The 262,923-nt window shown below is 42.6% G+C and overlaps 2 protein-coding genes across 2 annotated transcripts; both read left to right on the plus strand.

Moving 5' to 3' along the window:
• The first annotated feature begins 50,819 nt into the window (after positions 1–50,819).
• GRAP2 (GRB2 related adaptor protein 2) lies at positions 50,820–203,687 on the plus strand. The gene is made up of 6 exons (XM_075286885.1): positions 50,820–50,831; positions 125,481–125,566; positions 166,233–166,324; positions 185,038–185,157; positions 199,402–199,573; positions 203,460–203,687. Exons 2-6 carry the CDS (start codon positions 125,489–125,491, stop codon positions 203,655–203,657), a joined length of 660 nt encoding a protein of 219 aa, XP_075142986.1. The 5' UTR covers positions 50,820–50,831; positions 125,481–125,488; the 3' UTR covers positions 203,658–203,687.
• Positions 203,688–229,453: 25,766 nt separating this feature from the next.
• FAM83F (family with sequence similarity 83 member F) lies at positions 229,454–252,917 on the plus strand. The gene is made up of 5 exons (XM_075286850.1): positions 229,454–229,917; positions 246,218–246,385; positions 247,344–247,465; positions 248,855–249,465; positions 252,674–252,917. The coding sequence occupies exons 1-5, from the start codon at positions 229,456–229,458 to the stop codon at positions 252,736–252,738; spliced, it is 1,428 nt and encodes a 475-aa protein (XP_075142951.1). The 5' UTR covers positions 229,454–229,455; the 3' UTR covers positions 252,739–252,917.
• The last annotated feature ends 10,006 nt before the right edge of the window (positions 252,918–262,923 follow it).

Genomic DNA, 262,923 nt, shown 5'->3' on the forward strand with positions numbered 1-262,923 from the left:
TCTTGAGGCAAATTGTCTATAGACGAAGACATAACGGATATGGGCAGACATCGACCATTACACCCCTGCCCCCAAGAAACTACTGACTCTGTCTCCCAGTTGATAATAGGGTTATGCTGCTTCAGCCAGGGCCACCCCAACACTACTTGTGCTGGTAACTTAGACAACAAGAACAAGTCAATCTCTTCCCTGTGGCCACCCACAATAAACTCCAGACCCTCCACCTGTTTGGAGATGACAGCTTGCTGTAGAGGGGTCTTATCAATAGCCCACACCGGTATCTGAGACTTCAAGACCAAAGGACTCACCCTTAATTGCTCACAAAACTCTGAGTCAATAAGGTTGACTGCCGAACCACAATCAACCAAAATCCGGCACTTCTGCCCATTTACCCATCCTTCAAGGGTCAACCCGGCAGTCTGAGTACAGGAAATATGCACACCTCCCTCCTTAGTAGGTTTTCTCCCTTTACCCTCAATAGACCTGGGGTTATTACTCTCCTTGGCGAACCATTCTCTGGAGGGGCATACCCTTGCTACATGTTCCATCCCTCCACACACAAAACAGCGTACTGTGCGGGACCCTTCACTCTTGGGTCTAGCACTTCGCACAGTGGCCCCAATCTGCATGGGTTGGTCCCCCGGGTCCTCTCTAAAAACAGAGAATTGAGGAGGGCTAACCCCCCTAGGACTCTTGTCTCCACGCTCCCGGAGGCGCCGTCCAACTCTAATTGCCAGCTGCATGGCCTCATCTAGATCTCCCGGAACAGGGTGAGAAACTAGATGGTCTTTAACCTGGTCCGAGAGCCCTGTCTCAAACTGACTAAGTAGAGCGGGGTCATTCCAGTCTACTTCTGCTGCCCACCTACGAAACTCTGTGCAATATTTCTCTATAGCGTGATCCCCTTGCACCACACGTCGTAGGTTATACTCCGCCGTGCGTACCCTGTCTGGGTCGTCATACAGTAACCCCATTGTGGAGAAAAACGCCTCTACAGTTAGTAAGCAAGCTGAGTCGGCTGGTAACGAATGTGCCCAGATGAGGGGATCATCTCTCAATAAAGTAATAATAATCCCAACTCTCTGTACCTCAGAACCGGAGGAAAACGGCCGTAGCCGGAAATACAAAAGACAGTCCTTTTGAAATCGGAAAAAATCTGACCTCTTACCTCGGAAGGGTTCAGGTAAGCTGACTTTTGGCTCCAGAGGCCGACCCACAGGGGCGCTACTCACCTGCCTCTGTATGCCCTCCACCTGAGAGGCTGTGTGTTGAGCCAACTGCTGTAACTGAGATACGTCAGAAGCTTGGATGGCATCCATTCATAGCTTGATCCCCTCCATCTCAGTGGAGATCTGCTGCACCGCCTGGTACAACTGTTTCAGGTCCGTCATAATGCAAACGAACCTTTTTTTTTTTTTTTTTTTTTTTTACCGGCTGAGTGTACTGTTATGTCAGTCCAGGTAGCTGCAACGGGGCTAAGGAATAGCAGTAGGGAATCTTGCCCTGCACTACTCCCACTAGCTATCCCGGTCCCTGCCTCACGGGTGTGGGTCGGCTGTACTCAGGCTAAGCCTGACCCCGACAGCTCCTCTCTCACTGATACCGTAGGCCTAGAGGGAAGTGGGAGAAGGAATGCCCTATAAGATCTCTAGGGACTGGAGACTAAAGGGGGTCACCCCTAACGAACAAGTGAAGCTGCTACTGACAGGGACTGACAAGGGTGTGCGCTGACTAACAACACAAGCAGCACACAGGAAACATGTGGGAAAGGATTCCCCCAAACCAATATGGGAAGGAACCTTACACTAGGAAACAAACACAGGGAAACTGAGTAGAAATCAAAGGATAAGGCAATTCACTCACACAGTCAATTATACACAGAGGGAGGATTGGTGAACACAGAAGGGAAAACACACAAACCAACTCGTTCACCCAAACCTCCCAAAAACCAACCACGGAACTTCCTCTATCCAAGATAACCACCTACTCCTCCTGCTAAGGCCTAGCTCTGTAAAAGCAACACTCAGCACAGAACCATGGGAGGCATGAGATGACTAGAGATGAGCGAACACTAAAATGTTCGAGGTTCGAAATTCGATTCGAACAGCAGCTCACTGTTCGAGTGTTCGAACGGGTTTCGAACCCCATTATAGTCTATGGGGAACATATACTCGTTAAGGGGGAAACCCAAATCCGTGTCTGGAGGGTCACCAAGTCCACTATGACACCCCAGGAAATGATACCAACACCCTGGAATGACACTGGGACAGCAGGGGAAGCATGTCTGGGGGCATAAAAGTCACTTTATTTCATGGAAATCCCTGTCAGCTTGCGATTTTCGCTAGCTAACTTTTCCCCATAGGAATGCATTGGCCAGCGCTGATTGGCCAGAGTACGGAATTCGACACACATCTGATGTAGCAGAGCCGAGTGTGCACACTCGGCTCTGCTATATCAGATGGGCTGACCGGCACATGGTGTAGTTGAGCAGAACTGGCTCAGCACTGCTAAGTCTCTGCAGTAGCAGGTTCTGCTACATCTGATGTAGCAGAGCCGAGTGTGCACACTCGGCACACGGTGTAGTTGAGCAGAACTGGCTCAGCACTGCTAAGTCTCTGCAGTAGCAGGCTCTGCTACATCAGATGTAGCAGAGCCGAGTGTGCACACTTGGCTCTGCTACATCTGATGTAGCCGGTTCCAAGTGTGCACACTCGGCACACGGTGTAGTTGAGCAGAACTGGCTCAGCACTGCTAAGTCTCTGCAGTAGCAGGCTCTGCTACATCAGATGATGTAGCAGAGCCGAGTGTGCACACTCGGAACACGGTGTAGTTGAGCAGAACTGGCTCAGCACTGCTAAGTCTCTGCATTCCCATAGGAATGCATTGGCCAGCCTTCGGCCAATCAGCGCTGGCTCTGCCGGAGGAGGCGGAGTCTAAGGTCAGACCTGAATGGAGACTGGTGTGGAGTGATCTTAGACTCCGCCTCCTCCAGCAGAGCCAGCGCTGATTGGTCTGATGTAGCAGAGCCTGCTACTGCAGAGACTTAGCAGTGCTGAGCCAGTTCTGCTCAACTACACCGTGTGCCGAGTGTGCACACTCGGCTCTGCTATATCAGATGGGCTGACCGGCTCACGGTGTAGTTGAGCAGAACTGGCTCAGCACTGCTTAGTCTCTGCAGTAGCAGGCTCTGCTACATCAGATGTAGCAGAGCCGAGTGTGAACACTCGGCACACGGTGTAGTTGAGCAGTACTGGCTCAGCACTGCTAAGTCCCATAGGAATGCATTGGCCAGCCTTCGGCCAATCAGCACTGGCTCTGCCAGAGGAGGCGGAGTCTAAGGTCGGACCTGAATGGAGACTGGTGTGGAGCGATCTTAGACTCCGCCTCCTCCAGCAGAGCCAGTGCTGATTGGTCGAATTCCGTACTCTGGCCAATCAGCGCTGTCCAATGCATTCCTATGGGAAAAAGTTTATGTCACAAAAATCACAATTGCACACCCGATAGAGCCCCAAAAAGTTATTTTTAATAACATTCCCCCCTAAATAAAGGTTATCCCTAGCTATCCCTGCCTGTACAGCTATCCCTGTCTCTTAGTCACAAAGTTCACATTCTCATATGACCCGGATTTGAAATCCACTATTCGTCTAAAATGGAGGTCACCTGATTTCGGCAGCCAATGACTTTTTCCAATTTTTTTCGATGCCTCCGGTGTCGTAGTTCCTGTCCCACCTCCCCTGCGCTGTTATTGGTGCAAAAAAAGCGCCAGGGAAGGTGGGAGGGGGATCGAATTTTTTTGGAGTTTGCCACGTGATGTTCGATTCGAATCGAACACATCGAACAGCCTGATATCCGATCGAACATGTGTTCGATAGAACACTTTTCGCTCATCTCTAGTAAAGACTATAATGATTATTTTACTTTGTCTATGGATACAAGTAGTGGCTCAACAAACAAGGCAGACAAGTATGTCGATCTGGATCAGTGAAACAAATGAGAGCCTTTTTGCACAGGTAGCATGCAAGAATGTTGCAAAGATTGCAGTCACAATCAGGCCCTGGTGTCTGCGTTAGCCCAAAAGTCACCTTAGAAGACACTTTTAAGATAAGAATTATATTATAGATCTTGATTTAATGCCCAGTAACATTAACACATTAAAAATAGGTTTTCAAAACCAAAAGATCCCTTTAAAGTGCACAAGCAAGAGCAATTAAGGAAATAAACTAATTTTATGCATGAAATAATTTGCATATACAGAAATAAACGTGTCCAGGTTGACCCGATTGTGGTTAAAATGCCATATAGCAATCATTCTGTATAGTTGGACAAGTATAATATCAGAGGAATAAGAGTCATATTTTTAGGATTCAGCAGAATATTTATTCTTGGAACAGAGGGTATGTTAAAAGAACATAGATGAAGGGCTGATCTACCCTTTACAATGAGCCACCATTGTTGCTATAGAAACATGCAATTTGCTTTACTAAGTTATCATGGCAAGCGAACAGAGAAGAGGTTGCTTTGCTTTTTTATTTTATTGACTTCACATTTCACTTGCCCTAGAAATCTCATATGGTATACCGCCAAACCATGCTTCTTACGGCTTGTAGATAAGATACTGTAAAAACATTTTTCCTTTAGCTAATGTTTATAAAAAGGACCTTCAACCCTTGAAAAAGTTATATTTGGTTATTAATTTATCTGCTTTTTGTACAGTACAGTTCACATTTTTCTTTCTACTACATATTGCATTGGGATTTATGACTATGATCAGTGAAGGGAAGGAAATGTAATAGGAAGCTAAATGCTATCAACCTAAGGACTCCTTCATGAATCCTTTTTTTTCCAGTAAACAAGCCATTGTAATGTTAGACGTGTATGGCGTATTTTACAAGAGTCTTTCTGTCAATTTAATTTTAGAACATTTTTTCAATGTGCTTTTCCTTGTATTTTTGAAGTCCTATATAGAAAGCCTATAGGAAAGTCACCAGAAAAGTTGCCATACCTACCATACCTGCCATGTTTCTCTGAAAATATGACTATATGACTATATGTCTTATATTATTATTTGCTCTGAAAGATGGGATAGGGCTTATTTTCAGGAGATGTCTTATTTTTTACATGAAGAGCGATCCACTCACCAAGACCCCCTTACACCCAAAATAAGTGGCAAGTGGCAACGGTGGATGGCTCTCATACACAGATCTGCGTCACTACCGGTGTGTCACTGCCAGGCCCCTTGCCTTTGCAGCAGCATTCCACTGCAGCCAAGTATAGTGGGTGGCACCTTCTGGTCACCGCAAATAGCCACAACTCTCAGGCTCAGGAAAGGAGTGATACCAGCGCGACTACCCGATATGCATATAAGAGCCCGGCACTATCAACAGTAAAACTTTAATGTTGTGGAGAATTGACTCACTAGTATCATCGTGTATATATAGCTCTTTTAGGGCTCGTTCACACTGGGCAAAAGGGGGTGGATTTTGGCACTGAATCCTCCTCAAAATCTGCCCCCTCACAATAGAAGTCTATGCAGACCGCTAGCGTTCTTTTTTCTGCTAGCGGTTTGTTCCCGCTAGTGGAAAAACAAGCGAGCTGGCCTTTCTTCAGACAGATTTCGCGGCTGATTCAGCTGCGGCGTCCGCTTCGCGGCAGCACCCTCCGGGCTAGGCCCATTCAATTGGGCCTACTCCAGAGTGGGAAGCCGCGACTGTTGGAAGCCGCAACAGTCGCGGCAGGCTCATTTTGGTCCTATTCTGACACAGCTTCCTGCATCAAAATCTGGATCAAAATACGCCATCCCGTGCCCCGTGTGAACGGGGCCTTAAGGTCAATGTCTGATTCTTTTGGGGGTGACTGCTTTCTTTTACAATGTGATTCTTTTGGGGGGGTCTCTGCTTTCCTTTGTTGAAGGGTCTACTGTTTCTGTCTAGCTGGATTTTATTACCTTTATTGCATACATAGCTGCCTGTACTATTTTTATTGAACTGCAACTAGCATTTATTTTTGGAGTAGGGTTTATGCTTCAAGCATACTCCAAAAATCCGTTCCGTAGCACTTTCAACAAAAAGTTCACAGAGTTTTCCTCCGCGGACTTTCTGTTACAATTATATCTATGGGAAAGCCGCCGGCGTTTCCGTAGATATAATTGACATGCTGCAATTTTCAAAGCCGCAACAGCTTTGCAAATCGCAGGGTGTCCGCACTGCGTTTTTTTCCACAAAGTGGGCATGGGATTCGCACGAATCCCATCCCCTTTGCTTGCACTGTAAAACGCTGCGTCTGCGCTGCGGGCAAATCGCGGCATTTACGTCCCGTGGTGCCTGGCCTAAAAAATATCGATATTGCTTCTATTTTTCACAGCTGTTTTATAGTATTCGTGTGAATGTAGCCTCATTCATAAAACCTTGTCCATTTTTTGACCATGAATAAGGAACATATCAATCTCTTTATAATGGCCATTGTCCATCGATTTTGCATCCATCACATGTCTATTTGTCCATTTTAGATGGTCGAGTGTCATCCATTTTGTATTTGTTTATAATGGACCATTGAAAAACAAAAGGGATGAATTTCTTTGGTCTTTTAGCCCATTAAAATTTGGCCCATTGCCTTAATGGGAGACATGTACCATCAAAAAGAGACAGACACAAAGATAGACGTATCTGTTTTTTTCATAAACCTGTTAAATATTACGCCCAAAAAATGGACATGCGAATAAACGGATTCACTGTAATTGTTTTTAAAATGGCTGTATCATGCACATGTCACAGCTGTCGTGTGAATAGGTTCTTAGACATTGCATAGTTATGCTAGGTTCACACTAACATTTGGGGTCTGCGGGTTTCTTTGGGTAACCACTTTGATTGATTGATCATACTCAGCTTCATATTGCAATACCTGAACCTAAAAAGGGGAGTAAATTAAATCGTTGCACAACTAGTGTTATTTAACCGCTTCACCACCCAAGACCACCAAGGATAAATGCATTAGCTTGGCTGCTAACCTAGACCACTGGGGGTTGCTGACATTAACACTTTAATATCCATAAATCAACAGCCATGCTTAAGTAAATGCCCCCACAGAAGGTCTACAAGCATTGTTAACAACGACTCCACAAAAGACTTAAACCACCAAGTATGTTGACATGGTTGCCCCTGCTGTGGCCTAAGATCAATGAAGTGTTGTCTATTCACTATCCTAGTCCAACTACAGGATACTGACATTAAGGCTGAGGTCCTACTTAGCGAAAACGTAGCTTTTTTTGTTGCACTGGGACCTTAGGTTAAGGTCAGGACCCCACATAGTATAAACACAACGAAAATCATAGTATTATAAAGTCTTTGCAAAGCAGATGGGATTCTCGCTAATGCCATCCATACATTGCAGAAAAACACCATTGGGTTTTTTGTAAATCGAAGCATGTCAGTTATACCAACGGAAATGCTTGTGTTTTCCCTATAGATATAATTGAATCAGAAATTCCACAGAGGAAAACTGGACTTTCTGTGAAAAGCACTGTGGGAAAAATCAGAATGCGTTTCTACTGCAGCTTTTCCCGCAGCGGTTTTTCATCGTGATTCATTACTTCAGGTCTTAGCCTTAAGGGATTTCCTGGCACCAAATGGACTTTTTATACTGATGGCCTATCCACAGGACATCAGTATCTGATCTGTAGAGGTGTGATACCAGACCCTGCACAGATCAGCTGTTTTGGCAGCCTCCAGGTATTGGAAGCTGGTGCAGAGGATGAGGAGCGCATGCAGCTGCCGTTCCCTGGAGCCAACACTATGTAATGGACGGGGATGATGCTCTGCTCCTATTTTATGGGTTCTTTTATGCGCTGATTTCACATGCAATCCATGTATTGTTTACTCCAATTTCAAATCAATTCCATATTCAGACTTGGGATTATTCACACAGTTACACAGTGTACAATTACAATTTACACAAAAATTCTTCATCATGAGTCTGGCCTAAGAAACAGTACATTGTTAGCTCATGTTTCTCCAAGAAATCTTGTGTTATTGAGAAACACTGAACTCGAAATCAGGAAAAATGACATTGAATGTTCATTACAGAACTTGTTACGGAGGCTTTTTGTAGTAATCAGGAGGCTTTCATTTACCTGAACAGGTTGGATGCTGCCGACATTTTCTGGAGTACATGAAGGTGAACCCATAAATGGTTTTTCAATATGTTGCACTTGCTCCTTCTCTATAACTGGTTGGATTTTAGGGACTGGTAACACAAGCAAAGAAGATTAAAAAACGAATGATGGTGATTTCTAACATATTTGTAGCAATTATTGTCTACTGTAGGTAATTAAGCTTCTGAACAATGCCCGATCTGGTTCATCTGTACCTATACACTGACATTTTTGCAAGTGAGAAAGATATTATAAACAGCAAATGTTTATATAGACTCTATCATATTGGTATATGAACATTAGTTGGCCACAGAGCTGATATGTCTTATTCTTGATGCCACCAAGGGAACCTGTTACATGGAAGAAACACTGAAATTCGCAGGCATCATGTTACAGAAAAGAGGAACCAACCAATACAATGCAATGATCTAATAATATAATTAAGTATAATTAATCTGTTTTGAAGCTAGAGTCACAGCTTAGGTCTGGTCGCACATCCAGGACCCCCCAAACTGAAACCTAATCTGCATAAAAAAGTGGTTACCTTAGGAAACCCGCGGACCCCATAGACTATAATGGGGTCTGTGTGGTTTCTGCATGAAAAATGCAGAGCGAAAAGTGCTGGGGAATGGAATGGCCCAAACACAGATGTGAACCGGGCCTTAGATTAGATGCCTTTTTAGATCAAAATAGTATTGATGGTTATGGAAATGTATAGATTGTCATGGCATGCCATATCCTAGCTTTACTTGATGGATATGTGTCTTTTTCAACCATGCTAACTGGTAACTTTTTCAGTCTCCAACTTCAGCCAAAACTTGCCCTCGACTCTAGGTCCACAACTATGACTCCATGGCCCTGCTAAATACAAGCACAGAGATGTATAAATTTAATACCTCTATGGCACATGCATATTAGTATTGTCTCATCCCGCTGGTCTGACCATCAAAACCTTAAATATTTGTCATATTCTAGCAATGATTACATGTAATAAAAAAAAGTGCTGACAGTATTGTCCCAATGCAAAAACAATCTACATGTGTGTGTTTTTTTTATATCAAGTTGCTGTACGACCCTGCTATGTTCATATCCTACTAATATTATAAATGTGAATGTTTGTGTGTTTGAATGTTTGTGTGTTTGTTCCTCAATCACGCAAAAACGGCTGAACGGATTTGAATGAAATTTGGCACATAGATAGTTTGTAACCTCGATTAAAATATAGGCTGGTAAATGATATGGCTTCATGACTGTTATGAATTTATGTTCACATACTACATTTTCTTTATATTCGGACAATTTATCTGTTATTTGTTGATATAATTGATATATGTAATTGAAACCTGTACCAGAGCTTTTATATGATATTAGTAAAAGTTATATTCTAAATTCATTGATCTTTTGCTGTAACATATCACATAGGAAATAGCTGTATCATTTAGCATATTGTGCTTAGAAAATAATGCTCTACTGATAGAATAAAAGAATCCATGCCATTAGGAAATACGTCTCTTTCAAACGCTTATTGTATTCATTCAGTTACCACTATTTTCATGTAATATCATCTGGAAAACTGCTATGAGATTGCTCAATTTGCTATTGTACAACATCGTCAGTCTAGGTATTCAGCATGTGAAGAGGTGTAAAATAAGAATAAAAGATGTAGACATGTTTATATCGTACACTTGAATAGTTTTTTATTTTCAGAATCCCACAAAACTCATCTGACTATAGAACTTGAAGGCCCAAATTGCATCAAAACAATGTAAAAGTTAGGTTCTATTATATAGTAGGAAACAAATAGAACTTTTTGGGACAATGGGTGATCATTTTTGCATGTGATGTCTTATTTCATTCCAAAGGATGTCTATAAGTCTATCAATTAAAAGTCCTCATTTATGATCTGAGTCGGTAAACCTGGCCAATGTAAGTCTCTGGTTAACAAATGTGTGTGTCCAGAAACATTTTTGCCTTTTCTACTTCATTTCATCCCTGTCTTCTCCCTCTCCAGCTTGAATTTTATGGAAATACATGTCTTGTGTTAACAAAGTAACTATGTAGATACGTAGCTGATCACTGACTCCCCTGCAAAGAATATTATGTACAAGTGCAGAGATGGACTAAGCAGTGGCATAACAAGTACTGCCGCCTATCAAGCTAGCTAATTTCCCTAGATGTTTCTCCTGTGGTTTTGTGCCCTCGTCCCTGAAGTATAGTGGTTTATTGTCAGTAGTTTAATGCCTAAGTACCAAATGTGTAGAAATTAGGTGGTATAGTCCCTTGTGTCTAGTGGTTGGTTCTCTAGATCATTCCAAGTCTCCACTGGTTTCATTCCTTAAACAGAGAAAAAATATAACAGGACAATGACCAAAGTGGACAAAAGACGGAGCAATGCCTTGAAAAACTGAAGCATAGTTTATCCAAAGAGATATTCATTCAATACATAGAAATACGCACATGTAAAGCTATTAGAAGCATTGCATATCTTTATCCAAAAATTTTGGAATATCAATTAGGGAAAATTGTGGAGAGAAAACTCCACAGAACTAATAAGTGTAAATGTACTTTCATTGCTGTTAAATTTTTTATATTCTTATTCTTATGGTAGAGTTGGAAGGGACCTCAAGGGCCATCGGGTCCAACCCCCTGCGAGTGCAGGTTTTCCTAAATCATCCCAGCTATGTTTATCCAGATTCCGCTTGAAGATTTCCATTGATGGAGCGCCCACCACCTCCCGTGGCAGCCTATTCCACTCTCTCACTACCCTCACTGTCAGAAAGTTTTTCCTAATGTCTAATCTGTATCTCTTTCCCTTTAGTTTCATCCCATTGCTTCTTGTACTTCCTTGTGCTAATGAGAATAGGGTAGATCCCTCTGCACTGTGACTACCTTTCAGATATTTGTAGACTGCTATTAAATCTCCCCTCAGCCTTCTCTTCTGCAAACTAAACAATCCCAGTTCTTTTAGCCGCTCCTCATAGGACATGGTTTGCAGACCTTCCACCATTTTGGTTGCTCTTCTCTGGACTTGCTCCAATATATCGATGTCTTTCTTGAATTGAGGCGCCCAGAACTGTACACAGTATTCCAGGTGTGGTCTGACCAGGGAACAGGGAAGAGTACAGCGGAATAATGACCTCTCTTGATCTAGATTCAATGCTTGTCTTAATACATCCCAGAATTTTATTAGCCTTTTTTGCAGCAGCACCGCACTGTTGGCTCATGTTGAATTTGTGATCTACTATTATGCCCAAGTCCTTTTCCCCTATGCTATCACTTAGTTCTATTCCTCCCATACTATATATGTTTTTTACATTTCTGTTACCCAGATGTAGAACTTTGCATTTGTCCCTGTTAAATACCATTTTGTTCGCCTCAGCCCATTGTTCCAGTGTGTCTCCCATTGTTCCAGTGTGTCTATATATATATATATATATATATATATATATATATATATATATATATATATATATATATATATATATATATATATATATATATATATATATATATATATAGACACACTGGAACAATGGGAGACACACTGGAACAATGGGCATGAATATGTTTTCTGTTATATCTCTCTATATCTCTATATTATAAAAATGAGTTTCTGTTTGCCTGTCTGTTCTTTATGCATGACCAAACGACCGGACCGATTTTCACCATTTGGCGCACAAATACTTCAGGTGTCAGGAAGGCTTAAGACGAGGCCTCAACTGAGATACAACATTCCCAAAACAATGACCCCCCCCCATTAGCTAATATAAACCTGCAAGTCTTTCATTCATATTTCAACTGCCATATCCTAACTGAGATACACGTATCAGGTCAGCACACAGTACTACACACCGGAAGATTAGATATGCACCTCAGCACACAGTACCCCACACGACAGAGGATTAGATTCGCGTGTCTGCACACGCCGGAGGAATAGATACTTCACACAGTACCATGCGCTGGAGAATTAGATACACACATGTGCACACAGTTCCATATGCCTAAGGATTAGATACGAGCATCTGCACACAATACCACGTGCCAGAGGATTAGATACGTGTGTCTGCACATAGTACCACACGCTGGAGGAGTAGATATGCACGTTTGCACACAGTTCCACATGCAGGAGGAATAGATACGCATGTCTGCAAACAGTTCCACACACCGGAGGATTAGATATGCACATCTGCACACAGTTCCATACGCTGGAGGATTAGATGCACATGTCTGCACACAGTACCTCATGCTGGAGGAGTAGATATGCGCCTTTGCACTCAGTTCCACATGCAGGAGGAATAGATATGCGTGTCTGCACACAATTCCACATGCCAGAGGATTAGATTCACACTTCTGCGCACAGTTCCACACGCCAGATTATTAAATATGCGCCTCTGCACACAGTACCACACGCCGGAGGATTAGATATGCACCTCTTCACACAATACATTACTGGCCATGGTAAAACCACAGGAAAATACAAAAAAATTGTAAAACAAATTATAATAAAGTCTTGGTACAAAAAGTAGGGCAGACTCCATGAAAAACTAACTGAGTGCTGTGTGTGTGACGACAGAATTGTCACTTCTTTTACACAGAGCACAATAAAGAGTGAAATACTGTGACAGACTCTAGGTAGAGAACAATTTCACAGAATTTGTCCCTTCTTTTACACAGAGCACAGAAAAGGACTGTGACACAACTCTTAGGATCTCTCCCTATATCTGTGTGTCTAAATGACTTAACTCTATCTTATCTATCCTTGTTTCCATGATCTCCTAGCTATATTTTCTGTAGTAATGCTGTTATTTTTCCCTGCTGGTTGAGGTTCACTTGCTCCCTTCCTTCTCCTCCACAAAAAAGCTTCTCTCTGGGTGATCTCTTATTCAACACCTATGACATCTTCAGTGACTTCTCCACCCACAGCCCTTCATGATTGGTTAAGAGGCTGATGAGAGGGATTATTAGAATACCCACATGGGTCACACATAATATTATCTTCCTGCTCTTTGCATGGTTCACATGGCAATGGCCATTTTTGGTTCATATAAAACTAATCATAAAAGTTTTGGTTTTGGTGAGAATCAAATTTTTTCAGAATTTTGGATAGAATTCAGTTTGCCACAAACTATTTGCTCATCTCTAATAATATTATATTTCAGTACTTCAAGTACTACGATACAGTGTGATATATCCCTCGCCTGCTTGCTTACAGTATATATTAGCATTTTTCTTATTTCTATCATCCAATAAATTGTTTCTATTTTTTTACATTGTGAATTTCTTTCTGCATGCATCTTCTTCTCTTCAGATACATTTCACTAGCCTAGTCTATTATAACAATGGCAAACTTGTCTAGTGCAGTGATATTCGGATTCTGTTTTTTTGTGACGTGTTTCTATTCCCAAATGTTCAGTAGTTTATATCTGGTGCCTATTGTTCAGACTCAGTTGACTAAAGTGTTTGGCATCCAGCAGTTTAATGTTTCTGGTGCCCAATGGTTTACCACCTACATTTTTTTGATTTTGGTAGCATCCCTGGATAGACTCCGCTCTGTCGATAGGAAGTAACATGCAATGAAGAGCGTCGACCTAGCCCATCTGTCATATACATACCTCACTAGATTCTATTTTATTTTAATTCTTAGGTGAGTCTTATAGAGGTTTTTTTAGATGTTTATCAAATTATTTTCAATTGATATGGCCTTATGAATGAAGCCTAATATGGCATTCATAGATGGTTTCCCCATAAATTTGACATTTATTTCTCTTGTTAACTTGTCTAAAATAAATGCACTTCCTTCATCTGAAAGCATTATGCTTAATCTAAGTAATGTAGGCCACAAAGTTGATTACCCAAATACACTAATCAGCCAAAACCTATAATCTGTCCCATTTTATTTGATTGCAAATTTATACTTTGGCAAACATGTTTCTCACGTAATTGTGTTTTCCTTATTCCCCCGAAGATTACAAATAACATTTAGTTTTTAGATTGAAGAAGAACTTGCATACAACTGCTAGTGGTCCAAGAATACAGCAGAAAGTATTGTGGCTACAGCCACACTGCAGAAGAGCAGCACACAGAGTTCTGTGACGATGACAAGGAAAATGGGTAAGAGGAGTAGTCTTTGAGGTGCGAATGTTCAATCATCTGAATCCTATGGAATAGGGGGTTGGGGGGAGAATCAGGTTTGAGGACCTTCTTCTCCATACTGCCATAGTAGGACTAATAGCAATACTTATTGCTGGTATTTTGCAGGTACTGTCACAGTAATATGACCAGTCACATGTAGGTGACTGTATATGGTAGATATGTGCAAGGCTTCCTTATGATAGAAGTGTGGAGGTAGTAGAGCTGAGTGTGAGGGGAAGTGTGGATGAAGCATAGCTGAGTGGGTGAGAAATGAGAGAGTAGCAGGTCTGCATGGGGAGTATAAAGGCAGCAGAACTGACAGTGTGGACAAATTATGGCAGATTGTAGGGAGGAGGAAATATAAAAGTAGCAGAGTAGTGGGTTTAGAGGGGAAAGCATGGAGGTAGTAGAGCTGTGAGAAGGTAGGAAAACATGGGGGCAGAAGCAGAACAGAGGAGTGTACCTGTTGAAAACACAATATAGCTAAGTTTTATTTTTTGAATTGGACAAAGTATGATAGTTGGGGGTCCCAAACAAAACTCACTCAAAATAGAGATCCACCTTCAGAAATTTTTCGAATCATTCATATGTAAACCACCAGTCAATATAAACTAGACTACTCAGTCTTAAATGTACCAAATGTATTAATATCTGATGCTGGATAATGAATATGATGCAATATGTTTAAAATGTTTAGGTTTATCAAGTATTAGTTGGTTTAGTTTCTGACAACATGGTCCATCTCATTTGCCAGCATTGTCCACTCCCTTCTATGTATAGCCCACCCCTTTTCCATTAAGCCTCAGCCTTTGTCAGTCAGGAGCAGGAAGTATTTAAAACATTTAGAATAAATATACGCCAGATATTAGACAATTTGTGCCAAAATTGCAGTGTATTTTTATTAAGTGCCATACTGAAATAACCAACTAGGAATAACTGATTATTTAATGTACATTGGATATTTGGCAAATGTTGATTCAGCCTACGGGAAAAAAAGACCTTGCATGTTGAATCTCAATGTGTCACATACTTTGTTTTTAAGACAGATAAGCCACTACCTGAGTTGTTTGTCATCGGCTTACTCCCCCTCCTCACTGAAAACACATAAACGCTTGGCAAACCAAGTTTGTGTGGTTGGGGGGGGGGGGAGGTCAAGAGAAATAGCTGTCAGCCAAGCGAGCGTTCAGCTGAGCGCTAATAAATGCATTTAGCTAGCTATAGTACGGACAGGTTGCAGAATGTTCACGTATTGTACTTATGTAAATCACTTATATAAGTTACCTCTAATATTCCATAATAGTTTATGGAATCATATCAAGTGTTTAGGATTGCCTTTTACAGTTTGGAGTATTTTAGAGAAGTTGTTAAAGATATTACTTTTTCTTTCTATTTAAGATATCCTATATGAAATATTTCTTATATTCTTTTACAATGCCTGACTTGTCAGCTTGTACTATTCTAAAGACGGATATCATTAGGTGAATCGTTGCGCACCACTGTGTGGGTTCCGGTGTCTGCTCAGTATTTTATAGTGATTTATCTTTGTATGTTTCCCTGTGCTTTTATATATTTTTATATAGTTTTTGGTTAGTCTCAATGTTTTTCCGGTAGTTTTGACTTGTCAGGTTATACTGGGATAGTATAAGTAAAAGTCTGTACCCTAAAAGTCTGTTCCCTTTACATAAAATTAGAATAATACCTTTAGACTGTAGATTGTACATATACTTCAGCCTAGAAAGGCACATGGGCAATTTTGAGGCGGTGGGCTTTTTCTCTACATTGACTGTTGAAGTTTTAAACTTTTGTAATATTACCAGTATCCCCCACCCCCCATTCTCTCCACTCCTCCTCTCCTTTTTTTCTCTTGGGCTCGATGCATCCCTCCTCCAAGGGATTTATTAATTATTCATTATTTTTTATGTTTTTTATGTATTTTAGAGTTCTGTTTGCACTTGAAAAAGGGCCCGTAGCGGGTCTCCGCATCATTTCTCCACCAGCGAATTCAGATCCAACACGAACTTCTGGTTCTTGGTCCCTATTCTTCTCTGTTTATTCAGTGTTTTGTTGTCTTTGCTGCCACTCCCACCTGTACTTCCAATCAAAAGCATATAGAGATTGTGACTGCTCACAACCTTTTCAGGTGAGAGGCCAACTGGTATTATCTTATCACTTATTTTACTCTCATGCCGAAATAATATAACTACTGCACTCAGAGCGCTCGGTCTCTCTCTTTTGTGTTCTACAGTACAGACTTTAGGAGGACTTCTTCATGGCCCCAGACTCATCCAGAGACAGCCCTGAGTCAGCAAATTCAATTGTGCATCTCTTAGAGACATTTGCCAGCCATGCCAGGGGGAGCAAAGGAGTATCTTGACAGGAGTAATGCGTTCGGGCCTAGTTTCCAGGTAACCAGATCCCAGTCAGGTCTCCTTGCCCTGCTATAACCTCCATCATCTTCCACTGGGAGTGGCACTGGAGGATCAGTAGTGGAGGACTAATATTATAGAGCCTGTACCACCCCTGGGCAGCTTCCTATGACCAATGCAGAGGCATTGAATTGCAACTTCTACCCCCATCTGCAAGCTGCTGGTTGTACTGATTGTCCCAGTTAATAAATGGTTATTTGGTTTTCACTGCAACCTGGACTCCCAAGTCGTGCCTTCATTAACATCAGGGCCTTTCTGAACACCATCACACCAGCTCAGGAAGGAGAGCTCCCCTCTCTCAACTAAAAGTACCCTGGTGGAATTATTACTACTACTACCCTCTGGTAGTGCTGCAGGACCCTCCTCGACTGTGTCTGGCCCTGGAGTGGGATTGAGTTGTATGTGGAGTGTGCTCAGCCTTGCAGTGGAAAAGCCAGTGTCACTACTACTCCCATCCTCTGATCTTCTCCACTGGGTTGCGGCATTAGTCAACCCCCATCTGGACCTAAAAAACCAATGGGTGGTACGGAAGTGGTTACAAATGGACAGAGAAATTGAAAATGGATGAAAAATGTTACACTGAATAGAAAATGCACCATAACAACATTCATGTGGATGAGGTGTAGGAGAATATGTTTTGCTTTCTAAACCATTTAGTGTTTACATACAACCTTACAACATTACAAACTAAAAAAATGAGTAACGTGGAAAATGCTGTACAATGCATTCCATGTTCTTCATTGACCCTAAAGTTGCCACATTGACCCTAAAGTTCCATAAACCATATCTCCCAATCATCACAGATTCAGCGGAACAATTTTAGATTCCAGGTGCTGTCCTACTCTCCCGGTCAGCAGAAGGTATTCATCATTTCGCCCCTGTGTGCACATGCAGACTCCCTAAAGCTTCCGGGAGAAAAAAACTTCAGACAGAGCAGCATCAGAACGAGGAGAGGTGAGTTTAAGTGGGGTTTTTTTAAGTTTAGTTGGTACCAGGATAGGGACATAATATTATGGAGGCAGCTGGAGGATAACTATTAACTGTGGTGACAGCTGAAGAGGGACATTAAACTGGTGGCAGATGGAGAGGGGGACATTAAACTGGTGGCAGATGGAGGGGGACATTAAACTTTAGGGGTAGCATTGAATTGGTTGCAAAAGAAGGGCACATTAAATTGGGTCAGATGAAAGGAACATTAAACTGGGAGCAGATACATAGAGACATTAAACTGGGGGCAGATGGAGGGAGTCATGAAATTGTGGAGGCAGATGGAGTTGGACATTATACTATAGGAGCATTATACTGTGGAGAAAAAGGAGGGGGACATTATACTGTGGGGGAATGGAGGGGACATGAAACTGGGTGCAAATGGAGGAGGACATACAATTGGTAACAGCTGTAGAAGGACATTAAATTGGGGCAGATGAAAGGGGGACATTAAACTGGGGGAATATGGAGGGGAACATGAAACTGTGGGGGCAAATGGAGGGGGGCATTAAATTGTGGGTCAATTGGAGAAGGATATGAAACTGTGTGGGCAGATGGATGGGGGTTATGAAACTGTGAGGGCAGCTGGAGGGGGCATTAAACTGGGGCCAAATTAAGTGGGACATTAAACTGGGGCAGATGGAGGGTGGACATGAAACTGTGGGTGCAGACAGAGGAGAACATGAAACCTTTGGGGCAGATGGAGGTGGGACATGAAACTGGAGGCAACTGAGGAAGGGCATTAGACTGAGGGCAGATGGAGTGGGACATTAAACTGAGGGAAGATTAAGGGGGAGACCTATGGCAAATTCCTCCCGGTACACTTAATATTAGACTTAGACTTACAACTAGACTAAAGAATGAAGAGGACCTTTTACCACATCCAATAGATACAATTCTTCTTTGCATGACATAACAAGCATCATTTCACTGATTTTGGCGAATTTGGAATTTTTTCTGTAGCCTGCACCATTCCAGAGAAATTTCTGTTAGCTATGGAGCTTGATATGCTAATTAGGCTCTCTACTATCATGTGGGTGGTCCCAGGCACGAGCAGATAATAAGGAGTGATTGTAAGCTCTGTCTCCCTCTGATTAGACAGCGTCAGAGCTCAGAATTATGTTCCCCTTCCTGACACCGCCTTCTGGCAGTAGAGAGACTAATCAGCATATCAGGCATCAATACTAACATCACCGATTACTCAGGAATGGTGGGCGCTAGAGAAAACATTCCGATTGTGCTTGAATTAGAACTGGAGTTGGTGGAGGTGATGAATGTTCTCTCTAATAAATTGAATTTTACCTGGTGATCAAGAAATGTGATTTAATAAAAAAAATTATGGTGACTCTTATCTTTGTCCTTTCCAGCTTTATCTATGTTTTTAAAATCTTTCAATAGCTTGATATCAAAGGCTCTTTCATGACAGTGTAGAATAACTTCTTTTGACCCATTTTTGATTAACTAATCTAACAACACTAAAGATTTGTAGACATGACGCCTGTTTTTACCACAGTCGTTCAACCTTTGCCCTCTTACTTGCATGATTTCTGACAGCGAGTCAGTGTGGTGCGACATCTCTGCTATCTCCATCATTAGGCTTCCAGAAGGACCCCAGGGATCATTTGCTGTAGCTTCCCTAACCTTGACCATCACATCCGAATAACGCTTGAAAAAATTCTTCAGCCTTCTTCGTAAGGGCCTTGTAAAATGGGTCACAGCTAAATGCACTCGTTTATTTCTGCATCTGGTTTAGTGATATTGAATGGGACTTTGTGAAGCTCTAACAATATAAGAAAAGAGTTTACAGGATTTACATGTAAACAGTGATACCAAATTCTAAGCCTATATATTTTTACATAGGGTGGTTTATGGAATATAGCATTCATGTGATATCTGGGAGAATAGATTGTCTAAATGATTAATATCTAGCATCTCTAGTGGTCTAGGGTGGCAAAAGGGTTAAATATTGATATCCATTATCCATATACCAGCCTGGGTGATTATGGATTAATACTTAAATTACTTAGTAATACTGTAAATATGGCATATAATTATATAGTTTATTATTTATACATTTATGTGATATTTTGTGCTTAAAATTTAAGTTTATTTACTAGGTTTCTCTTGGAAACCCTCTGGGAATCACTATTGACCCAACTCTCACTGGGTCAATTGCTTGTTCCAATACACAGAAGTAGCTAGTGGTCCCAAAATATATAATACTATATCTAACGACACCATATAGTAAATACTATATATACATACAGAGAGAAAGAGCAGAATGTAACATAGACATTGCCAACTAAAACCAGCAAAGTTCTGATCACTACATAACGCAATCCCCTTCCTATTTCATCATTGTAACGTTTAACCCAATAAAAAACTCTTTAATTGTATACAGTGTTGTTTGGATAAAATGAGCTCTCCTTCTATTGGTCTAGACCAGGGGTCCTCAAACTTTTTAAACAGTGGGCCGGAGGCAGAGCAGGTCGCACAGACATCGGGAGCGGTGCCCTCCAATAGGTAAAGTGAAGTGCGCTCCATGGCCTGGCCCGAGTTCCCCAGGAGCTTCATTATAAATTCACGCGGAGCCAGACAGAAGTGCTCGGTGGGCCGCATGTGACCCGCGGGCCGCAGTTTGAGGACCCCTGGTCTAGACCAATAGGAACAAAAGTGTCGCAATAATGACAACTGTAGACTTTCCAAAAATAAATGTGATTTTGATGAAAAATATTTTGAGTTATTTTTGAGGAAATGATACTTTCGTAGCTTGCTGTCCATTTCTATTTTCTAATGATAAGCAAGGAATATTGGAGAATAATGTTTATCAATAAGGTGATAGAAATACAGTCCTATGAAAAAGTTTGGGCACCCCTATTGATCTTAATCATTTTTAGTTCTAAATATTTTGGTGTTTGCAGCAGCCATTTCAGTCTGATATATCTAATAACTGATGGACACAATAATATTTCAGGATTGAAATGAGGTTTATTGTACTAACAGAAAATGTGCAATATGCATTAAACCTAAATTTGACCGATGCAAAAGTATGGGCACCTCAACAGAAAAGTGACATTAATATTTAGTAGATCCTCCTTTTGCAAAGATAACATCCTCTAGTCGCTTCCTGTAGCTTTTAATCAGTTCCTGGATCCTGGATGAAGGTATTTTGGACCATTCCTCTTTACAAAACAATTCAAGTTCAGTTAAGTTTGATGGTCGCCGAGCATGGACAGCCCGCTCCAAATCATCCCACAGATGTTCAATGATATTCAGGTCTGGGGACTGGGATGGCCATTCCAGAACATTGTAATTGTTCCTCTGCATGAATGCTTGAGTTGATTTGGAGCGGTGTGTTGGATCATTGTCTTGCTGAAATATCTATCGCCGGCGAAACTTCAACTTCGTCACTGATTCTTGAATATTATTCTCAAGAATCTGCTGATACTGAGTGGAATCCATGCGACCCTCAACTTTAACAAGATTCCCGATGCCGGCATTGGCCACACAGCCCCAAAGCATGATGGAACCTCCACCAAATTTTACAGTGGGTAGCAAGTGTTTTTCTTGGAATGCTGTTTTTGTATGACCAAACAACTCAATCTTTGTTTCAACAGTCCACAGGACCTTCTTCCAAAATGAAGCTGGCTTGTCCAAATGTGCTTTTGCATACCTCAGGCAACTCTATTTGTGGCGTGCTTGCAGAAACGGCTTCTTTCTCATCAATCTCCCATACAGCTTCTCCTTGTGCAAAGTGCACTGTATTGTTGACCGATGCACAGTGACACCATCTGCAGAAAGATGATGCTGCAGCTCTTTGGAGGTGGTCTGTGGATTGTCCTTGACTGTTCTCACCATTCTTCTTCTCTGCCTTTCTGATATTTTTCTTGGCCTGCCACTTCTGGGCTTAACAAGAACTGTCCCTGTGGTCTTCCATTTCCTTACTATGTTCCTCACAGTGGAAACTGACAGGTTAAATCTCTGAGACAACTTTTTGTATCCTTCCCCTGAACAACTATGTTGAACAATCTTTGTTTTCTGATCATTTAAGAGCGGCCTGTCCATGCTCGGCGACCATCAAACTTAACTGAACTTGAATTGTTTTGTAAAGAGGAATGGTCCAAAATACCTTCATCCAGGATCCAGGAACTGACTAAAAAAAGCTACAGGAAGCGACTAGAGGCTGTTATCTTTGCAAAAGGAGGATCTACTAAATATTAATGTCACTTTTCTGTTGAGGTGCCCATACTTTTGCACCTGTCAAATTTTGGTTTAATGCATATTGCACATTTTCTGTTAGTACAATAAACCTCATTTCAATCCTGAAATATTACTGTGTCCATCAGTTATTAGATATATCAAACTGAAATGGCTGTTGCAAACAACAAAATATTTAGAACTAAAAATGATTAAAATTAATAGGGGTGCCCAAACTTTTTCATAGGACTGTAAATGGATGACAATAGGACTATGGAGTTAGTAGGCCAAACCACCAACTTTGGCTCCTCTGAATTTTCCAAAGCCCGAATCTGACTCTGACTCCTGTTCTGACCTCTTCATAAATGGCTGACAGCCATGGTCAGAAGCAGTAAGGCCTTACAGAGGTATTCTCTATGTATTATTTATGGGACACCATATGGCAGCATATAGACCTTTATGCCACTAAAAAAGGTCTGTGTATATGATGAAGCCATTGAGACATACAATGGAGGACTTGTTATGATAACTGGAATCCAGACCCAAACTTTACTGGCTATAGCCCCCTCCCCCCCAGTATTATCACTAGCAAGACTCTTCACTAGGAGTCTATCCTTTTTTTTCAGGATCCTTGGCATTTTTCATACTGCAAACCTATCCTCAGGATAAGCCATCAATTGGTGGAGTTCCGGAACCCGGCACAGATCAGAAGATTACCCCTCTCAGAATCTATACAGGGGATGGCACTGGAAGCAGGAGGCTATATAGCAGCTGTACCAGTCCTGCACCTCTGTTCTTATTGATGTGTGTAGAAGCATAGCTGCAATATACTGGAGTCACTGCTATTAAAAATTCAAGAAAAGTAAGAAAGGTTTATGAGTACAGCAGACAGTACATAAAATATTTATATATTTCCCAAATTTTTAGACTGCCATGGAGAGACACTTGTTGCTCATTATGTCAAAGTGTAATATTTATTTCCATATCTATATGCTTACATAGAAGTGAATGAGAGCACGACCACCACCAGTCTCACCCACATTCAGAATGGTTGTGCTCAGGTTGAATGTGCAGTGGGACAAAGGTCCTACAGACTCTACTTTGTGGGACAAGGCCTTAATAATGTACATCTGTTCCCAAAAAGACTGATATTTAGAGAGGGACAAATATTGGGTAAATATTAGAGATGAGCGAACAGTGAAATGTTCAAAGTTCGAAGTTCGATTTGAGTAGCCGCTCAATATTCGATTGATCAAACATCGAACCCCATTATAGTCTATGGGGAATAAATACTCGTTTAGGGGAAACCACTATTCAACTCAGGAGGGTCACCAAGTCCACTATGACACCCCAGGAAATGATGCCAACACCCTGGAATGCAACTGGGACAGCAGGGGAAGCATGCCTGGGGCATCTAACATGCCCAAGTCACTGTATTACGTCGGGATCCCTGTCAGCTTGCGATATGTGCAAGCTGACTTTTTCCCATAGGAATGCATTGACCAGCGTTGATTGGCCAAATGCCATACAGAGTACAGCACCTGCTGAACTCTGCTGCACACTCAGCTATGCTGCATCAGAGATGCGCTGAACCCTGCTACACATTCAGCTCTGCTGCATCAGAGATGCGCTGAACCCTGATGCACACTCAACTCTGCTGCATCAGAGATGTGCTGAACCCTGCTGTACACTCAGCTTTTCTGCATCAGAGATGTAGCAGAGCTGAGTGTGCACTTTAACCCTGCTGCACACTCAGCTCTGCTGCATCAGAGATGTAGCAGAGCTGAGTGTGCGCTGAACCCTGCTGCACACTCAGCTCTGCTGCATCTCATCTCAGATCTGCTTCATCTCCGGTGTAGCAGTGCTGAGTGCACGGCCAGCACTGCTACATCTTGGCATAGGAATGACCAGCGTTGATTGGCCAAATGCCATACAGAGTACAGTAATCAGCCCATCAACGCTGGTTCTGCCGGAGGAGGCGGAGTCTAAGATCGGTCCACAACAGTCTCCATTCTGGTTCGATCTTAGACTCCACCTCCTCACAGATGAGCCTCCGGCAGAACCATCGTTGATTGGCCGAATGCTGTACTCTGTATGGCATTCGGCCAATCAATGCTGGTCAATGCATTCCTATGGGAAAAAGTCAGTTTGCACACATCACAAGCTGACAGGGATCCCGACCAGATAGAGCCCCAAAGAGCTATTTGAGTAACATTCCCACCTAAATAAAGGTAATCCCTAGCTAACCCTGCCTATACATCTGTCCCTGCCTCACAAGTTCACAGTCTCATATGAACCCGATATTAAATCCACTGTTCGTATAAATTGGAGGTCACCTGAATTAGCCAGCCAATTACTTTTTCTGATTTTTTTTCGATGCCTCCGTTGTCATAGTCCCACCTCCCCTGCGCAGTTATTGGTGCAAAAAAAAGCGCCAGGGAAGGTGGGAGGGGAATCAAATTTTTTGTGAGTTTTCCACCTGGTGTTCGACTCGAATCGAACATCTCGAACAGCCTGATATCCGATCGAACATGTACTCGATCGAACGCTGTTCGCTCATCTCTAGTAATTATCAAATATATACTGTATATATATATATATATATATATATATATATATATATATATATTCTGTTGTACAGTATATTGTATACTAAGGCTTGTGACTTTGAAATCGACTTTCATGTGATACGTATTGTGACATCCTGAGTAATGTCTCTCTCCTTGCTAACATCAAACCAACAATTATCAAATGTATAGTGATTTCATTTACTGAGTCCTTTTTATGCCTGTGTGAGTGCTTTGTGGTATCTTATTCCGGTTTTGTGAAGAAATAATAATGTTTACCAAGTGGCACTATACTACTTGTCAGACAGTCCTCAGAAAAAACATTCATTAGGAAAAAAAGCACTTTCATCGCAGGCAATTACGTGATTACCAGAGTGCTAGAAAGGGTATTATGGTGTCCGAAATTAAAAGACAGCAAATTTGTACTTTACAAACTGACATTTAAAATGAGTCCCAGAAAAGCAATAGAAGGTATAAAATAGATCAAGCAAAGTCTAAATGTAAGACACAAGTGAAGACTATGCTCTCAGCTATTGTAGATATGGGTTATTGGCTACTTTGGTGCTGTGATCGGTCATTCTAACCAAGTTTAGACATCATAATTATGTAAGGTGAGGTTCATGCTGCATTGGGGTATAACATTGTATGTATTGTCACATGCCTATATACATACAGTATATTAGCCAGAAGGGTGTTAAACAGTGTTATTTTGGCATACACTACACTTTATAGAAAAACATACTCAACTACACAATGTATGCAAAAGAAAAACATATAGTATATACTCTATATTAGAATTTTAGTAGCATATTTCTTCTGGCAGTCAAATGGCAGACATAGTATCTGTAATACATCAATATACTGTATATCTGGGGATACTGTATGTACAGATGTGTCCTATATTTCCTTTCTTTTGGCGTGACATGTCCACATACATATATCACAAGATGACCAGCTATTTAAGACAACATGATTTCACAATATTTTGTCCCAGGTCTGTCAAGGTTTTTGTTGGCATTTCCTGATTTTGAACTCAATGGGGCAAATTTATTATGCCTGACGTTAGGTTCACACCTGCGTTCGGGTCTCCGTTCTGTGGTTTCCGTCTTCTGCATGTAAGAAGACGGAAACCACAGACCGGGTCCGGCCGTGAGCGTTTTATGCATACGTACTGCATGTCTGACTCTGTGTCCGGATTAAAAAACCCGGTTTCGCGGCGGAGAGCATAAAATGCTCACCGCCGCTCACAGCCGGACAGCTTTCTCACCCATTCAAATGAATGGGTGAGAAAGAGTCCTGCAGGTTTCCGTATCCTGCCTCTGTTTTATGCAGGAAACGGAAACCTGCAGAACGGAGACCGGGTGCAGATGTGAACGAGCCCTTTAACGCTCGGAAGGCTTTCCCCCACCACTGTAATGATACTGTGGGAACCTGGCCATCTCCAGGTGGCCGTGAGCCCCTTACCCCATGTGATTGCGATTGTTTCGCACCTGTCAGCAATGATTGACATGGTCTGGGTTAAAAACTTGCAACAAGCACTTTGTGCTGTGGGATTTTCATGCAGCATGTTGATGGGATTTGTTTGCTGTGCCTGTAAACACCACTGGTAAGCCATTAGTGAATTTATGGTGGCTAATCCATGAAGACTTCATCCAACGTGTCATCCAATGTTGCCAAAATTTCTGGGACTGCCAGTTATGCAAACAGGGTTCTTTTGGAGGCCACCACAGGAATACAATGATTCTGGGTCACAGCATTTTCAGCAAAATCGTCACTGTGTGAACATAACTGTATAGATGTAGCTACCAAATTTACCTTCATTTGGCCCTATGTTTCACAAATGTTTAACATTAAACAGCAAGAACGTCTCAAGGCTGCTGTTTTAGTATCCCAAATCTTTGTATTGTACCACCAATGGTTTTCTTGAAGATGCTCAGCATCCACGGAGATGAGTCTGTTGAGTTGTGTACACCTGGCATCACTGCGCATGCAACCGAGGTACAAGAAACAAGATGTACTGACCTCAACTTCATTGCAACACTCAGCAGATACTGGCTTTTATTCCTAAGGATAATGGCAATGAATAGATTTATGATACAGAGGTTTGAGACCCTAAACTCAGCCGCTTATCGACATGCTGGTGGATAAATGATCCCAAACAGGTTTCTTGACAGGTTTCCTTTAACTTAGCTTTCTTTCCCTCCCGTGGAGGTCAAATTGAGGATTATGAATTGAAATGAATTTCTACGAATACCTCTTAATGTCTGGCACTGCACCACTTTAAACTATAGACTGCGGCACTGCCAGGGACATTATGATACAAGTTGGCCGGAAAGTACAACAGACACATTCCTAAATCCTACAGTACACAGACTGAGCAGGGATGAGATGAAATAAACCCTTGACGAACGATGAACATGACATCCGCTATCATTCGGAGCATGCATTGTAATTGGGCACTCTGGTTCTCAAGTAGAAATGTGCAAACAGACAAACATAAATGATTCATATTAAAGCGGGAGGATTAAATGGATATTTGAGGATGTAACCAGCATCTCTGGCGAGGACAACTAGCACTTTTTGAACGCACGCCAAAGTCTATCCAGACAGTAAATGAAGGGAAAGTTCTGAAGGTGAAAATCTAGGATACAAAGCCTGACTAATTTGCTAGATTGTAGATATAAATTTGCTTTTAATTGCTGACTGCTCACTGATAAGCTGAGATCAGCTGGACTCGCAAAGTAGTCTCTGCAGGAGCCAGCATTTACATGAAGTGGTGATGGCACCGCGAGGAGGACAGCCTTTCAAAAGGCCACTTAGAGTAGTTCTGCTTGCATAATGCCAGATAACTGCTTACTATAAAACCGTATCACTGCTTGCTGTTATGAGTTACATTTAGCTAGGTCATTCATTGCTTTTTTTTTTTCCAGCTAAATTGTTAGGGCCAGATCATGTATAAACTAATTGATTTCAAGGCCTTACAAGTGCAAAGTGATGGGGAGGGGGAAATCAGTAATAAGATTTTGTATGCGTATCCACTTAACAAGAGAGGTATATTTATGTAACCCGCTGTGAGGTTGTCACAGTACACTCTTATATAAGCACTCAATGCAGAATAGGAAGGATTTATGGTACAACATTGTAGCATTTTAGGTCAAGAATATTAGACTTTACTGATTGTCACACTTAGGTCATATGCCTGCATTTTGCAGAATTTTGATGTCCATACAAGGCCCCACGTAGTGAGCCGCAGCCAACAAATGCTATGGAAAAAACCATGGCGGAAACACATTGTGTTTTTAATTGATTTTAATGTGGGCATTCAGATGTTCATTTGATTTCCAAGGACTAACAGTCCACGGAAAACGAATAGAGACTTGCTGATTCTGGTCTGTTCTGCAGATCACAGAACACTATACTAGTCTCTGGGTCTCTGAATACCATAGATAGCACATGGATGTCATCACAGACTCAGATACAAAGAAAAGTATAGAAATTTAGCAGTACTGTGCTGAGACCAATCAGTAGCCTCAGTGGTGGCAGGAAAGGACCCAGTGACATATGTGAGTGACATCACCAAGTCCTTATCAGCCACCGCTGAGGTCACAAGCAAGACTTGCAGTGGGGTATGCGCAGCATGCGCTTGACACAGACAGCGGACATTGGAGTGCTGGGGACAGTTGAGTATATTTTTTGTTTGTTTGCTTCACCATCCCCAGCCTCCTCTGCAATTTGTCCTTTAAGGCGGTTATCCAGGGAATATTAAAGTTTACCAGTGCTTACCAGTACATGTTATTGTTTCCTGGAAAACCCCTTTAATGCTGCCCCAATGCCCCTTTATATTCATATTGTCCCCACTGACCTTCTTTATAAATGATACCCCCTAATACCAAAAGGTACTTTCTTAAATATAAGGTCCAGTTTCTGTTAGAAACGCAGATGCAGCACCAAGTAAATAGTGTGTACCAGTACCAGACATACTAATCAAAATGGCACAGCACTGAGTGTCCAGCACACCAACAGCCGCACCAACCCCAACCCTTCAGAGATGTGCACCAGAGCCTCTGATGGTGGGGATGGACTTGGAGGATATTGTCGGCCAGGGTGGTACGGATCAGGGAAAGCTGGATGCATAGCACAACACAAATCACAGCAGAACCAGAAACTAGATTCACTTACCAGCAGGTTTTCACAGTAGAGATGAAGGTCTGAAGAACCAGAAGGCAGTGGTTGGCGGTAGGAAGTATATGGCAGCAGAGCACCAAAGAGTTGTCGTTCAATCCGGGTCATCAACGTGAGGTCAGCGCAGTACAGAGGATAATCCAGAAGGGAGGTCAAACAGGCCAGGTTGGTAACAGCAGAGTAGAGCGGTACAATAACAGGTTCAAGGAGCAGAGGTCTAAAGGCAATCCAGGAGATGTCAACAGGAGATGGCACAGTACAAAATCAAGAGGCAGAATGCAAAGCAGGACATCACAGCAGAGGCACACAGGACACAGGCAGAGGGTGAGCTAACTTCCAGGAAAAACTGAATAGCCAGTGGTGAACTGTAGCGAGAGCCCATCTTAAATAGGCTCAGGCCCACCATCTAACCCTCAGTCCTGGAAGTCCATGTTCTGGCTCAGTAGGGGACCGGAAACCCCAGCACACCGTCGAGGTTCCGGTCTGCCCCCTGAGACCCAGAAGAAGAGGGCCAAGAGTAGTAAAGAGGAGAGGGCTGGAAAGCTCTGCACACCATTGTGTAGGCTCCAGCCCCACTCCTAACAGTTCCACGCTTATATGTTTTATCCCATCCTCTATATAAATGCCCCAAGTGTGTAAAAATTAAATAAATAAACTTGATACTCACCTACCTCAGATCCCCCGAGTAGGAGCCCCCGCTGCTGCTCACTCACAACGTAGGGCTTCTCAGCCTAAAATAAGCAGGCCTTTGAGCTTTGTGCAGATCTGCATTTTGCTTTACATTATAACATAAGCCACAATGCAGTGCAGCATTTTTGGCTTGGTGGACAATAACTATGTCAAATGAACCCCATTGACACTGACTCTTCACCAGTGAAGGATTTGTCAATTTGACAGATTTTAGTTTCTGGCTACAGACCTCCTGAGATCCTCCACAGAAAAATAAGATGTCTATGACTCTTTATAATTATAGCATATCTGACACTGGCGGAACAGAGATTAAGACTAGTATATGTCAATCCTAATGAGTATCCCTCATAGCCTTTTATAACAATTGTACATTGAAATTACACAGACAGAAAATACAGATAAAAAGGCAAAACCACTGCAAAAGAATCTCTGCAAAGCCAATATACAGTACATATAGCCACTTTAATTGTAAAAAAAAAAAATCAGGGCAAAAATCACCAGATTTTTTGCTATTAGCATGATCTCTTACAGCAGTATTCTAATAGGAATGAAACGCAAAGATATTTAGGTGTACTGGTAGGGCATATTATAGACATATATCGTATGTCATGTGGAATATAATTTGCATATATGTTTTTAGGGTCTTAGTTTAAAATGGGGGGGCTTTTAAAATACCATTAGCGGTGCCTGAATAGCCTTTTTAAAGGCTATTCAGGCATATGTGGGGCTCATAGGGCATAATTTTGATGATAGAGCCCCTTTAAGGGACCCCACAGATCATGTGATTTGGTAAGTGGTTTTGCATGACAGGTAATAGAAATTTACAGGAATTGTACATTATTGCTTTCCAGCAGTTGGTCTTGTCCGAAGCTTGGTCTGGACCACTGGTAAACAGATGACTCCCTCGGTGGGTCCCTGAACCCAGTGGGCCCTAGTTCTCCCTGTATTGCATAGTAGATTCACATTGCTTCATACAGATACACATCATACAACATTTCCACCAGTGGTTAAATATACTGGGTAGATTATTTAAGAAACTACCCAGTTTATTTGTTTATATTGTAGACACACTGGGCGACTGAGATGACATCTAGCTGCAGACTCAGGTCAGGCCAACCAATTTCCTTCCTGGGCCACATCTTCTCCATCACACTGCAGGGGTCCCAATAATCAATCATCTTGCCTTGTTTCTCTGCTGCTTGAGGTTTGCTGCTGTGTGGGCACATGTTCCTGGCTCACAGAGCTAAAAGGGTCCTAGTTCAAGACAAGACCCAGACAGCAGAATACTGACAGGGCCCCTGGACAGAAACATTGAGAGGCAAGGGCCAGACAGCAAGCTATCACTGACAAATAAATTATGTTAGTGATATATTAGGAATTTGTGAATAAGTGTCAAGTAATATTTGCATTTAGGTGTTTAATGTGCCCTCAGAATGAATTCTACTGGTGGGTCCTAGGCCCCCAATCCAACACTGTTTTGATCCATTAGCTCCAGTGAAGGGCAATCTTATTGCTTCAGGATACCAAGACAAGTTGAACAACTGTTTGCTACCAGCTTTGTGGGAACAGTTTGAATACCTTTTTCTGTTCCAGTAAGACTTTGGACAATGTAAGGTCCATAAAGGTATAGTTGGGCGAGCTTGATGTGGAAGAACTTGACTGGCCCACAAAGAACCCTTTGGGAGGAACTGAAACCGAGTATTTAACCGACATCAGTGCCCGTCTCTTCTGGATGAATTGGAAAATATAAATCCTTTCCAGAAGAGTAGAAGTCCCTTTATCTGCAAAGGGCACCTAACTCTCTATTAATTCCACTGAATTTAGAAGGGGATACATTTTTTTATCAATCCTCTACAATGTACATGTATCTAGAACGCAAGTGTTATTTTCCAGCTTTTACCTCCCTGCCATTGTATTCATTCTCACGCCATGGCTTTGAATGCTGCCAATATTACTCAGGCTCCATAGTTTCCATAGACTGTTAGACAATAATTAACTGTTGGATTACAACATTAAGTCTTGACAATTGGAAAACTCAAGGTCTTCGGACCATAAAGTCATTGGCTGCATCCATTTGACTGTGAATCCTAAAGTCAGTTTTCTATGCAGCCTATTAAAACATTTTCATAGCTTCTTTCCTAGGATTATATCTAATTCTAAAACCAATTATTCAGTTCAGCAATATACTTCAAAGTTGGCTCACAACACAAAAACTTAAATGAATTCCTGAGAAAAACGTATCCCTCCTACTATCCATACACATGGTTAATGTAGACTGTGAATTGTGAAGTCTGTACACGGCATAGAACAACTGATTCAGTGCACTGGAACCATGCAGAGTTTCGTAGATGAGGGGGAGGATTTTTTTGGCTGGGCAGTCAGATTTGTGGTATAACAGTGTTTGGTCAGGATTGTATTAGAACACTGCCCGTGGAGGAGAAAATGACTGAGAGAGACCAGGAGAAAGCATAAGACTGCATTAGCTTTCCGTCACAGTAGATTATACTCATTGATAATTGCTCCAACAAATAATAAGAAAACTCTTTCCACAATATCACTGTATACTGTAGTAGCTGACTTTGTATAGTCAATGAAACAACAATCAACCAATGAAAGGTAATTTTATTAATAAGAAATACGTCTCATGCCTATAAAACTATTGGCCACAAAGCAGACTATACATCACACTAATAATCCATAAAAACGGGCAACAGTGAAATCGCCCCAGAATAAATTGTATATAGAGCTGGATGGGAAGGCTACATTAAACTTCAAATATAATGGGAAATACAAAGGTTACAGAAGATTGGCTGGATCTATTAACCCCTTTATGACACTATTTTTTATTTTTTTTGTTCTCTTCTTCCAAGAGACATACCGTTATCCTTCGCCATTGATATAGCTGTATAAGGGTTTGTTTTATGAGGACCTGGTCATGTTTTTCAATGAAGCTATTTAATGTTTCACAAAATATGTTGAAACAATATTTGTGGGGTACCATGGGAAAACCTGGAGACTGTCTCCTCTATGCCTGTGTGAATGCCTGAGGTTTCTGGTCCGGTTTTTAGATTGTCTTTGCTGCCGCAATCTGCGCATGCCTGGTCCTTTCAGGCATGCGTACTTATCTTCTTCTTCACTGTGGAAGAATAAGTTCTATATAGATAAGTGTACACCTGGACACTAAAGATGGAGTGATTCGTAGGATATAAGTCAACGCTCTTTATGGGAGAATCTACTATTTCTTTGTTCCAGCATGGAATTTCTGTTACTAGTTCATTCTTGAGCCTGTTGCTAGGTTATTTTTTGGTACACACCCACTGTGATGTCACAAGTCAATGTTATATAAAAATGCTTCAATTTAAGAGAATGCTTATACCCCATTTACCCCTGAGGATGCATGTTGGGGGGTTTCAGTCTTTTCATGTAGGTGTTATTATACCAGACCTTTACTGTCTGTATGTAGGTTTCTCAACTGCAGACTAGTTACCTTCATTTACTCTCCTCTGCAGTAATAAGACATCCGTACTATATCTCATGATTTAGAATTTTTGAATTCTAAATGTGGACAAAATTGTTGTTACCTCTCATTTAATGAAAGAAAAACCCACAATGGTCACAGAAATAACTTGAATCTGAAAAAAAGTAATAATAACCAAACTATATTTTGGCAACCCACAAAGCTTCTGGGAGAATGCCCTATGGACAGATGAAGCAAAAATCAATTTCTTTATTGTTTATTTATTTCCATATGTAAAATTGAAATAGTAGTGAGTTTAGAATTTTTAATACTTCTAGTTTTCATATACTCTTATGTTAAAACTATATTCCACTTTTTAATATTTTTATCTTTTTAGTCCTCCTACGTACTTGAACATGACATCTTTGATCTCTTGTACAATACACTATAGTGCAGCAGTGCAGGCAATCAGGGCCAGAAGGAACCTTCTCCCTCTGACTAAGCCCTCAGATGCTGACCTCTCTATTTTAGCCTAGCCGACATGCACAGTATATGTTGCTGGCCTCAGGCCTGAAGAGACTCCAGAATATAATAATTTACTTTGCCCTGTACTTTCAGTTCCTGATGAACCTCACAAATTTTCATGACACATATCTTTCAAGGTTTACCCATCACTAGTAGAGATGAGCGAACACTAAAATGTTCGAGGTTCGAAATTCGATTCGAACAGCCGCTCAATGTTCGTGTGTTCGAACGGGTTTCGAACCCCATTATAGTCTATGGGGAACAGATACTCGTTAAGGGGGAAACCCAAATCCGTGTCTGGAGGGTCACCAAGTCCACTATGACACCCCAGGAAATGATGCCAACACCTCTGGAATGACACTGGGACAGCAGGGGAAGCATGTCTGGGGGCATCTAACACACCAAAGACCCTCTATTACCCCAACATCACAGCCTAACAACTACACACTTTACACACTCAATACCACCTCTCTGACAGTAGGAAAACACCTTGAAACATGTGTATTTGGCACTTGCAGTGAGGAGAGCTTGTCACCAGCAGTGAATTTGGCCCTTGTAGTAAGTTGAGGTTGGCACCAACATTTGTTTTGAAAATCAGGGTGGATTGAGCCTCTAACCAGCAGAGTTTGGGCAAATTCATGGTGGAGGGAGCCTCTAAAAACCCCAGTTTGGACCAATTCATGGTGGAGGGAGACTCTAAAAACCCCAGTTTGGACCAATTCATGGTGGAGGGAGACTCTAAAAACCCCAGTTTGGACCAATTCATGGTGGAGGGAGCCTCTAAAAACCCCAGTTTGGACCAATTCATGGTGGAGGGAGCCTCTAACCAGCCCAGTTTGGACCAATTAATGGTGGAGGGAGCCTCTAAACAGCCAAGTTTTGGGAAATTCATGGTGGAGGGAGCCTCTAACCAGCCCAGTTTGGACCAATTCATGGTGGAGGGAGCCTCTAAACAGCCCAGTTTGGGCAAATTCATGGTGGAGGGAGCCTCTAACCAGCCCAGTTTGGACCAATTAATGGTGGAGGGAGCCTCTAACCAGCCCAGTTTGGACCAATTAATGGTGGAGGGAGCCTCTAACCAGCCCAGTTTGGACCAATTAATGGTGGAGGGAGCCTCTAACCAGCCCAGTTTGGACCAATTAATGGTGGAGGGAGCCTCTAACCAGCCCAGTTTGGACCAATTAATGGTGGAGGGAGCCTCTAAACAGCCAAGTTTTGGGAAATTCATGGTGGAGGGAGCCTCTAACCAGCCCAGTTTGGACCAATTCATGGTGGAGGGAGCCTCTAAACAGCCCAGTTTGGGCAAATTCATGGTGGAGGGAGCCTCTAAAAAACCCAGTTTGGACCAATTCATGGTGGAGGGAGCCTCTAATTAGCCCAGTTTGGACCAATTAATTGTGGAGGGAGCCTCTAACCAGCCCAGTTTGGACCAATTAATGGTGGAGGGAGCCTCTAACCACCCCAGTTTGGGCAAATTCATGGTGGAGGGAGCCTCTAACCAGCCCAGTTTGGACCAATTAATGGTGGAGGGAGCCTCTAACCAGCCCAGTTTGGACCAATTAATGGTGGAGGGAGCCTCTAACCACCCCAGTTTGGACCAATTCATGGTGGAGGGAGCCTCTAACCAGCCCAGTTTGGACCAATTCATGGTGGAGGGAGCCTCTAAACAGCCCAGTTTGGGCAAATTCATGGTGGAGGGAGCCTCTAAAAAACCCAGTTTGGACCAATTCATGGTGGAGGGAGCCTCTAATTAGCCCAGTTTGGACCAATTAATTGTGGAGGGAGCCTCTAACCAGCCCAGTTTGGACCAATTAATGGTGGAGGGAGCCTCTAAAAAACCCAGTTTGGACCAATTCATGGTGGAGGGAGCCTCTAATTAGCCCAGTTTGGACCAATTAATTGTGGAGGGAGCCTCTAACCAGCCCAGTTTGGACCAATTAATGGTGGAGGGAGCCTCTAACCACCCCAGTTTGGACCAATTCATGGTGGAGGGAGCCTCTAACCACCCCAGTTTGGACCAATTCATGGTGGAGGGAGCCTCTAAACAGCCCAGTTTGGGCAAATTCATGGTGGAGGGAGCCTCTAACCAGCCCAGTTTGGACCAATTAATGGTGGAGGGAGCCTCTAAACAGCCAAGTTTTGGGAAATTCATGGTGGAGGGAGCCTCTAACCAGCCCAGTTTGGACCAATTAATGGTGGAGGGAGCCTCTAACCAGCCCAGTTTGGACCAATTAATGGTGGAGGGAGCCTCTAACCAGCCCAGTTTGGACCAATTAATGGTGGAGGGAGCCTCTAAACAGCCAAGTTTTGGGAAATTCATGGTGGAGGGAGCCTCTAACCAGCCCAGTTTGGACCAATTCATGGTGGAGGGAGCCTCTAAACAGCCCAGTTTGGGCAAATTCATGGTGGAGGGAGCCTCTAACCAGCCCAGTTTGGACCAATTAATGGTGGAGGGAGCCTCTAACCACCCCAGTTTGGGCAAATTCATGGTGGAGGGAGCCTCTAACCAGCCCAGTTTGGACCAATTAATGGTGGAGGGAGCCTCTAAACAGCCCAGTTTGGGCAAATTCATGGTGGAGGGAGCCTCTAAACAGCCAAGTTTTGGGAAATTCATGGTGGAGGGAGCCTCTAACCACCCCAGTTTGGACCAATTCATGGTGGAGGGAGCCTCTAAACAGCCCAGTTTGGGCAAATTCATGGTGGAGGGAGCCTCTAAAAAACCCAGTTTGGACCAATTCATGGTGGAGGGAGCCTCTAAACAGCCCAGTTTGGGCAAATTCATGGTGGAGGGAGCCTCTAACCAGCAGAGTTGGGGGAAATCAGGGTGGAGGGAGCCTAGTATTAGCAGAATTGTGCAACGCTTATGGTGGATGAGTATGAGGATGCGGAGGAATTGGAGAGGTTGAGTACAGACATGGAGTTTCATGTTGGGGTGCTTTACACAGGTGGGCACAAAAATGACGGCTCTACCCAGTGGTGGTTCATTTTTATCAAAGTGAGCCGGTCGGCACTCTCAGCTGACAGACGGGTGCGCTTGTCAGTGATGATGCCACCGGCTGCACTGAACACCCTCTCAGATAGGACGCTGGCGGCAGGACAGGACAGCACCTCCAAGGCATATAGGGCAAGTTCAAGCCACAGGTCCAACTTCGACACCCAATACGTGTAGGGCGCAGAGGGGTCGGAGAGGACAGGGCTGTGGTCGGAAAGGTATTCCCGCAACATGCGCCTATACTTCTCACGCCTGGTGACACTAGGACCCTCCGTGGCGGCACTTTGGCGAGGGGGTGCCATCAAGGTGTCCCAGACCTTAGACAGTGTGCCCCTCGTTTGTGTGGACCGGTGAGAACTTGGTTGCCTACTGGAGGAACTGCCCTCCCTGCCGCCAACGTCACATGCTGGAAACATCTCCATCATATTCTGCACCAATTGCCTGTGGCAAGCATTGATGCGATTGGCCCTCCCCTCTACCGGAATAAAAGACGAGATGTTGTTTTTATACCGGGGGTCAAGGATAGCAAAGATCCAGTACTGGTTGTCCTCCATGATTTTGACAATACGCTTGTCGGTTGTAAAGCACCCCAACATGAACTCAGCCATGTCTGCCACAGTGTTAGTTGGCATGACTCCTCTGGCCCCACCGGAAAGTTCAATCTCCATTTCCTCCTCATCCTCCATGTCTACCCATCCGCGCTGCAACAATGGGACGATTCGAAGTTGCCCGGAAGCCTCCTGTATCACCATCACATCATCGGACAACTCTTCTTCCTCCTCCTCCTCCTCCTCCTCCTCCATTAAACGCAGTGAAGCGGACAGATGTGTGGACCTACTCTCCAGCTGTGACGGATCGGATGCTATCCCTAACTCCTCTGTGTGATCTGAGTTATCCCTGATGTCAATCAGGGATTCTCTCAGAACACACAAGAGCGGGATTGTAAGGCTCACCATCGCATCCTCAGAGCTCACCCTCCTTGTGGACTCCTCAAAGACCCGTAGGATGTCACAAAGGTCTCTCATCCATGGCCACTCATGGATGTGAAACTGAGGCAGCTGACTTTGTGGCACCCTAGGGTTTTGTAGCTGGTATTCCATCAAAGGTCTCTGCTGCTCAACCACTCTATTCAACATCTGAAACGTTGAGTTCCAGCGTGTGGGGACGTCGCACAAAAGCCGGTGTTGTGGCACATGCAGGCGTTGCTGGAGAGATTTTAAGCTAGCAGCGGCTACTGTCGACTTGCGAAAGTGGGCGCACATGCGCCGCACTTTCACCAGTAGCTCTGGAACATTGGGGTAGCTCTTTAGGAAACGTTGCACCACTAGGTTGAAGACGTGGGCCAGGCATGGAACATGTTGGAGTCCGGCAAGCTCCAGAGCTGCTACCAGGTTCCGGCCGTTATCACAAACGACCATGCCTGGGCCCAGGTGCAGCGGCTCAAACCATATTGCCGTCTCATCGAGGAGGGCATCCCTCACCTCGGAGGCAGTGTGCTGTCTGTCCCCCAAGCTGATCAGCTTCAGCACAGCCTGCTGACGTCTACCAACGCCAGTGCTGCAACGTTTCCAACTCGTAGCTGGGGTCAATCTAACAGCGGAGGAGGAGGCGGTGGCGGAGGAGGAGGCGGTGGCGGAGGAGGAGGCGGTAGAGGAGGAGGAGGAGGAGGGGGGTGTTCTTCTCGTGTCCCTGCCAGGAATGTTAGGCGGGGAGACGAGGTACACCGGGCCAGTTTGGGAAGCAGTCCCAGCCTCAACTACATTCACCCAGTGTGCCGTCAGTGAAATGTAGCGTCCCTGTCCGCATGCACTTGTCCACGCGTCGGTGGTCAAGTGGACCTTTGTGCAAAGCGCGGAACTAAGGGCCCGCCTGATGTTGAGTGACACGTGCTGGTGCAAGGCGGGGACGGCACACCGGGAGAAGTAGTGACGGCTAGGGACGGCATAGCGAGGTGCCGCAGTTGCCATCAGGTCCAGGAAGGCGGGAGTTTCAACAAGCCGGAACGCCAACATCTCCTGGGCCAGCAGTTTAGCGATGTTGGCGTTCAAGGCTTGCGCGTGTGGGTGGTTAGCAGTGTATTTCTGCCGCCGCTCCAATGTCTGAGAGATGGTGGGTTGTTGTAAAGAAACGCCTGATGGTGCCTTTGATGGTGCAGGAGAAGGAGATAAGACAGGACCAGGGGAGGATGAGGTAGAAGTCAACAAAGTGGCGGAGGCAGATGAAGTGGTGTCCTGGCTCGTCCTCTGGAGTGCATCGCCAGCACAGTCAGCAGTGGCAGTGGCAGAGGCAGAGGCAGAGGCAGTGGCAGTGGCGTGAACGGCAGTCGGCCTTTGTCCTGCCGTTGCTGCCTGCCACTGATTCCAGTGCTTGGATTCCAAATGACGGCGCATTGAAGTGGTGGACAGGTTGCTCTTCTCAGAGCCCCTAATCAATTTCGAGAGGCAAATTGTGCAGACAACACTATATCTGTCCTCGGCGCATTCCTTGAAAAAACTCCACACCTTCGAGAAACGTGCCCTCGAGGTGGGAGTTTTTCGGGGCTGGGTACGAACTGGAACATCTTGGGAGATTCCGGGTGTGGCCTGGCTTCGCCTAAGCTGCTGACCTCTGCCTCTGCCTCTAGCTACCCTTTTTGGTGCTGCACCTGCCTCAACATCCACACTACTTTCCCCGCTTGACATCCCCCCTGTCCAGGTCGGGTCAGTGTCCTCATCATCCACCACTTCCTCTTCCAACTCCTGTCTCATCTCCTCCTCCCGCACAATGCGCCGGTCAACTGGATGCCCTGACGGCAACTGCGTCACATCATCGTCGATGAGGGTGGGTTGCTGGTCATCCACCACCAAATCGAACGGAGATGGAGGAGACTCTAGTGTTTGAGCATCTGGATACAGATGCTCCTCTGTTAGGTTCGTGGAATCGTGACGTGGAGAGGCAGGTTGAGGGACAATGAAAGGAGCGGAGAACAGCTCTGGGGAGCAGGGACAGTTTGGGTTATTGTTCTGTAAAGCTTCGGAATTTTGGGAGGAAGGAAGACAAGACTGTTGGGTAATAGGAGGAGAGGAGGCAGAGTCTGACTGGCTGCTGGACAATGTGCTGTAAGCGTTCTCTGACAGCCATTGCAAGACCTGTTCCTGGTTCTCGGGCCTACTAAGGTTTGTACCCTGCAGTTTAGTTAATGTGGCAAGCAACCCTGGCACTGTGGAGTGGCGCAATGCTTGCTGCCCCACAGGAGTAGGCACGGGACGCCCTGTGGCTTCACTGCTACCTTGCTCCCCAGAACCATTCCCCCGACCTCGCCCACGGCCTCGTCCACGTCCCTTTCCGGGAGCCTTGCGCATTTTGAATTCCTAGTTAGAAATTGGCACTGTATACCAGTAGTAAAAATTGTGGGTGCACGTAACCCCAATATATTCTTTGAATTCCCAGTCAGACACTGGCACTATATGGCAGTAGCAAGAAATGAGGGTATTTGTATTCCCAATATATTCTTTGAATTCCCAGTCAGACAATGGCACTGTATACCAGTAGTAAAAATTGTGGGTGCACGTAACCCCAATATATTCTTTGAATTCCCAGTCAGACACTGGCACTATATGGCAGTAGCAAGAAATGAGGGTATTTGTATTCCCAATATATTCTTTGAATTCCCAGTCAGACAATGGCACTGTATACCAGTAGTAAAAATTGTGGGTGCACGTAACCCCAATATATTCTTTGAATTACCAGTCAGAAACTGGCACTATATGGCAGTAGCAAGAAATGAGGGTATTTATAACCCCAATATATTCTTTGAATTCCCAGTCAGACAATGGCACTGTATACCAGTAGTAAAAATTGTGGGTGCACGTAACCCCAATATATTCTTTGAATTCCCAGTCAGAAACTGGCACTATATGGCAGTAGCAAGAAATGAGGGTATTTGTATTCCCAATATACTCTTTGAATTCCCAGTCAGACAATGGCACTGTATACCAGTAGTAAAAATTGTGGGTGCACGTAACCCCAATATATTCTTTGAATTCCCAGTCAGACACTGGCACTATATGGCAGTAGCAAGAAATGAGGGTATTTGTATTCCCAATATATTCTTTGAATTCCCAGTCAGACAATGGCACTGTATACCAGTAGTAAAAATTGTGGGTGCACGTAACCCCAATATATTCTTTGAATTACCAGTCAGAAACTGGCACTATATGGCAGTAGCAAGAAATGAGGGTATTTATAACCCCAATATATTCTTTGAATTCCCAGTCAGACAATGGCACTGTATACCAGTAGTAAAAATTGTGGGTGCACGTAACCCCAATATATTCTTTGAATTCCCAGTCAGAAACTGGCACTATATGGCAGTAGCAAGAAATGAGGGTATTTATAACCCCAATATATTCTTTGAATTCCCAGTCAGACAATGGCACTGTATACCAGTAGTAAAAATTGTGGGTGCACGTAACCCCAATATATTCTTTGAATTCCCAGTCAGAAACTGGCACTATATGGCAGTAGCAAGAAATGAGGGTATTTGTATTCCCAATATACTCTTTGAATTCCCAGTCAGACAATGGCACTGTATACCAGTAGTAAAAATTGTGGGTGCACGTAACCCCAATATATTCTTTGAATTCCCAGTCAGAAACTGGCACTATATGGCAGTAGCAAGAAATGAGGGTATTTGTATTCCCAATATACTCTTTGAATTCCCAGTCAGACAATGGCACTGTATACCAGTAGTAAAAATTGTGGGTGCACGTAACCCCAATATATTCTTTGAATTCCCAGTCAGACACTGGCACTATATGGCAGTAGCAAGAAATGAGGGTATTTGTATTCCCAATATACTCTTTGAATTCCCAGTCAGACAATGGCACTGTATACCAGTAGTAAAAATTGTGGGTGCACGTAACCCCAATATATTCTTTGAATTACCAGTCAGAAACTGGCACTATATGGCAGTAGCAAGAAATGAGGGTATTTATAACCCCAATATATTCTTTGAATTCCCAGTCAGACAATGGCACTGTATACCAGTAGTAAAAATTGTGGGTGCACGTAACCCCAATATATTCTTTGAATTCCCAGTCAGAAACTGGCACTATATGGCAGTAGCAAGAAATGAGGGTATTTATAACCCCAATATATTCTTTGAATTCCCAGTCAGACAATGGCACTGTATACCAGTAGTAAAAATTGTGGGTGCACGTAACCCCAATATATTCTTTGAATTCCCAGTCAGAAACTGGCACTATATGGCAGTAGCAAGAAATGAGGGTATTTGTATTCCCAATATACTCTTTGAATTCCCAGTCAGACAATGGCACTGTATACCAGTAGTAAAAATTGTGGGTGCACGTAACCCCAATATATTCTTTGAATTCCCAGTCAGAAACTGGCACTATATGGCAGTAGCAAGAAATGAGGGTATTTGTATTCCCAATATACTCTTTGAATTCCCAGTCAGACAATGGCACTGTATACCAGTAGTAAAAATTGTGGGTGCACGTAACCCCAATATATTCTTTGAATTCCCAGTCAGAAACTGGCACTATATGGCAGTAGCAAGAAATGAGGGTATTTGTATTCCCAATATACTCTTTGAATTCCCAGTCAGACAATGGCACTGTATACCAGTAGTAAAAATTGTGGGTGCACGTAACCCCAATATATTCTTTGAATTCCCAGTCAGAAACTGGCACTATATGGCAGTAGCAAGAAATGAGGGTATTTGTATTCCCAATATACTCTTTGAATTCCCAGTCAGACAATGGCACTGTATACCAGTAGTAAAAATTGTGGGTGCACGTAACCCCAATATATTCTTTGAATTACCAGTCAGAAACTGGCACTATATGGCAGTAGCAAGAAATGAGGGTATTTATAACCCCAATATATTCTTTGAATTCCCAGTCAGACAATGGCACTGTATACCAGTAGTAAAAATTGTGGGTGCACGTAACCCCAATATATTCTTTGAATTCCCAGTCAGAAACTGGCACTATATGGCAGTAGCAAGAAATGAGGGTATTTGTATTCCCAATATACTCTTTGAATTCCCAGTCAGACAATGGCACTGTATACCAGTAGTAAAAATTGTGGGTGCACGTAACCCCAATATATTCTTTGAATTCCCAGTCAGAAACTGGCACTATATGGCAGTAGCAAGAAATGAGGGTATTTGTATTCCCAATATACTCTTTGAATTCCCAGTCAGACAATGGCACTGTATACCAGTAGTAAAAATTGTGGGTGCACGTAACCCCAATATATTCTTTGAATTACCAGTCAGAAACTGGCACTATATGGCAGTAGCAAGAAATGAGGGTATTTATAACCCCAATATATTCTTTGAATTCCCAGTCAGACAATGGCACTGTATACCAGTAGTAAAAATTGTGGGTGCACGTAACCCCAATATATTCTTTGAATTACCAGTCAGAAACTGGCACTATATGGCAGTAGCAAGAAATGAGGGTATTTATAACCCCAATATATTCTTTGAATTCCCAGTCAGACAATGGCACTGTATACCAGTAGTAAAAATTGTGGGTGCACGTAACCCCAATATATTCTTTGAATTCCCAGTCAGAAACTGGCACTATATGGCAGTAGCAAGAAATGAGGGTATTTGTATTCCCAATATACTCTTTGAATTCCCAGTCAGACAATGGCACTGTATACCAGTAGTAAAAATTGTGGGTGCACGTAACCCCAATATATTCTTTGAATTCCCAGTCAGAAACTGGCACTATATGGCAGTAGCAAGAAATGAGGGTATTTATAACCCCAATATATTCTTTGAATTCCCAGTCAGACAATGGCACTGTATACCAGTAGTAAAAATTGTGGGTGCACGTAACCCCAATATATTCTTTGAATTCCCAGTCAGAAACTGGCACTATATGGCAGTAGCAAGAAATGAGGGTATTTGTATTCCCAATATACTCTTTGAATTCCCAGTCAGACAATGGCACTGTATACCAGTAGTAAAAATTGTGGGTGCACGTAACCCCAATATATTCTTTGAATTCCCAGTCAGAAACTGGCACTATATGGCAGTAGCAAGAAATGAGGGTATTTGTATTCCCAATATACTCTTTGAATTCCCAGTCAGACAATGGCACTGTATACCAGTAGTAAAAATTGTGGGTGCACGTAACCCCAATATATTCTTTGAATTCCCAGTCAGAAACTGGCACTATATGGCAGTAGCAAGAAATGAGGGTATTTGTATTCCCAATATACTCTTTGAATTCCCAGTCAGACAATGGCACTGTATACCAGTAGTAAAAATTGTGGGTGCACGTAACCCCAATATATTCTTTGAATTCCCAGTCAGACACTGGCACTATATGGCAGTAGCAAGAAATGAGGGTATTTGTATTCCCAATATACTCTTTGAATTCCCAGTCAGACAATGGCACTGTATACCAGTAGTAAAAATTGTGGGTGCACGTAACCCCAATATATTCTTTGAATTACCAGTCAGAAACTGGCACTATATGGCAGTAGCAAGAAATGAGGGTATTTATAACCCCAATATATTCTTTGAATTCCCAGTCAGACAATGGCACTGTATACCAGTAGTAAAAATTGTGGGTGCACGTAACCCCAATATATTCTTTGAATTCCCAGTCAGAAACTGGCACTATATGGCAGTAGCAAGAAATGAGGGTATTTGTATTCCCAATATACTCTTTGAATTCCCAGTCAGACAATGGCACTGTATACCAGTAGTAAAAATTGTGGGTGCACGTAACCCCAATATATTCTTTGAATTCCCAGTCAGACACTGGCACTATATGGCAGTAGCAAGAAATGAGGGTATTTGTATTCCCAATATATTCTTTGAATTCCCAGTCAGACAATGGCACTGTATACCAGTAGTAAAAATTGTGGGTGCACGTAACCCCAATATATTCTTTGAATTACCAGTCAGAAACTGGCACTATATGGCAGTAGCAAGAAATGAGGGTATTTGTATTCCCAATATATTCTTTGAATTCCCAGTCAGACAATGGCACTGTATACCAGTAGTAAAAATTGTGGGTGTATATAGCCCCAATTCTATTGCTAGGGGACTTGCAGGGTATTTCTGGGGTGAAGGTGGGGGGGCACACCGTTGGAACGGGTATCGGGGTATATATCGGGTATACGGGAATACACTGACAGTGTATTCCATTCAGGATCCTGGGAAAGCTGGGTTGCGGCGATTGAGCCCGTCAGTGCCACGTTACACTGACAAGCTTCTCCCTGGAATTTAGCTCTTACAAGAGCTGTTGGTTGTCTTCTCCTTCCTATCCTAGCCTGTCCCTGCCTACCCAGAATCTAAGCCCTAGCTAGCTGGACGGAAACCTCCGTCCTCGGTGAATTGCAAGCTCAGAATGACGCGAAGCTGGGCGTCGCTGTTCTTTTAAATTAGAGGTCACATGTTTTCGGCAGCCAATGGGTTTTGCCTACTTTTTTCAACGTCACCGGTGTCGTAGTTCCTGTCCCACCTACCCAGCGCTGTTATTGGAGCAAAAAAGGCGCCAGGGAAGGTGGGAGGGGAATCGAGTAATGGCGCACTTTACCACGCGGTGTTCGATTCGATTCGAACATGCCGAACAGCCTAATATCCGATCGAACATGAGTTCGATAGAACACTGTTCGCTCATCTCTAATCACTAGATGTCTTAAATGCGAATAGAAATGATAACTTAAAATCATGTGTGAAAGTGCAATGTTGTTACCTGGTGTTAGACTCTAAGAATATAAGGGGCAATAGACCGAGTTTATACAGATGAGTTCACCTTTACCATAGTTACAAATTGCTTCATTTATCATTTAATTAATTTAATATAATACTGCAAAATAATGCCAAAACCCTGGTATAGCCAAAAATCACAAGACAACCATTTTTTGTTCACAGCCCGCTCTCTGCACATCACAAGGTAGACAGTGAACAATGTCCAGGTTGGGGCGAAACATTGGCCATTTGTAATATCAATGGTAGGCCAAGGACACTCAACCAATGACTCCAGCCCACCTCCTAAATAGGGAAGTGTTGAGGGGCCTGCAATGTAGCTGGTGGTGGTGGTAGTTCCCCTGGAGTGCTCCCTGTTGGGTCCGCGGTCCTCTACTTTCCTGAGCTGTATGATGGTATTTGGAAGAGCCCATATGGTAAGCCCAAGAATGACTCAGGAGGCAGCATGTAGATGAACCAATTTTGTAACTTTATTCAGGTAACAGGAACCAATGCAACTTCCCGTAAGGGAGTAATAGTTATTGTTCCATTGTGTGTCACTGACGCCAGACTTGGTATGAGAAAAGCCCAGAAATAGATGTTAACGTCTGTGCCTTTCATATAAACTGTATCTCACCCACTATGTCTATGGGGGCTGAGATCAAATGAAGTCCCTAGGAACCCTGGTTACCTGGATGTTGCAGGGTACTGGCTTGAAGGCTCTGGAAACTTCAGCTTCTCCACTAGGGCACTTTTCCCACTTCAAGGGGGCTTAGACAGAATGTCTTCCTTGTTTCAGTGCTGTAACAATGATGTCTGGGCAACTAGCTCTTAAAACAGTTTAACTTCTATCCTCAGGGTCCACATGATCTCTGGGTGGCTACTCTGCTTCACTGCTGGGAATAGTCAAAACTAACCATTGCTGGAGACTTCCTGACTAGAGGTGAGCGAACACTAAAATGTCCGAGGTTCGAAATCCAATTCGAACAGCCGCACACTGTTCGACTGTTCAAACGGATTTTGAACCCCATTATAGTCTATGGGGGGAAATGCTCGTTTCAGGGGTTCGCAAAACTCGATAAAATTATACTTACCAAGTCCACGAGTGACGGTCGGGCTGGATTCTCCTTGAAGTGGCGTTTTCCGGCTGGAATTCACTCTGCCTAGGCATTGTATTGGGATAAATATAATAGTCCGTGGAGTCTCATCTTCCTCTTATTTGGTGACAGCTGGACACGTATTGGGCAGCGATCTCTACAGTGGCCTCTTCTTCTCCCAGTAGGATGTAGAGTTTCCTCTTCTCGTCTGCAGATGTGAAGTCTGGGATGTGGGCAGAGAGTCTTTGGTAGTAGACGGCCCTCACAGCTGAGTATTTGGTGCAGTGTAGCAGGAAGTGGGTCTCGTCTTCTAGGGCCCCCTGGTCACAGTGCTGGCAAAGTCTGTTCTCCCGTGGCTTGTACGTCTGCCTGTATCGCCCCGTCTCTATCTCTAGGTTGTGGGCGCTCAGTCTGTACCGGCTCAGGGTCTGTCTGTGTTTGGGGTGGCGTATTCTCTCCAGGTAGGTGGCCATGGTGTAGTCTCTTTGTAGGGATTGGTACACGGTGAGTTTCTTGGAGTTATTTATTTCGTTTCTCCATTCTTCAATGTACCGCTCTCTGTTTGCCTCTGTGGTCGCCTTTATTTCGGCCTTGGTTATCATCTGTTGGTGTTTTTGGTTTGGTGGTTGGTGAGTGTCTGGTTTGCTCAGGTGGCTTAGCCATGCTTGGTGGTGGTAGGAGTCGGGCTTGCTCCCCTGGATGTGTGCCTGGAAAGCTAGCGCCCTCTTCTGTATGGTGAGCCATAGGGGGAGTCTGCCTAGCTCAGCCCTGCAGGCCATGTTGGTGGTGTTGCGATGGACACGGAGCAGGTATTTGCAGTATTATACAACACAGTGGCACATAAAAATATATAACAACACAAAATAAAGTGTAGTAGTGTCCAGTGGGATACTGCATGCTGATGGGAGTTGCTCCAACCACTAGTGCACCAAGTTTTCCAGAGTTACAGCCATAAGTATTTATTTGTTGAGACGTAGAAACATACAGGATAGACATTTTGTGGGTATTTCAATGTAATGTTTTTTTTTGTTTTTTTTTGCAATCCAATGACGCACACATCAATATATTTTGAGCTAAGTAGAAATATAATTAAGGACAAATATGTATGTTTTCACCCTAAAAAATATATTGAGCATAGCAAATCCCATTCACACATGAAAAATACGCACAGCGAAAATGCTGTGATTTCTAAAACTGCTGCGGTCTTGGAAAACGCACCATGTCAATTATACCTACGGAGATGATGGCAGTTTCCCTGTAGGTACAATGAAAACAGAAAGTCCATATATGAAACCTCTGCGGACTGTCATTGAATAGCACTGTGGGAAAAATCGTGATGCGTTACCGCTGTGGTTTTTCCCACAGCGCTTTTTTCTGCAGCCCACTACATGGGGCCTTAAGACCATGGAAGGCTTAGATACACACATTTATCATGATCAACACTGTCCCTGGATATTACTTTATAATGTGAGGGGACCTAAAACCTCACTTATAGATATGCAAGTCCTGCCCTCAAAATTATTTGACATGTTTGAAACACTATTGTATATCTAAGGCTGCATGCACACGGCGTTATGCCGGGCTTGTAAAAATACTCATTCACAGCCGTACACACGAGCGCTGCAGACGGCTCCCGAACACTTCCCATTCACTTCAATGGGAGCGCTCATAACGCCGGAGGTATGGAGACAAGTCTCACGTGGAGTGGGCAAAATTAGTAGTGGTATACACATATTACAGTATACCGTAACCATCATTTCCGCTACTTATTTACTCTACGTGGGACTTGTTCCCATACCTTTACAACACTACATCATCTGGTGAAGGTCTGGACACAGACCGAAACGTCACATTATACTCTACATGTTGATTTGTCTTCAAGTGAATAAATTATAATTTTTGCATCGATTCATTTGTCTGTGGAATCTGTTATATATGACTATTGTATATCTAAGCAGATCTCTGAATAACACAGTTATCCACACAACAAACTATACCTCTATATAAGACCAAAATAGTAGCCATTATTCCCTCTCTGGCTACATATATTTACTATAAATAACAATATAACCAATTATATAATCATACAGAGAATAACCACAATGTAGACCTTAAAGGAGTTGTCCCATCACAAGGATCCTATCTATACTGCTTGTTAATGTGGATGTAAGACTCTTCCTAAATACATTGCTTCAGAAAAACTGCTTTGTTTGTCCACTATCTTACTTTATTCATTGTTTTTTTTTGATACATCCCTTGACTTATCTGGTCATAAGTCAAGTGATGTATCTGCTGCTCTGAGGGGGGAGGGAGGAGGGGTTAAGTGCACGGGAGCGAGCCTGGAGGGGGGGTAGTTTACACTTGGGGGGGGAGGGGCCACCAATACAGACCCGGCATCCTCTGTAATAGAGAGGCGGATGCCGGAGAGTGTAGACGCCGGCACAGGTGAAGCCAGCAGCGGCAGGAGGGGAGGGGTGGAGCAGAGGAGCGTAATAGCAGCATCGCTCCTGCCGCTGCTGGCTTCACCTGTGCCAGCGTCTACACTCCCCGGCATCCGCCTCTCTATTACAGCGGATTCCGGGTCTGTATTACATTGTGAAGGCTGTACGTCCGATGCCTAGTGCATCGGCAGCGCACACGCAGGGCCAGCGGCATAGAAGTGACGACTTCACGCCGCTGGCTTTGCATATGTAACCCCACCCACCAATGACGCAACAAAGCCGGAAGACAGAAGAATTTACTGCAGCGAAGACTAGCGAGTATGCGACGTGGGACAACCCCTTTAAGTAAATACAGTACAGATAAGATTATGATGTTTTTCTATAATTAGAAGCCTTGGAGATAAACCTATGAAATTGATTTGTAATACTAATTTTCTCCTGTAGGGGCACTGCTGGATAAGTGAGGGCTGTCTTCTAAAAGAAAGCCAGTATACATAATACATGGTAGAGATGTAAACTTATCTCAGGAAATCTGGTCTGAATAAAGGGGGTGGTCTCAAGGAGGTAATCTTTCCAACATATTGCCGTGTACTTCAAGGAGCAGTCTCCCCCATGCAAACAAACATACTGGTATGCTATGGTCACTCTGGTTATGGCAACAAGAAGCTGAGCAACAGTAACAATCATACAAAGCTCCATGTTGGGTTGGGTTGGGTTGGAAAGCATTTCCTGCCCAAAATGCTGTACAGAATTCTCCTTAAATCCTCTCTTCCCACTCTGAAAGTGTCATATGGACTGTTACGTAACACACCGGGGCAGATTTATTAATGCTGGCTAAAGTTAGATATTACAAACTTAGACTAGACAGTCTTACAACTACACAAGACAGTCTACAAACAAAGTGACTTCTTTGATAAGTCTTGCACATTCTAACTTTACACTTACTCTTACTTATTATTATTATGTTTATTATTACCTATTGGTTTAGTTTATGCCTGAACAAATCTGCTAATACTAAAATATGAAATATGCTATGTTCAGGATGCTTGGGAATTAGAAAAACACAGTTCTAGAGATGTGAAACAAAGAAATCCCTGATTTTTACATAGTACCCATATGTGTGCATGCCTTAACTCAATGGAATACCTTATACAAAAGAAATCCCAAACCGTGAAGACAAGTAGATTTGTTATTGGACTTGTTGACCTTTTTAGAATGATGTCTCACTCTTCCCTTTTCTTATTGACCTTAATGAATAAATGGGGGCATGGCCTTTACTGTCCAACACAATATCTCTGGCTCACGGACATCCCAAGATGCAGCCAAACTATGGCAAGAGCTTTTTAATAAATTACCGTAGGTACATTTCACATGAGTAAAGAAACTGTACTAAGTCAGTCATGATAAATCAAGCACATCTTGTAAAAAAAAAAAAAAGGAAATCTTTCACACTTGCCTAAAACGTTTGCACAAAGAGAGGACAATATAAGTAATGTATATAAGCAACGTTCACAGTAACCCCTTCACTAGCCCTAGATCATCAGGGATTACATTATATTACGAACCCCCTATCAACCCTATCGTCACTAAATCTATCACCATCCTAAACCCCAAGAATGACATCAGTAACGCTGCTGCATCAAGAATGACATCAATAATTCAGCAACAAAAACAAGTTACAAATACAAAATCCAACCCCATAGCACATCGTAAAAAGTTGCAATATTTAGTTTATTGGGAAATGGGAAGTTCTAAAGTCTGTACATTTCCCCCTTATGATCATTGAATAAGTCATTGAAGTCCTCTAACACCTGATCCCCCACATTGACACCAACACTAGACACCCCAAATATTTTTTGTTTAGGACAACATATAAAGGACAGAGCGTTCCTTTATTCTAAAGAAATTATCGTATTGATTGTATTTTATCATATTTGTTTGCATTTTATGTATTTGATTTTACTATGTAACATAAATTGCCTTGCAGACAGTCACGCGGTGCCCTGAACATGTTGCTGTTACAGCAGTGTGTGTGTCTGGGGATTACGGAAGCTCAGAAAAGTGCTAACTTGTATTTCTCCTCTAACCACTGAGCGCTGTGATCTCTGTGAGATTTCCTGTGTGGTTTAAACGACTTGTGATTGGGTCACCATGAGGAATGTTACATTCGGAGAACCTTAGAGTAACATTCAATAAGACGTATATATGTGACTATGTCATTATATTGCTGCAGGTGGCCTTGGATTTAATGATATAAGGTAGCAGCAGTAAAGGTAAGCTGCAAATCCTATACATTTGGGGAAGGGTTACAGTTTCTGTTACTATCAAGGTGATGTAAGACATGAACGGGTAGCCGCTTACTATACAACTTCTTGCAGGTTGTTTACATAGAAGAATGGTTTACTTGCATTGTCAGTGTTGAATATTTCATAGTTTGATAATGAACAGAGTACGCGCCCTGCCTGTAAACCAACACGTTTGGACTATCGAGAGACATTTCCAATGGGATTTGTTATTTTTTTTAGCAGTTGTAAAGTAACGCAATCTATAAGCCCTAAAACATGACAAAATGTGCAAAACGATTAGACAACCGTGAAAATCTATCAATGAGTGTGGCTGATCCGTATATTACAGGAATAGCTTTTATAATAGTAGAAAAGAGGCAGACAATGATACACGTGTTATAAGAGGAACTACTGCATAAGTGACCTCTAAGAGTAATGTATATGTGTTACTCTATGATTTGTGGCATATACAAAGTCTGCTATATGGGTAAGGGTCCATCACATACTGAATTCTAAGGATATGTACACATATTGCAGACATGTTGCAGAAATGGCTGAAAATCAGTTCCATTCACCTAAATGGGATTGGTTTTGCATGCATGAACACTGATAACTGCATATGAATGTGAGGTCACAGATGGGAATATATATATATATATATATATATATATATATATATATATATATATATATTTAAAAAAATATAAATAAATATATTATATATATATATATATATATATATATATATACAGTATAAATTTTAAATATTCCTTTGAAGGAGATTGAACTATCCTGGTTTCATGTCCTTTTGTGGGACAGTTAAAAAGAAAGTGTTAAAAATAAAAAAAAAGTATAAAATTTAAAAAATATTGCAAGCGAATAATATAAACATCTATTATGCCTGCACTATGCAAAATTGTTATTCTTCCCATATAGTGAATAACATACAAAAAAAAATACTGCAAGGCGCCAATCAATGCGTTTTGGTCACTTTGCCCCCCCTTCCAAAAAAAAAGAAAACAAATTGATGAAAAAGCTGTACTTATAAGAAAATGTTACCAAACAAAACTACAATTTGCAACAAAAGAGCTCATAGCTCCATCAGCAAAAAAGTTATAGATTACATTGCCCCAGGCAGGTCATTTATTTCACACGACACCATTGTATTTAGCAATAGTGGTAGTAACGTAATAAAACCAGTATAAATATGGCAGCGCTGTCATCAGAATAACCTGACGGAAAAATGGCTGTCATTTATAATACAGAGTGGACGCCATAAAAAGAAAACCCATATAATGGCAGAATATGATGTTTTTATAACATGGTCCCCCAAAAATATTAAGAAAAGCTAAACAAGACATTATATGCCCACCAAGATGGTGCCAGCTAAAAATATAAATTTTTGTGGAAAGAATAAGCCCTCATATAGCCACATCACCATGAAAATAAAGAAGTTGTGAATTTTGGGAGACGGAGATGGAAAATATGAAAAACTCTCCGAGCATTAGAACCCAAAATACTCTGAATCCTTAAGGGGTTACATTTGTTTTATTCACTCTTCTTATACCAACAGTATACTTCATTTTCCTTTTGCCCGTATTAAAGGGTTTATACCCCATCTTTTTTATCCATATTACAGGGCTTATCCACCATTATTATGGCCACATTACAGGGTTTATCCTCCATCCTTTAGACTTCATTACACTGCTTATCCCCCATCCTTATTATCCATCTTACAGGGCTTATCCCCCATCCTTTTGGCCACATTAAAGGGCTTATCCACCATCCTTTTTATCCACCTTACAGGGCTTATCCGCCATCCTGTTGGCCACATTACAGGGCTTATCCCCCATCCTTTTGGCCACATTACAGGGCTTATCCCCCATCCTTTTGGCCGTATTGCAGGGTTTATCCCCCATCCTTTTGGCCACATTACAGGGTTTATCCCCCATACTTTTCACCACATTACAGGATTTATCCACCATCCTTTTGGCCATATTACAGGGTTTATCCACCATCCTCTTTATTCACATTACAGGGTTTATCTCCCATCCTTTTCACCACATTACAGGATTTATCCACCATCCTTTTGGTCATATTACGGAGTTTATCCACCATCCTTTTCCTGACAATTAGAATTTTTGCAAGAAAAACATTGCTTTTTGATGGTTTCCTTTTCCATACAATTCATTTTTAGATCACCCCAATGCCCCTGCACAGTCACCTTCACTACATATAAGAAATATTTGCATCCTCTATTTTAGGTTTAGGACATTCAGCAGATATCACAAAGACCAGACTTTTCATTTTCTTAAGTGTGAATATAATCTTGGATTGATAAAAATTGAGATTTATTATACAAAAAAAAAAATTTATACCACATCATCATGTCCACATTTTTCTGGTGTGGATCTGATGAGCTGGACCAACATCATAATAGATGGCTTAAATAAGGCACTAGTTTACATCAGTTGGAGAAAATTTATCATAACTTCTGTTTCTTACACCAGTGAGAGGCATCCAATTTATTAGAGACATATCGGACAGGACAGGCTGGCAGAAATCTGATCTATAATTTATGGCAATTTCTGAGATAAAGTTTGTAAGGCCTTGGAAGGACACAGAGCTCCAGTGGAGTCTGAACCACTTTTCAGAAAAGTGGCCGAGACAATGCAGGATGGCAAAAATTCACACATTTTTGACAAATATATTTATCCACACATTTGTGGATCCACACACTATTATACTTCTCTAGTGTACAGATATGCTACAGATACAGATATGAGAAATATGGGGTGAATTATAATAAATATGTCTGCCTACATTTGCACAATGTGGTGAGTGAGCTGCAGAACGGGGGTTACGACGCACATTTGGCATATGAAAGAATCTTGCACCAAATGTGCACTACAATATCATACTACATTCCTCCCACAGTGTAATAAACATATACATTTCCATATATCTTTATATGACATATATAACATCCATCTTCCTGCAGTGAATTACTAAATTACATGCCACATTCTATTAACCCGCACGTAACAAAGGAAAAAAATCCAAGTGTAGGATTGTTAACAATAGACAGAGTTATGGTCAAATCTATCTATCTCTCTATCTATCTCTCTATCTATCTCTCTATCTATCTCTCTATCTATCTATCTATCGATCGATCGATCTATCTGATCTCAAGTGTTTATCTATGTATAGTATCTATATACAGTGTCTATCTAATCAAATCTATCTACCTATCCATCTGTCTATCTATCTATCTATCTATCTATCTATCTATCTATCTATCTATTTCTTTAGCTACCTATTTATCTGGTAAATAGTGTATATCTATATAATCTGCAGCATCTATCTGTCTAAAATACAGTAAATTAATAAATAAATACAGTATCTATCTAAACTGTACTGTATATCTAATCTAAAGTATCTACAGTGCCTACAAGTAGTATTCAACCCCCTGCAGATTTAGCAGGTTTGATAAGATGCAAATAAGTTAGAGCCTTCAAACTTCAAACAAGAGCAGGATTTATTAACAGATGCATAAATCTTACAAACCAAAAAGTTATGTTGCTCAGTTAAATTTTAATAATTTGCAAAGAACAAAGTAGTCAGCGGCACTACTGCAACAGCGCTCGTATTCACAATCTTGTGTCAGTATTGGCAAATCTTCCAGCTTTAACAGCCAAAAAACCATGGACGAAGTGCACTAAGCACGAAACGATCGTCGCTGTTTGTTTCTTTGCATCATTCCGTCTTCTGTACCCCGATGGTCAAGGTTTGACCTTTTTTTTTAAAGAGGATGAAATAAAAACGAATGTTTTATGTATCCCGTGGCGGGTGAGTGCCCTGTTTTCTACATTTCACATAAATTTTAATAAATTTTAAACATAAAAGTGTGGGTCAATTATTATTCAACCCCTAGGTTTAATATTTTGTGGAATAACTCTTGTTTGCAATTACAGCTAATAATCATCTTTTATAAGACCTGATCAGGCCGGCACAGGTCTCTGGAGTTATCTTGGCCCACTCCTCCATGCAGATCTTCTCCAAGTTATCTAGGTTCTTTGGGTGCCTCATGTGGACTTTAATCTTGAGCTCCTTCCACAAGTTTTCAATTGGGTTAAGGTCAGGAGACTGACTAGGCCACTGCAACACCTTGATTTTTTCCCTCTTGAACCATTCCTTGGTTTTCTTGGCTGTGTGCTTTGGGTCGTTGTCTTGTTGGAAGATGAAATGACGACCCATCTTAAGATCCTTGATGGAGGAGCGGAGGTTCTTGGCCAAAATCTCCATGTAGGCCGTGCTATCCATCTTCCCATGGATGCGGACCAGATGGCCAGGCCCCTTGGCTGAGAAGCAGCCCCACAGCATGATGCTGCCACCACCATGCTTGACTGTAGGGATGGTATTCTTAGGGTTGTATGCAGTGCCATCCAGTCTCCAAACGTCATGTGTGTGGTTGGCACCAAAGATCTCGATCTTGGTCTCATCAGACCAGAGAACCTTGAACCAGTCTGTCTCAGAGTCCTCCAAGTGATCATGAGCAAACTGTAGACGAGCCTAGACATGACACTTTGAAAGTAAAGGTACCTTACGGGCTCGTCTGGAACGGAGACCATTGCGGTGGAGTACGTTACTTATGGTATTGACTGAAACCAATGTCCCCACTGCCATGAGATCTTCCCGGAGCTCCTTCCTTGTTGTCCTTGGGTTAGCCTTGACTCTTCGGACAAGCCTGGCCTCGGCACGGGAGGAAACTTTCAAAGGCTGTCCAGGCCGTGGAAGGCTAACAGTAGTTCCATAAGCCTTCCACTTCCGGATGATGCTCCCAACAGTGGAGACAGGTAGGCCCAACTCCTTGGAAAGGGTTTTGTACCCCTTGCCAGCCTTGTGACCCTCCACGATCTTGTCTCTGATGGCCTTGGAATGCTCCTTTGTCTTTCCCATGTTGACCATGTATGAGTGCTGTTCACAAGTTTGGGGAGGGTCTTAAATAGTCAGAAAAGGCTGGAAAAAAAGATAATTAATCCAAACATGGGAAGCTCATTGTTCTTTGTGCCTGAACTACTTCTTAATACTTTAGTGGAACCAAACAGAATTCTGGTGGTTTGAGGGGTTGAATAATAAATGACCCTCTGAATAAACTTTTCACAATTAAAAAAAAAATTAAACAAAGAAATAACATTCTTTTTTGCTGCAGTGCATTTCACACTTCCAGGCTGATCTACAGTCCAAATGTCACAATCGCAAGTTAATTCCGAATGTGTAAACCTGCTAAATCTGCAGGGGGTTGAATACTACTTGTAGGCACTGTATGTGCAGTTTCTTTCTTTCTTTCTTTCTTTCTTTCTTTCTTTCTTTCTTTTTTTCAACAGTATATTTTTTACATGCACTCATATTCATTTATACAAAAAAATTTTTTTTTAAAGAAGTTACACTATAGAGCAATATGATCTAGTGAGAAAATTTCACTTTATGAACCGCTTAACTGCAATGCTATTATTCCTAAGGACAAACTGAACTACATTGGAATTGTCTCCGATCCCGCCCACTGTAGTGTAAAGGTCAGCTTTATATTACCACTCTGTGAGTGCGGAAAGTACTACACCAAGTATATTACATCTCCTGTAATTGCAGATAGTACTGCACCTCTGTATATTACACCTCCTGTAACTGCAGATAGTACTGCACCTCTGTATATTACATCTCCTGTAACTGCAGATAGTACTGCACCTCTGTATATTACATCTCCTGTAACTGCAGATAGTACTGCACCTCTGTATATTACACCTCCTGTAACTGCAGATAGTACTGAACCTCTGTATATTACACCTCCTGTAACTGCAGATAGTACTGAACCTCTGTATATTACACCTCCTGTAACTGCAGATAGTACTGCACCTCTGCATATTACATCTCCTGTAACTGCAGATAGTCCTGCACCTCTGTATATTACATCTCCTGTAACTGCAGATAATTCTGCACCTCTGTATATTACAACTCCTGTAACTGCAGATAGTACTGCACCTCTGTATATTACATCTCCTGTAACTGCAGATAGTACTGCACCTCTGTGTATTACACCTCCTGTAACTGCAGATAGTACTGCACCTCTGTATATTACATCTCCTGTAACTGCAGATAGTACTACACCAAGTATATTACATCTCCTGTAACTGCAGATAGTACTGCACCTCTGTATATTACATCTCCTGTAACTGCAGATAGTACTACACCAAGTATATTACATCTCCTGTAACTGCAGATAGTACTACACCTCTGTATATTACATCTCCTGTAACTGCAGATAGTACTGCACCTCTGTATATTACATCTCCTGTAACTGCAGATAGTACTGCACCTCTGTATATTACATCTCCTGTAACTGCAGATAGTACTGCACCTCTGTATATTACATCTCCTGTAACTGCAGATAGTACTGCACCTCTGTATATTACATCTCCTGTAACTGCAGATAGTACTGCACCTCTGTATATTACATCTCCTGTAACTGCAGATAGTACTGCACCTCTGTATATTACATCTCCTGTAACTGCAGATAGTACTGCACCTCTGTATATTACATCTCCTGTAACTGCAGATAGTACTGCACCTCTGTATATTACATCTCCTGTAACTGCAGATAGTACTACACCAAGTATATTACATCTCCTGTAACTGCAGATAGTACTGCGCCTCTGTATATTACATCTCCTGTAACTGCAGATAGTACTGCACCTTCGTATATTACATCTCCTGTAACTGCAGATAATTCTGCACCTCTGTATATTACAACTCCTGAAACTGCAGATAGTACTGCACCTCTGTATATTACAACTCCTGTAACTGCAGATAGTACTGCACCTCTGTATATTACATCTCCTGTAACTGCAGATAGTACTGCACCTCTGTATATTACATCTCCTGTAACTGCAGATAGTACTGCACCTCTGTATATTACATCTCCTGTAACTGCAGATAGTACTGCACCTCAGTATATTACATCTCCTGTAACTGCAGATAGTACTGCACCTCTGTATATTACATTTCCTGTAACTGCAGATAGTACTGCACCTCTGTATATTACATCTCCTGTAACTGCAGATAATACTGCACCTCTGTATATTACATCCCCTGTAACTGCAGATAGTACTGCACCTCTGTATATTACATCTCCTGTAACTGCAGATAGTACTGCACCTCTGTTTTTTACATCTCCTGTAACTGCAGATAGTACTGCACTTCTGTGTATTACATCTCCTGTAACTGCAGATAGTACTGCACCTCTGTATATTACACCTCCTGTAACTGCAGATAGTACTGCACCTCTGTATATTACACCTCCTGTAACTGCAGATAGTACTGCACCTCTGTATATTACATCTCCTGTAACTGCAGATAGTACTGCACCTCTGTGTATTACACCTCCTGTAACTGCAGATAGTACTGCACCTCTGTATATTACATCTCCTGTAACTGCAGATAGTACTGCACCTCTGTATATTACATCTCCTGTAACTGCAGATAGTACTGCACCTCTGTGTATTACATCTATTGTAACTGCAGATAGTACTGCACCTCTGTATATTACATCTCCTGTAACTGCAGATAGTACTGCGCCTCTGTATATTACATCTCCTGTAACTGCAGATAGTACTGCACCTTTGTATAGTACATCTCCTGTAACTACAGATAATTCTGCACCTCTGTATATTACAACTCCTGTAACTGCAGATAGTACTGCACCTCTGTATATTACATCTCCTGTAACTGCAGATAGTACTGCACCTCTGTATATTACATCTCCTGTAACTGCAGATAATTCTGCACCTCTGTATATTACAACTCCTGTAACTGCAGATAGTACTGCACCTCTGTATATTACATCTCCTGTAACTGCAGATAGTACTACACCAAGTATATTACATCTCCTGTAACTGCAGATAGTACTGCACCTCTGTATATTACATCTCCTGTAACTGCAGATAGTACTGCACTTCTGTGTATTGCATCTCCTGTAACTGCAGATAGTACTGCACTTCTGTGTATTACATCACCTGTAACTGCAGATAGTACTGAACCTCTGTATATTACATCTCCTGTAACTGCACATAGTACTGCACTTCTGTATATTACACCTCCTGTAACTGCAGATAGTATTGCACCTCTGTACATTACATCTCCTGTAACTGCAGATAGTACTGCACCTCTGTATAGTACATATCCTTTAACTACAGATAGTACTGCACCTCTGTATAGTACACCTCCTGTAACTGCAGATAGTACTGCACCTCTGTATATTACATCTCCTGTAACTGCAGATAGTACTGCACCTCTGTATAGTACATATCCTTTAACTACAGATAGTACTGCACCTCTGTATAGTACACCTCCTGTAACTGCAGATAGTACTGCACCTCTGTATATTACATCTCCTGTAACTGCAGATAGTACTGCACCTCTGTATATTACATCTCCTGTAACTGCAGATAGTACTGCACTTCTGTATATTACATCTCCTGTAACTGCAGATAGTACTGCACCTCTGTATATTACATCTCCTGTAACTGCAGATAGTACTGCACCTCTGTATATTACATCTCCTGTAACTGCAGATAGTACTGCACCTCTGTATATTACATCTCCTGTAACTGCAGATAGTACTGCACCTCTGTATATTACATCTCCTGTAACTGCATATAGTACTGCACCTCTGTATATTACATCTCCTGTAACTGCAGATAGTACTGCACTTCTGTATATTACATCTCCTGTAACTGCAGATAGTACTGCACCTCTGTATATTACATCTCCTGTAACTGCAGATAATTCTGCACCTCTGTATATTACAACTCCTGTAACTGCAGATAGTACTGCACCTCTGTATATTTCATCTCCTGTAACTGCAGACAGTACTGCACCTCTGTATATTACACCTCCTGTAACTGCACATAGTACTGCACCTCTGTATATTACACCTCCTGTAACTGCAGATAGTATTGCACCTCTGTGTATTACATCTCCTGTAACTGCAGATAGTACTGCATTTCTGTATATTACACCTCCTGTAACTGCAGCTAGTACTGCACCTCTGTATAGTACATCTCCTGTAACTGCAGATAGTATTGCACTTCTGTGTATTACATCTCCTGTAACTGCAGATAGTACTGCACCTCTGTATATTACATCTCCTGTAACTGCAGATAGTACTGCACCTCTGTGTATTACATCTCTTGTAACTGCAGACAGTACTGCACCTCTGTATATTACATCTCCTGTAACTGCAGATAGTACTGAACCTCTGTATATTACATCTCCTGTAACTGCAGATAGTACTGCACCTCTGTATATTACACCTCCTGTAACTGCAGATAGTATTGCACCTTTGTGTATTACATCTCCTGTAACTGCAGATAGTACTACACCTCTGTGTATTACACCTCCTATAACTGCAGATAGTACTGCACCTCTGTATATTACATCTCCTGTAACTGCAGATAGTACTGCACCTCTGTATATTACATCTCCTGTAACTGCAGATAGTCCTGCACCTCTGTATATTACATCTCCTGTAACTGCAGATAGTACTGCACCTCTGTACATTACATCTCCTGTAACTGCAGATAGTACTGCACCTCTGTATATTACACCTCCTGTAACTGCAGATAGTACTGCACCTCTGTATATTACATCTCCTGTAACTGCAGATAGTACTGCACCTCTGTATATTACATCTCCTGTAACTGCAGATAGTACTGCACCTCTGTATATTACATCTCCTGTAACTGCAGATAGTACTGCACCTCTGTATATTACATCTCCTGTAACTGCAGATAGTACTGCACCTCTGTATATTACACCTCCTGTAACTGCAGATAGTACTGCACCTCTGTATATTACATCTCCTGTAACTGCATATAGTACTGCACCTCTGTATATTACATCTCCTGTAACTGCAGATAGTACTGCACCTCTGTATATTACATCTCCTGTAACTGCAGATAGTACTGCACCTCTGTATATTACACCTCCTGTAACTGCAGATAGTATTGCACCTTTGTGTATTACATCTCCTGTAACTGCATATAGTACTGCACCTCTGTATATTACACCTCCTGTAACTGCAGATAGTACTGCACCTCTGTATATTACATCTCCTGTAACTGCATATAGTACTGCACCTCTGTATATTACATCTCCTGTAACTGCAGATAGTACTGCACCTCTGTATATTACATCTCCTGTAACTGCAGATAGTACTGCACCTCTGTATATTACATCTCCTGTAACTGCAGATAGTACTGCACCTCTGTATATTACATCTCCTGTAACTGCATATAGTACTGCACCTCTGTATATTACATCTCCTGTAACTGCAGATAGTACTGCACCTCTGTATATTACATCTCCTGTAACTGCAGATAGTACTGAATCTCTGTATATTACATCTCCTGTAACTGCATATAGTACTGCACCTCTGTATATTACATCTCCTGTAACTGCAGATAGTACTGCACCTCTGTATATTACATCTCCTGTAACTGCATATAGTACTGAATCTCTGTATATTACATCTCCTGTAACTGCATATAGTACTGAATCTCTGTATATTACATCTCCTGTAACTGCAGATAGTACTGCACCTCTGTATATTACATCTCCTGTAACTGCAGATAGTACTGCACCTCTGTATATTACAACTCCTGCAACTGTTCACCAACAGCTGCAACTCCTGTATGTAGAAATAAATGTATGTGATTTTTTTTTTCTAATTTTGTTAGATGGTATTTGTTAGATTTTCATGGGCTAAATGTAAAGATCTGATAGAAGTGATCATAAAAAGTGATAAATGTGACACCTAAGTAATCAGACACCTGCATCTGTGTTATTAACCACAATTTCCTTTGAAGCATGTATACATAGTTATCTGATGACAAGACTGCAGGTGTCTCATTGGGTCTTGGCATAGATAGATAGATAGATAGATAGATAGATAGATAGATAGATAGATAGATAGATAGGAGAGAGATAGATAAATAGATATTGTATACATAATAATATACATTGCCCACTTCACCTATGTTAGCCTGTCTTATTTTGCCATGCTTTCAGTGAAGCAATCTTCCATTTGGTTATTATTGACCCTCTTCCCGTTCTTCCTGAACTTACTAATTTTGCAAAGTTCATCAAAATGTAATCCACTCAAAGGAGGATTGGGAAAAGTCATATAGTATGTTGTAATGTGAGTATGCTTACACAACCTTACCCAAACTACTTTCTTATCTTTGGCTGAAGTTAACCCCAGGCTTGGTTTGGTTACACCTGAAATTTGTGGATTGGTTACACCTGAAATCTTCTCCATCTCCCATCTGCACACAGAAGCATCACAATTATTAAAGAGATTGTCCAGGATAAATTAAAACTTTACCCCTAAGCTAAACCTCCTCCCCCTGCCTAACTTCTAATATAGTCCCTTTAAAAAAAAAAAAGTATATTTACCAATATGAAATGCCACGACTAAGAGGTCCTTTTTTTTACCTCGAAACGCGTCAGATCTTCCCCTTTTTTCACTGTTATGGACCTTTTGTGACATGAACAAATATCTGCATCCTACTGTGGATTTTTAAGTTGATGCAATAAAAGCTATGTTTTATGGAATTGGATTGGAGCTGGATTTTTTCTTCTCATGCATTTCCTATGATCATCTCATGGCCGGCAGGCAGTGATCACGTGCTTCACCTACTCCTGAATCAAGTATTACCATTATACCCAGTGGGACTATATAATTCTTGTGGAAGTTTCAATTAAGTGGGCTGTTCAATCTCCTTCCCCATTCCCCTCTGTTGTTATATTTACCAATATGCCTGGGGCGGTCATGTGATCACCCCAATCACATTTTCTGATTTCTTGGTGACGTTAAATAATACAAATATATTTGCCATTGACATTTGTTTCCTTAATTTATTATGGTCAAAATAATGATTTGCATCCTTGGGAATAATTAAACAAAACATTTTCTATATACAAAAAGTAATATTAAGCTACTTTTCTTAAATTCTTAGGAAATTGGGGATTTAGCAAGTATCGCTTTACCCTAGGGCGGGTGATTCTGGCAAGCTGATGCCAACACTGAGTGTCCAAATGCTGTGGACTCCATCGTTCGCCACTCAAGTCTATAATGTTTGGCGAAAGTTAGCTGAGAACTCCAAGAAGCCGCTGCACATATCTGCTCCAAGGAAAGAGAACGTCTTTCGGCCCATGATGTTGCTACTGCTCGGGTAGCATGGGCACGGATAAGGTCTGGCACTGGGAGATCCTGAGCACGTAGGGAGCAGATAATGGCTTCTCTAATCCATCTTGATAGAGTTGGTTTGGATGCTTTGGTACCTTTAGTGTGGCCGAACACGTTGATCAGCAAATTCTCTGATTTCCGAAAGGACGCAGTGTGCTCTAGATATATCTGTAAAGCTCTCACCAAGTCCAACTTGTGCATCCTCTCCTCCCACTCCAAGGTGGGAGAGGGAAAAAAGGCTGGTAAGACAATTGCCTGGTTGATATTCTGAGGAGTGGGTACCTTTGGCAAAAATCCTGGAATGAACCTCAGTTGTACCCTGTCTGGAAAGAAGGTTATAAATGGCTCAGAGGCAGCTAAGGCCTGAAGCTCACCGACCCTCTTGGCGGAGGTTATTGCCAACAGGAAAGTTATCTTGTATGCTAGGTACTTCCAATCCACCTCAGATAGGGGCTCGAAGGGAGGCGCACAAAGCCCATGTAGAACTGCAGCTAAGTCCCAACTAGGGACGGGCGGCTGCACTTGAGGACGTAGTCCAGTAGCCCCTCTTAAAAATTGCTTAATCAGAGGATCTAGTGCTAACCTGGTCTCCAAGAGAGCGGACAGAGCTGAGACTTGGACCTTTAGGGTAGCTGGTGCCAGCCCCTTCTCCAGGCCATCTTGTAGGAACTCCAAGACTGCATTTCTATTAGGGTCGTGCTGGTTACTTTGAACACCAGTACTGGAAAATTCAGGCGACCCTCTGGTAGCTCTGGTTAGTCAACTCCGCTCTTGAGTGCGCCAACGTTCTTAGCACTCCTTGGGATAATCCTCTTTCGCCAGCTACAGGCTGGCTGACCTCCAGGCAGTGAGGTTGAATCTGTCTAGACCTTGATAACGCCGACTGTTCCGGATTACCAGATTTTGCACTGGTGGAAGCCTCCAGTTGTTCCTCCGCCTCATGGGGGTGAAGACGGTGAACCATGCCCTTTTTGACCAGAATGGTGCACTCCTTGCCAAGCTCTGGTCCTGCCTGAGTTTCGTCAATACCTTCAGAATCCTTCGTCAAGGAGGGTAAACTCTCTTTTGTTTGAACCTTCCGGGTATCGACAGGGCATACAGCACCAGAGGACTGTCCTCCCGGACAGGGGAGCGGTGTACCTCTATTACGGTGCTGCTTTAGGTGGCCATCAGATCCACCTCGGGGAGACCTCATCCTTTAGTAAGATAGTGGAAGGCACCCTGGTCTAGGGGCGACCTGGCTAAGGTCGCCCGAACTTTTACGAGTTAGCCCCTCGGACTGTGTCAGCAACCTGGAATCTGAACCGCCGGTAGCTGGGAGAGTAGAAGACCCATCTAGACAAGGATCTCTGTGGCGCCGCGTAAGATAGGAAAGGCTCTGTTCTTTCTTCCATGAAGGCTGTAAGCTGACATCGGGTCGTCTACTTGGATCTTGATCCTGTCCCTCAGGAAAGGTGGCGCCAAGGTCTGATGTCTCACTCGAGCTTTCGTAGCCTCTCGCCAGCTGGGTAAGCGCGTTCTCCTCAGGTACTACCAGGTGCCTTGTACCAGGGTCTCCCCCAGATGAGCTCCCCCAGTTGGGGAGGCATCTGTGGTCAACAGGGTCTAGGTGAACCTGATCGAGGACCTGCCGTCGCGAAGATGGGTCTGCCGGGCCTGTACAGGCCGGACACTGATGGTTTACTGGATAGGTTCTTTTAGTCCCTAGGGACAGTGATTCCGGACTCACAGCTTCTTGACATAGAGAAGGTGCCTCCAGTTGAGAGAGTCTATGGTGAATCCCCGGAACTGGATCTGATCTGGTGGAACCACAGGTGATTCTAACGGGTCTTCGGCTACAGTCTAAATGTATCCGAGGTAGCCTTCCCTGTCTAGGGTTTGAGAATCCCTATGCCCAATTAAAGGGCTTCCCAGCCTTACTACAGGTCTGGGAGAAGACCCGAGGATACTTCTTCCCCGAATATAGGGGGAGATGAAGTTCTGCCGTCTGGGAGGGTGGACTCTTGAGGACAAGGCTTTCCCTCTAGGTATTTGTCCCCTAAATACAAGGTCCTGAACCGAGCTATGGATGATGCTGCGAGTATACCTAGCCTGAAGGTCCTTCAGAGAAACCGCATCCCGGGGAGAGAATGGTCTAGTTAGGAGACGATGGAGCTGAGTCCCTCGCCCAAGGTCTTGGGTACCAAGAAAACTGGAGGAGGATCCTTCTGGAAGGGCACTCACAGATGAAGTTGTTTGAGGCCCTAAAGAGGGCAAGATGTTGTCCCGGTCAGTGGAGTCTAGATGACATGCTGAGTGACTCCGGGACCTTTGCGCTGGGGGCCTAGATGGAAGGCAGGTCCGTTTTCTCCAAAGCTGGCAGATTCCAGATTGGTCAGGGATCTCGTTTCCGGTCGCGGGAAGCACCGCGATCCCTGCCTCTGCCTTGGGGAGCGGAGCGCCCACGCCCCCTGAAGCCTCTGGAGGAGGAACCTCGCCCCCGAAAAGCGGTTCTTCTTCTTTCTGGCGGCTGCGACAGATTTTTAGACTTGGTGTCCGCCAGATCCTCCATAATTTTATCCAGGGCCTTGCCAAAAAGCCTACCTGGCTCAAAGGGCAGTGTACAAAGCCCCAGTTTGGAAGCGTTGTCCACCCTCCATGGTTTGATCCACAGTGGTCACCTGGCCACGGTAGTAAGGGCCATAGACTTAGAGGCGAGCTTCAACTGTGTCCTGGAGGATTCAGCCAGGTGGTCCACCAACAAGTTAATGTCGGTCATGGCCGACAGGAGGTCGTCCCGGTGGACTCCCGTGTCAATATCCCTAGCAAGGGCTGATAGTTCGGCCTGCAGGCCAGCGACCACTTCGTTTGCCGATATGGCCACAGAGGCCTGAGAAGAGGCGGCAGAATACGCCCGCCTCAAGGACTCCTCTACACGGCGGTCCAACGGATCCTGCAAGCTTGACCCGTCTTTGGCAGGAAGGACAGTTCGGTGGGATAATTTTGCCACCGCCACGTCCACTTTGGGTGGTGGTCCCCAGGCACCCTGCTGGGACTCCGACATCGGGAAGAGAGCCCTAAATCTTGCGGATGGTATGAATGCTCTCTCTGGACGCCTCCACTCTCCCTCCATTACCTGGGTCAGGTCAGAATTGGCCTTGAAGGACTTTGCCTTCCTGCTTCGTCCCTCACCAGCCTCCCGATCTCTCGGTCTGATGACCCTGAAGAGCCTGCTCATTTTATCGAGGGGAAATACCTCCTTTTCCACCTCCACAACATCCTCGTCCGAGGAGTCGACCTCCCCGATGTGAAGCCTTTCTAAGGGCGGGAGGGAGGGCTCAGATGTTTCCAACCGGGGTCTCTTGGCAAGGTGAGAGATGGCCTCATCCATCTTCCTCATAGACTGAGACACAAAGTCCTTTACCCAGGAGACCATTTCCCTAATGGGAGTAGCCTCAGAAGGGGGGGCTCTGCATCCCTGGCAGTATCTGTATTCACAGGCATCAGGGAGAGGGATTTTACATCGGGCACAAGCCAAATGTCTCCTCTTAGCTGTGGTCTTCCTCTGAGGGAGGGTAGAAGAGGATGAGGAGGACATTTCTGTAAGGAGGTAGAGAAAGAGAGACATGCACAAATATACATAAGGGTTCGGACCTCCTTAGTTACCGCCCCAGTCCCAACCTGAGGCAGCAGCACTCAGAAGTACCTGTAACCGGAGCGACAGGTGCTCTACTGTGGTGCAAGGGGGTTTAAATAGGCGGCTGGGGGGGAGGGGGGGCGGGGCCACGTCCCTTAGACAGGCCCGACCTTTCCTGTCACAGTGTGCACATATAACTACCCCCCCCCCCCCCGATCCTCCTACATAGGAGAGGGGAAAAACAACCAGGAACAGTCTTACCTGGCTCCTTCTTTAACTCTGCCTACAGCCGCGGCTGCAGGACTGGACGCGCGGACTGCGCATGCGTGGCCTCCCCGGAAGCGGTCCCCGGCTCGGGCGGAACCTGGGAACCGCAGACTGGTTCCCAGGCCCCGCCGGATGATGAAAGTTCCTAGCCGCAGCAGGAGAGCCGACGCCCGGAAGCGGAGGCCGAGCATCTCAGCGGGGGATCAGCCCAGGCACAGAGGACGCCGTCACTGAAGTGAAGTCAACCTGAGCAACTGACAGGGAGCTGTGCAATAAGGTATGATCTAGGGGGAGAGGGGGACCCTATAGGAGGCTGGAACACCTCTCCACTGTCCACCTGTCCTGTCCCACAGGACAGAAAAAAACACAAAGGGGAGTTGGTCTTCCGAACTCTTATAGGGGTCAAAGCTGTTAGGTAATTAAATATTCCACCTGTCCTAACAGCTCATAGGGGCAGGATTACCCCAGTTGTGCTTCTGTTGGGCGTAGGGGGAATTAAGTTTTAACCAATTTGCTTAAAATTTAGGCAAAACAACCAGCGGACCCATCATGGTACTCTATGAATTCTAGTCTTAACCTTTTCGCTGCCAAGGGTCTCTGGAAATTTTGCACCTCCAGTAGCCAGAGCAATTTTCACAGTTTTGAGATGGATAAATCAAAGCTAAATTGCAACATTAAAAAAGCATCCAACTCCCCCATACCTATATATTTTCTTAAAGTAGACACCTGCAGCATTGTCAGAATGCCACTTGGTACTGTATACGAACAGGCACCTTCATGCAATTTTGATTTAAAGTGAATGTTTTATGAAAAAATGCAAATAAATTTATATTAGCTGTTAAAAGTGGAAACCAAACAATAAATTATATGCACCAAACCTCCTAAAAATAAAAATTCAACATGTGCAGAGTTCATTCATATCACTATGGCTTGCACCCGCATGCACGTGTCTTCAGAAAATTGCTACAACTGGAAGGAACAAAAATCTGCTTTGAAGCTGGAAATGCTAAAAAAGTATCATCATTGTATGTGTTGTGTAAGTGTTTGGTGCGACTTTTTTTTGGCGCTGCGACCTGGACAATAGTAAACGTCTGGGTCACAGCGCCAAAAACCTTCCTGGTTGTGTTCAGGAGGTATAACATAAGAATACCCCACTAGTAAAGCTCAGGGGGAATTATATTATAACTGTATGTGACAATCAGACTGCAAATCAGTATGCTACCTGATTGACAGGAGGGGGGAAATAGGGACTAAATCCCTCCTCCCCCTCCTCCTAGGGTCACATAGAGGTTGTCCACAAAGATTAGAGAGAATGCTTCTCTATCTCTGTGTCTCCGTGCAAGCTGCTGCAGCTGCTCTGTCTTCTCCCCTTCCTGTTTCACTAATGCTTCCCGAGACAGGAGGGGGGGCACTTTAAAGTCCTGTATCTCAGGACTCGTTTGGCCTATGAAGATAATTTTAGATTCATTTTAAAGATGAGACTCTCATCTTTTAAATGACACCAAGATCTTCATAATAGATCTTCATTTTTAGCAAATTGCTGTTAAATATGCTGTCGGGGATTGAGATCTTCAATGAGATCTAAATCCCCAATAGCGATTTCAACAGTGAAACGCTTTGGCACAGTAAGGGTTAACGTGAAGCTCTTGGTGTCATTTTAAAGATGAGATTCTCATCTTTAAAATGAATCTAAAATTATCTTCATAGGCCGAACGAGTCAGGAGATATGGGCATCAGAAGTAAGCACGTACCTTCTACGTCCTCGGCTAGGCAAGTGACACCCTGGGAGGACGTAGAGCTATGTGCTTGGCGACAAAAGGGTTAAATAAGGGGTTTTGGGGGGGTTCTTTGGTTTTTCAGTCATAGTTTTCTATTTAATTTATATATTTTGATATATTTGTATGGGCGTATTTCTTTATGCTTTATTGAAGACATGGAGAGATTTACCATGCAAAATGCCCAGAATTTATCAACTGCTTTAGATACTTTTATGATTTGTACAAAAAAGAGGATGTGGCTTATCTTAAAAGAGGCAGTTTATAATGTTTTGCTAAAATTCTTGCACCAAAATATGTGCCAAAAATGTGCTAAAATTTTAGTAAATTTTTTTTTTTATGTAATCTAAGCCAACTGTTAAGTGGTGTAATGTTATAACAATATTGACATAAAAAACACAATATTTCTAGCCATTATATGACTTGTATGCTGTAATGTGTAGGTGTTTTCCCCTCTGTAGGCTTTATTAAGGGTAAGTTCACACGTAGTTTGTCGCCTCGCGATTCGGCTTGAAGACACACCCTCCTCCGGACTAGGTCCATTCATTGGGCCTTATCCGGAGCGCTCTGTGGGACTGGATGCGAGTGCAGTGCACCAGCTTTCAGTCGTGGCTACCTGGCTTTTGGTCCGGAACCTAAGGCGGCCTCCACCTCAGGTTCCGGACCAAAAATCTCCGTGTGAACTTACCCTTTGGCTCGGTATACACTTGTCAGAGTGCGGCGCTTCAAAACAGATTCCATTGATTTAAATGGGTGCTGACTTATGCGCGCTACACAATGAAATCAATGGGAGCCTTTGTAATTGATTTCAATGTGTAACAATCCAAAAACCGGGTAGCCACGACTGAAAGCCGATGCATTGCACCAGCACCCAGCCGCACACTCCACTCCAGATTAGGCCCAATGAATGGGCCTAGTCTGGAGGAGGGAGGGTCTTCAGGCCGAATCGCGAGGTGACTCAGCCTGAAGAAAGAGCACTTCACTTCTTTTTTCCGGGAACCAGAAGAAACAGCTCCTGGAAAAAACTCCTGTGCGGCTCCCATTGATTTCAACTTTTGTTCAACAAAAAAATTGGTTTAAAATAAAAAGTTATCTTCGGTGACATTCTCTTTAAGTGAGCACTGTATATTACCAAAATGTATCACAGAAGAAATACAGAAGTAAACATACAAACTAATAAAGCAGCTGAGCAATGTTTTGGCTTCCTATTTTCTGTGGGAACCAACTTTTTATATGTGAGAACTATTTGGCATATTGTTTCAATTGTCGGAAGCCAACACTCTGAGAAGAAGAGTAAAGCCCTATTCACATAACCAATGTCACATGGCTGCGTTAAATTCAATACACGTGAACGAGGCTGCACAATTTTCTACCCGTCCATTTTAACTGCCCTCCAAAAAATAGTTAATGACTAGAGATGAGCGAGTAGTACTCGATCAAGTAGGTATTCAATTGAATACTATGGTATTCGAAATACTCGTACTCGATCGAGTACCACTCGCTATTCGAATGGAAAAGTTCGATGAGAACCAGCATTGATTGGCCGAATGCTAAACAGTCGGCCAATCAACGCTGATTCTTCTCCTACCTTTAGAAGTCTTCTCTGTGCAGCGTCCCCATGGCGTCTTCCGGCTCTTAATTCACTCTGCCAGGCATCGGGCCTGGGCAGAGCCGACTGCGCATGTCTGCTTGTAGTGCAGACATGCGCAGTCGGCTCTGCCCAGGCCCGATGCCTGGCAGACTGAATTCAGAGCCGGAAGATGCCGTGGGGATGCTGCACGGAGAAGACTTCTCGGAGGATCCAGCCTGACCCTCACTCGTGGACTTGGTAAGTATAATTTGATCGAAGGTTGCCTGCCCCTGAAAAGAGCATTTTCCCCCCATAGAGTATAATAGGATTCGATATTCGATTCGAGTAGTCGAATATTGAGGGGCTACTCGAAACAAATATCGAATATCGAACATTTTACTGTTCGCTCATCTCTATTAATGACCTATTTCTGGCCATTTTCACAGGGTCCTCAAAGACTCAAATCTATGAGGGATTCGTGAAAATAGCTGCCCCTTGGTAGCAAAACAACTATCAAAAGTATTTCTTTTTTATGACCATTTTCTCCCTCAGTCATTGGCCATTTTGTCCACTTTGCAAAATAATAGTGAACATACCGCGATTTTCAGGACCATTGTGGTTATGGAAATCACAGCAAGTCAATTATACCTACGGAAATGCCGACGGTTTCCCTACAGGTAGGATTGAAGCTGAAAGTCTGCGGAGGAAACCTTTTTTGCTGCAGCCCGCTACGTGGGGCTTTAGCCTTACTCATACAATGTGAAAAACAGTATACAACAGACAGATTTATAACACTGTTGGTCATTAGATGTGTTAAAAAGAGAACGGTCATGTGAATAAGACCTTAGGATCCTATGAATCCTACACATAGCATGGCTTGTTATGGTGAGCCAATCCCTTCAACCCTTACTTATAGTCCCTGCTCTGTCTGATATTTTCAGCACTGGTTAGACACTGTTACTGTACAGACACAACTTCATGGGGTTTTTTTTATGTTATTGAAGTGTAAACCAGACGTGGATAAAAAAATGATTCATTTATAATTCACATCTCAACAAAACATGAGTGTATGTCCTTAACCTAACAGTATATAGGAGAATGGTAAGACCCAGATGTCAATTTGTTTATTAATTTCCAGGAGGAACAACAGTTACGAGTTTTCAGGAAAAGATGGCCCAGAATTGTTATTATATTGGGAATTTGTAAGGGAATTGCTATAGGAGTAATTCCCCAGTAGCTGCTGGTGAACCAAGGGGGGAGGGGCACAATTAGACATTGAGTCCTAAGCTGAAACTCCCCCCCCCACACACACTGTCCCTTCCTGCTTGCCGATCCTATCCTAAGCGAGAGGAATTGGCGACAATTGGTCGACGAGTCCTACCTATATATGTGACAACACAAAACGCAGACAAGACAAACAACAACAAAGGGAGGTCAGCTAGCCAAGGGATCGGTAACAGTTGAGCAACGCAGTACAGAATTAAAATCCAAGAGAATAGTCATAGGGTAAACCAGAGGTCAGTAATACAATGGTAGAAAAGAGGAGTTTAGCAGGGACAAAGTCACAATATCCAGCGAGTCTATGAGGGCCAATCTCCTGCATTTAGGAAGCCCAAGACCTGCCCTAGGCTTGATTGGAAAACAGGCTGTCATACACACAAGGAAAGCTAGAATTAACTATTTCATGAACATAGGGAACAAGGTGCAGGAGATGGGTGTGGTGGAAATTCAATTACAGAGATAGGGTCCGTGCACATGGAGTAAACACACACTCATTTTTGCATAATACACGTGTAAAGAATACACGTGTAAAAATCAGACTCCCATTGACTTCAATGACATTTTTTACACATGTAAAAAACACGCCAAAAAAATTATTTAAACAGACATGCTAGGGTTGCCTGACCATTAGGCTAAGGCCCCACATAGCAGGCTGCAGCAAAAATGCTCTGCGGGAAAAACAACAGCAGCAAAGCATCACATTTTTTCTCACAGCGCTTTTTACAGAAAGTTTCTGCTTCCATTATACCTATATGGAAACCACTGGCATTTTCGTAGGTATAATTGACATTCTGTGATTTCCAAATCCAAAATAGTTTTGGAAACCGTAGCATATCTGCACGTATATTGTTGCATGGTGTGGATGGGATTCGCATGGGCTTAGGCCTTAAAATGGTTTTCCAGATCTTTTAAGGGTTGATCAGCAGTTTGCTGGACTGATAATGCAAGTGCTGTGACCTCTTCTCTTTTTACATTGCACACTGATTCATAGTGGCCAAGTAATGTACAGTAATTACAGCCATGTCCCATTCACTTCTATGGGATGAGGCTGTAAATACATTACATGTTTGCTATGAATCATGGTGGTGTGCAATGCAAATAGTGTAGAGGTCCCTGCACACTGCTGATCAGTGTGGGTCCCAGGTGTTGGACCTCATTGAGATCTTATTAATGACCTATAGGGAGGAAAATTAACCAATAAAGAACTGGACAACCCCTTTTAGTGTACATATATAGTAGCAATATTATTATATAGTTACTAGAGATGAGCGAGTACTATTCAAAACAGCCGTAATCGCTCATGGAATGAATGACTGGAAGCGGCCGACACGCACGCTTTGCCAGAGGCTGGCCACTTAACCCCCAGCGTGCGTGTCAGGGCTGTGTCAATTCATTCCTATGGTTGCGTGCTATTCGAAACGGGAGTTTCGAATAGTACTTGCTCATCTCTAATAGTTACCTCTTTTTTTAAAAAATAAAAAAATCTGGTTAGGGCCGGGGCCCCACATGGCGTAAATGTGAAGGTTTGACTGCTGCAAAAACCACTGTGTTTTACAGTCCCTGCAAAGTGGATGAGATTCTAGCAAATTCCATCCACATATTGCAGACAAATATGCGCAACAGAAATGCTGCAATTTCCAAAACCGTTGCAGTTCTGAAAATCACAGCATGTCAACTATACCTACGTAAACGTTGGCGGTTTCCCTATAGGTATAATTAAAGCAGAAAATCTATTAGTGGAAACCTCTGCGGACCTCCTGGGAATAACCACAATGCGTTTCTGTTGCGTTTTTCCCACATCGCTTTTCCACTGCAGCTCACAACTCGGGGCCGCGACCTAATAGAGTGTTATGTGTCTTTGTATTCTGAGATTCTAGTTTACTGTCATTAACCTCTCGACAAAAGCCTAACCATAAGGTAACCCGTATAACACACCTCTTCACAGTTCGTGCACAGTTTGGGTTTGTTTCATTCTAGCTAGTCGTAGGTTTTATTCACGTAATCCATACAACCTGCAGCTTTCCATTAAATACCCCTTTTTTATTTTGCAGTGAGTGCGCCGTAAAATGGGTTTCAATGGCTGCGCTATCTATAATTATCATTAAGCATTTCCTCTGAAGCCATGATTATTTGGCACCATACGGTATACACGACTGTTTAATCAGTTGGCAGCGTTCCCAAATGTTTTAGGTTAATTTTTTGTAATTAGTATATACAATTGGAACCATCCCATTTTCTGTATACATACTCGAGCTGGAAGATTGAAAATCCAAGCCCAAAGAATATGGTATGTGAAATATGTGAAGGAACAGAAGGGGGAGGGATGAGCTACGAGCGGCAGATTCAGGCAGAGGATGAGCTATGGAATGCAGATTTCTGATTATCACACTCCATTGCATTCACATAAGTGCTTGTCAGTTCCTATGTAAAACAGCAGTAATGAGAAATCCATTCAGCCAACTGATTTAACATTTGGGTCCTTCTAAATCGTGTGAAATTTGAGGGGCGGCTTCACATAAAAGACATTTCTTATTTCTGACTGTATTTTTACAAAGATGAACATTTGTGTTCTCCAGCTATTCTATTCTCCGTGTTCAGTAACATCATAGACTTATCGTCTGATATGGAAAGAGTATTGTCCCATAAGATAAATGTACCGAATGTAAGTTCAGACATGTAAATATATAAGCCTGAGAGTATTCTGTTCTGCACGTTCCATCCTTTATTATACAGTATCACCCACAGTTACCAGCTCCAACATGGTTAGGCTATACTGAACCATCACGGTAAATTCAGCTGAGCCATGTTCGCGACAGTCAATGTGAAGGATACTTGGAGTATCATTTACATCTAAGTTATGCCCCAATTCAATAAAATAGGATGGATAAAAACATACACACATCCAGAGGCGTATCGTGAAGCCCCATGACCCAATGGAAAATTTGTAGCAGGGCCCACGACTTACCATATGCTCATGTATAGCATAGGTGTCTTTCTATGTGACAAAGGGGCTTTAAGCCAAGAACCAGAGCCTGGAATTTACATGTGTAAAATTTCTGCGAGGCAGCCATATTGGAGGTACAGACTTTATTTCCTATCTCTTCTATATAGACAGCACCGAAGGGTGTATGTTCTTTATGAAAAATATAAGGATTAGACGTTAATGGAGACCAAAGTGTCTATAGACTAATACCGTCTTTATGATATGATAGACCTCACCTAACTCTCCCAGTGACCAGGACGTGTCAAGGGGAATGTATAACTATTAAAGATAAGTGAACAGTAAAACGTTAGAGGTTCAATATTTGTTTCGAGTAGCCCCTCAATATTCGACTACTCGAATCGAATATCGAACCCTATTATAGTCAATGGGGGGAAAACGCTCGTTTCAGGGGTAGGCAACATTCGATCAAATTACACTTACCAAGTCCACGAGTGAGGGTCGGGCTGGATCCTCCGAAAAGTCTTCTCCGTGCAGCGTCCCCGCGGCATCTTCTGGCTCTGAATTCACTCTGCCAGGCATCGGCCACTCTGACAAATTTGTGTTTCAACAAACCCAATCCTTTGAACCTGCAGAAGACAAGCTGGTTATTCCCGGAAAGCCGCTTATTCCTCATTCAATGAAAAAAGATTGCCAAGCATTGGGGAGGAGTAGCCATCATCTGAAGAAGCCAACAGAGAATAGGGCTATGTTCACATGATTGTGGAGAATAACAGGTGTGAAAAAAAATGAAACAATCTATTGTTTCTCAATCGTTTGTCTGGGATTCATTTTCATGGATCCCTCATAGATGCACCTGAACTATCAAGATTCTCCTGTCTCTTAATAAATCAGACGCATCTCTGGGCACTAGAATGGAGATCAACACCAGTCAGCACTGCCGTAGCTTTTCTGTATAAGGCCGGGTCCCCCTGTGGCAGTAAAACTACACTACACTATGTGCGTGGGCCCTTAGCCTTACTCATGTCAGGAAACTAGCATGAGTTATAATTAATATGTCAAGCCGAGGTGTCCACAGCCCAGCCTGCTCAGCCCCACTCTCTGCTCCACTCCACCACAATTACGCAAAGGGCCTTGCGCCAAAGATTTGCCACTTTATCACCCATTTATGCCAGAAAACTAGAATAAGCATGTTGATAAATGTATCTCAATGTGTTGTAAGAATATCTATTACCAGGCCATTTCTTGCCTCCATGTGAATATAGTCTACTGGGCAGTTCACGATGAAATTGTAAATGGCCATTGCTGTGTTCCATTATGAGATGACTAGAGATGAGCGAACACTAAAATGTTCGAGGTTCGAAATTCGATTCGAACAGCCGCTCACTGTTCGAGTGTTCGAATGGGTTTCGAACCCCTTATAGTCTATGGGGAACATAAACTCGTTAAGGGGGAAACCCAAATTCGTGTCTGGAGGGTCACCAAGTCCACTATGACACCCCAGGAAGTGATACCAACACCCTGGAATGACACTGGGACAGCAGGGGAAGCATGTCTGGGGGCATAAAAGTCACTTTATTTCATGGAAATCCCTGTCAGTTTGCGATTTTCGCAAGCTAACTTTTCCCCATAGAAATGCATTGGCCAGTGCTGATTGGCCAGAGTACGGAACTCGACCAATCAGCGCTGGCTCTGCTGGAGGAGGCGGAGCCTAAGATCGCTCCACACCAGTCTCCATTCAGGTCCGACCTTAGACTCCGCCTCCTCCGGCAGAGCCAGCGCTGATTGGCCGAAGGCTGGCCAATGCATTCCTATGCGAATGCAGAGACTTAGCAGTGCTGAGTCAGTTTTGCTCAACTACACATCTGATGCACACTCGGCACTGCTACATCAGATGTAGCAATCTGATGTAGCAGAGCCGAGGGTGCACTAGAACCCCTGTGCAAACTCAGTTCACGCTAATAGAATGCATTGGCCAGCGCTGATTGGCCAATGCATTCTATTAGCCCGATGAAGTAGAGCTGAATGTGTGTGCTAAGCACACTCATTCAGCACTGCTTCATCACGCCAATACAATGCATTAGCCAGTGCTGATTGGCCAGAGTACGGAATTCGGCCAATCAGCGCTGGCTCTGCTGGAGGAGGCGGAGTCTAAGGTCGGACCTGAATGGAGACTGGTGTGGAGCGATCTTAGACTCCGCCTCCTCCAGCAGAGCCAGCGCTGATTGGCCGAATTCCGTACTCTGGCCAATCAGCGCTGGCCAATGCATTCTATTATCCCGATGAAGTAGAGCTGAATGTGTGTGCTAAGCACACACATTCAGCACTGCTTCATCACGCCAATACAATGCATTAGCCAGTGCTGATTGGCCAGAGTACGGAACTCGACCAATCAGCGCTGGCTCTGCTGGAGGAGGCGGAGTCTAAGATCGCTCCACACCAGTCTCCATTCAGGTCCGACCTTAGACTCCGCCTCCTCCAGCAGAGCCAGCGCTGATTGGCCGAATTCCGTACTCTGGCCAATCAGCGCTGGCCAATGCATTCTATTAGCCCGATGAAGTAGAGCTGAATGTGTGTGCTAAGCACACACATTCAGCACTGCTTCATCACGCCAATACAATGCATTAGCCAGTGCTGATTGGCCAGAGTACGGAACTCGACCAATCAGCGCTGGCTCTGCTGGAGGAGGCGGAGTCTAAGATCGCTCCACACCAGTCTCCATTCAGGTCCGACCTTAGACTCCGCCTCCTCCAGCAGAGCCAGCGCTGATTGGCCGAATTCCGTACTCTGGCCAATCAGCGCTGGCCAATGCATTCTATTAGCCCGATGAAGTAGAGCTGAATGTGTGTGCTAAGCACACACATTCAGCACTGCTTCATCACGCCAATACAATGCATTAGCCAGTGCTGATTGGCCAGAGTACGGAATTCGGCCAATCAGCGCTGGCCAATGCATTCTATTAGCCCGATGAAGTAGAGCTGAATGTGTGTGCTAAGCACACACACATTCAGCACTGCTTCATCACGCCAATACAATGCATTAGCCAGTGCTGATTGGCCAGAGTACGGAACTCGACCAATCAGCGCTGGCTCTGCTGGAGGAGGCGGAGTCTAAGATCGCTCCACACCAGTCTCCATTCAGGTCCGACCTTAGACTCCGCCTCCTCCAGCAGAGCCAGCGCTGATTGGCCGAATTCCGTACTCTGGCCAATCAGCACTGGCTAATGCATTTTATTGGCGTGATGAAGCAGTGCTGAATGTGTGTGCTTAGCACACACATTCAGCTCTACTTCATCGGGCTAATAGAATGCATTGGCCAATCAGCGCTGGCCAATGCATTCTATTAGCGTGAACTGAGTTTGCACAGGGGTTCTAGTGCACCCTCGGCTCTGCTACATCAGATTGCTACATCTGATGTAGCAGTGCCGAGTGTGCATCAGATGTGTAGTTGAGCAAAACTGACTCAGCACTGCTAAGTCTCTGCATTCGCATAGGAATGCATTGGCCAGCCTTCGGCCAATCAGCGCTGGCTCTGCCGGAGGAGGCGGAGTCTAAGGTCGGACCTGAATGGAGACTGGTGTGGAGCGATCTTAGACTCCGCCTCCTCCAGCAGAGCCAGCGCTGATTGGTCGAGTTCCGTATTCTGGCCAATCAGTGCTGGCCAATGCATTCTATTAGCCCGATGAAGTAGAGCTGAATGTGTGTGCTAAGCACACACATTCAGCACTGCTTCATCACGCCAATACAATGCATTAGCCAGTGCTGATTGGCCAGAGTACGGAATTCGGCCAATCAGCGCTGGCCAATGCATTCTATTAGCCCGATGAAGTAGAGCTGAATGTGTGTGCTAAGCACACACACATTCAGCACTGCTTCATCACGCCAATACAATGCATTAGCCAGTGCTGATTGGCCAGAGTACGGAACTCGACCAATCAGCGCTGGCTCTGCTGGAGGAGGCGGAGTCTAAGATCGCTCCACACCAGTCTCCATTCAGGTCCGACCTTAGACTCCGCCTCCTCCAGCAGAGCCAGCGCTGATTGGCCGAATTCCGTACTCTGGCCAATCAGCACTGGCTAATGCATTGTATTGGCGTGATGAAGCAGTGCTGAATGTGTGTGCTTAGCACACACATTTAGCTCTACTTCATCGGGCTAATAGAATGCATTGGCCAATCAGCGCTGGCCAATGCATTCTATTAGCATGAACTGAGTTTGCACAGGGGTTCTAGTGCACCCTCGGCTCTGCTACATCAGATTGCTACATCTGATGTAGCAGTGCCGAGTGTGCATCAGATGTGTAGTTGAGCAAAACTGACTCAGCACTGCTAAGTCTCTGCATTCGCATAGGAATGCATTGGCCAGCCTTCGGCCAATCAGCGCTGGCTCTGCCGGAGGAGGCGGAGTCTAAGGTCGGACCTGAATGGAGACTGGTGTGGAGCGATCTTAGACTCCGCCTCCTCCAGCAGAGCCAGCGCTGATTGGTCGAGTTCCGTACTCTGGCCAATCAGCGCTGGCCAATACATTCTATTAGCCCGATGAAGTAGAGCTGAATGTGTGTGCTAAGCACACACATTCAGCACTGCTTCATCACGCCAATACAATGCATTAGCCAGTGCTGATTGGCCAGAGTACGGAATTCGGCCAATCAGCGCTGGCCAATGCATTCTATTAGCCCGATGAAGTAGAGCTGAATGTGTGTGCTAAGCACACACACATTCAGCACTGCTTCATCACGCCAATACAATGCATTAGCCAGTGCTGATTGGCCAGAGTACGGAACTCGACCAATCAGCGCTGGCTCTGCTGGAGGAGGCGGAGTCTAAGATCGCTCCACACCAGTCTCCATTCAGGTCCAACCTTAGACTCCGCCTCCTCCAGCAGAGCCAGCGCTGATTGGCCGAATTCCGTACTCTGGCCAATCAGCGCTGGCCAATGCATTCTATTAGCCCGATGAAGTAGAGCTGAATGTGTGTGCTAAGCACACACATTCAGCACTGCTTCATCACGCCAATACAATGCATTAGCCAGTGCTGATTGGCCAGAGTACGGAATTCGGCCAATCAGCGCTGGCCAATGCATTCTATTAGCCCGATGAAGTAGAGCTGAATGTGTGTGCTAAGCACACACACATTCAGCACTGCTTCATCACGCCAATACAATGCATTAGCCAGTGCTGATTGGCCAGAGTACGGAACTCGACCAATCAGCGCTGGCTCTGCTGGAGGAGGCGGAGTCTAAGATCGCTCCACACCAGTCTCCATTCAGGTCTGACCTTAGACTCCGCCTCCTCCAGCAGAGCCAGCGCTGATTGGCCGAATTCCGTACTCTGGCCAATCAGCACTGGCTAATGCATTGTATTGGCATGATGAAGCAGTGCTGAATGTGTGCTTAGCACACACATTCAGCTCTACTTCATCGGGCTAATAGAATGCATTGGCCAATCAGCGCTGGCCAATGCATTCTATTAGCGTGAACTGAGTTTGCACAGGGGTTCTAGTGCACCCTCGGCTCTGCTACATCAGATTGCTACATCTGATGTAGCAGTGCCGAGTGTGCATCAGATGTGTAGTTGAGCAAAACTGACTCAGCACTGCTAAGTCTCTGCATTCGCATAGGAATGCATTGGCCAGCCTTCGGCCAATCAGCGCTGGCTCTGCCGGAGGAGGCGGAGTCTAAGGTCGGACCTGAATGGAGACTGGTGTGGAGCGATCTTAGACTCCGCCTCCTCCAGCAGAGCCAGCGCTGATTGGTCGAGTTCCGTACTCTGGCCAATCAGCGCTGGCCAATGCATTCTATTAGCCCGATGAAGTAGAGCTGAATGTGTGTGCTTAGCACACACATTCAGCTCTACTTCATCAGGCTAATAGAATACATTGGCCAATCAGCGCTGGCCAATGCATTCTATTAGCTTGATGAAGCAGAGTGAGGGTTCAAGTGCACCCTCGGCTCTCCTACATCAGAGCCGAGGGTGCGCTTGAACCCTTGTGCAGCCTCGGCTCTGCTACATCAGAGCCGAGGGTGCGCTTGAACCCTTGTGCACACTCTGCTTCATCAAGCTAATAGAATGCATTGGCCAGCACTGATTGGCCAGAGTACGGAATTCGGCCAATCAGCGCTGGCCAATGCATCCCTATGGGAAAAAGTTTATCTCACAAAAATCACAATTACACACCCGATAGAGCCCCAAAAAGTTATTTTTAATAACATTCCCCCCTAAATAAAGGTTCTCCCTAGCTATCCCTGCCTGTACAGCTATCCCTGTCTCATAGTCACAAAGTTCACATTCTCATATGACCCGGATTTGAAATCCACTATTCGTCTAAAATGGAGGTCACCTGATTTCGGCAGCCAATGACTTTTTCCAATTTTTTTCAATGCCCCCGGTGTCGTAGTTCCTGTCCCACCTCCCCTGCGCTGTTATTGGTGCAAAAAAGGCGCCAGGGAAGGTGGGAGGGGAATCGAATTTTGGCGCACTTTACCACGCGGTGTTCGATTCGATTCGAACATGGCGAACACCCTGATATCCGATCGAACATGTGTTCGATAGAACACTGTTCGCTCATCTCTAGAGATGACAGGAACAGACATTAAACTGTTGCAGAGAACAGTCACAGACTGATTCTGTGTGTGTTCCCATTGAAACTGATGTAAACAACATGACGGAGGTTATCTGTGACAGTTTTCTGTGACATAGAACAAAACAAAGAAATTCCAAACACAAATTCCAAAAAAATATATAATTTATTAAGTACAAATAAATTATACATAAAAAAGGAAAGTGAGAGACAAATATATCAACTTTAGATAAAAATGTGGTAACGGGGGGCCACACGGTGGCTCAGTGGTTAGCACTGCAGCCTTGCAGCGCTGGAGTCCCAGTGTTCAAATCCCGCCAAGGGCAAAAAACCATCTGCAAGGAGTTTGTATGTTCTCCCCGTGTTTGCATGGATTTCCATCCCATATTCCAAAAAGACATACTGATAGGGAAAAATGTACATTGTGAGCTCTATATAGGGCTCACAATCTACAACAAAAAAAAAAAGAAAAAAAAAATGTGGTAACGGGGGGGACAATATAAGTAGATAGCAAGGGCTGAGATGTAACAAATGTAATATAAATATTGCTATTAAATTCAATTAAGTGACCAAAGACCACGATGATCCTATTAGGGTCCAATCACACAGAATAATGTGGCGCTGATTCTGGCACGATAACTCGCGGCAGAATCAGCGCTGATAGAAAGACTCCCATTGACCTCAATGGGTTTCGTTTTCCGCTCGGAACACATTGAAATCAACAGGTTAAAAAGCCTCACATTGATTTTAATGTGTTCCGCACGGAAAACGAAACCCATCGATGTCAATGGGAGTCTTTTTATCAGCGCTGATTCCTGCCGTAAGTTATCGTGCCAGAAACAGCGCCGCATTACTCCGTGTGAATGCCCCCTAGAGTAGTACGATCCTTACAAACACAAGAGGGGAAACAGTGTATCAATTAGGAAATAATATTCCAAATATTATAAAAAAAGTAAATAATAATATATACCATAATAAAATAATTTAATACTATAATACAAAGTGCAGGAGAAAGGCAGTCAGTCACTGACCAAACACTGCAAAAGTGATAAGTAAACATCAGATAACAGCCCAGAATGTCAGTGGAAAAGATCTCACCACATACCACGTATAGCGCACACCCATATACATATACACTATATATATATATATATATATATATATATATATATATATATATATATAATTATCCTTTTACCCAAACCCAATCATATTACATCTGGCATGTGAGATACATACCAGAACAGTACAAATATGTGTATATATATATATATATATAGTGTATGTGTGTGTGTGTGTGTGTGTGTGTGTGTGTGTGTGTGTGTATATATATATATATATATATATATATATATATATATATATATATATATATTTATTTATTTTTTTTATTAATTCTTTTCACATAGAAATATCCTATATAGGATCAAACATAAACTTTGAAGCATCCAGTCATCTACTGGCAAGGTTCACTCTACGTAGACATTAGGAGACAATGAAACATATTGCAGCTCGGGAGTCTAACCTGAGACCTTAGATGTAAATGCCAAACTGTGTTCGGTGGCAATCTGTGACCGTCACAAAATAATTGGATCCTTAATGTTACTTTTATTGTGCGTATGCCAGGGTTTTATGCAAATGTATCCGGTATAATTTATATGCAAATTCACAGGAGTTCGAGGAAAATCAAAGCATACTTTTAATTTCTTGTTTTAAACATAAAAAGCCTTTTCAGAGAATCTCCAGGATATTCAAAATAAAATCCCCATGTAGAAAGTCAGAACAATGGGAAGAGATTGCAAAATGTATTTCAAAGAAGAGGATTTTTATTACACTTAATATTCAATAAATAATAAAAAAAAATCAACTATTTAAAGTGCTCCCCAAAGTGAGGTTCTCCGGGTGGTAACTGCCAGTTGTGGTTGTGAAACAGTCGTAAATCCACATGTTGGAAACCACTGCCTTATCGCTAGACTTAAAAAAACTGAAATCTTACCGTATAAACATAGGATAAAGTGGAAAATAATGAGCAACAATAAATAATATAGCGGCATCAAGCCATAGACGCATAATTGAATTTTAGCACAGCCATCCCGGAGACCGCTAAGCAGTGAAGCATATTTTGACGAAGAGAATCTGACTCATTTTAGAATTTGATAGATTACCCATCTGTCTGCAAGAATTAGATGTTATAACAGGCTAAGTAGTAATAGCAGTGTGATCTAATGTATGCTGATATAGGCAGATTTAGCAGAGTAATCTGTATTCCATTAAACGGAAGCATCATTTACATATTTCATGGATAGACGGTAGTTTCAACCATACTTTACTGTGACTTTGGGTTAAATTCAGCGAGCGGTATAATGAGGACTTATCGCTATGCGACAGATATATATTGACAGATTAGCAGTAAGTGCCAATTATAATACTTACAGCATTTTCTACAAAACATCTTGACAGCTTTAGAATATCATTGCACCAATTTATATCAGCAAGCACAATGCTAAAAAATGCTAATATTCTTTTAATTGAACCATTCGTAACTTCAAGCATTAGTACCTGACCTACTTAGTGAATGCTAACTCTTCTTGTACCGTATATAACAGGACTATATAGAGATTTTTGGGGATAACTACCAAATGCAGTATATCATGTCACAGCGGCCAGAAATCTTGTGCACAGCAATGCAAGCACTAAACAAGCAACGAAATTCTCCAACCATCTGCTCTGTCATTTAAGAAGTCGATGATGACTAATCGCAAGATTGACGCAAACTTTTTCTGGTTATCGGAAAAACATTATATATATATATATAATGTTATCTTATGTTCCGTTATTCTGGCCTGCACAATGGTAACACGTGCATCATCACAGATGGAGACAAGGAGTACAGAGACTTAGACCAGGGTTTTGTGGAATGGTACCAGCAGAACCACCTCAGGATTAATGCTGGGAAGACCAAGGAGATGGTGGTGGACTTTAGGAAGCAGAGATATGCTCCAAAACCAGTGGACATTCAGGGAACGGGCATTGAGATAGTCAAGGCCTATAAGTACTTAGGTGTGCTCCTCAATAATAAGCTGGACTGGGCTGATCACCTGAATGCGCTGTACAGAAAGGGTCACAGCAACTTCTACCTGTTCAGGAGGCTGAAGGACTTTGGAGTCCATGGGGCACTTCTTAGGGCCTTTTTCAATTCTGTGGTAGCATCAGACATCTTCTTTTGAGTGGCCTGCTGGGGGAGTAGTATACCAGCCTGGGACAGAAGCAGACTTGACAGGCTGGTTAGAAGGGCCTGGTGACAGAAGGATGCTGTCCATGGTGAGCTCCATGCTGGAGAATAACTCCCATACCATGCATGAGACCGTGACAGCAATGGGCAGTACCGTCAGCGACCGACTGCTTCACCCCAAGTGTGAGAAGAGCCTTCCTCTCAGCCTGGGTCAGCTGTTTGGCTTTTTCTGCGTGATTGAGTAATAAACATCCAAAAATCCAAACATAGAAACTTTCACATTTATAATATTAGTAGGGTTATCCATGCTGCTGTAATACACTGAATTTTCCCAGGGTGGGACTATTAAAGGATTATCTTATCTTCTCTGCCCCCATTCTTTTTATCGTCCATGGTTTGCATAGACAGCACAGATGATAAAAAATAATGGCGGTGTGAGTAAACCTTTAGCCCTTGCATAGTCTGGAGCTCTTACTAACAGGTTAGTTATATCTCAGTCTATTTATGTGAAAAGATTTTTCGCTGCTCCGAAAGTGAATGAAGATCGATTACTGTATCTCTGAACCTCAGGGTACTGTTCTTTTTGTCATCTTTACACAGAGGATTAAGTTACATGCTCAGAACACTTGATAAAGTATTTCTTTACTTGCAGAGCAGAGAAAGCCAGTATTCTTGTAAGGAGGCTTATCTGTTCTACAAAAGATGCCTGAGAGAGCCAAGCTAAATTATCAATGTATAGCTATCTTGCCTTTTGCCAAGAGAACTAACTCAGGCTTTGACACTGAACTGAGCAGTACCGAGGAGAGTAAAGCAATGACATTTCAGAAGCCGGTTTGATGAACTAAATGTGCCTAAAGACTATAGAAAAGAGCATAACTACAGCATCAGACTACACAGAATGTATCTGTAGTCTGTTACCATGGGAACATATACATTAGAGGGGGTGAACCTAGGGTTTGTGCCGCCTGAGGCGGACGTCAGAAAGCCGACCCCCCCCCCCGCGCGCGCGCACGCGCGGGGGGGCAGGGCGGGGCCAAGCGGAGGGGCGGGGACGAGCGGAGGTTGCGGAGCGAGCATCGTTAGCAGGCAGAGAGCAGGCAGGGAGAGGACCTGCTCTCTGCTAAGCATGAGGGGAGGCCGCTGGAGCAGCGCTGTCCACCAATCCACCGCTCGCTACCTGTGCCGGGCTGCCGAGACGGTGATGCTAAGCCAGTCCAGGACAGCTTGTCCTGGACTGGCTTAGGTCAGCAAAAATGCCGCCCTCCCCCGGGGCCCCGGCATAGCGCCGCCTGAAGCGGTTGCTTCAGGTCGCCTCATAAGAGGTGCAGCGCTGCATTAGGAGCTGCAAATGATAGCAGACTTTGCAATTAAGATTATGTGCTTATTTACACAACAGGGTTTCACAGCCACATACTAGCAGATTCTTTAATGGACAGCATAGAAATCATTGTCACAATTGTACACAAGTGGCCATAGGGAGGGTGAAAGAGTTGAAGCTCATGTGGTGGTTTTGTGATATTTGGGCACAATAACCATATTTTATAACCCTGGTATAGAGGGTCTGTCACCATTGGATCAGGTCTCACGACAATTCTGAGGTTGAAAGAGAAAACCCAGGAAAAAGAAGAAGTGGCAAATAAGGGATCATAAAAATTCCTATTTTATTCTTGCTATAAAGTAAGCAGTTGGATAAATCAGGTTTTGGGGATTGAGATGGAAAACAACATTGGGTTAATAAATCTAAAAGAATATCTATAGGGGAACAGCAGATATTAAAGCATACCTTACCTTAAAGTCTGTGTAATGGGGAGTAATACTACATTATTTGTATTGTGCATTTTAGCAGTTTTCCCCTCTGCAGGTTCTAATTTTCAGTTCTCCCTGAGACTACCTGTTATGTAGACTAGATAATATGACAAGTCCCATAGACTCACTAAGTATCACAGTAGCAAGATCCGACCTACATTGAATAAAGCATTTGAGATCTAAAACATCTTATTGACCTCCAGCAGCCTCTGTGCTTAAGTCTTTCTTCTCTCACTGGACTCCTGCTCACTTCTCCCCCCTACCCTCTCTATAGACTTCTCTTGTGAGCTGTAATCTGACAACACTGTGATCTCTGCTTTAGCAAAACAGATTAAGCAGATATTTCAGTCTACAAGTCAGTTTAGCATTGAGGAGAGAAGGAAACATGCATGAGAACTGGAGAAAAAAGCATGTCGATGAGCTATATTGAACAGCTTGGCTTGTTCTACTTTGTGCAAGTTGTTTTAAAAGTGAAAGTTTTTTAGTGAAATTTTACATTTACTATTGAGAACAAACTGTCACGATGTCCCTTACTATATTATATTTGCTTAGCACAAATGGGGAAAAAAATATTTGAGCATAGGCAGAGAGACATGCAAGGATGCCTGCCATCAAGGGCAAGACAATGTCTATGGTCCAGTACACTACTGAATGCTCGATTGAAGGCAGCAGCTTCCTTGCATGCGTCTGTAGGGAAAGCGGTTGCTTGAATCAAGGGCACAGTATGTTGTGCTTTTTTGCTTCGCTGTAAAGTGGATTTTCATGTAAACCCTTCCAAGGCATGTCACTCATCATCCTCATCAATGTTCATATATATCTACAATTGTCTGCGACAGACGAGATGTAGATATTAGATGATGACTTAAAAACACACAAGATATCCATGATAACTCTGCACCTAACAAGTCCGATATATGCTATTATATTCTCTATTCCCTTAGCTGTGCAGCCTATTGCTCTGTATATATATATATATATATATATATATATATATATATATATATATATATATATACCCTACTAATATTATAAATGTAAAAGTTTGTGTGTTTGGATGTTTGGATGTTGGTGTGTTTGGATGTTTGTTAGTCAATCACGCGAAAACCGCTGAACGGATTTCAATGAAATTTGACACATAGATAGAATGTAACCTCAATTAAAACATAGGCTACTTTTTATCCCGGTAAATGACACTTTTTTACCTATTGCTTTCAATGTATTATGCACGTAATACATTGAAAGCAATAGGGGAAAAAAGCCTCCCATTGATTTCAATGGGGAGCGCACGTATGCCGGAGCTGCTTTTTACGCGCTCATTCTGAACGTGTTTTTACGTTCAGAATGAGCGCAGCGTTACATCGTGTGAAGGCTCCCTTAGCCTAAGTCTGTTCTGCACAAGTCCAGCAGAGGTATATTAACAATTTTCATTATGGTACAAATAGAATAATTATAACATGATAAAAGAAGGCTTAGGAAACAAAGCCCCATTATACAGGAGCGCAGAGGTCCACTTTAATAACAGTAATAGTTGCAGGCAGTTTAGTTTAACAATGAACACGGTTGATCTTGTGAACATCTGAGAACATTTATAGAAGCCGTACAGACGCAGTAATGGCAAAGTAACAAAGCAATAAGAACTAAGTGACCCTCACAGAACAATTCATTACAAAAGAGATGTACAGCCTGGTGCAATACAATGGAAACCACCTAGAAATGCAAATTAAACCCATTTTCTTCACTTTGATATGTAACTCCTTGCTTTTCGGGAACAAAATATGATTAGAATTAGACTGAATTCTGCATTATTTTAAGATGGAGTGTAAAGCACAATGTCACAATTGGAGAGATTAGTATTTACCAAAATTATGTATGGCTATGAAATCAATACAATGTAATGCTCGGCGTATTATAACCAGTCAACGCAAACTCTATGACTCAGAGATACACTCTATTGTTTCCACTGGCTGGAATTGACATCAGTACAAAACATGCTATTTACTGCGACTTCTAATTTTATCCAAGCATTATTTCACAGTCCGAGCCTCTCATTGTACCCTAAGTGCCAGACTCTGTTATTTCAGATGAAAAAAGTAACACCTACCTTTTCATATAGTATTGATTTTGTTTTCCTCTTGAAGGACTAGCCAGTTAAATTGCCACTTTCATAGCAACATTAAATATTAGCAATGAACACCAAATCTCTTCAAGTCTCGCACATCTTCAAGACCCTTAAATCATTCTGCTTGGTCGGAGTGCTCCTGTATTTAGGTAGCAGCTAGAGCGCTAGACACATATTCACCTATTTCAATACAATAAAGTAGATAAATGTGAGCAAAACCATGCAGCTAGATACTGTAACATTTATATCTATATGGCACCATGTGCAGCGCTTAAATTGGGCCAGAATGCGCTGGAACTCAGTTCTGGAATAATTACAAAATAACTTTCAGCGTTCAGGTATAAATAAGTGTATTTGACACGGAATATGGAACATAAAAAACATTGTTACTTACCTCTCCTGGCTCCAGAAGACTTCAGGCCTACTTGGTGACATCCCAGACGTCACACGGGCCAGGACTTGCAACTTTATGTGCAAGCCCCTGCTCACGTGACGTACCGTACATCATTGAAGATGGCCGACATCTGCGGGGAGTGTACTGGAGCCAGAGAGAAAGTAACAGTGTTTTTTTATGTTTTTATCCTCCCCTGGGTCTCCGATTATTATACTCTGGAGTCTGAAAAGACCCCAGGGTAAATCAAATCAAATCAAATCAAAAAAAGCTTTATTGGCACGTCCGAATAGATATTTGGCATTGCCAAAGCTAGTAAAGTGGGGGGGGGAGTTGGACTCGGGTGGGTGAGTGGTGGGGGTGGGGTGGGTGGTTTGGGGTATAACAGTCCATGGAGTCTCATCTTCCTCTTCGTTGGTGACCGTTATATGGGGAGGTGGGGTGGGGCGGGGCGGTTGGTTTGGGGTATAACAGTCCATGGAGTCTCATCTTCCTCTTCGTTGGTGACTGCTATATGGGGAGGTGGGGTGGGGTGGGGCGGGTGTTTTGGGATAAATATAACAGTCCGTGGAGTCTCATCTTCCTCTTATTTGGTGACAGCTGGACACGTATTGGGCAGCGATCTCTACAGTGGCCTCTTCTTCTCCCAGTAGGATGTAGCGTTTCCTCTTCTCGTCTGCAGATGTGAAGTCTGGGATGTGAGCAGAGAGTCTTTGGTAGTAGACGGCCCTCACAGTTGAGTATTTGGTGCAGTGGAGCAGGAAGTGGGTCTCGTCTTCTAGGGCCCCCTGGTCACAGTGCTGGCATAGTCTGTTCTCCCGTGGCTTGTACGTCTGCCTGTATCGCCCCGTCTCTATCTCTAGGTTGTGGGCGCTCAGTCTGTACCGGCTCAGGGTCTGTCTGTGTTTGGGGTGGCGTATTCTCTCCAGGTAGGTGGCCATGGTGTAGTCCCTTTGTAGGGATTGGTACACGGTGAGTTTCTTGGAGTTATTTATTTCGTTTCTCCATTCTTCAATGTACCGCTCTCTGTTTGCCTCTGTGGTCGCAAACAGAGAGTGGTACATTGAAGAATGGAGAAACTAAATAAATATAATAATTTTTCATGAGTGATCAACAATGGGGCATAATACTGTGTGCAGGGGCCACTATGGGGCATTATACTGTGTACAGGGGCCACTATGGGGAATAATACTTTGAGCAGGGGCCGATATGGGGCATAATAGTGTGTGCAGGAATGTGGGGGGAGGGGTCGGCTTGTCATGGTCTTTGAGGAGGGGGGGCATTATTCCAGGGTTCCCCTAAAAATGTTTCCCAATTTAAGCACTGGCCATGTGTTTAATGTATTCATAGACTTCCAACATGTACACAAATGTTCGGCACTAAATATCATATATGGAAAAGTATGGTATATGGGTATATGGATTTGGTAAGAAAGTCAATGGCTTATCCATTTAAGTTACTTATATGACATTCCTCATTGTAAATCATAACTACACTTACCTAGGTGAGTGGTTGCCTACATCAGTGTCACTAAATAATTTATCAATCTAAATACAGTGGTCATGCAACGTTCACTGGATCCAGGCAGGTAGTGTTTCTCTTTAGAGATAGTGGCATGTAAGCAAAAACAGGGTCGATTACGAATACCATGGGCTCTGTTTTATATGAAGATTATGGGCACCACCAGAGTTTTCAGGGCCTTTTCAATGGGCTTATTATCAGCTGAATCAGCATTCATAGAAATTTGCATTCTCAATCAATTCCAAGTGTTAGGTTGAGCTTGTACATTGCACAGGCAATGCATTCAACTTTCCGCCTGGATGTAGCCAAATGCAGTGATTAGATAAGGCAATTTTAGGTTTAGCGGCAGCGGGGTACAGGAGGAAAGACTTCACTGTGATAAAGCCAGAAGTAGGCACACTGTCAGGATACGGAGTTGCCGCGGTCTCCTTGCTGCGCAGCGTCTCCCTGGGAGACGTGTTAAGAGTTCTATTGGTTGTGCTTAGGTGATTAAGGGTTAATCTTTTCCTTGCTCTCAGTTCTCCATGCCATTAACCATCACAGGTGTTGTGGGTTGTTTTCTCTGTTGCTATTTAAACCCCACCCAGGCATGGATCCTTGCCAGCCATTCACTTAATGTTTTCCTGGTCCCCTGCTCTGTCAGTTAACCTGTCTGAGAGTCTTTCTGTCTGTTTATTGGTTACTGTATACTTGGCTTGTATTTTGACTATTCCTTGTCTTCTGATTTTGTACTTTATTCTGATCTCCTGGCTTGACCTCTTGCTCGTCCGACCCCGCCTTCTCTTCTGTGTTTTTGCTGGGACTTGTTGTCCTCCCTTGTTCCATGCTATTTTGTCTTTGGTTTTGCATTGCATTTTACACTGTGCTTTCTCCTTAGGTGTCACCCGCGTTACTCCAGCCCCTAGCACTTTCAGGGCCTCCTCTTCCCTGACCCTAGCCGCCTGGACAGTAGTGTAGGAGTCGTAGCAGGCGCACTTCAATTAGGAAGTGCATTGGTCTGCCTCATCTCAGATCTACAGCATAGTTCTAGCTACAGGGCCTACGACCCCTTTTGTCATTAGTTGTACAGTGTTGCTTTCCCAGCTGTGTCACTCTGCACTGCCTGACCCTGACTCCAATCCTTACACACACATCGCCCACACTATGATGCTGACCTGTTGCTTATGGCAAGACTAGTTACTGCTATAGTACATGGAAAATTCTACTGCCACCACAGGCCACTTCTATGTCGCATAGAGAGTTGGTGAGATATTTTGGCAGCATTGGACATCCAGGGTGACCTCATATTACAATCCGCTAGTGGGGGGTCTTGTAAACCAAGCAAATTAGTTATGCCTCTAGCACCTCCTGTTAGTAGCTAGCAAGTTAGCAAGTCAAATTCTGGCTCTTTAAGACAGGCTTAGGCTATGACTAGGATGTAAGATAAACCAGGCGCTCATCACTCAGCACTTGGTCTTCATCAGTGCAGAGCACTGATTGCTAAATATACAGGGTACTTGGATCTAACAGAATAAAGGATCGATATTCCTCCCCCTCCATATTTTTTATGTAGTGGTAGATTTTTGGAAATTCCTTCATTGGACTCGGCAGCCTTTCATAATTGTTTTTCTATATAACTACACAATGAATTACCTTGCAGCAATCAGTTCCCTCATCGTATAATCTTGTCCCTGCAGTATGTAGCAGCCTGGCAAGGGTTAACTAATACAGTCTATGAATTAGACAGGTGCCCGAGCTGCTGCTAATGGTTTTGGATCCATGCCAGCTGGTGAAATGTTTTGTAAAATCAATTAAACCGCTTTTTACAAGCTGTTTCCACCCTTTCCAGAGACTGGCACTGCTTGGCTGACACATACAGCTTGGACGGTTTGCTTGACCTCAATTATTCTCAGTGGCGTTACATGGCCAAACTAAAAACAAAGCAATTCATTTGAACAGATGTCAGCAAATAAAGGCACCTCGGCCGCTATCCAGAAATGAAGAGGGATGCGGATCGGACAGTTAGAGGGAGATGACCAATAAACCGGATGAAATTCCATTGCATTATGGTTCAAGTGGAAATCCCTTCACATTTCTTTTATGTTTAACTCCTTGTTTGTACAGCTATATTATGTTATGAACCTGCAGAACACGTATTTTCTTTACTCCGAGACACCGTATTTGTCACTGTTCTTGGGCTTTTTATCCCTATGCACATAAAAGTTTGTCACAATCTTCAAAATTGTCCCTGTCGATGTCCATAAACCCATGATAACTGTCAGGCTATATGAACCCACCAGACTTGATGCTTTTTCCTTTACTCTCTCCTAGTGACACTCAAGTAACACTATGGTGTCAATTACGGAACGGATAGACAGGAGCTCGGGTTTACTTTAAATGAGTGAGACATGACAAGACGCATACAGAGAGGTCTGTCATTGCTCTTTAGATGAGAAATACTGTACTCTAACTCTGATATTTGTACTACTGGCTATGGAAGCAAGCTACTCTCCACTTATTTACTTTTTCATCTTGAAGTAGAAAATATAATAATAGATAACACTCCTAGAGATCGCAGATTGTCACCTATGTGTAGCCCCTACTCATTAAATAGGACCTTTTACCACCTCTCCAACTCTTTGCATCCTTTAATAACCTCCACCCCACTGATTTTGGCAGAATTGAAAATTTTTATCTCCAGCCCTCACCGTTTCTGAGCAATTGGTGTTGTTAGTTTCAGCACCCAATACAATAATTACTATAAGGAAAGGACCAGACATGGACTTGCAAGGAGATCCAAGTCTCAGGAATTGCAGTTCCACTACAGCAGAAATCAAATCGGCTTTATTTGGCAAAACACAAACACTACGCGTTTCGGGCTTCGCAAAGTGTGATAAGCTGTATAGCCATGCCAGATGTGTTTTGCCAAATAAAGCCATTTTTATTTCTAAAGATGCATCTGGCACGGCTATACAGCTTATCACACTTGATAAAGGACTGTGCAAAGCCCGAAACGTGTAGTGTTTGTGTTTTTCCAGATAAAGCTGATTTGATTTCTACTGTGGTGGAAGAGCAATTCCTGAGACTTGGATCTCCTAGCAGGTCCATGTCTGGTCCTTTCCTTATAGTGCTAGTATACACCTGGGGTGTCCTGGAATTTTTGCAGATGTAACCCTTCCCACACAGAGAGGAAGCCTCTGGTGATCGGTTCCTCCAAATGGTTGTGTACTCACAACCTCATTAGGTGAGAACCTGTCTTTTACAATTACTGTAATTGAAATTCAGAATTACTACACTATGGGCTGCTCGGTGTTGTCTCTTGTTTTCTTTTCAATACAATAATTAGGTTTTTACTATCATATGAGCGGTATTGGGCTGTAGCAGATAGTATGGGACCACCCTATTGACAATATAGACCCTAATTAGCAATTGGGTGCTGAAATAAGCAGCACCAATTGCTCAGGAATGGTGGGAAAATAATGTTGACTGTGCCGAAATCAGCGTCTACTGAATGATGCAGAGAGTTGGTTGATGAAGGTAGTGAAAGGTTCTATTTAAAGGATTTATCCATATTAGAAAACATGGATTCTTTCTTCTTCTCAAGAAGTTAATTAAGATAAGATAATCCTTTAATAGTCCCACCATGGGGAAATTCAGTGTGTTACAGCAGCATGGATAATACACTATTATATTACAAGAAAGAACACATACAAATTCATGGCAGATAGAAAAGATACTAAGAGTCATAGCAACTAAGAAAAAAAGAGAGATTTCAGGATCATTTAGTTCTCAGAGCAGAGTTATCTCCGCTTAACCTGATGTTGATTATATAGCCTGACCACGGTATCATACATGGGATGGGAGTTGTTCTACAGCATGGAGCTCATCACGGACAGTATCCTTCTGTCATCCACCACCTGTACTGGGTCCAGTGTCCAGGGGGTTCCCCAGGACAGAGCTGGACCTTTTAATAAGCTTGTAAAGTCTATTTCTATCCCTGGCTGGTATGCCTGAGCAGGTAGAACTTGCTGTGACCCTTTCTGTGCAGCACATTCAGGTGATGTGCCCAGTCCAGCTTATTATTGAGGAGCACACCCAAGTACTTATAGTTCTTGACTATCTCAATGCTCACTCCCTGGATTTCCACTAGTTTTGAAGCATATCTCCAATTCCTAAAGTCCACCACCATCTCCTTGGTCTTCCATACTATTAATCCTGAGGTGGTTCTGCTGGCACCATTCCACAAAGTCCGGGTTTAAGTCTCTGTATTCTCTGTCATCTCCATCTGTGATGAGTCCTACTATTGCAAAGTCATCGGAGTACTTTTGCAAGTAACAGCTAGATGAGTTGTGCCTAAAGTCAGCAGTGCACAGCGTGAAGAGGAAAGGGGCAAGAACTGTACCTTGTGGTGCCCCCATATTATAGATTAGTGTCTGATACACAGCCCCGAGCTCTCACATACTGAGGTCAGTTTGTGAAGTACTTTAGGATCCAGTTGGACAGGTGATGATCAACTCCATCAACTCCAACAAGGTCCAGCTTGTCTCTCAATAGCCATGGCTGAATGGTGTTGAACTCACTGGAGAAATCAAAGAACATTATTCTCACAGTGCTCCCTGGTTTCTCCAGGTGAGAGAGAGCTCTGTGAAGAAGGTGGATGTTGGCATAATTCACCCCAATTGTTAGGGAACCCTGGAACGGGGACACAAGAGACAGTGAGCCCTAGGCTTATGCCCCCCGCTCTCCCTTCCTATTGCCAGGCCCTATCCTACGTAATAGGCGGCAACCACGAGGACAGTCCCTCCCTGAGTATGTGACACACAAAACGCAGACAAGACGAACAACAACAATGGGAAGTCAACTTAGCCAAGGGTCAGTAACAGTCGGGCAATACAGTACCAAATCGGAGTCCAAAAAGAGAAGTCAGTGAGGAAAGCCAAAGGTCAAGTATAATAGAGTAATCAAAAACAGCGACAGTCAGAGCAGGTATGCGCACGGCAATAGCAAGCGCCGGTGTGAATAGGAACCAAGGTTAAATAGGGAGGAAGAACCCGCCCATGGAGTTGACAGGAAGGCAGCTGTCAATCACAGGGCACGGCCAGATTAACCTCTAGAGGATCAGAGCAAACTGAAGGTGAAGGAGATGGGTGTGGTGGAAAATCAATCACCAAGGTGAAAGAATAGGGCAGTGTTCAGACAGAGCAAGGAGAACCAAACGGAAAAAATCACAACCGAACACATCTCCTGCGCCGCAGCATGCGGCCGGATGTTACACCAATGCCCAGGCAATAGGCAAACTGGAGAGAGTCCATGGTAGAGCTCACTAGAGGTCAGAGATGTGCCAGGACCAGTCTCTCTAGGACCTTCATCAAGTGGGATGTCAATGCTACAGGTCTGTAGCCATTGAAGTCCGTCGGATGAGGTGTCTTTGGAACTGATACCACACAAGATGTTTTCCACAGTTGTGGTACCACTCCCAGCTTCAGGCGCATATTGTACATGTATGTAATAACACCACAGAGCTGGTCTCCATACATTTTAAGGACTTTCATGCTTATCCCATCGGGTCCTCTAGTCTTATCTGCTTTTAATCTTCCTGATTTCCCTACACACTTGAGACTCTGTGAAGATCGGATTGTAGCCAGATGGCAGCTGAGTGCCAAAGGAACTGGTTTGGTTTGAGCAAGCAGGTGGGGGTGGGGCCCTGGCGTAGGAGATGGGGGTTAAATGACATGCTGGGGTCAGTGGGGGGGGGGGGTGATCAAGAATATGAGTCAAACCAAAGACAACTGTTTTGGGGTCTTTACTTCTTATCCATACAGAGCAGAATTCTGGTTGGCTAGGTGAGATGCCATTGACACACCTCTCTTGCAAGGAAACCACCATAGATGCCTATAACTGCATGGCACAGGACCAGACTTAACTATGATTTTTCCATAAAACATTTGGCATCTTATTTTTTCTGTAAATTTTGATATTAATCCATGGCATCTGGCTAGATAAAAAAAAAAAAAACTTTACAATTAGTTTAGAAGAAAAACACCATACTACTTTGTGTCTACAGCTCCTACGCAGTCCTTTGTGTCTCCATGGAAATGTACCAGAAACAAACTTTGTGTGGGGTCTGTATCAGTAATTTCCTTTAATTGTATCCTTAAATATCATCTAATTAAACCGAACAAAACAGAAATGTGATTTGTCATTTATTACCTTTTGCTGCCTACAGTTTCTCATTCTTACCAACATTCTGAGAAATCTATTATGTACATGTCACAACAGTATACAAGTCAGTAATATCTCCTTATATTCATGACATTTCCGTAGGTTATAATGGGTCCAAAATTCTATATTTCAAAAGGATATGATTGTGGCATGTATTTTGTACACTATGTGTCGACATACCTTATGTTAAACTACATTTTTAATTCTTTGCACTTATAGGACAGGGAGTCCCTGCACATTTGTTTTATAACAGGAGTCTCTGTGTGTGCTACATATACTGCACTACATTTACCATTATAAGTTACAGCATCATTGACAGCAATACAGCAGTAATGAGTAATGATGTGAGAGTAGCACTTGGGATTGGATAAAACTTACTATTAGCTCCAACAGCCTCTCTTAGCCTATGAGTCTGCTTCTGTCTCACTAAGTCCCTCCTCTTTCCCTAGTAGACTTCTATTGTGAGCTGTAATTTGATACCTCAGTGAGCTGCAGCCTGTATTGGGAGACCAAGGCAGAATTCAGCAGAGATTTCAGAGTAGTTTAAGACAGAGGAGAGGAGCTGGAGAAGAGTCAGATAATAAGATATCATTAAAAAAGTTTAGATTTTTGCAAAGTTAGCTTAGAAAGTTAATGACTATTTAAGCAATTGCATCCTTTTTAACCTGCATTGTTTCTTATTTTGGCTTTTTGATGACTTTGCGACCAATCATTAGGTATGGTCTAACGTTACTGTAATTTATGTTACAATAGTTGAGAGCGCTATATGCTTGTATAATAGCAGTTTCCAGCATTATAACTAATGTCATGAGTATATTATTTTTCTATTTTCTTAAAGGTATACCATTCCGTATTTACTTGAAGATGCCATCTCTTGCATGACTTCATTTCTGCTTTCCTCTAGGCAGATAAATTTAATTTTCAGGCTAGAAATCCACTAGGTATGAGACCTTTACAGAAGTCATGGCTTGTGAGCCAGTTAAGGTGTTAGCTTTCAATATTGCTGTACAATAACTTTATTTTACTTGCCTCACAATCGGTCTGTGCGTTCATTTGTGCAGCTGGTACACTCCGATATTAATTCAGAAAGCTGCCACATGAACTCGCGCCCAAGCCATGAGCACAAATAAAAGGATGAAGTCGACACACACGGATTCATTTGTGCTGGAGTTATACTGTGTCAGTGGCTGCAGACAAACATGGAAGGTCTCTTCTTTTACCAAATGCTTCATACAGTTCAGTACAATGTGAAATTCAGTTGGCAAGTACATACAGTCACGTAAACTAAGCTCCGTCCAAGTGCGGTGAAGAACAGTAAACTAAAAATGATACATCTTGTGACTTCTGTTCTATGGGGCTTCATTCATGTTCAAAGATATAACACGTGTAGTTGTTCTTAGAGATCATTCAATGCCGTATATGGACTCCTATAATATTTGACTGATACAACACCACTGCCATACTAATTCTAGCAGCAGAAAGGCCAGGGCAGTGGTGGATATGGACAATAAGAACCCTATAGGAAGTCTTTTACTAGGGTGAAAGTAACGCCTTTTTTCCCATAAAATTCATGCCTTCGTTACTGAGATATCTCACCAGTGCAAATGCAACATGGTTCCTTGCCAGGGTCACTCAAAGAAGGAAGGAGGACAGGACGGCATATTAGAATAGTGTGGGACATAGCGGTTTCGAGCAAAGGAGTCGCCCTCAGTGTTCCAGATTGGTTATCTGTATATTGTGAAATACATGGATATCTCAGCTTTCATGGGGAAAAGGCAATACATTCAGGTGAGCCTGACCTATAAAACTGTGTTGCTGGATTAATATGCTTCATCCTTGGTGACAGACTCCCCTTAAAGGGATTCAATCATTAGAATTCCCTTTTTTAACTAAGTACATGTAGGAATAGCCGTTCCTGAGAAATTTCTTCTTTCTTCCATATGTAAATGAGTTTTCAAACAGCACTGGGGGCATCCCCTGTGCTGTCCGAAAACTCTCCAGCGATGGCTCCATCTTCTTCTCTGGACTGCCTCTTCATTCGCACTCCCATCGCGTCTTCATCCAAAAGCGCTGACTGCGCCGAATGCCGAACTGTGGCCGAACGGGAAACTTGTGTCCAATTTTTTAGTTTTGCTACATTCGATTAGTTAACTGATTTTACTGCTTAAGGTTAAGACCTCACAATGAAGAAATGCCACATGAAAAATAATGTCCTGAAGAGAGATCATAAATTGATGCAAAACATAAAGAGTAGAGCTGCTGAATAAAGAAACATGGTTATTAAAAAATTGGGCTTCTACATGTATATAACATTTTTTTAATAATATAAAGGTAGATTTTTATGGGACAGCTCTTTTAGGCTAAGGCCCCCTGTAGCGAGCTACAGCCAAAAAGTGCTGTGGGATAAACCACGGTGGAAACACATTGTGGTTTTTCCGCACCGCTTTTCACTAAAAGTCTTCAGAGTTCTACTCTGCGGACTTTTTCTTTCTATTATACCTATACGAAACCACCAGCGTTTCCTTAGGTATAATTGACATACTGCGATTTACAAAAACGAAAGCTGCAGATTTTTTCTGCACTATGTGGATGGGATTAGCCAGAATCCCATCCACTTTGCAGGTACTGTAAGGGTGCATTCACACTACGTTTCCTGAAGCTTATTCTGAACGTAAAACACGTTCAGAATAAGCGGCGTATAAAGCAGCTCCATTCATTTCTATGGGAGCCGGCATACGAGCGCTCGCCATAGAAATGAATGGGCTGCTTCTTTCACTGCGAGCAGTCCCATTGAAGTGAATGGGAAGTGCCGGCGTATACGGCAAGCTCTACTCATGCCCCTGGAGGCTGCTGGAAGACCTGACCTATAGAGGGTCCAGATGTTGAACCCCCACAAATCGAATACTGATGACATTCCCCGTGGATGAATAATCAATATGAAAAATCTATTTGGTGCCGGACAACCCCTTTGGCTGTATTCACACAGAGTAACGCCAGCCGTTTTTTGTGTGCTTTTTGCACATAGCGCCGCGTTAACGCCGCGTAGCGCCGCGTTAACGCCGCGTATACGCCGCGTTAACGCTGGTCAACGCCACCGCAAAATAGCGCGGCGTTAACGCCGCGTATACCTGGCGTTAACGCGGCGCTACCGCGGCGCTATGTGCAAAAAACACAAAAAAAACAGCTGGCGTTACTCTGTGTGAATACAGCCTTTAAGTGCATTCTTGTAGTCTTTCCTTTCTCTTTCTGTTACATATGTGATCTTGACAAAATCTATATTGCTATATTGCTTGTAAGCTACAGGCAGACGGAAGCCAGTGCTGTATGTCTCTCAGTGACAACTTATGGATTATGTGTAATGGATATCTCTGGTGCAACTAGAGAAATGTATGGTGGAGATAAAAAGGAATGAAGGATGTCATGACTAAAAAAAACTAGACTAGAAAAATGTAAGTTGCACTTGTGTTTCTTTGTAAACTCATTCACACGGCTCGCTATAATATAGAGAGGACATGCATTATTGAACCTCAGGTTTTAACGGAACTACGTCATCTTTTATTTGTGTAATACATTTATTTCTTCCTAAAATCAGAATTTGATTGCATGGTTATTTTTGGTTCACACAAATGCATTTGTCCAGGCTATCTCGGGCTGTGAGAGAATTGCCACTTGCTCCTGGTGACTCACAGAACGAAGGGGACAGGCCACCTGAGCCATGTAATTAATATGCATTACACAGCTGGCGGTACGTGCCACGCTGAACAGGTGCCTTATTGAGCTCCAGTGAGCATGTTGCAGCTATGCTTCCCTTCCTCCTTTGTTCTCAAAGCACTGTCTGACAAGGAGCTAATTTTTGATTGGATGATTGATGATCCATATCAATGCTATGCAGCTTAACAGCAACGGAGATGAGCCGAAACATATTAAGCCCTGGGACAGTTCTGTAGTCTGTGAAAATGCTGCATGATCTTCAGAGGACACAGAAAAACAATGAGAATTTGGAACCAGGTGAAAGTTCTCATTTGGGATCTGTACAAAAAAAGATACAGAGAATATCCTGAGATCTAGAATAAAACCGTCCAAACTGCTGATAATCCAGAACTTTGTTCCAACACAATGCTACAAAGTATCCAGTAGTGTAAAATGTGCTGTATTGATGGGCTCACATTTATTAGAGCTACTAGCTGGTACCCGCGACTTCGTCTGCAGTGATTGTAGAAGTGGGTATATACAGGCGCGGGTAAGGTTTTCGTACTGTGTATAAGGTATGGGATATGAAATGTAAGTTTGTATCGTGTTTTTGCTGTAATTCAGAGAATACGTGAGACTTTTGTGTTGAAGTTAATTTGTATTTGAGCTGCTATACGGTGTTGTGAGAAACTTTACATAGTGACTTTGGGACAGAGGTATTTAAAGTTAACCCTTTGCCGCCGATGGCATTTTTTGATTTTCGTTTTTGACTCCCCTCCTTCTAAACCCCATAACTTTTTTATTTCTCCGCTCCCAGAGTCATATGAGGTCTTAATTTTTCCTGGGACAAATTTTTCTTCATGATGCCACCATTATTTATTCTATATAATGTACTGGGAAGCAGGGAAAAAATTCAGAATGGGGTGGATTTGAAGAAAAAATGCATTTCTGCGACTTTCTTACGGGCTTTGGTTTTACGGCGTTCAATGTGCAACCAAAATGACATGTCCCCTGTATTCTGTGTTTCGTTACGATGCCGGGGATACCAAATTTTTATGGTTTTATTTACATTTTGACCCCTTAAAAAAAGGCAAAACTGTGTTAAAAAATTTTATTTTTAAAAGTCGCCATATTCCGACAGCCGTAACTTTTTTATACATGCGTGTACGGGGATGCATAGGGCGGTTTTTTTTGTGGGACTGGGTGTACTTTGTAATTCTACCATTTTCGGGAAATGTTATTGCTTTGATCACTTTTTATTCCAATTTTTATCAGAATCAAAACAGTGAAAAAACGGCGGTTTGGCACTTTTGACCATTTTCCCTGCTACGGCGTTTACCGAACAGGAAAAATATTTGTATAGCTTTGTAGAGCGGGCGATTTCGGACGCAGGGATACCTAACATGTATGTGTTTCATAGTTTTTAACTACTTTTATATCTGTTCTAGGGAAAGGGGGGTGATTTGAATTTTTAATCCTTTTTATTTGTTTTTATATTTTTTTAACTTTTTTTTAAACTTTTTTTTGCATTTATTAGACCTCCTAGGGGTATTGACATGGGTGGGTGGTGTCGCGGATTGTCAGAGCGGTGGGGGTCGGCAAACATGGCTGCTCCGGAGCGTTAAAGAGAGCCTCCTGGAGTATCGGTAAGGTGAGGGGCAAAGTGGTAAAGTATATGTATATGTGATTGTGTGGGGTTAGGGGCTAGGCTGTAGAGGGCAATATGAATTTTGTGGCTTGCTATGGTCCAAAGTGTGTGAGATTGCAGAGATGGTGGTGTGAGTTTGGGTTTTGTGGGGGTCCTGGGAAAAACGTATGTGCGCTATTGTGACGAAAAGTAGCCTATTGCGCAATGGGGTGTATTAACTATGTTTGTGGAAAATTTCAGCCAAATCAGTCGAGTGGGTTTTGCGTGATTGAGGAACAAACATCCAAACATCCGAACATCCAAACATCCAAACACACAAACACACAAACATCCAAACTCACAAACTTTCACATTTATAATATTAATAGGATATATAGCATATACAGTATATAGTGTCTAGATAAAGTCTACCATAGAGTACCAAGATACATAATGCCTATAGTGGTATCAAAATGATTTTTTAAATACATATAGGTGGGATTTAGTATTCTCTCTACACCACAAAACTATAGTGTACACCAGTCTTAATAAAATTGGCCCATAACACATTAATGTATACATAGCATGTATTGTATAGTATAATGTATTATATTGGTAAGAGGACTAGTCAATGCCAAGATAGTGTCATACTTGGCATTGTGCCCATACAGTGCATACATTGTCAGTGACTACATAAAGCACCTAAATAATGCAGTCTTCAGTATAAAGTTACCTCTCTATGTATTCATGCACCGTGCAGTGAGACTGCAGCTAGGTACTCGGCAAAAATGTGAATTCAGCTCCAAGTAGAAGATATTTCTACATGTTTTCATGCATTTGTTATTCCCATATTGCCATCAGGCAGGTTGGCAAGAAGTAGAGGACAGATGCAAGGAAATATGGCTGCAAGTTCTGACTTTGTTTGTAGTCTGTAACCTTGGAGACCTGTAGATATCGGAGTCGTTCTAGGATTCCTGCTAGAAATGTATAAATAAATTGACACGTCGGTGATACCTACAGAGTCTGACACCGTCCTATCAGTGGTGAGAGTGTTAGGCCTTATTCACATAACTGATCCATTTATGAAAGGACAAATGATTATGAAAAAACGTATTTACAGATCTGATTTTAACAGGCATTTTGTATCTGTTCCAAGTGTTTGCTTTTGAAGGCTGAGTGTCATCCATTTTACATCTAGTTTTGATGGTCCATTACAGAAAAATCCAACTTGCATATGTTATGGGGAGAACCGGAGCCTCCGCACAGTGCAGATCTCGGGAGGCAGGCCGGAATCTCCGTCGCAATGTGCTGGGATTACCAATCGCCTCCTGAGAGGGACTTCCAGTTTCGGCTTAGCAGCAGGCTGGAGCCTGTGGTGCGCATTGTGTTTGACGTTTCCAACCCGTGTCGCTCCACCCAGCAGTGCAGCCAAGTCTATCCCCACCATCTGGGGCTCTGGTGAACACCATTGTGGGGTTGGAGTTGGTGTTGCCGGGGGGTGTTGAACACACCGCACCGTGTTTAACTATTTATATCGGTGTATCTAGTACTGGTTCTCACTATTGGCTCAGATCTGCATCTGCTATCCTAACAGCATCAAAGCCTCTCCCCAGACAGTAAACTCAGCCATATGCATGGGGCCTAAGGGCCCCTTCACACGGAGTATACGCTCGCTGATTCTGCACGTGTAACATGTTCCGAATCAGCGGTGTTAAAACAGATCCCATTGCTTTCTATGGGAGCCGGCATATGTGCACTCCCCATAGAAATGAATGGGTTGCTTTTTTGCCCATTGCTTTCAATATGATACGAGCATATCACATTGAAAGCAATAGGGAAAAAAGCAGCCCATTAATTTCTATGGGGAGCGCACATATGCCGGCTCCCATAAAAAGCAATGGGATCTGTTTTAACACCGCTGATTCAAGTATTTACTAAACCATCCAATCCTGACAGCGCACACGTCCTCTTTGGGCTCCTAACTTAAAGGGATTTATCAACCTCATAGGAAACCTAATACCAAATTAATGAAGTGCCTGAATCTCAGTCGGCTAAATAATTGCTGCTAGAGAACAGTAGCCAAATCTCCGTGCCAGGCTAAATCTCCAGAAAGTGATAATTGAAAAACAGATTGTAAAAACTGTGTAAATACTCAAGTTCTGAGCTTTTTTTTTTATTTTCTAGTGGACTCAGATAATACAGAATATACAAAGTGATAATATCCAAGACATTAAATTGCAAATCACTTCTCATCATTAGACGTCTTCCAAAATGTAGAATTCATCTATTTTGTAGCCCATTTAGTTATTTTGCCATTAAGATTTAATGTTTATTGTTTCATTGGCAATGGCTATTATTGCAATCGGCAATGTGACTTCAGTTTGAAAGCAACATATAAGCCGAGCTGGGGCCGAGCAGGAGTGGGAAGGGTCAGCAACGGCCTAGTGTTCAGTTATGGGATTGAGATGAGAAAGAACAAGGAGAGAGTGTGCAGGTGCCAGCAGAGTCGACTACAGATAAATGATAGCTCCACCAGCCAGGGTATTGTAAGCCAGATATGATTTCTGCTTCCATCATACCTATAGGGAAACTGACAACATTTCCTTAAAGGGATTCTACCATTAAACTACCTTTTTTTCTAATTACCACGTCGGAATAGCCTTAAGAAAGGCTATTCGTCTCCTACCTTTAGACGTAGTCTCCGCCGTGCCGTTCTGTAGAAATACCGGTTTTAACCGGTATGCAAATGAGCTCTCCGCAGCAATGAGGGCGGGCCTCAGCGCTATTCTTGTGCATGGAGATACTGGTACATCCAAGCACATTTCAGCAGCTGCAGTAATGGGGAGCCAGCTGTAACTACAGCCAGAGCTCCCATAGAGAGGGCTGGGAGGGTTTATTATCATCCCTGCCTTCCCCATCGCTGTGTACACAGTGCTCAATGAGCGCTGTATGCATAGCTATGGGCGCCACCATGATGCGCTCCCCTCTGACCCAACAGTCTGTTATAGCTGTTGGCTCCTACAGGACGCAGATCAGCTCTATAGTTATGGGCTGTATTCCTCCTGGAATTGGGGCTAAATGTATCAGCCCTAGTTACAGGGAAAATCAGAAATTAGAAATTAGAATAACCCAAATGATAAAAATGCTATAGCCCTCAAAACGGAAAATACAAAAGAAAAACCCAAAAAATATGTCTGGTCCTGAACCACAAACTAGCCCGTGACTGAATTGGTTAAGGATCAAGGATCAAGCTAATTTATTTTTTTTTTTTTTTAAATTTCATTGCTGCTTTCCAAGAGCCATAACTTTTTTTTATTCGTCTGTTGACATATACGTTGTTTTTTGTGGGATGAATTGTAATATTAATGTGTCATTAGGGGTTCAATATCAAAATCCTAGAAAACCCTTTTAGGCTAAGGCTCCATGGGATGGCCCGCAGCTATAAAGCGCTGTAGGAAAAAACGCATCAGCAACGCATGCCGGTTCTTCCTGCAGCGCTTTAAATAGAAAGTTTGCAAAGTTTTCCTCTGCAGACTTTCTATTTCAATTATATCTATGGAGAATCCGCCAGCGTTTCCACAGATATAATTGACATGCTGCGATTTCCAAATCCGCGCCGGTTTTGGAAATTACATAGTGTCCGCGTATGTTTTTTTCCTGCAAAGTATGATTGAGATTCGCAAGAATCGCATCCACTTTGCAGTTACTGTAAAACGCCATGATTTTTCCCACGACTTTTCCACTGTGGGAAAATCGCGACACTTCCAACCCATGGGGCCCTGACCTTAAGCTAAGGCCCCTTGTAGCGTTTTTTCCACACTGCTTTTCACAGAAAGTCCACAGAGGTTTAATCGGCGGACTTTCTGCTTTCATAATACCTATAGGGAAACCATTGGCATTTCCTTAGGTATAATAGACATGCTGCGAAATCTCAGTGTGTCTACAGTGCGCATTTTCCTGCAGTGTGGGGATGGGATTCGCTAGACGTAACATATATATAGCAATGAGCTTGGCTAAGAATTTAACCCTATAGAAGCCTAAATATCAAGAGTTTTATTCATATATGTATATATGTAGCTCCTAGCCTCTGTAAAGCGCTGTATTTTGCTCCTCAGAATATGAGCACAGTATGACATGCCTCATTCTTCTGTATATATCTTACAAAAAAACTGTATGCAAAAGAAATACCAATGTTCCTTTGTACAAGTTCTTATTCAGATTTGTAAAATAATTAGTAAAGTAATTATTTTTATTTTTTCCATATTTTGAGTTAATTGAATGTTCCATTTGCTATTATTGGTGTTCTTTTAATTACATTTACTTATTAGGGTAATTTATAGCATATTGCTTTTTCTAGCGGGTATATAAATCAATGAGCATACATGTAAAGCAGAAATACATGTTTTTATTACTTCTTCCTGAAAATCGTTACGAAATACAAGGTCAGTGGGGATAGAACGGGTCAAATGAAGCAGTCACATAAAAAGAAAAAAAATCTAAAGAACTGTAATTTCAGGTATTTTTTTTCTGGAGGAGGCTATTATTGATGAATCTCCCTGACTGATGTTGAGCAGCATGTCCGCTCAGTTTTATTTCTGTTTTTACACATTGATGACAAGCATGCAGATACAGAGAATTTTTTTGCGAAAGCACAAAACTAGATAACGGATACTATATCTTGGAGAACAATACGTTTTGTATCTTATGCATATATTAATACCTGAGCAGCAGACACTTCTGCAAAATGCATGTGGATTTTAATTCTCACATTTTATTATTATTACTCATATTAATACATTACTGTTATATACCGTATTTTTCGGACTATAAGACGCACTGGACTATAAGACGCACCCAGGTTTTAGAGGAGGAAAATAGGGAAAAAAAATTTTGAAGCAAAAACTGGTAAAATATTTAATATATGGGAGTTGTAGTTTTGCAACAGCTGCAAGGCTACATTGACAGGTGACCCTGCAGCTGTACGGGGACGCATGGAGTGGTTTTTTTTTTGCGGGGCCGGAAGTACTTTTTAGTTATACCATTTTGGGGAATATCTATTGCTTAGATCACCTTTTATTGAAAAAAAAAACCCGGTGGTTTATTATATATGATTTTCTACTTTTATATACTGTATATATTCTAGGGACAGGAGGTGATTTATAACTTTTATTTATTTCATATTTTTATTATATATTTTTAAAGCATTTTTTTTTTTTTTTAACTATTTTATTCCCCCCAATACAACTGTATTGCCGTCTATGGGACATTCTGTCTATTAGTATTACGGCTGGTCATAGACCCAGCCGCAATACTAATATAGCAGTGACAGGCCCGGGAGCCTCATTAGGCTCCCGGCTGTCACCCGAACAGGTCGGCTCCTGCGATACCGCCGCGCAGGAGCCGGCCTGCAACTTTACAGGTACGGGGCCGGTGGGGACCGGCCCCGGGGGAGAAGAGGCCGCTGATACAGACTGCAGACCCGGCATCCGCTGTACTAGAGAGGCGGATGCCGGGGAGGGATAGACGCCGGGGCCTGAGACATCGCTGCCCTGCCCTGCATGAAGCCAGCGGCGGGGGGACGGAGGAGCGGAATAGCATCACTCCTGCCGCTGCTGGCTTCATGCAGGGCAGAAGAGCGCAGCGATGTCGCAGGCCCCGGCACCTGTAATGGCGTCTATCACTTGCCGGCTTCCGCCTCTCTATTACAGCGGATGCCAGGCGCCACATTCGGCCTATAAGACGCACCCTTCTTTTCCCCCCAAATTTGGGGGAAAAAAAGTGCATCTTATAGTCCGAAAAATACGGTACTTGTTTTTATATAGTTTACTTAGAATATTTTACATTTCTTTTTCACTCTTGGGGTTAGAAGGGAACACAATGCTCCCTATTGTAGCTGTAAAGAGATCTCTGAGAGCAGCGATCTTATGGTAACAGTTCAATAGATCTCTAATACTAATACCAGTAGATTACCTCTCTGCAAGTCCACTATGTAGTCTATGTAAATGTCATCAATGTCATGTTGAGTTCATGGTTTATATTTACAAAGAACTGAACATTTCAACCTATTTCATCCCCTACTTACAGAGGATTAGACAGGACCAAGGGGGTACCATAAAATCATGCACATAAATGAATTACCGTATTTTTTGGACTATAAGACGCACTATAAGGTTTTAGAGGAGGAAAATAGGGAAAAAAAATTTTGAAGCAAAAACTGGTAAAATATTTAATGTATGGGAGTTGTAGTTTTGCAACAGCTGCAAGGCCACATTGACAGGTGACCCTGCAGCTGTACGGGGATGCATAGAGCGTTTTTTTTGCGGGGCCAGCTGTAATTTTTAGTTATACCATTTTGGGGGATATCTATTGCTTAGATCACCTTGTATTGAAAAAAAAACAGGAGGTGATTTAGAACTTTTATTTATTTCATATTTTTAAAGCTTTTTTTTTTTTTTACTATTTTATTCCCCCCCGGGGGCTTGAACCTGCGGTCACTTGATCGCAAGTCCCATAGACGGCAATACAACTGTATTGCCGTCTATGGGACATTCTGTCTATTAGTATTACGGCTGGTCATAGAGACCAGCCGCAATACTAATATAGCCGTGACAGGCCGGGGAGCCTCATTAGGCTCCCGGCTGTCACCCGAACAGGTCGGCTCCTGCGATATCGCCACGCAGGAGCCGGCCTGCAACTTTACAGGTACGGGGCCGGTGGGGACCGGCCCCGGGGGAGAAGGGGCCACGGATACTGACCCGGCATCCGCTGTACTAGAGAGGCGGATGCCGGGGAGGGATAGACGCCGGGGCCTGAGACATCGCTACGATCCTCTGCCATGCATGAAGCCAGCGGCGGGGGCACGGAGGAGCCCCTGCCGCTGCTGGCTTCATGCAGGGCAGAGGAGCGCAGTGATGTCTCAGGCCCCGGCACCTGTAATGGCATCTATCACTTGCCGGCTTCCACCTCTCTATTACAGCGGATGCCAGGCGCCACCTTCAGACTATAAGACGCACCCTTCTTTTCCCAAAAAATTTTTGGGGAAAAAAGTGCGTCTTATAGTCCGAAAAATACGGTAGTTAACAGTGCCACTAGCTTGCTAATTTATATATGGCGGGTCAGAAAGGGTTAATGTTACTTGAACTTTTCTTTAAAAAAATAATTTAATAATAAACAGTATAAAAAAGTTGAGGAAATTAGTAAATCAGTAGTTTTATGCCCAATGGTGTATTACAGCCAGTATCACATTTCACAGCTAGATTGAGAACCGAGCAGGCTCCAGAGCTGAAATCTCACAACATTTTTTGCAACCTGTAAGTTTTGCAGTCTAAGTAGTGCAGCTGTATACCAGGCATGGAACAATACACTGATATAGGAATAAGCTCTCACTCTCTAAACTATTTGGAGTCTCTGACCAGTGATGTAACTAAAGTCTTGTGGGCCCTGGTGCAATATTTTGTCCGGGGCTCCCTACCTCATCCCTACAGCGAATTCTTGATAGTGATGGTTACAGGAGCTAAGGAGTTAATGAACCTTAGTGTGGTTAGGGTAACCTGTGGGTCTCCTTGGCTTATGGGCCAAATGGAAGCTGAAATCTCAATACTGAGGCCGATGCTTATGGGCCCCCTAAGGCTCCTGGGCCCTGGTGTGACTGCACCCCCTCAAGTTACGCCCTGCTGTCTTGTTACATTAGGGAACATAGATACAGAGGTCAGTTGTGAAAGAAAAGAATTGTTCACAGGCTTCTATGTTATCTACTGACTCTCACAGAGCACCGATATACTGTATACCCCTAGTGATGAAATTCTATAGATCATCTTGTATATGAAATCTTACACAGGCTGAAATATTATAATGTGCTTATAGAGTTACTCGACATTATGAATACTATATGTAAAGTGAAAAAGACTAATAAAAAGATATAGTAATGTTAAAAGAAATAAAGAGCAAACTGCAAAAAGTAAAACAAGGCATTAGCATGGTGTGTGCTATTTATTACATTATACTTTGTGCTCTTACACTTGTAACTGATATTGGAAGTCCCACAACTTCCCTTCTCACAAGAAAGGTGTATGTCAAGTGCAAACCCTGATAAGTGTGGGAGGTGATGACTAGCTTTAAGGGAACTTCCTCAGCTTCATAGGAATTTTGTATATGATGTTGATTCATTAGATGTACAGGGAAAAGGTATATGGGGTACAGAGGTAATAGTCACATAAGACCACTGTGCCACAAGGAGCCTAAAGGACACTTAAGAACCGCACTAGTACTATCAGAACTATGATATTGATTTGGTACCCCGGTACCTCTAAATGTAATTAAAGTTTTCTCCCATTGATAACATTTATCCACGGGAGGGAATATGTGTCTGATTTCAGGGGATACCAGCTCTGGGATAGGCAGAAGTCCTGAAAACGAGGCCCAAAACTTACCCTGAATGCTCCATGTGAAAGTGTACATGTGTGGCCACTGCTCTGTTATCTCCAATAAGACTGTCAGGACAGCGGCAGTTCCATAGAAATGAATGGAACATTGGCCAAGCATGGGCACCAGCACTCTAATCACATGGAGCACTCATGGGAACTTGTGGTTTCTCATTCTCATGGTTGCTGGGGGTCCTACCAGTCTGATAACCCCAAGGTAGAAAAAAATTCTTCCTAGCCTGTGGATAGGGGTTAAATGCATACATTGGGTAAACCCTTTTAAAGCTAAAGCCGCAGCCTAAAAGCACTGTGGGAAAAAACATGCAGGAAATGTATTGTGGTTTTTCCCACAATGCTTTTCACAGAAAGTCCTCTGCAGACTTTCTGCTTCAATTACAGCTATACAGAAAACACTGGCATTTCTGTAGGTATAGGTGACATGCTATGCAAAGTTGTTTTAAATCGCAGCATGTCCGCTGTGATATTTTTCTGCATTGTGTGGAAAGGATTAGTTAAAATACCATCTACTTTGCAGGGACTGTTTTTGTAAATTGCAGCGTTTAAGATATGTGCGTCCTTGACCTAATGGCAGTCTCTTACCAGAACCCAACATATCAACTCAGCCCTGCAGACAGATAGGTAAAGGTCACCTGAGTCAAATGCTGTTTTCCTGTTGTGAATTGATGTCTCCATTTCCAAGATATCACTGTTTTTGTCAATATGCAAATGAGCTATTTGGAGCAATGAGTGGTTGACAACTCTTTTGAGTACTGAGTGGATGACACCTCTTTGGAGCAATGAGTGGATGACACCTATGTGGAACAATGAGTGGATGACATTTCTTTGGAGCAATGAGTGGATAACATCCCTTTGGAGCAATGAGTGGATGACATCCCTTTGGAGCAATGAGTGGATGACATCCCTTTGGAGCAATGAGTGGATGACATCCCTTTGGAGCAATGAGTGGATGACATCTCTTTGGAGCAATGAGTGGATGACACGTATGTGGAGCAATGAGTGGATGACATCTCTTTGGAGCAATGAGTGGATGACACCTCTTTGGAACAATGAGCAGTTGACACTTATGAGCAGTTGACACCTCTTTGGAGCAATGAGTGGTTGACACCTCTTTGGAGCAATGAGTGGATGACATCCCTTTGGAGCAATGAGTGGATGACACCTCTTTGGAGCAATGAGTGGATGACACCTATGTGGAGCAATGAGTGGATGACATCCCTTTGGAGCAATGAGTGGATGACATCCCTTTGGAGCAATGAGTGGATGACATCTCTTTGGAGCAATGAGTGGATGACACCTCTTTGGAACAATGAGCAGTTGACACCTATGAGCAGTTGACACCTCTTTGGAGCAATGAGTGGATGACACCTATGTGGAGCAATGAGTGGATGACATCCCTTTGGAGCAATGAGCAGTTGACACCTCTTTGGAGCAATGAGTGGTTGACACCTCTTTGGAGCAATGAGTGGATGACATCCCTTTGGAGCAATGAGCAGTTGACACCTCTTTGGAGCAATGAGCAGTTGACACCTCTTTGGAGCAATGAGTGGTTGACACCTCTTTGGAGCAATGAGTGGATGACATCCCTTTGGAGCAATGAGTGGATGACACCTCTTTGGAGCAATGAGTGGATGACACCTACGTGGAGCAATGAGTGGATGACATCCCTTTGGAGCAATGAGTGGATGACATCCCTTTGGAGCAATGAGTGGATGACATCTCTTTGGAGCAATGAGTGGATGACACCTCTTTGGAACAATGAGCAGTTGACACCTATGAGCAGTTGACACCTTTTTGGAGCAATGAGTGGATGACACCTATGTGGAGCAATGAGTGGATGACATCCCTTTGGAGCAATGAGTGGATGACATCCCTTTGGAGCAATGAGTGGATGACATCCCTTTGGAGCAATGAGTGGATGACACCTCTTTGGAACAATGAGCAGTTGACACCTCTTTGGAGCAATGAGTGGATGACACCTCTTTGGAGCAATGAGTGGATGACACGTATGTGGAGCAATGAGTGGATGACATCTCTTTGGAGCAATGAGTGGATGACATCCCTTTGGAGCAATGAGTGGATGACATCCCTTTGGAGCAATGAGTGGATGACACCTCTTTGGAACAATGAGCAGTTGACACCTCTTTGGAGCAATGAGTGGATGACACGTATGTGGAGCAATGAGTGGATGACATCTCTTTGGAGCAATGAGTGGATGACACCTCTTTGGAACAATGAGCAGTTGACACCTCTTTGGAGCAATGAGTGGTTGACACCTCTTTGGAGCAATGAGTGGATGACATCCCTTTGGAGCAATGAGTGGATGACACCTCTTTGGAGCAATGAGTGGATGACACCAGGGCCGGCGTCAGCGCACGGCATAGTCGGGCAAGTGCCGGGGCCCACAGAGCCTCTGGGGGCCCCCAGCACTTGCCCGCCCCAGCACTTGCCTGTCCCGATTTCAGCTCATCGGCGTCTGATGGACACCGATGAGCTGAATACATAGACGATTAAAGCAGGAGCTGTGAGCGCAGCTCCTGCTTTAAAGCCGCGGCCCGGCTTGCATGTGTAGGTGCGATGACGTCATCATATATAGTGATTTCTAGACTTAAAAAACTCCTATGTATATTACACATTTCTTCCTTTTACAAGGTCAAGAAAAGCCTATTTACAACACAGCCTTCCTAAAATTATTGCTGGAAAAAGTAAACTTAATCCATACCGCAGTGTGGCCATCTTTATCTCTTCCTATGAACATTGCTTCATGTGTTCCCGGAGTACTGGAGCAGAAGGCTGCAGTTTATTTCGCCAAGCATCACTACAAGCAGTTATAGACCATGCAGGACCACAGGAATTGCTGGTTTTCACTAGAGTGTGACATTCAGATAAATAGCATAATTTTTAAGATAATTTTTATTTTTTTTCACACATCGATGAAGACCGCACTGGAAATACACCCAGAAAGAATTCATTTCTAAAGCTCGTCGTAATCGCAATTTAATGCAGCGTTCACCTGTTTCATTTATCGCGCTGTAAAACTGAAACTATTCTGGCTGCAAAGTGTATTCATCTCCTGATAAATCTAGGCCAAAGTGGTTATAAAAAATGTTGGAGAGTTTCCAGTATCGGTTAGTTAGCTGAGCACAAGTGTGTGATGTTAGAGTTTCCTTCCACATAGCATAAAGCAGGTGTCAGGCTTAGAATATGTAAAATTACCTTACATTATATTGTCTCTCAACTACAAATTTGGCACCATCTTAGAGCAATTTCAGGGACTCAAGACCACGAGACATTATAGCAAATATAGAAAAGTATATTCAAAGATATTGTGTCCCTATTACTCCCATCACAGATATTTGTGATATATAAATGGCAGGAGCACTCGGGTGTTCTCAGCAGTGATGTCACCAATAGCCAGTATGTGACCAATGAAGTTACCCAAGGCAATGTCTGCATGGGAGGGAATTTGGGACCCAGGGCCAGAGCAAAGGACCAGTGGACAGGTGAGTATTGCATCTTTTTATTTTACGCCACCCTTGCCCCAGTCTGTATTTTGCAATTTGCCAGTTCAGTTGTTACCAGCAGTCGAGGAGATAGGGGGCACCACAATTATATTTTTTAGCAGTATCAAATAACATGCAATACTTGACAGGGTCTAATATGCAGGTAGAGACTTATTCGAGCTTCAGTGCAAATCTATTTATCAAGTACAAAAAAAACAGTGACCCTTAGGTTAAGGCCCCACGTAGTGAGCCAAAGCAAAATAACAATGTGGGAAAAACCACAGTAGAAACGCATTGCAGTATTTCCTGCAGCGCTTTTTGCAGAAAGTTCACAGTTTTCCTCTTTGGACTCTCTGCTTCCATTATACCTATATGGAAAACGCCAGCAGTTCCGTAGTTGTAATTGACATGCTGTGATTTACAAAAATGTGACGGTTTTTGATTTCCACTGTGGATATTTTTCTGCAATGTGCGAATGGGATTAGCCAGAATCCCATCCACTTGGCAGGGAGTGTAAATTGCGGCATTTACGTTACGTGGGGCTCCGGCCTTAAGGGGCTGGCGCCTTCCTTGAAATTAATTGTGTCCATCCTTGTGACAGTGTAGTGACTACACCCTGGAGTTTGCATTGTTCCCTAGGAGCACAACTGCAACAGCACTGGCTGAATGGAGGTGAAAGGAGGAGGTGGTGCGGGGTGTAATCATTGCACTACCTGTATCATAATGGTAGTGAGCGGATGTATAGAGTCTAGTAAAGCTGTCTAGTAGTGCTGGTGCTGCTTTTATATTCAGCTGTACCTATTGTCCATAATACTCCACATTCATTGGGGCATACTATTCAGGGGTACAGTGGGACATTTTGTTATTCATGGGCACACTGGAGTAATTTTCTATCATAGCCTCGGTCCACAGTGGTATTTTTCCTAATTCGGAGGTACATCTTGTAATAAGGGTCACATTGGGGCACTTTATTAATGAAGGCACACAGCAGCAGTATTCCTTTAATGAAGGGCACAGTGTGGCCATTTTTTTAAAAAATCTGAAGACAGAGCGGGAACATTTTTTTCATTGGATATTATATTTAGGGAGAACTATATGTCATAAAAATGGAGATGGAGGAGAATGCAGATAGAGAAGAAAGCAAAGCTGACAACTTCAATAAGAGGACATGTCACCTGTGAATCACTGATAGTGTTGGGCAAACCTCGTGAGATTCATCTCGCAACTATACACAATGTTGCCTTGCAATTCCATTTTGGACGTAATGAAAGCTCATTTCACGTTGATTCTATTTGCATATTACAGACTCCTATTCTCTTCGTTTGCTATGCATAGTGTACTATGCAGTTGACATAACATGTCATAGCGCGACACACCAAGTGAAGATTGCAGTGGCACCTGACGTAAGGCCCTGCGCAGAGTAAGATTAGATTGGAACTAGGCAAGTAATTGAGTTTAGAAGGCAGACTTCTACATGTACTATACAAACAACCGTGCAGTCTATGGGGTAACTGAGCTGAATGCAAAACCCAATTTGGTATGTTAGGCTATGTACAAGCTACTCTATGTTGTCCAGCAAAATAACAAACATAACAGAAATCAATGGACCCCATTAAAGTCAATGGGGCCCATCTGGATCTGTTTTCTCCATCATATAACAGATCCACCCCATCAGGAATTCCATTTTTCTGTTCCTAAAGAAATGGGAATCCCAATGTAGAAGTCAATTCAGCCTTAGTGACTCCCAATACCAGATACATATGATATATGCTGTATTTTTTGAAGCTTCTTCTTTACAGGTGAGAAAAGGCAAAGAGCCTAGAAGTAAAGAACATACTAAAAATACAACATAATGGTCAATTACAAGGAATGTACAATGGGTTTCTTTCACGCACTCTCTCTTCTATGTGAGGCTGCTAAATGAATGCTTGTATTTTCTGCTCTTGAGATTAGCAGTAAGAAGCTGTCAGAAGGCTACACACTGACTTTGTAATAGTAATTGAGGTTGACAGTATCCCAGTCTACCAATGTGTTCTTGAATCACGCTGACAACCAGGTAGATGACAGGTGTAAGGAACTATTGCTTGCTTAGATACTGCAAAATATGTATTGAAATGCAACGGCCGTTTGTCAGAATGTGCTGTAGAAGTCAGTGGGGAGGAGAACATCATTTCTAAAGGATTCTGACGACTATGGCAATATCAACTTGTAAGATAAGTAAAATTCTGCCTTTATTTGTGTAATAGAAAAAAAAACAGCTTATGCCCCACATTATGTGTTTTTGATACTTTTTTTGCCTCGTTTGACAATGGAGTGTGGTTTAGTAGAAAAGGGCATGGTGTATAGCACTGTTATATTTGGGGCCACCGCATGTGCAGCAATTATAATTAGGGAGTCCTATATGTTAATTTTTTTAAGGGGCACAATGTGGGGATGTGCAGCAAAAGGAGGTCTTGATCACATTAGTTATGTATTTTTAACAGGTTTCTCCTCATCATACATTCGTGGAAAGAGGAGTGATGTGTCAAAAAGGATATGAATTAAAATGTACTAACTGGCTTGAGTATTGGGGAAAAGTCTGTTGCAAAGTGAACTAGATACACCGGATGTATAACCTAGCATTAGCCACTGTGATAAATCGAATGCTTTTTTAGGCCGGGACCCACAGGACGGAAACGTCAAAATTTGCCCGTAGCGGAAACGCTGTGGGAATAAACACAGTATTTTACAGTACGGGCAAAGTGGATGGGATTCTAGCGAATTCCATGTTTACTTTGTGGTAAAAACGGCTGTGCAGACATGCCACGATTTCTAAAAGCGGCATGGTTTTGGAAATCACAGCATGTCAATTATACCTACAGAAACACCAGCGGTTTCACCATAGGTATATTTGTAACAGAAAGTCCACAGAGGAAAACTCCGCAAACTTTCTGTTTAATCTCAAAAACAAAAGGGGACACCGAGCCAACCGTAGTGTGATAACTTCTAGATAAGTAAATGTTCAAATGAGGAAAAAGGCTCACCTTGGAGGGTTGTGGATTATAACCACAACACTTTTTGTACATGCATATGTAAAATTCCTTCTCCTAGGTCGAGGCAGCAAAGTTCCTGACACCTCGCAGGTGTAATATTGTGTGGTATAAGGACCAATGGCTCAGATTTGTTCTGAATCCGAAACTGAGGAACTGCGCTCTCTTATTTAGTGGTTAAAAGTACACGATTTTATTGACTTCAGACAAACTTTCACACAACGCGTTTCGGGCGTTATACTACGCCCTTCCTCAGGTGTATTAGTTTCTACAATTAAAACACAACAACATACGTCTAAGCAATATGCGGTTGCAGCTCTCCAATAAATAGTTAAAACCAGCATCTCACTTTACATCAAATAAAACAAATGTAAATCATGTACACAATGTAAGCAATGGACCTCTTTGAAACTTAATTACAGAACATCTCATTGTTAGCACCCTAAATTGTGGGCAATGTTTCACACAGTGTTATCTACCTGCCCAGTATTATCTACATAGTGGGAAGTAAAATGGTAAACGACCACTGGAGGACCCAGTTTAAGAGTCATCTATCTATACTCTTCTCCTCAGAGTCCAAGTTTACCATGTTGCACCACATTGTCATTATCATTAGAGCCGCAAGAAAGAAAAAAGCATGATCACTTACCCGTGACCGCTGGGCTGGTTGCTTGTCAGTCCGGCGGACGGCATAGTTATTTATACCATTGGTGGAAGTGGCATATTCGGAAGCTTCTGCTTCCCGCGCTGGCGTACGCGCACTCAAGTGCACGTGCACTGGTACAATTCACTTGCCGGCGTCCGGAAGATACTAACGGCGCGTGCGTCCACTGCAATATTCTGCGCACGCGCCCGATCTAAAAGACGCGCATGCGCAGTGTGACTCAAACCAGCCGTCCTGATGATATCTCCTGGCGGTTTTATTTTATGTAAAGTGAGATGCTGGTTTTAACTATTTATTGGAGAGCTGCAACCGCATATTGCTTAGACGTATGTTGTTGTGTTTTAATTGTAGAAACTAATACACCTGAGGAAGGGCGTAGTATAACGCCCGAAACGCGTTGTGTGAAAGTTTGTCTGAAGTCAATAAAATCGTGTACTTTTAACCACTAAATAAGAGAGCGCAGTTCCTCAGTTTCGGATTCAGAACAAATCTGAGCCATTGGTCCTTATACCACACAACTTTCTGTTTAAGGCGCTGCAGGAAGAACCGTGATGTGTTGCCACCACGTTTTTCACACTGCGCTTTTTTGCTGCGGAACGTCCAGTGGGGCCTTAGACTTCCTACTCTGTTTACACTAAGGGTGCATTCACACAGAGGAAAATGGTGAGGAATTTGGTGTGGAATTTCAGCACTAAAAAAATGCCTTCAGTTCTGCTAGTAGAAAAAGGAACCCATTGACGTTAATGAGAGGCTTTTTTTTCAGCGCTCAAATTCCTCACCATTTTCCTCCGTGTGAATGCACCCTAAGGGCTCGTTCGCATGGGACAAGAGGGGGCGGATTTTGATGCAGAATCCGCCTCAAAATCCACCACCTCACAATAGAAGTCTATGTAGACCTCTAGCTTTCTTTTTTCCGCTAGTGTTTTTTTTCCACTAGCAGAAAAAAGAAGCGACATGACCTTTCTTCAGGCGGATTCCGCCTCAGGAAATCAATACAAGTCAATGGAAGGCGGAAAAAACGCTAGCATTTTATGGCAAAAACGCCTCAAAAAACTCTGGGCAGTTTTTTCAAGGTCCATTCACTGTGTTGGAGGAAAAAACCTGAAACAAAAAATGCCTCAAAAAAAGCTTCCTAATGCAGATTTTTTCCTGACCAAATTCCTCAACCACCCTAACACGTGTGAGCTAGCCCTAAATGGCTGCAGTTTTCATTTACGCCACGTGGGGCTCCGGTCTAAGAAGAGCTAAGCCACGTCCCATTGAAGGTGGGAGACCAATAGACCTAACAGGAACATCAGTGCATCAACTAAAACCCCAATACAGGGTAGTAAATTTCCATAATCATACTGACTTGCAGATAAATGTCTGCATGGCGTTTTTACTGCACAATGAACACTGTAAAATCAAAACCCAGGAATCAATTCAGTTCAGGCCCAGTCCCAATGTCCAAACAAGGACCATTTCACATGAATAGAACTCGGTCTTGTGCAAGGGCCCTTATTCCACCTCATGACTTGACAGTTCTGACTCTGCTGTCCTGACCGTAAGAGTATTATTGTGTGTGTACATAAGAAGTCATGGCAGTTCAGTAAATTCCATGTCATACTTTCATAGCTCTACAAGAGCTCTTCAATATAAGCTGTGATAAACCATGACAACTGACTGCTTTTATTATAACGCAGTGGCTCAGGAGTTAGCAAAATTACCTTGCAGAACTGGCGTTTAAAGGGATCCTATCATTTAAACTCATTTTTTCTTGTTGACACGTTGGAATAGCCTTAAGAAAGGCTATTCTTCTCCTACCTTTCGTTGTCTTCTCTGCGCCACCGTTCACTTGAAATCCTGTTTTTTGTCGGCATGCAAATGAGTTGTCTCGCAGCATTGGGGGTGGGCCCCAGCGCTCAAACAGCACTGGAGGCGTCCCCAATGATGCGAGAGAACTCTCCACTGCCGCCTCCATATTCGTCAGGAATGTCCTCTTCACATGTCTTCTTCCGCCGAGTCCTAGAAGTCTGAAGCCTGTGGAAGAAGACGTGTGAAGAGAATGTTCCTGAAGAAGATGGAGGCAACACTGGAGAATTCTCTCGCAGCATTGGGGATGCCTCCAGTGCTGTTTGATTGCTGGGGCTCACCCCCCGTGCTGCGAGAGAACTCATTTGCATACCAACAAAAATCAAGATTTCAAGCGAACGGCAGCACGGAGAAGACAATGAAAGGTAGGAGAATAATAGCCTTTCTTAGGGCTATTCTGATGTGTCAACGAGAACAAATTGAGTTTGAATGATAGGATCCCTTTAAGTTTTCAATCCACCCAAGGACATTTTTCAATGTTCTCTCCATGTTTAATTCCTTTTTCTCCTACACTTCAAAAATAAACTTAGTCTAAGACCCCACTAAGACCCCACAAAGCAACCCTCGTTGGCAGCCCTGAAATTTTTCTAGAAAAAGTATTTCGCCCAGAAAATTATTACAATTACATATGTTTTGTTATACATATGTTTATTTCTTTAGCGTGTATAGGAGATACACAAAAAACTGAGAAAAAAAAGGCACCTGCTGCAACTGATCTGTGCAGGACCCAGATGTTGAACCCCACAGATCATATACTGATGGACAATCCTATGGATTGGTCATCAGTATGAAGCATCGATTTGGTGCCGGAAAAACCCTTTAAGCCGAGCCTCCACAATGTGAAAACACATAATTTTGGCTGCGGCAGAGGTACGGCGGAAAAAACGCTGCATTTTACAGTACTTGCAAAGTGGGTAGAATTCTGGTTAATCTGATCCACACATTACTGGAAAAAAATTTAAAATCGCAGCATGTCATTTAAACCTACGGAAACACTGGCATTTTCTGTATAGGTGTAATAGGGTAGAAATTCCACAGAAGAAAACTCTGTGGACTTTCTGTAAAAAACAATGCCAAAAAAACTGTGATGCGTTTCTGACACAGACTTTTCCACCGCGTTTTTTTGCAGAGATTCGCTGCGTGAGACCTTAGCCTTAAAGACACAAGCAACCTGATTTGCAAATCTTTAATGTTGATTTGCAGACGCTTGAAGTACCTGGACTAAGTAGACTCTGCCTGGACTATTACACGCTAAATTTCCATCTAAATGTTACATTGCACATCATAAATATATACGTATCATATTCCCTTCCATCACTAATCCGTGCACAAAATTCTAATAAAAAAGATAGATCAAATCCTGAGAATTGAATACGCTGATAAAATGACCTCTTCATCATTTCAGTCTAACAATTGGCTTGATAAATGGACCTTATTGTATTGTAAGCACAGCCGCACACCGAGGAGCAAAGGCTTTGTTCGCCGCTATATAAACCCGCCTCTTTTAATCTTTCATTTCCAGCTCCCTCAGACATTGAGGGCTCAGTGAAGCGTGCACACATCAGGTTTTCAGAGCAAACTGATCAGTGCTCGTTAGGGCGGGCTCATTAACCGTTCTTTTCTCAGCCTCTTAATCAAAGCCAGGGGAAAGGATCCGGCTGTCCTCATGAGCGCAAATACATTTCTGGAGAAGTCATGCAAGAAAGGCGGGGGGAGAAGAAGGAAGAAAATAGACGCCAGTAATGGTTGTTTAATCAGGCACCAGGCGTTCGGCTAGATTGCTGCTGGGCCCCCAGGCTCAGGCAAAGATACTCATCCCCTAATGAAAGGGGACAACGTTCTTAAAACATTTTCGGAACAAATTGAATACAGAATAAAGAGCTTTCGGAAACTCTCCCATGACACAGATTCCGTGGCAGAATGGAAAGTAGCCGAAAGCCAGGTCCTACATATTGCAACAGGAGGATGTGTTAACCTCTTCCACAGCCTTCTGCCGCCATGCAGGTGCACAGATGTGGCACTAGGAGAAACATCTGAGACAGTGGAGCTTACACAACTAATGCAAGTTGACATTGGTGTAAAATATCAGGGTTCTGAGGACAAAACTTAGGCTAGGATCACACGAGAGTCCATCCCCCATTACGCTTGTAGAGAAAAAAGTCCTGCAACCTGATGTACCCTGCATGTAACCACTTCTTAAGTGGATAGGGTTTCCATCTTTTGGGTCCCCAAGTGGACTCAAAGGATGGAAATCCAAACACTAGTATTAACCTAGTGTACATTTCTGGGGTACAGAGCCATCACAAATCAAGTCTGACTTTTTTATCTGGTGATTTCACATAAAAAAAATAGACACCCAACGTACAGCATTATTGTCAATGGGGCCAATCAGACTCCCTTCATGTTCGCCATTTTGGGGGTTCATTGCTCTCCTTTTTCCATACTTCTGGTCCACCAAAAGACTTCCCAGTGCAGATGAACGTAGCGTGACTCAAAATCATCAAAAGACAAACAAGACAATAAATATTAGGCTTCAAGTTTTGTAGGTTCAATGAAAAGCTTTGTCCTAAATAAATAATCAAAATTACAATTAGGATTATAAATAGACATTTACTCAATTACAAATAAGCCAGAAGATGCAGGAATGATGTGGATATCTGAGCCAAGGCCAGGCATAGGGGGTGCAACCTGCACAAATCTTCTATAGCAGTATTATTTAGACACTGCATTACACTATTTCATTAAATTATGTCTAGAGCTGTTATTTAGTCACTGTATGTCAGTATTATTTTAGCACTATGCTATGATTCACTTAAAGGTTGTGTTACACTGATACTTAGACACTATGCAATATATTATGGCTGCACTAATGTATAGTTTATCTGGTAATGTCCTGTTACAAACATATGGCACTATTATTTAGCTCTGCATCATCTGGGGGAGGGGCGGTTGGTACCAGAAGAACTTACTGCATAGGCTGCATTATATTAATTACATACATACAACTGAGCATCAATCATTACTGACACCATGAATTATTAAAGAGTTTTCCCATTAACATAACCATATTTAAAGATAATCTTTCACCACCTCTAAGAAATCTAGCTCTTTACATCAGTTACTAGGCGCTTTTTTCTCTAGTCCCCAACATTCCCAAAAAGTCAATACTGTTAGTTTTGGTGCCTGATATACTATTAGGCTCAGTACTGTCAGGAGGGCGGTGTCAGGCAGGAGCAGACAAGGGGCGTGAGTCTGAGCTCTGACACTGGTTAACTCTGATTGGAGCTCTCAGTCACGCCCACTGTCTCATACCACCTTTCTGACATTACAGAGCTTAAATAGAAGATTGGCATCAAAACTAACTGCACTTGTTACTAAGGAATGGTGGATGCCAGAGAGAAAATTCCAACTGTGCTGGAAACAGTTGGCAAGAACTTGAATTGGTGGAGGTAGTGAAAGGTCCTCTTTAAATTTGTAGACAATTATCTATAAGAATCTTAGAGGTGACTGTTCTTTTTCTTGATAGGTTGCCAATTGTATAATTAAATGAATGCAGGAACTTTCTATGGTCTGGCACTTGTCAAAAACCCAGCCATAATTTCCTTATTGTGGATGGTTTATCTTCTCGTGCATGTAGTGTCCTTGCCCAATAACCTGTCCACAGTAATGATTTCTGGCTGCCAAGTACCAGACCATAGAAAGTTCCTGCATTCATGGTCTTATCCATTGGCAATCTATTATGACAAGAGACTGCCACACTAAGAGAAAATCTTATTTATATATATATATATATACACAGAAAAGTAGATCGTGAACTACTTTTCTATCCGCATGTTGCATGCGGAAAGCACACGGACTTCATTATAATCTATGGGGTCCGTGTGCTTTTACTGCACACCGCTTGCCAATGCGTTCAGTAGTCCGTTCGGGAGAGTCCCCATGCGGACTCCCACGAACGTATTACCGATGCTGATGTGAACTAGGCCTTAGCCTAAATAAAATATCCATCCAGTGGAGCTACTTACAAAGTATAAGCAAGTCGGCAAAGCAGCTTTCATCTATGTTTGGCTACACCGAAGATCTAATGGTCGTTAGTAACTGTAACGATCAAAAAATTATTTCCTTTTCATGTAAAATCAAAGATAAATTAAAAATAGAAAAAAATGTGAGCAATGTGCAACGCTGGAACATCTTAATATCATATAAATTCACATCAAATAAAATGCAGAAAGAAACTCCTACACTGGCTGTGTGTGAATAAGTGGTGTGTCTCTCTATTGGTTTCTTCCAAGCAATAGTGTATTATCTATAAAATATAGGGATGTGTCTCCAAAGGACTTCCCCTAGAGAAGACTAAGCACTTATACAGACCAAATTTTCTCTAAATGTTTTTAAAGGGAACATGTCACATGGCAAATATATTGCAATCTGCGGGTAACCCGTTGTAGAGAAGCTTGGCATACACTTGAAAAACCAAGAAGTAAAAGTCTTGGAATTATGGAAATCCCAGGTTCGATAGACATGTTAATTATATGCAAATGCTAAAAAATGGAAGCTAAACATCTTGATTTATTTGGTATGGAGTGACAGCACCACACAGGTACGTAGACTTCCATAGAAGGCGTTCCAGCTGCAATATCTTATGTACACTACCTACTCTAACATCTTACAAAACTGACCAGACCGCACTGAAACACTATGTATTGAGACTGTAATGCGACGCATTCTCTGGACAGCATTCACTCTACTTGTTTATCCCTCGGACCAACCACAGCCCCCATTCATCATTAACTGAGAATCAAACCTCTGAATAACCTTGACTGCGGAGCAGAGAGATTGCATATTTCAACTCACGCACAAGGCGTCTATTAGCTCCCGCTTCCAGGAAGCTAGCTATAAGTTACTAACACAATGGTACCGAGTATCATAGCTACACATGATCATCTCGAGGACTGATCTGAAGTGCTGGAGATATGGAGAGGAAGAAGGGACCATACTCCCCATCTTTTGCTCTTGTCAAAAATTGACTCCATATTGGAAAGTGTGTGCCTACATAGGCATACGGAGACTTACAAGTCATTCCTGCTCCGCTAGGAATTCTGGGAAAAAAATATACAAATCTATTCTCCAGGATGTAATTAGGAGAACAGTGCCTCTGTTTACTGCCTGTCTCCAAGGACAGCCCCATTAACATCATGCATGACTCAGTTAAATAGCCTACTGACATGATGCAGAGTTTATTGCCAAATTAGTATTTCTATTCCAAAAGGAACAGATTCCCAGCTATGGACAGCGCTGTTTCGGCCTTTTGGACCTCCTCAGCATAGCGCAGGAATACTGATTTGGCAGAGTGAGAGACTATAGAACAGAGTCAGGGGATAATCATACACATTAGGATGAGTGAGTGCCAACATATGCGTACCCCTGACCCTGGTCTATAGTTTCTCAATCTGCCAAATCAGTATCCCTGCGCTATGCTGCGTATGCACAGTCATATATGGACAGTTGTCAATCATCAAAAAGGACCGCCCCTATGTCTCCCTGACTGTTTCTAAGCTTAAAAACAGCAAATATATAAATGAATAAAACAGAAATTATACCATTTCGCTCACAAAATTATATAGCAATTTTCTCAGCTCCTCCTTTCCAGTACAATTTTGGATGATCTTCTCAAAAAGATTTCTCCATATTATGCTGAAGAGCAGATTTGTACACCTGGTTGACTCCTTGTTGCTACATCCATGGATCATCACTAAGTATTGGGCACAGTCTGAACCTAAGTTATGCTAGGTTCACACTGGGGTTCAGGTTTCCGTTCTTCAGGTCCGATTGGGGACCCAAAAAACAGAAACCCAAGTGGTTACCTGCGGAAACCATGGACCCCATAGACTATAGTGGGGTCCGCCACATTTCCACTCAGTTTCTGTCCGAAATCGGTGAAGAGAAAAGTCCTGTTTGCGGAACTTTTTCCTCTACATATTTTAAGCAGAATGGGGGATGGAGTCCTCGAAGGGTCACACAATGTTAGTGTGACCACAGCCTTATAATGTGATTTCAGCTGAATGGAAATAGGTAGGGTTTAATAAAGCCAGATGTGTCAAATAAAACTGTTATCAAGGAAGTTAATAAATCATCTTGGGTTTGGGTTCACTCCAGTAATATCTCCTAAAGACAGCAGGTTTGTGTTATTTATTACTTCACACTTACTGCATTTTCCTGTCTTACTTCTTAGCAGTGAGGAGGATGGAAGCCCGCGCTCTCTACGAGTTCAACGCATCTGGGGAGGATGAGCTAAGTTTCAAAAAAGGAGATATACTGAAGGTAAGTGAGAATTGTTCTATATCTCTTATATGGTTATCATAAGCTACATAGATTTTAGGACATATTTTTTTATATTTGTACCACTGAACAAAGCATAAGTCACTGAAGTATAATAAAGGGATGTCCCATTCATCCAGAGATCCGCTGGGGTCCTACAAGTGCACAAGCATGACCATGACCCATATAGGAAACCGTACAGGAAGTAATTCTACGCAAGTCACAACGGTTATTGCAGCTGTACTATTAGGGTTGAGAGTTCTAACTGGTCTATATACAGTCCTATGAAAAAGTTTGGGCACCCCTATTAATCTTAATCATTTTTAGTTCTAAATATTTTGGTGTTTGCAACAGCCATTTCAGTTTGATATATCTAATAACTGATGGACACAGTAATATTTCAGGATTGAAATGAGGTTTATTGTACTAACAGAAAATGTGCAATATGCATTAAACCAAAATTTGACCGGTGCAAAAATATGGGCACCTCAACAGAAAAGTGACATTAATATTTAGTACATCCTCCTTTTGCAAAGATAACAGCCTCTAGTCGCTTCCTGTAGCTTTTAATCAGTTCCTGGATCCTGGATGAAGGTATTTTGGACCATTTCTTTCTACAAAACAATTCAAGTTCAGTTAAGTTTGATGGTGGCCGAACATGGACAGCCCGCTCTCAAATGATCTGAAAACAAAGATTGTTCAACATAGTTGTTCAGGGGAAGGATACAAAACGTTGTCTCAGAGATTTAACCTGTCAGTTTCCACTGTGAGGAACATAGTAAGGAAATGGAAGACCACAGGGACAGTTCTTGTTAAGCCCAGAAGTGGCAGGCCAAGAAAAATATCAGAAAGGCAGAGAAGAAGAATGGTGAGAACAGTCAAGGACAATCCACAGACCACCTCCAAAGAGCTGCAGCATCATCTTGCTGCAGATGGTGTCACTGTGCATCGGTCAACTATACAGCGCACTTTGCACAAATAGAAGCTGTATGGGAGAGTGATGAGAAAGAAGCCGTCTCTGCACTTACGCCACAAATAGAGTTGCCTGAGGTATGAAAAAGCACATTTGGACAAGGCAGCTTCATTTTGGAAACAAAAATTGAGTTGTTTGGTTATAAAAAAAAAGGCGTTATGCATGGCGTCCAAAAAGAAACAGCATTCCAAGAAAAACACATGCTACCCACTGTAAAATTTGGTGGAGGTTCCATCATGCTTTGGGGCTGTGTGGCCAATGCCGGCATCGGGAATCTTGTTAAAGTTGAGAGTCGCATGGATTCCACTCAGTATCAGCAGATTCTTGAGAATAATGTTCAAGAATCAGTGACGAAGTTGAAGTTACGCCGGGGATGGATATTTCAGCAAGACAATGATCCAAAACACCGCTCCAAATCCTCAGGCATTCATGCAGAGGAACAATTACAATGTTCTGGAATGACCATCCCAGTCCCCAGACCTGAATATCATTGAACATCTGTGGGATGATTTGAAGCGGGCTGTCCATGCTCGGCGACCATCTAACTTAACTGAACTTGAATTGTTTGTCCAAAATACCTTTATCCAGGATCCAGGAACTGATTAAAAGCTACAGGAAGCGACTAGAGGCTGTTATCTTTGCAAAAGGAGGATCTACTAAATATTAATGTCACTTTTCTGTTGAGGTGCCCATACTTTTGCACCGGTCAAATTTTGGTTTAATGCATATTGCACATTTTCTGTTAGTACAATAAACCTCATTTCAATCCTGAAATATTACTGTGTCCATCAGTTATTAGATATATCAAACTGAAATGGCTGTTGCAAATACCAAAATATTTAGAACTAAAAATGATTAAGATTAATAGGGGTGCCCAAACTTTTTCATAGGACTGTAAATCCATTGTTTGATGTGTATGCAAGGTTTCTTTCTTTTCAGTGCTAGATATATGAAATTTTGATTCTGGTTATTGACTGTGCAGACAATGTTCCTCAAAAATAACCAGTTACAACAGCTTTCTGGAGCAATGGTGTTTAGATCTGTGGAGCGGTGACAACACCCTCATTGCTCCAAAAAGCTCATTTGCATATTAAAAAAAATGACAGTATGTCAACAATGGAGGCAACACTTCACATGGGGAAAACAGTGTTTGGTAAAGGTGACCATAATTGAGTTGATATGCTGGGTTCTGGTGACATACTTCCCTTAATGGTATTGCTAGTAATGTGCCTAGCAGACGCTTTATTGCATATAGATATTATAGTTGTTATGGGAACTGAGACTACCCAAATCCTACAGAGACAGAGACCTCAGAGACACAGTGTAATGTCTTTGCCTATTCAGATCTCTGCGCCACCCTCTGCTCGCATGCTGCGGCGCAGGAGGTGTGTCCAGTTTGATTCGTTGCTTAGTGTTTTTCTTTGCACTGTGTGAACACTGCTCTATATCAGTAATTGAATTTTCACCACCACTGTCTCTTGCACCTTGTTTCTCTCTGTTCATTAAATGGTTAATTCTAATCTTGCCATTGTGATTGACACCCTGTCTTCCAATCAAGTCTAGGGCTGGTCCTGGGCTTTCTATACACAAACAAAACTAAATATTTTTCAGAGCTCACCCAATTTTTTAATGTTTGAGCAGCAAACTTTATCCATTCTTCAGGGTGCACGGCACATCACGGACAAAACATGTCTTGTATGCAGGAAATAGAAAAACAGCGAAAGAAAGCCGGCAACTCTTCTGAAGGCGTTGTTCGATAAAATTTAACTTTTAATAGTAAATCATAAAAATAAACAAGAGTGTACAAAAATAAGCAAGAAACAAATGCAGTCAAAATATGATGTTCTCAGAACATCTTCTTAAATGAAACAAAGTTGAAACGATCGTTACATATATCTTTTGAATGTGCGTCTTTTTTGATCAATGTACAACTCACCGGCCACTTTATTAGGTACACCTGTCCAACTGCTCGTTAACACTTAATTTCTAATCAGCCAATCACATGGTGGCAACTCAGTGCATTTAGGCATGTAGACATGGTCAAGACAATCTCCTGCAGTTCAAACCGAGCATCAGTATGGGGAAGAAAGGTGATTTGAGTGCCTTTGAACGTGGCATGGTTGTTGGTGCCAGAAGGGCTGGTCTGAGTATTTCAGAAACTGCTGATCTACTGGGATTTTCACGCACAACCATCTCTAGGGTTTACAGAGAATGGTCCGAAAAAGAAAAAACATCCAGTGAGCGGCAGTTCTGTGGGCGGAAATGCGTTGTTGGTGCCGGAGGTCAGAGGAGAATGGCCAGACTGGTTTGAGCTGATAGAAAGGCAACATTGACTCAAATAGCCACCCGTTACAACCAAGGTAGCCAGAAGAGCATCTCTGAACGCACAGTACGTCGAACTTTGAGGCAGATGGGCTACAGCAGCAGAAGACCACACCGGGTGCCACTCCTTTCAGCTAAGAACAGGAAACTGAGGCTACAATTTGCACAAGCTCATCGAAATTGGACAATTGAAGATTGGAAAAACGTTGCCTGGTCTGATGAGTCTCGATTTCTGCTGCGACATTCGGATGGTAGGGTCAGAATTTGGCGTCAACAACATGAAAGCATGGATCCATCCTGCCTTGTATCAACGGTTCAGGCTAGTGGTGGTGGTGTCATGGTGTGGGGAATATTTTCTTGGCACTCTTTGGGCCCCTTGGTACCAATTGAGCATCGTTGCAACGCCAAAGCCTACCTGAGTATTGTTGCTGACCATGTCCATCCCTTTATGACCACAATGTACCCAACATCTGATGGCTACTTTCAGCAGGATAATGCGCCATGTCATAAAGCTGGAATCATCTCAGACTGGTTTCTTGAACATGACAATGAGTTCACTGTACTCCAATGGCCTCCACAGTCACCAGATCTCAATCCAATAGAGCATCTTTGGGATGTGGTGGAACGGGAGATTCGCATCATGGATGTGCAGCCGACAAATCTGCGGCAACTGTGTGATGCCATCATGTCAATATGGACCAAAATCTCTGAGGAATGCTTCCAGCACCTTGTTGAATCTATGCCATGAAGAATTGAGGCAGTTCTGAAGGCAAAAGGGGGTCCAACCCGTTACTAGCATGGTGTACCTAATAAAGTGGCCGGTGAGTGTATATCTTAATGTGAACAAGGTCAGGTATATTTTGAATTTATCTAACAGTAACTTTTATGGCAAGAGTAGCCATGTATCATATTTGGACTGCGTTAGTATATGTCTATATATGAAGTATTGTTTATTAACAACTATGTTGTGAGAAGCATCATCTGTTTGTACTTGACACTGACTGACCAGAGCTTGTACCTCTGACCTGGGGAAGTCAGACTATTTAAAGAGTGTAGTGATTGTGTTATACATGCCTTGAAAAAGGAACGTCATGTTCTGAAACGCGTAGGCGTTTTTTAGGGGGAGTTTTTGTTTCTTGCTTATTTTTGTACACTCTTTTGATTATTTTTATGATTTACAATTAAAAGTTAAATTTTATCGAACAACGCCTTCAGAAGAGTTGCCGGCTTTCTTCGCTGTTTTTCTACTTTCTATATACAGGCCATCCACCCACTCAGACTCGCTGGCTATTGAGACTCTGACCTTAGACCTTGTCCCTGCTAGCTCCTCTGTCTGCTGCTATTGTATTACTGCCTCTGACCTCTGGCCTTCCCTATCAACTATTCTCTTGGATTTTGTTTCTGTACTGCGTTGCTCAACTGTTACTGGACCTTTGGCTAGCTGACCTCCCTTTTGTGTTGCTGGTCTTGTCTACGTTCTGTGTTGTCACCTATACAGGAAGGGCTTTGTCGACCAGTTGTCCTCTGCCGCCTAGGGCAATGAGGCAAGCAAGTAGGGGCAGTGGTGGGTTTAGCTTAGGGCTTACTGTGTTGTTGTGCCCCTCCTTCCAAGGTTTCCCAGCAGCTATTGGGGAATTGCTCCTCTAGCAATTCCCTTACACACAGCATATGCTGTAGAGTTAGCCAAGTCTCACTGTTCACCACATGATCTAACAGCAGTTGAGAATGGGGACTGCTCTGCAACAAAACACCCAGTAAGTGTATTATCTGTACTATCTACAGCTATTGGAGCTTCACATACTCTAACAGCTTTATACCACTATAGCACACACAGGATGGATAGGAGTAGGGGGATTAGACTTCATTTATGGCTTTTTTAAGAAATAATCTCCAATTACATGTTTTACTAATCAGTAAAATTAATAACAATGGGAAGTGGCGAAGAAAGGAGCAATAGGGGATATGGATAAAGATGAACAAACTGATTCTCAACAAGCTGGCTTTGACACAAAATTTCCAAAAGTTTTGGATTTTGTCGAAACTGAAACCTTTCACTTCATTTTGGACAAACTAAAAAGGCCATTTCGACATGTATTGTACAGTTAAAATACAGAAGACAAGGAGGATCACATGGGCTCTGTGATGTAGTATGGCTTCACATGACATCATCTGACAGCCTCGCAACCAATCAAGAGTGATAGGTGGAGAGGTTGCAGTGCCGATGTCACATACAGAATATAGGATACTGCAGGAGAAGACATAGATCCATTTTATGATATTACAAGCTTGGAAAATGTTGTATTATAATCATCAGTGCATGATCCAAGGCAATTGCTGCAATTTTCTACTATAGAGCAACAGAATTATAGAAGGAGGACGAAGGGAGTGAAGTTTAGTTAGATTTCATCAATTTTAGACATGTAGGCAGAAAATCATAGAGTTGGGGATAGAGAGAATGTCTGAACACAAATCCAAGTTCTTTTCTGACTCCCAAGTACCATGCTCATGACTATAGAATCCATTCCATTTCAGAAGATATTTTGGCTTTTTCAACAAGCCAGGCATGCTGATAGTGTCCAACAATTTTTCTTGAATTTCTATAAATTGTCACTCCCCCAACATTATGTTGCTGCGATTTTTGTCCCCATACAGGGATAACTGGGAGGATAATCCAGGTTCTCTTCTGGCTTCTAAGTGCTGTTTTCATGATCATTGCATTATAGAAAAAATTCTAGCTTTTTCAGGTAGCAGGTCAGGCACGCTAATAGTGTGACATAAATTTTTCTTGAAATTCTGTAATTGTCATTCATTGGTGCTAGATCTGCTCCCCTAAAGGGATCATTTTTGGTGGCTTTTCTATAAAGTCAATTCTGAGTGCCACAAATTTTTCTTCAGATTCTTGTCACTTGCTACAGCCACACTGTTGGCATAATAATAGCAAAATAAAAACAACAACCCCACCATTGTTTCTTCCAATACCAACGCCATCAACCAGGCACATTAACAAATTTTTCTTCAAAATGACAAGCCTGTTTCCCTTATAAGTCCCCAAAACAGGCTCATTTTTATATAACAACTAGAGATGAGCGAACAGTGTTCTATCGAACACATGTTCGATCGGATATCAGGGTGTTCGCCATGTTCGAATCGAATCGAACACCGCGTGGTAAAGTGCGCCAAAATTCAATTCCCCTCCCACCTTCCCTGGCGCCTTTTTTGCACCAATAACAGCGCAGGGGAGGTGGGACAGGAACTACGACACCGGGGGCATTGAAAAAAATTGGAAAAAGTCATTGGCTGCCGAAATCAGGTGACCTCCATTTTAGACGAATAGTGGATTTCAAATCCGGGTCATATGAGAATGTGAACTTTGTGACTAAGAGACAGGGATAGCTGTACAGGCAGGGATAGCTAGGGATAACCTTTATTTAGGGGGGAATGTTATTAAAAATAACTTTTTGGGGCTCTATCGGGTGTGTAATTGTGATTTTTGTGAGATAAACTTTTTCCCATAGGGATGCATTGGCCAGCGCTGATTGGCCGAATTCCGTACTCTGGCCAATCAGCGCTGGCCAATGCATTCTATTAGCTTGATGAAGCAGAGTGTGCACAAGGGTTCAAGCGCACCCTCGGCTCTGATGTAGCAGAGCCGAGGCTACACAAGGGTTCAAGCGCACCCTCGGCTCTGATGTAGGAGAGCCGAGGGTGCACTTGAACCCTTGTGCACCCTCAGCTCTGCTACATCAGAGCCGAGGGTGCGCTTGAACCCTTGTGCACACTCTGCTTCATCAAGCTAATAGAATGCATTGGCCAGCGCTGATTGGCCAATGTATTCTATTAGCCTGATGAAGTAGAGCTGAATGTGTGTGCTAAGCACACTCATTCAGCACTGCTTCATCACGCCAATACAATGCATTAGCCAGTGCTGATTGGCCAGAGTACGGAATTCGGCCAATCAGCGCTGGCCAATGCATTCTATTAGCCCGATGAAGTAGAGCTAAATGTGTGTGCTAAGCACACACATTCAGCACTGCTTCATCACGCCAATACAATGCATTAGCCAGTGCTGATTGGCCAGAGTACGGAACTCGACCAATCAGCGCTGGCTCTGCTGGAGGAGGCGGAGTCTAAGATCGCTCCACACCAGTCTCCATTCAGGTCCGACCTTAGACTCCGCCTCCTCCGGCAGAGCCAGCGCTGATTGGCCGAAGGCTGGCCAATGCATTCCTATGCGAATGCAGAGACTTAGCAGTGCTGAGTCAGTTTTGCTCAACTACACATCTGATGCACACTCGGCACTGCTACATCAGATGTAGCAATCTGATGTAGCAGAGCCGAGGGTGCACTAGAACCCCTGTGCAAACTTAGTTCACGCTAATAGAATGCATTGGCCAGCGCTGATTGGCCAATGCATTCTATTAGCCCGATGAAGTAGAGCTGAATGTGTGTGCTAAGCACACACATTCAGCACTGCTTCATCACGCCAATACAATGCATTAGCCAGTGCTGATTGGCCAGAGTACGGAATTCGGCCAATCAGCACTGGCTAATGCATTGTATTGGCGTGATGAAGCAGTGCTGAATGTGTGTGCTTAGCACACACATTCAGCTCTACTTCATCGGGCTAATAGAATGCATTGGCCAGTGCTGATTGGCCAGAGTACGGAATTCGGCCAATCAGCGCTGGCCAATGCATTCTATTAGCCCGATGAAGCAGTGCTGAATGTGTGTGCTTAGCACACACATTCAGCTCTACTTCATCGGGCTAATAGAATGCATTGGCCAGCGCTGATTGGCCAGAGTACGGAATTCGGCCAATCAGCGCTGGCTCTGCTGGAGGAGGCGGAGTCTAAGATCGCTCCACACCAGTCTCCATTCAGGTCCGACCTTAGACTCCGCCTCCTCCAGCAGAGCCAGCGCTGATTGGCCGAATTCCGTACTCTGGCCAATCAGCACTGGCTAATGCATTGTATTGGCGTGATGAAGCAGTGCTGAATGTGTGTGCTTAGCACACACATTCAGCTCTACTTCATCGGGCTAATAGAATGCATTGGCCAATCAGCGCTGGCCAATGCATTCTATTAGCGTGAACTGAGTTTGCACAGGGGTTCTAGTGCACCCTCGGCTCTGCTACATCAGATTGCTACATCTGATGTAGCAGTGCCGAGTGTGCATCAGATGTGTAGTTGAGCAAAACTGACTCAGCACTACTAAGTCTCTGCATTCGCATAGGAATGCATTGGCCAGCCTTCGGCCAATCAGCGCTGGCTCTGCCGGAGGAGGCGGAGTCTAAGGTCGGACCTGAATGGAGACTGGTGTGGAGCGATCTTAGACTCCGCCTCCTCCAGCAGAGCCAGCGCTGATTGGCCGAATTCCGTACTCTGGCCAATCAGCACTGGCTAATGCATTGTATTGGCGTGATGAAGCAGTGCTGAATGTGTGTGCTTAGCACACACATTCAGCTCTACTTCATCGGGCTAATAGAATGCATTGGCCAGCGCTGATTGGCCAGAGTACGGAATTCGGCCAATCAGCGCTGGCTCTGCTGGAGGAGGCGGAGTCTAAGATCGCTCCACACCAGTCTCCATTCAGGTCCGACCTTAGACTCCGCCTCCTCCAGCAGAGCCAGCGCTGATTGGCCGAATTCCGTACTCTGGCCAATCAGCACTGGCTAATGCATTGTATTGGCGTGATGAAGCAGTGCTGAATGTGTGTGCTTAGCACACACATTCAGCTCTACTTCATCGGGCTAATAGAATGCATTGGCCAGCGCTGATTGGCCGAATTCCGTACTCTGGCCAATCAGCACTGGCTAATGCATTGTATTGGCGTGATGAAGCAGTGCTGAATGTGTGTGCTTAGCACACACATTCAGCTCTACTTCATCGGGCTAATAGAATGCATTGGCCAGCGCTGATTGGCCGAATTCCGTACTCTGGCCAATCAGCACTGGCTAATGCATTGTATTGGCGTGATGAAGCAGTGCTGAATGTGTGTGCTTAGCACACACATTCAGCTCTACTTCATCGGGCTAATAGAATGCATTGGCCAATCAGCGCTGGCCAATGCATTCTATTAGCGTGAACTGAGTTTGCACAGGGGTTCTAGTGCACCCTCGGCTCTGCTACATCAGATTGCTACATCTGATGTAGCAGTGCCGAGTGTGCATCAGATGTGTAGTTGAGCAAAACTGACTCAGCACTACTAAGTCTCTGCATTCGCATAGGAATGCATTGGCCAGCCTTCGGCCAATCAGCGCTGGCTCTGCCGGAGGAGGCGGAGTCTAAGGTCGGACCTGAATGGAGACTGGTGTGGAGCGATCTTAGACTCCGCCTCCTCCAGCAGAGCCAGCGCTGATTGGCCGAATTCCGTACTCTGGCCAATCAGCACTGGCTAATGCATTGTATTGGCGTGATGAAGCAGTGCTGAATGTGTGTGCTTAGCACACACATTCAGCTCTACTTCATCGGGCTAATAGAATGCATTGGCCAGTGCTGATTGGCCAGAGTATGGAATTCGGCCAATCAGCACTGGCCAATGCATTCTATTAGCCCGATGAAGCAGTGCTGAATGTGTGTGCTTAGCACACACATTCAGCTCTACTTCATCGGGCTAATAGAATGCATTGGCCAGCGCTGATTGGCCGAATTCCGTACTCTGGCCAATCAGCACTGGCTAATGCATTGTATTGGCGTGATGAAGCAGTGCTGAATGTGTGTGCTTAGCACACACATTCAGCTCTACTTCATCGGGCTAATAGAATGCATTGGCCAGCGCTGATTGGCCAGAGTACGGAATTCGGCCAATCAGCGCTGGCTCTGCTGGAGGAGGCGGAGTCTAAGGTCGGACCTGAATGGAGACTGGTGTGGAGCGATCTTAGACTCCGCCTCCTCCAGCAGAGCCAGCGCTGATTGGTCGAGTTCCGTACTCTGGCCAATCAGCACTGGCCAATGCATTTCTATGGGGAAAAGTTAGCTTGCGAAAATCGCAAACTGACAGGGATTTCCATGAAATAAAGTGACTTTTATGCCCCCAGACATGCTTCCCCTGCTGTCCCAGTGTCATTCCAGGGTGTTGGTATCATTTCCTGGGGTGTCATAGTGGACTTGGTGACCCTCCAGACACGAATTTGGGTTTCCCCCTTAACGAGTTTATGTTCCCCATAGACTATAATGGGGTTCGAAACCCATTCGAACACTCGAACAGTGAGCGGCTGTTCGAATCGAATTTCGAACCTCGAACATTTTAGTGTTCGCTCATCTCTAATAACAACATATATAACCCTTATATAAAACTCCACTTTTTATATGAGAGACCACACATAAAGTTACCACTTAGATTACTTAAGTGTTTGGATAACAAAGCAACGTTTCAGTCACATAAGCCCGTAAGGTGTAGATCAGAGGATATTTGCTAATCCTGAAAATCGCCAGGGATAGACAGTGAGGAGAATGAATGGCGGTGTGTTTGTCGTATATGTCTGATGTATGTACAACATGTATTTTGTACTTTAAGTGTGACTTAAGATGGGGGGGGGCAATATGCAAATCTTGCACAGAAGTCCATTGCTCTCAGTGTCTGTACACTTTAGTGATAGCACCAGGGATCTGTAGTCCATTCACTAGAATAGGAGTAGGGCTGCTTTTGCCCATATGCTTAGTATATGTGGATAGGTCATCAACATCAAATACCTTCAGATCCTGGACAAGGCCTTTAAGTACTGAGTGAAAGTTAAGATCCACTTTCAAATACGAAAGATGTAGAACCAGGCTTGGCTCGTTGCACAGTAAGATTTTTGGCGTTTTTCTTTTTTTTTCTGCCTTTTTCACTGCTTTATTTTAGTTAAAAAGAAAATAGAGATTTATTACAAATTTCACTCCCCGGCCAAACAGCCATTTTTGCCCCAAAATCTGCAACTTTTTTGTGTTTTCAGCACTGTGCCACAGAAAGTAACGCAAAGTATAGTCCAAGTCTATGAGAACTTCTAGCTGGAGTGGATGTGAGATTCAGGTGCACAGAAGGCAGGAGATGGGCTCGACTTAAGAGACATAAGCTTCTTAATAAATTAGGTGCATTTTAGTCTGCCGCAGGGGAAATCAAGACCGGTACCTGAAATGCCAGTCTTGCTAATTTTCCCCCAGCAGATTTTTATTTAACAAAAAAATACTCTGATATTCTCCGATTACTGATGACATTATTGACTGTCTGATATGGTAATCTAACCTAGTGATAAAGATGGTTAAATTGTATTATGGAAGAAGGTAGATTACATTGCTGAGGCTGCCCTTCAACTGCACACAGGTTATTGGATAGAAATCTGACTGATATGATTCTTAAAAACGTATATCACTTCTTAGGCTGGGTTCACACAATCGCCGCTGTCTGCCCAGGGGTTTCCGTCCTAAACCCGGGCGAAACTGAATAGGAGACAGCTTGCTGGTGGTCAGCTTTAAAATCCATTCATTCGTACATGCAGGACTTTGTGTCTGTGCAAAAAAAACGGTTTCCAGGCGGAGAGGCTGCCTACAGACACCGGCAATTACCTTCAAAAACCCATTTAAATGAATGGTTTTTAAAGCTGACCACCAGCAAGCTGGCCCCTGTCCAGATTCCCTGGGATTTAAGATGGAAACCCTGGGGCGGACAGCGGCGGTAGTGTGACTGTCCACTTACATATAAAAACCACATAACATAAAGAAAAAATAAAGAACCATGTTAGGTATCCCCATAAGCCCTCACTATCCAAAAATTATGGGAGTTATTTATCCCGTACAGCAAACACCAGAATATAGAAAATATATTAAGCAAAATAACGTATTTTATCCTAAATAAATTGTAATAAAAAGTGATCAACAAGACATACATACCACATATTGGAACCAATAAAAAGTACAACTTGCCCCACAAAAAAAAAAACCTTACGTATCTCCATCAACAAAACAGTAAAAAAGTTATAGGTGTCAGAATATGGCGACCCCTGGAAAATCCTTTATTTTCAAAAAGTGACGTTTTATTTGTAAAAGTGGTGAAACCAGTATAAATATGATATCGCCATAAACGTAATGCCCTACCAGACAAAGCTACCATTTCATTTTTAATGCAGAGTGAACGCTGTAAAAACATAATGAAAAATTTTTTCATTATGTGGGGTATTTCACATGGACTCCCGTCCTCCCCCCCCCCTTCCTTCCCCCCACACACACACCAGAATCTGTCTGGGCAGTTTGGGACACTAAACCACCCATAGGACCTTATGGGCCAAGGCTTTAGTGTCCGAAATTACCCTGTTATAATGCAATCCATGGCAGCATTAAAAATAAAAAAACCTTTATACTAAAAAGCTTTATACTAGAGCTGTACTCCTCGCTCCGGCGCAGTTCTTCAATGAAGTTCCCATTAATAAAAGCTAATCAAATTATTATATTTACGCCAAATGCCCAATGCCTTAATAGTACATAATGTCTAATATGAACTTTGCCATTTGTAGTGATCTTTTAAGTAATTTAGTCCCAGCATTTTGTTTTTCTTATACAGCCCAATTTTTCCATTATTTCCAGGAGGAATAATACTGGGCTGACATCTGCAGCAGGTGTCCTTCTGGTGCAGATCCATCTGAAAGTCAATATAAATTGTAAATAACTGGATACAGGTTGAAGCTATGTACATGAGCGGCGCACAATGCAGTGCTGGAGACTGGGGAGGCTGTGGCTTTCAGACAATTGTGTGACTTCCGTTCGGTCTGTGAGTAACACAGCAGCTGTAGTATGACTAAGCCTGGGCAACTCATGGTGGAGACGCTCTGCATCGCTTGCAGGATGTTATAGGCAGGTTGCACTGTAACCACTGCAGATGTACAAGGGTTTTCTGAGAACTGGCTTGCTGTGCACAGTTTTAAATTACCATGTTCACTTAACATCAATCATATACTGTACGTAGCTGTCATGGATGTCAATTATTCATAATGTCCAATGATAGCCTACAGCACAAAATCATACACTTTGTAATGAGTAAGCTTACCATGAAAAAGAATTATATGTGGTTATATATCATATACTTTCAACATAATTATAAATGGCTGGACCATAAAAATTGGTCCTGAAATGTTGGTTAAAAAATATATATATACAGTGTTGGCCAAAAGTATTGGCACCCCTGCAATTCTGTCAGATAATACTCAGTTTCTTCCAGAAAATGATTGCAAGCACAAACTCTTTGGTATTAACATCTTCATTTATTTTGCTTGCAATGAAAAAAAAAAAACAAAAGAGAAAGAAAAAAAAGTCAAATCATTGATCATTTTACACAAAACTCCAAAAATGGGCCGGATAAAAGTATTGGCACCCTCAGCCTAATACTTGGTAGCACAACCTTTAGACAAAATAACTGCGCACAACCGCTTCCGGTAACCATCAATGAGTTTCTTACAATGCTCGGCTGGAATTTTAGACCATTCTTCTTTGGCAAACGGCTCCAGGTCCCTGAGATGTGAAGGGGGCCTTCTCCAAACTGCCATCAGGAGATCTCTCCACAGGTGTTCTATGGGATTCAGGTCTGGACTCATTGCTGGCCACTTTAGAAGTCTCCAGTGCTTTCTCTCAAACCATTTTCTAGTGCTTTTTGAAGTGTGTTTTGGGCCATTGTCCTGATGGAAGACCCATGACCTCTGAGGGAGACCTAGCTTTCTCACACTGGGCCCTACATTATGCTGCAAAATTTGTTGTTAGTCTTCAGACTTCATAATGCCATGCACACGGTCAAGCAGTCCAGTGCCAGAGGCAGCAAAGCAACCCCAAAACATCAGGGCACCTCCACCATGTTTGACTGTAGGGACTATGTTCTTTTTTTGAAGGCCTCTTTTTTTTCCTGTAAACTCTATGTTGATGCCTTTTCCCAAAAAGCTCTACTTTTGTCTCATCTGACCAGAGAACATTCTTCCAAAACGTTTTTGGCTTTCTCAGGTAAGTTTTGGCAAACTCCAGCCTGGCTTTTTTATGTCTCTGGGTAAGAAGTGAGGTCTTCCTGGGTATCCTACCATACAGTACCTTTTCATTCAGACGCCGACGGATAGTACGGGTTGACACTGTTGTACCCTCGGACTGCAGGGCAGCTTGAACTTGTTTGGATGTTAGTCGAGGTTCTGTAGCCACCATCTGCACAATCTTGCGTTGAAATCTCTCGTCAATTTTTCTTTTCTGTCCACATCTAGGGAGGTTAGCCACAGTGCCATGGGCTTTAAACTTCTTGACACTGCGCACAGTAGACACAGGAACATTCAGGTCCTTGGAGATGGACTTGTAGCCTTGAGATTGCTCATGCTTCCTCACAATTTTGCTTCTCAAGTCCTCAGACAGTTCTTTGGTCTTCTTTCTTTTCTCCATGCTCAATGTGGTACACACAAGGACACAGGACAGAGGTTGAGTCAACTTTAATCCATTTTAACTGGCTGCAAGTGTGATTTAGTTATTGCCACCACCTGTTAGGTGCCTCAGGTAAGTAACAGGTGCTGTTAATTACACAAATTAGAGAAGCATCACATGATCTTTCAAACAGTGCCAATACTTTTGTCCACCCCCTTTTTTATGTTTGGCGTGGAATTATATCCAATTTGGCTTTTTGACAATTCTTTTTGTGGTTTTCCATTGAAGACAAATTAAATGAAGATAATAATGCCAAAGAATTTGTGATTGCAATCATTTTCTGGAAGAAAATGAGTATTATTTGACAGAATTGAAGAGGTGCCAATACTTTTGGCCAACACTGTATATATATATTACAGTACTGTGCAAAGGTTTTAGCCAGGTATGGATAAAATCTTGCCCAATAATAATGCTTTCAAAAGCAGAAGTAGTTTATTTTTGTCAATTAACAATATGAAATGAATGAACAGAAAAGAAAGCCAAGTTACATCAAAAGTTTGGTGTGACTGCCCTTTGCCTTCCATCAATTCTTCTAGGTACCCTTGCAGATAGTTTTGAAGCAACTCAGCAAGGAAGTTGTTCCAAACATCTTGGAGAACTAATAAGCACTCTGTGGATGTAAGCTTGCTCCAATCCATCTGTCTCCTCATGTGATCTGAGACAGACTGGTGATGCTGAAATCAGGGCTCTGCGGGGGTCATATCATCACCTCCCCCTTCATAGGGTGCTCATACAAAGTATTGATGATTTAATTGTCTCTTTTGTTCAATCACTTAATTTGGTTACTTGATAAAAAAAAAATGCTTCTAAATCACTTTTATTTTCAAGTATTACTTTGCAGAGATTAACCCCCGCCTAAACCATTTGCATAGTACTGTACAAATATTCATGTGATTTAGATGATGTTTCTCATTGAAGAGACACAGTGGTGTCTTATTATTCATAAAAAGTCTCCATACACTACTGTGCCTCTTCAATGAGAAACAGTCCCCCGACTCCCATGCTGTGTCTAAGACATCTCATCCAGCAATCCAATAATTCTACTGAAGAGAAGAAAACACTCCGATACACGGCTGTCTACAAATGGATAACTATGGTTTTGCTAGTATGAGCTCATTTGAATAATTTTGGCAGATTCCACAAAAGTATCTTCCACATAAAGGAAGAATGTCCCATAGTAGCTGCTGTGTCTTCTATGGTTAAAGTTACATTTATTTTTATAGATGTATGCACACATACACAGAGTACTGACTTGTTTGCATCTGGCGCTGTACACTGTGCAAAATTTGGTAGAAGCTGATTGGTAGGGGTGCTGGGTATTAGACCCCCACTGATCTGATATTGATGACCTTTCCTAAAGATACATAAATAATGTTCGAAACTGTCTGCTCCTTGTTCCATGCACTCTGCAGAATGGCAGCCGCAGTAGCTGATTGGTGGGGATGCCTGGTGTTAGATCTCCCCCCCCCCCCACTTAACTCATATTAATAACATATCCTAAGGATATACAGTACATATAGACACGTACATAGTGTATGGTTGGGATTGATAGGAAGTATGTGAGTGAAGATATGTTGTGAACAAATCTTCCTGGCATTCTGCAAGGTTTCAATCCAGGTTCTGCAAGATGATGCAACGCATATTTCTGCCGTAACTACAGATTATACTTGATATAGGTAAATTACCAAAATGTTGTGATATAAATGGATCTGATAGATGGATTTTCTCTATAACTACAGTTTGGATGGTTATGGATGGTTATGTATATGCACTTTGACCACTTATATGTTTCTTAAAAACCCACAAGTGACTACAGTTTTTGCATTACGTGCGTGCCATGGTTTTATACTATACTGATGTATGGGTTGGATAACCTTTCCACAGAGCACTACAGTGTATGAGAGTGCAGTACCGGAGCTATTACAAGTTTCTGGCAGTCTGGTGGGCACAGATAGAGAAGGGAAGGGAAATGCAAGTTCTGCTAAACTATTCAGACAGGGTGTAGCTGCTGGACGTGAGGGGCGTAACTTGAGGGGGTGCAGAGGGTGTCACACTGGGGCACAGGAGCCTTAGGGGGCCCATAAGCACTGACATCAGTAAAGAGATTGCAGCTTCCATCTTGCCCATAAGCCAAGGAGACCCACAGATTACCCTAACCACACTAAGGGTGATTAAACTCCTTAGCACCCATAACCATCACTATCAAGAATTCGCTGTAGGATGAGGTAGGGGGTCCCGGACAAAAGATTGCACTGGGGCCCACAAGACTTTGGTTACGCCACTGGTGAGGAGGAGTTGAAAAGGGGGGGCCCCAAGCCGAGCTTTTCCACCAAGGCCACTGGCACCAATATCAACTCTTATACATCCCCTTTACGCAGTCTATTAAAACATTACAATGTTATATCAGATCAATCTCACAAAAACATTTAAGTCACTGAACCTGGTAAAGAAGTTTTAGACCAATGACCAGAATGCCATTCACTTTAACCGGAGTAATAAGGGTTGAATAGAACAGAGTATTAACTCATACCCATTACGGAAATTAAAGGGATTGTCTCACCATTAAAGGTTACATTTATTTTATTAGACATAAAAATGAACAATATTTGCTATTTAAATGCTGTAAAAAAGATTCAGGAAAGAGTTATGACATTTAGTAACGTATTATGAGGCCACCTGGTGTTCACAATATGGAGCAATATCCACGTCCACCTACAGAGGTGAGTACACAGCCAGGTCTTTGCATATTGATTCATTGAAGAGCAGCACATCACAGGGGGAAAAACATGAATAATTACACAATTAAAAACAAATATAACATTTTTTTCATGAAAAAGTCTTTGCTCAAATATTTCCAAATAAACCCCATGTATATCCACCCAGACAATAAGGCAATTTTTATTACAGTAAAAAGTATCAAATTAAATAAATAAATAAAAATATTTACAAAAAAATTTAAAAATTTATAAAAATTGTACATTATTTGTATATACCATGCAGTAATATTTAAAAAAAAAAAAAACACCTAAGATCTAGGGCTGCTTAGACCCAAAGAAAAAAAAAAGACTGCTGGGATATGGGGAGGCAAAAAATAATAATAATTAAACATTCCTTTGGTTACCAAGGCCAAAACCGGTTCAAAGAAGAAAAGTAAGAATAAAATAATTTTTAAAAAATTACGGTAACTGTTCCAAAATTCCAAAAAAAATCTCGGAACAGCATAAAATAAATTCATTCCTATTTAAGATATTCTACCTTTACTTTTAGGAATAAGATTCAGCGAGTCTACTTGTGTAATTGGATATCTCTGCGCAGTCATCTCTTCCTTGGCTTGCTGGGATTTACATTATCAGGCAGTTACAATAAAAAAAGAAAACAGAAGTGCCAGATTGTCAGAATTATCAGATTTACCTGCACTAGAATGGAAGAAATTGTCTGCTAGTTTTAATAGTTCAGACTTTTGCTGTTTCTTCCTGTTATTTACTTGGTAAAATACAGATTTTGTATTTTTATAGGACAGTTTATATTTCGGTATACGGCTTATTGTGTTTTCATAACACTGCTTGGAAATCTAGTTCTAAAATCCATATTTATAAGTAACTCAACTCGCTATTCCCATTGTGAGATTTTACATTTATACACATATCCATGCTAGCTTATTCTCGATATACCTACCAGCTATAATGTCATGTTATACAGTGAAAATCTTGTACTCACAGGAGCATTTATAGACTAAGGCAAAAAAGACATTGGCTCTGGACCCTTAACTTTTGGATGACTCCCTGGACTTCTGTACAGTACAAATCCTTTTTTCCAATCCCTTACTGCCATTACTGCAATGTTTTAGAAAAATTGTAGGTGTAAGTTTATTCCAGTGTATTCTAAGAAAAGATAGAAAATTGCATTCTGATACAATATCTTCACTATGGAGTAACTACAGTTAATATGATAAAATGATGTATATAGATATTGTTATAAATATATTCATAAATTAAAGAAGTTATTTTACATGACAAACTTTTTCCATAAATTAGCCTAATTGCTTCCAGTGGCATTTCCACCAGCCAGTCAGCCACTACAGGCGTGTTACTACACAACAGTCTGCCTCTCCTAGTGATTTAGTGGTTGTGGACCCGCAACCAGCATGTCCTGTCCTCAGTGCTAATAACGAGACACAGTTCCATGTTTCTGTTTCAGCTCACAAGTTCCTCCTCCTCCTCCTCCTCCTCTACCACCACCACCATCACCGTTGAAAAACCTTTAAAATCACCCTATTAAGGCTCACCCCAAGGGCCTGAAAAATAATTTTTTATGGCTCACCCCAAGGGCCTGAAAAAAAATTGGGGGCTCACCCCAAGGGCCAAAAACTAAAACTCTGCTGGTTAAAGGCTCAACTCACCCCAATGGCCAAAAACACTGCTGGTTAAAAGCTCAATTCACCTCAAAGGCCAAAACACTGCTGGTACAAGGCTCAACTCACCCAAGGGCCAAAAACTAAAACACTGCTGGTGCAAGGCTCAACTCACCCAAGGGCCAAAAACTAAAACACTGCTGGTGCAAGGCTCAACTCACCCCAATGGCCAAAAACACTGCTGGTTAAAAGCTCATTTCACCTCAAGGGCCAAAACACTGCTGGTACAAGGCTCAACTCACCCAAGGGCCAAAAACTAAAACACTGCTGATGCAAGGCTCAACTCACCCAAGGGCCAAAAACTAAAACACTGCTGGTGCAAGGCTCAACTCACCCCAAGGGCCAAAAACTCTGCTGGTTAAAGGCTCAGTTCACCTCAAGGGCCAAAAACACTGCTGGTACAAGGATCAACTCACTCCAAGGGCCAAAAACACTGCTGGTAAAAGGCTCAACTCACCCAAAGGGCCAAAAACTAAAACACTGCTGGTGCAAGGCTCAACTCACCCCAAGGGCCAAAAACACTGCTTGATAAAGGCTCAATTTACCTCAAGGGTCAAAAACACTGCTGGTTAACCTTTTCGCTGCCAAGGGTCTCTGGAAATTTTGCACCTCCAGTAGCCAGAGCAATTTTCACAGTTTTGAGATGGACAAATCAAACCTAAATTGCAACATTAAAAAAGCATCCAACCCCCCATACCTATATATTTTCTTAAAGTAGACACCTGCAGCATTGTCAGAATGCCACTTGGTACTGTATACGAACAGGTACCTTCATGCAATTTTGATTTAAAGTGAATGTTTTATGAAAAAATGCAAATAAATGTATATTAGTTGTTAAAAGCGGAAACCAAACAAAAAATTAAATGCACCAAACCTCCTAAAAATAAGAGTTCAACATGTGCAGAGTTCATACATATCACTATGGCCTGAACCCGCATGCACGTGTCTTCAGAAAATCGCTAGAACTGGAAGGAACAAAATTCTGCTTTGAAGCTGGAAATGTTAAAAAAGTATCATCCTATAAAATGTAGGGATTACACACCATGAAAAGTAAGTGAACCCCTAAACCCTATATATTTTTTGAAAGTAGACAATCTGAAGATTACAAATGTCTTAATGGGTTATCGATAGCCACATCCACCTTCATGCAACTTTGCGACCAACACAAATAATTTTTTGAAAAAATACGCTAAAACACATATTTGCACCTAAAACTCATGTTCAATCTCATACATATACAAAATACTTTTAAAATAATAGCTTATGGTGTATACAATGTGTATATATACTATATGTACCGCAAACATCAACTACAACAAGAGCTCGGACTCCCAAAAACACGAATACAGAAGACAAGCAGGATTTTGCTGTTGTTCACTAATATGTTAAAAAGCTATACTGCACCTACCAAACTGTGACTGTGATACCAAAATCTAACTTTTTTCAGAGTACACAGCATACCATATATAAAAATACAATTTAATAGTTTATATATACAACCACCTTCATTCAGCTTTGCCGCAAACAGAGATTGCTAGCAAAAAGTGCGCAAAAATTCAAATTTGCCACTAAAGTGCGGCTCAAGAAATCCCTTTCTGCAAACATAATGTACTGTTCATAAAACTGCAATATGTGAGGAGTTCATACATACCACACATGTATATATTTACAGGGGCGGGTGTTAAAGAATCGCCAAAATTGCAGAAATGTGCCATCCCATTTTGTGCATGCAAATTAAATAGGACTTTACATAAAAATGTTATTTTCCTCCCCCTATAAAAATTTTAGCAAACTATACGTTCATCTCTAGTGATAATCGTTATTACTATTATTTTAGTGTGTAACGGATATCACTAGAGACGTATTTTACTGTAGAAAGCTCAGGTATAGACAGGACAGGGATTTGGTGAAATGTAAACTTTATTTGCGACTTTATGTATATGTTGTGTAAGTGTTTGGTGCGACTTTTTTTTTTTGGCTTGCGACCTGGACAATGGTAAACGTCTGGGTCACAGTGCCAACAAACTTCCTGGTTATGTTCAGGAGGTATAACATAAGAATACCCCACTAGAAAAGCTCAGGGGGGAATTACATTATAACTGTATGTGACAATCAGAGACAAATGTATAGTATACGCTCTGATTGGCAGGAGAGGGGTTAATAGGGACAATAGAGTCCCTGCCACCCCCCTCCTGCTGTCACATACAAGTTATGCAGAGAGAGAGATCGTTTCTGTGTCTCTCTCTCTCTCTGCTGGGCTGCTCCGTGTCCCTCTTCCTTTCTTTAGATCGCAAATTGCTTGCTTAGACAGGAGGGGGGGGACACTTTGGAGCTCTATATCTTTGGACTGTATCAACATATCTTGATGCTTTCAATTGCATTTTAAAGAGGAGAATCTCATCTTTAAAATGATATAGAAAAACTCGATGATTGGATGTACAGTTTTGGAGAAATTCACTGTTGAAATGCTGTCGGGAATTGAGATCTGCAGTTGGATCTCAATGCCAAATAGTGTTTTCAACAGTGAATCCCTCCAAGACTGTAAGTAAAATCATCAAGTCCCTGGTATCATTTTAAAGATGAGAGTCTCTTCTTTAAAATGCATTTTAAAGCATCAAGATATGTTGATGCAGTCCAGAGATATTGGCATTAGTAGGGAGGACGTACTAAGTACGTCCTCGGCTACTGAAGTGCCACCTTGGGAGCATGTACAGCGTACGTGCCTGGCAGTGAAAGGGTTAAAGGCTCAATTCACCTCAAGGGCCAAAAACACTGCTGGTACAAGGTTCAACTCACCCCAAGGGCAAAAAACTAAAACTCTGCTGCTATAAGCCTCAATTCACCCAAAGGGTCAAAACTAAAACACTGCTGGTTAAAGGCTCAACTCCCCCTAAGAGCCAAAAACCCTGCTGGTTAAAGGCTCAGTTCACCTCAAGGGCCAAAAACACTGCTGGTACAAGGCTCAACTCACCCCAAGGGCCAAAAACACTGCTGGTTAAAGGCTCAACTCACCCAAAGGGCCAAAAACTCTGCTGCTACAAGGCTCAACTGACTTCAAGGGCCAAAACTCTGCTGGTAAAAGGCTCAATTCACCCAAAGAGCCAAACACTAAAACTCTGCTGCTACAAGGCTCAGTTCACACAAAGGGCCAAAAATTAAAACACTGCTGGTTAAGGGCTCAACTCACCCAAAGGGCCAAAAACTAAAACACTGCTGGTTAAAGGCTCAACCTACCCAAAGGGCCTAAAACTCTGCTACTACAAGGCATAACTGACTTCAAGGGCTTAATACTCTGCTGGTACAAGGCTCATCTCACTTTAAGGGCCTAATACTCTGCTGGTGCAAGGCTCAACTGACTTCAAGGGCCTAATACTCTGCTGGTACAAGGCTCATCTCACTTTAAGGGCCTAATACTCTGCTGGTGCAAGGCTCAACTGACTTCAAGGGCCTAATACTCTGCTGGTACAAGGCTCATCTTACCCCAAGGGCCTGAAGCTAAGTTTGGGAGGGCTCACCCCAAGGGCCTGAAAAGTAATTTTTTTGTATGGCTAAGCTTAAGGGCCTCTAACCTAATTTGGAAGGGCTCACGTGAAGGGCCAGAAAAATAATTTTTGGAGGTCTCACCACATCACACACACATAAACAATGACAGTTAAGGTTGGGGGGCTGTTAGATTTCCCATTGCCTATGCCATCTGTGGTTGTCATGGGCAACGTGATTTAAAGGGGTGCATGCTAATGTTTCTTTAGGTTATAATTTGTTTTTCTGTCCATACTAATGTAGAGGAAAGAAGGTTTAGAAGTATTTTTCAACTTTCATAGAGGTTCTATTGAGTTTGGAAAGTGTCTAGTTGATAGGCTGTGATACTGGGGTAATACAGTGACTTGGGTGTGTTAGATGCCCCCAGACATGCTTCCCCTGCTGTCCCAGGTGCATTCCCGAGGTGTTGGCATCATTTGCTGAGGTGTCATTGTGGACTTGGTGACCCTCCTGAGTCGAATGGTGGGATCCCCTGAAACAAAGCTATTTTTCCCCATAGACTATAATGGGGTTCGATATTCGATCGAATAGTCAAATATTGAGCGGCTAATCGAAACGAATATTGAATATTTCGCTACTTGCTCATCTCTAATAGTTACCACAAGTGCAAGCGCATGTTCACACACAATCATATGGAACATCCCTGTTCCATTCATTCATCTACAGCCCACACTTTCAGGTCCATCACCAGTGTACAGGCACACACTTTTATTTAGTAGCACAATTCCTACTAACATAGCCCAGGAGTGGCCCGCCATTACACCCTCATTGCGCATGCACGCACTTTCGTTTTGCAACTTCGCAAGAGGCTAGCGTGCCATTGGCACCTTTTTTCCTTTCAGCACACAGTTATGGGCATTGTACCAACCCTATAATAATCCCCATTGCTAGACGCATCACCACACAGCCTTATTTCATTGAAGAGCAGCTTTCAGGTCAGTGCCTACCTTGTTTTATCTCTGCTAATATACACAAAGCATGTTATCTGATTTTGGAACTGTTAACAGCTATTTCTAATACTATACTGATTTATAAACACTTATATTAGTCTGGCCCTATAAAGCAATTCGAATTTCTCATGTGACCCCATGTTAAAATTAATTGCTCACCCTTGCCCTATACCCATCATCACATTTCCAGGAGTCTAGGTCCATCCAACCAAATGTAAAAATGGTTTGTTGTATTGTCGCAAAAAAAACAACTTTATATTTTGTGTATGTTTAAACATTGTTGATGATGGTGTTTTTGGATATTTCCCATGTTATGAGCTACATTAAGTACATATTATAAATCTCCATTTTACTAACCACCAAACACCAGCTAAGGTTCGGTTTACAATGGGAGGCTGTTTGAGTCCTCCATGGGCACTTAAGTTGATTGTATAGAACGAATAGCATTAAAATGACAGAAACCACAGCAGATCCAGAGGGATCTCATTAGGCTTTACTGGTATCCATCATGTGCTGGATCAGGCAGATCATTGTGACCTTCCTATGAAAAAGAATGCACAATAATAGTGAGAACTCAGACTTTTACTTCCTTTTTATAGAGAGCATTTTTCAACTTTTGTTGGTTAAAAAGGTGACTTGGGACCCTTTATAAGTCAATGAAGTATGTCAGACTTTGGTGGTATTCATCATGCGTTGAATCTGGCAAACCATTGTAACCTTCTGCTATAAACATAAGTCACAACAATCGTATGAGCTCAGCCTTATACTTCCTGTTTTGTAGAGATCAATTTTCAGCTAGAACTCTTTATGTTGGGACATGCTTTTAGTAAAAGATAACTTTAATATAAACCTAGAGGACGGTAGCACAGTATCAAAATACCGATCATCTCCTACTTGATCCTCCTCTACCCTGTAAGGCAGTCTATGCTCACGACACTCTCCTGTGGAAGCAAGCATGAAATTTCCTGACTCCGGGCGTTTGCTGTCAACCAAATCTCAGCAGCTCCTGTTGCAACAACTCAGGAACGATAGTCGCCCCAGTAACCAATACGTTTTCAAAAAATAAAACCAATTTGGAACTTCGCATTTACAATTTTGCATAAAAGTGGTTGATAGCTAAAAATGGTATAACCGTAGGGGTTGCAGTAGCTTGGGGGGCCTGTACGTCACCCTCAGCACACTACAGCTGGATGACTTCCTTTGATGGCTGACAATCTGTGCTAAATTTATAACCCTTTATTGACAAAAATGGAAGCTTGTCAGCAAGTACAAAGAGGGATCCTGTCGGAAAGGCTATGATACATAAGGGGGCATGTATACTATGTGGGGGGCACCAACAGGGGATGGCAAGGATAGGCAGTCTGGGCTCAAATAAGAAAGTAATGGGAAATGTAAATGCTACTAAAATGTACAGGTGTGATGCAGCTGATGTATAGAGAGGTTGGGCAGGGGGACCCAAGCTTTTGAACCAGGCCCCTTGAGCCTTACGTTAAGCACTGATCCTATAAAACAATCTCACTATGCCTCATGAGTTGTAAAACTCCTTGTGACTGATTTTACTTATGTATCCCATAGGTCATAATGACTGTAGGTAAAGAAAGGGTTAAGCGCTGCCTTTTCTCTGTGTAATGTAGCTCACAGACATTGTTTTCCTGCTCTGCAACCCCGACAATGATCAAAGTGATGCATCACATCTATTATGTTATTATCAGCTTAATATAGAAGTAATTACTTAATGAGAAAAGTAATTATCTAATATAACTGTGTTATCTAATGAAATCTAAATATCATTTATGACATCAGAGGAGTCTGTCATTGTTTGTATGGTCTCTGAACCTTGTCAGTGCAATGAGTTATTGGCTATAGACACAGAATTAATACACAGCATGAAGTGCAGTTTCCTTTACTAGAGGGCTATTATTACTGCCTGGCCTGGCAAATCACATTCTCTTTATCTTTGATGTATTGTCTTCTATTTATGGCTTCTCTAATTTGCAGTCATTTGGTACAGACAAAGAACATACCGTATATTCTTGGTTATTATTACATGTGTGACGTGTCCTACATTTTGTAGAGGATCCTTCCTATTCTGAATTATGATGTAAAACTAAGTTAATGTGTATTAGACCTCTGTAGATCCTCTGGGCAGGGAGGTCAGCCATTGAAATCCACAATGTATTCACTTATGGCAGATTAATATCAGAGTCGGCTATGGTATTACAAGCGTTTCTTGTCCAATAGCTGTACACCCCTGCCAGAAAATAGTATGGTGCACAGAAGGGAACTAGAACAGCACGCTAAACGAAAGTACGTAGCTAGCCAAAAGTCACTAGATTTCCAATTAGTATCATGGTAGTTCCAGTTCTTCTAATGCTAGTTAGACAATCAGCACAAATCTAGCAGGCTCCTCTCCAGCGGACATCCTGCTGCTGCTCCTCAATGCTTCAAGGCTTGCATATGCTTCCATTTTAACATGTTCATCAATAATAAGACTCCTCAGGATCACAGATTTCTCATAAAAGACAAGAACTGGAAACACATTTAGATATTTAACAATTCAATGACGCAAAGCTGTTCAATGGAAGCAAGTCAGAAATGACTCTTGGACTCCAGGGCATATGGCACCCCAATTAGTGTGCACTATAGAAGTGGGGTACCCAATGTTTAGAACATTTGGATATGGATCTATTATATGGTCTAAACAAGAGGCATTACTAGATCACTAAAAGTCCTGGGGTCCAACCCCAAATGAATATATACTAAATTCTTAATAGCAAACATTCTCCCCAATCCTGCTTAGTGTCCTCATGTAAGTCGGGGTCAGCAGGTAACAAGGATCCGCAACTAAGAAACAGAGGCACACTCGCTGGTATATAACAGAGTTTACTTGTGGGAAATGGGAATGAAATAACAAGGGAAACATGTAAGTTATATATAACAGTATGAGTATAACACACTAGATGGCCCTATCTGACTCTAAGATAATTATACGGTACTGGATTTATACAGTCTCTTAGCGCTCTGCGGTGCTCCCTCGGTGCAGGCCTGGGTCCAGGAACTCAGCAGACTCTGTCTTGCTTCCGTGTTGTGCGAAGGTCTGAATGCAGTGATGTCGGTAGCTCGGAGATGTCTAAGGCACAGTCCGTAACACAGACTCCGCAATCCTCTAATTTGGTTGAGCTTCAGGAAAGTAACTGTTTTTTATGTTTGTATCCTTCCCTGGGTTCCCGATTATTATACTTTGTGATATAAAGAAAAGACCCCGGAGTATAATAGTACATGTGTGTCCACAATGGGGCAATAATAGTGTGTGCAGGGGCCACTATGGCGCATAATACTGTGTAAAGGGGCCGCTCTGGGGCAATAAAAGTATCTGTAGGGGCCACTATAGGGCAATAATAGTGTGTGCAGGGGCCACTGTGGGGCACAATAGTGTGTGCAGGGGCCATTGTGGGGCATAATAGTGTGTGCAGGGGCCACTGTGGGGCATAATAGTGTGTGCAGGGGGCCACTATGGGCGTAATAGTGCATGTAGGAATGTGCGGGGGGTTGTAGTGTTCAGTTGGGGTCTTCTGCATCGGTCAGGGGGGCAACTGACTCCTACAGGCACACAATATAACACGCCTCATTGGCCACACACACATAATACCCCCTCAGTGTCCCTCCACACAGTATAATGACTATTTGTGCTGAAGTACAACTTTGCTACCGAGAAAATAGAATTTTTCTTTAAATGATTTTTATTGAAATCTTTATATAATTAAGAATATAACAAGCTAGAAAGTACAAATCTTAGTAGGAGGTAACATCAAAAATGAACAGTACAAAAATAGCAGATGATTTATAGAGAGATGGGTATAGACAGGAAAATGAGTAATTCATTAATATTAGTCTCTTCCAATCCATTCTTATGTGTTATCTGATTTTACAATAGGGGCGTGAGGTCCACGACTGCAGGTTTGGACTGATGTGAGTGGAAAGCTGTTCAGTGCACCCTGGACGTGGTCATATGTGTCAGGGCACTAATTTTCACCAGATCAGGACCTGCCAATTTTTATGTTAGGGGTGGCAGCCACAGGCAAAAACAGGTGCTTTGGTAGGTGCAGCCATGACTCTGGTGAACTGAACAGCTAATTTGCATATGGATTAAAAGTTGATTGTCTTGGCAGGAAGACTGAACTATGACACAAAAAAGGTTATATATATATATATATATATATATATATATATATATATGTCACTAACAGCTCCTATAATACTAAATTAGTGGATTAGAAGAAATTTTTGAGGTATAGTCCGCCCCAAGAATATTCATCTGCCTCTATTGAGTTGCATACCTCTGTTATGTATGTATGTATGTCACTTTTGTAGATTTGGAGAGAAAAAACTTTAAATGAGGCAGTGGGTGCACTGTGGGCAGGCCTTCAGCCCTGGGAGCACTGCTCAAATAGAGTGGATGATGTCATAGCAGTGGGAAGATCAACTTTCACTGCATGGGGTTGCACAGTTGGAGTAGAAGGTGGTAGACCTTTAAATTATATTTGGGTGCATTTTAGCTTGTATGTAGATGAGCTTTCCCACAGAAGAAAAAAATGTTTCTCTAATTCTGCCTATAGGTGACCTCCCTGTTAGTGAATGCCCAACCCACTAAGGGTGAGTTCACACGGAGTTACGCTCCACTCTTTCTGAACATAAAACTCGGCATACATGCGCTCCCCATTGAAATCAATGGGAGGCTTTTTTCCCTATTGCTTTCAATATGATACGCGTGCACTCTGTACAGCGTGATGGGCGCTGCTGTGGAGAAGGACGTTCCTGACAGACTGTCAGAAACGCCCTTCTGACTGTAAAGAGCTACGGTACCGGGACCGATAGCGCTTTACCCAGGGCACAGATTGGGAAAGCCGACAGTGTGCTGAATTCAGTGTGCTGTCTGCTTTTTCCAGCAGTATATAGAACTGCCTGTGCCCAAATCCATGAAAGGTCCTCTTTAAATCTGCCGCAACGTCCTTCAGGCAATATTATTAAAAGGTGGAATCGAGAATTACTTTGATTGTAGTTTATAATATATCTGAATATGTCATCCTTGTTATGTTATTTTATATTATTCTATTATTTTGTGTTATTTTGGTAAACTGAATTTCAGTCCTCCTATTATTATATATACTGTGCAGTATATATTTTGCATACTCATACAATACTTCTCTGTTTTAATAAAAAATGTGCATACAAATCCCATACAGTATAAATTATTAAGGTCCCAGTATTTAGGAGAGTTGTATAATTTTGGTTCCCGCCACAGATCGTATTCCTGACTCGTGTCTTTATTAGTATTATTATGTCAACTGTTTGTTTATTTCAACAAAAAGCGCGGTTTGCAACGTGCCAAAAATAGTCAACAACAATGAAAATTTTCGCTCTGCTGACCCTCTGTCACCTGCTGCACTACCCAGAATGCACTGCACACGTCTTTTCCAAGCATCTCCAGCTCCTAAAGGGCAGCCTTACCTGCTTTTAACAAGTCTGCTGTGCAACAAAATATCAAGCTAATCAAGCATAATCATAAAGAATAGATTTCTGCATTAAGTACTCCACTCAATATTTACCGGGTAATCCGGTTATTTATAGACAGGCAGCATGTCTCCGCATTTACACAATTTAATGTGCATTCCATTTCCCTCTGTGCGGGGAGAAGCATTTATAAGTAAAATTATTGCCGGCATACAAATTCATCCTGACATTTCAAAAAAATCCTATAAGATAAAATAAAATGTGTTTACTTAAAGGAGCTTTCTCTATAGACCTTTTCAGTGTATGCACAATCATGTCAGGCTACGAGAATAAGGGTAGACTTTCTGCCATCTGACGGAGGAGCCAATTACTCCTATTGTCATCGGAATCAGACCATCATTACTCTTTAGGCTTCCGCTGTATAAATAAGCATCACTGAAACAACTCATAGACTGCTCACCCAGGACAAGTGGAAAATTGGAGGTGACTGTAGGAAATGCAAGACCTCAGCTGCTGCTGCTTAGGAGCGGAGCGTGAATTACTGTTCAGCGACATGTAGTTGAGGCCCATTATAACTAAGGGAAGAAATGTTACTCTGTATTGGGATTTTGGAACAGAACAGCATGTGTATTTCAGAGCCAAATATATTCAGCTATAGACCAGACGTCCGTAGTCTTTCTTGGCCAGGAACCAAGCTGTGTCAGGAAATCAACTTTGTGACCCATCGCTCAGTTTTTAGCTGATGTTACAAGAAAATCTAAAAGGAAATAAGGCAATGGCTAACAATAATTAATTCTAGCTGACGGTACACAACCTGCTATGAAAAGAAACAGTAACCCCAACTCCCCAAAGGCCAGGAGGCCCAAATTTGAAACATGGAACGGTAGGTTAGAGTGCATGTAGAACAAGTCTTTGATATTTTTAGACATCAAGAAGCATGCCATGCTGATCAAATATACAACAGCTAGCACACAAACAGGGCACAACGTCTGGAGGGTTTGTAGGCTGTTCCCAATCTGCTAATGTCACTAGTTGGGCTCAAGACTGAAGACCCTTTCAATAGGCCAATGATCGGGGTATGCTTGTAGGAATTTTTCTTCCAGGCCATTGTCACATGTAAATTTTCCCCTGTTAACCCAACAAACAAGCAGTCACCCACTCTGTACTCTGGCCAGTCTTTCTCCAGCAAGTGCTTTCATAACCACTTTATGCAATAGTGAATCAGAAAGGGTTTCCATGCTTTTTGTTACAGCCCATCAGATTGTCTCATGGCAGCTGAACACAGCCTGGCTGCTCTGCAAGACTCTCAGGTTCTCCAGGCACTACTCGCAGCCACTGTCATTGATGTCCATTATCTATGGCAGGACAATATACACTACAGTATGGCAACATTGAGGTCTTAACAAATGAAAAGGGAATACAAGGACACTGAAAAGGGTGGAAATGTGACGATGAAAACATGAACATGTTGCAAAATGTGTTCCTTAGTGTTACTTGTGTTCCGATGCAACAATAAAATGAAATTTTTAGAATCACAAAAGTGAATTAATATAAGTAGATGATGTACTTTCAGAGGTGGAAATCAGTTGTGTGCGAGTGTAGACAAAGGCATATTATTATGTATCATCCAGCGAGCCTATGCAATGTATAGAGGGGGCCTTCACAGTTAATATTGTGCCAATTTAATAAGTAATAAGATCCTCCATAAGGTTAAAGTGATTGTGTTAAAATTACTCGAAGGTAATTCCCATTAAAAGTTGCTAGGGAAAGAGAAGACAGAGATAGTAAGTCCTAAACCTAGGCCCACCCTGTGTCCCTACTTCTTTGCCACAACTGTCCTAATGACAAGGACAACTGGATGATAAACCCTACTCTAGATAAGTGATATATAGAACAGGATAAGACAACACAACAACCAAAAAACAGAGGTCAGTAAATACAATACAAGAGCAAGGGAAACGCTTAACAAGGTCAGAGCCACAATAGCCAGCAACCATATGTGGCCTGATGGCCAGTTTAAGGAAGTCCAGAGCCCGCCCCAGACTTGATTGGCAGGTAAGCTATCAAACACAAGCACACAAAAGTTAACTCTAACAGTGCCAACACAGAATTACAAGAGTCTGGCAGCAGGTAATCATGAGCAGAAACGCCTCCTGCGATGTACAATGAGGCCAGAAGACGGTGCACAAGTTTGAACGGGTGAGGACGTTACAGGTTGTCTTGTCTCCAAAACCAGTTTTGCAGTTAAAGCTTAACAAGATAACACTGGACATACAAGTTTACTACTAAGAATTATCGCCCGCTGTCCATCCAAATCTGTAGACCTGTTGGGAAATCTGTTATACTTGGATGGGCCGGACCAGCAAAAAGAGAGATGCCTTTGTTAGCAGATTTTCTATTTGGCTTAAAAATAAGTCCCTTCCTCCTTGACATCCATGTGCTCTAACAGAACATATGGTAAGTGGAGTTTTCCATGTCTGTCTTCATATCCCTTCCGCCAGTGGAGCATGTGCCTCATTTAAAACAAGGCGCACCCTCCGCCAAGCTCTACGTCTAGAGTGAAATCTCCGCCAGCTCATAGCTGGTATAAACTTCCATCAGCTTGCCATTGCCTCTGAGGTTTTCAAGGAAAACTGGGGTAGAATGATATTAAATCTGCCCTGATGTCCTCTAGGCAATATTATTCAAAGCTGTAGTAGAGTATTACCTTTATTGTAGTTTATAGTGGTAAATCTGAATATGTCATCTTTATGTTCTTTTGTTTTGTTTTAGTAAGATACCAAAATAAAGGATCCCTTTCACATATAACATTAAAATGGGTGACATGTAATGATTAGAGATGAGCGAACAGTAAAATGTTCGAGGTTCAATATACGTTTCGAGTAGCCCCTCAATATTCGACTACTCGAATCAAATATGGAACCCTATTATAGTCTATGGGGGAAAATGCTCATTTCAGGGGTAGGCAACGTTTGATCAAATTATACTTACCAAGTCCACGAGTGAGGGTCGGGCTGGATCCTCCGAGCAGTCTTCTCCTTGCAGCGTCCCCGCAGCATCTTCCAGCTCTGAATTAAATCTGCCAGGCATCGGCAGCCTGGCAGAGTGAATGAAGAGCCGGAAGACGCCGCGGGGAAGCTGCACGGAGAAGACTTCTAAAGGTAGGAGAAGAACCAGCGTTGATTGGCCGACTGTATAGCATTCGGCCAATCAATGCTGGTTCTGCATCGAACTTTTACATTCGAATAGCGAGTGGTACTCGATCGAGTACGAGTATATCGAATACCGTAGTATTCGATCGAACACCTACTCGATCGAACACTACTCGCTCATCTCTAGTAATGATATATTGCATTGGGCACAGCAGGTGAACTAGGGGAAATGGAGCTTCCCTTGTATGCAATAGCCGAAGCTTGACACACTGCAGTTACTGACAGCTGGACCAGATATAATATAAAGATTGTTGATACAATGGGCTTAGTTTGCACTATAAACCAAATTTGCCATATACAGCAGTATACATTTGTAGATACAGTAAGAGGAATCACATACTTGCAATATTTATTTTGTAAGATGAACTGAAAACGTCAATTATACATAACTGCAATAAAAAAGAAATCTAAATATAAAAACAAGCTAAGCCATTGTGTGCAACGCTGTGAAGCCTTGCAATGTATTATTAATGCATAAATGTAGCCCACTATTATATAATGCACAGTTTAAAGGTATGCAATTTTAATAGTCTCTAATCTTTTCTTGGAAATGGATTTTACATTACGCATGATTTTACTATACAATTGCCATGATTTATGTGTTATATTTATTATGGTAAGTATGCTGTGAAAACTGAATGTTAAAAGCTTAAATTAGCCTTGTTAATCTTTGCCACCTTGTAGCCGGCACAATAGATATCATAATCAGTTTTGCTTTTTATCCTATGACTAGTTTTACACTTGGCTAAATTAAAAGAACGTCATTTTATGAGCTTTACCATCGTGATTTCTGTTGGAGTCGTTTCACAATAATCTGCAGAGGCGGGAGAAATACAATGTTTTTTATGTCAGTTTTGATGCCGCTTCACATAGAAAGTAGCTTATTACCTGTTATCTACAATTAATAAGCAGCCATTTTGTGCTTAAATCATTATTTTAATAGATTAGTCCAATTAACCGCAAACCAATTAGCGCATTTTTACAATTTTAGTGTATATGATGCTAATGTTCCCTAAATGTTGGCACCTGGAAGTAAATAATAGGCAGTAAATACATCGCCCCGCTTGTAGCAGAGATGTGCATACAGATTGGCAAAATGGCTTATTGTTTGAGTACAACAGTCATACATGGAATTCTATCAATGACTAAAAGGCAGACAAAGGAAATAGGCTTACATTGAGATGCAATAATTTATCTAACTATGATGTAGAATCCCAGAGCAAGCACTGTTATATGTATGTGCCATTGTTATTATCCCGATGCGAGCACTGTTATATGTATGTGCCACTGTTACTAAACCAAGGTGATCACTGATATATGTATGTGCCACTGTTACTATACCAGAGTAAACACTGATATATGTATTATATGTATGTGCCACTGTTACTGTACCAGAGTAAACACTGATATATGTATTATATGTATGTGCCACTGTTACTATACCAGAGTACACTGATATATGTATTTGCCACTGTTACTATCCCACTGCCGGCACTGTTATATATATGTGCCACTGTTACTATCCCAGTACGAGCACTGTTATATGTATGTGCCACTGTTACTATCCCACTGCCAACACTGTCATATGTATGTGCTACTGTTACTATTCCACTACCAGCACTATTACATGTATGTGCCACTGTTACTATCCCAGCACAAGCACTGTTATATGTATGTGCCACTGTTACTATCCCAGTGCTAACTCTGTTATATGTGTATGTCACTGTTACTATCCCACTGCCAGCACTGTTATATATGTGTGCCACTGTTACTATACCAGAGTAAACACTGATATATGTATGTGCCACTGTTACTATCCCAGTGCTAACTCTATTATATGTATGTGCCACTGTTACTATCCCACTGCCAGCACTGTCATATATGTGTGCCACTGTTACTATCCCAGTGCTAACTCTGTTATATGTATGGGCAACTGTTACTATCCCAACATGAGCACTGTTATAAGCACCTGGCCCCATCAAAATTGTCAGGCTCAGCCAACAGAGAGCTAAGACTGGGTCCACATCTGTATGGAGAGTCTGTTCAGAGTCACACTGTCTGTTGGAAATCAATGAATGAAAAAGTCCTGCAATCCCAACTTTCTCGAGCAGCTATTTTGGACACCCAATGGACCTTATTATAGTTAATGGAGTTCCTCCAGCTCTGTTTATGTAGAATGGATCTGATTGTGTCCGCTTTTCTGTTTCTCTGGTCTTCCAATGAACTAGAGGAACGAAAACCCAGATGTGAACCTAGCACAATGCATAGGGCCATCTTGTAACTCAGTCAATACCTATTTGAGTGCTAACTTTTGCTCTACCACTGCCACTCCTCAGCTAAATCTATGCTTCAGTCTCTTACTTGACATTTACATTTCTAAATTATACCTGCTTTCCGAAATATTCTGCCCTTCTGCAAGGCCTCACATTTTTTTAGACAATGAGACACTCAGTAACCAAACTGCTTTAATTTCCCTAGACAGAGGCAAGTTCAAGATTGTTCTCTCTCGCTAAAATGTTTTAAATAAATACAATTTCAGGTTATACCCTCCTTGCGCCTTTTTCTTCCCAGGAGAGCAAAGCAATGTATAGCTGCAGGGATAAAATGAAATTGCCAGCTTCTCACCTCTCCATCCACGCTCTGAAAGCTTCAGTCAATTAACATAGAGACAGAAACCTTTGTGTAATCCATAGAGGATACAGATAAACTGGCCTTGCTGTTATTCTGTGCTTTGGGAAGGTAACTTAATAGGTTTTTTTTTTGTATTCTGCCATTCAGTTATCTTGGACCAGGGAACAGGGACCTGTATGCTGATCCAATAGACTACACATAAACACTCTTGTTATTTTTCACCCTGTTTTATTCAGTAAATGACCCTGTGGTCTGTTCTAAAACCCACACACTATTCACAAAGTATTTTATTCAAAGCTACGTATGTGTTAATCTCACTCCTTCGGAAGGTCTACAAGATGTCTTGACAATGCGAGCAGGTCTCCTCCAGTATACAATTGCAATAATAAAAGTAATGGAGATCTGTTTGTCAAGGAAAAGGTTATCACATCTCACTCTGCCAGAAATAGATCAGAATCCATATAATCAGTTTGATACGACCCTTGGTTTAGAAGCTGCAGATGACAGGAGCTTGGTCCACCTGACCTGCCCTTCTCCTTCCAGTTCTGAATCATTAGGTTTTGTCTGAACTTTCAACTTCTTTTCACAATCTTTGAAAGAGGGAAAATCTCTATCAAAGAATGAATGATTGTGTATGAAACACTCATACTTCAATTACATTCCTACTGAAAGCCTTTATTGTCACATGTTCAAAACCATACTGGACCTTGGGCCTCGGTAGGATAGACAATGAAGATAGAATTATTTACTTCACCTATGTTTCAGTGACTCCAGTGAAAAAAGGGCAAGTTGTTCTATATTGGCCGCTTGGTTTTTCAAGATCCTTCATTGAACGCTAATGATAGAAAATGCACATTTGTGAAAAAAATCTCAGCTGTTCTCTTCTTTATCTCTTCCTTTTACAACTCCAATTCCAAAAAAAATTGGGACGTTGCGTGAAGTGTAAAGAAAACAAGAACACAATGATTTGGAAATTTCTTATAACTATATTTTATTCACCATAGAAAAAGTCACAAGGTAAAAATTGGACAATTTTCCATTTCGTTAGAAATTGATGGCAGCAACTTATCAGAAAAAAAGTTGGGCCAAGTCTACCCTTGTGTAGGGTCCCCTCTTAGTCTGTAAATGGCTGGGAAATTAGGAGACCAATTGCTGGAGTTTTAGGAGAGGAATATCGTCCCAGTCTTGTCTGATGTAGGGTCTTCTTTGCAGGATTCTGTTTATAATGTGCCAAATATTTTCTGTTAGTGAAATGTCTGGACTACATGCAGGTCAGTCCATTTTGAATTATCTTTGGCCCAGAGAAGAAGGTGACATTTCTGGATTGTGTTGATATATGGCTCCTTCTTTGCATGATACAGATTTAACTTGCATTTGTGGATTACACAGAGAACTGTGTTCATAGATAGAGATGAGCATACAGTAAATGTCCGAGGTTCGATATTCGTTTCGAGTAGCCCCTCAATATTCGACTACTCAAATCAAATATCGAACCCTATTATAGTCTATGGGGGGAAAATGCTTGTTTCAGGGGTAGGCAACGTTCGAACAAATTATACTTACCAAGTCCACGAGTGAGGGTCGGGCTGGATCCTCCGTGCAGTCTTCTCCTTAGCCTAGCCCTTATGCACATGGTTTTTCCCAGAATCTCTGAATCTTCTCATAATATTATGTACTGTAGATAATGGAATATTGAAAGTCTTAGAAATTTTACATTCAGGAACATTTTACTAAAATTGACTGAAACAGACTGACAGTATGAACAAGATTGTCTCTTCTTTCTTTTTAAGATTTCTAGGTTTAGTGTTCCTTTAAGGGGGATTTTCATTTATAAACTTATAAATTATGTCATCTCAGAGCATGGGAAGAAATTCTGATTCATTGTAAGGTTTTATTCCCAGGGATCTTTGCCCTTACCAATAGATAGCCAGAACTCACTTTTTGTAGTCAGGCACATTAATAATTTATTATATGCAGCATATATTTGCTATCCATGCCATAGATTTAAAAGAAATCTGAAATATACAAAACATTACAATGACACATAGTTAACAGCTTTGCTATAATGTTATTGAGATCACGTATGTTTTCTTTGGATACAAACCCATTGTCAGTGTTATTTTGTCTGTTTGGTAATATTACTATTTCATTACGCTGCCATGTTAATGGTATCTATCTACATCTGTGTGACATTTGGTCCTACTTTTTGTTACTATGTGTTGAATATTGTAATAAAACACAGAATAATGAAAAAATTACGCTAGTTATTTATTTGGCAGTGCAGTGTACTCTGCCCTTATCACTGATGGAAAAAAGCCCTGGATGCTGCATATATAATATTATTACTTATTATAATGTAATGCGCAGTTTCATAGATGGCAGAACAACATGTACTGAGTAGTCTATACAGCAAATTGGTATTACATGAATTGTATATATAATGCTATAGTACACTCCAGTATTTTCTGCCCATGTCACATACTTTAAATGAACTCATTTGGGATCTTAATTTCCCACGATAGATAGATAGATAGATAGATAGATAGATAGATAGGAGATAGATAGATAGGAGATAGATAGATAGATAGATAGATAGATAGATAGGAGATAGATAGATAGATAGATAGATAGATAGATAGATAGATAGATAGGAGATAGATAGATAGATAGATAGATAGGAGATAGATAGATAGGAGATAGATAGATAGATAGATAGATAGATAGATAGATAGATAGATAGGAGATAGATAGATAGATAGATAGATAGATAGGAGATAGATAGATAGGAGATAGATAGATAGATAGATAGATAGATAGGAGATAGATAGATAGATAGATAGATAGATAGATAGATAGATAGATAGATAGGAGATAGATAGATAGATAGATAGATAGATAGGAGATAGATAGATAGGAGATAGATAGATAGATAGATAGATAGATAGATAGGAGATAGATAGATAGATAGGAGATAGATAGATAGATAGATAGATAGATAGGAGATAGATAGATAGATAGATAGATAGATAGATAGATAGATAGATAGTCACTGGGTAGCTGAGCCTATCACTCTGCCACCTGTACCACGCTGCGTTAACTTAGAACATTTTTCCATATGATATGATAACACTCCTGTTTGACTGTTCTTTTTCATCATTCTGAATAAAAAATCTACCTTCGCTGAACCTCACAAACACAATTTATTCTGAAATCTAGAAGGCAACAAACTACACGCACAGTGGAAAAAAAGAAGATAATCATGGTAATATGCCAGGCATAATATATACGAGAGTAAATGATCCTTGAGAAAAATCCTGGAAATCTGCTAAGCAGTAGTAAGAAAAACAAGTAATATGCATATAATGGAACAAAAAAAAAGGCAGATGTATATACTGTATTAACCTAATAGCTTAGTTAATAAAAGGGCAGACATGTACAACCACAGTTGCTAAGTATCCAAGATCAACCTACACATCTCTTTTTCTGGACACTATCTGCTGGCTGGTTGGTGTCTCAAGTGTTCTGCTGAGTTATATTTAGAATTGGTACCCAGAATACCATATCAGACAAAGGAGACTCAGTTCAGTATCTACTATTTCTAACGTATGGGTTTATTGCATGAGTTAAGAATCCAGCATGGTATAGCTTGGTTGCGACCAGTCATGGACTAAGGTTCCTTGAACCCACCAAATAAAAGGATCCTGGGGATCTAACAACCCCTAAGTATTAGACCATAGAACTCTATAAATTGTATTGTCTTCTGTTGGACAGTTATTGTGTTAGAGCCTGTGTCTACTGGAGCATCCTCCGGTGGACCAGTCCAACACTGGGTGCAGCTGTTATTTATACAGGAGAGGCCATTGCTGGTACTGTTTAACCCTACCTGGCCAATATGTTCTTTACTAGGCCATAAATGACACTATATTGGTATAGTAGTTTCTATTTATCTAAGAACTATATGGAACTCTCTGCATAATACAGGCAATGTGTAGCTACTGGCAATGTTCACACTATTCATCTGTATGCACTTTATGTATTATTTATCTTGGCATTCAATAGTACAATTTGGTCAAAATACACACAATTTGGATATATGTGGTACTCCTGGAAAATAGTACACAATCTTACTGCAAAACTCATCTTGGAACCTGAAAAAGCAGAAAAGTCCCACTGATACAGGAAGATACATTTCCAATGTGATCAATGCCAGAATCTTCTAATTATTATGAGATCTGGGCAGGGCCGGCGTCAGCTTGATAGTCAGAATACTGATGTTCAGCACCATGAGCCAGGGGAAGAAAATTAAGAAGAATCCAGGACAGATGTCCACCTCAAATTCCTCTTTACTTTCCCATGTCCATACAGATTGTATCTATTTCTACTGGAGTGGACTGTAATACAGGCCATTCCATATGTCTCTCTCAGCAAATAAACACCTAATTGTGATTGTTTTTTGCTGCAGCGTGCATGAGTTACTCCAAAAGGGGCCCGCTGGGGTTCTGTTGCCCAAGGGTCCACACAAACCTGGATCCGGCCCTGCATCTAATAATATATTAAACACATGATTGTATATTATAACTTGCCAGTGGTATGCTTTAGTATCTTCCAGGATCTTGTCAATTTACTAACTTCTTAATCTTTATACATATATACAGTATTTATACATTAGCTTACTTATTTTATCTTAGCCATGTCCACCTTTTACTCTTATTTTCTTAAGCTAAGCTTAGATTTTATTTAATTGGATGAAGTGGACAAGCTGCAAGACATCTCTGGCATCGGTTATTTCCATGAGTAACGAAAGTATTGGACAGGGAGATTGGACAGGATCTTTGTTTTAGCCAACAGCAGCCCTCAGTCAAAGATCTGCCAAGTCTCATAAACATTAGACTGTCATTGCATCCAAAATTGCAAAAATTTGTCAAAATATGTCCAACTTTAGTCCTCACTATCAATTTCCTGGATCATTTTACAGCACAGAAGTTAAAAGCCAATTAACAAAACAAAGATGTTACATAACAAACATGATACATACATAGAAATGTAGCGGTGACCAAAGATAATATGAAATCTATATAGATAAACCCAAACAGACAGCAATTATTTTACACCTTTCAAAGTCGCAGCCAATATTCATGTAAGTAATACAAACTGGCTACTGCTAAGAGTGCCGAAATAGGCTGTGTCGCTTCAACAAACTTTTTACAAATGTATAGTTCTAGTAATAGTACTATATCTTAGAAAAAATTAATGCCTCTTTCCTCTCTTAACAGGCTGTTTCTCTGCCTCCTCCCAATATTAATGCAGACTTCAGTAGTTCCTTTACTATGGCAGGGCTAGGAGCCTTCAGAAGGCTTCTGCTTGCCATGGTAATGAGATGGCTTCAACGACTACACTGCAATGGGGCTGCCCCATTACCAAAAGTAACCACTCAGATGCTGTGGTTACATTTGACCATGGCATTAGAGTGGTTAAATGCCCATGATCAGAGTCAACTCTGATCATGGTCAATGCTGCCGGGTCCTTGCTGTGTGAAACAGAACAGACCCGGCGGCTAGTGTACCCGATATCCTTCATAGAGAACGCCATACTATAGTCACATACACCAGGATGTACATGTATGTCCTGGTACACATAGGGGTTAAGGTGTGGTTGATTGTAAGGATGAAAATTTGACTAATCTTATTTCTTTCTTCCAACAGATTCTTGGTGCAGATGATAACTGGTTTAAGGCAGAACTAAGGGGCAATGAGGGATATGTTCCAAAAAACTATGTGGACATGAAAACTCCAAGGTTTGTACACTAGTTTCAATAAGTCACAAATGTGCGCATATAGTTGCATAATGTGAACTAATGGTTAAGCTTGGCTGTAAAATATGAGAAAATCATCTGATAACTGAATATTTACTGCTGTAAACATTTGTTTCAGAGAGGATGCCAAATTTGCAGAAATGTAACATTACCCTTCCTGATTATATTCTCTAGACTCACTTCTACCACAGTACTGTGCAAATGTTTTAGGCAGGTGTGGAGAGATCTCTGTAAACTAAAAATGCTTTTATAAAAATGAAAATACTTGTAGTTTATGTTTGTCAATTAGCTAAATTAGTTAATGATGAACAAAATAAAAATCTAAATCATCTATATTTGGGGTGATCACCCTTGGGAGTAGAAGTCCTAGAGGTGATGATGTGGCCCTCACAGAGCCCTGATCTCGGCGTCATCCAGTCTGTCTGAGATTAGATGAATAGACAGACGGATTGGAGCAAGCCTACAGCCACACAAGTTCTGTGCTTAGATGTGCAGAGATGGTTCTCAGAGATCCGCCCTCCCGAGTTCTTTCAAAAACTTTCTGCAAATGTACCGAGAAGAATTGATGGAAGGCAAAGGGCAAGGGTCACACCAAATATTGATGGGATTTAGACTTTGTTTATTCATTTAATTTTGTTAACGATCAATAATAAACTATTAACACTCCTGATAGAATTCTTAGTGCGCAACAATATTTCCATAGCTGCCTACAATTTTTCAACATTGCTGTATATAACCAGAGATGGTAAAAAACATTCCACAAAAATGTTGTCTTCAAGTTGCAGTTATAATCCCATTGTATCTTCACTGACTATTTTTGCATTCTGATACATGTTGGTGCACTGGAGTTATCATGATGACCTTCATATAAAAATAATTGCATAGTACACTGTCTACCAATAAGTATTTGGACGCCTGTGGTAGAATAGAAAAACCACATTTATTCCTATACAATAGTTGGTAGAACCAGCAGATGCTTCCTTACGGATGGTATTGATGGACACAATACTCCCGGATGCCTGGTGAAACTCCTGGTGTATGTGAGCCATCGGTTGGGTGCGGTTTCTCTGGCCAGCACTCGTCGGTCTCTATCTCCCAGTTTTGGGGGTCTGCTGACTCGGGGCACATCTGACAATCACCGTTCACCTTCCACTTCGTATTCACATAGGCCACTGTCAATTTTGGGTAATTCAGTTCCCTTAAGGATCAACCATTTCTGTGGTACCCCACAATTACCCCTTTCTCGAAATCGGACAACTCTGCACTTTGTGGCATCTTGTATGTGACTAATGCCAATACACTAATGCCAATTCTTTTTCCTATTTAACGGCGTAAGGCGTGACGTACATCCTGACCGCAGATATCTTCATTTGCATGGGTGTCCAAATACTTATTGGTAGACAGTGTAGATGCTAGAGTACAGTACCCAGGAATCCTTTGCACTTATGAACTAGTATTTAAAACATTTCAACTGCTGACCTGAGGAGCGCTATCTGGAGCTTGGAACAGGAATCCACAATGGTAATTCTGTTTTACATCAGTAGTTGATATGGAAAAGTGGTTGTGGCCATCAGGGTCAAAGACTATGCATGGTGTATGATTGACCATTTATTATTAGAGACAACCAATATAAATGTATTAGGGTGCATTCACACGGAGTAACGTTCCGCGTGACCTGGCATGTATATGCCGTGTGAGATTTTGAGCGCCGTATATGCTCCCATTGATTTCAATGGGAGTTAGTCTCGTATACGCCACGTTATTTTGCGGCCGTGATTTTGCGGCCGCAAAATCATGCGGCGTATACGATCCAGGCTCCCATTGAAATCAATGGGAGCATATACGGCGCTCAAAATCTCACACGGTGTATACGTGCCAGGTCACGCGACACGTTACTCCATGTGAATGCACCCTTAGATTACACATTCTAAGCAAGTGCTGACCTGTCACCCTTAGAAGGAGTCAAGAACCTTCACAGCTCATTACAGACATAGGACAGTAATAAGACATCTGACTGGTAACGAGCTGTGCACCTGTGTGCATCACATGATCATAGACTGTAGATCACATGAGCATAGACTGTAGATCACATGACCACGGACTCATTTTTATCCACTGAAAGTAATCAGACTGAATAACAACAAGCAGAGATCTAGAAAACCGTGAGGAATTGATACAGAAACTATACTGAAAAATTGTATATCTTTCCAATACACAAACATAAGTTATATCCGCTGAAACTGGACAACTCCTCTAATAACTAAAGAATTACATTCTGGTTAGTTAAATCCCAAATAAAATTTGCTACGGTGACCCAGGAAATATTAGGAGACCTGCTTGGCAAGGGTCTTCCAATGTTAAGTAGTTGAGTCACCGCGTGGCAGGTTTTTTTTATCATAGCAGAACATATTTACGAGCCGCATAGTACTGGATAAATGCCTCCGCTGTGCTTGCTCTGTTGCTGAGTATGTTTTGACTTCTATGTTATTAGTGTGATTTCATTATGCAGGTAATGTTCCCATTTAAGTGGTAATTTCACACTGCTACAAACAAAAGACAATCTAAAAATATTGGATGTTTTTCAGGATTTCATTATGTTTCACTTTTTTAAAATGGTTAATCCTAATAGGCTGCAAATAAAACATTAGTAAACAAGATATTATACAAGTGGCTAAACCCAGTTCCGAGAGGCTGAACACTGTCATTTTTTCTCTACCTTACAAGACTCCACTTTCACTATGAGACAAGGCGGTGGTTTAACAATATTCACACTTCAAGGTGTCTGCATTGTATGGCAAATAAAGGGCTGCGCGTGTAGCAGCTGTGCCAGCATGAGTCAGTGGGGCAGCTCAGGATTAGAGATGAGCGAACAGTGTTCTATCGAACTCATGTTCGATCGGATATTAGGCTGTTCGGCATGTTCGAATCGAATCGAACACCGCGTGGTAAAGTGCGCCATTACTCGATTCCCCTCCCACCTTCCCTGGCGTCTTTTTTGCTCCAATAACAGCGCAGGGTAGGTGGGACAGGAACTACGACACTGGTGACGTTGAAAAAAGTAGGCAAAACCCATTGGCTGCCGAAAACATGTGACCTCTAATTTAAAAGAACAGCGCCGCCCAGCTTCGCGTCATTCTGAGCTTGCAATTCACCGAGGACGGAGGTTTCCGTCCAGTTAGCTAGGGGTTAGATTCTGGGTAGGCAGGGACAGGCTAGGATAGGAAGGAGAAGACAACCAACAGCTCTTATAAGAGCTAAATTCCAGGGAGAAGCTTGTCAGTGTAACGTGGCACTGACGGGCTCAATCGCCGCAACCCAGCTTTCCCAGGATCCTGAATGGAATACACTGTCAGTGTATTCCCGTATACCCGATATATACCCCGATACCCGTTCCAACGGTGTGCCCCCCCACCTTCACCCCAGAAATACCCTGCAAGTCCCCTAGCAATAGAATTGGGGCTATATACACCCACAATTTTTACTACTGGTATACAGTGCCATTGTCTGACTGGGAATTCAAAGAATATATTGGGGTTATAAATACCCTCATTTCTTGCTACTGCCATATAGTGCCAGTTTCTGACTGGTAATTCAAAGAATATATTGTGGTTACGTGCACCCACAATTTTTACTACTGGTATACAGTGCCATTGTCTGACTGGGAATTCAAAGAATATATTGGGAATACAAATACCCTCATTTCTTGCTACTGCCATATAGTGCCAGTGTCTGACTGGGAATTCAAAGAATATATTGGGGTTACGTGCACCCACAATTTTTACTACTGGTATACAGTGCCATTGTCTGACTGGGAATTCAAAGAATATATTGGGAATACAAATACCCTCATTTCTTGCTACTGCCATATAGTGCCAGTTTCTGACTGGTAATTCAAAGAATATATTGTGGTTACGTGCACCCACAATTTTTACTACTGGTATACAGTGCCATTGTCTGACTGGGAATTCAAAGAATATATTGGGAATACAAATACCCTCATTTCTTGCTACTGCCATATAGTGCCAGTGTCTGACTGGTAATTCAAAGAATATATTGTGGTTACGTGCACCCACAATTTTTACTACTGGTATACAGTGCCATTGTCTGACTGGGAATTCAAAGAATATATTGGGAATACAAATACCCTCATTTCTTGCTACTGCCATATAGTGCCAGTGTCTGACTGGGAATTCAAAGAATATATTGGGGTTACGTGCACCCACAATTTTTACTACTGGTATACAGTGCCATTGTCTGACTGGGAATTCAAAGAATATATTGGGAATACAAATACCCTCATTTCTTGCTACTGCCATATAGTGCCAGTTTCTGACTGGTAATTCAAAGAATATATTGTGGTTACGTGCACCCACAATTTTTACTACTGGTATACAGTGCCATTGTCTGACTGGGAATTCAAAGAATATATTGGGAATACAAATACCCTCATTTCTTGCTACTGCCATATAGTGCCAGTTTCTGACTGGTAATTCAAAGAATATATTGTGGTTACGTGCACCCACAATTTTTACTACTGGTATACAGTGCCATTGTCTGACTGGGAATTCAAAGAATATATTGGGAATACAAATACCCTCATTTCTTGCTACTGCCATATAGTGCCAGTGTCTGACTGGGAATTCAAAGAATATATTGGGGTTACGTGCACCCACAATTTTTACTACTGGTATACAGTGCCATTGTCTGACTGGGAATTCAAAGAATATATTGGGGTTATAATTACCCTCATTTCTTGCTACTGCCATATAGTGCCAGTTTCTGACTGGTAATTCAAAGAATATATTGTGGTTACGTGCACCCACAATTTTTACTACTGGTATACAGTGCCATTGTCTGACTGGGAATTCAAAGAATATATTGGGAATACAAATACCCTCATTTCTTGCTACTGCCATATAGTGCCAGTTTCTGACTGGTAATTCAAAGAATATATTGTGGTTACGTGCACCCACAATTTTTACTACTGGAATACAGTGCCATTGTCTGACTGGGAATTCAAAGAATATATTGGGAATACAAATACCCTCATTTCTTGCTACTGCCATATAGTGCCAGTTTCTGACTGGTAATTCAAAGAATATATTGTGGTTACGTGCACCCACAATTTTTACTACTGGTATACAGTGCCATTGTCTGACTGGGAATTCAAAGAATATATTGGGAATACAAATACCCTCATTTCTTGCTACTGCCATATAGTGCCAGTTTCTGACTGGTAATTCAAAGAATATATTGTGGTTACGTGCACCCACAATTTTTACTACTGGTATACAGTGCCATTGTCTGACTGGGAATTCAAAGAATATATTGGGAATACAAATACCCTCATTTCTTGCTACTGCCATATAGTGCCAGTGTCTGACTGGGAATTCAAAGAATATATTGGGGTTACGTGCACCCACAATTTTTACTACTGGTATACAGTGCCATTGTCTGACTGGGAATTCAAAGAATATATTGGGGTTATAATTACCCTCATTTCTTGCTACTGCCATATAGTGCCAGTTTCTGACTGGTAATTCAAAGAATATATTGTGGTTACGTGCACCCACAATTTTTACTACTGGTATACAGTGCCATTGTCTGACTGGGAATTCAAAGAATATATTGGGAATACAAATACCCTCATTTCTTGCTACTGCCATATAGTGCCAGTTTCTGACTGGTAATTCAAAGAATATATTGTGGTTACGTGCACCCACAATTTTTACTACTGGAATACAGTGCCATTGTCTGACTGGGAATTCAAAGAATATATTGGGAATACAAATACCCTCATTTCTTGCTACTGCCATATAGTGCCAGTTTCTGACTGGTAATTCAAAGAATATATTGTGGTTACGTGCACCCACAATTTTTACTACTGGTATACAGTGCCATTGTCTGACTGGGAATTCAAAGAATATATTGGGAATACAAATACCCTCATTTCTTGCTACTGCCATATAGTGCCAGTTTCTGACTGGTAATTCAAAGAATATATTGTGGTTACGTGCACCCACAATTTTTACTACTGGTATACAGTGCCATTGTCTGACTGGGAATTCAAAGAATATATTGGGAATACAAATACCCTCATTTCTTGCTACTGCCATATAGTGCCAGTGTCTGACTGGGAATTCAAAGAATATATTGGGGTTACGTGCACCCACAATTTTTACTACTGGTATACAGTGCCATTGTCTGACTGGGAATTCAAAGAATATATTGGGAATACAAATACCCTCATTTCTTGCTACTGCCATATAGTGCCAGTGTCTGACTGGGAATTCAAAGAATATATTGGGGTTACGTGCACCCACAATTTTTACTACTGGTATACAGTGCCATTGTCTGACTGGGAATTCAAAGAATATATTGGGAATACAAATACCCTCATTTCTTGCTACTGCCATATAGTGCCAGTTTCTGACTGGTAATTCAAAGAATATATTGTGGTTACGTGCACCCACAATTTTTACTACTGGTATACAGTGCCATTGTCTGACTGGGAATTCAAAGAATATATTGGGAATACAAATACCCTCATTTCTTGCTACTGCCATATAGTGCCAGTTTCTGACTGGTAATTCAAAGAATATATTGTGGTTACGTGCACCCACAATTTTTACTACTGGTATACAGTGCCATTGTCTGACTGGGAATTCAAAGAATATATTGGGAATACAAATACCCTCATTTCTTGCTACTGCCATATAGTGCCAGTGTCTGACTGGGAATTCAAAGAATATATTGGGGTTACGTGCACCCACAATTTTTACTACTGGTATACAGTGCCATTGTCTGACTGGGAATTCAAAGAATATATTGGGGTTATAAATACCCTCATTTCTTGCTACTGCCATATAGTGCCAGTTTCTGACTGGTAATTCAAAGAATATATTGTGGTTACGTGCACCCACAATTTTTACTACTGGTATACAGTGCCATTGTCTGACTGGGAATTCAAAGAATATATTGGGAATACAAATACCCTCATTTCTTGCTACTGCCATATAGTGCCAGTTTCTGACTGGTAATTCAAAGAATATATTGTGGTTACGTGCACCCACAATTTTTACTACTGGAATACAGTGCCATTGTCTGACTGGGAATTCAAAGAATATATTGGGAATACAAATACCCTCATTTCTTGCTACTGCCATATAGTGCCAGTTTCTGACTGGTAATTCAAAGAATATATTGTGGTTACGTGCACCCACAATTTTTACTACTGGTATACAGTGCCATTGTCTGACTGGGAATTCAAAGAATATATTGGGAATACAAATACCCTCATTTCTTGCTACTGCCATATAGTGCCAGTTTCTGACTGGTAATTCAAAGAATATATTGTGGTTACGTGCACCCACAATTTTTACTACTGGTATACAGTGCCATTGTCTGACTGGGAATTCAAAGAATATATTGGGAATACAAATACCCTCATTTCTTGCTACTGCCATATAGTGCCAGTGTCTGACTGGGAATTCAAAGAATATATTGGGGTTACGTGCACCCACAATTTTTACTACTGGTATACAGTGCCATTGTCTGACTGGGAATTCAAAGAATATATTGGGAATACAAATACCCTCATTTCTTGCTACTGCCATATAGTGCCAGTTTCTGACTGGTAATTCAAAGAATATATTGTGGTTACGTGCACCCACAATTTTTACTACTGGTATACAGTGCCATTGTCTGACTGGGAATTCAAAGAATATATTGGGAATACAAATACCCTCATTTCTTGCTACTGCCATATAGTGCCAGTGTCTGACTGGGAATTCAAAGAATATATTGGGGTTACGTGCACCCACAATTTTTACTACTGGTATACAGTGCCAATGTCTGACTGGGAATTCAAAGAATATATTGGGAATACAAATACCCTCATTTCTTGCTACTGCCATATAGTGCCAGTTTCTGACTGGTAATTCAAAGAATATATTGTGGTTACGTGCACCCACAATTTTTACTACTGGTATACAGTGCCATTGTCTGACTGGGAATTCAAAGAATATATTGGGAATACAAATACCCTCATTTCTTGCTACTGCCATATAGTGCCAGTGTCTGACTGGGAATTCAAAGAATATATTGGGGTTACGTGCACCCACAATTTTTACTACTGGTATACAGTGCCAATTTCTAACTAGGAATTCAAAATGCGCAAGGCTCCCGGAAAGGGACGTGGACGAGGCCGTGGGCGAGGTCGGGGGAATGGTTCTGGGGAGCAAGGTAGCAGTGAAGCCACAGGGCGTCCCGTGCCTACTCCTGTGGGGCAGCAAGCATTGCGCCACTCCACAGTGCCAGGGTTGCTTGCCACATTAACTAAACTGCAGGGTACAAACCTTAGTAGGCCCGAGAACCAGGAACAGGTCTTGCAATGGCTGTCAGAGAACGCTTACAGCACATTGTCCAGCAGCCAGTCAGACTCTGCCTCCTCTCCTCCTATTACCCAACAGTCTTGTCTTCCTTCCTCCCAAAATTCCGAAGCTTTACAGAACAATAACCCAAACTGTCCCTGCTCCCCAGAGCTGTTCTCCGCTCCTTTCATTGTCCCTCAACCTGCCTCTCCACGTCACGATTCCACGAACCTAACAGAGGAGTATCTGTGTCCAGATGCTCAAACACTAGAGTCTCCTCCATCTCCGTTCGATTTGGTGGTGGATGACCAGCAACCCACCCTCATCGACGATGATGTGACGCAGTTGCCGTCAGGGCATCCAGTTGACCGGCGCATTGTGCGGGAGGAGGAGATGAGACAGGAGTTGGAAGAGGAAGTGGTGGATGATGAGGACACTGACCCGACCTGGACAGGGGGGATGTCAAGCGGGGAAAGTAGTGTGGATGTTGAGGCAGGTGCAGCACCAAAAAGGGTAGCTAGAGGCAGAGGCAGAGGTCAGCAGCTTAGGCGAAGCCAGGCCACACCCGGAATCTCCCAAGATGTTCCAGTTCGTACCCAGCCCCGAAAAACTCCCACCTCGAGGGCACGTTTCTCGAAGGTGTGGAGTTTTTTCAAGGAATGCGCCGAGGACAGATATAGTGTTGTCTGCACAATTTGCCTCTCGAAATTGATTAGGGGCTCTGAGAAGAGCAACCTGTCCACCACTTCAATGCGCCGTCATTTGGAATCCAAGCACTGGAATCAGTGGCAGGCAGCAACGGCAGGACAAAGGCCGCCTGCCGTTCACGCCACTGCCACTGCCTCTGCCACTGCCTCTGCCACTGCCACTGCTGACTGTGCTGGCGATGCACTCCAGAGGACGAGCCAGGACACCACTTCATCTGCCTCCGCCACTTTGTTGACTTCTACCTCATCCTCCCCTGGTCCTGTCTTATCTCCTTCTCCTGCACCATCAAAGGCACCATCAGGCGTTTCTTTACAACAACCCACCATCTCTCAGACATTGGAGCGGCGGCAGAAATACACTGCTAACCACCCACACGCGCAAGCCTTGAATGCCAACATCGCTAAACTGCTGGCCCAGGAGATGTTGGCGTTCCGGCTTGTTGAAACTCCCGCCTTCCTGGACCTGATGGCAACTGCGGCACCTCGCTATGCCGTCCCTAGCCGTCACTACTTCTCCCGGTGTGCCGTCCCCGCCTTGCACCAGCACGTGTCACTCAACATCAGGCGGGCCCTTAGTTCCGCGCTTTGCACAAAGGTCCACTTGACCACCGACGCGTGGACAAGTGCATGCGGACAGGGACGCTACATTTCACTGACGGCACACTGGGTGAATGTAGTTGAGGCTGGGACTGCTTCCCAAACTGGCCCGGTGTACCTCGTCTCCCCGCCTAACATTCCTGGCAGGGACACGAGAAGAACACCCCCCTCCTCCTCCTCCTCTACCGCCTCCTCCTCCGCCACCGCCTCCTCCTCCGCCACCGCCTCCTCCTCCGCTGTTAGATTGACCCCAGCTACGAGTTGGAAACGTTGCAGCACTGGCGTTGGTAGACGTCAGCAGGCTGTGCTGAAGCTGATCAGCTTGGGGGACAGACAGCACACTGCCTCCGAGGTGAGGGATGCCCTCCTCGATGAGACGGCAATATGGTTTGAGCCGCTGCACCTGGGCCCAGGCATGGTCGTTTGTGATAACGGCCGGAACCTGGTAGCAGCTCTGGAGCTTGCCGGACTCCAACATGTTCCATGCCTGGCCCACGTCTTCAACCTAGTGGTGCAACGTTTCCTAAAGAGCTACCCCAATGTTCCAGAGCTACTGGTGAAAGTGCGGCGCATGTGCGCCCACTTTCGCAAGTCGACAGTAGCCGCTGCTAGCTTAAAATCTCTCCAGCAACGCCTGCATGTGCCACAACACCGGCTTTTGTGCGACGTCCCCACACGCTGGAACTCAACGTTTCAGATGTTGAATAGAGTGGTTGAGCAGCAGAGACCTTTGATGGAATACCAGCTACAAAACCCTAGGGTACCACAAAGTCAGCTGCCTCAGTTTCACATCCATGAGTGGCCATGGATGAGAGACCTTTGTGACATCCTACGGGTCTTTGAGGAGTCCACAAGGAGGGTGAGCTCTGAGGATGCGATGGTGAGCCTTACAATCCCGCTCTTGTGTGTTCTGAGAGAATCCCTGATTGACATCAGGGATAACTCAGATCACACAGAGGAGTTAGGGATAGCATCCGATCCGTCACAGCTGGAGAGTAGGTCCACACATCTGTCCGCTTCACTGCGTTTAATGGAGGAGGAGGAGGAGGAGGAGGAAGAAGAGTTGTCCGATGATGTGATGGTGATACAGGAGGCTTCCGGGCAACTTCGAATCGTCCCATTGTTGCAGCGCGGATGGGTAGACATGGAGGATGAGGAGGAAATGGAGATTGAACTTTCCGGTGGGGCCAGAGGAGTCATGCCAACTAACACTGTGGCAGACATGGCTGAGTTCATGTTGGGGTGCTTTACAACCGACAAGCGTATTGTCAAAATCATGGAGGACAACCAGTACTGGATCTTTGCTATCCTTGACCCCCGGTATAAAAACAACATCTCGTCTTTTATTCCGGTAGAGGGGAGGGCCAATCGCATCAATGCTTGCCACAGGCAATTGGTGCAGAATATGATGGAGATGTTTCCAGCATGTGACGTTGGCGGCAGGGAGGGCAGTTCCTCCAGTAGGCAACCAAGTTCTCACCGGTCCACACAAACGAGGGGCACACTGTCTAAGGTCTGGGACACCTTGATGGCACCCCCTCGCCAAAGTGCCGCCACGGAGGGTCCTAGTGTCACCAGGTGTGAGAAGTATAGGCGCATGTTGCGGGAATACCTTTCCGACCACAGCCCTGTCCTCTCCGACCCCTCTGCGCCCTACACGTATTGGGTGTCGAAGTTGGACCTGTGGCTTGAACTTGCCCTATATGCCTTGGAGGTGCTGTCCTGTCCTGCCGCCAGCGTCCTATCTGAGAGGGTGTTCAGTGCAGCCGGTGGCATCATCACTGACAAGCGCACCCGTCTGTCAGCTGAGAGTGCCGACCGGCTCACTTTGATAAAAATGAACCACCACTGGGTAGAGCCGTCATTTTTGTGCCCACCTGTGTAAAGCACCCCAACATGAAACTCCATGTCTGTACTCAACCTCTCCAATTCCTCCGCATCCTCATACTCATCCACCATAAGCGTTGCACAATTCTGCTAATACTAGGCTCCCTCCACCCTGATTTCCCCCAACTCTGCTGGTTAGAGGCTCCCTCCACCCTGATTTCCACCAACTCTGCTGGTTAGAGGCTCCCTCCACCATGAATTGGTCCAAACTGGGGTTTTTAGAGGCTCCCTCCACCATGAATTGGTCCAAACTGGGCTGTTTAGCGGCTCCCTCCACCATTAATTGGTCCAAACTTGGCTGTTTAGAGGCTCCCTCCACCATTAATTGGTCCAAACTGGGCTGGTTAGAGGCTCCCTCCACCATGAATTGGTCCAAACTGGGTTTTTTAGAGGCTCCCTCCACCATGAATTGGTCCAAACTGGGGTTTTTAGAGGCTCCCTCCACCATGAATTGGTCCAAACTGGGCTGTTTAGCGGCTCCCTCCACCATTAATTGGTCCAAACTGGGCTGGTTAGAGGCTCCCTCCACCATGAATTTGCCCAAACTGGGCTGGTTAGAGGCTCCCTCCACCATGAATTGGTCCAAACTGGGGTTTTTAGAGGCTCCCTCCACCATGAATTGGTCCAAACTTGGCTGTTTAGAGGCTCCCTCCACCATTAATTGGTCCAAACTGGGCTGGTTAGAGGCTCCCTCCACCATGAATTGGTCCAAACTGGGTTTTTTAGAGGCTCCCTCCACCATGAATTGGTCCAAACTGGGGTTTTTAGAGGCTCCCTCCACCATGAATTGGTCGAAACTGGGCTGTTTAGCGGCTCCCTCCACCATTAATTGGTCCAAACTGGGCTGGTTAGAGGCTCCCTCCACCATGAATGTGCCCAAACTGGGCTGTTTAGAGGCTCCCTCCACCATGAATTTGCCCAAACTGGGCTGGTTAGAGGCTCCCTCCACCATGAATTGGTCTAAACTGGGGTTTTTAGAGGCTCCCTCCACCATGAATTGGTCCAAACTTGGCTGTTTAGAGGCTCCCTCCACCATTAATTGGTCCAAACTGGGCTGGTTAGAGGCTCCCTCCACCATGAATTGGTCCAAACTGGGTTTTTTAGAGGCTCCCTCCACCATGAATTGGTCCAAACTGGGGTTTTTAGAGGCTCCCTCCACCATGAATTGGTCCAAACTGGGCTGTTTAGCGGCTCCCTCCACCATTAATTGGTCCAAACTGGGCTGGTTAGAGGCTCCCTCCACCATGAATTTGCCCAAACTGGGCTGTTTAGAGGCTCCCTCCACCATGAATTTGCCCAAACTGGGCTGGTTAGAGGCTCCCTCCACCATGAATTGGTCCAAACTGGGGTTTTTAGAGGCTCCCTCCACCATGAATTTGCCCAAACTGGGCTGTTTAGAGGCTCCCTCCACCATGAATTTGCCCAAACTGGGCTGGTTAGAGGCTCCCTCCACCATGAATTGGTCCAAACTGGGGTTTTTAGAGGCTCCCTCCACCATGAATTGGTCCAAACTTGGCTGTTTAGAGGCTCCCTCCACCATTAATTGGTCCAAACTGGGCTGGTTAGAGGCTCCCTCCACCATGAATTTGCCCAAACTGGGCTGGTTAGAGGCTCCCTCCACCATGAATTGGTCCAAACTGGGGGTTTTAGAGGCTCCCTCCACCATGAATTGGTCCAAACTTGGCTGTTTAGAGGCTCCCTCCACCATTAATTGGTCCAAACTGGGCTGGTTAGAGGCTCCCTCCACCATGAATTGGTCCAAACTGGGTTTTTTAGAGGCTCCCTCCACCATGAATTTGCCCAAACTGGGCTGTTTAGAGGCTCCTTCCACCATGAATTGGTCCAAACTGGGCTGGTTAGAGGCTCCCTCCACCATGAATTTCCCAAAACTTGGCTGTTTAGAGGCTCCCTCCACCATTAATTGGTCCAAACTGGGCTGGTTAGAGGCTCCCTCCACCATGAATTTGCCCAAACTGGGCTGTTTAGAGGCTCCCTCCACCATGAATTTGCCCAAACTGGGCTGTTTAGAGGCTCCCTCCACCATGAATTTGCCCAAACTGGGCTGGTTAGAGGCTCCCTCCACCATGAATTGGTCCAAACTGGGTTTTTTAGAGGCTCCCTCCACCATGAATTTGCCCAAACTGGGCTGGTTAGAGGCTCCCTCCACCATGAATTGGTCCAAACTGGGTTTTTTAGAGGCTCCCTCCACCATGAATTTGCCCAAACTGGGCTGGTTAGAGGCTCCCTCCACCATGAATTGGTCCAAACTGGGTTTTTTAGAGGCTCCCTCCACCATGAATTTGCCCACACTGGGCTGGTTAGAGGCTCCCTCCACCATGAATTGGTCCAAACTGGGGTTTTTAGAGGCTCCCTCCACCATGAATTTGCCCAAACTGGGGTGTTTAGAGGCTCCCTCCACCATGAATTTGCCCAAACTCTGCTGGTTAGAGGCTCAATCCACCCTGATTTTCAAAACAAATGTTGGTGCCAACCTCAACTTACTACAAGGGCCAAATTCACTGCTGGTGACAAGCTCTCCTCACTGCAAGTGCCAAATACACATGTTTCAAGGTGTTTTCCTACTGTCAGAGAGGTGGTATTGAGTGTGTAAAGTGTGTAGTTGTTAGGCTGTGATGTTGGGGTAATAGAGGGTCTTTGGTGTGTTAGATGCCCCCAGACATGCTTCCCCTGCTGTCCCAGTGTCATTCCAGAGGTGTTGGCATCATTTCCTGGGGTGTCATAGTGGACTTGGTGACCCTCCAGACACGGATTTGGGTTTCCCCCTTAACGAGTATCTGTTCCCCATAGACTATAATGGGGTTCGAAACCCGTTCGAACACACGAACATTGAGCGGCTGTTCGAATCGAATTTCGAACCTCGAACATTTTAGTGTTCGCTCATCTCTACTCAGGATGTGAGCAGGCACCTCAGCTTTACTCGTCTATATAGATATAGTACTAGGGCTGCAAGAAAAGCTCCAGCATCCAATTGAGGGAGCCCTACACAAACAGCCTGCTGTCCGTCCTGCATGGGTCCTGAAGACCCTTCAGCTTGGGCGGCAACGTGATGGAGAGTTATTATTATTATTATTATTATTATTGTTTATTTATAGAGCACCATTAATTCCATGGTGCTTTACATTTGGGGGTTACATACAATACACAGAATATACAGGTAGATATAAAACTAACAGTGGCCAACTGGCACAGTGGGGTAGAGGGCCCTGCCCGCGAGGGCTTACAATCTATGAGGAAAGGGGGTAGAGACAGAAGGAGAGGGGGAGACTGTACAGATGGCAGTGCGGTGATAGTGTGATTGAAGGTTGTAGGCCTTCCTGAATAGGTGAGTCTTCAGGGCCTTCTTGAAGCTTGTGATTGTGGGGTCAGTCTAATGTGTCTTAGTAAGGAGTTCCAGAGTATGGGGGATGCACAGGAGAAATCTTGGAGACGGTTGTGTAAGGAGCGGATGAGAGCAGAGCGGAGTAGGAGGTCATTGGAGGATCTGAGGTTACGTGTGGGCAGGTAGCTGGAGATTAGGTTGGAGATATATGGAGGGGCCAGGTTGCGGATAGCTTTGTCTGTTAATGTTAGTAGCTTGAACTCAATTTGCAGGGCTATGAGTAGCCAGTGGGGGGACTGGCAGAGGGGAGCAGCTGATGAAGATGGGGGGGTGAGGTGGATTAAGCAAGCAGCGCAGTTTAAGGTTGACTGGAGGGGGGCGAGGATGTTAGCTGGGAGTCCATGGAGAAGGGTGTTGCAGTAATCTAGGCGGGAGATTATGAGGGCCTGGACGACCATCTTAGTCATTTCAGGGGTGAGGAGGAACTCTCTTGTTGGCGGACATAATATGGCAAACAAAACAGGGGCTCTACTGGATGCCTGGATGTCCCTGATTGTACTTGGATGCCATATTACAGAGGAAGAAGCATAGCTTCCAAGGAAAAAAAGGTTTGTGTACTATATGGTGCCACAGAGAGGAATCATATAGTGGCACAAATAAAAACCATATGCTATTGTATAAGCATTGTGCTGTATATATGAGATATGACCATTATGCTACAGTCATGTTATATTTGACACATGTGAATACAGCCCTAGAAACCTTTTATACAATTGTTTTTCACACACGAGCCAAACATGAGCACAGTGGACAGGACTCGCATTGAACACTGGTACATTAAACTGACATAAAGGCATACAAAGTTGTAATATTTTTACACAAATTGTGTGCCCTCTTTGCCATTTTCCCAAAAAGGGGGTGTGATGAGGCAGAGCCACTAACACTGCCAAATTTATCAATATTCACAGCAGAAGTTCCTATGTAGAAAGACCCTCTGCTGACTCAGGGGTCCCAATATGTTCTTGTTCAGTATATTACCATCATTTTTTCCACCATAAGACTCACCCATTCAAGTCAATGGACTATATTTATTAGGGCAGGTTTATTAGACCTTGTACATCAGTTATCTGGCGTGCAAGACATTAAAATGTTACAATTTTTTCTTTGCACAAAAGGATTTTGTATAAAAATCAGCTTGCACCGACCGCATAAGTTTCATGGACGGGGGTGTGGTGTGAGCGTTTATCAGCACTTATGCCAAGCTTGTAGGTTTTGCACTTCATCATAAATGAGGATTACTCTCAACTAGTGTGTGGGATATGAAGACTGGCAATGAATACTCCAGTCTTCATAAATCTCCCCCATTATGACCTGTATGCCAGTTTTTAATGTATCATTTAAGGGCTGTATGGATATTGATGTCTTATCTTTAATGGGGTCACCTAACATTCAAGCACAGTGTACAGAGCTGGAATTACATGGCATCTACTATTGCATCTGCAACAGCCACTACACAGTACATAGAGCTGTCTGTTTCCTCCTCTATACACTGCACTTTTAACATCTGACCAGTGGAGGTGCTGATGAGGTGTCAGCCTCACACCAATCTTAGGCTGGGTTCACATGATGTCTTTTGGCACGTAATGTGGCACGTAGACACCGCGGGAGCTTTTGCGGGCCGTATACGCTCCCGTTGATTTCAATGGGAGCGTGGATCGTATACGCGACGCTATTTTGCGCTCCCATTGAAATCAATGGGAGCGTATACGACCCGCAAAAGCTCCCGCGGTGTCTACGTGCCACATTACGTGCCAAAAGACATCGTGTGAACCCGCCATTATAGTGGTCTTAAGGATAGGCCATCAATATCCAGTCTTCAGCAGCCCCTTTATAGTCCTTACAAACACCTACTGTACATTCAGGGCCCAGAGAAAGATGGAATATTTATTTTCTTACATTCTTCTTTTGTTTAGCTAAAGAAAATATATCTGATCTTTGTGCCAATGTGAATTGCTTTTCTATTCAGTGTTAAAAGAAAAAAGTTCAATCTCCAACAGAGAGCAAAAAAAAGTAATAAAACTTTAGCCTATAAAAAATTACGTTTACATAGGAGAAAACGGTACAAATTTTTGATGATCCTGGAATAATTTGCTGGCTGTGGAACTAACCTTACAACGTAACGTCCCATGTAAGCATCTGATTAATAACTTGTCAGGGTGGAACGTGCCAGCCATGGTGGATGGGAATACAACTGGACCATCTCCAAATAGATCCGATGTAAGCGCCAATCCTGGCCAGGGGCCTAAACTTTATAGCGCATTCCATTATTTAAATCTATATTATACATTAAAAGAAGATTGCAGCTAATGTGTGGCATTTTCTAGGTCTTTCCAATAGTAAGGCAGTAAAATTAGCTTTGTTATGCGCATAATTAGCCATAGATTTGTCCAGAATGACTTTGATGGATCATTAGGAGCCGCGTATTAACACTGAGTGAATTATGGATGAATAAAGCCTTTTAATAAATTACTGTTTGTGCATATTAGTCGACATTTGCAAAACTCACCTTAAAATGCATTGACTGGAATTGCAAATATCTCACAAATAGGACACAAATGAACCTACACATGTGTAAAGAGGGATGAACAGGAGATGTAGTAGATTAACTAGAAGTACTATACAAAAGCCATACACAAAGAGTTCACTAACTACACACTCAGCACCGCAACATCTCAGCAGATCTGCTGCATCTTCATCTGATCATGGCCATGTTCAATCCAAATAATAAGGTCCATTTGAGGGTCAGATTGTGCAAATTGAACTGAATTGGCTGCAGTACAGTGATCTATCATGCTGTGTAGTCCAGGGGTCTATAATGCCATGGTCAAAGGATGCTGTGACAACTGGACAGTAACCATGAAATCGGGCTGGATCTCACTGCAATGTAGATAACAATGGCAATGAGTTCAGTTCTGCCAAGCCATGGCAGGTCTGGAAAATGCAGACAAAAGTAGAATGGACCAGTCAAATCCAGTGATTCGGCGAGAGGAAACAGCACTCACCCAGGAATGGATGTAAGACTTCTTTATTTTTATAGGACAATACACAAAACGCGTTTCAGGCCTGGCGTGGCCCTTTTTCAAGTGCAAAATATTCTGAGTAGGAAGCTTACTCCACTGGAGAAAAATTACAGCATTGTGGAGAGGGAATGCTTAGCCATTAAGTGGGCCCTAGAGTCCTTAAGGTACTATCTACTGGGTCTACACTGGACACTGATCACTTCCTTGTAACGTGGATGTGCCATGCTAAGGAAAGAAACGGCACTTAATGGCTAAGCATTCCCTCTCCACAATGCTATAATTTTTCTCCGGTGGAGTAAGCTTCCTACTCAGAATATTTGGCACTCGAAAAGGGGCCACACCAGGCCGAAACGCATTGTGTATTGTCCTATAAAAATAAAGAAGTCTTATATCCATTCCTGGGTGAGTGCTGTTCCCTCTCACTGAATCGCTGGATTAGGCTGGTCCTTTCTACTTATGCCCTGACGTTCCTGTGACGTGAAGCAGCCGCGGCCCTGTATCCCTACCCAAACCATTGGATTGGTTATTTATATGCCCATGTGTTGTTGTGAGGACTGCATTTTTTCCAGAAATATCTGACACTGTGACAGAGACTCCATCGCAGATGTGAACGTAGCCCTACTTTGTGTTGAAAGTTGTATCGTTGAAAACATTATATTAATAAATGTATATCTCTAATATGTAGAAATAATCTTTTCCTTCCGACACACAGTTGGTATTGTGAAAATTTTACACGTATTGAAGCTGAGAGCATCCTCATGAGCAAGCAAGTGGGATATTTCATCATCCGTGCCAGCCAGACATCTAAAGGGGAATTTTCCATCTCTGTCAGGTAAGTTATTGCTATATTCTGATCAAACTCCTTAAAGGACCTAAAATTACACATTAGACTGAGGTTAACGGAACCCATTGATCTCAATATTATGTGTATGGGATGGCCGGGTGACATTAATTCAGCCTATGCGGGGAGAGAAAGAATCAGCCATGTTGAATCTTGCATTCTTAGGACAGAAAAGTCAGTGGTGTCTGGCAGCAATGTACTCTGCCCTGCTATTATTCAGAATATTTGACTAAAATAAGTGTGCATGTGTATGGGGAGATCAGGAGGAATAGCTGATGGCTAGTCAAGCATTCAGCATTGGATTTCTCCAAGACATACAAATTCATTAGGGTATTACTGTATATGTAGAGCACAATACTGTATACAAGTATACAAGCATAGGTTCACCCAACCACAATACATGGATTTTACGCTTTAAGCAATTAATGACATTTTCTGTTGCTTTTTATAGCTGCTGTACATGGAAATGTTACTTAATTTCTAATACATGCAAGAATTATGTAAACACCATTAACGCAGTAAAATGCCAATATTCCTACCAAGAGCTACTATATATTCATCTAGTAATAGTATATTAAACCCTGGACCTGTGTAGTTATATTAACCTAAGCTGACGGAATTCCACAAGATGCCAAGGTAAATGGACTTTCCACCTATACCTTTTTAACAATAAGGGACGGAAGGGCCCAAACCCAAAACGTAATATATATATTGATAAATAAAGTCCTCCATGGAGTTCCATGTTACATGGGATGCATGCCGATTTGGCATGGTAGCCTGCATTATAAATGGTATTCATCTCCTGGCAAAGCTTAAAGCGAAATGTGAGTCAAAGTGCATTTGTCTGTCTGGGTCCCAGAATCTCCCTTTTTATTCATTCCTTGGGTGAGTTCTATGGAGCCTTCTGAAGGACTGGCCATCCCTTTTCTATATACTGTGATATAATTGCAGTTAAACTCATCCTGGTTATGTTGGGTCATTTCATTATTATTATTATTATTATTATTATTATTATTATTATTATTATTATTATTATATGCCCAGATGTTAATGTAGCCTGAGGTCTTGTTTTTTGTGGGACAAATTGTACCTCCTAATTGCACCTTTAGTATTCCAAACATTGTAATGGGAAGCTTGAACAAATATGGATGGGGTGCAATTGTTTCATTTTCTTATGGATTTTATTTTACATAAGTTAAAAATTACACATTACTTTTATTCTGTGGGTCTGAAACACAAGTGTAACCTACTGTAACAGCATATTCGGTGTTATTCGGTGATATCCATCTTAGCCTTGTATGTGCATATCAAACTTATCCAAGGGTGTTGCTACAGTTCATCATATATAGTTTGGAGAATCCAAGACATCATGTATCACCAATAGCACAGGTTACAAGTAAACCATCAAATTTATAAAGTTTATTTTTATTTTTTTTTAATACTTTTAAAAAACTTCAATAAACTATGCCCCCCACCACCACCACCATGATGTCAGAAAATATCATTTGTCTGCTGGAAAAATTACCAGACTACAGAGGTGGCAAAGTTAACCCTGATTTTTTTTATGGTCTATCTTCAGGTAGGCCATGAATATATACTGTATATGATTGATTAAAGGGTGACACCTGGCCCACGGACTGTTTATCATTCAATGCCCATCCGGTACACAATATGGGTCAGGAAACAGAAAGCTCCATCCGTTGTCTAGCAGCTGGGCATCTTCACTAAGGCTTAGCTCCGATAGAAGTTAGTAGGAATCCGTGCTGCAGTGAAGGCGCCGGGCCACTATACACTGGATGAATCTTTGTTTCTGCCCATATTTTTTACAGGATGGATGCCAGAGGTGGCTTCATAGAGATAACTGTTCTATGGGGCTGGTGTCAGCCCCTTATTGATCATATATTTAAGGTCTATCCTGAGGATAGGGCATTAAAAAAAACCTGGACAACCCCATTTAACAATAAAGTCACTGAAAAGTCATTGACACACCCAAGATTACATTTTGTGCCCTGGTGTGGTTCATGCTAAATTTATATATCTATAATGTGTGACTGTCCTGTACCCTTACAAACCTTATATTAGGAAAGGACTCCTGCCTATGTTCCCAGTGCACGTACACAAGTACACACATACATATAAGCTGCTAGTTAGGAAAACCGCAGGTTGAAGCATGCCATATGGAAAAGTATAGAACAATCTGCAGAATATAGTTCTTAATGGGTTAAACCATTGTTAGAGTTGTAGGTAATTTCTGACATTGTTGCCACCCATCTAGTAATTTTGGAATATTTGCCTGCTCTTAGATTCAGTACCCAAGAACATGTTTCCCTTATGACCTCTCAGCAACTAAATAGCAGATGTTCCAACAGCAATGTGAAATCTACAGAGATTTCCAGCAACATTGCAGTAAGTTATGGGAAATGTAAATTATTATAATATCTAAAATGAGAAGCTACATAAAACTAATGTGTATATGAAACCCCCATAGAAGTTAACTGAGAGAGCCCCACATTTTTGATTGAAAATGGCTTTATTCATAGTCATCAGTCGTCAACAAAAGTATGTACATAAGTATTGCGACGCAGCGTACAAAATACACCGATTACAACCATTCTCCCATACGTCATGATGTAGAGTTCATGCGAGGTGCGGGGAAGAGAGATCCTCCAACACCCCACATCACCCCGCCCCATACTAGTATTTCCGTACTTCCCAACATATATGCATACAACAACCTAGCAATCTGGCATGTGGAGGGAGGGGGGAGGGAAAAGTCACAGGCCCGAAGCTTTATTGAAGTACAACACACACGAGGGAAGCATACTATAACATTTCTAAGCAATACATAGTCATCAACAAAACATTCAAACAAGTGTGGGGAGGGGGGGGAGAACACAGGCCCGAAGCTTTATTGAAGACAACAACACACACTAGGGAAACACAATAAATTCATTACCTCAAAATAACATTTGAAGAAACAGTCCTTTAGTCCTCTTCTTCCTCTTCGCCTCTCAGGGTGTCCAAGATGGGGTAGTCCCGCAGCAGACTGTGGATAAGTCTGCAACAGTCCTAAGTGGTGACCTGTTCCCTCCTGAGAACAAGCCTGTTTCTGGCAAACCAGATAGCGTCCTTAAAACAGTTCATAAGGCGCCAGGCTTCCTGGATCTTGCTCTGTCTGTGGGTTCCCAGGAACAGTCCATAAAAAACCGAATGGTAAGAAAGGTTGCTCCTGGGGACAGAGTCCTGAAGTTCGTCTTCCAGAGCATCCAACAGACCCTGAGCAAACGGGCATTCCCAGAAGAGGTGGTGTGCTGTCTCCTCCTTGAGGGGACATCTAGGGCAGAAGCGCGTCTTGCTCAGGTTGCGGGCGTGCATGACGGCGCGGAGGGCAAGTCCTCCCTGGAAGTCCTACACCTAGCTGAGAGAGACCCACATGTGCCACCATCTCTTGACAGTATCTTCAGTACCTGGCAGGGGTACTGCAGAGGACCCACCTTTATGGAGAACCAGTGGGACCCACACAGTGTCCGACTAGAGTGATTGGGCCCACCAGTAAAATTAATTCTGGAACGAGCGTTTGGCAAAGTGCAACCAGAGGATCGGTCTGTGGAGCCTCAGACAACTCTCTTTGGAGGGTATGGCACTGGTCCTGAGGAACAAGATTCTTCCTGTGCTTCAGTACACCGCACAGGCTTGGCCTCCTCTTTCCACCATCTGCAAGTCCTCACTGCAAGACCATCACCAGGACAGTGTTCCACTTCATCTGAGGCTCGAAGATGGACAGGGTGAAGCAGACCATCATGTACAAGGAGCTGCTCAAGGGAGGTAAGGGGGTGCCTGACATGCCAACTCTGCTTAGATCCGCCTTTGTGTGTGATTGTGTTCGCAGAACCCTGAGGACTGCTAACGGATCAGCGGGTAGAGCCATGTCCCGCCTGTTCCTGCTCCCCTTGTGGTGACGCTTGGGGTGGGACAAGTGGGACAGCTCCGTCCCCTACAACTGGATCAGCCCATGATACTACAGAGACGTTACCCAGTTCGTGAGGGAGCACCAACTGGAGGGGCTCAAACCCGAGCTCTGGAAGCCAAAGACCGTCCACAAGCTCATCCGAGCTAAGGACACCATGGAGGAGATTCCAGGGCTCCCGGCAGGATCTACAGAGGTCGTTTGGAAGAATGTCTCTACGGATCTGCTGACCAATGGGTACAAGGACATGTCATGGATGGCCATCCAGAGATTACTTGTATTACTGTACTGAGAGGACCTGTGTGTGACATCATATGTCATGTGACTAGGGGGCGTGTCTTAGTGCTGGCAGGACAGTGCAAGAAGATGGAGACGTGTGTGGTGTGTGTCCTAAGGTACTGAGAGGGGAGGGAGGGGAATGTGAGATGCAGGGGGGGAGTGTGAGTGAGTGTGAGTGAGTGTGTGTGTGTGTCTGTGTGTATGTCTGTGTGTGTGTGCAGAGATGGAAGGGGCATGTTGTACTGGGGCAGAGATGGAGGGGAACATGAAACTCTGGGAGAGATGGAGGGGGGACATGAAATGTGGCAGATGAAGGGGGATATGCAACTGGGGGAGAAATAGAGGGGGGACATGAAAATGGGGGTAGATGAAGGGGCATTTAAACTGGGGGGACATTAAACTGGGGACAACTGGAGGGGTCATTAAATCATGCAGGTAGCTGGAGGGAGACCCGTCTGCCTCTAGTTGCCCCAGTTTAATGTCACCCTCCAGCTACCCCTACAGTTTAATGTCTGCTTCCAGCTGCCTGAGTTTAATGTTTCCCTCTAGTCTAATGTCCCACTTTATCTGCCATTAATTTATTGTTTCCTTCCAACTACCCCTACTGCTAATGTCCCCCTCCAGCTGCTCCAATTTGATGTCCCCCTCTAGTTGCCCCCAGTTTTATGTCCTGCTCCAGCTGCCATTAATTTATTGCCCCCCTCCAACTACCCCCCACTGTTTAATGTCCTCCTCCAGCTGCTCCAGTTTCATGTCCCCTCTAGTTTCCCCCAGTTTAAACTGGGGCACCAGGAGAGGGACTTAATACTGTGGGGCAGTTGGAAGAGAACATTATAATGTGGGGACATATAATGTACGGGTGACTGTAGGAGGATTATACTATGTGGGGGCACATGGAGAGATGATTGAGAATGGGCAGAGTCAACATAGAAGTAGGTGGGGCTAAATTTGCCACAACGCAGCCCTCTAGAATAGTTTTAATTTCTTATGCGGCCCCAATCGGAAAATTAATTGCCCACCCCTGGTTTACAACCTACTCTGTCCCCTGACACCTTGAACAGGTACATTGTATCCAATATTTGCTAAGTCTCCTGGAAATTCCAGGACACTCCTGAAAATAGGGGCGATCACTTGGAATTATGGAAGTGTGGCAAATCTCTCAAAGTTGTAACATCTGCTGGCCACTCTGTCAATCTATATGTGATATGCAGTCACATCAGGAAAAAGGGAGCATGGCCTCCTCTGCACAATACTCGGGGACAACCACCCTGAAATGTTAGTGCCTTCTTCACCCGATGACTACAGTGTGGTTTAACAATTGCTGCTGGACCTATTGGTGACTTATTTTTATTGTTTTATGTATAGGGTGGCCTGGACCCAGGGGAAACTTATTTAAAGAGAATTTCCCACAAGACAAAGGGACAAGTGATGTTCACAAGTGCTCTGTTTCTCCTCACTCCATGACTACAGTAAATAGGAGGACTAGCATAACCAGGAAAGACACGGGCCCATAGCAAACTTCTGACTGGGCTTCATCTGGGCCAACAGAAATTAGATATCACCAATTATCTACCTCCCTGCCCCTCAAGAAATCAATAGTTGCAGATATTGCCCCCCTCCCCACGCATTATAATGGCTTATTTCCCTGTTTACTGCCCCCACGCAGATTATTGACCATTAAACTGCCCCACGCACTGTATATTTTCTCCTTTACTGGCCCTCACATGGTATAGCATCCCTTTTACTGGCCCCTACACAGTATATTTTTTTCTTTACTGGCCCTCACGTGGTATGCCACCCCTTTACTGGCCACCACATAGTATAATACCCCTTTTACTGCTCCCTCATAGTGTATTATCCCATTTACAGCTCCCACATGGTATGAAACCCCCTTGAAATAGATCTGAATATTTTCAGAAAGGGTAAAATTTGTCATAAATGATAAGTGAAAATCTTGAGGCCTGCAGCATGACATATATACAGTATATTCTTCATGTCACTGCTCTGCTGTCATTTATCTACTATCTAGTTTCACCATGAAGGTTTTGATCACATTGCTTTACAAGGCCTAGTGAACACCCAATATAATGCAGAAACAAATACACATTATGCGAGCACTATATAAATGATATTGCATCTTGAATTCTCTTACGAGAGTCTTACATCTAAATCACACCAAAATAGTTAAGCCATTGGCAGCACAGGGGTTAATCCCTCCCTGCTCCGCTCTGCTCGGCAGGCAGCTTCTCTTCTCATTATAAAGAGATCTTCTTGTGATCCTCACATTCTGGAACGCGTGGGCAACTGTCAGACATAAGCCCCAATAACAACTCTCAGACTCTCGGGAATTGTGCGGGGTAAGGAATATAGATGCGTACATAGGCACAATGCTCCCAGTGCTGCTGAACTATATGTTCCAGAATAACAGACTATATAATTTAACAACCATTGTGTCACAATATGTATAAGTATAGTATGAATATGGGTCAAGGATTGCCTGGTGACCTGCTTGAGTTATAGAAATTTCAGCATTATGGGTAGGAGGCCTAGCGGACCTTGTCCTGCCCTGCTGGATTGAATGATTACTCTTGGTAATCTGTAGACTGAGATATAAGTCAAACCATTGGGATCCCACTTCTTATCAACACTTCTACTTGATCATTGATCCTTGTTATGCCATGAGGAGTGCCACATTCAAGAATACTTGTTCTCTTGCCATTAACCCCCTTTTAAGAGGACTATCGCCAGTTCCAAAAAGTCCAGCGCTTTACATCAATTAAGAGGCACACTCCACTGATTCTGGCACAGTTGGAATTTTTTCTTTAACTCCCACCATTCCTGAGCAATAAGTGCTGTAAGTTTTGGTGCCTGATATACTAATTTTGGTACCTCATTCTATCTTTTTTTCATTATGTCGAGAGGATATGGTGAACATTCTTGCTACTTACTTGAATAGCTTGCTATTTACTTACATGAATCTATTTTACTTCCTTTTAGCAAAAAAACAGGCTCTAACTGGAAAAGTTAGTCATGCACACAGTGGCGTAGACAAACTAATATTGTCTAACTTTCAGCCCATGTAAATATAGACCACACAGTCCTAAACTGTATCAGGTTTTTTAAACAGTGTAATGTTGTCCGAACTGTCTACTGTAACTTTATAACACTTATTAGCTGGCTTAGACAAAGAATACATCAGAATTTTGACGGTGTTACACAATAAGCCCCACCTGTCAATAGTGCTAAGTGAGTAGAAAGTGCCTAAAATGCTTAGAAAATTAGCTATAAAGCATGTATGCCAGGTTTTTGGTGCAAATCACGTCAGAAATCTGGTGCAATTTAATTAATCTGCCAGACTTTGTAATGCCAGCCTGTACAAATGTAGCAGTTGCCAAAGAGGGTGGGATCAATTCCAATAGCTGTATCTCCAGATGTATACCACCTAAAACAGTGGTTCTGGTGTCATATGAAAGCTGAGATTCCTTCATATGCTACCAAGATCACAGTTATAGCTATAATAAATGATGTCACCAGTGTTAAGAATGTGATCTTTGTGTGCAATAGTTCATGTTCTAGATGGTATAACTGTAGAAACAGCCATCTCAAGTCACCACTCCCTTTTTAGAAACTACTACATCTAGCAATATACAGTCAGGGTCGATCTGGCCCACCGGGGAACCAGTGAATCCCCCGGTGGGCCCCGAGCCTTGACTATCAGCACTAAGTTTGTCAATGCAGATGCATTGGCCAGGGGCCTGATCGGGATGTCAGGGGCCAGGTCGAATCCCTAACAATGCATTTGCATTGACAAACTGAGGACTGATAGAGGTAACAGGGGCCGGTAAACTCGGAGGCCCCAGCCTGCCGGCAGCACTGTATTAATTAAAGATGGCCGGCTGCTGGCAATTTCCCTGGGCCCTGAAACTTACACACAGGGGCCTCCTGCAGGTGGCTTACTTTCCCTATTAATATAGAGAAAGTATACATCGAGTGGACACCAGGGGCAGCAGCTGCAGCTTTACCTATCGCTTCCCTCTTATGTACAACTCTCTGTGCAGCCCGGACTTCCCCCCTCCCAGCAGTGAGTCATTGCTTACATCGGACCGTGTGGGGACAGAGAGGAGTCTGCTGCGATGCTGCACTATCTGCTTCAAATGTGAGTATATTTTTTTCTCTTTTTGGTAAAATGTAATATTTAATATGTATATGTGTTCATTTGTTTAACCCTTAAGTACTATCAGGATGTCTATCATGCACCACTACCATACACATATCATTATGATAGTACTTAGGGGGTAAAGTATGTGACTTGTATACTGTGTGAGTACTGTATGATGGATACAGGTATGTGTGAGTATATACAGTATGCTATAATAAGGTGTATGTATATATGTGAGTAGATATAGTATTCATACATTCATATAAGTGTGTGTATATATATATATATATATATATATGGCTTATATATGGTATATGGATGTATATAAATGTATATGTGTTATAATAATGTGTACGTGTGAGTGTATGGATATATATGAGTATATATAGTATTCATACATTCATTTAAGTATATATATATGTGTGAGTATATATGAATGTATATCTATGAGTGTGTAGGTATATACTGTGTAAGCGGCCATTTTTCTTGTGGCTACGGGCATGTGCAGTAGGCTCTGCCCAAGGCCTACAAGTTTCACCGCCTGCGACGGCAGAAAACGCGTGAAGAGGACGTTCCTGAAGAAGATGGAGGCGATAGAACTCATTTGCATACTGGCAAAAACTGGGATTTCTACGGAACGGCCGCGTGGAGAAGACATCTAAAGGTAGGAGAAGAATAGCCTTTCTTAAGGCTATTCTGACATGTTAGTCACAAAGAATTCCATCTGAATGATAGGATGCCTTTAAAGGATTTATCCATCTTTCTAATATTGATGGCCTGTCCTTAGAATACGACATCAATATTACATCTGTGATGATACAACAGCCAGGACCTCTGCAGATCAGCTCTTCCAGGACAGCGTGGCTACAGGTAATCTAAATCTACATCCCAGCTAACAGCATATACAACACTGGAATTCTTATGGCCACAATCTTACATAGGAACCATGTGCCAGTCTCTTCACCAGAATCATAAAAAAAATTATGCCACTGCCACAAAATCACATAAGTTTGGACTTAGCATTTCTTTCTCAGCTTTTACTAATTCACTAACTCGAGCTAAAGGTCTGAAGAAGTAAAACAGACTCGCTGGTTGCTGCAGATGAATATCAACCCCATTGGTAGACTTGTTGGTAGGCAGTGTAGCTGACAGGTAACTAGACTGACAGGCATGACACAGTTCATCCATTCTATTACTCATCTCAGACACTTGTAAAAGATCCATCTGATGGTCGCCTTTCCTAGAACAACTACGCCTTGCCTGAACTGAACTCACAGCTGGCTTTGTTGAATGTTGAAAATTCCCAAACTACCATGGGTCTACCATCCCATACTCAAATACTGCTTTGTGTATAAGACAGTAGAAGTGTGAAAGATTGGGAACTCAAAGCATCAAATGAGATGGACTTGGACCAGGAATTGCAGCCATCACACAGGCCCCGAATCTCCTGGAGTCTAAGTGAACCCTTGAGCTGATTTTCTAAATAATAAATTCAGAACTTTTTTAATTAACACTAAAGTTGGGTTGTAGTCAATGGGGTCCATCCAGCACTATGATGTCCATAATTGTAGTGGTCTATGTGTCTATTGTTCTGATCCCCTGACAGATCAGAGCAAAGGACACACGACCGCAGATGTAAATACAGTGTAAACCCTTATATAGTTTAATATGCCACTGTACAACTGCATGAACAGAGGCGTACCATGACATTTCTGGGACCCAATGCAAAATCTGTACCTTACCCCCCAACTATAATGTATTTATAGTACTGGTCTCTTCATACTGAGAAGAGGCACATCCTAGGCCCCCTATGACTTCTGGGCACAAGTACGACCACATCCTCTGCGCCCCTTCAAGTTACACCCTGTGCATAACATTTTTAGGGAAGTCCTTTACTATTAGGGCATCGTATACATACCATAAACCTCAGACAGCATGGAAACAAATGTATAAATTTAACAGGTTCCACACCTTACTGGAGTTGCTTGGAGGAGAAGGTTGGAAAAGTAGAAGGATCCACAAAGTGAGACAGAGCTAGCTATTACCCGGACTGATCAGTCTATTCCCTCCGCTTATCAACGACGTCAATTCCCTCGTCATGTCTAAGAGCCTCTTTCTACAAGTTAGCCAGACCAAGCGCAATGCTGTGAGATAAACTTTGAGATGGGACACTTGAGCATATATAGTTATATATTTTATAAAGGATGATAGATAGATAGATAGATAGATAGATAGATAGATAACAAGATATCTTTTTTTTACTAATGGATATTATATTGTTAAAAGCTACATCATCTGACATCCCAATCTCTGACCTGTTTCAAGGCCATTCCTGATGGATATTTATCTGGTTTGGGGTAGACTCAGAGGATTCAGAATTGTAAAGCAAAGTGAATTAGAATTGCTGTCCAGTTCATCTGAGTGCTTGCTAAGGCATCTGAAAGCATTCTATATTGGCAATGCCCTGTAGGAGTTAATGAACACTCTCCTACTTCCTAAGCTAGTGACCTTGCCAGATCAATCTCCAATTCTGGTTCATAGAACGAGACAGGGTCATGATGCATCACAGGGCTGTGTTCATGAAGGATGAATAATGATAATGCTCAAAATATAAAATTAGTTTTACTGGCCAAATTTTATTTGCTGTGAGAGAGAGACATCTGGTGGTAACTGCAGGAACTTCATGTGCTAAACATAGTATCTAAAGTGATCAAAGTAATTAATATTAGACATCATCCTGCGGGTTGTAGCATTTGTCCAGCAGATAGTCTAAGAAGAGAAATATGTAAGAAACATGTAAGAAGAGAAATATTCTGTACATTTATCCAGTTGTGTTTTCAACTTTCACTCATGTTCTCATGTTGCAAGCTGAAGAAAGATCACACAGACTATGCGCCATACACCGTATTAGCTACCGTATTCACTGCTACTGCTACCTACTTGATTCCTCATACACAAATGTACTCTCTGTACACACTGTCTGTCTGCACTTAATGAGTTAATACTAAGGTTCACCAATACTGGTTTGGCTCCCAGGTTATGTCTAGGGATAAGAGAACTGATGTGGTTAGAACCAAATTCAAACAGAATTTTCCAAAAGTTTCAGGTCTACCAAAAACACTATTATACTCTGGGGTCTTCTCAGACCCCATAGTATAATAAGTGGAGGCCCAGGGTACAAATAACAAACACTTATACTCACCTCACTCTCTCATGAGTGTCCGGCAGTTCCTCAGCATCCTCTTTAGGTCTCACGTCAAAGTGTTGTGATATTGGCTTGCGCCACATGAGACATTGACGCACCTCAGATTGGGCCTCATCGGTGACCCGGGGCACCTGTCACCCACAGATCACCCACGTTTTTTGAAAATTGCATAATGACAAGTATACCAATAGAAACAGTGGCGCTATAAGTATAATTAGGGAAGAAAATCTCTTGTATAATATGAGTTGTGCCCTCCGCCGGGTACAGAATTTCATAAATCCACCCCAGTGTTGTTATGCTAGGCAATCCTTTCTCTACTAATATACCAGCCAAACTGAGGCCAAGTGGACCTTTTTCCACCCCATGAAAATCAATACAGATGTTCAAGGTATACAGTGTGTTGGCAGCATTCCCAGTGTAGATGTTAAATGTATGATTTTAAAAAAAAAAAATCAATGGGTCTGTTCTCACTGAGTTTTCTGGATGGTTACCAGGGCTGTACCTGCCATGAGGCGACCTGAGGCAATAGCACCTTTTGATACAAACTGAGGGGCAGCATTTTTTTTATTTAACTGAACAGGAGCATGGATTGGTGAGTAAAATATCATCCACTGCTTCTTAGAAACTAATAGGTAGCAGCCAATATTTTACTCACCAATCCCCGTTCCTATTCAGTTTGGCCTAAGCAGAGGCCAGACGCAACAGAACCTGGAGGTGAGTAAAAATAACAGTTATACTCACCTCTCCTGGGAGTCCCCTGGCATCCTCTTCAGGCCTCTTCTGGCCTGTGTCTGACATCATGCACCCTCGGGTCACTAATAAGGCATGTGATTGGTGACCAGCTGCAGCACGTGACATCAGACGGCAGCCTGGGGAGCACGTCATATGCTGCAGGGTGCCAGAAAGATGCCCATGGAGTATAAGGCTGAGGCCCCACGTTGCAGAAACACCGATTCTTTTGTTGCAGATTTTGCTGCATTTTTTTGAGCCAAACCTAGAGGTGGCTACAAAAGGAATGAGAAATATATAGGCATCTGTTATACCTCTACCTTCTGTTTAATCCACCCCTGACTTTGGTAAAAAAAAAAAAAAAAAAAAACTGCAACAAAATCTACAACAAAAGAAGCTGTGTTTCTGCAACGTGGGGCCTCAGCCTTAAGTGTTTATTATTTTACCTCACTTTCCCTGAGCCTCACCTTAATACACTCTAGAGTCTGAGAAGACCCCAGAGTACAATAGTGTATCGCGGATGATGAACCCCAAAAGTTCAGGTTCTGATAAGCCCATAATTTTTGGAGAAATTGGGGGCACATCGAAGACTGACATATCACTGTAAGGGTGCATTCACACTGAGTAAACGCTAGCTTATTCTGAACGTAAAACACGTTCAGAATAAGCGGCGTCTAAAGCAGCTCCATTCATTTCTATGGGAGCGGGGATACGAGCGCTCCCCATAGAAATGAATGGGCTGCTTCTTTCACTCCGTGCAGTCCCATTGAAGTGAATGGGGAGTGCCGGCGTATACGGCAAGCTCTGCTCATGCCGGAGCGTACACGCCGGCACTCCCCATTCACTTCAATGGGACTGCACGGAGTGAAAGAAGCAGCCCATTCATTTCTATGGGGAGCGCTCGTATCCCCGCTCCCATAGAAATGAATGGAGCTGCTTTAGACGCCGCTTATTCTGAACGTGTTTTACGTTCAGAATAAGCTAGCGTTTACTCAGTGTGAATGCACCCTAAAGGGGCCAAAAACGGGGTAATATACTGTGTAGGAGTAAGTAAAGGGACCATATACTGTGTGGAGACCAGTAAAGGAGGTGTTATAGTGTGTTGGGACTACTAATGGAGGCAATTTACTGTGTGAGGCCAATAAAGGGGGGAATACAATGTGGGGGCCAGTAAAGAGGGTAGTATACTGTGCCAAATAAGAGGAGTGGAGGGCTGTGGGCTACAATTTTCTTTAGGGAAGCTCCATCATGGAAGCAAAGATTGCAAGATCATTGGGTCAAGTATTTTTGTGGGGGAGTAGGTGCGTTTCTATAGGTCGCCTCAGGCAGCAGAGAAGTTGGGTTCACCCCTGGAGGTTATCTTTAAAAAAATCTGCTTCAAAATGTTTCTAATCTCCCTCCCATTCATTCCCACCAAAGACATTAAGGCTAAGGCTCCACTGAACATCCTTCAGCAAAAAAGCACTGCGGGAAAAACCGCGGCAGAAACTCATCTGTCTTTCTTTGGCCAGAAAGTTCGCAGAGTTTTCCCTTACTGTTTTCCCGTAGCATTTCCTTCTGGTGGGGCTCGGCCCGCCTAATACATTTTGTCAGCTAGTACAAGAAAAAAAAAGCGTCTTTTCCTATCTTCAGGTGGATTCCACTTTGAAATCCTATTGAAATGAATGTGGAAAAAATGCCCAAGGCAGAACATCACATTTTCAGTGTGAACATACCCTTACAGATACATCTCTGAGCATAAAACAATCCTTCCTATATTGGCTACCCTATATATGCAACTATATATAACTATATATATGCAACTGGAGGCTAAAATAGCTGTTTAGGATTATTTTTATGCAGAAATATTATTATATTACTCAATGGATTGTATTTTCTGGTTGTATTTTTCTACAGACATGAGGAAGATGTGCAGCACTTCAAAGTCATAAGAGACAAGTCAGGAAATTACAGTTTATGGTCAGAAAAATTCAAGTCACTCAACAAGCTAGTTGAATATTACAAAAGCGTCTCCGTATCTCGACAGACTCAAGTCTTTCTTCAGGAAGAAGGCTCTGCCCAACCACAGGTAAAACACACAGGCTGCTCTGCACAGCTAGATAGCAAGATAAAAATAGAAGATATGTATTACACTATAGCTTCTGACTATATTATAAGGCAGTGATGTGATGTCATACGTTCTTATTACTAATATACTGTATGTGCTTGTCATAAGGCTCAAGTACATGGCGGAGTCTACAAATGCTGCACGGCTCCAATGTCTATTCCAGGGGTAGGCAACCGTCTTTTGTACAGCATGCCAAATTAAAAAATAAAATCAAAGACGAGGTGTTCAGTGCGTCGTGCAATAATTGGAAGGTTTCCTAAATGGAAGTTATATAATGGGACTTTAGGCTTGTTGCATACGACCATGCTGCAATCGGCCACCTGTGAATGCCGTGCACGGGCGGCAAAGGGGGGGGACACGGGGATCTCCCCCCGTGTGCCACCCGTGCACAGGCTGTGCTCTCATGTTTCCTTTCATTAAAAGAATAGGAGCCATGGATGCAAAGGCCACAAAATAGGACAGGAATAGAACCTGTTCTATATTTTGCAATCCAGACTGTTGGCTTGCACATGGGACCGTGAAATTCACAGTCGTGTGTACAGGGCCATTGAAATGAATGGGTCAGTTTGCTATCCATGAAACACACAGATAGCACACTGAACACAGCCACGGTTGTCTGCAACCGATCTTAAGCTGTAATACAGAGCGTCAGTACATCAGCCCAGTAAAGCTAACCTAGTGGCGCTATCAAAAGCATCCGTTATTGTTTTTAAAAAAAAATAATTAAAAACTAGTGTGACATGCTTCACTTTTTTGTGTGGTAATATGACACGGATTCCTATGATGCTTTGCACCTCTCCATCTCCTTCACAGCACTACTGCACCCTCTTTGTCCATTACATGTGTATGAAATGAAGGGGATGCAGCAGTGCTATGGAAAAATGAAGAAGTGAAGGCTGCTCAGTCCTGTGTAAGGAAAGAAGGGGGACTAGGCTTTACATAAGGCTGGTATAGCCAGGAGTTGAGATCACCTTCTTTCACTGTTGCCATTCCCTCCATACTTTACAGAATACCCATACCAATAAAAAAATTTAAAAAAAATAAAAAAAATTAAAATCACTTATCTGCTGTAGCTGTATACAGACTGGGAAGAAGCAAGTAAAATCCAGCAAGGGTTAACTCCATTGAGTCTGGTAAAGCAGGGAACACGCAAGCGATCTGACAAATTATTTAAAGATTACCATCACTGTGTCAGATCAGGGGCCGATGATTTATTAATTAGTTTTGTCCTTCCCTGATCACATATTGTCGTCTTGCTCGTTCCCTGTGTGGACATTGTCAGTAGAATTAACCCTTGCTGGAGTTTACTTGCTTCCTCCCGGCATGATCTGCTGTGCCAGGCAAATATAGCTTGCATGCCACTCTTGGCACGCATGTCTGAGGTTGCCGACCCGTGGTCTAGTCTAACCTGACACCACCTATTAGTTACTGTGGGTCAGTTTCAGCCAAAAAATATGCCAAAATACTGACACATTTGTGGCCCAGTTTTTGGCACCCGCGTTGCATATTAAACTTTTTGGTAAGCCCTGCCCACTTGTCAGGCAAGGTGCAGAAACTGTTAGAAAGTATCTAAAACACAAAAGCTGAGATACAAACAGGGGTGAACCTCTCTGCTGCCTCAAGAGACCTATAGAAATACATAACTTCCCCCCAAAAAAATATCTGACATGGTGATCTTTGGGTCCATGATAGGGGCCCCCTAATTAAAACTGCAGGCCATGCCCCTCTATTTGTGCAGTATAAAACTCCTTTTACTGACCCTGACACAGTACATTGCCCTCTTTACACGTTCCCTTACAGTATACTGCCCCTTTTACTGACCCCCACAGTATATTGTTACCTTTACTGATTCCACACAGCATACCATCCCTTTTTAGGTTTCCACACAATATACTGCCTTCTTTTTTTTGGGCTACGACACAGTATACTGCCCCCTTTTTTGCCAACCTACAGTAATGTTAGTCTTAGATTCAATATTTCCCAAAAGTTAACAAAGACATATAGCAGTCACATGGAGTGAGCCAAGCATCCTGACATCATGACAGCCAGCGCGCCCCACATGACTGCTGATGCCCAATCACAGGCCTCAGCAGATACCCTGAGGCACATGATGCAGGCTGGAAGAGGCCTGAAGTGATTGCTGTGGGGAAGGCTGGAAGTTCCAGGAGAGGTGAGTATGACTGTTTGTTGTATTTACTCACCTCTCCTGGTGCCACACAAGTTTGACTATTGACTATTAAAATATAGCCTGCTACCTAATGGAATAATCACTGATTCCCAATCCTGCAGCATCTGGCCTCTGGCTTCTGTCTCCAGAACAACAACGCTGCAGCGCCCTCTAGAGGAAGAAGTGGAGACCCAACCGAACAGGAGAAGGGATTGGTGAGTAAACTATTAGCCACTACTTGTCGGAATAAATAATAGGTAGCACCTTATTTGGTGTCGCTGAGTATAAAGCATCTTGCCATTTTTTTACTGCAAATTATGCCAGAATTTTGGGGCATTTCCAATGCTGTCTGCCTCTATAGCAGGGCCGTTTTTTAAATAAGTGTTTCATAAGTGGGCTTCTCCCATCATCACCACCTAGAAATACCAGACCTGCACAAATTCTAATGTCCCCTCAATGGCCCCCACATTGTGGCCCAATAAAGCCCCTGAAAATGTCCCCTTCTAGATTGCCTCCACATTTTCATGTCCCCCTCACAGATTCATATCCCCCACCCCTTGGTTGCCTCCACATTGTCATGCACGTCCCCAAGTTGCCCTAACATTGTCATGTCCACCTCAGGTTGCCCCCACAGTACCATGTTCCCCAGGTTGCCCCTACAGTATGTCCCCCACAGTGTCGTATTCCCTTCATGTTGCCCCCACAGTATCATGTCTCCCTCCTGGTTGCCCTACCAGAAACATGGGCCCCCACAGTATGGCCCCTATTCTTTGCCCCCCTCAGTGCCATGTCCCCCCACAGTTTTCCCCCACAAGTATGTCCCCAACTCCACAGGTTGCCCCCACAGTTTCATGTCCCCCACTGTATATAATCAAAGAAAAAAACAAACCTTATTACTCACCTTTCCGCTTCCCTGTTCACTCTTGTCTCTGGTCCCGGACTCTTCAAGGAGCAATAGGTTTGATGTAAGTGACATCATATATACTTATATATATACTTTTAGGGTAGAATACACCCATTCATATCTTTTTTTATTTTTTTTTATTTACAATTTTGTTCTAAAAATCTAAAAATAATGAAGTATGGTTTGGCTGTAATATGACACATAACACCAGTAGAGGGCAGCAAAGACCATTCAATGGCATTTTAAACGTTTACCAGTATATTATACATAGGTAATGCCCAAGTATTTGCACCTCAAAACTTTACCTGTATGATATGCAAACGTGACAGTAGAAGGTGCCGCCATATTGGTTTTCTCATCACATGAGTAAAATACATGAATACCAAATGTACTGCTACTGCTGAATTGTGTTCCTTTTTGTTACCTGGATATGCTAGGTACTTTTAGGATGTGACTGGCAAAGGCGCCCATGTCACATGTAAAATGTCAGAGAGGCCGGAGGAAGCAGGAGCATTCTGCCAAGTCCTGGAGATATGGCTACTCATTCAGGACTTGGGAGGTTTACCCATTTTTAGGAGACTCCCAGACACTCCAGGACAGTTGGTAGTTATGCCATAGTATCCAATCACATTGCTTCTTTCATTGCAAAACTACTTTGAAAAATGTAAAGGTGGAATATGATTGGGCGCCTGGTGGCCCCATGTTATGACACATTAGGGCCCGTTAAATTTTTCATTGATACAGTTCCTATAACAATGCTTTTCTCTATTTACCAGGCGTCACCACTACCAAGAAGACCTCGGCTGGTAAAAGCTCTCTACGACTTCAAAGCCTTAGAGCCTGATGAACTTAGTTTCCAAACCAATGACATCATTGAAGTGGTGGAAGTCATTAATGATTCCTGGTGGCTGGGAAAGCTGGGTCACAAGACAGGGCTCCTCCCATCTAACTATGTGACAAGCTTTGACCGATGACAGCAAGAAGCAAATAAAGACTGAAACATCCCTCCCTCCATTCTAGAATTTCCAACACTCTGTTTTCCACTGGTTTACCAACTTTGCAGACGCATCCTTTTAAGACACCCACTTTCAGTCTATAGTAACACGCAGTATTTATTGGGGCGGGGGCCCGTGTTTACTATATCTGTTCTTTCTTACATGTTACTATTTCTCTGCTATATTCTGTAGAATTAAAGGTTTTGATATTTAAGATATGTCTTTGCGACTGCTGTGTACTGTGCTTGGCACACTGCTCAATTTTGGGGGTGTTTGAGGTATAAATATACAGACTCAATTACTGTCTGGTCTTTTATAAAGCTTAGGCCCAGTTCACATCAACGTTTGGGTTTCCATTCGGGTAGTCCACTGGGGACCCCCTGAATGGAAACCTATACGCATTAAAAAGCGGTTATCTAAGAAACCCCACGGACCCCATAGACTATAATGAGGTCCGTGCGGTTTCCGCACAAAACATGCAGAGAGAAAAGTGCTGCTGGCACAATTGTTGGTGCATGGCATTTTGTCCTAGAATTGTGTGACTTTTTCAATTGTCTGCCACTCATGCCATTGTGAGGAGTGTGGGCAGGACTAATGTGGACATAAATTTTAACTGAAATCTAAATCAGCTCCTAGTTGGCTTACATCTATTTTATTTAGTTATTTAGTTACCTCTCGAGTTTATATGGCGCCAACATATTGTGCAAAGCTTTACGGATATTGTCATTACTCAGTGTCCCAAGTAGGGCTCACAATCTCCCTATCAGTATGTCTTGGAAGTTTGGGAGAAAACCTAAATACCCATGGAAAACCCATGCAAATACAGGGAGAACATACAAACTCCACACGGATGTTGTTCAGAATTTGCCGGAGAATGTTAACCCTTGATCGGTATTTGCAGCCAGGTTCCCAGAGCAGCAAGACAATAGTGTTGACCACCTCCCAATGTCTTTTGGCAAGCTTTGATGTACAGATTTCAAAGGAAACATCCCCAGTGACTTTGCATAAACAGGGCTAGGACATTACAAGTACAACCAAAATAAAGAAAGTGCACAATTTAGTATGCAAGTACATTGCACACATCATGTGGGCACCAAGGGGATTAAAATGCAAGTACATTGCACTCATCATGTGGGCACCAAGGGGTTAAAATGCAAGTACATTGCACACATCATGTGGGCACCAAGGGGATTAAAATGCAAGTACATTGCACACATCATGTGGGCACCAAGGGGTTAAAATGCAAGTACATTGCACACATCATGTGGGCAACAGGGGGATTAAAATGCAAGTACATTGCACACATCATATGGCCACCGGGGAATTAATATGCAAGTACATTGCACACATCATGTGGGCAACAGGGGGGATTAAAATGCAAGTACATTGCACACATCATGTGGCCACCGGGGAATTAATATGCAAGTACATCACACACATCATGTGGCCACCGGGGAATTAATACGCAAGTACATTACACACATCATGTGGGCACCAGGGGGATTAAAATGCAAGTACATTGCACACTTCATGTGGGTACCAGGGGGATTCATATGTTAGTATATTGCACACTTCATGTGGGCACCAGAGGGATTAATATGCAAGTATACTGTATTGCACACATCATGTGGGTACCACGGGGATTCATATGTTAGTATATTGCACACACATACCTCCCAACCGTCCCTATTTCCGCGGGACATTCATGATTTGGGTGACGTGTCCCGCGCTCCTGGTTGGAGGGAGGTATGTCCAGAGGACGCAGATCTGAGTTGAACACATACACGGCTAAAGCAAGGAGCTGTCACAGCTCAGCTCCTTGCTTCGCCGCTGCACCCCGGCTACTGGCTGTGTAGACGCGATGTGATGACGTCACATCGCGTCTACAACTGAGTGCGAGAGAGAGAGAGAGAGAGAGAGGTGTGGAGAAAGCTGCAGGGGAGCGAGGAGAAGGTAAGTGTAATGTGTACATGAAACTGGGGGCAGATGAAGGAGAGGACGGCATGACACTGGGGGCAGAGATGTGGAGACATGAATCTGGGGGCAGAGATGGAGGGACATGAATCTGGGGGCAGAGATGGAGGGGACATGAATCTGGGGGCAGAGATGGAGAGGACATGAATCTGTGGGCAGAGATGGGGGACATGAATCTGGGGGCAGAGATGGAGGGGACATGAATCTGGGGGCAGAGATGGAGGGGACATGAATCTGGCGGCAGAGATGGGGGGACATGAATCTGGGGGCAGAGATGGAGGGGACATGAATCTGGGGGCAGAGATGTGGGGACATGAATCTGGGGGCAGAGATGGAGAGGACATGAATCTGGGGGCAGAGATGGAGGGGACATGAATCTGGGGGCAGAGATGGAGGGGACATGAATCTGGGGACAGAGATGGAGGGGACATGAAACTGGGGGCAGAGATGGAGGAGGGACATGAATCTGGGGGCAGATGAAGGGTGTATATGAAACTGGGGGAGAGATAGAGTGGGGACATATAATTTACGGGTGACTGTAGGAGGATTATACTGTGTGCGGGCACGTGAAAAATCAATGAGAATGGGCAGAGTCAACACAAAAGTGTTCCGCACGTTTTGTCCCTCTTTTGGTTCTTCAAAAGTTGGGAGGTATGCACACATCATGTGGGCACCGGGGGGAATTAATATGCAAGTACACTGCACACATCACGTGGGCATCGGGTAAAAGGTGTGGGGGACTTGGAAATAAAACAAAACAAAACATGGACAACCCCTTTAATAAAAGTCAAATGTTCCTTTACACTGAAATATTCTTAATGATCTGGTGAGGACTTGAAGCCCAGATTTTATTAGAGTTGCATAATACAGTGCTTCCCATAAAGCTGATGGACCTCTTTAGAGTTAACCTATATGTCACTTAATAATAATTTATGGCAGCTCATATAGTATATTCAATAGGTGTCATAAACGCTGGCTTATAATTAACCACCTTTACATAAAAGAGCTTCACTTCCTCATAAAAGTGGGAAATGTTCAGGCTTGTAGCAGAGTAAAGTTTCTCCAGCCGTACCAAGGAGCTGTATCCTGAGCCCAGTGGCCACATGTACTGACTGTCAGTGCAGATTGACGATCCATGATGGGCGTATGTTTGCATCGGGCTATTTATACAAGTTGATGCAAAATGCAAGGAAGAGGAACAATTTCCCCACTTGTTTGGGGAGGACATGGGGGCGATACGCTGCTGATAACCTTGTATCTGTCATACTGCACAAAACACACAGTCACCCAGCCAACAAGCATTTTACTATGCATCTCAGCTGACTGGCACACATTTACTATGACAGTAAAACAGAGGATTTCAGTTTGATGACAATTCGCTTTCAGGTGCTAATTGGTGGCAGACACAAACAGTAAAGGGTTCCATACCTCCCAACTTTCAAAGGACAGAAAGAGGGGCAAAATGTGCACATAGCACGCTGCAGCAAACTTAGCACCACCCACTTCTAAATTGACTCCGCCCATTCCCATCTAGTTCTCTTTGAGCTCCCCATATAGTATAATGCTCCTACAGTCACCCTAATATTATAGGCGCCACATTATAATGTTCTCCTCAAATTGACCCCACAGTATAAATTCTCTCTCCTGGTGCACCCACAATTTAATGTCCCCCTCCATCTGCTCCATAGTTTAATCTCCCCTTCCAGCTGCCCCAGGTTATACTGGGGGCAACTAGAGGGGGACATTAAACTGGGGCAGCTGGAGAGGGACAATGAACTGTGGGGTTAGCTGGTGGGGGACATTAAACTGGAGCAGCTGGAGGGGGACATTAATGCTCCACATTAATGTCCCCCTCCAGCTTCCCCCAGTTTAATGTCCTCCTCCAGGTGTTCTCAGTTTAATGCCTTCTCCAGTTGCCCTCAGTTTAATATCCTCCTCCAGTTACCCTCAGTTCAAGGCCCCCTCCATCTTCCCCCACAGTTTAATGTCCCTCTTCATCTGCCAAAGTTTCACATAAAAACCACTGATACTCATCCCTCCTTTCACCCCTGCTGCGCAGTCTGCAGTCTCTTGTCCCGGAGTGTTCAGGGAGCTGCAGGTGCAATGTGAGTGACATCATCACTTGCAAGACTTTTCTCTCAACAGTTTAAAAACGGAATGGGGAACAGAATCCCAGAGCGGAGACCGAGCACTAGTGTGAACCTATCCTTAGAAAGGCAGTCCCCAAGCAGACTCCCCGAGCAGAGTACTGAACACAGATGTAATCAGGCCTGAGAGACGAATCCTATCCTATCCTACTAGTCCTACTAGTATTAGAAGTGTGAAAGTTTGGACGTTTGTGTGTTTGTTCCTCAATCACGCAAAAACAGCTGAACGGATTTGAATGAAATGCAAATGCATTAATGATTGCCACAAGCAATTGGTGCAGAACATGATGGAGATGTTTCCATCAAGTGTCGTTGGCGACAGAGAGGACAGTTCCTCCATGAGGCAAACAAGTGCTGTCCAGTCCACACCCGGCAGGGGCACACTGTCTAAGCTCTGGGACACGTTAATGGCACCCCCTCGCCATACTCCCGCCACTGAGTAGCCTAGTGTCACCAGGCGGGAAAAGTATAGGCGCATGTTGTGGAAATACCTGTCCAACCACAGCCCTGTCCTCTCTGATCCCTCTGCGCCCTACACGTATTGGGTGTCGAAGTTGGACCTGTGGATTGAACTTGCCCTATACGCCTTGGAGGTGCTGCCCTGTCCTGCCGCCATTGTGCTATCTGAGAGGGTGTTCAGCACAGCCGGTGGAATCATCACGGATAAGTGCAGCCGGCTGTCAGCCGAGAGTGCCGACCGGCTGACTTTCATCAAAATGAACAGCCACTGGATAGACCCATCATTTACGTGCTCACCAGTGTCAAGCACCCCAACATGAATTGTCATGTCTGCGCTCAACCTCTACAATTCCTCCTCATACTCCTCCACCATCTGTGTTGCACAATTCTCATCCTTCTATGCTGAATCCATCCTGATTGCCCCAAATTCTGCTGGTTAGAGGCTGAATCCACCCTGATTTCCCCAAACTCTGCTGGTTAGAGGCTCTACTCACCCCAAGGGCCAAAAACACTGCTGGTGCAAGGCTCTACTCACTCCAAGGGCCAAAAACTCTGCTGGTGCAAGGCTGAACTAAATTAAAGGACCAAACACTATGCTGGTTAGAGGCTCAGTTCACCCAAAGGGCCAAAAACTCTGCTGGTAAGAGGCTGAAGTCACCTAAAGGGCCTAAATCTCTGCTGGTAGCTCAGCTTAAAGGGGTATTCCCACGTCGCATACTCACCAGTCTTCGCTGCTATAAAATCTTCTTTCTTCCTGCTTTGTTGTGTCATTGGTGGGCGGGGTTACATATGCAAAGCCAGCGGCGAGATGACGTCGCTTCTATTCCGCTGGCCCTGCGTGCGCGCTCATAGATGGTGAGACCAGTCAGTTCCGCAGCCTTCACAATGCCAATACAGACCCGGCATCCGCCTTTCTATTACAGAGGATGCCGGGTCTGTATTGGCGGCCCCTGTGACGGGTTAGACGCCGGCACAGGTGCCTGCGACATCACTACGCTCCTTCCCTGCATGAAGCCAGCAGCAGCAGGACCAATGGTGCTATTCCGGAGGTGGGGGGGGTGGAGGAGCGGAATAGCAGCATCGCTCCTGCCGCTGCTGGCTTCATGCAGGACAGGAGCGTAGCGATGTCGCAGGCACCTGTGCTGGCGTCTAACCCTCCCCGGCATCCTCTCTATTACAGCGGATGCCGGGTGTGTATTGGCGGCCCCTTCCCCCCAAAGTATAAACTCCCCCCTCTAGACTCGCTCCCGTGCACTTAGCCCCTCCTCCAGGCAGATACATCACTTGACTTTTGTATGGGAGCACTCGTCCACATTAGGGAGAGTGTTTGCCTACATAGGCAGTACGGAGACATACAAGTCATTCCTGCTCCGCTAGGGATTATGGGTAAAAAATATGCAAATCTATTCTCCTAGATGGAATTAGGAGAACAGAGTGCACTCTGTACACCACCCTATAGAGGGCAGCATCCTTAACATCATGAACGACTCAGTTATAAAGTCTTTTAATCATAATGTGGATTTAATTGCTAAATCAGTATTTCTGTCCCAAAAGGAACAGATTCCCAACTATGGACAGCGCTGTTTCGGCCTATTGGGCCATCCTCAGCATAGCGTAGGGATACTGATTTAGCAGAGTGAGAGACTATAGACCAGGGTATGGGAGCACTCGTCCACATTAGGGAGAGTGTTTGCCTACATAGGCAGTACGGAGACTTACAAGTCATTCCTGCTCCGCTAGGGATTATGGGTAAAAATATGCAAATCTATTCTCCTGGATGGAATTAGGAGAACAGAGTGCACTCTGTACACCACCCTATAGAGGGCAGCATCCTTAACATCATGAACGACTCAGTTATAAAGTCTTTTAATCATAATGTGGATTTAATTGCTAAATCAGTATTTCTGTCCCAAAAGGAACAGATTCCCAACTATGGACAGAGCTGTTTCGGCCTATTAGGCCATCCTCAGCATAGCGTAGGGATACTGATTTAGCAGAGTGAGAGACTATAGACCAGGGTATGGGGGCACTCGTCCACTTTTGAGCAGATAAGTCAAGGGCTGTGTCTACAATGAATTGAATAAAGTAAGATAGTGGACAAACAAAGCAGTTTTGCTGAAGCAGTGTATTTAGGAAAAGTCTTACATTCAAATTAACAAGCAGTATAGATAGGATCCTTGTGATGGGACAACCCCCTTTAAGGGCCTCTGACTTAATTTGGAAGGGCTCATGTGAAGGGCCAGAAAAGTAATTTTTTAAGGTCTCACCGCATCACACACACATAAACAATGACAGTTAAGGGTGGGGGCTTTTGGATTTCTCATTGCCTATGCCATCTGTGGTTGTCATGAGCAACATGATTTAAAGGGGTTCATGCTAATGTTTCTTTAGCTTTAAATTTGGGTTTCTGTCCATACTATTGTGGACGAAAGAAGGTTTCCAAGTATTTTTCCACTTTCATAGGGGTTCTACTGAGTTTGGAAAGTGTCTAGTTGATAGGCTGTGATAGTGGGGTAATACAGGGAATTTGGCGTATTAGATGGCATGCTTCCCCTGCTGTCCCAGTTGCATTCCCGAGGTGTTGTCATCATTTCCTTTGGTGTCATAGTGGACTTGGTGACTCTCCTGAGTCAAATATTGGTTTCCCCCTAAACGAGTATTTTTTCCCCATAGACTATAATGGGGTTCGATATTCGTTCGAACAGTCAAGTTTTTAGGGGCTACTCGAATCGAATATTGAACTTCAAACATTTCACTGTTCACTCATCTTTACTTTTGACCAAATGTATTAGTCAAACATGGAGTACTAGAATATCCTGGTTGGTAAACACAATCCTTGTGTGAAAAGTAGTGAAAGGAGTAAAAGGTAGATACGTTTTAGAGGTGCAGTGATACTCTGTCGCTTCATATGAGAGAAAAGCTCGGAGCTAGTCAAGTTCATAAAGTCAGGGTAAGTACATTCGGCCTCACTGCAAATGCAACAAAACTTAAAGACTACAATGAGAGATTCCCAATAGGCTTGGCATCATGTTCCTTGTCCTCAGGTATGTCAAAGCAGAGTGGGATTATGGCAAAACCAGTTTATCTTCTCTTCTAAGTGTCTCCTCTTCCTCCTCTCCGAAGGGTTTGTATAGCCTTCAGTGATCTTACTTCTCTTCTGGGCAAGAATTATGAAGGTAACTTCCTCCTGGCTATTAATAGTTCTATTATGACCCAGCTGCCCCCTATTGGTCTCAGCACTATGATATTGTTTAAGCATACGATATACCTTCACCAGACACCAACATATTGTCTATGTAACATTTGGATTCACCTCTCCCATGCTGCACATAGTTGGAGCATACACAATACATAATTATCTTTCCGTATGGACTGAATTTCGAGACTGGTTTATAAAACTTGAGACTCCCATGTTTTTCTCGCCCCCCACTCAAATGGGAATACTCCTTTATGTAGTGTACATGTTTGATACTTCATCTTTGTACTCCCTGTTGTTACTGAAGGTTTTTTTTTTTTTTAAAAAAAAAGGCTCATAGCAGGTTAAAAAAAATTACTAGATACCCGTCTTGAGCATATTCCCACTGCTCCGAGACTGACACTGTCCGTAGACCGGCTGGCCTTACGTCCTAGTCAGTGGCGTAACTACCATAGAGGCAGTGGAGGCGGCTGTCACAGGGCCCGGGCCATTAGGGGGCCCGGTGACAGCCGCTACCGCTGCGGGTTTTTTTGTTTTTTTTTGTAAATAGTCCGTTACGGGGGCCCCACAAACACTATCATTATACTCGGGGTCTTTGCAGACCCCCGAGTATAATGATCGGAGGACCGGGAGAGGTAAGGGAACGTAACAAACAGTGTTACTTACCTCTCCACGATCCTGCCAGGCCTCCGTCATTCGTGTCTGACGTCTCTGAGGTCACATGACCCGGGTCTGCTTCCCAGGTCATGTGACGTCCGACGTCATTAAAGCAGGACAAGAGCGGCGGCCGACAGCCTAGGAGCCGGGGAACAGGTAAGCAACTGTTTCTGGTTTTTTAATGTTTTTATTCCCCCGGGTCTCCGATTATTATACTCTGGGGTCTGAAAAGACCCCAGAGTATAATAATTGTTTATGGGTGTCCACAGTGGGACATAATACTGTGTGCAAGAGCCACTATGGGTTATAATACTGTGTGCAGGGGCCACTATGGGGGATAATACTGTGTGCAGGAGCCACTATGGGGGATAATACTGTGTGCAGGGGCCACTATGGGGCATAATACTGTGTGCAGGGGCCACTATGGGGAATAATACTGTGTGTGCAGGGGACACTATTGGGGATAATATTGTGTGCAGGGGACACTATTGGGGTTAATACTGTGTGCAGGGGCCGCTATTGGGGTTAATACTGTGTGCAGGGGCCACTATTGAGTTAATACTGTGTGCTGGGGACACTATTGGGGTTAATACTGTGTACAGGGGACACTATTGGGGATAATACTGTGTGCAGGGGACACTATTGGGGTTAATACTGTGTGCAGGGGCCACTATTGGGGATAATACTGTGTGCAGGGGACACTATTGCGGATAATACAGTGTGTGCAGGGGCCACTATTGGGGATAATACTGTGTGTAGGGGCCACTATGGGAGATAATACTGTGTGCAGGGGACACTATGGGGGGTAATACTGTGTGCAGGGGCCACTATTGGGGATAATACTGTGTGCAGGGGCCACTAATGGACATAATACTGTGTGCAGGGCTTACTGAGGGACATACAGTAATAGAGTGCGGAGGAGGGGGTCGGTCTAGGTCTTCGGCGTTGGTTTGGGGGGGGGGGGGGCATGTCAAAAGTTTGCCATGGGGCCCCGCCATTCCTAGTTACGCCACTGGTCCTAGTGTCTCTTGACATGCAAGAAATGCGTTGAAATGCTTCCTAGGTCAGTTGCCTTCTGCAGCAGTGACCCGCCTGTTTGGCTGAACAGGAACTCAGGGCATTTCCTGTGTATGTTGGAGACCACGGAGATCAAGGCAGCATCCAAACTGGCTTGGTCGGGGGGGTTGGTGAGAGGCGAGTTTCTCATCTTTTTGCTTTTTAATAGAGATGAGCGAACGGCGTTCGATCAAATTGATATTCGATCGAATATCAGGCCGTTCGAGGTATTCGATTGCAATCGAATACCACGAGGCAAACGCACTAAAAATTCCCCTCCCACCTTCCCTGGCGCTTTTTTTGCACCAATAAGGGGAGGTGGGATGGGAACTACGACAACGGAGGCATCGAAAAAAAATCGGAAAAAGGAATTGGCTGGCTAAATCAGGTGACCTCCAATTTATACGAATAGTGGATTTAATATCCAGGTCATATGAGACTGTGAGACAGGGATAGATGTACTGGCAGGGTTAGCTAGTGATTACCTTTATTTAGGTGGGAATGTTACTCACCCAGCTCTTTGGGGCTCTATCTCTGTCAGCTGGCGATATGCGGGAGCTGACTTTTTCCCATAGGAATGCATTGACCAGCGTTGATTGGCCGAATGCCATACAGAGTACAGCATTCAGCCAATCAACGCTGGTTCTACTGGAGGAGGCAGAGTCTTAGATCAGTCCACAGCAGTCTCCATTCTGGACCGTTCTTAGATGTAGCAGTGTTGAGCACACAGCTCTGCTACACTGAAGATGTAGTAGAGCTGACCATGCGCTGAGCTCTCCTACACCTGAGATGTAGCAGAGCTGAGTGTGCGCTGAGCTCTACTACATCCAGCGATATAGCAGAGCTGAGTGTGCGTTGAGCTCTGCTACACCAGTCAGCTCCCGCATATCGCAAGCTGACAGGGATCCCAACGAGATAGTGACCTAATACAGGTACGTGGGCATGTTAGATGTCCCCAGACATGCTTCCCCTGCTGTCCCAGTTGCATTCCAGGGTGTTGGCATCATTTCCTGGGGTGTCATAGTGGACTTGGTGACCCTCCTGAGTTGAATGGTGGTTTCCCTCTTAACAAGTATTTTTTCCCCATAGACGATAATGGGGTTCGATATTCGTTCGAATAGTTGAATATTGAGGGGCTATTAGAAACGAATATCAAATCTCGAATATTTCACTGTTCGCTCATCTCTACTTTTTAACCCACTATGAGCAATTTTTAAGCATTTTTTAGTCATCAGACAACTCCTTTAGGCTATGGCCCCATGAAGCAGGCCGCAGTAAAAAAGCCCTGAAGGAAAAAACGCAGCATCAAGAGTTTTCTCGTAGACAGAGAGTCAGGAGAGTGTTCCTCTGTAGACTTTCTGCTTCCATTACACCTATAGGGAAACCACCGGCGATTCTGGAGGTATAATTAATAGAGATGAGCGAACAGTGTTCTATCGAACACATGTTCGATCGGATATCAGGGTGTTCGCCATGTTCGAATCGAATCGAACACCGCGTGGTAAAGTGCGCCAAAATTCGATTCCCCTCCCACCTTCCCTGGCGCCTTTTTTGCACCAATAACAGCGCAGGGGAGGTGGGACAGGAACTACGACACCGGGGGCATTGAAAAAAATTGGAAAAAGTCATTGGCTGCCGAAATCAGGTGACCTCCATTTTAGACGAATAGTGGATTTCAAATCCGGGTCATATGAGAATGTGAACTTTGTGACTATGAGACAGGGATAGCTGTAAAGGCAGGGATAGCTAGGGATAACCTTTATTTAGGGGGGAATGTTATTAAAAATAATTTTTTGGGGCTCTATCGGGTGTGTAATTGTGATTTTTGTGAGATAAACTTTTTCCCATAGGGATGCATTGGCCAGCGCTGATTGGCCGAATTCCGTACTTTGGCCAATCAGCGCTGGCTCTGCTGGAGGAGGCGGAGTCTAAGATCGCTCCACACCAGTCTCCATTCTGGTCCGACCTTAGACTCCGCCTCCTCCAGCAGAGCCAGCTCTGATTGGCCGAATTCCGTACTCTGGCCAATCAGTGCTGGCCAATGCATTCTATTGGCGTGATGAAGCAGTGCTGAATGTGTGTGTTTAGCTCAACTACACCGGTTCAAGCGCACCCTCGGCTCTGATGTAGCAGAGCCGAGGGTGCACAAGGGTTCAAGTGCACCCTCGGCTCTGCTACATCAGAGCCGAGGGTGCGCTTGAACCCTTGTGCAGCCTCGGCTCTGCTACATCATAGCCGAGGGTGCGCTTGAACCCTTGTGGACACTCTGCTTCATCAAGCTAATAGAATGCATTGGCCAGCGCTGATTGAAGCAGAGCTGAATCTGTGTGCTTAGCTCAACTACTCCACCGGTGTAGTTGAGCTAAACACACACATTCAGCACTGCTTCATCACGCCAATAGAATGCATTGGCCAGCACTGATTGGCCAGAGTACGGAATTCGTCCAATCAGCGCTGGCTCTGCTGGAGGAGGCGGAGTCTAAGGTCGGACCAGAATGGAGACTGGTGTGGAGCGATCTTAGACTCCGCCTCCTCCAGCAGAGCCAGCGCTGATTGGTCGAGTTCCGTACTCTGGCCAATCAGCGCTGGCCAATGCATTCTATTAGCCCGATGAAGTAGAGCTGAATGTTTGTGCTTAGCACACACATTCAGCTCTACTTCATCGGGCTAATAGAATGCATTGGCCAATCAGCGCTGGCCAATGCATTCTATTAGCGTGAACTGAGTTTGCACAGGGGTTCTAGTGCACCCTCGGCTCTGCTACATCAGATTGCTACATCTGATGTAGCAGTGCCGAGTGTGCATCAGATGTGTAGTTGAGCAGAACTGGCTCAACACTGCTAAGTCTCTGCATTCGCATAGGAATGCATTGGCCAGCCTTCGGCCAATCAGCGCTGGCTCTGCCGGAGGAGGCGGAGTCTAAGGTCGGACCTGAATGGAGACTGGTGTGGAGCGATCTTAGACTCCGCCTCCTCCAGCAGAGCCAGCGCTGATTGGTCGAGTTCCGTACTCTGGCCAATCAGCACTGGCCAATGCATTTCTATGGGGAAAAGTTAGCTTGCGAAAATCGCAAACTGACAGGGATTTCCATGAAATAAAGTGACTTTTATGCCCCCAGACATGCTTCCCCTGCTGTCCCAGTGTCATTCCAGGGTGTTGGTATCATTTCCTGGGGTGTCATAGTGGACTTGGTGACCCTCCAGACACGGATTTGGGTTTCCCCCTTAACGAGTTTATGTTCCCCATAGACTATAATGGGGTTCGAAACCCGTTCGAACACTCGAACAGTGAGCGGCTGTTCGAATCGAATTTCGAACCTCGAACATTTTAGTGTTCGCTCATCTCTAATAATTAACAGCAATGATTTTGGAAATCACAGCGTTTCCACTACGAGTATTTTTCCGCAATATATGGATGGGATTCACTTGAATCCCATCTAGTTTATAAGGACTGTAAAATGCCACGCTTTACGCCACGTGGAGCCCAGCCTTAAGTTTCCATGGCCTCTTCTTGAACTGTTAAAAAATGTAATTGTTTCGTTGAAATGCAATAAAAATTTACTAAAAAAATGTTATAGTTACATAAGACATAAAATTGCCAGCTTACCTTCACACACACGCAGCCATACAGATACGTTTAACCCTGTTATGACCTGGGATGCCTGGGGCCTTGCTGATAAGAGTAAAATTTCAACCCTTGTTGAATGTTTAATATTGAAAGAGATTCCAGGTACATTGTTGTTATTTAACTAGTAAAAGACTGTCCAGAAGGCTAAAGCCCCCTCCATATTATATCTACACGAAACATCTAGAAAAGGCTTTAGCAGATTGACTTATTTATATAAATTAAACTATTAGGCAATCAAATGTCGGGGCCCCTTTTGTCAGAGGCTGCAGGGTACCGTGGAGTGAACACAGAAGACATTTTCACTGTCTACACTCAAACTGTGTACAAAATATAGAAGAGATGGCAAGTCTGCTGACCTGACTTAAAAATACTGCAGGTTTGAGGAACAGGGGAGAGGAGGCCCCTCAGATCCGACCTTGAAACTTGGGCCTTCTGCCCCACCAGTCTCAGACATCCACGTCCTGCAGCACACACCACAATGACTTCACTGCATCAGGTCTCCTTCACCAGGACAATCACATCCTAGCACTGGTCCCGGACCCTTGTAGGACACAAGCCTAAAGTGGCAGTCATTGCCTGCATCAGGGAATCCCCCACTGATCAACTGTTTGAAGGGGCTGCAGTGCTGTAACCAATGCCGTGACCTCTTCACAGCTAAAATAACTAAATTAACATCAAAGCCGTATCCACTTAATGACAAACACTGGGGCCATCTATACATTTCATTGACTTATAAGAAAGTCTGCCGGGTTTATGTAATTTTACCGGAAAAAATAGCACAGCATGACGCACTATTTTTGCAGCATTTAAGGCTGAATCTGCAACAAAGGCTCACAAAAGAACCTCAAACACAGATGTGAACGGTACCTTACTTACTACCTGACCTGAATACTACTGTTCTGGGGAAACCCAGTTATTGGTCTATTCCAATGTAAGCAATGTGTAGGTCTGACCGTAACAACTTCTTATCTTGATGTTATCATTAGGACCAATCCTTGTGGTCCACATGGTCCCTAGGTTAGCACGTGAACCAGAAGTTTGCAGCTATAGTAGATTTAACACTGTGTGACAGTAAGGCTGGTATAGGATATAGCCATCAGGTATAGACGGACCATAAATGTAAGGCTGCTCTGCAGACTGGGACCTGCCATTTGTCACATATTTACATTTTTTTTCATTACTATATGGTATTAAAGATCTTTCTGAATACATGCCCAGTTTTTTGCTTCTGTAGAATTTTTTATGTATTTTCTTCACTGGGTCTTCAGTATAGATTAGTAAGTATATATTTTGTTGGATAATTTATTTTTATTACTATTTGGGGCACTTTTTTTTGTTAACCCTTTGCCTACTTTTTACATTTTTATTCATACACTATGTGATCAAAAATATCCGGACACCTGGCTGAAAATGCTTTACAAGTTTGTGGCGCCCTCCAACGGTAATGCTGGAATTCAATATGGTGTTGGCCCACCCTTAGCCTTGATGACAGCTTCCACTCTCGCAGGCATACGTTCAATCAGGTGCTGGAAGGTTTTTGGGGAATGGCAGCCCATTCTTCACGGAGTGCTGCACTGAGGAGAGGTATCGATGTTGGTCGGTGAGGCCTGGCACGAAGTCGGTGTTCCAAAACATCCCAAAGGTGTTCTATAGGATTCAAGTCAGGACTCTGCGCAGCCCAGTCCATTACAGAGATGTTATTGTCGTGTAACCACTCCGCCACAAGCCGTGCAGTATGAACAGGTGCTCGATCGTGTTGAAAGATGCAATCGCCATCCCAGAATTGTTCCTCAACAGTGCGAAGCAAGAAGGTGTTTAAAACATCAATGTAGGCCTGTGCTGTGATAGTGCCACACAAAACAACAAGGGGTGCAAGCCCCCTCCATGAAAAACACGACCACACCATAACACCACCGCCTGAACTGACATTGATTAAAAAAAAAATGGCCTGGGCACATGCGCAGTAGCATGCGGCTTCTACTACGGCTTCTGCGCATGCGCCCAGGCAATTTTTTTTTTAGCAATGTCAGTTCGCGAGCATCGGAGGAAGACGGGACCCGAGGACATCGGAGGAAGAGGAGGCGTGGATGAAGAAGACGGCGCACCCTCAATGCCCGCCCAGCGTGCACGATGCGTAAGTAGATCATATTCTTTTTTAGGGTATTATTTTAAAACTGGGGGGTAGTTTAATATAACATTTACGGTGCCTGAATAGCCTTTTTAAAGGCCATTCACGCATATGTGGGGCTCTAGCAGCATGATTTTGCTGATAGAGCCCCTTTAAATACTCTTATATCTCCAGTACACACAGTCACAGATCTGCAGAAGATTGGAGTCTCGGAGTCAGAGTATGGGCCATTTTTGGATGTAGTTTGGGGTGAAAAATAGTTACTGACTCCGAGTGCAAAAAAATTTATTATTTCTTTTAAATTATAATATACAATTATCCATATTGTATAATGACTTAGAGGTATAGTTTGTTATATATTTGCTTTCATGGAATTCATTCACTAGTTTTTGTCCTGAGTTATTGCTTTGGTCTGACAATGGCTGTCAGGTATTTACGAAGGAGCTGGAGCAGTAGTCAGTGTTGATGTTGGGTTGTGAAAAATAGAGGAGTCGGAGTTGGTGGATTGGTCCACTGACTCCTCAGTCCTGACAGAAGGGAAATATTTATTTTTTACTAAAGGGTGACCTGGAATCCTTTCTTTTTTTTTTTTTTTTCTAAGGGCTAGTTCACACGTGAGTATAAGGGGAGGTTTTTGACTGCGGATTTCGCGTCCAAAACCTCCCCTTATAATGGTGGTCTATGGAGACCGCTGGGCTTCTTTTCTCCGCTAGCGGCTAAGTATTTTACCCGGGTTTACAATGGTCTACAGTCAAAACACAAAAACAAAAAATATTTTGGCATGTGCTTTTTTACTACTAAGTACCAGGTAACATGATTGGAAAATCTTGCAACGTAATCAGCTTCTGGCCACAAAACTAAACCCTCTGATATAACACTGTAGGCCCTAGGCCGTCAGACCTGACAAACCTGCAAGACCAGAACTGAAACTGGACACGTATATAGTACACCTGGCGTGCTGCACCAAGGCCTTGTGTAGGCTGAGTGCCAGAGCGAGAAATTCAGACTTAAAATAGACAGATAAGATCCATGCATCATGCATAGTTTTAGGGTGTGCTATGTCAAAGCAGTCGTACCTTCTGTTTCCATGTATTGCAAAGAATAATTCATGGAGAAGCCTGTGTGCAGGGCACCTATAAGAATTCACACAATCGTGATACATAGGGTTAATTTAAGATACAATAACTTAAGGTCAGATAATCCTTTAATAGTGCCACTATGGGGAAATTCAGTGTGTTACAGCAGCATGGATAATACAGTAATATATTACAAGAAAGAACACATACAAGCTCATAGCAGATAGAGAAGATACTAGGAGTCATAGCAACTCAGAAGAAAAGAAGTACTCAGGATCATTTACTTCTCAGAGCGGAGTGATCTTCACTTAACCTGATGTTGATTATACAGCCTGATCCCAGTTGGGAGGAAGGACCTCCGATAGCGCTTCTTCTCACACTTTAGCATCAAATGTAGCCATTTTCTATAGCTGTTTGAGGTGTTCAGTACCTTATACGGAGAATATAAGCTATTGAGGATTCAAAAGAAATGGCTTTATTCACCTTCCAAATGATTTCAGGTATGAAAATAATAGTACACAGGTACACAGGATATTGCCTCACATAATGAACTACCTAAGGCCTCACTCACACAATCATTCAATTTTTAAAGGGGCTCTATCAGCAAAATCATGCTGATAGAGCCCCACATATGCGTGAATAGCCTTTAAAAAGGCCATTCAGGCACCGCTAAAGTTATTTTAAACTACACGCCCCCCCCTCCCCCCCCGTTTTAAAATAATACCCTAAAAAAGAATGTGATCAACTTACCCATCGTGCACGATGGGTGGGCATTCAGGGTGCGCCGTCTTCTTCATTCACACCTCCTCTTCCTCCGATGTCCTCAGGTCCCGTCTTCCTCTGGCGCTCGCGAACTGACATTGCTAAAAAAAATGGCCTGGGCGCATGCGCAGTAGCCATAGTAGAAGCAGCATGTTATTGCGCATGCGCCCAGGCCATTTTTTTTTTTAGCAATGTCAGTTCACAAGCGCCGGAGGAAGACGGGACCTGAGGACATCGCAGGAAGAGGAGGCGTGGATGAAGAAGACGGCGCACCCTGAATGCCCGCCCACCGTGCACAATGGGTAAGTTGATCACATTCTTTTTTAGGGTATTATTTTAAAACGGGGGGGGGGGGGGGTAGTTTAAAATAACTTTAGCGGTGCCTGAATGGCCTTTTTAAAGGCTATTCACGCATATGTGGGGCTCTATCAGCATGATTTTGCTGATAGAGCCCCTTTAAGTTTCATATGTCTGTTTTTGACAACAATTGTGCATCTGTTGCATCTGATCGCTCATAGGCATGAGACTATTCAGTGGTCTGTTAAAATAAACAAATATTGGACAAGTCAGGGTTTTTGTTTGTTTTTTGATGGATCATTTTTCACGGTCCACTTAAGAAAAACAGGGAAACCTTTTTGAGTCGATCACCCAAATTTGCAAAGGAAAATGTTCTTATATAGGGGTGGTCCACTCAAAAAAAAAAGGAAATAGACTCCAGTGTCCTCACAGTGCAGTCCGGTCCTTCTACTGGGTTGAAACTGCTCGCTAGCCATGATGTTCCAGATCCCTTCCGCTGAAGCCGCTGATTGACCTCAGCAGTCACGTGTCACTCAGCTAGTGGCGAGGAAGTCAACAATTAACTGGGAGGACTGGGAATATCATTTTTATATATATATATATATATATATATATATATATATATATATATATATATTTCACCTCCCCCAGCCTATTTCAAATATAAAAGTTTTGCCTGGACAACCCCTTTAGCATAATTAGCATAGAAGTGGAGGATATTAATAATCTGTATAAAACTAATCATCCCAAATTGATATTAATACCATCAACAGATAATTCCCAGGGATATGTAAATTTTGTGAAATAATGATGATAAAATAATAAGTGTAATAATAAATATGTGCATACATATATATATATATATATATATATATATATATATATATATATATATATATATATACACCGTATTTTGCGGACTATAAGGCGCACCGGACTATAAGGCGCATTACCCATGAGTGCCTTATAGTCCTGTCTAGGTTCATATATAAGGTGCACCGGACTATAAGGCGCAGCGCTGTCCGGTGCGCCTTATATGTGATTGAAAGCAGCGGTCCGGCCGGCATGCGCAGTCGGCTCTAACAGGCTCTCGCAGCCAGAGCCGACTGCGCATGCGTCATCCATGACGCCCAAAGAAGACGACACAGAAGGGGAGGACGCAGCTCAGGAAGAAGGCGGCGCTGGATATGGCAAAAGGTAGGAGACGAATAGCCTTTTTTAAGGCTATTCCGATGTGGTCAAGAGAACAAAACTTCTTCTTTTAATGGTAGAATCCCTTTAAGCGGCGGCCGTCAGCAAAGTCTGCGTGCCGCTTCCATACTTTGCAATGGGAGCGTGCTATTCGAATAGTATTCGCGCATCTCTAACTTCAATTGTAAGAAGTTACAATTGAAGTTAGAGATGAGTGAATACTATTCGAATAGCACGCTCTCATTGCAATGTATGGAAGCGGCACACAGACTTTGCCGGCGGCTGCCGCTTAACTCCTTGCGTGCCGCCGCTTCCATCCATATATAAGGCGCTCCGGACTATAAGGCGCACTTTCGATTTTTGAGGAAATCGTAGGATTTTATGTGCGCCTTATAGTCCAGAAAATACGGTATATATATATATATATATATATATATATATATATATATATATATATATATATAATTTTTTTTTATTTTTTTTGAATGAATAAGTGGATGACCAGCAATTAATTGATTGGGTGTGTATGATTGATTAATTATCTTATGAGGGTGATAATAAGCATCCAAGTTAAACTTACATAGAAATTTTGGGACTTTCCAAATAAATGTATACATGTATAGACAATTAAAGATAAAAAAAAACATATTAATAAGCAGCGAACATTGGATATGCTACAATAATATAATATGCACACAAGAGTCGACAGATATAATTTATATTCAGTAAAAACTAATCAATAAAAGAAAATTACAAATCTTATACATTATAATTACCGTAAATTAAACATTCTATAATAAAATGATATAATGCAGATATATCTATCATACCAAACATAATACATAGGAAAAAAATGTCTAAATGTCTAAATATTGTGAGAAAGTAACAGGTAAGATTGTGTAAGGTCGCTATGTCTCCCCCAGATTCCTCACTTATGTTTGGTAAGTAAAAGTACAATTCAGGTAAAATCTCAGCTGTGAGAAGGCGTCTTCTGTTAACCCCTTCTTGTCCTACTAGGGAGGAGCCTTCAAGCACAGGTGGGAGCTGGGGCTCATTAAAGGTTCTCAAGACCTCAGTCCTGAGCGGTTCCATCTAATATGTCTGGTCACTTTAAGCACAATAACCATTCTGCTTACTGGGAGGTTTTAGTTCAAAGTCCAGGTATTATATGAAATAAGGAAAGAAAACCACATCAGATATGACAATCTGATAACAGGTCACACAACAAAGCTCCAAAGCCGTTTTAGTGATATTTCTGCACTACATTGAAAGCTAAATATGGATTCAGGAAGAGTAAACACACATTCAGGATCTTTTATGCAGTTTTTGAAGCCAAAACTGATAGCGGAAGCCAAAAAGAGAAAAATAATTTGTCATGTATAGGTTCTTACTAGAGACGGGCGAACCACTTTGGCACGAGATGGGTTTGACCTAAATATCTCTAATTGCTTTTTTAAAGAAAAGGTAGGTTGTAGATAAAAGCCTGGGAGTGAACAGAATGGGGAAATAAATCAATTAGCAGCTGTCAGGAGAATCCCACACCCTCCTAGGGTCTATGGGTGAGGCTGAATATGGGGAGATGAGATGGATATAATATAACCAGTTAGATTGAAGATAAGGAGCAGGCGAACAGCTTAATAAGTGCTGAAGGAAACGGATCTCCTTAAAGGGGTTGTCCCATCACAAGGATCCTATCTATACTGCTTGTTAATGTGAATGTAAGACTTTTCCTAAATACATTGCTTCAGCAAAACTGCTTTGTTTGTCCACTATCTTACTTTATTCATTTTTTTTTTTACACATCCCTAGACTTATCTGGTCATAAGTCAAGGGATGTATCTGCTGCTCTGAGGGGGGAGGGAGGAGGGGCTAAGTGCACGGGAGCGAGCCTGGAGGGGGGGGGTAGTTTACCCTTTGGGGGGAAGGGGCCGCCAATACAGTCCTGGTATCCGCTGTAATAGAGAGGCGGATGCCAGGGAGGGTTAGACGCCAGCACAGATTGCTGCAACATCGCTATGCTTCTGCCCTGCATGAAGCCAGCAGCGGCATGAGCGATGCTGTTTTTCCCCATGTGAATTGGTTACTCCATCTCCAAGATACCATCATTTTTAACAATATGTAAATTGCTTTTCCCATAGTGTAGTCGGTGGCTATGTAGTGAGGACCCCCCACAGCTAGCCCAGGTTGAGCACAACTGTTCCACGATTTGGGCTCTGTCTTGCCATTTCTGACGGCTGGTAACAAATTAGATTTTATCGGTGTTCTTAGGACAAGGATCGAGTTGACTACAAGCATGGAGCTATGAGGTCTGTGCCGCATTATTCACCCTCTGGCAGGGAGGCGAGTGAGCGCTGAGCCACAGATATCATTACAGATACAGCCTGCAAGTCCGTTAGGGTTAGGTGAGTGTTCTTAGGGTTTTTTCTTTGAGCAATATTGGTGGCAGAGGGGGAAGGGGACCTTATGTGAAGCCAGCTAAGGTGAAATTAAATGATATGGGGGGGGGTTGTTATATACAAAATGTTTGAACAGGGTTCCCTAATCTTACCCTGTTCAGAACCACATCATATGTCTTCTTAAATGGGGCAATTTTGGGAATGAGTCTTCCTATGAATGTATGTTCCTGATATTTGACCCAATAATCTTATAGTGTAGTAGTTCCTTAAAATACAAGGTCATGGCAAATACAGGAATGTCCAGACGTGCAAGGAGTGACTACTCAACAGTACAAATAGGTCAAGCTAAATATTCAGTAGCTACGATTAGCCATATGAAGAAAGTACCCAAATCCACTGCTCAAAAGCAGACCTGACTTTCAGACAGCAACTCTGAATGATGAATAGAAAAATGGATTTTTCTGACTAGCATACTATACTATATATACTATATACACTATACTATAGCATTCTATATATAGAATTCAGTGCAGGATTATGACACTTCAATGATACTTCAATCTGAAAGTGAAACTTTTTGGAGGAATTACATTTACAATATATTCCAGAGTTTACTGTGTTGCTCACATAGGAATTATATATGGGAATACACAAAGGTCACTATGGGGTGTATAGCAAAAATTAAAATAAGGCCCCTTCTGATACTAGTGAGGACAACCATACCATTAGCAACATCTTCTTTTTATGATACTTGGGTTTATTAACTTTGTCTGTACAAGTTCTTATTACCTAGTAAATGGGTTTTCTGAGCGTTAAAGGGATATCATAGAAACCCTTTTTTTATGAGTAACACAGCAGAATAGCCTTAAGAAAGGCTATTCGTCTCCTACTTTTCATTGTCTTCTCTGCGCCGCAATTCCGTAGGAATCCGAGTTCTTGACGGTATGCAAATGAGTTCTCTCGCAGCATTGGGGGCAGGCCTCAGCGCTCAAACAGCACTGAAGGCATCCCCAATGCTGCGAAAGAACTCTCTCCATCTTTGTTAGCAGCGTCCTCTTCATTCTCTTCTTCCGGCGCAGCTTTCCAACTTCTAGGCCTCGGGCCTTGGGCAGAGCAAACTGTGCATAGCCACAGGCCACGAGAAAATGGCCGCTTGCACAGTATTGTAAGCTATTACAGTTCTAGCTAGGCTTTCCTTCATCCAGAACATTGATTTTCAGGGTCCTATCTCTATATGTAAATAAGGCTGAGCAGCGAGTTGCCGCTACCCCTTGGCACCTATCACCCAAGTCACATCTTCTGCCAGTTTTCCAAGTAATTACACTCCGGGCCTCTATGGTACAGACCTGTTGGAACTACAGTCCTATGAAAAAGTTTGGGCACCCCTATTAATCTTAATCATTTTTTGTTCTAAATATTTTGGTGTTTGCAACAGCCATTTCAGTTTGATATATCTAATAACTGATGGACACAGTAATATTTCAGGATTGAAATGAGGTTTATTGTACTAACAGAAAATGTGCAATATGCATTAAACCAAAATTTGACCGGTGCAAAAGTATGGGCACCCTTATCATTTTATTGATTTGAATTCCCCTAACTACTTTTTACTGACTTACTGAAGCACAAAATTGGTTTTGTAACCTCAGTGAGCTTTGAACTTCATAGCCAGATGTATCCAATCATAAGAAAAGGTATTTAAGGTGGCCAATTGCAAGTTGATCTCCTATTTGAATCTCCTCTGAAGAGTGGCATCATGGGCTACTCAAAACAACTCTCAAATGATCTGAAAACAAAGATTGTTCAACATAGTTGTTCAGGGGAAGGATACAAAAAGTTGTCTCAGAGATTTAACCTGTCAGTTTCCACTGTGAGGAACATAGTAAGGAAATGGAAGACCACAGGGACAGTTCTTGTTAAGCCCAGAAGTGGCAGGCCAAGAAAAATATCAGAAAGGCAGAGAAGAAGAATGGTGAGAACAGTCAAGGACAATCCACAGACCACCTCCAAAGAGCTGCAGCATCATCTTGCTGCAGATGGTGTCACTGTGCATCGGTCAACTATACAGCGCACTTTGCACAAATAGAAGCTGTATGGGAGAGTGATGAGAAAGAAGCCGTTTCTGCACGTACGCCACAAATAGAGTTGCCTGAGGTATGAAAAAGCACATTTGGACAAGGCAGCTTCATTTTGGAAACAAAAATTGAGTTGTTTGGTTATAAAAAAAGGCGTTATGCATGGCGTCCAAAAAGAAACAGCATTCCAAGAAAAACACATGCTACCCACTGTAAAATTTGGTGGAGGTTCCATCATGCTTTGAGGCTGTGTGGCCAATGCCGGCATCGGGAATCTTGTTAAAGTTGAGAGTCGCATGGATTCCACTCAGTATCAGCAGATTCTTGAGAATAATGTTCAAGAATCAGTGACGAAGTTGAAGTTACGCCGGGGATGGATATTTCAGCAAGACAATGATCCAAAACACCGCTCCAAATCCTCAGGCATTCATGCAGAGGAACAATTACAATGTTCTGGAATGGCCATCCCAGTCCCCAGACCTGAATATCATTGAACATCTGTGGGATGATTTGTAGCGGGCTGTCCATGCTTGGCGACCATCAAACTGAACTGAACTTGAATTGTTTGTCCAAAATACCTTTATCCAGGATCCAGGAACTGATTAAAAGCTACAGGAAGCGACTAGAGGCTGTTATCTTTGCAAAAGGAGGATCTACTAAATATTAATGTCACTTTTCTGTTGAGGTGCCCATACTTTTACACCGGTCAAATTTTGGTTTAATGCATATTGCACATTTTCTGTTAGTACAATAAACCTCATTTCAATCCTGAAATATTACTGTGTCCATCAGTTATTAGATATATCAAACTGAAATGGCTGTTGCAAATACCAAAATATTTAGAACTAAAAATGATTAAGATTAATAGGGGTGCCCAAACTTTTTCATAGGACTGTATATAACCTTACTTAGTTGAGTATGTATAGGGAGTGCAGCATTAGGCGTCCCATTCGTCAAGGTAAAGAAATAACACAAACAGCATTGATGTAATGCCAGTAACTTAATAGTATTATAAATGTACAATATAACTAATTCTGTTATATTATACTCTCTGCTATCTGTCTCCATTATGTAGCTCAGACCAATTACCGAGAGTTAATTCTCTGAAAATCACTCACACGACATTATTTTATTAGAGGTAGAGACATAGTTTTGTGTCTAACCTCCACTACAGAAATCTTTACATTTTAGCTTGAAACTACAGCAAATATTATATAAGCAAATCCAGTGTGGAAATCATCGACGAATCCTCAGCAGAAACCTCATGGTACAGATTAGAAATTCAGCAGTATGCACTCAACTCTCTCACTCCATGCTGAAAAAACACAGCAATTTTGAGTGTAGATTACCATGGATTTCAGACAACTTGCCCATTTGTTACAGATCACTAGACCAATGTGAGACAATGGGTTCTTGAGGGTTCTGTGGTGGTGGGCAGTGCACCCCTTGTAGAAAATGTGTTCTGCTCATTGTTGCAGCCTGTATTCTTCTGAACTATTCCATTCTCTGTGTCTTCAACATCTACATCAGTAAAGAGAAGTTCAGTGAGAAGTATAGTGTGTGTCCGCGTCCTTCATCAATGTCGAGGAGTGCAGTGTCAGCAACTGTGGAACAACCATACCACCATTGGTGCACTTTCCACCATTGCCTCTTACATTCTATCCAGGGATCTTTCACAAATGCCATACACTAATGTGTAATGGCATAATAAACTACCAGTATAGAGTTTACCTAAGCCCTCAATTAGAAGCTCTCCAGTGTCCAGGGGTACTGATGTAGACAAGCTGTGCCAAGATGGCCGTTGAGTGTATATATATATATATATATATATATATATATAACTGCAAAGTTATAGACACAGGGACAGGCTTCGCTCATATCTGTGTCGGAGTCTTTGCAGATTCCACTGAAAATTGTTAGAGAGAAAAGTTCTACAGTACAGTATAAAACCGGTGGAAACCATTATATGGAGTCCACGGGTGTCTGGGAGTACCTGCTGTAATAGCAGGCAGGATCTCAGTCATTCAGGTGCCATGGCGGATGCAAACAACAGACAGCATGGAGTAAGAGTGAACCCAGCCTTCTATGAACACAACATCCATCTTGGGATTCTATGGACATGTACACAGGTCAACAGTGTATCCATGGACAAAAGTTGGGAGTTTTCTATGTGGGTCTAGGTAAAATGTAGCAGTTTCTTATGCCACTACACAACAGTGAATGGCGCGTTATCCAGAAAAGGGATAACCCTTTAAAGTAATGCAGAACTTTTCTGTTCAGGAGTTCACAGGTGGTCACATTGGTCTTATCGATATCCATGTTTATCATAAGAAAACACCTTTAAATATATAATCTAACATGAGAACAGTCATATAGCTACCTCAATATTCATTGTTTTATTAAATAATATTTTATTGGATTAATATAATGTTTTAAAAGATTATTACAATGTGTTTACTAAACTTTTTCTGTTTCCTAAAGCAGTAAATTGGATATATTTACGCTTCTATATTTCATTGCAACCTCCACCAAAGCTCTGCCTTTGTCCAGTTGCTCTATTGACTGAGCTTTTATTCAGGATTCAGGCTCAACTGCTTGTTCCGTTTGGCAGCTGACACAATAATTGGAGGTTGGGTGATAGAGAGGGATTGGTCTCAGGTGAGCTCCGGTTTACCACTCCCTCCAGTACATAATGTAAGGCAACTACTGTGCACAGGCAGTGAGAGCAAGGACACCATGGCTGAGTCACAGCTTATGTGCTTGAGAGATGACCATATCAATGAGAGGATAACCGAGAACATGGTCACTTACTACTACAATGAGGACCAGCGGAGGAGCCTGGAAATTCTGGTCAACAATGGGATTCAGGCTTACAGACAATACATTAAGGAGAATGACCTGAAAGATTTTCTTTCTACCAAGGAGCTAATAGACCTCAAAAGTGATTTTAAGACATATGTAACCGATAGTCCAAAGAAACAAACTAAACAACAGCCAAAGCAGCAGAAGGATAAAGAGTCCACCTTACAATACTGGCCTGCACTCTCGGATACAGAGATCCCACCTCTGGACCTGGGCTGGCCCGAGAAAGGCTTTTACAGAGGTGTCAGTAACATGCTGGTGTATACCCACCCTCCTAAGGAAAATGCTCCCACCATAAAGGCTCTTGTGAGGGAATTGATCCAGAAGGCAAGAAGAGTAAGTATGAACCTTAACACCAAAAGATTCCCACTGGCCATAGATGTAATGATTTACAGTGTGATCTAGTACAATACCGGCATCTAGTACAGTTCATGTATTGAAATTCTTTATATTAATAGGAAATAATCACATTTTCTCCTCTTTGTGTTTTCCGTAGTAAAGTATTGTCTTATATGATGTGCATGTTGTTTGGATAGCTATGAAAACTTTGGGATTTACTATAACAAACCCTCTACATGCAAAGTGGTTCTGTCACAGCAAGTATAGATTCAGTATCTTCATGTGAAATCTTGCACCCCAGCTATTGTTGGCCCCTGTGAGAAAGCCAGAAATGAATCCAGGCAGTGTAATGTATAGCAGAAGTGTTCAGACATGTCTAGACCTTTATTCTCTTGAGTAGTCTACATGCTGTGTCAAAATCATCAATTTAACTACCTATAGAAACGTAAAGCCCTTATGAAGTAACAACAATAAGATAAAGATAGAACAATACACCAGAACATGATGAGTTAATGAACTCGGCCCCATAATCTGAACCTCATGATCCAACCCTTGACTCTTGAGCGCCTCATAACCCCACCAATAGAGATGGATGTCTACTCATTTCAATATGTGCTGTTTAATCATCTTAGTCTAATATTATTCTAACTAAAAGCAAATATATGTGGTGGATTTTACGTCTTCAGTTACACAAAGAGAAACCACTCAAAAGTGGTCTTCTAAGGGGTGGTCTTCTCAAAGCAGAAGGCCAGTGTGTACAATAAATGGTGGAACAAGGGACATCTTGTCTGGATAAGCTGGTGGCCTTCTCAAAGAGGTGGAGAAGTTTGACATTATATGTCCCACTTCCTCAGTTCGAGAATATGGAGCCAGACGTTTGGATGAGGAACCTCAGAAATCTGCCATTGTTCATAAGTGATATCTCCCTCTGTTTATTAAAAAGTAGAACAATCATAGCCTTCAGATCTGTGACCATGAAAGTGTTAAGTTCGAGTTAGTTGGAATCCAACCCCTATAATAAACCAGTTACTTCCTGAAACGTTTCCTCTGTACTGAATGAGCAATAGTGTTGTACATAATACACTTTTACCGCGGTGCTTTATCTGCCATATTACTTTCCTATTATTTTATCTTCAACTTCCTCGATTTGGACTTTTTATCCAAATCTCCAAGGCTGTTTGCTTTACAATCTCCAGTTTGGCACAATAATGTAAGATTGACAATATTTTAAGAATCCCCATGGTTTCAGTTTATAAGAATGGACACCCAGTGCATATCATTTTGGGGTCTGTGGTTCACCGTTGGTGTCCATTGTTTTAGCCATTCGACCAGAACAATGCACACACAGGCGCAAATAGAACAGAATAATAGAAATAGCGTAATATCCTTATACAGATTCTGCACTTTGCTTGCTTAGCTTCTCCAGGTGTCAGTGTAAACTGTGGATTTTCCAGATGCTGTGTCATGTAGCTGTTTAGATCACGAGTGACTGACTGTTACATGATGACCTCAGACCTCTTTTATGTAGTGTCAACTATAAAAACCAAAGGCTCTACCTGTTGTGTTGATGTAAAACGCAATACATGGGATAGTTGTAAATAAGATATAATACAGAAACGACATGAGAGCAAGTAGTCACCTAGATTGTACCTGGTTCATGTCAGGACAGATGAGCACATGAATTCCTTATTACTGTGCCTAGCATTAATAGGCATGCCATTATATTACCTTATGTACACAGTATAAGCAAGGACACGGTGCCTGCATATGGAGTCTCTATGGTTCTTTTAGGCTGTGATCACTTTAGATTTTCTGCTAGGAGTATATGCTGCAATTTCTATAAAAATTGCAAGAACAGGTCACCATGCTGGTCTATTTTGCCTGATGAAATGGCAGACCTAAAGACAGAAAACTGCCAGATGTCAATATAGTCAAAGGAGTCAATTGTAGACTATTGGTTCTATCATGGGACGGATTTATAACTGCCATAATTTTGCTTAGTCTGCCAGGGTTGTAACTTGATGGGGTGCGGTTACATATGGGCACAGTATTCTTAGGGGGCCCATAACTTATTTGTTCCCTATGTGAAAAGCCAGTACTATACATTTTACACTATACATTAGACCAGTACCTTATTAGCACAATACATTATAGTTGGGGGGCCTGGCACAGATTTTGCACTGGGGTCCAGAGCTACATTTTACACCCCTGTGTTCTGTTCTTCTGCTGAATTTCATCACAGCAGAATTGTTTATTACAGATGTGATCAGACCTTAAAAGGGGTTTCCAGGATTTAGGATTGGCCATAACTATCTTATCGGTGGGGTTCTGAATATCTGATCAGTGGGGTATTGTACACAACTCAGGGTCGGCAGCAGTTGGCTCCATGTCCTGTATAGTGGCTGGGCACAGGTACAACAACACAGTACCCATTGATGTCAGAGGGTTCTGAGCAGCAGTACCCAAGTCCGCCCACCATACGGGGATCAATTATTAGGAACAACTTTTCCTTGAATCCATTGTTCCCAATAACAAATGCTTTTTTATTGTTTGATCACATCTTATATGCATTATTTGCTGCCAGAACTGTAAACAGGACATGTAAACCAATGAGAAGAAAAGTAAATAATGTAAGCAATGTAAAAAGGGCGATGTGCTGCCAACAAATGCTCACTATATGGGGATAAGTGACGGGTTGCTCCTCATACAGCAGTGACAATTGCTACGTGTACCTGAATGGACAATGAGCATTCCAAGAAACTTTAGTCCGAGAGCAGTGCCCCGCTAGCCCATGTAAATTGGCATAGTCCATGTCCAGGCTAATGGAGTCTCTGTTATCTCCCATGGAATTAATGCTAAGGTAAAATAGGGAAAGTACTGTGATAATAATGTCTAATGAATAGTAAGATCACATGTAAGTACCCGATTTACTAAAAGTACATGGTATAGCACAGAGGCTTGGTTATTGTAAACTTATTTTGGTGAAGTAATACCCCACAGGTTTTATGGGATTTACATTTAGTCAAGGCTGTATGCACCATAGAAGCTACCATTGAGACTATCATGTGGATCCTAGGGGGATGGTGTTGACAGGTTGTGGCCTTAATGTGTAGTTAGAACTTGTGTAGTTAGAGGCATGTCCTCTCCCATAGACCCTGCAATGTTAGCAAACAAATACATTTTTAATACTGATGACCCAGCCAAAGAATAGTATAAGATCTGTGAAAGTCCAACACTTGGACCCCACAAAGATCAGCTGTTCTAGAAACATCAGATCCCATTACGTAAATCGGAGCAGACCTGCTTCTGCTTTTCGTCCACTACAACAGTTTCAGGCACCTGGAGGCTACTGAAACAGGTGATCTTTGCTGGGTCCAGGAATCAGACCCCCCCCCCCAAAAAAAAAAAAAAAAAAAAAAAAATCATACAGGAGCTAAAAGAAACCCTTTAACTCATAGGACATGAAAGGGGCCCATATGACATTTTAGTTCTGGACCCCTTAGATCTACTGAATGTACACTCTTTTACACCTAAATGTTGTATTAAGTCCACTTTCCTTGTTTTAATTTTTTCCGGAAGATCTCAGAGACTGGTTTATTATGGGATTGTGTATTTCACTAGACAACATTCACTCATATGGTTGTCTTTATAGAGCTTTGTGATTTATTCAATGGTGACATCAGCAAAGGGGAAAGTAAAGGTCTCATTGTACTCAACATGGCTGACAAGTAAATGTTATAACTGTACAGCAGGAAATCTCAGGACATTACAATACAATGTTACATTTTCAGTGTAGTTCTCCTTTAATTGTTATCAAACTGAAGTATCAGCACAACAGTGATATTACCAAAGCGAAAGTGCAAGAACTAAACACAAGCTATGGCGATATCTTAGGTGTGTCATAGCCCGAGGGTGAAGGTCATAATTAGAATTTGATGTTTTGCGTTGCAAATTATTTCTACAATTATTAATCAATATAAATTATTTATGACAACTTCTTCACTTTTCGTAAACTTTGGACATTGTTTTATTTTCGTAGAGTCATAGGGTTTTTAGTAGTCTATTTTTTATTTTTTTTTGTTAAAAAACAAAACAGTGCCTAGATGTTACATGTCAGTCTAGCCTAATAAAATATGAAAATCTGTACGTACAATGCATTTTTTCCACGGCTTTTACTTTCCGTACAATGCGTTTTTTTGCCAGTGCGGCATTTTTTTTTCAGAACACAGCATAGCCTGACACTTTTTTCAGCCATTTTCCTATTAATTTCATTGCAGGAATGATAAGCCTGAAAAAAATGCGCAAAAACGCTATGTGAACAAAAACTGTCAAGGAGAGAAAATGGCCAAAATATGCTACATAATGAAATAATAGTAATTTTCTTTTTGCCTTTTTTCTGCCTTTTTTTTTGTAAAAGTAGCCCGATTTGGATTGGGCAGCTCTCCTAACATGTCTATTTTAGTAAATATTACTTCTCCATAAAATAACAATTCTGAAACATGTTTACGTGGGGAGTTAATGTCCGTTGCTGTCTTCCGTCATAGGATGACAGTATCGGACATTATCTGTCACAGACTAATTCTGTGTCTGTTCCTATTGACAGAAATGTAAAAACATGATGAAACCTAGCTTCCGTCATATTTGTTCACTTTTGTAACGGAAGATAAAGTCCTGCATGCAAGGGACATTAGTCACGGTAGTGTGAACTCCCCCTGTAAGCCTACAGTCACACAATTATGATGCAAAATAGCCATGAAAAACATCCATTTTTCACAGGCATTTTGCACCCGAGGGGCGGCAGTTTTAATGGATCTCTCATTCATTAAAGGACAAAATAGAGCACAACCTATATTTTGATGGTTCGTTACGACACTGTCAAAATATCGGTCGCGTGAATAGTCCACATTCACAGACACTGAAATGAATGCAGCCGTGTGAATATAGGGTTAGTGTATGAATAAACTGACAACTGGGCACTACCATTCTCCATGTCAAAGGTACCATATGTGTGCACACACTTTGGCACAGTCCGCTTGGTGCTGACAGTATCAGTCTGTGTATAGATTCTCCATATTGACCAGTCAAATGATAATTCTGAGTCTTATAAAACAGAAAAAGAATCCGCCTTTCCGCATGGTGTGGTCTCAGCTTTAATTTTTGCAGTTGAGAAACGTTCTAATGAATATATTCTCGACAGAAAATACTATATATTCGCACTTAAAGTGGTAGATACAGGCAATTTTATTGATTTGCAAGCCATTTTTCTAATATTTTTCTATAACACCTGGAATTATTATTTTGTCACTATTTTTTTTTTATTTTTATAAAAGGCTTGAAATTCTGAAGTTTTCAGTCTGAACACTGACCCTCACAACATTGTGGACTGACAGTAACTTGTACGGATCACTTTTCAGTGATTATACATACACACTGAAACTACTATGATATGTTGCCTTCTCCCCCTCCCTGTATAATGACCTCTGCACAGGTCACAGAGCATGCCCAGAATACTCTAGAGTAGTGTTGAGCAAATACCTCGCTCCCATAGGAATGCGTGTTAGCGGCCGGCAAATCTTTACAGCGCTTAACCCCTTGATGCTTGGCCGCTTCCATGAATTCCTATGGGAGCGAGGTATTCGACAAATAGTTTTGAATAATATTCGCTCAACACTACTCTAGAGTAGTTAACTTCTCCAGCATACAGGTTCCTATGGACTCAGTGGCTTGTTAACAGCAGCTCAGGAAAGATAGTCACTCAACAATCGTGCAAAAAATGAATTTAAAAAATCTAGAAACTAAAAATAAAAGCAAATTAAAAAAACAGAATATGTCTCACTATTTGGTTTTAACTAGTAAAATACATATATAGGTGCTTGGCAAGAGCTTACGTCCCTTCCACATCAATAAAAACATACATGTTCCAGGGTTCAGTCAGCAGTTATTGTATGTGTTTGACCAACATAAGCTGCAAACATAAAAAAAAATCTAGAATGAAATGTCTATAAATAAAGGATAAAGAGCCCTGCCCATTCAGCTCACAATGTAAGGTTGTATTTATAAGATCGTGTTCCACCCCAGAAATATGGACTGTATGCAGGCAGTATTTCCAGGACTGACTACAGTCAATACTACATTGTAGTATAAGTATGATACAGTGAGCTTCAAAGCGTTGCTGTGTTGAACTCCCAGCTTTATGTCTGTCTGGTTTAGTAATGCTCCACACTTGAGAACATAGGGGAATGTATAAATAATGCAGAATATATCTATCACCCAGCTGACAACTGTGCAAAGATACTTGAAAAGCAAATGTGAAGCGAATGTGCAGTTTCCTACACAACCACTTACTTCCACCCATGCCATGGTGACTTTACATATCTCCATCTCCACTATGGCTCTTCCCATACCTATCAATTTCTCTTTGTGCCCCTGCACAGTATAACACACCTATGGTATAGTGGCTCTGACACCATATGTCTACACATTATGATGTCTCCCTCCAGTTGCCCCCACAGTGTAATTTCCTCCTGCAGTTGCCCCCATAGTTTAATGTCAGACAACAGAACAACAATTAATATCGCTCAACCAACTATAAAGCAAATATCCAATCTTGTATGCAGAGCATGAGCAATGGGCTGCATGGAAAAAACGCTCTGGACTGCTAAAGAGCTTGATACAATGCAAAAAAATAAAATAAAAAAATTCCAGCATGCCATATATATAAAATGTAACTTTTACTTCATCAGATTAGAAAAAAACATTCAATTGACTAGGATCCAAGACATAACAGAGTCAAATGTACAGCTTACATGTTTCGGGAAGCCACAGTTAGTCCCTTACTTATAGCTATGAGTAAGGAGCTAACTGTGGCTTCCCGAAACGCATAAGATGTACGTTTGATTCTATTATGTCTTGGATCCTTGTCAATGGGATGTTTTTTTTAACCTGATGAAGTAAAAATTATATTTTATATATATGGCATGCTGGAATTTTTTTATTTTATTTTTTGCATAGTTTAATATCCCCCTCCCCAATTGTTGCCACAGCATAAAGTCCCCCTCCTGGTGCCCCCACAATATATATAGATCCCTTCTGGTCCCCAGAATATAATGGATCAAAAAAATAACATTAATACTTACCTCACCACATTCCACTGCCGTTCTTTCCTGTCTCTACTCCTGGAGGCTTCAAAGAGCTGCAGGCGCAATGTAAGTGACGTCACCACATCTTGTGTACTGCTTCCAAGACTGCAAGCAAGAGATAGTCGCCGAATGGTGAAGCAGGGAGCGGACGGACTCCTGCTTCACCATTGTATCCAACTCATCTGCGTCCAAATTATTCATACATTTCCAGGAGAGAAATGTCACATAGAGAGTACTGCTTGGGTAGAGTTATTTCAATGAAAATGCCAAGAGAGCTTTAAATGAACCAAATGAACTTTTATTCCAATTACATATAATAAACACATAAATGGTATAGACACAGCTACATATCACTATCATTACTTACCTTCCTGTCTCATGGGACCTTTCAGCATTTGGGTTCCTTCTGTTATCGATGTTTGCTTTGCCAGTCATTGTCTGCTTACAGCCTGCTGGCATCGGCTACAGGACACCTTGGCAGATTGCCATTTACACGTGTCATCCTGAGAACAATGAAGACTGACATGTAAAATTCGTTTTCTATGAGTTCTAAAAAATATTTACTTTGGGGGAGGGCATAATAATAATTTCCGGAAACTCAATGCATTAACTGGGTCAGCTGCAAACATAGGTTGTGACATTGGCAATGCAGAGCAGAGCAGTATTTTGTAAGGAGTGGGTGCATGGATACAAATTTTTGCAATATATTTCTATTTCTGTAGGTTCCAGTCTTGGCTTGGACTTTCAAATAGTCATGTAAAATACTGATCTGAATCTTGCCAAGACAAAGTAGTCTGAGGCACGGTTCACATCTGTGTCACATATTCTGTTCAAGGAGTCCACTTGGGGAACCCCCGAACGGAAACCTATACGCATTAAAAAAAGCTAAGAAACCACATGGACCCAAAGACTGTAATGGGGTCCGTGTGGTATCCGCTCGGTGTCCACACGAATCACACAGAGAGAAAAGTACTGCAAAACTTTTCTCGGAAACTGAGTGGACACCACATGGACCTCCTTGAATTGAATACTGAACGCAGATGTGAACCGAGCCTAAGGCTAAGGCTCCACTAAAAAAAACTGTGAAGAAAAAAACGCATTGCATGTTTCCCAGAGTTTTTCATGTTTTTCTGTGCTTTTTTCCCCTCCCCTTTTTGAAAAATGTTCACAAAGAGATACAGATTAGACATTAGGAAAAAACTTTCTGACAGTGAGGGTAGTGAGAGAGTGGAATAGGCTGCCACGGGAGGTGGTGGGCGCTCCATCAATGGAAATCTTCAAGCGGAATCTGGATAAACATATAGCTGGGATGATTTAGGAAAACCTGCACTCGCAGGGGGTTGGACCCGATGGCCCTTGAGGTCCCTTCCAACTCTACCATAAAAATAAAAAAATAAAAAAAAATAAATAAATCTGCAACTAAACTTAACATGTTGTATTTTTCAGAAATGCACACATTTTTCACAAAAAACCTGCTTTTCTGAAGCTCTTTTTTCCCACAAAGTGTGGATGAGGTTAACCAGAATCTCCTTTACCTTGTTGGTAATGTAAAAGGCAGGGTTTTGTGTGTCCTCAATGTGGGCGCTCGGCCTCGGACTGGACTGTCACATACAGTGTGTAGTAGTTTTACATGTAGTTTTTTTCAGCCAAACACAGGAGTGGATATGAACGAGGAGAACTATCAGCCTTTGCTATATACTTGTTGGATCTACTCTGGCGTAAAAAATCTCACATCATTTGCTTAATATGTTAAGGGTCTATTAGTGCTGTGTTTTGTGGACTTGTGATATTCATTTAAATAAGAGACCACATATGCACCCGTTGATTTTATTGGGCACATGTAGATGTCTATTCTGTTTTTAAGTGACCAACAGTCCCAGGAAAAAAGAATGGACACATATTTTGGTCTGTTTTGAGAACTACAGAGCTCCATTTTTGACTTTTGGCTCGTGAAAATCACGGATAGCACATGTAGGCTGGCAGGGCTTCAGATGCAGCATGGAGGCAGCCAGCGCCACATTATCTGTGATCAGGACACACATTCAGCTTTTGCTGTATGCAGTTTTTGAAGCCAAAACGAGGTGCAGGTCATAAAAAGTGAGAACCTATAATGGAAAGATGGTACTTTTCTTCATATTTCAATTTACTACTAGTTTTGACTTCAGAAACTGCATCAACACCTACTAGTGCTGCCGATCAGCCAACAAATATGTGTTATGCAGCACAAGATTACCAGGGATGTGTTGATCATCAATGCAGCCAAATTCGGGGGGAAGGTTTGTCGTAGCATCGGCATCCTCGTGTACTGCGCATGGGCCTCTTTAATAGGCAGATTCAGACTTGTGCCCATTGATGTGTTTATCATTCTCAGCATGCATCAGCAGTTCTTATAGGACCCAGGTCTCTAGTGACATGCTCTCACATGTAATCCATGTCTGATATGTGCAATATGGAGGATATGTGTGATTTCTTCCAGGAAATGAGACACACCCAACCATGGGTTGCATATGATATTGCAGTAGAGTCCCATTCATAGTGTAGCATATAGCACATATTGTAGCACTGTTTCTGGAGAGCCCCATTAATAGTAGTGCATCTAAAATAAAAGCAACTATCTCTGTGGCTACTATTTCTAGGATCCAAGACATAAGCCTCATGGGGAGCTCACTCATAATCCCTTCATCACTTACTTTGTGGTCTATGGACAAGATGCCAAACATGTAAAAATGATGTCTGAAGAAGCTTTCAAAGGAGGGCGCAGCAATGTAAAGTAGATTACACAGCCCGGGGGCTAGGTATCCTGTCTGGAGCTGTAGTTTACTGGCAATGCTATGACATGCCCTGCTATTTATTATTGTATAATTCCTTGTCGTATGTAAATCCCACTCCACCTATATTCTCAGGAAAGCATCAAGATACTATTATGGGATTATCCTATTATGCTATAAAATCATTACTTTTCTTCTATATAATAAAATAGAGAAAATCTACTGCAAGATAGTTTAGGTTTTTTTTTCTAATTTAATATATAATATTGATAAATGCTTTGTTGGGATATACAGACTAACTCTGCTGTAAAACTGATGAACTTTTCTGAATTATTTCTATAATTACTTTTCTAACTTTATTAAAGCTGACAATAGATATCATTATTGACACTACTGACCCTAGCCAGTGAATGGCTGCTGTAGGGTGATGGAGGTGATACAGCATCACATTTTATCTTAAAGGGGTTGTCCAGGCAAAAATGGACAACCCCTTTACCTTTTAAATCATCAGGGGGCTGTGAAAAAAAAAAAAAAAAATCCCTCCTACTCACCTGTCCCCCGATGCTCTGGTGTCCTTACGGCATGTTCCAGTCCTTCAGCCCAACAGGTCTCTTTGATGTCACTACCTGTGACATCACTAGTCTCTTCCTGAGACCTGCTGCAGAACCCAGGAAGAGACTCGGGAAAAGCCGCTGGAGCAAAAGAACCAGGATGCGCCAGAAGGACACCGTAGCATCACGGACAGGTAAGTATAAATTTTTTTAATTATTTTCAATGCCCTCAGCTGATTTAAAGGTTAAAGGAGTTGTGCAATTTTGCCTGGACAACCTATTTAACATATCTCCAGACAATTTTAACAATTTTATAAGACTATAAGCCCCTTTAACCCGGGACACATGGGCAGGAATCATAGAGGGTTAGCTGCCTTAAAACTCGCAGCCACAGCTAACCATCTGTATTCACACCTGCACTCGCTTTCCATTAGTGGTTTCTGTCCCCCATTCCGCTTGAAAAATATGGAAAGAAATGTCCTGCAAGCAGAAACCAGGTGGACCCCATTATAGACTATGTGGTCTGTGGATTTCCGCAGGTAACTGCTTTTTAAGTGAATTGGATTTTCATTTTTCGGGTCCCCAAGCAGACCCAAAAAACGCAAGCCCAAGTGCAGGTGTGAACCTAGCATAACCCTCTGGATGAGATTTGATGAGATCCCATCTACATGTCGCCACTAAAACCTACAGCACTAAGTGAACTTTTAAGCCCTGGCATGTCAATTATTTGAAAGCCACTCTACAGGATTTTAAGCCGCAGCATGTGAATTTATGCAGCAGGTTTTCACCATGATTTTGCAATGCATGGTGAAAAAGGTGTAGCCATCCCAGCAGTAGGTACCTCCCCTATGGACCCAACCTAAAGAGGACCTGTCATGTCTCCTGACATGTCTGAGTAAGTACTGGAATTCCCCATTATATAACAAATCTGGTGCATATTTTCCCATATTTCTACATTGTGCTGTTCTTCCTCAAGCAAAGAAAAAAAAAAAAAAAAAAGTTAACAATTTAGAGGGATTATCCTGATAGTAACTGTTGGCATGTGCCTCAATTTTACTGCTAATCACTATCACTGTTGGGCTTGTTCGTTGTCTATGCTGCCCATGCCAGGTTCTGACAATATATACAGTATATGTAAATATACAACTGCTAGAGGTGAGTGACAGAACTCACACCCAAGTCATATGGACTCTGAGACTCTTATGACTTGTAGAAGGCACAGCTTGTAGCAGCCTGGAACTACAGAGATTAGGGGATCACAGTCTAACAATGTGACTTCTAGCCTGTTTTGTCATGAGACTGACTCCTTGCTGCCCTGAAAAGATGAGACTGCAGACTAGAAAGAGAAAGATTGTGTCTTGTGTCATAGTTACATAATTAGGAATTGCGGGCCCCGTGGCGAACTTTTGACATGGCCCCCCCTAACCACGACCTCGACCGACCCCCTCATACGCATTCCTGCGCGCTCTGTTATGCCCCATAGTGGCCCCTATACACAGTATTATCCTCCATAGTGGCTCCTCCACACAGTGTTATCCCCCATAGTGGCCCCTGCACACAGTATTATGTCCCACTGTGGACACCCATAAGCAATTATTATACTCTGGGGTCTTTTCAGACCCCAAAGTATAATAATCGGAGACCCAAGGGGAGAAAACCATTAAAAAAACTCTGTTACTCACCTATCTCCCGGTTCCTACTATGTCAGCCTCCAGAGTACTCCATCTTCAATGATGCCAGATGTCACATGACCCGGGACGCAGGTTGGGGTCATGAGACGTCAAACGACTAGGCCGAAGCCTGCCCGCATCGTGGAGAGGTAAGTAACAATGTTTTTTTTATGTTTCTTAGCTCTCCAAGGCCGCTGATCATTATACTCGGGGGGGTCCGAAAAGACCCCCGAGTATAATGATAGCAGCGTTAGCGGCTGTCACCGGGCCCCTAATGTTCCAGGCCCTGTGGCAGCTGCCTCTGCTGCTATGGCGGTAGTTATGCCACTGGTTACACATAAGCCATAGATGATCTAATGAGAGAGTGTGTATTGTGAACAACCAGCCTGTAGCCTTTCAATGTTGCATATCAGGACCATATTAATAGTTTAAGGGGCCCTGTTCAAACCTTTTTTGCAACTGTCCTCCCATTTCATTTGAGTTCCCCTTAACAAGCTCCAGATAAGGCCCCCTGCCCCCTCAACCACCAATGTTACACAAAACTTACCTAACCCCTTTCCCATGGGCCAGCCAGCTCCGGTTGTAATGATGTCTCAGGCTTGACATTCATTGCATTTCCATGCTATACTATTGTATTAAACCTCTATCTGTGTGCTAAGGACACATACAGAGTTTAAATCGTTGTTGCCAAGAACATTGGAGCAACACCCGAAATGCGAAACGATGCTGCTTGATCCAGGGCAGCAGAGAGACCCCTGCTACCATAGGGCACTGTTGGCCCTATGGTTAAAGCGGTCCTGCCGCAGCACTGTACAGCAAGGTGTACAAGTTGTTTCCAAGGATCTGTTGTTGGGTGGGAGTAAAGGATAGACTGAGATAGTGTTTCTGCTTCCAGTTAAAGTTTTCTTGGGTTATATTAATGGGATAAAGGCCTCTTCTCTGGGGACTGCCAGTAAGAAGACATCCATCTTGCAGATTACACATATGTGGGCATTTATGTGTTGAAGTAAAGGTCTACTAAAGGACCATGTTCCATCACAGACTGAACTGTGCAAAGACTGTGTTCTGTTCCTGTTCATTGTGCCCTCCTTTAGAGACTGTAGTAAAATTAGTCTGTAACCATCAAGCCAATTGCCTCATATTGAATAAACACTTTGTATCAGGTCACCTGTTGTGAATGCTTGACTTGTTAGTCAATCTATAAGAACTGACAGGACCAGGCTGGAGTGAATCCACCACTACATAGAGAACAGAGCTGTCTGCTTCTTGCTCCATTCTCTGTGCATCATCTGCTGAGAAGAATCGGTCAGTGGATGTCTGGTTTGGTATCAAACCCCCACAAATCTGATATTGAAGATCTGTCCTTAGGTCATTGATATTTTTAGCCTGGAAAATCCCTTTATTAAAGGTGATTCCCTTATCCATTACTCTAAATTAGACTGGGCAGGCAGTGCAAGCAATACAATGGTTGAGATGCTGGGTCTGAGGATAGAAAACATTTCACTGATCTGGTATGAAGGAGAAATCACAATTAATGATGAGAAAAGAAACAAGAAACTTGTCATCTTCCCCAGCAATTCGCTAGAATCAAGTAAAGGAGGAAATCAATTATTGTAAATCATTTTACTTACTGGTTGAACAGAGATCTGAAATCCCCTTGGAATCTTAAATGCATAAAAGGAAATCTTAGGCATGATGTGACATAGGTAAATGACATCTGAAAAACCGGTTTGACGTGACTAAAGTAAGTTTTCCTAGTAACAATGCAATGGGTGGACATTACATTTAGATCCCTGAGTGTTTTATTTTTTTAAAAGGGTTTTATACAGAGCAGTAAAAATTCAGATACCATTGCTAGAAAGCAAAACCTGCTGCATAGATAAGCAAAGCCCATCACAGCCTATTGATCATTGTGACCCCACTAGTTACAAAAACAGGAGTCCCGGGGCCCACTTTCTAAATAGGAAAGGGGTTAAGCATGCACAAAGCTGCTCCATAGTTCACCATGTAAGTCAACTAGCTATATGAGAGTTCTGTCGAATTGGTTGGACATAAGATTGCATACTCAACCACCACTCCATTTAAATAGAGGACATAAAATGGGTAGATGAGAAGTTTAACTCTTGGGAGATCCCCTTTAAATTAACCCTCTGTTGATGGAGAAACCTGACCAGAATAATGTATTCACCTGAGTGATTATCAGGTTGATATTTCATTACAATTGCTTTAACATCTAACAACTACTGTTAGTCATACTGGTAATTGCTGACGTGTGCAAAACTGAATGTATAATCATGAAATCCGGAGAGTTAATCTAGTATGTCCGATGAGGTGTGTATGTGTATGTGAAAGGCAGAAATGAGGTTAGTAGGCCAACAACTGATATGTGAATGTACACATGGAAAATAGTGTTGTATATCTAGAAGCGTCTGTTTACCTTTATAAGTTCTATAGATATTACTACATAGATTGGTTTTAGTCAGAACATCCGTAAGAAGAAACTTAAAGAGAAATGTTCTAGTCCTCGAGGTAGTGATTGTTATATATAGGGCCATTTTAACACATTGGTGGACCCTGTTCTCCCACCCCCTAGGTTGCCCCACAGTATCAAGTGTTCCCACCCATCAGGTTGCCATACAATATCATGTCCTCCCACCAGTCAGGTTCCCAGATAGCAGTGATGGCGAACCTTTTTGAGATCAACTTCCCAAACTGCAACCCAAAACCCAATAAATTATCACGGAGTGCCAACATGGCAATTTAACCTTAAAGGGGTATTCCCATAACTCTTGTTCTGCAGCCTGAAGGCTCTGTACTCTAAGTTCACACTGGGAGCCAGTCAGGTCTTTTTTCTGGGAGCCTTTTTTTCCAGATCCTGGAAAAACGAACGGACATGCCCATTCTTCAGGCCAATTTGCCTTGCGATTTGGCCTGAATACACTCCCTCTTCCCGACTAGGCCCATTCATTGGGCCTAATCCGGAAAAAAAACTGTTTTTTGGTCCGGAACCTGAGGCGGCCTCTGCCTCAGGTTCCAGACCAAAAAATCCCGTGTGAACCCGGCCTTAGGTAACACTGCAGTAAGGACTGTCGATATAGTGGAGATTATATATATATATATATATATATATATATATATATATATATATAGTCTCCTGTTTAAATTCAGCACTGTATATCTAATTTATTTTCAGGTCATTGACCTCAAAGTGATGTTTCCTTTGGAAACTCACTACCATGTCATATGTATATTCCATGCAAGTTATTACAGAGCACATCTCAGTGATAAGAAACATACTTCTTGTTATGTATGTCACTTTAGTAGATACAACCCTGGGAGAACTGCTATTCTTGCTCAAGTAGATGATGTCATAGCAGTGGGAAGATCAAGTCTCACTTCATGGGATCATGCAGGCAAGAGATGATTGGGGTCTTAGTGGCAAAAGCAGTGCTCCATGGGGTTGAAGGTCTATCCCCAGTGCACCAACTGCTTAATTTGTATAAGACTTCAAAGTTGTCTTTCTCCAAATTCCTTTTTCCGCATGAAAATTTGTTCCTTTATTGCTGAGCTATTTATTTATTTCACAATATGCAAATGAGCCGACTGAAGCATTAAAGGCGGTTCCATTGTTTAAATCTGATTTGTCCACCAAAGCACAAATGTGAGAACACTGGGCCAGGTGAAAGTCCAGCTTAGCTCCCTAGCTTTGTCCTTCAAACAAGGGAATGGAGGAAGGGAGGCCTATTAAAACATAGTAGTTAGTGCTCAGGACTGCTCATTTGCATATTGTGAAATAAATGAGTACCTTGGGAATGGAGGAACAAATTTTCATCGGGGAAAAGGTGTTACATTGTGGTGAGTGACCAATCTGTGTTATTGGTTTAATATACTTCACCTTGATTCCCTTTAAGTAGTTCTTTAGCCTGGAACTCATTTTAGGAGATATATTATACCCTGTATAACAAGAAAATCCCTAAAATGCCATAAAAACAATCAAAATTCCTACACAACTGCAATAAGCTGGTGGACCCCATACTATGTCCATCAGTGTTAAGGCCTCTGACTAGTAATGAAGAGGATGTAGAGGTTTATTGGCTCTTAATGGAGAAGCAGTATGTTCCTAACACACGAGTGATTATCACAGACAATGTCTATGTTCTCTGTCACAGGTAATTGCCATCGTCATGGACTATTTTACCGACAGGGAAGTGTTTAAAGATGTGCTGGACGCAGCAGACAAACGGAGAGTCCCGGTCTACATGATTCTAGGAGAGAATGGAGTCAAGCATTTCTTGGAGATGTGTGAATTCATGCAACTGTCTGGATTTATGCTCCGGGTAATAATGAAAAAGAAACAAGCAGAAAAACTCAAGCGATAGTTCTATCTGTCCTCTTATCTTGTTTGCTCATTGCTGACTCTATATGGCCTTTATGCTCTATTCAGACAACTGAAGTGCAAAATACCAGTGAAAAAAGGACATTTTGCACATCCATTTTGTATCCATTGGGGCACCCATCTTCAAAGACCCTTAAGCTGAGTGCACACTACCAAAAAATGGGTAGGTGCGACAGGATGCCGGTGCAGTGCACCGCCATTTAGTCGCGCACTCCACTCCGGATTAGGCCCAATGAATGGGCCTAGTCGGGAGTGTAGAATGAGCATGTCCGTTCTTTTTTCCGGGAGCCCTGACCGGCTCCCATTGATTTCAATTCAGCCTCAAAATCCAGACCAAAAAACTTCATGTGAACTCAGCCTTATAGATTTTAGCCTATTGAGGTTTCTTTCAAATAGGCAAAAATGGGACATGTTCTATTTTTTGACGATCCATTAAAAAATTGGTCCTGTGAATAGCCCCATTCACATAGATTGCAGCCATGTAACGGCCATTAAAAACACTGTGACACAGAGCTTTATTGTAGGAAAGGAACTGATAGATTGTGTTATATATAATGCCAGTCCTAGGGGGAGTTCAAAGTACAGCAAACAGAGATTCCTCAAGACATGTTCCACCCCCTCAAGGCTTTACTATAGACATAACAACGTATCACGGCTGCTCCAAGGATTTCTATCAGTCTTTGAGCAATACAACTATATATGATTCAGAATTTGTATTATGACCTATTATTAAAATCAATATTATCAATAAAGGTGAAACTTATTTTAATTACAATAATTACAATTCTTACCTTGACTAGTGGCACCCGCTTCCATATACCTGTGGGGTTTTTTTTTTAGTGGCTAAACCCATAACTGTTATACAATCACTAAATAATATTGTTTTTTTCACTGTGTAGAATTTGCGAGTCAGATATGTCACAGGCGTTGGATTCTACTTGACCCCTGGGAAGATCGGAGGCTCCATCTCACATAAATACATAATGGTGGATGGAGATAAGGTAGCCTTTGGTTCTTTCAGGTAATAATTTGTATATTAAACATGGTATACGTTCAATGCTCCCTTGTAGGAACTTGAGATAAGTTTTTATTTAACATTACATTTGTTGAAGGACCACAATAATAATAATAAATTTTATTTATATAGCGCCAACATATTTCACAGCGCTGTACAATTTTTAAGGTTCAAATACAGACAGAAAGATGCATTACAAGAAAGTAATTTCACACAATGGGACTGAATGCCCTCCTCGCAAGAGCTTACAATCTATGAGGTAGAAGGGGTGACACAAGAGGTTGCAGGGGCGGCATTGCATATGCAGAGGTCAGACACTTTTGTAATAGATGTTAAAGTCATTACACAAATGTAAAACTTTATGAGCCATCACTAGTGGTGTCCTTTAACATGTGGATGGAGCTTGGACCCTTAAAGTTAGCCTGAGATGGCATCATATTATTGTGGGGAGATGTGGGAGTGGGGACAGTGGAGGGTTAAATTTTGAGGATTCTTATTATAGTACGGAAGGGTTTACGTTAGACATTGTGATCGGCCTGTCTGAAAAGTGCGTCTTTAGTTTGCGTTTGAAACTGTAGAAATTGGGAGTTAATCTTATTGTCCGGGGTAGAGCATTCCAGAGAAGTGGTGCAGCTCGGGAGAAGTCTTGTATACGAGCGCGAGAGGTTCTGATAATAGAGGATGTAAGTGTTAGGTCATTGAGTGAACAGAGAACACGGGTTGGGTGGTAGACAGAGATGACGGAGGAAATGTAGGGAGGTGCGGCATTATGGAGAGCCTTGTGGATGAGAGTAATAACTTTATATTGTATTCTGTAATGAATAGGCAGCCAATGTAGCGACTGGCACAGACCAGAGGCATCGCTGTAGCGTCTAGCCTGATAGATGAGCCTGGCCGCTGCATTCAGAATAGATTGTAGAGGGGAGGGTTTAGTTAGGGGAAGACTGATTAGTAAGGAGTTACAGTAGTCAAGGCGAGAATGAATCAGAGAGACAATAAGTGTCTTTAGTGTATCTCTGGTGAGGAAAGGGCGTATTCTGGAGATGTTTTTGAGGTGGAGGTGACATGATTGTACGAGTGATTCAACATGAGGGGTGAAGGAAAGGTCCGCGTCAAACATGACCCCGAGGCAGCGGGCATGGTAAATTATAGGCCAAGAAAGCAGCTAAAGGCAAACATGGCCAGAGGGAGAGAAAATGGATTTTTTAGCATCCATCACATGACATTATAGTTCCAGAGAAAGATGAATATCCCTAAAATAAAAAAAAAATGGAGTCTAATATTTTCCATCCTTAGAAGTAATTAACTTTAAAAATAATCACTGACAGGCTCGCTTTAATAGTATGTGGCATTATTCCATTATTTTATGATCTAATACCTGCTTATACTTTTTAGGTTAACATGGTCATCTTTAAGAGTGGATCGCAGCATTATGACCCTATTGTCAGGGCAATACGCTGAGCCTTTTGACATTGAATTTCGTGAACTTTATGCAATATCTGAGGAAGTAAATCTTTACAAAGAACTAGGCTTCCCTGACACTCGACCAAGTCCCATGGTGGGAGTAAGAGCGCGTTCTTCCACTGTTGCTCGCAAGCTCATCAATCCTAAATACACATTAGTAGTGGGAAGAAGCCCAGCGCCGGGTGAAATGCTAAGATTTGGAACACCAAATCCTCCTTCATCTGGAGATAATGAGGAAAGTGAAGGGGATAAAAGAATAGCAAAATTTCTTGAAGATCTAATAAATATAGAGCAGGAGATTCCAGAAAAAGTGAATTTAGACAATCTTCCAAAGGCGGCTGTTCCACCAAATAAACAGACTGGCAAAGCTCCAGAAGACCATCGGACAAATAAAAGCATAAAAAAATCAAGCTTTAGATTCTTCAAAAAATCAAGCGGTCAGGAAAAGGAAGTTGATGATGGATTTGTATTAGTTAATAAACCAAGACTTGATCTAAGCCATGCAAACAACTTTAGAAGTCAACAAGACCTGAGGGCCTCAGGTAAGACACCTGATAAATACCGTATAAGTTATCAATACACTTCCAGTTCCATCAACTATTAGGAGGACTATTATGGGACTATTATGTACATTGAGTCTGTAGGGTTTTGTCAAGATGGTTCTGACTTGAGCATACTTAGGCCAGGGCTATACTGCAGTTTTATGTAGTAGATAGAATGTAGAACATGCTGTACATCTCACAGCTTATAATGTAAGGAGGCAAGGTCTTTCCCGCCAGTGTTTCCATAGGTATAATTGACATGCTGTGATTTCCAAAAAAAATGCAACAGTTTTAAAAATTGCAGCATTTTTGCTGTGGGTATTTTTCTGCAATGGGTGGATAGGATGGGTGCAATGACTGTAAAATGACATGGTTTTTGCAGCATGGTTTCCACCGCGGCCAAAGTGCGGCTTTTACACCACATGGGGATTCAACCTAAAAGGGTTCAAAACTCTTGATAAGAGTGGTGCACAGCATGTTAGAGAGCTTTTTGACACAATTTGATGCTTTTACTTGATAAATCTCTTCATTGCACATCTGTCATTTATCTATTAAAAAGCACTTGAATCATGTTCTACATGTTACATAGGTGGTGATACCAGGACGCTATAACTTTAAGAAAACAGGTGAAACTTCAAAGAGTTTTTAAGAGAATTCAGATTTTTAAGGGAATTCAGAGTTTCTTGAGCTTGTCCTTATTTGTTCATAAATAGAAGACCCATTAAGTTCTGTTTCGCTTGTATGCCTCCAATCTAAATTGAAACCAATAAGCTGTAAAATCACTGCTCAACAATCTGGAAAAAAAATCTGCCCATAAACTCCCACTAAACAAGCTGTGCAGGATGTTCTGCATATACGTGATGGCTTATCCCTCCATTAGTCCTTCATTTAAATCTGTGTCAAGGTTAAACTTTGAGTTATATAGAAACAGATGCTAAGGCCTCTTGCAGATGACAGTGGTGGGGGTCAGTGTGTTACCTGTATATTTCATGGATGGCACACTGACCCATTCTTTTCTATGAGCCCATACACATGACCGTGATTTTCACAGTCCCGTGTGCGTGCCGACAGTCTGGGCTGCATCATATAGGACAGGTTCTATTCCTATCCTATTTTGCGGCCCGTGATTCTGTGGCTCCTATTCATTTAATGAACGGAACTGCAGAAGCATGGCCCATGCACGGGCGATACATGGGGAACATCCCCGCATCCCCCGTGTGCAGCCCATGCTTTTATTTCACAGCAGGCCAGTTGCAGCACGGTCGTCTGCAACCGGCCTAGCAACAAGTCTGGTAAATGGATGTTTTTAAGATATATCTTAAGAAGAATTACTTCAATGTGGTCTTTGCCCTAAACTCTGTAAACCTAAAAGCAAACGTCCAGTTTAGTAAATGCTTGCATTCTCTATAAAGTTTGTAAATTTATGAATAAATTGACAAGTGGGTGTTACCATTCCCTTTGAGAGATGGGCAAACCATTGAAGATTTGTTTTGTACTGTGTACAGACAAAGCAATCTCCTGGTTTGGCCTCAATTTATTTTTGATAGAACCAGACTTAGACTTAGACCCTAGAGAATAAAAGCTGGAGGTCCAGGGAAGGTCACAAAAAAAAATTTATACTCACCTTCTGTAACATCATGGCGCTCGGCGTGCCCATGTCAGCGCTGTGGCCAAATCACAGGCTTAAGTGGTGACCCCAGACACATGATGTCACAGAAGAGCACCATAGGCCGTGAAGAGACCCAAAAGGAGTCATGGAAGGGGAGTATAAATGTATTTTCACTTTTTACATCCAGAGTATAATAATCTACTGCAATGAATGTTGCGATAGCCATTTATCCCAAATTATTTGATTTTGTTAAATACCGAACAATTTGGAATATTCGAGTCGAAACTGGTTAATTTGCTAACCGATTAGCCCATCTCTACTCACATTGTCTAAGTGGAATGTTGCTACTGTCAGCAGTGATTGGACAGTGTATCTATTGTATGATTATGTATTATGTCTACAGCATGTAGGAACACATTCTTCACTAGTAACAGTTATCAAATTATTTTCTAGGAGTATTAGCAGAAAAAGTACCGTAATCACAAAAATGTAGTTGTAGAAAAAAAGCTGTTACACAATAATGAATTTGACATCATTCACCTGGTCATATTATAGACTAGTGTGGGGCATCATGGTGGCTCAGTAGTTAGCACTGCAGCCTTGCAGTGCTGGGGTCCTGGGTTTGAATCCCGCCAGGAACAACATCTGCAAGGAGTTTGTATGTTCTTCCCGTGTTTGTGTGGATTTCCTCCCATTCTACAAAGACATACTGATAGGAAAAAGAAAATGTACATTATGAGACCTATATGGGGCTCACAATCTACATAAAAAAGGAGCAGTGTGGTACAGATCTATAACATGGAGCCCATAGCTAGTAAAGGGTCCATACTGAACATCAGTGTGCCTCCAGCCTCCGAAGTGTTTTCCGGTTCTTACCATAGAGCTCGGAGGATTTCATGTATCATCACAGAGGTTTTACATGGTGTAATAGGAAGCCTAATAAAACATCCATATGAAATTGTCACATCAGGTTCTATTATTATTAGAGATGAGCGAGTAGGTATTCAAAATACTCGTACTCGATCGAGTACCACTCGCTGTTCGAATGGAAAAGTTTGATGCAGAACCAGCACTGATTGGCCGAATGCTATACAGTCGGCCAATCAATGCTGGTTCTTCTCCTACCTTTAGAAGTCTTCTCCATGCAGCTTCCCCGCGGCGTCTTCCGGCTCTTCATTCACTCTGCCAGGCATCGGGCCTGGGCAGAGCCGACTGCGCATGTCTGCTTGTAGTGCGGGCATGCGCAGTCGGCTCTGCCCAGGCCCGATGCCTGGCAGAGTGAATTCAGAGCCGGAAGATGCCGCGGGGACGCTGCAAGGAGAAGACTGCTCGAAGGATCCAGCCCGACCCTCATTCGTGGACTTGGTAAGTATAATTTGATCGAACGTTGCCTACCCCTGAAACGAGCATTCCCCCCCCCCATAGACTATAATAGGGTTCGATATTCGATTCGAGTAGTGGAATATTGAGGGGCTACTCGAAACAAATATCGAACCTCGAACATTTTACTGTTCACTCATCTCTAATTATTATATTTTTATACTGTTTTAGACATGTCTATACTTATACGTAATATTCTTTTTGCCTTTCTACCAATAGGTAACATCAGTCCGGTCTCCACTAAGAGTGAAAAACCAAAGCAAGACAAATGCCTGATATCCTGAAGCATGGAACATCTGAAATATTTTCAGCAAACTTGTATATATATTTATTGCAGATGGGGAAGTAATATTAAAAAGCAGCTCTCCCAGGAAACACAATCTCAGGGAATATGAAATGAAGCCTCCCAATTTTTGGCTACGTGTATCACAGGATTAAGTTGGCCAATTCCATCTGCAACAGTAATGGCAATGAGATTTTTTTTTATCCCTGAAATGCATATTGGCAAGTTGACATAACCACAAAATGGTCCAGAGTATGAAGCGGATCCAAATTTTGTATATTTTTAGAATTTGGTGACCTTGTTTGAATACAATTTTTTTAAAAAAAAGACACGCAAAAACCAAAAATGCCTGACTACTGTAGGAAAGAGTAAGCATATACTGTACATAGAATCAGTGGGATGGGTGATTCCTTGCCAAATTACCGTATTTGTTTACATAAAAAACAATCAGGCTACGTTCTTATCTGTGCGGAGTTTGTTTTTTTCTCTGCTGGTTTCAGTTTTAAAAGGACGGACCCCATTAAAATCAATGGGGTCTGCCTGGCTCCATGTGTAACTGCTGTTTTTGTGGTCTGCTTCTCCATTGTAAAGGGTCCCAGAAGGACCTGACCAACTAAGATGCAACGCTAGTGTGAAGCTACACTGTTAGGTAGCACAGTTTTATAAAAATCACTTTGATCAGTGTTTATAGTCAGGACTGCTAGAACATATGGGTAGATGTATGCCATAGACCACCCGGTATCTTAAATAACGTGGTAGGTCAGTCTTAATAAGTATTTTTGCACCTCAAGTGCAGTTCATTGCTAGAGGGAAAAAATCCAACTGTTGGAATTGCCAACACAGCCATATATATTTTAGACTCTAAAGGTCAATACGTTGTTCATAATGGCCATATATGTTAAACACTGGGCACATAGTAAAATGTTATTCTAGAGACATCCTTTCAAGCAAAGGAGTAACTTGAAGCTACTGGGCCCCCACTTACCATGTGACATCTATAATACTGGTGTCTTCTTATGTTGTAGAGAGGTGTTCGGGCCCCCTCAAGCTACAGGACAAAGTAGAGATTCTTAAATCTGCACCCCCTACAGCTATGCCCCTGCTTTCAGAAAAAAAGATCCTTTATAGGAAGGATCTTTTGTCTGACTAGTAGACAAAAATTTCAAACATGGTCAACTTCTTTCCAGATGACAATGGTGACACAGTGGTCGGCTAAAACTATCATTTGTTGTTAAATTTCGCCCAAGGGGCATTAGTTATCCTTTTTATCAACTTTAGCCCAATGTGTATGCGCTTTGTTGACAATGAGGCCCAGTGTAAAATCTATAACAGGGGTGTCCTACCTGACATATTCAAATTAGACTATTTTTCACATGTGGCAGAGGAACATTTGAGCTCTCCTGGCAACCAGACCTGCTATCCCTGTACTCTCTTTAGCTCAACATTATCATTCACCATATTTGGTAATTTACTGTTCCACAGAAGGGATTAAGAACCAATATTTGATCTGTACACCAGATTTAGCTATATACACAGTCCAGTCACATTAATGTGACCACCTGTCAAAATCAATAACCACCTTTCGCAGAGCGGACCGCTGCGAGACGTGCAGGAAGAGAGGGAATGTTGTGATGATGTTCACTGGGATGTTGAGCCATGCCAACTCTAGTGCCATGGTCAGCTGCGCTAGGTTACGCAGTTGAGCATCCATGGCACAAACAACCCAATCGAGGTGGTCCCACAGATTCTCAATTGGGTTCAAGTCCGGAGAATTTGCTGGCCAAGGGAGTACAGTAATCTCATCCTGGTGCTCCTGAAACCACGCACGTACACTGCGAGCTTTATGACATGTCGCATTGTCCTGCTGGTAGATGCCATCATCCTGAGGGAAAACAATTCACATGTAGGGGTGAACATGGTCCGCAAGGATAGATGCATACTTGTGTTGATCCATCATGCCTTCCACAATGATGAGTGCACCCAGATGGCTGATGACACGTGCCTTCTGCAATTGGTTATTTAAGGTTGACGTCAAACGTAGGCGGTGGTCACATTAATATGACTGGACTGTGTAAAACTGATGACAAATACACCACAAAGGAGAATATGAGCATATTTGTTCTCTTTTCTATAGGCCTTTTTGTTGAGATCTGAGCACCTAGAAGCAGATACAATAGTACATTTTATCAATGGCCAATCAAATTACATCGCCAATTTTACCCAAAAATGTACCTGAAATGGACAGTGAATAATGAACTTCTTCAACATTCCTTACAATTACATACTTTCTATAAATGATCACATATAAAGCTTTTACAGATTTGTGGACTAGCTTCTCCATTCAGCACACCTTCACTTCGGTTTTGCACTTTGACTAGGAGTTATTTTTTTAAATTGCTGCTGTAAACCCTGTGGGAACAGGGAAACCTTTACATAATGTGAACAAGGTTTACAAGTGTTTAGATGCAGAAACATTACAATTTGTTTACGATCTGTGAAAACAATTCATGGGGATATCCAGAGAAAGTACCATATATTGGAATACTGTATATCTCAACCAAGCCAACGATTGGCAGCTGTTTTTACATCAGATGAGAAAGCTTAGTCATGCTGATCTGAGTATAGCAAATGATGCATAAAATAAAGCCTTACCATACCGCAGGCACAAAATGGATAAGACAATTATTATATGTCCATGTTAAGCCCTGCTCTGCCTATATGTCTATTGCTGCTTTCATATTCTACTAGAGCTTTTACAGACTTTCTGTAAAAAAAAAAAAGCAGAATTTCTGCCTATTTTTTCAGACTTTCAGAAAGATGACAGATTTGTATCTATTGTGTAATGTACTGTATATAGTTTATGTTAGTATTAAACATCACAAAATGTTTGCATTGTGTAATAGTACAATAAAAAAAAAGAAACTTGTATAGTGAATTGTCTTCAAATAGTAGTGACTTGGCCCATTGATCTGATTGAAATTTTTCATTTGATAAAAAACTGATTTTACATGTTAAGGTTGGCCAACATCCGAAAACCAACCTCATCAATGGTGGCAGCAGCTGTACAAATTTGTAGGTGAACTGAGGTATTAGCCATAAATCTGTTAAGCTAGATATCACCACAAGTGGGTATGGTTTTGGATGTGTGTGGTTGCTGCACCGTGAAAGTCCAACCTTAAAATCTGTCCAACAATTACAATTATTTATCCCATTGATAGCATCTGGAGGACAACTCCATTAAATGGAATAAAAACAATCATAACAAATGAGGAAGATAAGAACGGGTAGTGTAGTAAAGTGTTTGCGTGTGTAAACCTCCAACTCAATTTCAATACCTGTAAGATTAGTTGATTGGTCAGAAATCTGTGTGCGTAAACCTGGAGCGAACATTCATTTATTCAGTATGCACTTAGTATGGTGAGCAAACCAACTAGCAACAAAATTAGGTCATCACCAAAAGTTTATTGTAGAGTTTTTCCCATCTTGGCAAATCAGGACTTAGGGGAACAGTTGAGAAATTCTGCTCTACACTGTATCCATAACACCTATAGTGGTGAATGGGAGCTATAGAAACAGTGTAGCAAAGCTGAGATTCTCCATAGCTTGATGTCCATGTTTCTAAGATTCCTCCAGTTACTCTGGTTTCCTCCCACACTCCAGCAACATAGTGGTGCAAATTTTGGAGTTGGTGGGTTAGATCAACAGTTATCTAATATCCTAAGATCAGTAACGGGCCCTATTTACTTACCGATCATGGCAGGGGCCAGGATCAGTAAGTGACGCCGCGGGCCCCACAACCACTATTATTATACTTGGGGGTCTATTCAGACCCCCGAGTATAATGATTGGAGGTCTGTGTTACTTACCTCTCCGCGCTCCATACAGGCATTGGGGCTAGTTGTGTGACGTCCCTGATGTCACTTGACCGGGACCTGGGTCCCAGGTCATGTGACGTCCGTACATCATTAAAGATGGTCGACACCATCGTGGACTGCAGCAGAGCCAGAGATAGGTAAGTGACAGTGTTTTTTATGTTTGTATCCCCCCTCGGTCTCCGATTATTATACTCTGGGGTCTGAAAAGACCCTAGAGTATAATAATTGTTCATGGGTATTCATTATGGGGCATAATACTATGTGCAGGGGCCACAATGGGACATAATACTGTGTACTGGGGCCACTAAGGGGCATAATAGTGTGTGCAGGGGCCACTATGGGGCATAACACTGTGTGCAGGGGCCGCTATGGGGCATAATACTGCGTGTAGGGGCCACTATGGAGCATAATACTGTGTGCAGGGGCCACATGGGGCATAATAGAGCACGCAGGAATGCGGTGGGGGGGGGGGGGGTCGGTCGGTCGAGGTCTTTGGTGTCAGTCAGGAAGGTGGGGGCCATGTCAAAAGTTCACCACGAGGCCCTGCCATTCCTAGTTACGCCACTGGAGACAGGGATTAATGCAAGTGATGACAACCACATGCAAGATGGTTGGACAGCACTCTGAGGGATTCAACAAGAGTTGATATTATTATATAAATGCCACTATCCACAAAATAATGATTATCACAAGGGTATCAATACAACCACATAATAAAGAATTAGGAATTCAGACCACAAATGTAAAGGACATATTGAGACAATGTTTCAGGCCAACTTGCCCTTTATCAAGCTGTATAAAAGGGTTGGAGAGCGAGTATACTCTTGGTGATAGTCATTATAGATATGATACAACAGAAATGGGGGGGGGACATATATGCATATATGGGAGAGAAAATGCAAACATGAAAGAAGGTGAGAAATAGAACCAACTTATGATACTATTATCCTATTAGATACATGAAAAACAAGACGACACTTTGAAAAAATCAAAGTTTACCTTACGAAATGTATAAGTAGAAGAATCTCAGACTAATTTTTAAACCAGAATTTTTCTGATATATTGTATACCTTTATACAACTCATTACTGATGTATTCCTACCAAGCGTGTTTATCTTGGGCTTTGAATGGGATTAAGTACTAGACATATTAAAGGAAAACCATGTGACAACTGATTAAACTAGGAAAAATTAAAAGCTTTTAGATTCGCCATTATATGCCATTTATCCTTTGTAATTAAATATTGATTTTCAATTGGCAACCCTTAGCTCTAGTATTTAACCTAAGATATAATGGTTACATCATATGGAAGAACAGCAGGTTCTGTCTTATCTTGTCTGCAGTGATATAAATGGTGAAAAGGAGAATCAAAGAATGTATAAAGAAAGTCACTATTAGTCTAGAACTACAAAGTCATGACAACACTACAGTATTTCCCTATATTTTTCATTTACTGTATGTTGTAACATCTTGTGCCATGGAGAAACAATAAAAGGAATGATTTACAGTAATGCCACAATATCACCAAGATTCACAGGATATGTTGTGACGGCAGAAAGTGAGACAAAAGGAAGGAGATACCGTATCAATGTGATCCACCAGGAACAGCAAGAAATCCAGCACTGTTCATTGGAAGTAGCTTGCGTCCCGGACATTGTAGCTGAATCAGCTGTGAAATACACCAGTTGTGTGTTGGTCCGAACCCATCGATTTTGACTGATTCAGCTGACCATCAAATATGTGGATTCCTCCTGACTCTCTGTCAGTGCCCAATATAGCTGGAGAACTAAGCTGAGTGTGCATGTGTATGAGTAAGTCAGGCCAGACAACATTCTGGCAACTAAGGATTTATTCCCTAGCATTTTTCCCACAGGAGTAACAGCAGTTCATCAGATTTTTTTTCTGCAATTATCATATTTTGACCACCAATAGCATAGAACCCACAGCGGCATACCCTCCTCCCCCCTTGTCTTATCTTAACTGTAAATATAAGAACATTTGTATAAAACTCTTAGATATTAAAGGGGTTATCCAGCTTCCAAAGATTATCTACAAATACATCCACAGCAGGGCTAAATCCTCCCTGTTCCCTTGTGCAGCCTTTGCTTGGCTTTATTTTACTTGCTGCTCCTTGTATCACTGTTATTTACATTCAGTGACTCCGTGGACAAACTACATTTCCCATGATCCAACTGCCTCCTCGCGCTCTCTGTGTATGCCTCCCTTCTCTCCTCTCCTCTGTAATGAAATCACAGGTAATAAATCACTCCCACATCTGAGGTCACATGATGCTGTGATGTTTTGTTTGATGCTGAAAAGGGAGGGGGTAGTAAGTTTCCAAAGAGAGTTAGAGCAGATAGACGAATCATGGGAAATGTAAATATCGGGGTCATCATGTCGGTTCATCACAAGGGCTATGAGTTGCAACGAACACCAGACAGACCCCAGTATAGTCAATCGGGTCCACCAGGCTCTATGTGTAACCGCTGTTTTAGTGGTCCGCCTTTGTCAGGACATCTGACAAACCCAAACAACAGAGACACATCGCTACTGTGAACCTAATAGATGATGTAATAAATTTGGCACATCCTATAAGCAACTCAGTCCTCTTTGTTTGATACAGTAAATCTCCCCCGAGTGTGTTATGTTTGATTGTAAAAAAAACCCCTTTTTTTAAATTTGCTATTACATGAAATTATTATGAGATTCTGTGTAGTTGCCCAATACCAGGGCCAGTTTCATACAAAGTGGGGCAAGTTTACAAGTGGCCCTAAATTCAATGACATATACAGAACTACTATAGGGTCCGTGACCATAGGAGACCAGGTGGCCAGCAGGTAGTGGGCCCTATTTACTTACTGGTCCCCACTCCTGCCCACACTTTCCCTTCAGACCTCCAGAAGGCACTGTCGTCCCATATCACGTCGCTGACACTGAACAGTGTCAGGACATCGCTAACAGGGATGTAATATACAATGCATGGGGATTGGCAATTACAGCTATAAAACTTGGTACTTGTTGGGCGAACCTCGCAAGTTCCATCTTGCAAGGTTTGCCTTGCAGTTTCATTCTGTCAAACTGCTATTATTATACTCTGGGGTCTTTTCTGAAGCCAGAGTATAATGTTCAGAGGCCCAGAGGATGTGGAAATGGCCCATAGTGGACACCCATAAACAATTATTATACTCTGGGGTCTTTTCAGACCCCAGAGTATAATAATCGGAGACCCGGGGGAATAAAAACATAAAAAATTACTGTTTCTTACCTGTCCTCCGGCTCCTACGCTGTCTTCTCCGCTGCCGTCCTTCTTCTATGACGTCGGACGTCACATGACCCGAGAAGCAGGCCGGGTTCATGTGACGTCAGACAACTAGGAAGGAGGCCTGGCAGGATTGTGGAGAGGTAAGTAACACTGTTTGTTATGTTCCCTTACCTCTCCCGGTCCGCCAATCATTATACTCGGGGGTCTGCAAAGACCCCCCGAGTATAATGATAGTATTTGTGGGGCCCACGGTGTCACTTACCGATCCCGGCCCAGCCCGGATCGGCAAGTAAATAGGGCCCGTAACTGCCTATTAAAAAAAAAAAAAAAACGCAGAGGTAGCGGTCGTCACCGGGCCCCCTAATGGCCCGGGTCCTGTGGCAGCTGCCTCCACGGTAGTTACGCCACTGGAGGGCCTTATTGCTCACAGTGATTGTTGGGCGGTAAGAAATGCCCCTTCTGACAGTACAATGTTATGGAAGAGTACTGTCAGAGGGGCGTGTTCCTTATTGCCCAGCAATGGCACTGAGCAATATTGTCCACCCTTCTGACAGTGGAGAGATATGTGTGCTGAAACTAACAGCATCGATATCTCCAGCACCAGGGTGCACATCAGGAAAGCTGACTTTAGCGTACTGTCAGTTTTTTTGCAGTATATAATACCGAGAGTGCCAAAGGATGTGAAACAGCAGATGCCATTCTAGTCAATGGGGTCCGTCAGTGTGTGTGCAAACTTTAGACAGTGGTCTTGCTCTGCTGGTGGACCCAAACGATGGAGAGGCGGGAGCAGATGTGACCCAGGCCTAAGAAACTCATTTTAAAATTACAGGTTTTATCAGGTTTCATCATTTACATATATAGCAAAAATCTTAGGAAATATAGTGCTGATCATCCTGACAAGTGTAATGCAAAACTGCACTAAATACTGACAGCATAGCAAAAGCAAATATACAGTATATGAAATTCTGGTTCAAGTATTAGATACCATAGGGAATATGTATGACTTCATATACACACAGAACATGTCTTACTGTAATACTCTGGGCTTCATGGAATACATACTGGATCCTAATGGGTAATTACTTGTACCCCCAAAATCTTTCCTCACCCCCCTCCCCTTTGTCTTCCCCTTGTTATGTCCGATTAGTTGTTACTATTACCCCCCACCCCCTTGTCAATGTGACATAGATGTTAGATAATCAATACACTTTGTGTGCTGAATGGAACTTTAAATGCCAGGAATAGATGCAGATAACCTCTATTTAACTTGCTTATTACATTTTTACCGATACATTTAATGTATTTTGATGTCCTTTTCATTCTTTGTTTTTTAGGGCTTTCCAAATATAGACAGTACAAAATAAAGCCAACTCTGAGAAAGAGGAGGCCAAAGAACTGATTGAAATAAATGGGGCCAGCTGCAATTTTCTGCACCACTGTGCACAGGAGGATCACACCATTTAGTTGTGAATGGCTGCTGTAAAGTTTCACAGTGAATACATATGAAGCAAGCTCCCCCTAGTGGAGGCTGATGGCAACGTTTGTGGGAGATACCATTTTCCTTGTATGGAAAATGACTTAACAATTTAGGTGCGTACATACTCACCAACTCTCCCACTAGAGGTCTCTGTTCTATCACAATTTTACTCCACAGCTGCAACCTTTGCTGTCCAATATCCAATGAAATATTCCTGAAATATTTGATCAGTCAGGGTCTTATCCCCAGTATCCATACCATTCCCGAAAACAACTGTACATTATTTTATTCATTTTTCTGGACAATTTATCCAGTAATATCATACAGTCAACAGATTTTACAGACACATTAGAAAACCATGAGTCATGAATACTGTATAAGTGATATAAGTGTATAGCTCAGAATACCAAAATAAAACACATTGATGGCAATTATTAGGAACTGTAAATTGATGATAATTACAATCACAATAAACTGCACAAGTCGGCCAGCTTCTAAAACATCCTAGACACATCAACATTTTCTAAGGACAGTAGTAAAGTATGCCCTATTTTTTTTGCATAGATGGCAATGCAATGTATGTGGTCAGTCACTTACTATTGACCACTATAGGCAATATAGTCACAAATTTAAATATGGTTGTTTATGTGACTATCCCTTTAATGGAGGTGCACTTTCTCCAGTCTCACAGTCCACTGCCTTAGAGTAACCTTTGATTCTGCCTTATCTTTCAGGCCACTTATCAAAGCCCTTTCAACTTCCTGTTGCTCTACTTTAAAAACATATTTTATTCTGCTTCATTCATTCCACAACCACAAATCAAAAAAAAAAAAAAAATGCTAACGATTGCCCTCATTATCTCCAACCTGGCCTACTGCAGCAATCTTCTCAGTAGCCTCGCAGCTGATGTTCTTACGTCCAGGGGCAGATTATAATAATGCAAAATATGTGGTGTGAGAAGGTGACGGGCAGGGTGCTGGAATCTCTCTATATAATTTATGTCTGGTCCAGGGCGGATCTGGAGTAGGCCTCAGCTCCAGGTTCGAGTCCTTGGCTCATTACTGGGCCAGAAAAATGCTGCAGATTCTGCACTCCTGTGCCAATCCATGGAGCGAGAGGAGGCGGCTGAGTCTGTCCTGTAACCCTGAGTCCGGTGGGACAATATTGTGCTGGTTATGTTCGTGTGGCTGGTAGTAAGCCACACGTATAGTTAGTTTATTATTGTGTTTGCCTGAAGTTAAAGGCTTTATTTTGGTTTTTCCTGAAGTGAAGGTTTATTTCTTTTATTGTTTTTTTTCTAAATAAACCAGTTTGCTGCACATTTTGTTTCCCTGTCTTGACTGTTTGGGTCCGCACCACTGCTTCTACCAAGCTAACTTCTCCACGGTGGTTACCCAGGGCACAGGGTTTCAAAGGGCCCAAAGCAAACGGGTATCCATTTGCCCCAAATATAATCCAATCCATCAAAAAATGCATCTGCTGATACAGTTGATTATTGTTGTGGGGAATGGGAGTCTACTAGAGGTGAGTATTAGTCGAACGGACCTTTGAAATTCGCCTCCAGAATATTCA

Source organism: Leptodactylus fuscus, chromosome 9 (assembly GCF_031893055.1).
Source record: "Leptodactylus fuscus isolate aLepFus1 chromosome 9, aLepFus1.hap2, whole genome shotgun sequence".
Taxonomy (NCBI): Eukaryota; Metazoa; Chordata; class Amphibia; order Anura; family Leptodactylidae; genus Leptodactylus; species Leptodactylus fuscus.

What these genes read in the sequence shown, in the direction of transcription:
- GRAP2 (XM_075286885.1), top strand. Translation starts at nt 125,489, where the DNA reads ATGGAAGCCCGCGCTCTCTACGAGTTCAACGCATCTGGGGAGGATGAG. An exon ending in GTGGACATGAAAACTCCAAG is followed by an intron (nt 166,325 to 185,037) that starts GTTTGTACACTA and finishes TCCGACACACAG; the next exon opens with TTGGTATTGTGAAAATTTTA. An exon ending in AAGGCTCTGCCCAACCACAG is followed by an intron (nt 199,574 to 203,459) that starts GTAAAACACACA and finishes TCTATTTACCAG; the next exon opens with GCGTCACCACTACCAAGAAG.
- FAM83F (XM_075286850.1), top strand. Translation starts at nt 229,456, where the DNA reads ATGGCTGAGTCACAGCTTATGTGCTTGAGAGATGACCATATCAATGAG. An exon ending in TGTCTGGATTTATGCTCCGG is followed by an intron (nt 246,386 to 247,343) that starts GTAATAATGAAA and finishes TTCACTGTGTAG; the next exon opens with AATTTGCGAGTCAGATATGT. An exon ending in ACAAGACCTGAGGGCCTCAG is followed by an intron (nt 249,466 to 252,673) that starts GTAAGACACCTG and finishes TTCTACCAATAG; the next exon opens with GTAACATCAGTCCGGTCTCC.